The 288,358-nt window shown below is 37.4% G+C and overlaps 1 protein-coding gene, 1 non-coding gene and 1 pseudogene across 2 annotated transcripts; 2 read left to right on the top strand and 1 right to left on the bottom strand.

Moving 5' to 3' along the window:
• The first annotated feature begins 93,603 nt into the window (after window positions 1–93,603).
• TLK1 (tousled like kinase 1) lies at window positions 93,604–257,971 on the top strand. The gene is made up of 21 exons (XM_007183263.2): window positions 93,604–94,237; window positions 141,599–141,717; window positions 166,085–166,156; window positions 186,518–186,593; window positions 189,629–189,675; window positions 191,177–191,272; window positions 193,013–193,102; window positions 194,139–194,231; window positions 198,358–198,468; window positions 198,583–198,719; window positions 201,714–201,902; window positions 227,860–227,926; window positions 239,778–239,875; window positions 242,477–242,558; window positions 246,621–246,712; window positions 246,798–246,887; window positions 247,047–247,216; window positions 247,539–247,674; window positions 250,788–250,899; window positions 252,370–252,477; window positions 257,597–257,971. The coding sequence occupies exons 1-21, from the start codon at window positions 94,099–94,101 to the stop codon at window positions 257,771–257,773; spliced, it is 2,301 nt and encodes a 766-aa protein (XP_007183325.1). The 5' UTR covers window positions 93,604–94,098; the 3' UTR covers window positions 257,774–257,971.
• On the bottom strand, window positions 241,493–241,564 carry TRNAA-UGC (transfer RNA alanine (anticodon UGC)). Its single transcript has one exon. It is a non-coding gene; the product is annotated as a tRNA-Ala (tRNA).
• A 1,531-nt stretch (window positions 257,972–259,502) lies between the features above and the next one.
• On the top strand, window positions 259,503–263,894 carry LOC130708708 (elongin-C-like; annotated as a pseudogene).
• The last annotated feature ends 24,464 nt before the right edge of the window (window positions 263,895–288,358 follow it).

Here is a 288,358-nt window from a genome sequence, read left to right as displayed (position 1 = left end):
GGAAAACTGGCCATCCTTTATGAAATTAAACATACACTTACCATCAGACCCAGCAATCCCACTCCTAGATATTCACCCAAGAGAAATGAAAACATATTTCACCCAAAGACTTGTACTTGAATATTCCTAACAACTTTATTCATAATCAAAAACTAGAAACACCCAAACGTTCATCAACTCGTGAATGGGTTGACAATGTGTGCTGTATCTAAATGATGGAATACTACTCAGCAATAAAAAGCAACGTACTGCTGATACACACAACAACATGGATGAGTCCCAAAAGCATTATGCTAAGTAAAAGAAGGCAGGCATGAAAGACCACACACTGTGTGTGATTCCGTTTATGTAATATTCTAGAAAAGTCCAAACGAGAGTCACTGAAAGCAGATCAGTGGTTGCCAAAGATAGGAAAAGAATTACAAAGAGACAAGAGGTAACCTTTTGGGTTGATGGAAATGTTCTATGCCATAATTGTGAGGGCAGTTAAACAAATATACGCACTTAAGAGAATTCATTGATTGTACACTTAAATTTTGTGAATTTTATTGATGTCAATTACACCTCAGTAATATCATTTTTTTTAACTTTAAAATTAAGTCATTCTTTTTTATTGCCTCAATATGTTTCTCCCAGTGGAGAAAAATCTGGTGTTAGAACCACAGTAACTGCTATTGGAAATTAATAATAAATAGCATCAATTGATAAATGTTTAACATGGGGCACTTAGAATGACCTAAACTGCCAACTTCACTTTTTTCAGCATAAATTAAAAATAAGAGAGGGGGTGGTTGACATAATGGATTTTGCTTCGAGAGAAGGCTGCTTTGGTGTTTCATTTGATCTGAAATGGAAAGGTAACAAATATGGGGATCATTTTAGTTCAGATGTATCAAATCTCCGTATTATTCTAGAGCAAATATTAGTGGGTTGAAAGAATCTCAAGCTGTAGACATTTCTCAGGTCTATTTTTAAACTCAAACTGGCTCTTTCCCAGAAAGAAGAGGAACAAAAATTTACTGGCAGTAAAGCCTTTACCTTTTTTTCATTGAATTTTCTGAGGAGATTAAAAAAAAAAAAGCCTCTGAAAAATCAGAACAGATGGGACATTATGAAAAGCATTGCAGAACAGAATACTTTTCTGAGTACTTAGAAGAAAATAAAGTGCTCAGAGACCTTGTCTTTTTAAAACATCAGTTGACTAGAGACAAAGTATCCGATATAGTAAATATTTGCTTTTCTTTGAAGGAACTGAAAACAATAAAAGACCAGTCACATTAAATTGTTCTCAAGGTTGGTCTGTAAGGCACCAGTCCAAAGGATTTCCATCTTAAAAGAGTTTGTAGAATCCTCCTTAGCAATAAGATAGTTGAGGGGTTTGGGTAAAGCTTGAGAGAATTAATTAAAATGTTGCTCATTAACATTCACTCTTTCTTCTTCCTAACCAGAAAACTATCCTTTAGATATCAGAATAGTTAAATTTTAAACAGTGCAAACTCTCCACTGGGAAATGGGTAGCTGAGAAAATTCCAGATTTGTACTCCCTAAAGTTTCACAGTCTCTCAGTGAGGTCTCTACAATCTCATCTTGCGGACCGATGAATTGGTATTAGAGTAAATTACCTGGCTCTTTGCAACAGGGAAAGGATGTGAGGTGGCCTCTACAGGGTTGAGGGAGAGTGTGGAGGGCTCCAAGTGTTAACTCTGGTTTCCAGTTCGCCATGACTCATACATCATACAGACTTGCTACCAAACCATTGGGGATGAGACAGTGTAAGGGAACACATTACAGCAGCTAGTGAAATAGACCAAAAAACTGTCAGTCCCAGGAAAAGTACTGGAGAAAAGCGTCACAAATGCAGCAGTGAATCTTTGCCAAACCGATACAGTTGGTTTGTTGGTTTTTTTTAAAAAAAAAAAACATCACACTTGACAAATCCTTCCTGAATTTCAAAGGGAGGAGATAAATAAGCTTCCATTTTGTTATCAATAAAGGTAGCAGGTATCAGGGGCTTAAATATCATCTTAAGAATAAAATATCGAGAGAATATGGCAAGTTATCATAAGAAAAAAAATAAAGAAAAATAAGTGCAGTAAAAACAATAAAAGCAAAATCTTCCTGAAAGGGAAGCTGGGAGTACATTTTCTTGGCTGAAGCTCTACTGTGAATAAAAGCGAAAAAAATAACATCTTGAAAAGGCCAAATGAAATGGTAAACCAACCTTCAGTACTAATGACATTGTCAAGAGGCCTTTAGATGGGTGATTTGGAGTGCTGGTCTTCTGACACCTGAGGCTGTTTACCAAGCTTAAAGAAATTGGCAAAAGTTTCAAAAATGCTTTCAAAATCACTTCATTGTAATTCTTTTTAGTTCAAGAAAATCAAATAGATGCCTATAGCTCTTAGGTGAGTGGGGACTAAAAAGCATAAATGTAGTGTTGTAACAAATCCAGAGTGTTTAGAAACCATTGTGTCTGTGTCTTTGAATGTTTGTAATTGCACAATATTTACAGAGATGATCTAAAAGTGGATGGTCAGGCCTAGCTGCAGATGGTTGCCTGGATAAAAATGGGGATCCTAGGAAACCCAACACAGACCTCTCCGAGCTCCAGAAACAAGTGTGGTTTAATGAGGTCACCTCCTATAAGAGATATAAGTGATATATTGCTTTGATCATTTGACAAGCATGACTTCTCCAGGGACAGAGCGTGATCCAAGAAGCCAGGTCCATTCCAGGACCTGGATCTAATGTCTGGAATCTCAAGAAGCCTGGACCTGGGCTCTCACGTGGGAGGATTTCTTAAGGGAATTACTTTTTCTTCCTGGCTAAAGAGGCACTGAGGAAATATCTCTTCTTTTGCTGCCATTGGATGAATACAGCTAGCTAGCTAGCTAGCTATCATGTGTCAAATTCCTGACCTATTAAGATTTGAAGTGAGCCATAGAAAAGAATGAAATAATGCCATTTGCAGCAACATGATGGACCTAGAGATTATCATACTAAGTAAAGTAAGTCAGACAAAGACAAATATGATATCACTTATATGTGGGATCTAAAAAAAAATGATACAAACGAGCTTATTTACAAAACAGAAATAGACTCACATTGAAAACAAACTTATGGTTACCAAACAGGAAGTTTTATATATATATATAAAACTGAATCACTTTGCTGTACACCTGAAACTAACACAACATTGTAAATCAACTATACTTCAATTAAAAAAAGATTTGAAGTGGTTTGTCACATAGCTGTAGTAACTGGAACACTGGGAGACTGGAGAAATTAAGAGATGCCAGTGAAAATTGAGGACATTTCAGTGAAACAATCAAGTAGAGATATCAAGTAGTTAGTTGGATATATGAAAGTAAGCAGACAACTGGGCTGGAGATATGCCACTGGCAAACAACATGTGGATCCTATTTAATTTCACGGGACCAGGTGAACTCACCTGGGGCAGGAGGTTGGGTAGAGAAGAGGAGCTAGTTCAAGACCTCACTCTGAGGAAATCCAGTGTTTAGAGGTAGGAAAGAGGAGGAAGAGCCAGAAAGGGGAACTGAGACAGAGTGCCCAGTGAGGCCAGGAAGAAACTGAGAATGGTTTGTCACAAAAGCTGAGAGAGAAAATTATTCCCAGAACAATGGGAGTGATCAACTTTGTAGAGAACTATCCAGAGTCAAAAAAAGATAAGAGAAAAATGGTCGTTAGATTCAGCAGCAGAGAGATCACATGTGACCTTGAAAAAGAGAAATTTCAGTGGGAGAGGTTGGGACAGAAACATAATGGGGGTTTTGATCTCTGAGAGAAGGAAAAACAGTATATTATTTCAGAAAAAGTTGCATCAGCCATGCCGTATGCAGCTAGCTTAAGTGCTACTGAAACAGCACAGTTTACCTGCTTCGAGGAACAGGGTGATGTAGTAAACAGCATAAATTTTTGGCATCAGAACTGGGTTGAAAGAGCTATGTGCAAACTAAACTCACTGAACTTCAGTTTCTTCATCTGTAAAATAAGGATGAGACTACTTCTTCATAGGGTTGTTATAAGCACAAATGAGATAACATTTTAGTATGGTGCTAGGCATATAGAAGTCTGCTCAATGCTCATTCATCGAAAACACACTTATTGAGTGCCTACTGTGTGCCAGGCCCTGTGCTGGGTGCCTAGGATCCAAGGATGGGAAGTCTCAGTCTGTGATCTCCAGAAAGTTACAGGCTAGTGAGGAGATAAGCCTACAAACAATTGCATTAGTGTGAGATCATTGCATCAGTGGGACTGTGACAAAGGAGAAGAAAACCTGAAGTGTGTCTGAGGGAGTGAAAGAAAGTTTTGTAGGAGGACCAGCATTTCATCTGTGACTTGAAGGCATGGGGTGGGTTTGCCAGGTGGACAAGCTGGGGAGGGCATTCCAAGCAGAGAGAACATCATGTGGAAAGCCTCAGGAATGGGACTGAGCACAGGATGTTCTGGAACCGTAGGTAGCTGAGTGTTCCTGGAGTATAAACTGTACGGAACAGGTAGAGGTAATTGAAGGAAGGTGCTACTATGAGGCCAGGCCGGTGAGAAGGAATAGGAGGATGAAGAGCCTCATTTGTCATGCAGAGAAGCTGAGACTTTGTCCTGAAGGGATAAGGAGCCATGGAAGTGCTCGGCATAGGCAGTGACAAAACCATTCTTAGGCATGGAAGATGGACTGAGAGTTTCCTTAGCTTTGTAAAATGCCCTGACCTTTACTCTTACAAAATGGTACCTCTGACCAGCGCTCAGCAGGACAAGTGCTAGCATTTGTTTTTCTAACTGTGACACTGGACTATTCTCATTCTCTTGTGGGGAGGAACTCATGGGCCAATAGAACAGAATAGGGAACCCAGAAAGAGACTATGCCAGGGGAAAGTCTGAATTAGCTTTCTATTCTTTCTGTGGAGGATGATGTCAATGTCATGTGAAGATCAAAGAGCACATAGCAAAAAAAAAAAGTAGGGAAAAGTATTAAAGAGATATAATAACTTTAATAGTGATATGATGAGATATTTGTGATTTTGTGATATTTGTGGTATTTGTAGTTTTATCAATTTGTGATTTGATGTTTTCTTTCTCATTCTAAATTCATTTCTGTATGTACTTTTATATCAATGGTTTTGCATTCTTTTTCTTAAAGAAGGTTTTAAAAATTGAATATGCTTTAGAACTCCACAAAATCTAGATAAACCATTGAGTACTGCATTATCCTTATTGTTCCCGTAAACCTGCCTGCAACTTTGAAAATATTTTATTCAACTCTCCTCAGTTTCCCAATTTGAGCCTGCCATCTGTTTCTAGGACCATGACTGATACAGTAGTGTTCATGTTAGTCATAATCTTTGTCCCTCACTTATACATTATAATCTTTTGTATATATGGAGAAATTCACAATCTAAAAAAGAATACATGAGATATCGATCTCTATCTACTTATCAATCCATCTATTCTCTGTGTGTATGTGTCTGAATATATATAATGTATACATATATGTCAATGCCATATATAGATTATGTATAGATTAAGTAATTATTAACAGTGCTCCTTGGAGGAGAACAAGGGGCAGGGGCAAAGATTAGATGAGGAATTACTTTCATTGTATTCCCCTTTTTTACTGTTGAATGTTTTTTATGTTTATGTATTTATTTTTCAAATTAAATTTTGGTTTCATTTCTGTTCAAACTAATTCACTAGGCACTTTTTGAGGGAGGACAAAGCACAGAGTTGGGTTTCACTCAAGGTTAGTCAATATGGTTTATCTTAATGTTCTGTGCCCACACAAAATTTTCCTGTACTCAGAAGATTTCTGGGACTGGTGACGGGTCACTAAAGAATAGAGTAGCCTAACATTGTCCAACAAGTAATGGGGATAAAAGTAACACTTTTCGTTTTATTCAGATCTTACCTTTGTTAGAAAATATTCTCTGAGGTCTTATGAGGAGAGATTACATTACTAGAGGACAGTTTTTATTTTTATGCACTTTTGAGGCTCTCCCTAGAGTTTCATAGTAGTTTTCAGGCATAATGTGAAATGCCCACACTATTTTTCACACATCTCCCCAGCCATACAGCTGACCCCCAGTTTCACACTCTCTTGAAGCAGGAACACATATCCTGGGAACCTGGATATGCAAAATACATTCCGGCCCCATCCAGCTGATTGAGGCCAAATCCGCATTCCTTGGCAGGGAAACTTGCCAGGAGTAGGGAAGTGTTGACCTTAAAACTAAAATAGCCAGTTATTTTATCAGCAAAATGGGTTCATTCAGGAATAGCAGAAAACTGCAGTTCAGGTAAGGACGCTGTAGCAAAAACTATGGGCAAGTCTGGAGAAACAGTGGAGAGGAACATTCTTTTATAGGAGAAAGGGGAAGTTGGGCTGTTATAAAGAAAGAGTCCATTGGAGGAAACTGGGAGTTCAAAGTGTAGTGGCTTTTCATTGGCTGAGTTGTGATGATGGTCTCTCATTGGCTGAGCTGTTGCCAGGTGAGGAAAAAAATCTTCCTTCCTCCTGCTGGGGTAGTAAAGTAGTAACCTTCTTCCTGTTGGAGATGCAAGGTAGTCTAGTCCTATTTGGGGTCTGCAGATATCACGGAGTTGTAGAGTGTGAGAGCTCCCACTTCTGGCCTTCCTGACTCCAATTTTTTTTTTTTTTTTAATAAATTATGTGGGTTTTAAAAAAATATTTATTTATTTTTGGCTACGTTAGGTCTTCATTGCTGTGTGCGGGCTTTCTCTAGTTGCGGCGAGCGGGGTCTACTCTTCGTTGCAGTGTGCAGGCTTCTCATTGCGGTGGCTTCTCTTGTGGAACACGGGCTCTAGGCGTGCGGGCTTCAGTAGTTGTGGCACGCAAGCTCAGTAGTTGTGGCTCACGGACTCTAGAGCGCAGGCTCAGTAGTTGCGGTGCACAGGCTTAGTTGCTTTGCGGCATGTGGGATCTTCCCAGACCAGGGCTCGAACCCGTGTGCCCTGCATTGGCAGGCGGATTCTTAACCACTGCGCCACCAGGGAAGTCCCCTGACTCCAATTTAAATGAAGTTCCCTTTTTTTCATTTTCACATGAGTAACTCCCCTGTGAGGATTCCCCTCACACACTCCGAATATGCAGAAGACTAGAAAGATGGCTAGAATCATTGTAAAAGAAGGGAAGTTCGTTGGGTGGAAGCCCTTTGGATGCCCATGCATCACATTGCAGAGCAGCCTGCCCCTTGGCCTGCTGGGATAGAAGCCCTGGAGCCAGGGAGGCAGCTGAGGTATGGGAAGTTCTGCTAGGGAAGGGAGGAAAAGGGTCACCTCTTGCTATGCAAACATATCCCCACAAACCCAGAAAAGAAAGAAGGGGAAAATATGGACTTCAGAGTTGAGTTTGTTTGCTTTTTATTTTGGTCCTTACTGTCTTTTGCCAGCAATTTATCTGCTCCAGTCACTGAATGCCTTGGGAAAGCTACCAATTTCTGGAATATATCTGACAGTACTTTACTTTGGATGTTTCTTCCCTACGCAAATGATTTCATCAAGGCCAGAGAAGTATGCAACCACGTGACTTCACCCCCACCAACCAAATACTTTCCATCCTCCTCATGCCTCAAATTCTTTTAATAAAACAAAGCCTTATGTTCCACAATTAGAGATAAGGCATACTACCCTAGGAGATGGAGCATGTTGGCTTAAATACACGGGAAGGTTGTTAAGGGATCCCCTCAGGAAAATCCCCTCCATGGGGCCTGAAGACCCTCTGACACCTCATTGTAAAAAATCTTTCTTGCTAGGAGAAGCAGACGGAATTAACAGGCTGTGACTTTAGTCTGTTGTTCTTAAGCAAGGCACATATGAATCTCTTTGTCCTTTCTCAGAAGATAGGCTTTATTTATTTATTTATTTTTAATTTGGCTGTGCCGGGTCTTAGTTTCAGCATGTGGAATCTTCATTGCAGCATGCGGGATCTAGTTCCCTGACCAGGGACCAAACCGGGCCCCCTGCATTGGGAGCACAGAGTCACAGAGTCTTAACCACTGGACCACCAGCCTCAGAAGATAGGCTTTATATCTGCGTCAAAGGACAAGAACATCTACAAATACCCTATTTTGTTTAGGAATCATGCTCACTCTTTATGTTTCTGTAAAATTAAACAAAGAAACCTACCCATCAGTGACTCAAATGAGATAAAAGAATTGTGATTGGAAGACCCCAAAGACCTTTGATTTCTACCTTGAAGAAAGAAATACAGAAGCTCAACTCTGTGGCTCCCTCCCCTTCCTATCACCTTGGATGGCTTGCAAAGACTTGGCTGTAAGAGAACACCCCAAACCCCGCGAAAGAACTACCAGTTTCTGGGCCTGAACCATTACAATGGCTGAAGAAACACAGTATGCGTAATGCCCAATCTTGATTTTTTTTTAAATAACTGACTTTTTTTTGAGTTATAATTAACATATAACAAGTAACATATGGTTGAAATGTACAGTTTGATAAGTTTTGATGTATGTATCCACCCATGAAATCATCACCATCATCAAGATAGTGAGAATATCCATCACTCCTGAAAGTTTCCTTGTGCCCTTTATGATCCCTTCCTCTGTGCCTCTCCATCTCCTCATCCACCAGGAAACTACTAACCTGTTTTCTGTCACTATACATTAGTTTGAATTTTCTAGAATGTTATATTAATAAACTCATACAGCACATACTCTTTTTGGTCTGGCTTCTTTTGCTCGGTGTAATGATTTGGAGATTCATCCATGTTGTTGAATGTGTCAATAGTTTATTCCTTTTTATTGCTGGGTAGTATTCCATTGGGTGCATATACCACAGTTTGTTACCCATTCACAAACAGAGGGCCGTCTGGGTTGTTTCCAATTTGGGGCTATTATAAATGAAGCTGCTATGAACATTCAAGTACAAGACTGTGTAGATGTATGCTTTCTTTTCTCTTGGGTAAATACCTAAGAATGAATGTCTGGATCATATGGTAGGTGTATGTTTAACTTTCTAAGAAACTGACAAACTGTTTTCAAAAGTGGCTGTGCCATTTTATATTCCCACAGCAGTATATATGGGTTCAAGTTCCTCTGCCTTCTTGCTAACACGTGATATGGTCAGTTATTTTAATTTTAGCCCTCAGTAGGTATATAGTGGTACTACACTGTAGTTTTAATTTGCATTTCCTAATGACTAGTGATGCTGAGCATCTTTTCATATGCTTCATATGTGTATTTGCCATCGATGTCTGTTTAATTCTCTTGCCTATTTTTTTTTTTAATTGTGTGGCTTGTTTCCTTATTATTGAGTTTTGAGAGTTTTTTTATATATTCTGGATGCAAGTCCTTTATCAGATATAAGCTTTGCAAATCCCATTTGCAGGTAAGGATAATCAACTAGCTTTTGGTCTCATCAATTTCTTCTATTGATTTTGTTTTCTATTTCGTTGATTTGCGCTCTGATTTTTATTTCTTTTTTTCTGCCTACTTTGAGTTTCATTGCTCTTCTTTTCCTAGTTTCTTAAGGTGGAAAATAGAGTCATTAATTTGGGTCCTTTCTTTTCTTTTATTTAGAGCCATAAATGATCTTCTAAGTACTTCTTTAGCAGCATTGTACAAATTTTGATGTGTTGTATTTTTTTTTAATAAATTTATTTATTCATTATTTTTATTTTTGGCTGCGTTGGGTCTTCATTGCTGTGTGTGGACTTTCTCTAGTTGTGGCAAGTGGGGGCTACTCTTCATTGTGGTGCTTCTCTTGTTGCGGAGCATGGGCTCTAGGTGCGTGGACTTCAGTAGTTGTGGCACGGGGGCTCAGTAGTTGTGGCTCATGGGTTCTAGAGCACAGGCTCAGCAGTTGTGGCACACAAGCTTAGTTGCTCTGTGGCATGTGGGATCTTCCCGGACCAGGGCTTGAACCCATGTCCCCTTCATTGGTAGGCGGATTCTTAACCACTGCACCACCAGGGAAGTCCCTCAACTTATATATTCTTTTTTTTAAAAATTAATTTATTAATTTATTAATTTATTTATGGCTGTGTTGGGTCTTCGTTTCTGTGTGTGGGCTTTCTCTAGTTGCAGCAAGTGTGGGCCACTCTTCATCACAGTGCGCGGGCCTCTCACTATCGCGGCCTCTCTTGTTGAGAATCATAGGCTCCAGACGTGCAGGCTCAGTAATTGTGGCTCACGGGCCTAGTTGCTCCACAGCATGTGGGATCTTCCCAGACCAGGGCTCAAACCCGTGTCCCCTGCATTGGCAGGCAGATTCTCAACCACTGTGCCACCAGGGAAGCCCAACTTATATATTCTTGATTATCCTATTCTTCTTTTCTGGTCTTCTTTTGGACTGAGTATTTTTTATGATTCCATTTTATCTCCTTTGTTGATTTATTAGCTATAACTTTTCATTTTGTTATTTTAGTGGCTGTTTTAAGGTTGTTACTATATGTTTAATTTATTACATTATTTAATATAATGTTCACATGATATTATACCACTTTACATATACTATATGAATTTTATAATGGTATACTTCCATGTCTCCCTCCCAACACTTATGCTATTGTTTTCCTGTGTTTTACTTATGCATATGTTATAATCCCCACAATGCATTGTTATTATTCTTGTTTAAACCATCAATTATCTTTTAAAAGATATTCAAATTATAAGAAAAATAAATTTAACATATTTGGTTATGTAGTTACCATCTTTGTTGCTCTCTATTCTTGTGTGTATCCATAAAAGTATATCTCCCTTTATTGTGCTTCACTTTATTGTGCTTCGCAGACATTTCAAGTTTTTTTACGAATTGAAGGTTTGTAGCTACCCTGCATCTAGCAAGTCTAGCAGCACTATTTTTCCAAAAGCATTTGCTCACTTCTTGTGTTTGTGTCACATTTTGGTAAATCTCACAATATTTCACACCTTTTCTTTATTATTATATTTATTACAGTGATCTGTGATCAGTGATCTTTGATGTTACTACTACCACTCACTGAAGTCTCAGATGACGGTTATTATTTTTTAGCTTTATTGACTTTATTGTATTTGTTAGTTAAGGCATGTACATTGTTTTTAGACATAATGCTATCACACACTTAATAGACTATGTTATAGTGTAAACATAACTTTTATATGCACTGGGAAGTCAAAAAATTTGTGTGATTCGCTTTATTGTGATATTCACTTTATTGCAGTGTCTGGAACCGGACCCGCGATATCTCTGATATATGCCTGATGTTAGGCATTTTCATTTGGTGTTATTTTCCTTCTGCCTGAAAGATTTCCTTTAACATTTCTTATAGTGCAGGTCTGTTAGTGATGAATTCTTTCAGCTTTTGTATGTCTGAAATAGCCTTTGTTCTAACCTCTTACTTGAAAGATATTTCGCTGGGTATAAATTTCTAGGTGACGCTTTGTTTTCTTTCATTTGTTTAAAGATGTTGCTCCACTGTCTTATCCTTGCATTGTTTCCTATGAGGAATTTTCTGTCATTCCTATCTTTGATTTTCTGTACATAATGTGTCTTTTTTCTGTGGCTACTTTTAAGAATTTCTCTTCATCATTGATTTTGAGCAATTTGATTCTGATGTGCTTTAGTGTAGTTTTCTTCATGTTTCTTATGCTTGGAATTCATTGAGCTTCTTGGATCTGTGAGTTTATAGTTTTCATCAAAACTGGAATATTTTCAGCTATCATTTCTTCAAATAGTTTTTCTGTTCCTACCCCAGCTTGGATATACAATTACATGTATTTTAGGATGCTTGAAGTTGTCCTACAGCTCACTGATGGTCTTTCCCTTCTTTTTTTAAAAACTTTTTTTCTCTCTGTTTTATTTTTGGATAATTTCTATTGCTATGTATTCAAGTTTATTAATCTTTTCTTCTGCCATTGACTTCATCAGTGAAATTTTCATCTCAGCTGTTAGTTTTTATCTTTAGAAATTTGATTTCTCCGTTTCTGATAATTTTTTTGAATATCTAGAATACAATAATAACAACTGTTTTAATGTCCTTGCCACTAATTACTGTATCTGTGTCAGTTTCCTATCAGTTTCAGTTGGTTAATTTTTCTCCTCATTTCCTGCTTCTTTGCATACCTGATAAGTTTTTGCTGTATGCAAATATTGTGAATTTTACTCTATTGGGAGATGGATATTTTTGTTTGCTTATAAACATTCTTGGGTTTTGTTCTGGGATGCAATTAAGTTATTTGGAAGCAGATTGAACATTTTGCCTCTTGCTTTTGAGATTTGTTAGGTGAGACCAATTCCCCACTAAGGTCTTACTTAGTACTTTCCTAAATGCCTTGTGAATTTTGAGGTTTATCAGATTAGCTGGTGGGAACAGTCAGTATTTCTTGTCCTGTGTTACTAATGAACACTGTTCTTTCAAGCCCTAAGATTGCTTTTTCTCCAGCCTGGGACAGTTTCCTTGTTCACATGGGTTGGTGTGTACTCTACTGAATGCTCAAGTGGGAATCTCTGCAGATTTCCAGAGTTCTCTCTCTGTGGAGCAGTTTCTTCCCTCGAACTCTAGCCTTCTTTATCACCCAGGACTCTCAGCTTGTTCTCCTCAACTCAGAGAGTCTGCCATACTCCTTCTGGGTTCCTCCTCCCTGCACTATTATCTAGGATCTCTCTCAAGGTCAATCATAGGGCTCATCTTGTATCTTTCAATGCCTGATGTCCAGTGCTTAGAAACCCATTGTTTTATATATTTTGGGTTGTTTTTTTTTTAGGTTTGGGGTGGGGGTGTTGGTGGAAAGGGGAAAATCTGGTTGTTCTGGAATGGAAGCCAAATCTGGTCCCTGTTACCCCATCTTGGCTAAAAGTGGAGGTTCTCCTCACATGGTATTTTAAAAAGAATAAGGGGAATGTGAAACCCTTTGAGTTTTTTATTTCTAGTTCTCCCAAAGTTCCCATGTTGCTGTAATAAGAAAGAATTAAAGTAAATTCTGAGCCAGATAGAGGAGGCAAATCCTAATTCCAAAGTGGGAAACACTGATAGCAACTCATCTCTGGTACAGAGAATTTAATAAGGGAAGGGAGGAGCGACACAGCATATCATGCCATTGCAGAGAGGTTCCTCATCACTGAGCCCCACTTTTTCCCAAAAATGGGAATTCTGTTAGAAACAATCTCTGGATCCAGGAAGTCAAATATTGGGATGCCACATGGGGATAGTTCCCATGGAGAAGAGCGGTTTATTCAAGAGGTAACAATTCTCAGGGGAAGTGGTGGAGGACAAACAATGTAGGAAGAAGTCATTTTAACATTGTGACTTGCTATTAGGTAGTACCTTTAGAGAATTTGCCACATCATGGGTTCCCCACCCCCTTCCCTGCAGAAGCTCATTGTCTCAGCATCCCTTGCAGCTGTAGGTAACACAGACATGTGATCTGGGGTCCACCAATCAGCTTCACCCACACCAGACTTTGAATCAAAAGCTTGTGTGCAAGTAGCAGACACTGGCTGAATGCATTCTGGTAGGGTGCAAAGAGCAACACCCCAGTTTACAGAGGCTGCAATGCCAAGGCCCCTAGCAGTCCTGTCCAGTGCCTGGTGCTGGGAGTATTAGCAGCACCTTGGGGTGGTAGAGGTGGAGTCTCCCTGAACCAATTTGCAGTGTGTTTTGTGAATGTCCTGGCTGTGTTGCCTCCAACACAGTTTGTAGCATGGTTCTCTGGCACTCTTGGGAGAGTCTGTGTGTGTCCTAATATCCTTTAGGACAGAGATTAGCAAACCTTTTCTGTAAAGGAATTGTTAGTTACTATAGATTGAATTGTGTCCTCCCAAAATTCATATGTTGAAGTCCTAACCCGCAATATGATGCTATTTGAATATAGGGCTTTGGGAAGTAATTCGGCTTAGATGAGGTCATGAGACTAGGGCCCTTATGATGGGTGTAGTGTCCTGTAAAAAGAGACACCAGAGAGCTTGCTAGCTCACTCTCTCTCTCCTCCATGGGAGGACACAGCAGGAAGGCAGCCGTCTGCAGCCCAAGGAGAGAGCTCTCCCCAGAAATCAACCAATGCTGGCACCTTGATCTTGGATTTCTAGTCTCCAAGACTGTGAGAAAATAAAGTTCTGTTGTTTAAGACACTCAGTCTATGGTATTTTATTGTGGCAGCCTGAGCTAAGACATTAGTAAATATTTCAGGCTTTGTGGGTCACATAGTCTTTGTCACTGTTCAATTCCGCCACTGTAGCATGAAAGCAGCTATAAGACAATATGTAAACAAATGAGTGTTCCTGGGCTCCAATGACATTTTATTTATGGATAGTGAAGTTTGAATTTCATATAATTTTTATGGGTCAGGAAATATCATTCTTCTAAAAAAAATTTTATCCAATATTTTAAAATGTAACGATTATCCTTGACTTTCAGGCCATACAAAAGTAAGTGGCAGGTCAATTTGCTGAGCTCTGCAAAAACATTCCTTTTGTGCTTAAAGGACCTACTGTTGGTGTCTGATTTGCAACTAGGAGCCCTGACTAATACATTTAGCCTATGCCTGTTTCGGAGAAGTTTATTCTTAAGCCACTGAGATAGACAAACATCCATTCTGCTTTTCTTCAACTGCCGGAGAAGAATTTTCTACATAAACCTCCATGGATCACCTGCTGCAATTTTTAGCAACCCATAGACTCCTTGCACTGTCTAATATATTCCCAGCATCTCTTCACAAGGAAGGATTTTAAATAGTTTTTTGTTTCCCCTCTCCTACAGATCACCCTGCTCTGGAGAGCCCTTGCTCATCTGAGTGAGCTATTTGTTTTGTTGTCATCTGAACCACATGACTGTGGAGAGACACAGCTCAGCAGCCATAGCCGTAGCTCAGCCTCTCTATAGCTGACAGGAAAGATATGTGAAATAAGACACACAGAGATGGCAATAAAATCAAGGCGGCTGCAAGATGAGAGCAGGTCACTCCCCAGACTCATTTGTAAGGTAGGTTTAGGAAACTGTACCACACTCGTCTGGAAGCTCAAACTGACCAAAGTCATTGACATTTAGAGTCTGTCCCTTTTTTTCCAGGCACTTCACTACAAGTCTCAGACTCTGTTTGCATTTTCAAATAGAGTACCTCACCTAATAAAAATATGATGCTTAGCAACAGCAATGGATTACAACTATATTTAGCCAAAAGAAAGCTGTATAAAAATATACTGGACAGTATGATTGACACAGTTGGCAATTCCTCTTGTCCTTTACTGACAGTATCACCTGGTTTATATGCTGACGTGGAAGAGCCTCCTCAGTCTGAGGTGATTTGATTTGTCAGGGGAACAATAGGAAGGCAGAGGCTTAGACAAGAAGGCTTCTCTTTCTGCCTTCTCCTATGTTACAGGTTTGGAATTTATACAATTCCTGCCTACCTTAGGTACTCTCTCTATCTTTGAATAATGGATCTTCAATTTTACTTTTGAAATTATAATAATTCAGTAATTGGGAAAGAAAGCAAGTGAATGTTATTTGGGGACCTGGAAGAAGGTACCTAAGATCTTATGAGAGAAAAAGTGGACTCTCCAAACTTCAACAGTGACAGGTTGTGTTGATTATATGATGCAGTGAGAATGGGACTTTACCTCTGTGGTTTTCCTCTCCAAAACCCATAACCCCAGTATAAACATGAGAAAAACATTGGGCAAATCTCATTTGAGGAACATTCTACAAAATGCCTGACCAGTCCTCCTCAGAAGGTCTTTAAAACTAGGAAAGACTGAGAAACTGTCAGAGCCAAGAAGAGCCTAAGGAGACATAACAACTAAATATAATGTGGTGTCCTGGACGGGATCCTGGAACAGAAAAAGGACATTAGAGGAAAACTGAGGAAAGCAGAATAAACTATGGAACTTTCGTTTATAACAATATATCAATTTTGATTTATTAATTGCAACAAATGTACTATACTAATGTAGGATGCTAACAATAGGGGAAATTGGGTGTGGGGTATATGGGAACTCTGTACTATCATCACAATAATTCTGTAAATCTAATACTGTTCTAAACTAAAAGCTTTATTAAAAAGAAAAAATTCGACTTTCCCTTTTGCTAGACTTACTCCCCAGCCTTCCACAGATGACCAGAGACAGCAGTTGCTCTCTACATTGCACTCAATTTGCAGTTTATTTTCTGCGGCTGGGTGATGGAGGAAATAAAGGATCAGCTACACATTTTTAAACTAATTTAGACAAAGACCGGAATTAAAGCAGTACACAAAAAAATAACTTCCCAAAGCATTTTGTTTTTTGTCAGTGTGAATAGAACATAATCTGTGAGAAACTCCAAGATGGAATCCGACCGTTTGTTTTTAACACAACAGCTGAACTCTCAGTGGTTTCCTGCAATAACTACAATCATTGCCTATAGACAGCACCTCTTCCAAATTAAGGAACGTTCCTTGAAGTTCTCATTAAACGCATACGACTGTTTGGGAGTTGATATCCTGGGAGCTCTGATTGTTCAAGTTACTCTTTACAGAGTTGAGTTTTATATAAAGCAGAAGCATCAGGAGGAAACTGAAATGTATTCTGCAAAGTAGGTTTGTTTAAGTACGTTATTCAGTACAAATATCTCCTTTGGTCGTTTTATTAGAGAAAGCCTTTCTGATGACTACTCCAAGACTGTGTTTTTAGCAGTAATTGCTCCCCTTAAGATAACCTCACAGAGGTCATTCTTAAACACAGAAAATTGATGATTGATTATCTTGTCACTGCCCTTCCCAATCGGCCACAGTCTAAGCTGGCCATAGGAAAAGGAGGACTCTCTTGAGATGTCTTTTTAGCAGCAGAAGACAGTGAGGGACCTGAAAGCCCTTTCTGCTGCCTTCAGGTCCTATTTTGAGTTCAGGGGCTGCCTTGACAGAAGCAGCTGCCTCAAGTCATTTTGATTGCTGGTCTTTACCTTTCTGCTCTTTATATGAATTGAGTTCTGATACTGGACCTTTCTCTCTGCTTTTCTTTTGCTTTCACAATAAAGATTTAGTAAAGAAAAAAGAGAAAGATCTGGGACTGGGTTTTAGCATTCTCAGCTTTGCCATTAAGTGGATCTGTTACTTGGGCAGAGCACTCTGGTTCTCTGTGCCTCAGTTTCCTAAGCTGTAAAATTGGATTCATAATATGTGCACCAACTATTTAAGTGTTACAGTGAGGGTCAATGATCATAATAGATGTCAACATTCTTTTTAAGGTTTAAAATTCAGGATAGAATCCTATTTAAATACTTAAGAGAACTACTAAGAATTTCAAAGTGCCCTTCAAACCCCCTAAAATAGCAGTTTACCTGTGACCGAGGTGTCAGAGCTACAATTTGGTCACAAGTTTCACACAACAAAAACTAATTCTGGCTGATTTAAGAGAAAAAAAAATTTTGTTAAGGGAGTGTGTGAGAAAGAAATTTTTTGAAACAATATTGAGCAACTCCCACAAATGAAAAATGGTTAAGAATAAGGAGGGCAGGAAGCAGCCAGGACCATGGCTAAAACCATGTCACCAAAGGCTGTCCCCCCAACTGATGTTGCTGCTGGTGCCACCGTCCCCTGCAAAAAAAAAGTGGGGGGACTCTCACTTTTGGGTCACTGAGGCAGGTATTTCTCATTGGCTTTACCCATACTGTGGCACAACCTTCCAATATGGAAGCTGGGAAATAAGCATTTGGCATTTTCTGCCTCTACAGTGAGAAGTAGGCACTGTTTCCCATTGAGACTCATAACATAACATTCATTCCCCAAACAGAGGAGTTTCAGATGCTGAGTATAAACATCGATGACAATAAATATCTCTTATGTGGGATTTTTTAAGGGGAGATGTTTGACTACCTGATGTTGGAGAAACTACAAATACACATCCAGCAGAACTGGCCTATAACCTGGGTATGTTCCCAGTGCTCCTGTCTGTGGCCTCTTATCCTTTAAATAGCCTATTCTATTATTTTTTTTATTGAAGTATAGTTAATTTACAATGTTGTGTTAGTTTCTGGTGTACAGCAAGCTAACAGATTCTGTTATACATATATATATATTCTTTTTCATATTCTTTTCCATTATAGTTTATTACAAGATATTGAATATAGTTTCCTGTGCTATACAATAGGACCTTGTTGTTTGTTTATTTTATACACGATAGCTTGCATCTGCCAATCCCAATCTCCTAATTTATCCCTCCCCCTGCCCCCAAATTTCCCCTGTGGTAACCGTAAGTTTGTTTTCTATGTCTGTGAGTCTGTTTCTATCTTGTAAATAAGTTCATTTGTATCATATTTTAGATTCCACATATGAGTGATATCATATCACTTAGTATGATAGTCTCTAGATCCATCCATGTTGCTGCAAATGGCATTATTTCATCCTTTTTTATGGCCGAGTAATATTCCTGTATCTGTGTGTGTGTGCATAGAGAGAGAGAGAGAGAATGTATAAAGATGGATATATATATATATCTATATATCACATCTTTATCCATTCATCTGTTGGTGGACATTTAGGTGGCTTCCATGTCTTGGCTATTGTAAATAGTGCTGCAGTGAACACTGGGGTGCATGTATCTTTTTGAATTAGCATTTTCTCCTGATATATGCCCAGGAGTGGGATTGCTGGATCATACAGCAACTCTATTTTTAGTTATTGAGGAACCTCCATACTGCTTTCCATAGTGGCTGCACCAATTTACATTCTCCCCAACAGTGTAGGAGGGTTCCCTTTTCTCCACACCCTCTTCAGCATTTATTATTTGTAGACTTTTCAATGATGGCCATTCTGACCGGCATGAGGTGATACCTCACTGTAGTTTTGATTTGCATTTCTCTAATAATTAGTGAAGTTGAGCATATTTTCATGTGCTTATTGGCCATCTAAATCGTCTTTTTTTTTTTGGCTGTGTTGGGTCTAGTTGCGGCAAGCGGGGGCCACTCTTCATCGCGGTGCGCAGGCCTTTCACTATCGCGGCCTCTCTTGTTGCGGGGCACAGGCTCCAGACGCGCAGGCTCAGTCGTTGTGGCTCACGGGCCTAGTTGCTCCGCGGCATGTGGGATCTTCCCAGACCAGGGCTCGAACCCGTGTCCCCTGCATTGGCAGGCAGATTGTCAACCACTGTGCCACCAGGGAAGCCCTAAATAGTCTATTTTTATTAGCTTTAGTTTTCTCAAACTAAAGTTTTCTCTTTCTCAATCTTGTTCTTGCTAAAACCCAAAACCCACTTCTGACTTCCAACGAGGTCATAGCCACTTGCCCCCCTAAGTCATAACTTGGGGCACAACCCAGAACTGAGGCTGTAAGAGGAAAAAATAAACCATACAACAATATATACCTCTACCATACTCCATAACATTAGCAAAGAGCTGATTTTTCAGCTAGGATGTAAGTGGCCCAAATTATTAGGATGGGGTAGGCTTTTATATGAACTCTTTTTTTTTTAACAAATTTATTTATTTATTTATTTATGGCTGCATTGTGTCTTCATTGCTGTGCACAGGCTTTTCTCTAGTTGCGGCGAGTGGGGGCTACTCTGTTTCGGTGCACTGGCTTCTCACTGTGGTGGCTTCTCTTGTTGCAGAGCACGGGCTCTAGGCGCGCGGGCTTCAGCAGTTGTGGCACATGGCTTAGTTGCTCTGCGGCATGTGGGATCTTCTTGGGCCAGGGCTCAAACCCGTGTCCCCTGCATTAGCAGGCAGATTCTTAACCACTGGGCCACCAGGGAAGTCCTATATGAACTCTTAAAGTTATTCTTTCAAGTTTTGGAAATGTTGGTTATTTTCATGATCAGAAATGCCCCCTAAACAGTTTGTGAAGGCATTCTCCTGATGGTGCCTATGAGTGCCAATTAAAATTTTAAAAGCTTCTTTTCACATTTTAATTTGATGAATATAAAACTTAAACCCTGATCTGAAAATGAGAAAGACCTTATCATATCAAAGTTTTTAAAGAATGCCCCCAAATTATCGAGATACTCACTGGGGTGATAAGGCTAAGTGACTAGTGGGATATTCAGAATCAAGACAGCAGGGAATTGGAAGGCCTCCTCATCTTCCAGTGGACTTGCCAGCCCTCTCTTTGCTTTTACGCAACAAGAAGAGACTATGAGGTATGTGCTGCAAAAGTTATTTTCAGAGCTGTTAGGATTTAATCGCTTCACTGTTTTTAACCGGAAGAACCTTTTATTTCTTTTACTACCTTGGAACAAATGTTTAAAAGGAAAGATCAGACAATCCCTGACTTAGAATAATTAACTTAAAGCACTTACTCCTTCCCTTCCTATGTTATCATTACTGCCCTTTGACAGGCTGCACAGAGATGAACTCTCTCATTCACTCGTGCACTCTTCGGGTACTTGTTAGGTACCTATTTTGTGCCTGGCACCATGCTAGGGAGTGGAAAATTTGACATGAAGCCAGAAAAGCTTGATCCTCAGGGACTCACAACTTCATGGACCTCTTCCAGGGGTACACCTAGCAATATATTCACTGGTTATGTATTTTTGCAAAATTTGGAAAAGTAAAATATTTTAACCACAACTGGTTAAGACTGTTATCTCTTTCCAATCTGACATCCCTTCTATCATAAGTTTTCCTTGTGTCTGATGGCCTTGGAGAGTCTGTGGTCATTTCAGGGATTCAACTAAGGGAAGTTAAGTTAGGAACACATTTTGTTTGAGTTTAGTGGTAAAAATTCATGTAGTTGGCAGTCATTTCTGTGAATAGTTGAGTTATTGCTGGCCGTGCCAGCACGGGAATGGCTGGTAGGTATACTCCTACCCTTCATTGTGCCAACTCACCTTCTGCTGTGACCTGAATGTGCAGAGCCATTGATGATACACTGGTTAATATGAGTATGGTCAATTCAAAGAATATTTAAGATTATTCACTGCACAGCATAACTTGAAATGCCCTGAAATCTTACAGCCCACATATGAAAGAAACTTGGTAGAGTTTTTCCCAAATTTGACAACATTCCTATAAATGCATTTATGACTTAACCAATAATGAGTTGAGAAACTGAAAGAAGCTTTTTTTAAATGATCAATAATAGAAAACATGTTGATCAACCACACTAGGGAAAAGCATGAACTGTCTTTCTAATCACTATAGAAAATGAACTTATAAATTGTTGTCACAAGAAAGAAGTAATCAAAGAGTACAAGTCAAAAAAGTAGGAAAAATTGTATTATAGAGATGTGTCAAGCAGTTAATAAATAAAAATATTTTATTTTTATAAATTTGGTGGTATTTATCAGCTTTTAATATATGTAATTTGTTGTGATTTCTTCTCACCTAATTTTGTGTTCCTTTGAAGAATCTTCTCTTCCCCAAATTGTATAAGTTTTATGCCCATAGAACTTAGATTTGCCTAAGATATGTAGCTTTGGGAATGCAGATGCTTTAAAGCCCAATTCAGTCTTCCAGTTGCTTACAGTCTAGTGGGTCAGACGGACAGGTAAACAAGCAGTTCATCATAGTGATACAACTGCTGCAAGGTGGCATCACCTGATCAGTTGGGAGAAAATGGATCCTGTCTTAGTTCTATAACAAAGTACCGTAAACTGGGTGGTTTATAAAGAACAGACATTTATTTCTCACAGTTTTGGTATCTGGAAGTCTAAGATCAGGGTGCCAGCACGGTCAGGTCCTGGTAAGAACCCTTTCCTGGGTTGCACACTGACGACTTCTCATTGTAATCTCACATGGTGGAAAGAGAAAGCTCTGGTCCTTTCATCTTCTTATAAGGTCACTAATCCTATTCATGAGGGTAGCACTCTCATGACCTAATTACTTCCCGAAGACCTCATCTCCAAATGCCATTACATTGGGGGATTACAATGTCAACATTTGAATTTTGAGGGGACACAAACCTTACATACATCCATGCATGTTTTTTTCTGACAACAAATGTGTGGTTTCTTTCCAACAACAAATATGTCATTCCAACACCAATTCTCCAGTTCTCCCACACCAACTGAGTTTCCTGAAATTTCACACAATTCTGACACTATCCAGAGATAGTGCAGACCCAAGTTAAGGGCTTAGTACCTCAAACCATCCCCACTTCAGATGCCAGTCTCAAGTCCCTGGTCCCCAGACTACCTGCACTTATGTCTGACTTGGCTACAAACACAGGGGTTCCCATTACCCTCCCTTGGGTATGATAATTTGCTAGAGCAATTCATAGAACTTAGGAAAAAGCTTTACTTTTGTTTATTGCTTTATTGTAAAGGATGCAACTCAGGAACAGCCACATGTAAGTGATCCATAGGGGAAGGTATTGGAAGTAGGGTTGGGGTTGGCGCAGAGTTTTCATGCCTTCCTTCTCAGCACATCTGAGTCACCAACCCGGAATTTCTGAATCTCAATGTTCAAGAGTTTTTAACTGAAGTTTCATTAAGTAGGCAAGATTAATTAAATCATTGGCCATTGGTGATTGAACTCAATCTCCAGCCCCCCCATCCCCTCCCTGGAGGGGAGGGTTTGCTGAAAGTTGCAACCCACTAATACTTGTTTGGGCTTTCTGAAACTATCTAGGGGCCCCACCCTGAGTCATCTCATTAGTACAGACTCTGATATGTGTGAAAGGGGCGCCTTAGGAACAACAAAAGACTCCTATCACTCAGGAAATTTCCCAGCGTTTTAGGAGCTCTGTGCCAGAAACTGGGGACAAAGTCCGAACATATATTTTTATTATACCACAATCCAACACAATTAATTTGATTTATAAAGCTAGGAAGTTAGACAATGAAACAAACTTTCCTGAGCTAGGTACCCAAAACTCTCCTGAAATATCCCGTAAAGTTGCTTTCCCAAAAAGCTTTCTCAAAATCTGCTTTAGAAATTATTCATTTGCCTCAAGGTGTAATGATCCTTCAATTTTTGCTTTGCTACAGCAAAAATAGGGAACAAATTATGAAGAATATTAAAAAAGACTATTTGTAGTGTGTTTATATGTTACTATCATGAAAATTGAAGTTGGATGTGATGAATTCCTATTTGGATTACATATATTTTTGAAAACTATACACTCTTCAGCATTAAATATAGAAGTTATTGACTGTGAAGTGTGAGCTTGCTATCCCATATTTGTAAGATAGAAGAAATGGAGTCTCTGGTTGATTTTTAAGTTTTCTACTAGTTTCTCACTTGGTACATTTTAATGAATTCCTAATGAAACAGGAGGAAAGGGAGCAGGGCACAACCTTTAAAAGAATGACACAGACCTTGAGGATAGGACATAACTAGTTAGAATTGATTAGGCCCAAGATGGCAGAAGATTCGACTTCCAGTGGACCTTAAGCTTCATTATAAACTCATTGTAATGCCTTAACAAATGCTAAATGACACACCCACAGGCACCATGACAGTTCCGAGGCTGACTATAAAAGGCCAAAAATTGGGTGGTGGCTCAAATCCTGGAAATCCCTGCCCCTCCCCTGAAGTAGTTGGAATATTTCTCCCACTCATTAACCTATGAAATTACCCAGCCCATAAACAGTAACCAACCCATATTTTGAGGCCTCTTGCCTTCTGAGATGGCCCACACTCTGTCTGTGAAGTGTGTTTCTCCCAGGGCCATTCTCACCTTTGAGACAGACCGTATTCTGTCTATTGAATGTATATCTCTCACATAAATCCAATTCTTACCTATCACTTTATCTCTCACTGAATTCTTTCTGCAACCAGACATAAAGAACCTGAGCTTCATTAAGTCCTGAAACCAGGTGTGTGATATCAATTAAAAGATAGTGGGTTCGGGCTTCCCTGGTGGCGCAGTGGTTGAGAATCTGCCTGCTAATGCAGGGGACACGGGTTCGAGCCCTGGTCTCGGAAGATCCCACATGCCACGGAGCAGCTGGGCCCGTGAGCCACAACTACTGAGCGTGCGCGTCTGGAGCCTGTGCTCCGCAACAAGAGAGGCCGCTACGGTGAGAGGCCCGCGCACCGCGATGAAGAGCGGTCCCCGCACCGCGATGAAGAGTGGCCCCCACTTGCCGTAACCAGAGAAAGCCCTCGCACGAACCGAAGACCCAACACAGCCAAAAATAAATAAATAAATAAAGTAGCTATAAAAAGTCTTCTTAAAAAAAAACAAAAAAAACCAAAAAAAACTGAAAACCTGAGTCTGCTTGATGAGTTTAAAAAAAAAAAAAAAAAAAAGATAGTGGGTTCAAGTCCCAATCTGAGTTGTGCAGTTTCACTACCATTCATTAAATCATGGGCTTCAGGCCCTTAGTCAGATGCTTCATCGCCTTCCTACGGGGAAAGGAGAAAATCAGATTCAATTTACATCAGTTTTATTAATAGCACCATTTTTGAGAAGATAAATCAAGTGAGGTGTATGGACTAGCTATGCGTATGCCTTCATCATAGATAACTTAATTTTTAAATGGTTCTATTCTGTTAAGAAGTATTTAAAGTGTTTTGATTAAACTAAAAACTCTCTTTGAAGATGCAGACTGGCCAGAGCAGATTGTAAAACTGCAGGGTTTAGCAAAGAAGTCACTTAAACCAACTGAGAGGTAATGAAGGAGGAAGTTAATTGAGTGAATTAGTAACTTGGTTACTAGGGAAAATGTTTCCTGTTAAAAGGAAACAAAGTGGTTAGACACAGACTTTGGACAGCCCAGGAGAGTAAAGGGGTTCAAAACATGCCACCCCAAAATATGCCACTTTGGCATGGGGATTATTTTTAGCTGAAGGCCCAGCAATCTCAGGAAAGCTTTTTAAATGCCGCCCCCCTCCCTTAACTACCTAAAAGTAAGTGTAAATTTCTCCATTTGTAGGAGGAAAATCTACATTTATAAAGGAAATTTTCATTAGAAAGGGTAACCGGACCAGGAAGAGAATTACTACCAGAAATAACTTTTTCACCTGAGTGGCTTATTTGCATAACAATGCATTCATTATTTACCATGTATTTCCTCCTCTCACCTTCCCAGAAATTGCCTCACCCCCTCCACCACCTAGAAGCCCCAAACCCCTGTCTCTTTCCTCAGCTCAGGAAGGTACGTGTCTTAATTGTCTGGCTGCTTTTTTTAATTGAAGCATTGTTGATTTACAATGTTGTGTTAGTTTCAGGTGTACAGCAAAGTGACTCAGTTATATATGCATGTATATGTATATATATATATATACACACACACACACATATGTATATACTCTTCTTCAGATGCTTTTGAAAGAAGCTGCCTTTTGAGCCTCATACTTTTGTGAAGATCCTTTGCCCATAATTTAAAAAATGTCTTCCTCCTATTAATCTGTCTTATGTCAATTTAATTCTTAGACCAGCCACAGAACCTACAAGGGTAGAAAGGAAATTTTTTCCTCCCCTATAAGAACATGATTTTTTTCTGAGCAGAAAGAAGAAAGAGCAAGGAAATGAGATATTAGAGAAAGATTGATGCAATTTAAAGACATGGAAGTCATACTATTCAAAGTTCTGAATTAGCATATGCAAAAGGAGAAACACCGTGATGTCTATTATGATTTTTAAAGAGTGATTTTTTCATAGCATGCCATGGGCCTGAAAGCTTTAAAACTGAGGCGGGGGGGGGGGGGGGGGGAGGTTTTTCTGAAAAGTAAATGAGAAAAATCAAGATTTTGTTAAGGAACGGCTGTTAATGACATAGTAACAAAATTTTGTATCTGAATTTACTGGACTACTTTTAAAGTTTGCTTAATTTTGTATAGTATCTAAAATATGTTTTCATATTTGTAACCAGTGTTTCTGTTTAGTAAAGTGTTTAAGAATGCTGTCTTCAAAGACAGCTGAGACTGGATTTTAATGAAGGCTGGCAACCTAAATTCTCTGAGCCTCAGTTTCTTTTTTTGTAAACGTGGAATAATAATTGATAGTGGCTTGCTGAGAGGATTAAGTAATGAAAGGCTTGACAATGTCTGGTCAGTCAGGATACCCAAATAAGAATTGGTTTATGCCCAAGCCTTTGAACAAGTAACCATTATCCAGTAGTTCTCTATAAGACTGATTGTCAGAGCACAGCTATCCCTTTGTCCCATCAAGTGTCATGGAATCATAGAAAGTCTAGAGGTCACCTCATCCATTCTCCCCACCAAGGCAGGAATCTGCTCTGCAATATCCATCCGTTGCACCTGAACATGTCTACTTTGGAGAAGTCACTACTTAGTACAGTGGCCCATCTTGTTTTAGAGTGACTCTATCAGGAAATGTTACCTAACAGTCAGCCAAAATCTGCCCCTCGCTTCTATTCTTGGGTCTTTGTTCTGCCACCTGGAATTCGCACAGTCAGCCACTTCCTTATTTCAAGTCAGCAAATTACCCTGCCCCCGCTGCCATAGGCCTTCCCTTTCCCAGGCTCTTTTCCCCCCAGTCCCACTGCTGCATTTTGGGGTCCATGAATAGAAGGAAAAGCTTCATGGGGAGGGTACTTCTGAGCATAGCAATTTGAAGAGAGGATCTTTTGCAATTTTTTGTTTAGGGTCAGGATAGAGAGCATAATTTAAACTGACACAATGGCTATTCACTTTATCAATCATCTGTTACACAATAAAATCAGAACAGAGCTGCTCTTTTCTCTGAGAAAGTGTCAGCTGAGGAGGATAGAGACTCCTCTTGCCACTGACCTAGACTTCACTATAGAAATCAAAGAATGTTGGGTTCTTCAGTCAAGTAAATCCTAATCAGGAGCATGGGAAAATAGAGCAGAAACTGGTCACTTTGTTACTGAGGGACCAAGAAAACAGTGGATGAATGGGCCCCATAGTGTGTGTGTGTGTGTGTGTCCTCTCTCCTCTCCTCTCTCTTTGTCTTACCCACTTAGAAGAGGTCTTTTGGTAGAGAAAAGCATCAAGATTTAGAGCACATGAGAGTTTGGGTTTGCAAATGATTTAACCTTGTCTTCTTTTATAGCCCTCTCTGGTGGTTGTATTTTCCAGGGTCTGATTTTAATAATAATAGCTACCATTTACCAACCACTTACTATGAGGTAAGGAATTGTTCTAAGCAACTGAGCATATTAACTCATTCAATCCTCAAAGCAACCACTGGGGGAGAGACTATTATTATAATCAGTTTATAGATGAAAGAAATAGAAGAGGGAATGGTTGAGTATCCTGCACAAGATTGAATAGCTACTAAAGGGCCAAATGAAGCTTCAACTCTAGAACCTGCATGCTGTCCATTATGTAGTATCCTCTTCCCTGTAAAGGAGAATGTTTTTCTCTAAGCCGTAGACTAACAAAATTACCAAATGATTTTGACAAGCTGTACTGCCTTTCATGGCGGGGGATAAGCTATCCAACAAAATCTATGCTATGTCAGAATCTTCTGTTGGTGTTCAGTTTGTTTATGAAACAACCATAAAGTGAGCTGAATGGCCCTGAGTCTCATTTTTCGATTGCTGAAAGAAATTGCTTAAGGAACAGTTACCCTGAAACACTCTTAAAATTGCGTGTCTCTTCAAGGTCAAGTAAGGCGATCTTTATTCTTGGACCCCAGACTCAGCACATTATGGGGTTCTCAAGACATTCCAGTAAGATACCTTTGCCACTTCTCAATTTATTGCCTCTCAGCTCCAAATTCACTGTTCATTGCCTGCTCTACAAAAATGAAGCTGAGCCCTTTAAATATGTTTCCTTTGCCAACTGACGTAATGTTAAGCTTTGTCATTAGGGGCTGCTGGAGAGACACTTCAGGAAGAAGATGTTTTTCTTACTGGCTCCCGTGTGGCTTGCAGCAGGCTCCTGCAGTGTAGGTGGTTTCTCTGGCAACCAGCGATAGGTGAGTTTTCTCTAGAACTGGGCTACTGCAGTGGGTGGTGGTCAGCAGTACCCAGTAGCCAGCAGTTTCCCTTGGCGCTCCACTTGGAATGTTTTGTAGTGGAATGCCTCCAGCAAGATACCTCTCCCTTAGGAACTTTTCTGAGGAAGGTGTACGTCCAGCAAGTTGCCCTAACATGGCACCACAGGGACTTCTCTGCCCTTCAGTGAGTCATACACCCCGCCTACTTGAACAAGGTCTGGCTCTCAGCCTAGAGGGGCTGGCAGACTCTTCCGTGATTACTCTAACTCAGCCCTAGGGGTAGTGGCTGCTCCGTTACATCTGCTATTCCTATACTATCTAGAATTCTCCTTACCTCTTACTACCCATTCCCTCATTACTCTGATCCTCTATTATGGTTAATAAGTCTTTATATTAAGCTTCCTCTGTCAAATTACTGTATGGTTTCTGCCTCCTGATTGGACCTTGACTGATACAGTGCCTCTGTTGTATAATTTGAATGTTGATCCTCCTCAGCTATATAGTTTAGATAACTAAAAGACTCCGTTTAGTCAGGATCCTTCTTGTTGCAATTAAGAATAATCTAATACAAATTAGCTTAAATAAAAAAGAGTTTATTGGTCCAAAACACCAAACCTCAAAAAAGGCAGAAATGAGGGGTTCAGTGAATCAAACACTACCGTGTCTCTGTCTCTGTCCTTCTTTCTTTCTTCCTTTTCTGCTTCTTTCTTTCTTTCTTTTTCTTTCTTTCTTTTTCTTTCTTTCTTTCTTTTCTCTTTCTTTCTCTTTCTTTCTTTCTTTCTTTCTTCCTTCCTTCCTTCCTTCCTTCCTTCCTTCCTTCCTTTCTTTTAATTGAAGTATAGTTAATTTACAATGTTGTGTTAGTTTCAACTGTACAGCAAAGTGATTCAGTTATATATATATATATATATATTCTTTTTCAGATTCTTTTCCATTATAGGTTATTATAAGATATTGAGTATAGTTCCCTGTGCTATACAGTAGGTCCTTGTTGTTTATCTATTTTACATAGTAGTGTGTATATGTTAATCCCAAACTCCTAATTTATCTCCCCAAACCCCCAGCTCTCCCCTTTGGTAACCATAAGTTTGTCTTCTATGTCTGTAAGTCCATTTCTGTTTGTAAATAAGTTCATTTGTATCATTTTTTTTAGATTCCACACATACGACATCATATGATATTTGTCTTTCTCTGTCTGACTTACTTCACTTAATATGATAATCTCTAGGTCATCAGTGTTGCTGCAAATGGCATTATTTCATTCTTTTTTATGGCTGAGTAATATTCCATTGTATATATATACCACATCTTCTTATCTATTCATCTGTCGGTGGACATTTAGATTGCTTCCATGTCTTGGCTATTGTAAATATTGCTTCTATGAACATTGGGGTGCATGTACCATTTCAAATTAGAGTTTTATCCAGATATATGCCCAGGAGTGGGATTGCAGGATCATATGGTAACTCTATTCTTAATTTTTTAAGGCACCTCCCATACTATTCTCCATAGTGGCTGCACCAATTTTACATTCTCACCAACAGTGTAGGAGGGTTCATTTTTCTGTCCTTCTTTCTTTCTCTTTTCCTCTTTCCACCCCAAACCTTGCTTCTATTTTTTTCTGCATGTGACCTCATTACTTCAGGACAGCTATAACTATTCTGTAAGATGATACGGAAAAACCCGAATGAAAATTTTGGCCAACCTAATATCATCTAGAATCATGGCTGCATTTGTGTCTAGGCTTTATAATTCTGTATGTGACTCCCACCCTAACCCTCAAAAAAATGATTATTTTCTTCCATCTCCAGTTAGAAGATCTTGAGGAAGACACTTGACCTAGCCTGAGCCGTGTGCCCATCATAGACCAATCGCTATGGCCATCCTGAGTCACATGCTCAGCTCTGTGGCCAGAGAAGTAGGTACAGTGATTAGCAATGGCCAAAAGATTCACTTGTTTGGAGTGGTGAAAATTTTGATTTTTTTTTTTTTTTTTTTAAAGAAAAGGGGGGACTTCCCTGGTGGTCCAGTGGTAAAGAATCCGCCTTCCAATGCAGGGGATGTGGGTTCGATCCCTGGTTGGGGAACTAAGATCCCACATGCCACGGGGCAACTAAGCCCACACGTTGCCACAACTACAGCTTGCGCGCCTCAATGAGAGAGCCCTGCCACAAACTACAGAGCCCACATGCTCTGGAGCCCCGCACCACAACTAGAGAGAGAAAACCTGCACGCCACAACTGGGGAGAAGCCCGCATGCTGCAAGGAAGAGCCCACACACCACAACGAAAAAGATCCCACACGCCTCAGTGAAGATTCTGAGTGCTGCAACTAAGCCCCAATGCATTCAAAAAAAAAAAAGGAGAAGAAAAAGAAAATAAATAATAAAAAAAAAGAAAAGGGATGATGTTTTGAGCAGACAGAGCTGTAGTTTTTTAGATAAAGGCGCAAGCTTCATGAACTGAAAAAGAGAAAGTATTTCTGGTTAAAAACAAAATGTCATTCATAGCTCTTTGGTGATTAAATAATGATAGTCACTTTTTAAACCAATTGACCAAGGTAACAATTGCTAGCACATTTCCCCAGTCCAACAAGACTTAAGTGTGGCAAATATTATTGGTTACCTATCGACAGCCAGTCCCTCCCATATTGCTTACCAGTAGAGCCCTGATTTGGTTCAGCCTTACCATGACCATGTACTTGGTGAAGGAGGCCCTCTCCAGCCCCAAAGAATGAGCCTCTGTTAGCAAAATCCATTGTGGAAACTCCATTTTTCTTGCCATTGATTGTTTAGGAATGGGTGTGTGAGGCATTTCTGGCAAATGATGTGTGAAAGAAACTTTTCTGGGGTGAGTGGTAGCTTCTAGGAGAGAGGAAAAACTGCCCTTTCTTGATGTCTCTCCTTTGCTGTATGAGGGGAAGATTTCTGAAGATGAGGCAGCCATCTCAGAACTATGATGAGACAAGCAAGGGGACAAAACCCAACACACTGGGGATGGAGCAAGAACACAGGGAAAGAGTCAGTCTTTAATGACACTCTTGAGCTCTTAAATTAACCAACCTGTAAATCACTCTATCTTCAGAATTCCTATGTGGAAAAAATTAATTCCTTACTGTCTAGCCACCTTTAGTTGGGTTTTCTGTTATATACAACAAAAAAGCATTAGAATTAAAACCTGAGACATCTCTTACCATCAGCTTTATATCAGGAAATATCCCTTTATCTTATGAAGAAATAAGAATTGAAATATTAAGAGTAAAAAAATCAGCTAGAGTACCTCTAACCTCAGAATCACCCAATATCATTGGGTCAACTCCCACACACAGTCTGATGCCCACACAGATTTAGATCCAATCCATATAAGGCAAATGTGCCTCTCTTTACAAGTGAATACAGCCTTTAAAAGACAAAGAAAAAAAAATCCCCCTTTTCAAAGCAATGTCATTTACCAGGAGACAGACACAGACATTTGAAATCCCTTATAGCCTTCACAGCCCATGTGGGCATCTCTCATTTGAATGCCATCTGCTGAGCTCTTCCAAAACTGTTCTCAACAGGTAATTCTATCTGTGAGGAATACATTCAACTGACATGCAGCTATTTGGTTTCTCTCAACAGGAATGAAGGATATATATAGATATAGATATATATATAGATATAGATATAGATATAGATATACACCCCACATTGATATCTTCCTTTTATAGTTTTTTCTGTACTACACAGTTTAGCCCTTAAATGTATTCTGATTCTTTAATTCTTACCTTTTTAAAATGTCTCTTCTTGTTATAAAGATTACAATTTCCTAGGAGGCAACATAGTAGGGGAAATGTGTGCTTTGGTCTCAGAATCATAGCTTAAAATCTTGGTTCTCCCACTTACTGTCTTTGGGAAGTTATTTAGCTTCTGAGCCTCAGTTCCTCCCCTATAAAATGTGAATAGTAATATGTCCTTTCATAATGGCATCACTCACTTCTACAAAACATTTTATTCTGTAAGTCATCACATTTTTTAAGTATACTGATCTTAAGTCAGACAGGGATTTTGGATGGAAGAGAATATTATTCCTTGATTCTCAATGTTGGGCTCTTAGTGGAAAGCAGTTGACTCTATATTTTCTTCTCACGATCTCACAGAAGAATAGAGGACTTCAGAACTTCCCTGCTGGCACAGTGGTTAAGAATCCACCTGCCAGTGCAGGGGACATGGGTTCGATCCCTGGTCCGGGAAGATCCCACATGCCGCGGAGCAACTAAGCCCATGTGCCACAACTACTGAACCTGTGCTCTAGAGCCCGCATGCTGCAACTACTGAAGCCCACGTGCTGCAACTACTGAAGGCTGCGCACCTAGAGCCCATGCTGCGCAACAAGAGAAGCCACCGCAATGAGAAGCCTGCGCACTGCAACAGAGAGTAGCCCCTGCTCACTGCAACTAGAGAAAGCCCGCGCACAGCAATGAAGACCCAATGCAGCCAAAAAAAAAAAAAAAAATGCTTAAAAAAAAAGGGATTTCAGACCCTTCTGATTCATCAGTATGGAAAGCAGAGCTGACAAAGAACCTCTTCCCACTATAATCACATAAAAATGCTGGGTAAAATATTCCTTAATCATTTTTTAATGTGAAAAAATTAAAGAAAAAAGCAAGAGAAATAAAACAATGAAAAAAAAAGAAATAAAACAATGAATTCTGGAAATAAAGCAAAAACTCAAAACCAGAGTAATGAGAGCCAGAAGTTGCCAATAGCTCAGGGTAAGACCAAACCAGGATATTGGCCATAGGGAATGGGTGCTGAGTGGCAGCACCAGTAGTCTGAGGACTCTGTAAGATTTCCAAGTAGGGTAATCTACCTAGAAACATCATAATAGAATAGCAGGATATTAAAGACAAAGGAAAAAATCTTAAAAAACTAGCAGCAGGGAAAGACAAATTGCCTACACTGGATCAGCAGCTGGATAGACAACAAAATAGAAGTCAGAGGCAAATGGAATTAATGTCTTAAAAATGCTAAGAGAAAATAACTGTCATCTTTGTATATGCCTAATAGACAAACCTCAAAATATAAAAAGCAAAAATGAACAGGATCAGTTTACAAATCTAGAATCATAGTAGATTTTAATACATCCATCCAAAACTGATAGATCAAAGACTCAAAAAAACCCAGTAAGCTTCTAGAAGACTAGAACTACATAGTTATCAGCTTCATATAAAAACAGTACTTCACCATAAAAATTATAAAATACCCATTCTTATTTATACTTTTTGCTGCATTGGGTCTTCATTGCTGCGCTTGGGCTTTCTCTAGTTGTGGCGAGTGGGGGCTACTCTTCGTTGTGGTGCACAGGCTTATTGCGGTGGCTTCTCTTGTTGTGGAGCACGGGCTCTAGGCACGCAGGCTTCAGTAGTTGTGGCATGTGGGCTCAGTAGTTGTGGCTCGCAGGCTCTAGAGCACAGGCTCAGTAGTTGTGGCACATGGACTTAGTTGCTCCATGGCATGTGGGATCTTCCCGGACCAGGGCTCGAACCCGTGACCCTTGCATTGGCAGGAGGATTCTTAACCACTGCGCCACCAGGGAAGTTCCCAAATACCCATTCTTTTCAAGCACACATAAACTCTTTCAAAAATAAATCATACATTAGGCCATAAAAAAGAGAGAAATACCAAAAAATTGATATATTTTCTCTAAATAAAATTATAAATGAATTATTAAAAAGATGGTAAATAAATGAACAAAACCCTAAAGACACTAAAAAATATACTTTTAAGTAATTTACTTTTCAAAGAAAAAATTAAGAGAGAAATAAAAAAATATGTAGAACCAAATGACAATGAAAATGACTCAGTAAAATTTGGATACATCTGGGAGAGTATAGCCTTAAATGCATGTATATCAGATAATAGAAGTGTTAAAAAGCCATGAGCTCAATCTTCAAGAATCTAGAAAAAGAGCAACAGAGTAAATTCAAAGTTCACAAGATGGCAGCAAGAAGAAGAAATAAAAACAAGACTAGAAATTCATGAAATAAAAAATGAAGAAACAGCAGAGATAATCTTATATTTTGAAAGACTGGTAAAATAGAGAGATGTTTGGTGATAAACCAAAAATATGCAGGAGGTACAAATAATGATATTAGTAATGAAAGGAGTTCATAATTACAAAGGAAGAAAGAACATTTAAAGCCACAAGAAATTATTATGTCGTCACATGAAATTGCCAATATTCAACCTTTTGACCTTATATAATAAAACCACAATTCCACGTCATTATGAACAACTGTAAACGCAAACATTTGAAAACATAAAGTGGCAAATTTTCCAGACAAATATAAAAAACCAAAATTAACTAAAAAGAGAATTTTAAAGCTTTAATATACTTACAGCATTAAAGAAATTAAATTATAGTGAAAAAAAAAATCCATCCCCCAAACAGAATAAGGCCCAGACAGTTTATAGCCTGGTGTTAGCAAACCTTCAAGAAACAACAGTTAACATCTACATATTCCCTTCAAGAGAATAGAAAAATAGAGGGAAAAAAAAAAAACAAAACTATTGGACTTTCCTGGTGGCGCAGTGGTTAAGAATCCGCCTGCCATTTCAGGGGATGCAGGTTCAAGCCCTGGTCCGGGAAGATCCCACATGCCACAGAGCAACTAAGACCGTGCGCCACAACTACTGAGCCTGTGCTCTCGAGCCCGAGAGCCACAACTACTGAGGCCGCGTGCCACAACTCCTGAAGCCTGCGTGCCTAGAGCCTGTGCTCTGCAACAAAGAGAAGCCACCACAATGAGAAGCCCGCACACCACAATGAAGAGTAGCTCCCACTCGCTGCAACTAGAGAAAGCTCACCTTCAGCTACGAAGACCCAACACCGCCAAAAATAAATAAATAAATAAATAAAATTTAAAAAAAACAACAACTATTAGTTCCACTTCAAGGTATCCACCCTAGAGAAATTCTCACATGTGTGTATATATAAGGATAGGGAGATACATCCTGGGTTGATCCTGACCACAAAGTTTATAATACCCCAAGTCATAAAAGAGTAAATCTCTTTCAACAGAGGAATGGATAAATAAATTGTGAATATTCATGCCATAGTCAAAATAAGTAAATCAGAGCTATATGTATCTGCATAGGGAAATCTTAAAATATTAATATTCAGTGAAAAAAACAAGTTGCAAAAGAAAATGTACAGGGTGATATCATTTACAGAAATCTTTTAGTCTTACAAAGATAGTATCTATATATAAACAACTGCAGATTCTTTGCAGATACGAAGGTAGTAAAAGTATTAAAACCTACATAGCAGCAACACTTAGGATTGTTGTTACAACTGCGGATGAAGTGAAATGGAAGAAGGTTGAGGAAGTTATTTTAATATCTGTGCCATTTTATTTGTAAGAGTTGAAGTAAATAGTTGTAGTGGGTTGAATAGTGGCCCCCCCAAAAAATATGTTCCACAAAAAGCCTGTGAATATGACCCTATTTGGAAAAAGGGTCTTTGCAGATGAAATTAATTTAAGGATCTTGAGATGAGAACATCCTGAATTAGGGTGGGCCCTAAATCTAATGACAAGTGTAGTCATCCTTTGGTGTCCACAGATGACTGGTTCTAGGACCTGCTGCGGATACCCAAATTCAGGGATGCTCAAGTCCCTTATATAAAATGGTGTGGTATTTGCATGTAACCTACACATATCCTCCTGTATACTTTAAATCATCTCTAGATTACTTATAATATCTAACACAATGTAAATTATATGTAAATAGTTGTAAATACAATGTAAATGTTATGTATATAGTTGCAGGAGTATGACAAATTAAGTTTTCCTTTTTGAAACTTTCTAGAAATTTTTTTCTGAATATTTTCCATCTGCAGTTGGTTGAATCTGTGAATGCAGAAACCGTGGACACGAAGGGCTGACTGTACCCTTAGAAGAGGAGAGAAGGGGAGAAGACACATAGAGGAACGCCAAGGATTGCTGGCAGCCACCAGCGATGGGATGGAAAAGATTCTCCCTCTGAGCCTCCAGAAGGAACCAACCCTGCTGACATCTTGATTTTGGACTTCTGGAATCCAGAACTGTGAGAGAATAAATTTTTGTTTTTTTAAGCCATGAAGTTTGTGGTAACTTGTTATGGCAGCCCTAGGAAACTGATACAATGGTGCAAAAAGTAAAAATATGTCAAATCTGGGAGGTTTATGGGTACTATTCTCTGCATTTTCTATATATTTCAAACAACTCATAATTTTAAAGCATATATATATATTATATATATTTCATGATATATATTTCATGAAGCCTATGAAAAAATGCGTCTTCGTGTCTCCCAACTGCTTTTGGCTCCCGAGATACCTGCAGGCTCGACAGTGGAGGATAGTGACAGAACTCTGCCCCATTTCTCCTTTACATAACTCTGGCCATTTCACCAGAGTTCTTGCTTTTGGTGTTCTCCATAGAACATTCAGAAATTCTTTTTTTTTAATTAATTAATTAATTTATTTTTGGCTGCATTGGGTCTTCGTTGCTGCACGTGGGCTTTCTCTAGTTGCAGCAAGCGGGAGCTACTCTTCGTTGCAAGGCACGGGCTTCTTATTGTGGTGGCTTCTCTTGTTGTGGAGCACAGGCTCTAGGCGCGTGGGCTTCAGGAGTTGTGGCATGTGGGCTCAGTAGTTGTGGCTCTTGGGCTGTAGAACATGGCTCAGTAGTTGTGGCTTATGGGCTTTGTTGCTCCGCGGCATGTGGGATCTACCTGGATCAAGGATCGAACGTGTGTCCCCTGGTTCGGGAAAATTGGCAAGCGGATTCTTAACCACTGTGCCACCCGGGAAGTCCCCAGAAATTCTGGCATCAAGCCCAACATTAGCATTTTCAAGAATGGTTACACAAAGTTTTTTAAATTTCTTTATTATTTATGCAAGACAATGTAGTATTATTTAAAGTGTTTAAGGCAGTTAATGGATGAAGAATTGGAGGGTGGGATTCTGGAAATGTATATTAATATTTCATACTAATCATTATGGAAATAATTACCTTTTATTACCTTTTGTACTGTTAAGTTACCTTCTCCTGGAATATAACCTTGACCTGCAATATGAACTCCTAAACAGAGGTGGCCACTTACTAACATGGGTGGAACTTAGGAAGAGTGAGAACAGCAAGGTCTTATGCACTGGAACTGGAGCTTTATGCAAACTCAGAAAGTCTCTCTCTCTCTCTCTCATCAGTCAGCTTCCTCTACTAAGTAACTCGTCATGCTTCTGACTCAAGATGGCACAGGATGTATGGTGAGGTACAATTTAGAAATTGTTTTAGCAGGTGTCTGTGTTCTTAGGTGGAAACAGTAACTAAACCAGGAACCAAGTTTCATTGTTAATGAAGGAATCCTTTGAATGCCCCCTCCTTAATCATGTAAATATAAGGGCCATTAGCACCTTTCTCTTGAGGAAAGGACTTCTTGGGACAGAAGAACAGAGACCCTCTACCTATTTTTTCTTAGAAATGAAGTCCAGTAGCCTATCAGGGTCAACCAAGGTGGGCCTGTCCTCTGGTGGAAGAGGACAATACAGTTTCCAAAAAGATGGCACTTTCCAAAGGGAAGGGTGAGTTTAAACTGGTGACCTGAACTAAACACAAAATTCTGATAGCTGGATTCCCTGTGAGGCCCAGCTCTCCTGGCACTGTGTTGAATAAGTGAATGCAAGTCAACAAAGGTCTGATCTTAGAGGCCAAGTATGAGACTCTGGGCTAACGAAGACAGGCAGTCATCCACCAGCAGGCACAAGACCAGCACTGAAGCATAAGGCTGTGTGGCAGGGACAAGACTAATACTGCTAGTAAACTAATCACCTTTCTAGTTCTTTCTTTTTGAGGTTTGACAGGGTGGATCCTTTTGCACCAAGAAAGCCCCTGGGAGCCTTGGACAATTCAGGGGGAAGTCCTCACAGAGGAGACCCTGGAAAAGTACATGTGAGAACTTGAGTAAATTATTGGAAAAATGAAAGACGTAGGACCATTTTGTTCCTTAAGCTGAAAAAGTACATCTTACAGGTAACAAAAAGCCTGTGTGCTCTAAAGCCCACGCACCACAACTAGAGAGAAGCCCCCCACACACTGCAACTAAGACCCGACGCAGCCAAATACATGAATAAATAAATAATAAATAAATAAATGGAAGAGCACAGACTTTGAGCCAGAAAGACATGAATTTAAATGCTGGAGAGTTCATTTATGAGCTGAATCACCTCAGGAAAATTAATCTCTCTGGGCCTCAACTTCCTTATCTGTAAAGTAGGCATAATAATACCAACCTAATAAAATAGTTGTGAATATTAAATACGGTAAAGCTATAAAATGCCTTGTACAGTTCTTGGCACATAGCCTATTCTCAGGAAAAGAGCAATGTTATTTTCAACTCTACAAACAAGAGTTAGGTGTCCTTTCAAGGTGACTCTTATATTTCAGGGTATGGTTTTCTGAGATTGTAAATGCTTTGAGATTCTTTGGGAAAATGTACTATATTGGGAAGAAATTTTATTTGTGTTGTGTTTCTGGTTCAATGACTTGTCATAGAGATAATACCAGGAACGACTATAATATTTTTCTGGCTGTATGTCCTATAATTGTGAGTGCATTAGAATTCTTATGGTTGCAAATGAAAGAAACCCAACTGGTTTAAATGGAAAAAGAGTATTTACTGATGCATGTAAATGAAAAGAGTGCAGGGTTGGTGGCTTTGAGATTATTTGGATCCAGGTACACAAAAGATAAAGCCAGGAATCTCTTAGTTCTTCTTTCCTCTGTATGGCTGCATTGTCTGACAGGCTCTCCTGAAGTGGTAGCAAAGATTCCAGAAGCAACTCCAGGCTTACATTCTATCCATTGGAAAGAGAGTATCTCTTTCTTAGTAGTTTCAGCACAAGACCAGAGGGAGACTCTCATTGGCCCAAACTGGGTCACATGCCCATCTCTGAACCAGTCATGAGGGCAAGACATACTGATATTCTCATTGGCCAGGTCTGGATCCTGTATTCATCACTAGAGCCTGAGGATGGGGGAGGGGGTCAGCTCTACCTGGGGAGACGTGGTAGGGAGCCTCAAAGTATTACTGGGGCATTCTTGCTAAAAGAAAGAGGATGGGGATGGTACACTGGAGAGGAAAACAAACAATGCCTACAGAAGGAACTGAGGCTGTGGGAGGGAAATTAAAACAAAGCAACTACACCCTGGTTTTTGGTTGCTACAAAATAAATATATATCTACCTCATGGTGGCTACTGAAATATATTTTCTAATCCTATTTGAAAGAAATTATGTAAATCAGACCAATAATGTATTCTTGGATGACAAAAATGAGGCCAATGACATGAAGACTGACTTACCAGAAGCTGCAAATAAATTTCATAAAAGTAGTTTTCAGTCTTATCTGGATGATTTTTGTGTGCATGACCACTACCCTAACCAGCTAATCCTGTAACAAAGGAAATTGCCTTCTGTCACTTTGCTTGTATGAAATATTTCTGGAGGTGGCTTGCCAACTTCAGCCAGAATTATAGAACTAATGAGTTTTTAGCTACCATATGCACAGAGTGTAATAATAGCAGGTTCTAGGCAAATGTTGTCTACTTGCTTCTGGGAGTGCTTTCCCTTCATGATATGAGCAGATGCCTGAGGCTCTATTAAGAATTCTGTTTTCTTCATAAATCTGTACAGTGACATGGAGTCCTCATATTCTAGTGAAGTAATTTTGATATGGAAAACATGGCCCTTGTTACCCTGTTTCTCCTGGGGTTTTAACCTCTGTTATATAGAGACTGGCGTTTATTATGTCAGAATTGAGTACCAGATGCTTTTTAGGAAATTTGGCAAGTTAGAAATTTCTGATAGGTCTTCTGCTCTGCTGATGCCTTACTGATTTATGTGAAAGCAAGCAAGATTTTAACTTCCTAATACTTCTTGCTACTTATATTAAAATGACTACTTGTATCTAGCCCAGTGCTTTGTGCTAATTACTGTAACAGTCAGATTAGGCTAGATTAGGCTGATTGTAACAAATGACCCCAAATTTCAAGGGTTTACAGTAACAAAAGCTTATTTCTCATTTTCACTACATGTTCCACCATTTTCCATGGATTACCATAGTTTGTTTCCTTGGGGCTCTGGTATGTGGTACTCCATCAAGGGAAATCCATAAATACTCACAGAAGACTGTAAGGGGTGGGTGGATATCCTATAAATTTATAAATTAGGATGCTTTATTTTTAAAACTAATACCAGAAGACCCAGCTCTGTCCATTGATAGTGCCTAGAAGCAACTAGCCCAATAACAACGAGTATACTTAGTGTCCAGATCTTTGGTTCTAAATTCCATTCACTAATGATGAAAGAAACCAGGACTCCTTGGAGAAATGGCTGACTCTAGGTTTGGGTCAGGTAAAGATTATTCCAGAAATTAAGGAGGCATTAAGAACGCATATGTAGGGATTTCCCTGGTGGTGCAGTGGTTAAGAATCCGCCTGCCAATGCAAGGGTCACGGGTTTGATCCCTGGTCTGGGAAGATCCCACATGCCGAGGAGCAATTAAGCCCATGCACCACAACTACTGAGCTTATGCTCTAGAGCCCACGAGCCACAGCTACTGAAGCCCATGCGCCTAGAGCCTGTGCTCCGCAACAAAGGAAGCCACTGCAGTGAGAAGCCCATGCACCGCAACAGAGTAGCCCCTGGCTCGCCGCAAATAGAGGAAGCCAACGCACAGCAACGAAGACCCAGTGCAGCCAAAAATAAATAAATAAATAAATAAATAAATTTATTCAGAAAAAAAAAAAAGAAAAAGAACACATAGGTATCCACTCAACAATTGATGGACATTTTGATTGTTTTCACTTTGAAAACAAAGTGCTATTATAAATAATAACGTATGAACATCCATGTACAAGTTTTTTTGTTGATATATGTTTTCAATTTTCTTGGGTATAAACCAAGGAGTGTAAAGTCTGGGTCATAGTAGCTCTATGTTTAACTGTTTAAGAAAATACCAAACCATCTTCCAAAGCAGCTATACCATTTTGTATTCCCACTAGCAAGGTACAAAGATTATAATTTCTCCACATCCTCTCCAAAATTTTTTTCCTTTTTTTCTTGTAGCCAACATAGTGGGTGTGAAGTAGTAACTCATTGTGGTTTTCATTTGCATTTCCCTGATGACTAATGATGTTAAGCATCTTTAATGCGCTAACTGGCCATTTTTGTTTTTTCTTTGGTGAAATGTCTGTTCAGATCCTTTGCCCACTTTTTTTTTTTAAAGATGTTGCTCTACTATTTTCTTTCTTTTTTTTAAATTTATTTTATTTTTTTTAATATGGGGTTTTATTTTACTTTATTTTTTGGCTCCGTTGGGTCTTTGTTGCTGCACGCGGGCTTTCTCTAGTTGCAGTGAGTGCGGGCTTCTCTTGTTGCAGAGCATGGGCTCTAGGCGCGCGGGCTTTCAGTAGTTGCAGCATGTGGGCCCTAGAGCACGTGGGTTTCAGTAGTTGTGGAACGTGGGCTCAGTGGTTGTGGCTCATGGGCTCTAGGGCACAGGCTCAGTAGTTGGGGCGCACGGGTTTAGTTGCTCCACGGCATGTGGGATCGAACCCATGTCCCCTGCATGGGCAGGCAGATTCTCAACCACTGAGCCACCAGGGAAGTCCTGCCCAATTTTAAATCGAATTTTTTCTTTTCATTGTTGAGTTGTAAGAGTTCTTTATATATTCTGCATACAAGACCCTTATTACATATATGATTTGTAAATATTTTCTCCCAATCTGTGAGTTGCTTCTCACTTTCTTAATGATGTCCTTTGAAGCACAAAAATTTTTAATTTTGATGATGTCAAATATATCTATTTTTTCTTCTGTTGTTTGTGCTTCTGCCATCATATTTAGCTCTTACGTTTAGGCCTTTGATTCATTTTGAGTGACTTTTGTATGTTGTGTGTTTTAGGGGTCCAAATTCATTCTTTTGCATGTGAATATTTAGTTGTCCCAGAATCGTCTGTTGAAAAGACTATTCTTTCCTTACTTAGTTGTTTGGAAACCTTGTTGAAAAATCAGTTGATTGTAAATGTTTATTTCTGGATTCTCAATTCTATTCCATTTATATATATGTCTGTCCTTATGCCAGTACCCCACTGACTTGATTAATGTAGCTTTGTAGTAAGTTTTAAAATTGAGAAATGTGATTCCTCCAATTTTGTTCTTTTTTCAAGGTTGTTTTGGCTATTTTGGGTCCCTTGCATTTCCATATGAATCTTAGGATTAGCTTGTCAAATTCTGTTAAAAAAAAAAAAAGTGAGATTTTAATATGGATTGTGTTGAATATGTAGATCAATTTTGGGAATATTGCCATTTTAACAATAATAAGACTTCAGATCCATGAACATGGACCATCTTTCCATTTATTTAGTAGTTCGAAGGATAAGGTTTAAGAATTAGTCAGGAAATGCAAGGTTTTGCTTAATTACAAATTTACCCTGAAATCACAAAGGCTTAACACCACAAAGATTTACTTCTAATTCATGACACATGTCCACTGCAAGCTGACAGGGGGTTTTGCCCCAGCATAGTCATTTCAAGACCCAGGCTAATGGAGGCCATGTCATCTTATACCTGCACCGTCTGGAATATATGGCTTCTAGGTCATTAAGAGGAAAGTAGAACTGAAGATCATGCACCAAACTTTTAAAATCTTCAATCAGAAATGTCTTTTGCTGCAGCCAACTGGCCACCACTAGTCACATGACCCTGACTGACTGTAAGGAGCCTGGGAAATATTAGGGAGCACATGGATATTTGGTGAGCAGTCAATATCTGTTATGGACTGAATTGTGTTCTCCCCCCAATATTCATATGTTGAAGCCCTAACCCCCAATGTGACTGTATTTGGAGACAGCACTTTCAAGGAGGTAATTAAGGTTAAATGAGGTCATAAAGGTGGGGCCCTAACCCAATAGGACTGGTATCCTTATAAGAAGAGGAAGAGACACCAGATATCTCTCTCTTTCTCTCTCTACACGTGCTCAGAGAAGAGGCCATGTGAGGATATGGTGAGAAGGTAGTTGCCTACAAGCCAGAAAGAGAGGTCTCACCAGACACCAACATTGCTGGCACCCAGATCTTGGACTTTCGTCTTCTAGACTGAAAAAATAAATGTCTACTGTTTCAGCCACCCAGTCTATGGCATCTTGCTACAGCAGCTCTGAGCTGACTAATACAATGTTTTAGCCACATAGAGGGAGGGAAGACTAGAAAAATAGGTTGGATCATATTGTAGAATGCTTTAAACTAATCTATACTTAATTGTGAAGCAGTGGAAAGCTTTGAATTTTTTAACAGCTTGTACAGCAATACATCATCTTTTTTTATCCAAGGAGTTTATGTGGTTTAGAAGAGGAGTGCATTGGCATCACACACACATAACTAGGTACATCTTTCAATATATGACTTACACAGATTATTGAAGTTATAAGCAGAGCATCCAGAGGCTTCCTTTGTTTATTTATTTTTCAATTAATTCTGCCTTCAAATAGGCTCTTTTTTCATTCTCTTGCTCCCTTATGTTCTTCCAGAGTAGTTCCCTAGAGGAAAAGTGGAGCCCTATTGCTAGAAAGAAGGAGAATGGATACAGGGTAAGCAATAACAACAGATACTAATTATACTCCTCAGTATAGAAGATGCAGAGTAACTACAACAAAACTTCAGGCTCTTTCCCCTCTGCTCCTGAGAATGTAAAATGCTGTATGTCGCTCAAATCCATTTCTTATTCTCAGAGATGAATATCGTATGAGCCCAAAATATTCTCTGCGGAATTTTTTTAATATATAATTTTACTTAAATGCAGGGGTAGAAAGAGGGATTTCTTTCACTATAGTTTTGTTTATTTGGTTTTTTGGCTTGGTTTCTCCTTTTCCCATAGGCACTATCTATTGCTACAAATTACCCCACAATTAAAACAACAATAAGCATTATTATCTCTCATACATTTTTGTGGGTCAGGAAAAGCTTGGCTGGGTAGTTGGGCAGTTCTGAGAATGCTGTCATTATTCAAGACTTGTCTGGGGCTCAAGGATCTACTTCCAAGGTGGCACACTCATAGAGTTGGCAACATGGTGCTTGTTGTTGATGGGAGGCCTCAGTTCCTCTGCATATGGGCCTCTCCACAGCACTGCTTGGGTGTCCTCACATGATGGCTGGTCTCCCTCAGAGCAGTCTATCCAAGAGAGCAAAGCAGAAACTACAATGCCCTTTGTGACTTAGCCTGGAAATCGTACACTGTCACTTCTCCACCTCATGTTGGACACATAGACTGCCCTCATTCAATGTGGGAAGAGACTACAAAAAGGCACAAATATCAAAAGGAAAGGATCACTGGGGCTCATCTTGAAGGCTGGCTACCATTCTGCTCCTCCCCATGTATCTATGGTGGGCTGAAGAATGGTCCTCAAAAGATAGCAGATTCTAATTCCTGGAACCTGTGTCATCTTATATGGAAAAGGGATCTTTGCGGATGTGATTAAATTAAGAATATTGAAATAGAAGATTATCCTGGATTATCCAGGAGTGCCCTAAATACAATCACAAATATCTTATAAGAGAGAAGCAGAGGGAGATTTGACACACATAGGAGAGGAGAAGACAATATGACCACAGAGGCAGAAATTGGAGTGATGCAGTCATAAGTCAGGGAACACCAGCAACAACCAGAACCTGGAAGAGGTAAGGAATAGATTCTCCCCTAGAGATTCCAGAGGGAGTGCAGCCCACCCAGTACCTTAATTTTGGCCCAGAGAAGCTGATGGCAGACTTCTGGCCTTCAGAACCATAAGAGAATGACTTTGTTTTTGTTTTTGTTTTTTTTGGGGGGGGGGTGTCTTTTTTCTTTTTATTAAAAAAATTTTTTTTAATTAATTTGTATTGGAGTGTGGTTGTTTAACAATGCTGTGTTAGCCTCCACTGCACAACAAAATGAATCAGCCATACACATATGGATATCCCCTCCCTTTTGGACTTCCCTCCCATTTAGGTTATCTTTGATACATCATAGTGATTAGGAGGAAGGTCTTTAGAGTCAGATTGTCCTGGATTTGAATCCCAGCTCTGCCATTTACTATGATTGTGATCTTGGGCAAGTTCCAGTGCCTCATTTCCTCCAAAAAAGGGTTAAAAATAATACTTATCTGAAGAGTGTAAAGCTTTTTTAAAAACTGTGGTAAGATATACAAAATGTAAAATTTATCATCTTAACTATTTTTAAATGTACATTTAATGTTAAGTATGTTTACACTGTTGTGCAACTAATTCCCAGAACTCTTTTCATCCTGTGAAACTGAAGGTGTTTACCCATTCAGTAACAACTCCCCCTCCCCCTCTCTCACCAATAACTGAAAACCACCATTCTACTTTCCATCTGTGTGAATTTAACTACCCTCTGTTGTTTTAGGGCACCAAGTTTGTGGCAGTTTGTTATAGCAACCATAGGAAACTAATACAGTACACTTTCACCTCTTTCTCCATGTTCATACAATCTCAAATATACATAAATGTACATAAACAGTTTTGCACACACATATGTACACAGGAATTTTTATCATTGTTTTATAAAATGAGACTATATGACATATACTTTTCTTTGCTCTTTTCACTCAACATGTTCAATAAATTTACTCTCAGAATAATCGTTACCTTCGTTGTCTTTGGGCAAACCTTTTTTAAAGTACCTTGATAAGCCTTCATTAGATACTAATGTCTGAAACGTCTTCAGAATGCTTTTTCTACAGTTTGACAGTGGTATGTAGGCTCTCATGATCAGCTTTGGGAGTTGTGCTTCTCCCTCCTGCCGTTTGCTTTTCATACCTTTCTCCATTCTTTAGCACCTCCACCAGAGGGGGGAAAGGAACTGGAAAAGAGGTGAAGCATTACTGGAAAATAGACAGATTAATGGAACAGGAGGGCCCAGAAAGTAAACCTTAACACAGTCATGTTTGTGTTAGGGATTCTGGAAGACGCTTTGGTGGCTAATATTTATCAAGTTATCTGTAAATTTGAGGGGGGGAATATTATTCACTGTCTACTCTTGATTTTTAAGACTTGTTGCCCCATTTTTAGATAATCTTGGCAAAGAGTAGTCCCTTAGTAAATGCTGGAAGAATTCATTCAATCCACAACATTTATTAACATAACAAAATGCCACAAAGTGGGAGTTTAAAATAACAAACGTTTATCGTCTCCATAGTCCTGGAGTTTAGACATCTGCAATCAAGGTGTTGGTTGGCAGAGGCACATTTTCTCTGAAACCTTCCTTGGAGGGCTAGGAGGGCACTCCTTCCCTGCCTCTGCCTAGCTTCGGATGGTTTGCTGGCAATCTTTGGTGCTGCTTGGCTCGCAGCTGCCTAACTCCAACACCTACCTTTATAGTCACGTGGCGTTATCTCTGTGGGTCTCTGTCTTCAAATGGCCATCTTCTTTTTTTTTCTTTTTCTTTTTTTTAATTGAAGTAGAGTTGATTTACAATGTTGTGGCAATCTCTGCTGTACAGCAAAGTGACTCCATTGTACAAACATAGACATTCTTTTTTAATATTCTTTTCCATTATGGTTTATCACAGGATATTGAATATAGTTCTCTGTGCTATACAGTAGGACCTTGTTGTTTATCCATTCTATATATAATACTTTGCATCTACTAACCCTAAACTCCCAGTCCATCCCTCCCCCATTCCTCCTCCCCCTTGGCAACCACAAGTCTGTTCTTTATGTCTATGAGTCTGTTTCTGTTTTGTAGATAGGTTCATTTGTGCCATATTTTAGACTCCACATATAAGTGATATCATATGATGTTTGTCTTTCTCTTTCTGACTTATTTCACTTAGTATGATAATCTCTAGCTGCATCCATGTTGCTGCAAATGACATTATTTCATTCTTTTTTATGGCTGAGCAGTAGTCCATTGTATATATGTACCATATCTTCTTTATCTATTCATCCATTGATGGACATTTAGGTTGTTTCCATGTTTTGGCTATTGTGAACAGTGCTGCCATGAACATAGGGGTGCATGTATCTTTTTGAATTATAGTTTTGTCTGGGTATATTCCCAGGAGTGGGATTGCTGGATCATATGGTAATCTATTTTTAGTTTTCTGAGGAACCTCCATACTGTTTTACATAGTGGCTGCACCAACTTACATTCCCACTAACAGTGTAGGAGAGTTCCCTTTTCTCCACACCCTCTCCAGCATTTGTTATTTGTAGACTTTTTAATGATGGCCGTTCTGACTGGTGTGAGGTGGTACCTCATTGTAGTTTTGATTTGCATTTCTCTAATAATTAGTGATGCTGAGCATCTTTTCATGTGCTTACTGGTCATCTGTATGCTTTCTTTAGAGAGATGTCTATTAAGGTCTTCTACAAATGGCCATCTTTTTATAAGCACACCAGTCATATTGGATTAGGGGTCCACCCTACTGCAGTGTGACCTCATCGTAACTAATTACATCTGCAACTACCCTATTTCTAAAGGTCACATTCCAGAGGACTGTGGGTTAGGAGTTGGAGATATTCACAGTGGGGAGGAGGGAGGTTGGACACAATTTAACCCAGTACAATTTCTGATTGTTGAGTGGTTCAATAAAATGGAATATTACTCAGCCATAAAAATGAACAAAATTGAGTCATTTGTTGAGACGTGGATGGATCTAGAGACTGTCATACAGAGTGAAGTAAGTCAGAAAGAGAAAAACAAATATCGTATATTAACGCATGTGTGTGGAACCTAGAAAAATGGTACAGATGAACCGGTTTGCAGGGCAGAAGTTGAGACACAGATGTAGAGAACAAACGTATGGACACCAAGGGGGGAAAACCGCGGTGGGGTGGGGATGGTGGTGTGCTGAATTGGGCGATTGGGATTGACATGTATACACTGATGTATATAAAATTGATGACTGATTAAAAAAAAAAATTCAGTAAGAAAAAAAAAAACTGAAAAAAACCAAAACATTGAATCATGGATTTAATTAATCTGCAAGGTTGTTGTCCTCTATTTAAAAAAAAAAAGCAGCATAAAATGCGACTCTGGGGCCAGAGTTGGTTTGACTCCTACCTTTACCTCTTACTAAGTGGTGTGACCTTGGGCAACTTAATTCTTTGTGCCTCGGTTTCCTTGTCTATAACATGGTGATAATAATAGTACTTATGCAATTGTTGTAAAGACTAAATGAATTAATACCAAGAAAGTCCGTGTAATAATGCCTGCCACATAGAGAACTGTGGTACATGTTAGCTTTTTTAATGAAAAATGAGCTACCATGAGTTGACTATTCTTGTAATTAATTCTCATTAGAAAGGCATGGTGGTGGTTTGTTGTAAAAAAGCCTGAGGGGATAAAGCGTTCCACTGTGTGAATGCACCTACCAGAGCCTCCTTCGAAAAGACACTGGACCTGGAGTGAAGGGGCAGCTGCCCAGTGTACTTCTCACTCCCTGTAATGCTAAGCTGTCTTTCCTGGCTTCTGGCAGACTTCCAGTAGACTTCCAAAATCCCCGGAGAAATATTTCTTCTTTCTTTTAGACCAGCAGCCTCTGAAGAACAATTCATTAAAATATTTCACGGACAACATGTCACTATTAAGAAAACATACATATATATACACACACATATGTGTGTGTGTGTGTGTGTGTGTATTTTCTTTGGTTCCTTTTGGATTTCAACTTAAAATGACCTGTAGGCTTTATCAGAGAAAGAGCAATATATCACCGTGGTGCCTGTCTTGGACATTCTTAAAAGCAAATTGTAGCATTTGCTGGGCCTGGAATGACCTCCCTCCACCCTCAGGAGAGCCAGAATGTAGATTTGATCCCCTTAGATAGATCCCTGAGGAAAATAGAAGATTCTCCTTACAGCTGACAAGACCTGGAGAAGAGCACTCCATTTTTATGCAGGAAACCAAGACACGGTGTGCCCTCCTTGGTCCCTACGACACTGAGTGTTAGAGTCTTTAGGTAGGTGGGGTGGATGGGGTACTGGAAAGAGTTGAAAGAGGATATGATTGCAGAGGGAGTCAGGCTTCAACTGAACCAAGACCCGTTGTCTTGCCTCACTTAAACATCAAAGAATTGTTTAGATGGACGGTCCTTGGAGGTCGCTAATTCAGCAGATAAACCAAAGTATAGAAAGTAATTTATTACAAATAATAAGAGTACAGTTCGTGAATGATTGACTGATTGATTTGTTGATCGATCACTAAATTCTAGTGGTTTTCAGAGTGTGGTTCCAGGACCACCAGCAAGAGCAGCAGCATCACTTGGGAATTTAACAGAAATGCAAATTTTCAAGTCCCACCCCAGACCTACTGAATCAGAAGCTCTAGGGTGGGGCAGCCTGTGATAAACCAGTGCTAGAGGTTATTCTGATGCACACTCCGGTTTGAAAACCACTGTTAAAATGGAATTAATTTAACTCACTTGGCATCCAGGTGTGCTTTATCAAGGGAGAGTGAGAGGGGTGAAGTTGTATACAATTAGTGCCCAGGGAATGGGGCCCAGAGAGCTATGCAAATACACATGTCATTCTCAGGTGTCCTGTGTTAAAGAAAAAGTTCTTTGTGATACTTGTTAAAAGGAAGACTTTATTCAAGGGGACTACCACAATGGGGTGTGTTGGAGGGGAGAGAGATCTGGCTCAACTCCTAACACAGCAAGGAAAAGTGGAGATTTATAGCCAAAGAGCAGGATGGGGATCAGTGTATGGAAAATTACTAAGATAAAATATCAAAGCCAGTGGGATTGTTGCTAGACTGCCTCAACAGGATTCTTGCTGAAGGCAAGCCAGGGTGATAAGATATTAAGAGTGGGGGATGAGGAATTTGATCAGATATCAAGGGTGCGGGATTTTCCACTAAACTGACCCAGCAGGATTCTTGCTAAAACTGGACTAATGGCTCAAGGACAGAGCCTGAGGTCAGGGCCTGGAGAGTTTAGAGGAACCAGACTAGAGTTAGGTCAAGAAGAGAGTCTTTGTCACCCATTAGGATAAAAGGTGACCTCTCTCAACCCCATTTTACAGATGAGGAGCCTAAGGTGCAGAGGAACTAAAGGGCTTACCCACACCACACGGACACTAAAAGGCAGTAGGGGCACTAGGTCCCCGCTTGCCCAGAGACTACCAACTCAGAATGTTCTAGAACTACACACCACAGAGTCTCCAAGTGGAAGATGGCTTCTAGAGGTGGAATGAAAACCCCTTCTCAAGGGATATATGGCCCAGCCAGATCTCAGATTTGAAATTCCCCCATGAGTAAAAACTTCTGGAGATATAATTTTTTAAAAAGCAAAATTTCTTATTTTGGTGAGAACAGTTTTAGAAAGTAACATTTACCATGACCATAATTTCATAAAACAAATGACATGTTTCATAAAAGAGATGACTTTTTATACCAAAAATATATTAGATTTAATCTTTAGATAAAAGACAGATTTTTAAAAATATTAAATACATTTACCTTAAAAAAATTTTTTTTTACTGTGTGTTTTCCTCTTATTTCTCCAAAGAGCAGTAAAATTTTGTGATCAAATGCTCATATGAGGCTCAAACTCTCTGCTTTAGACCCCTGAATAACAGGGGCACTGACTGCCTGCCTCACCCTGCAAGGTGCCATCACCAAGCAGGCATTTGATAAATGTTCTTTGATGATAAAAATGATGAGGACAGAATGGATTTATAATATTTATTACAGTTGGGAAACTGCATGCTAGGAGCACGGAGGACTTAAATTGCTTTTCCAAGGTCACATTACCAGTTATAAAAAGAGCTGGTGCTGGAATTGAAATCTTCTGTCTCCTGGTTGAGAATCCTTCTCCCTTAGACCACACTGACGTTGACAAAGGAAGTATAATAGGATGTCTCTTGTGTGCTTGAGGGAACCATATTAACTTACCCAGGCAAGAAAGATACGATGGAATCAAACATCAGGACTTATTATAAGATATAAAGATAATATCAACCCAAGAGATCTCAGGAAATTTGGAGATGTTAGGTTCAAGCGACAAAAAGTCAGCATAAGGAGGAGTGGATGGGGGGGAGGGAATCCGGAATGTTTTTCTATGATAAAACACAACTGTTGGAGTGGCCAGGCTGCACTTATGCAGATGCTAATCAATTTCTGGAGTTCCAAACTGGCAAGGCTTGTTAGTCAGGCTTTAAACTGAGAGGAAAGGGAGAAGGAGTGTCCATTTAACTCAGATATCACCAAACATATTTATGGTGTAGAATATTCGACTGAGAGTTGTCAGTAGAAAATAGCATTGAAAAATTAAGCTTTGGTGTGCACATCAATGAAGCATTATAGTTATATTTCTGGTGTATTAGAATGTGGGGTAACCACACTGTGGCACCTTAGATGAGTTTATGCAAGAAAAGGAAGAGGAAGTGAATTTACCATGGCAAACGGTTTGAAATAACTCGTGGTGAAAACCAAAAGACTTCCTACCACCAAAATCTGTTATAGAAAGTGAGCCAGGTAAGTAACAAAATGATATTTTTAAATTTTATTGCATGAAGTTTCTACAGCAATATGTACCGTGTTATGGACAGTGACAGTCGTGTAAGATTCGAGTTCTCTGAGTTGTTGAGCATCCGTCTTCAGAGCACTTTTCAGTTTCTAAGAATGTAACATGGGGCAGGAAGTAGAGAAATCAACCAGAAGGAAGGTTTTCATGTGCCCAAAGGAGGTCGCCGCAGAGATCTTATGAGATAAGTAGACGTATCTTTAGAACTACCTTCTGGACTGCCTGCTCCTAACTGCTCTCCCTGGTCCGCCCAGCTGTACACACCTGCTGGGTGAAGTTACTCTCAGCCTCTGGGATGTATTCAGGTTCAAATGCAGCTTCCATTCTCCTGCTGGTAACAGTCAGAAAAGCCTATTTCCTTCACATTTCATGGCATTCTCTATGAATTAACCTTGCCCTAATTTAATTAACTAGCAAGTTTTCCCTTGTAAAGCATCCTAGTTTAGTCACTAGGTGGTTCAGGTATAAGGATGTTGCAATACAAGGCAAATAACTTCAGCTTCCAAAGTATCCCTGAGCTTTAAGACTGGGTTTTGGGGGTTTTTTGTTTTGTTTTGTTTTACTTAGGTTTTGCACAGGGAAATTGTCTTTGTTTATTGCGGGGCTCAGCTCATTAGATGTGCTCACTATGGAGATTTTTCTGATTATTTCTGGGACTGAAATACTTGCCTGCCCCACATACTTGCCTGGGTGTGGTTTCTGGGAGAACTGGTGTTAAAACTGGAAAAATAGTAGTCATGGAGAGGCCTGAAGGGGTGGTAAGAGGAGGAATGGTGGGGAGCAGCCCTAGCCAGGGCTGTCACACACACAGGGGGTGCGATATTGACAGTGAAGGTGTGGGTGGCATGATAACTGATTCCCCTTCAGAGGGGCACGATGAATACACACCTTGGTCACCAGCTCAGCTTTATTCATCTAAGAGTAATCAATTGGTTCACCGATCATGGCAGTGTAATGACATCCGAATTCAGAAGAGTCATACAACTTTTTAACATAAGGAAAATGCAAAGAAATGCAAGCTAGGATATGATACTATATTTTGGCTGACTAATTAACTAGTAGAAGGTATGAAACAGGTATTCTCATACATCACTCGTGGTACAAGCTCCTGAAAATTTTGAGAAGGTGGATCAATAGTGTATTCATTTGCTAGGGCTGCCATAACAAACCACAGACTGGGTAGCTTAAACAACAGAAATTTATTTTCTTACAATTCTGGAAGCCAGAAGTCCAAGATCAAGGTATAGGCAGGGTTGGTTTCTTCTGAGGCCTCGCTCCTTGATGATAAAAATGATGAGGACAGAATGGATTTATAATGTTTATTACAGTTGGGAAGTTACATGCTAGAAGTACAGAGGACTTAAATTGCAGATGACCATCTTTTTGTGTCTTCACATGATCTTCCTTTTGTATGTATCTGTGTCCAAATTTCCTCTTCTTATAAGGACACAGGTCATATTGGATTAGGGCCCACTTTAATGACCTCATTTTAACTTAACTTTACCTCTTTAAAGTCCCTTCAAATATAGTAATATTGTGAGATTACTGGGGATTAGGATTTAAACAAATAGACTTTGAAAAAGGACACTTTACTGAGTTATTCTACCTTTAGGAAGCTATACTAAAGAAGTGAATATAATTCTTCAAATTATAGGATCCTACATTATTACCTTTTTATAACCTGCTTTTCTTACCCATTATATATTTTTAACATTTCTCTGTGAATTTATATACCTACAACATCACTTTTAATCACTATATAGTATTCTGTCATAGACACATCGTAATTTATTTTACAATTCTCCTATTTTTTAAAAATACATTTATTTATTTAATTTATTTATTTTTGGCTGTGTTCCGTCTTCATTGCTATGCGCGGGCTTTCTCTAGCTGTGGTAAGCGGGGGCTACCCTTCGTTGTGGAGCACGGGCTCTAGGCGCACGGGCTTCAGTAGTTGTGGCACGGGGACTCGGTAGTTGTGGCTCACGGGCTCTAGAATGCAGGCTCAGTTGTTGTAGCGCACAGGTTTAGTTGCTCCGCGGCATGTGGGATCTTCCCAGACCAGGGCTCGAACCCGTGTCCTCTGCATTGGCAGGCAGATTCTTAACCACTGAGCCACCAGGGAAGCCCCACCTGCCTCTTTGGAACATGTGTCTAATCCACCATCTTTCCACCCTCTCTTGGACTCTCTTTCCTCGTTCTTCCTATCCTTGTAGAGTTCCGCCTTTTTTCCATTATTATTTGGCTATCTCAGAGTTCCATAACTTTTTCTTTCCCTTCTTAATCAAATAGAGAAAAAAATGCACACCATACTTTAATCAAGCATAAGATGCTACTGTCAGCTGCTCCATTATTTTATATACCTTTATGTACCTTATGTCCTTTATATAAGAAGGAAAAAACTAAACTATGACAAAATGCCTTAACAATAGTCTTGCATGACTTAGTAATCAGTTAAACTAGCCTCTCATTGCTTTGAAATTATTACAAGGGATTTGGCAATTTTTCCTGCCTTCAGTTGTATTTCTTGTTGAGTAATAAGAATCTTTTTGTATGTATCCTAGTGACAAAATATAACATAGCTTCATCTACTTGTGGGTATCTCTCTTTCTCAGTTTCCATAAAGCACATAGTGGTTGGATTGAAAGAAAATATGGAAAATATGTTGACATTCCTCAGAAGATGAAGCCTTCGCTAATATCAAAGGCACATTCCATTGCTCTGTTTCACTGCCTCTCTGTGTACACAATACCTCATTTCAATGCCAAAATTACAGTAGAAACTTTTTAAAAGACATTTCAAATGGTGGTTAAATTCAACCTGTAAAATACCAACAATGCACATTACTCAACTGAAGTGAAAACATTATAAACAGCTCTGACCAAGTATGAACATACAGCTCTTCACCAACAGCAACTGAAAAGGCCATCATCCACTGTAGAAGCACAATTTCAGACATATTAAAATGCAAAAAAAAAAGCTATCTTAGAATCATAAATATGTATCTATAATTTATTAATTGTGATATATTTAACAGAAAAAATAAGACATCCACAAATGTCATTTCCATATTTATTAAAAATACATTTAAATACATTTACATACACTTAATTAAATACAATTAATTAAATACATTTTAAAAATTTAGCATATTATATTTTATTTGCCATATTTAGGTCACAATTTCCTTTTATACAATATATGTAGATTTTTCTTTTTTGAGCACCATTACAGACTCATGGATTTTCACAGATGCAACTCATTTCAATTAGCCATAATTATCTTTTTCTTTTTTGAAAGTTCAAATTGACGTAAGTTAACCAGGACTAACTTTAAGTTGGCTCCATTGTCCTTTCAACATTGCAGTGACTATTAAAAAACATCCTTGCTTTCTGAAAACATTAAGATATATTAAGCCTATGCTGATTTTTCTCCCTGTTGTAGGACATGAAATTAGCTACTTGTAATGGCTGCTAGAATTAAAGACCAAAATCTGGGTACATGCTCAGGTTACAAATTATATCATTTCATGTTGTCCTGGTGTAGCCGGGATGGTAACACTGCTAGGCCACCTTAATGCAGAGCTGGAAAAGGTATTTCTCTAGAAAATCTCGAGTTTACATTAATTTATCCACTTTAACAATAATATTCCAATCTAACTCTAAATCCTTCAAAATTCTGATCCAATACACAAATTTTTAGTTTGTTATCTATACAACATACCTACTTAAATGTTTAACCCCTCACTTAACCATAATTTTATCATCCTCTCTTTTATAATCCTTATTTAGGTCATCAATCGCCAATCCACAGTAACTTTATTGACATGGCTAAATTTCCTCCAAGAAATTTTGTATAAGCTTTTATTCTCCACACTCATGCTCATAGCAGCATTATTCACAATAGCCAAAAGGAGGAAGCAACCCCAGTGTCCATTGACAGATGAATGGATAAACAAAATGTGGTATATACATAAAGTGGTATATTATTCAGCCTCTAAAAGAAGGAAATTCTGACACATGTTACAACATGGATGAATCTTGAGGACATTATGCTAAGTGACATAAGCGAGCCTCAGAAAGACAAGTATTGTATGAATCCACTTATATGAGTTACCTAAATTAGTCAAATTCATAGAGCTAGACGGTAGAATGGTGGTTGCCAGGGGCTGGGGATGGGGGGAATGAAGAGTTGTTGTTTAATGGGTATAGAGTTTTATTTTTGCAAGATAAAAAGTATTCTGGAGATTGGTTACACAACAATGTGAATGTGTTTAACACTACTGAAACTTACACTTAAAAATAGTTAAGATAGTAAGTTTTATGCTAAGTGTATCTTACCACAATTAAGATGTTTTTAAAATTTACACTTTCAACAGTACGGTATGAGAGTACCTATTTCTCCTAAAATTACTTTTACAATGGAAAAAGCACTAGCTTTATTCCTCAAAGTTTAGTGAAGTTAATTGGAAGATTAACAATATTAACACTATATCAAATAGCTGTTTTAGTAAATTTTGCAATGGAGAGTTAAAAAAACCCTCTAAGAATGGGTTCTTAACCTGCAGGTCCATGGATTTTTAGAACTAGCAATCAAGCCTACCTTTATGGATCCCAATACATCACACCAAGATTATAAAATGTGGGCTATGTAAGTCATCCCAATGGTATGCAGAGAAAAGAACCATTTCCTGATAGTCATATGATAAAGGTAAACCTAAATCATTATTGCTACACAGACAAAAATTTAAAACTCCTGTGTGCAAAGGTATCACTCAACTGAAATTTAACAGCCCAGGATATGGGATGGCAAAAGAAACACCTGAAGGATACACTGAAACACACTTAAAATAATGTAGTATAACTGTGGAATGCTGAGAAATAGCATTTTGATGGGAGGGGAAAATGAAAAACCTACAATTTCCATTTCTATCATGTTTTTCAAAGAAGCAATACACTTATTTGTATATTTCAATGCAGCTTTATTTTCTACTAGTATTGGTTCTGATTTAATTAAGGGAAAAAACTTTTGCCACGTTGGCCTCTTTACAGTCTCCCACTTTAATACTAGTGGTTCCCACGTTTTCAAGGAAAAGGGAGTCCATGAGCCATTATTGTAAGCTGTGTCAAAGGTGTACCATCTACTTGGCGATTGCTAATTACCCATTGTGAGATAGCTTTTTTTTTCCCCCGTTAGACTTGCTCTGTCTGAAATATCAACAAAATCTCAGGTTACTTGTTCTCTGGTATTCTGTATGATGAAGACATGAAAATACCAAACCTCATATTCCATGACTTCTGCCTTGTAGAACCTTTTCAATAGATCAGGCTCTGAAACCTCCAAATTTTGAATTTACAAGATGAACCTTCCCACAACAGAGAAGTTTTTCCCCAACAGAGAGGACCGCTGGATCTACCGCTTTGACTGTGCCACACCCCAACACATACCTCCCGGAAGACCCGCTGGTGAGGGATCCTTCCAACTTCAGAGTGACTCTGGGTTTCAGATCTCAAGGCTCAGAAAGACTCACTACTCCTGGGACTTCTGAGTTCAGAGTGACCCTGGCATGATTTTGTGGGCTAGCGTAGAAAACTAATCTAAAAGGGGCACATGACTAACATAACACTACTTCTAAGAGAAATAGTTCCAAGTAGCAAACAACTTAGTTACAGATAACCTTTTAAAAAAAAGCAATTCTTCCATTGTTTTGAAAAATGGGTACATGACCCTTTCATTGGAAACTTACTGGATGGACAGGACTTGATTTTTATTTTTTAATAATGCACATTACATATTACCAAAAAAGGTTGATTCTGGCACTATCAGAGCCATGCTTTGTTCATTTTAATCTTTTAAATAAATTCCTTAACTGCAGAAATGTGCTATAAATTTATTTTAAAATTGATCAGTAGGTAAATAGATAGGAAAGACTTTAAGTTGTAATCAGAAAAGAGCTAAAATAGGCAAATGTTTTCTTTTGTAGATGGGAGGATAAGTATATTAGGTTCAGGTTTTTCTGATCATGCAGGGTTTTAAGGGCATTTGCAATCATTTCTCATTTCCATCCTTCAGTCAATCAGACCTACTTCTGGTACATCTTTGGATACTGGTCTAACTTCCCATTCTCATTACCGCCAACCCAACCACCAACTCTATCCCGCCCAGCTGTCTCACAACCTGCTAATTGAATAGTTTTAATGGCCCTTTTATATATCTTATCCAAAGCCATTCCAATCCTCTACTTTGGCACACTCATTCCAGGATCTTTCCATTGCAGTTTTAAACGTGTTAATTTTTATATTGAAAATTATCCTACTCATCATAAGAGGCAGATATTTTACATATTTTTTGCAATTGAGATGTTGGGCTATGTTGATCCATTGCTATTTCTTAAATGGTGCCTCTGAGCAGAAAAGTTTCATGCTTTAATTAATTGAGCTGACACCTTTATAGCACATTAATTGAGCTTATGCATTTATATCACACATTAAATATGCATGTCAAATACATTTATAATGTATTTCCAGTTCTCCAGCCCATGTCCTTTGGGTTTCACTTTTTTCTTCTGCATTTGTTTTCCCCTGTTAATTATAGGACATAGATGAATACTTTCCTTAAGTAAACACCTGGACTTACCCTATGATTAGAGGAGAAAGACCATCTCCCCTACACAAGTTGCTTAAGTAAACATTTACTGAACCTCTGCTCTGGGCCAGGCAGGATGCTAGGTACTGAGGGTACAAAAATGGATACATTGTATTTATTCTACCTACAAGAAACCTGGGTGCTGTTGTTCTCATAGCTTAGCGTTCTTAGGAGTCATGTGAGGGTATTAGTTGAAATTCGGATTCTGGAGTTGTCATCTCCCCCAATTTTAAAAGTATGGGGTAGGGCCCAGGAATCTGTATTTTAGTAAACCCTCCCAGTGAGTCTGTTGCAGGTAGTCTCTTGATAAGCCTTTGAAAGCACCACATTAAATCCTATTGAATGTTTAATATTTGTGCCTGTAGTTTTGGACTGTTATCATGAAGTTTTTTTTCAAAATGCTATTTAAAGGAAAATGTTATTTAACCAGTTTCCTTTTCCATAAATATTTTTTCTCTGTCACTTTTAACTAAGAAATCTTCTCATATTCAGAGATTAACGCTTAAGTATAAGAAGATTTAAAGTATGAGTTCTTTGCTAAAAACCTAGACATTTATCATATATCGTCTCGTCCACTTCCCCCCCCATTAAACCATACAGTTAAACACTTTATAACACTATTACAGCAATGTTATCACTTTGTAGAAGTCCAGATTTCGAAGTATACTACTCTGAGTCTGTTTTTTCTTCACAGATATTCTTCCTGAAAGTAGGGTCTCCCGCTTCCAGGAGGAAAGGAACATTTAGTTTTTTCTAGTCTAACTAAAGACCCAAATTATGATTTACTTGAGAAGCAGATTCTAGCCATATTTCACTACTTTGAAAGAGACTATGAAAATAAGTTTTAACAAAGCAAAACATTAAATAATCTACCAGGTAAGTTTTTGGAGACCTATTCATTCATACAGGTAGAATTTGGTATTTTTTTCACTAATGCTTAAGTTTGATCAGGCAGAGTCCCACCACCCACTCCCTACCCCAATTCCAGTTTTACACTTTTTTTTTTTTTTTCAAGAACGTACGCTTGGGTGACTTTTTTAAATTAATTAATTTATTAATTTATTTATTTTTGGCTGCGTTGGGTCTTTGTTGCTGCACGCAGCCTTTCTCTAGTTGTGGCAAGCGGGGGCTACTCTTCATTGTGGTGCTCGCCGTGTCTTCTCTCTTGTTGCAGAGCATGGACTCTAGGCGTGCGGGCTTCAGTAGTTGTGGCACACAGGCTCAGTAGTTGTGGCTCACGGACTCTAGAGCACAGGCTCAGTAGTTGTGGTTCACGTGCTTAGTTGCTCTGCGGCATGTGGGAATCTTCCCAGACCAGGAACTCGAACCCGTGTCCCCTGCATTTGCAGGCGGATTCTTAACTACTGCGCCACCAGGGAAGTACTTAAACTTTCTTTTTCAACTCATTGTGAAGTCTCTCTTAAAACCAGGCTGATAATGACCTCCAGACTACTTCCTTCCTCCCATACCTTTTTTGTATTTCAACTGCCAGCTGCTTAGTCTTTTAGAGCCGATTAAAGGGATGCCCTCACTCACCCTACAGAGAGGAAATCTATTCCCCTCGCCTTAGTTCTCTACAACCTCTGTCGATGCACCTGAGGAGATACATATACATATATACATATATATAAATTGACAGTTACTTGGCTGCCCTATATTATATATATATGATTATATATGTAATACTGGCATATATATGTCAATTTTTGAGATCATTAAAAAAAAATCCTCCTGGATTTGATGTTTTCTAATAAGGAAGAGACAACTGTCTGTATTACATTTAAACAAAATGAAAAGTCCCACCACATCTCATTTAAAGCAGCTACGATGCCTTTGAGCCAGTTGGGATCTCAACAGAAAATCTTACAAGAGCAATCATTTTTAGGTTTTTATCCATACGTTCAACCAAAAAGAGATCTAAGAAGACGATAGCACACAAAATAAACAGTATTGATTATTCAGGGACTATATGTGTAATTTCAGGAGCAAAACATGAGGATATATTTAATTATTGCCCCCTGGAAAATGATAGACTATAGATCTTGTTCAGGTACTGTTCTCTTCTTAGTGCCTGACGTTACCTTGTTGGGAAAAGGGTGTTTGGGGTTGTGAAGAGTATTTCATGTCTTCAATGGTGAGGGCCGGAAGAATTTCACTAGTTTCATCTCTACTGACAGCAAATATATAAAAATGCATCTCAGAGAAGTTTTGCTGCTGACTCCACTTGCCAGACACAGACATTCTGCATTTTGAACTGATTGAGGAAAAGGGTATGTTAGAAAAGGAGCAAAGAATGAGCAGAATAATGATTCACATAGTGGTTGCCAAGAGCCTTGCACTTCAATCTCCTCTCTTTTTTTTCTAATATTAAACAATTGGATTTTTTCCTCTCAATGGAAAATAAATACAATGGCTTTCACTTCTAATTTTATTCAAATTTTATTTCACTGAACTTTTTTCTCAACCACAAAAATTTAGTTTATTCCATAATAAAGAATGTGGAACCTAAAATTACATAATGAATGATCAACTTTTGTGGACTGTTGTACAGTCCACAACCTGCACAACTATATATGGTAGCCCTAATAGAAGAGGCTCGTTTTCCTACATTTCCTGAGCATTGTGTTTGCAGATTAATATGAAGAGAAATTAAAGAAATACATTTCATCAATGGAGAGCCCCAACTATATCCATGACACACTGGCATGTAAACCATTTGCTTTTGGCACAAGAGGGAAAAAAGACCCAGACATGCCATGACCAGGGCAATTGCATTATTAAAGCAATAAACAAATAATAAAACCAAACAAAAAATTAAAAGTCACCATGGAGATGTATTTTATATCCTTGAAGACACAAGGGTTTTGGTTAGGTTTATGAAGTCCTAGTGGTAGTGAGTCCATTCCCCCTAAATTAGGCCTTTCGTTCATTCACTCCTCGTATTGATTTTTCTAGGCATGGCTACTGGCTTCACGTACTTGATTTATCTTAGCATATGGCTGAGCTCACAGATTTCCTTCTTTTACCAAATGTGTGGTTACCAATACTGTACAAGTTTGTACCTGAGCAGAATGTGTTAAAGAGCAAATTTAAACAAAATTTCTCATAGCAATTTAAATTGGCTTTATTATTAACCAAGGAAAATTAGCAGGCTTTACATCTTAATCATTCTATAGATTCTGTAACTAAAAACTAACAAGTTCATGTGTTAAAGTATTATTGATCCATTAGGCAACTAATTCCAAATCTGAGTATAATAGCATGGAAACATAATCAAGTAACAAATAACATCCTGCATCATAAATCCTCTCTTTTGTGAACAGGCTCAAGACTTATGAATGGCTAGAACAACAACTATCAAGATGTTGGGATTTGAAACATGTCCCCTAACATTGTCTTAAACTATCTCTGACCTTGTGGCCATGACCCCTTGAAGTCCAGTGTTACAGATTGCTTTCTTTTGTTACCAAGAATCTTTAAAATCCAAATGCCCTTTGGAGGCTTGCGGCTTATGTTATGAATATAATAATAATAGTAATACTGTTTGTACATGTATTTAGAGCAAAAATTCTCAAGGTGTATTCTGGGGTAGAATGGATCCTATGGACAAATTAGATTAGAAAATGTGGAATCAAAGTCAACTCACTTCTGTACTTCTGAAAGCTCTGAAGATGCTAGTGTGCCTTGGGACTCTTTAGAGAAGATTCTAGTATGCAGCATTCCCCCAATTTATTTTTTATTTATTTATTTTTTAATTGAAGTAGAGTTGATTTGCAATGTTGTGTTAGTTTCAAGTGCACAGCAAAGTGATTCAGCTAGATATATATGTGAATATATACATATATATATTCTTTTTCAGTTTCTTTTCCCTTGTGGGTTATTACAAAATATTGAGTGGAGTTCCCTGTGCTATACAGTAGGTCCTTGTTGGTCATCTATTTTATATATAATAGTGTGTATATGTTAATCCCGAACTCCTAATTTATCCCTCTCCTGCCCGCGACCCCTCCGCCAACTTCCCCCTTTGGTTACCATAAGTTCATTTTCTATGTCTATGGGTCTATTTCTGTTTTTTTCTGTGTGTTTTTCTTTTTTTGAGCTGCATTGGGTCTTCATTGCTGCGCATGGGTTTTCTCTAGTTGAGGCGAGCGGTGGCTACTTTTTTCGTTGAGGTTTGTGGGCTTCTCACTGCAGTGTCTTCTCTTGTTGCGGAGCACGGGCTCTAGGCATGCGGGCTTCAGTAGTTGTGGTGCACGGGCTTAGTTGCTCCGTGGCATGTGGGATCTTCCCGGACCAGGGCTTGAACCTGTGTCCCCTGCATTGGCAGGCGGATTCTTAACCACTGTGCCACCAGGGAAGCCCCTATTTCTGTTTTATATTCTGTAATACCAAGGAGCAGAGATTTGTTAGACTGCTGTTTCACAAGACACCCTCAGGGAAGTGTGTTGGCCATGCTGGGTGAACCCCTTCTTACATCCAGCTAGAAAGAATGCCAATATGGGTCAATGACAAAATGGAGTTCCTAGGTGGGACCAAGGGGTTTAGTTTTCACTGGGAGGAGTAAGAGAATTTTAAACTTATTTCCCTTTTGTTTTTTCTTGTGGCCGTCTCCTGGCTGCTGTGAGATGCCTGACGGTGACCTTCATCTAAGAAGGCTAAGTGAATTCAGCGTGCAGTTCAGGGGAAAGGACACTTCAAGTAGGCACCTCTGGCCAGCTCCAGTTCTGACTTAGGAGAATGGCACTCTCCTTACACTTTCTTCCCAAAATGGATGTGGAGGTAAATTTGGAAGGCCTTAGGGCGTGTTTCTTGTTAGCGGACTCACTGGGGTCCCAAGGCACAAGGGCAGAACCAGGTTCTATGGAGCTTGAAAATTACCCAACTTGGAGGTTGGGGGAACTTGATAAGAGAAATAAAATACAAAATTAGGAACAAAAGTGACTATTTAAAAGGAGGAAAGGAATCACAACAAATTAAAATTTTAAAACTGGCGAAAACCATGAATATCACAAAACCCAGAAAAACAACACACATTTTATTAACTGCCTAACACACCTCTATTTTTTAAAAAATATTTTTTGCTGCATCCTTGTTATTTGTCTCTTCATATGAAGCTTTCAAATTTTGAAATAACATTTTATATAGAATAGAAAGATAATCCAGGCTTTCCTCTAACAAGTTTGAATTTTGATTTTTGCTATTGATCATTCAGAAAAGTTTCTTTCAGCATCAAAACTTATTGGAAATGGCATGTAGAATTTTAGGATTATTTTCAAATTTTGGCCAACTTTTACCTAGTGTCTTTCATATATGAGACTTAGCATTTCAAATTTTCTTGTCAGTAATTAATGTAACTCTTTGAGTTGAAGACATTTGTTGAATAGTTTGTCACCAATGTCCTATTGTAGTGGCTTACTAATGACCTTTATGTTGAGCCCTTACCTTCCCATCATGGTGCCAGGTGAGTTAGCACAGTGGGCAGCAGGAGTATTCCTGAAAATGATTCCTACACTTTGATGGGTGGCAGTAACTCAACTATACATTGAAGCACCTGTGACCCTCCTTAATATAATCCACTAAATTCAAACTGAATGTGTCCTCAATTTAGCTTCCTCTTAGCTTGATCCTCCAAATACCCATGGCCACACCAACAACACTTATATTGTGTCCTGAGGGGTGGGAAAGTCAGAGTAGGAAAGAACAGTAGTATTAATTAATTGCAATCTTAAGTGTACAAATTTTACAAAAATTTATGACATTGTGAATATATTTCCAGAACTTCTCCCAGGGTCTTGGAGGGATCTGTATAAGTGAGGGAAGCTGAGTTTAAGCTTCATTAGCATCAGGGTAAATTTGCCTCTGAGTTTCACACCCTTTCTTACTCAGGACCCCGCAGCTGGATAGTCAATACTACATTAACTTGGAACAGCTTACTATGCATAAATCCTATAGAAATGAAGAGTGTGGCATAATGCCAGCGAAACAGTACCTTTCACAGCTTTCCTTGCAGCTTGGAGTGGCCATGTGAGACAAGTTCTGGTCAATGAGACCTTAGCAAAAATTCACTGAATAGAGGCTTCTGATAAATCTCTTTCCAAGTTTTAGCTGGCATATGCCTTTTGCCTTTGTCATTTTCTTCCTACTTGGAACTCATGTGCAATGCTGGAGGTAGAGCAGCCATCTTGTGACCACAAAATAAAAACATGAAGGCAAAACTATATGCTAAGATGGAGGCACAGAAAGATATAAGGCTCCTAACCTGAGGTCACTCTCTACCTTCAAGCTTGTTGGTACGTGAAAAAAACTTGTCATGTTTTCTGTTATTTGCTGCTGAATGCAATCACAAATTAAAATGCTTCCCTTGGTATTGATTTTGAATTAAGGATCCAGGAGACAATTTCTTTTGCAACCCTCTGTGGGACTTGAACATTTAAAAAATTGGTTGCCTATGCAATGAAAAATGCACAGTGTTTTCACAAGTCTTTCCCATGCTTCTCATTGACATTTTAAAGTCAGGAATATTTGAAGTTTTAAGATTATACTATCAATATTTGAGTTGATTTTTTTCAGTTTTATTTGAATTCCCTTAATATTATCTTGTTGCATGGAAATTTCACTTAGGATGTGGTATTGATTTAAGATGATTTTCCATGGTTGACTTACATTTCATTTATCTTTATTTTGTCCTTTTGTAAAATGGAAATAATTGCTGGTTCCTACTAAACGTAAATGAGGTAAATGAGTTTGTTGTAATTTCTTTGTATGTCCTCAGTAAAGTATTAAACATTATTTCATGAAGTATTTTGCTTAGGTCTTAACGTGCATATTAGGATCTTGGAAAATAATATTTTAAGTGTGTCCAGAATTATTGCTTAAACTAGTGGACTTTGGGCTTTTCAGGGTAATACATTAAAATTGATCTTATTTTTGCTGAGAGCCTACCAGATATTCTTCACCTAAATCAAACATAGGGATAAATGAATTTCACTTGACCTTTGCACCATGGTTAAGTGCTCCTTATAATTCAGTGATATCTGTTTTTATATTTCATGTTATGCATATGGATGGTTCCCGCTTCTCTCCCCTCCCATGACTTTGCAATTCAGTACAGGGTTCACAATATGTCATGTAATCTCCTCTAAACATGGAGTTTCCTTTTGTTTTAGACTATCACTGTATTCTTGTATTGATAAATGATTAAATCTCTACTTATAGTAAATTACTTTTTCATTCAACAAATATTTAATGAGCGCCTCCATAGAATAGATATGGTTCTGGGTGCTGGGGATGCAGTACAAATAAAGCTGACAGTGTTCTTGCTCCTATGAAGTTGACATTTTAGCAGAAGCAAGCAATAAACAATGCTGTTTTAAAAACTAGGAATTGGGACTTCCCTGGTAGTTCAGTGGTTAAGACTTCGCCTTCCAATGCAGGGGGTGTGGGTTCGATCCCTGGTCGGGGAGCTAAGATCTCACATGCCTTGCAGCCAAAAAACAAAACAAAACATAAAACAGAAGAATATTGTAACAAATGGAATAAAGGCTTTAAAAAGAGTCCACATTAAAAAAGAAATCTTAAAAAGATAAAATAAAATAAAGACTAGGAATGGATCTAGGGAATGGTGGCAAGCTGCTTTCCTAAAAATCGTGATTAGAGGAACCCAAAATCCAGCAGTTCAAAAAATATCTCCCATTTGGCTGAAACAGTCTTGTGCCCCCTTCCCCTTAAAATTCTCTCTTGTACTTCAACTCATGGCACTGGCACTATTTTTGTAAAAACTGTTAACACTGATAAATAGCTTAGTGTCATGAGTAAATTTAGAAAGGACTTGTGAAAATATTGTAGATTTTTAATGGTATTGAATCATAGAATGTTAAAACCGGAAGGGAATTTGGATATAATGTAGAAACTGTATTATCTGAGAGCTACCTGAATTATCAGCTCAAGCAATTAAGACCTTGGACCCTGAAGGAATGGTGTTATCAGGTGTACATATTCCAGGCCAAGATGTCTGTTTCCTAGATTGGTGCCAAATTGGGGAGGCTTTTGGAGGTGGATGCCAAAATATGAAGGAGACTCCTAGAGATGGGTGGATTAAGGGAAGAAAGTACCGAAGATGAACTTTTTTTTTCTTGCTATTTCGATTAGAATTAACCTTAACTGAACCAACCAAATAAAGAAAAAAGAAATAGCTGAATTTAATGACTTTATTCTCTAATCATTCATGTTTCATCAGTTATATGAGAGAAATATAGAAGTAATTATGAAAGGTGATCACAAAGTAATGGGCTGATTATTTAAGCCCGCATAACCTACAGTCTATGGCTAAGTATTCCTGCCCCCATCCCTTTGCAGTTTCAGTTCAGAGTGACTTTTATTGCTGGGCTTTCCAAGCCAATGGGAAGTCAAAGATTAAAAAAAAAAAAAAAAAAAGTCAGCTTCTTAATGGGTCACTATGGGCAATTTGGGGAGGATATTTTTTTCTTCCAGTTTTATTGGTATTTAATTGACATATAGCACTGTATAAGTTTAGGTGTAGAGAGTAATGATTTGACTTACATACATCATGAAATGATTACCACAGTAAGTTTAGTGAACACTAGCAGGATAATTCTTTGTCGCGCAGGACTGTCCTGCACATTGTAGTATATTTAGCATCTCTGGCTCCTAGCCACTAAATGACAGGGGCACACCCTCCCCCCACCCTCCCGCATCATTAGGACAATCAAAAATTTCCCTAAACACCCCTACGGGGAGCGGGGAGCTGTATTATCCTCCTGATTGAAAACCACTGGTAGAAAGATATTCAAGGTTGAATCCATGAATGTGAAACTGGGGATACCAAGGGCTGACTGTCCAATGCAATTTTATATGAGACTTGAGCATCTGCACATTTTGGTATCCACAGGAGTCATGGAACCAATATCAAGGGTACCAAGGTACCAAGGGATGACTGTACCTTACTCCCATATGATATGTGCTAAGCTAGCTATTTGTGTTCATCTGTATGGGAGCACAGAGGAGGGGCACCTAAATGAATTTGGTGGTTCTCACAGGTGTTTAAGTGTTATTCCTACCGAAACAATCCAATAATACCATTCCTACTCAAAATATTTTAGAAATTCTCTTCTGGATTACTTTTAGAGCCTGAGTCATGTTCTTTTGAATTTGTTCAACAGAGGAAACTTTCTTCCTTTGGAAACAACCCAAAGTCACTTGTAGCCAAGCCTTGTGAATAAGATGAGTGAACAAGCTGGATAATATTACTTGTAATTAAAAACAGTTCCACAAAACACAAAATTATGAGCAGACACTTCGTAGTTATTGAATTATGAAAAGCACTTAACCCAGGTTTTAATTACAGGTACCACTTATTTCATTGTTTTTCATATTCGTTATTATTACAATGTTGTTAGCACTCTGTTTTAAGTACTGTGGGTATAGAAATGAAAGGCAATTCCTGGCTTTAAGGAGTTCACAATCTAGTAAGGTAGGGAGGCAAGTGAACCAACAATTGCAGTACAAACATATAAGTGCATGCTAGAAGGGGTATATTTATGAGGCTATGGGAATGCAAAGGAAGGGCACTAGCTCAATCTCACAATGAGGAATGTGGAAAGTTTGCTGAGGGAATCTGATGTTTTATCTGAGTTTTGAATGTACAGTGCTCATTGGCTTGGAGGAGGAATGGAAGATACTCTGGGCAGATGCAGTAACATATCCAAGCTACAAAGGATTCAGTGTGGTGCATTCTGTGAGCTTCAAGTTCTTTGGTGTCTATTAGGGAGGGGCAGGAGATGACACTGGTGAGATAGGCAGCATCATTTGTCCTAACACTTCTATGTACCATACTAAGGAATTTGGACTTTGAATTGGAGATGAAGGATGGCTGTGAAGGACTTAAAGGATAGAAGTCTGAGGATACTTGCATTTCAAATCATTCTAACAATAGAGTGGAAAATGAACTGGAGGAGGGAGAAACCAGACACAGAGTGGTTAAGATGTCAGGAAAGAGGAGAGAAATGAAGAGGTCCTAAATAGAAAGGTAGGAGTGGGGATTAAAAGGAGAGGAGGATTTAAGACATTAAATATAAAAAAATTATAAAGTAAAAGTAATTACGCAATATGATTATGGATCAGGAAAAGAGATCCATTCTGATCAATGGATCGGAATAGAGAGTTCAGAAACCAGCATGTGCCTGGGAATTATATAAAGATTGCATTTTAATTTACTAGGAACAAGATGCAATATTTGATAAAAAAAAAAAGTGTTGGTTAGAGGGGTATATTAGTTTTCCAATTAACAAATTACCAAAAACCTGGTGGCTTAAATACAAATTCATAATCTTACAGTTCCGTAGGTCAGAAGTCTGACATGGGGCTCACTAGGCTAAAATCAATGTGTCGGCAAGATTGCATTCCTTCCTGGAGGCTGTAGGTGAGAATTTATTTCCTTGTCTTTTCCATTTCTAGAAGCCATCCTCATTCCTTGGCCTCCCTTCCATCTCCAAAGCCAGCAACAATGCATTTTTCTAACCATTCTAACCACTCTTTTTCTTTCTTCCCCCTGCCCCCACCTGTTTTTTTTTTTTTTTTGGCCACGCTGTGCAGCTTGCAGGATCTTAGTTCCCCGAGCAGGGATTGAACCCAGGCCCTCGGCAGTGAAAGCATGAAGTCCTAACCACTGGACTGCCAGGGAATTCCCTCTAACCATTCTTCTATGGTCACATTTCCCTCTGACCACAGCCAGGAAAGGTTCTCCAATTTTAAGGACTCATACGGTTAGATTGGGCTCACCTAGATGACACAGGATAATCCCCTCATTTCAAATTTCATAACCTTAATCACATCTGCAAAATCTCTTTTGCCATGTCAGGTGACATTTACAGGTTCTGAAGTTTAAGGTATAGACCTCTCTTATGGGCCATTATTCTGCCTATCACAGGTGAAAAATGTCAATTTAGATCTCTACCTCACACCATAAACAAAGAATAAATTACTTATGGATTAAAGATCTAAACATAAAAATAAACAAAACTACCAAAGTATTAGAAGCAACCACAGGAGAATATCTTTAAATTAGGAAGACCTTCCTGGATAGGATAAGAAATCCAGAGGTCGTAAATAAAACTATCAACAGACTTGACCCAATAAATATTCAAAACATCCGTAAAGTGAAAAGCACCACAAGAAATTTACAAAGTTAAAAGACAACCATCAGACTAGGAAAAAATATTGGCCACATACATAACAAAGATAATACCTGTAGTATATAAAGAGTATTTACAAACCAATAAGGAAAAAACTTAGAAAAATGGGCAAATGATAAAAATAGATGATTTAAAGATGAAATCAAAGCAACCAATAAATAAAGAAGGAGGGAAAAGCTAAATTTCTTTAGTTATTAGAAAATATTATTTAGGAATTTCTATATATGTGGTAAATCTTTAAAGAAAAGCAAGGGAATGATAAAACATATTCAGGATACTATTTCCTGGGGTGGGGGTGAGGTGGAGAGGAGCACACTGGAAACTTTAACATTACTGATAAATATTTAATTTCTCAAATTGAGTGGTAAATTCAGAGGAGTTCATTTTAATTTTTAAAGGTCATAACATATATACATTATACTTATTTTTTGTGTGTATGTATCCAATGATTCTTGATTTCAAAAATGGAAAAGCAGGTTTGTTTTTCACTTTTTATTTGGAAACAATTTACAGTATTTGAAAAAATTTCAAACTTACAGAAAGTTGCAAGAATTATGCAAAGAACTCCCATATATCCTTTGTCTAGAAGCCCTATTCAAGTTTGGCAATTGTCCCAATAATATTCTTTATAGCAAAAGGATTTACTCCAGGTTCATGTGTTTGTGATATTGTGATTTATAATAAGAAATATATATTTGGTCTTCACCCCATTTTTTTGGCACAAAGGTCCTAAAACCCTTGGAATTTTCTAAGCCATAAAGGTGTCTTGATATTCATAACAAACCCCTTTCAACCAGACCTTAGTTATGTTTTTTTTTAATTTATTAATTTATTAATTTATTTGTGGCTGCATTGGGTCTTCGTTGCTGCGCGCGGGCTTTCTCTAGTTGTGGTGAGCAGGGCCACTCCTTGTTGCGGTGCACGGTATTTACATTGTGGTGGCTTCTCTTGTTGTGGAGCACAGGCTCCAGGCGCGCGGGCTTCAGTAGTTGTGGCTCATGGGCTCTAGAGCGCAGGCTCAGTAGTTGTGGTGCACAGGCTTAGTTGCTCCATGGCATGTGGAATCTTCCCGGACCAGGGCTTGAGCCTGTGTCCCCTGCGTTGGCAGGTGGATTCTTAACCACTGCGCCACCAGGGAAGTCCCATACCTGAGTTATGTTAATGAAGTGAGTTGGAAAGCCTGCAAGGGTGGGGGATGGTTGCCATGGTAACCAACCATGTGATAGATAGAAGGTTGGAAATTTCAGTCCCACCCCTTGACCTCCAGGAGGGAGAGGGGCTGAAGGTTGAATCAATTACCAATGATCAGCGATTTAGTTAATCATGCCTGTGTAATGAAGCCTACTTGAAAACTCAAAAGGATAGAGTTCGGCTGGTGAATATATGGAGGTGTGGGGAGAGTGGCACACCTAGACAGCGTGGAAGTTCTGCACCCCTTACCACATCCCTTGCCCTAGGCATCTCTTCCATCTGGCTGTTACTGAATTATATCCTTTTATAATAAACTGGTATACGTAAGTAAATGTTTCTCTGAGTTCTGTGAGCTGCTCTATCGAATTAACTGAACCCGAGGAGAGGGCTGTGAAAGCTTCTAATTTGTAGCCAGAAGTACAAATAACAACTTAGATTTGTGACTGGCATCTTGAAGTGGGGGAGGCAGTCTTGTTGGACTGAGACGTTAACCTGTGGGATCTGATGCTGTCTCCAGGTAGGTGATGTCAGAATTGAGTTAATTCCTTGGTGATGTTGTAAAAACACATGTTTTTGTTCTGTACCCAGTTGTCACATTTCTCTAGTTGCCTTCACCCTGAAACAGTTCTTCAGTCTTTCCTTGACTTCCATGACCTTGACATTTTTGAAGACTACAGGCCAATAATTTTGTAGAATGCCTCTCAATATAGGTTTATTTGAAGTTTCCTTATGATTAGACCCAGATCATCCTGGAACATCACAGAAGTGAAGCTGGATTCTTCTTATTGAATCCCAATATGTAGCCTATGACGTCAATTTGTCCCATTTCTGGTGGCATTGATTTGATCAGTTGCTTAAGATGGTATCTGACAGGTTTCTCAACTGAAAAATTACTCCTCTACCTTTTTGTAATTAATAGGTATTTGAAGGAAGTACTTTGAGACTGTATAGAACTCTGTTCCTCATTCCTCTTTCAGACTTTAGTATTAGCATCCATTGACGCCTCGTGCCTGAATTGTTACTATGCTGATTGCCAAAATCTGATTTTCTAATTCCATCATTCCTTCTACATTTATTAGTACAGAGAGTGAAATTTCCCTATATCCCTATATTCCCAGAGATATCCATTACTAACATTATTTTTTAATCTTAATTTTTATTTCTGTAATTGAGGTATAAATGACCTACAACACCATGTTACTTCCAGGTATACAACATAGCAGTTTGATATTTCTATATATTACAAAATTATCTCTGGTACTAACATTAATTTTTGATAGCCTGGTGATTCTTTTTTTTTTTTTTTTAATTAATTAATTAATTTATGGCTGTGTTGGGTCTTCATTTCTGTGCGAGGGCTTTCTCTAGTTGCGGCAAGTGGGGGCCACTCTTCATCGCAACCTCTCTTGTTGCGGAGCACAGGCTCCAGACGCTCAGGCTCAGTAATTGTGGCTCACGGGCCTAGTTGCTCCGCAGCATGTGGGATCTTCCCAGACCAGGGCTCGAACCCGTGTCCCCTGCATTGACAGGCAGATTCTCAACCACTGGGCCAACAGGGAAGCCCTAGCCTGGTGATTCTTATTACTAACATCAATTTTTTTTTTTAATTTTTTTTTTTTTTTGGCTGTGTTGGGTCTTTGTTTCTGTGCGAGGGCTTCCTCTAGTTGTGGCAAGCGGGGGCCACTCTTCATCGCGGTGCGTGGGCCTCTCACTGTCGTGGCTTCTCTTGTTGCGGAGCATAGGCTCCAGACGCGCAGGCTCAGTAGTTGTGGCTCACGGGCCCAGTTGCTCCGCGGCATGTGGGATCTTCCCAGACCAGGGCTCGAACCCGTGTCCCCTGCATTAGCAGGCAGATTCTCAACCACTGCGCCACCAAGGAAGCCCTAACATCAATTTTTGATAGCTTGATGATTCTTATTTCTCCAGATGTTCAGGTATAAGAGGGAGAAGCCAGTGCTTGGATTGATTCAGAGTGGGTTCAGTGAATGACCTTTCAAAGGAATAAGGAAGTTAATTGCTTTGGCAAGAGTGGGGTTGAAGAGATGGACTGTGGGGTCTGACTGGATAATGAAGGAAGTGAAGCCAGAGGGAGCTGACAGATTAGGAAGAAATGGAGAGAGGTGAGGACCTAGAACCTTGATGATGTTAACATGGTGGAGGGGCAGGTCTGGAGACATACAAGACATTAGAACACTTGGGTTCAAGTGTTGGCATGGCTTTTCACTTTGGATTTCTCAGATGTTCACTAAAGCTTTAGAGTGTTTATATTTTCACCTCACTGCTTAAGCTCATGGAATGATCCATACTTATTGGAGTCAAGAAAAAAACCAACATTGCCTTCACTTGTGAGTCTGACAATTTGGGGGTCTTGGTGATGTTAGAGTTTTACACCACCAACTTTGATATTTTATTTCCATTTCCTAAAAGAAACACCATATTTTGTTTCAGCTACTATTTTCCTTAATGAGACATTAATTCTTCCAGCTTCTGTTGAAAGATGAGAACAAATGGCAGACCTTTATTGTCCTTGTATATAATCCAAACAGAAACTTTCTTGTGCTCAAGGTTTCTTACAGAAGGAATCTGTTCCTTCATGTAAATACAACTCCTCAATCATCATTATCAGTGTTAATCATCTGTGAACTTTTCAACATTTTTGTTAGGCCTCTAGTTTTATGAGTGGCATCTTCTCTAACTTTGAACTTTATGTTAAAGTAAAAAATACTTCCTCTTACCATTGTTTTCATGCCCGTATACTCCTTCTAACATGCCAAGTGACTCATTTGCAGAATTTATGTGACTGAAAATTTGGTTTCTAATCTTTGTCTCAATAACAGTCACTCATTTTTAAGCCAATTTAGAAAAGCCTTGTGTGCTGCTGAAGCAACAAGTTAAAACATGTTGCAGTCTTCTCTGCTGAGATAGTTCCTCCTCTGTTTCGAGGAATCATAGGAGAAAACAATTGGTCTCTTTAGTTTGCAGCACTACTATGTTGCTAACCTGTGATTTCAATTATCCATACTCCAGAAGAAAGAATGCAGTATGGATAAAACAACTAGGAGTATGCTGAGGCTGGCTTTCTCATCAGCTCAGCATCAGAATTCCTATGATAAATACCACCTACTAACACACTGGGACCTGGAGGGTGGACGTGTTCTTCTGCCTTCTCAGATGACTTTTCTTTCTTTTTTTTTTTTAATTTTTATTTTATATTGGAGCATAGCTGATTAACAATGTTGTGCTAGTTTCAGGTGTACAGCAAAGTGATTCAGTTATATGTATACGTGTATCTATTCTTTTCCAAATTATTTTCCCATTTAAGTATTACAGAATATTGAGCAGAGTCCCCAGTGCTATACAGTAAGGTCATTGTTGGTTATCAGTTTTAAACACAGCAGCATGTACATGTCAATCCCAAACTCCCAATCTATCCCTCCCCTTCAACCTTCCCCCTGCCCCGTGCCACCCCCCAACCTGATAACCATAAATTCCTTCTCTAAGTCTGGTCTGTGAGTCTGTTTCTGTTTTGTAAATAAGTTCATTTGTATCTTTTTTTTTTTTTTTTGGATTCCACATATAAGCGATTGCATATGGTATTTGTCTTTCTCTGTCTGACTTACTTCACTTAGTATGATAATCTCTGGATCCATCCATATTGCTGCAAATGGCATTATTTCATTCTTTTTAATGGTTGAGTAATATTCCATTGTATATATGTACCACATCTTCTTTATCCATTCATCTGTTGATGGACATTTAGGTTCCTTCCATGTCTTGGCTATTGTAAATTGTGCTGCAATAATGAACATTAGGGTGCATGTATATTTTTGAAGTATGGTTTTCTCTGGATATATGCCCAGGAGTGGGATTGCTGGATCATATGGTAGTTCTATGTTTAGTTTTTTAAGGAACCTCCATTCTATTCTCCATAATGGTCGTACCAATTTACATTCCCACCAACAGTGTAGGAGGGTTCCCTTTTCTCCACACCCTCAGATGACTTTTCTTTAATGGCTCCTTTAAAAATTCCATATTTGTGAATAATGAAATTGATGTATAGAGCAAATACTGTCTGCTTGATTGTCAAACCAAAAACTACTTCCTCCTCTCCTCTTTCTCTTCCTCTTTCCTTTTTCATAAAATGAATGGAAGGGGCTAGCTGCTTAAATGTCAGTCTCACAGCAATGAAGAGCCTGGCCGTGTTTCAAAGCCTCTGAAAGATGTCTAGAGGACAAGGAGGGGGCAGCGGAGGAATCCACACCTTCTCTCATCTTTTATTCCTCTTAGCCAGGATTCCAACTCATGTCTGTCTGATGTTCTTAACTGCAGATTATGAAAAATTAAGTCTTGGAAATGAGAGTAAGAAAGAAAAAAATGTCATCATGTATATTCATTTGATTTGGGAATAAAAGGGTGCCCTATAATTTAGAATAAGAAACAGGGATGACTCATTACAGCTATGAAGGTTATTAAGGAAATGAGTAAATTGGTCACACCACCACAACTGTGCTTGTCATCAGAGAAGCATTGTCAATTTCCCTATACAGTTGGTAATTGCTATTCCATACCTTCTTATATGGAATATAAGACCTATTCTGGTGTAACAATAAATATTAGAATAGTCTTCAAATCCATCATTAGATGAGGCTATAAAAAGCTGTAACTAGAGCAGATGCAAGCTACCTCAGAACCTTGGAAAGAGTCATTCAAAATTACAGCACTGAAAATACACTGAATTATCCAATGCTATAAAAAGTGTATATATTTTTAAAAAGTATATATAAGATTTAATAGTCATCAGTGTATGGGTGGCTTAAGAGTTCTTGGTTTTCTCTTCTTGTCCTTCTTCTGTCCCCTCTGTCTTTCCATGGGTGGGGAAAGAGTGTTTTAAGTAGAGCTTGATTTCCAAAGCACCTGGCCTCTTCACAGTCTCAAGTGGCAGTTTCATTTAGAATGCAAAGTGGAACATCTTTTGGATATCTTTCCTATATATTCTATAAAGCTTTACATATGTGAGGGTGTGGGAAGGTGTTTATAAAACACCCTAGAACTTTCTTCCTTAATATCAGAAAGCAAAAAAAAAAAAAAAAAAAAAAAAAAATTAAATTAAGATTTGCCTTTCAAACCCTCGGGTGTTACCTCTAACCAGGTGGCCCTGGTCACCATCAGAGTACTGGAACCAAGGAGACCTTGTTCCTTTTTTGAGTTTATTCTGGACTCTTGGAGTGGAAATGAGCTTTTTCCTACTGGAGTTTAATTCCATTGCTTTTTTTTTTTTTTTTTTCCTTATTTATTTATTTATTTATTTATTTATTTTTGGCTGTGTTTGGTCTTCGGTTCGTGCGAGGGCTTTCTCCAGTTGCGGCAAGCGGGGGCCACTCTTCATCGCGGTGCGCGGGCCTCTCACTATCGCGGCCTCTCTTGTTGCGGAGCACAGGCTCCAGACGCGCAGGCTCAGCAATTGTGGCTCACGGGCCCAGCTGCTCCGCGGCATGTGGGATCTTCCCAGACCAGGGCTCGAACCCGTGTCCCCTGCATTAGCAGGCAGATTCTCAACCACTGCGCCACCAGGGAAGCCCCCAATTCCATTGCTTTTGACTCCAGAAGGACCCCCGTGCCTTTTGACAATGGCCAGGGTTTTATTTTCACACCAGTCTTTCCCAAAGGAAACTCATTCCAAATACTTACCTTTTCCACTGAGGTCTTAGAAGGAAAATGGAATTCTGGTTCATACTGTGGTCTCTTGTAACCTCAGGTCTTTAATGTGATCACTTTCAAATTTAAAAGATCCAGGTGGAAGTATTTTTACTATGCTGGTAATAATTCTACAGAATACCTGAATTCTTACACTGTTATGTTTTAGTATAAGTGGTGACTTTTTCTCTTTATGTCTTTGATCTGGTTTCATTCCTGTGATACAGCCACCTGATTTTGTGAGGGGGGAATAATATGTGGTTTTTATACAAACATGTTTCTCAATGTGTTATTTTGGAAAAGTGAAGAGAGGGAGTTTTGGGAGATTGGAAGAAATTCATCAAGAAGGCCTAATCTCCCTCTTTTTCAGTAAATAAATGGAACATCATTTCTGGAAAAAAAAAAAGTCATCAGGGTAAAAGGCTATAGTACTTGAAAATTAAGCCTGTTTTGATAATGTTAAGTTAAATTGATACCCCAAGCCAGAAAAGTGACACAAATCATAACTCACACTTATATTTCTTTAGTTTATTAAGTCTATAAATGTTTAACAAAAAGTATAAAGGCAATGTACATTATAGCAGCTTTGTTTGAATCTATTTAAGAAGTGAGATCTGAAGCTTCTCTGTAGTTTTCCTTATAACCTGACAGATAGTCCATTTCGGCTAATACTTTGCTTAACTGTATCTTGGTTACTTTGATCATCAAGCTTGGAGATATCTTTCCACTGTTGTTCTGGTGGTTCGATAGCTTTTGTTACCCTTGTCTCAAAGTATGTCTGCAACCAAGTCTGTTTATCTTATATTTCTTCTTCAAGGAAGAAGAAAGATGGTCAGGAAGTAGGAAAGGGTGAAAAGCTAAAAAGCACACTTCCTTTTGGCTCCAGTCTGTAATTGAAAGCTCCATGACATTCCATCCAGAAATTTAGAAGCATAGTCTTTGGGGATAGAAATATATAAAAAGCAGTATCCAGAGAAGCTGAGAGCATGGACTTTGGCCCCAAGCAGACCTGGGTTTCAATTCTGGTTTCTTCCCTTAATATCTGCATGACTTTGGACAAGCTCCCTAATTCCTCTAAGCCTTAGCTTTCTCATTTGTAAAATGAGGATAACAATAGTACCTGTCTCATATAGTTTATTGTTAGAATCAAATTAGATAATGCATATAAACACTCCACGTGGTACCTGGCATATGGTAAGCATTAAAAAATGCTAGCTAGGACTTCCCTGGCTGTCCAGTGGTTAAGACTCCGGGCTCCCAATGCAGGGGGCACGTGTTCAATCCCTGGTCAGGGAACTAAGATCCCACATGCTGCACCATGTGGCCAAAAACCAAACCAAACCAAATCAAAAAATGCTAGCTAAAAAACCACTGGTGCTATTAATATAAAAATATACTTGTTTTTAAAAAATGCACTAAACCCTTGGTAGGAGATACTCCCATATCTTTTGGGGGACCTTATTCAGCAATGACTTTGAGCCTATAAAAATGCTATACTTGTATCACTTTGTTAGTTGAGAAGAGACAGGTTCTGGACAAACCTTTGTCCAGTATCTTTGATACTTCTTTTTCTTTGATGACCAGTTCTGTTCTAAATTTGATTTCTGTTTCCAGTGACTCTCTCTCTGCCCTCAAGACACCTAGGGTTCTGCATGCCAAGGGCTCCCACAGCAGTGTTTGAGGTGCAACCCAGGGTTTTCTGCCCCTCACACCAATGAAAATCTCCTATTTCTATGGTGTGTTTCCTCTCTCTCTATATTAACCAGGATATAATTTTTTTGGCCCAGATATATAACATTTATTCTAATTACTTATATGTTTATTCAGTTCCCCCAGCCCATTATGTTATTTGAGTACTTACTACCATGTTTCATTGAGTCTAAATTACATTGACTATTGGTGGGGGGGTGGGGGAATTGGAATAAGGGGGTCAAAATGTACAAACTTTAAATTATAAGATAAATAAGTACTGGAGATATAATGTACAACATGATGACTTTAGTTAACACTGCTGTATGGTATATATAAATTTGCTAATAGTAGATCCTAAAAGTCCCCATCACAGGGGAAAAAAATGGAGATTAGGAATACAGGAGTGTAAGCAGGGAGATTAATTACCAGCTATTGCTTTAGCTCTATAAGAGATAATGCTAGCCTAGGCTAGGGCAGTAGGCTTGGAGGAGAGGGGAAATGGTAAAATTCGGAAAATACATTTAGTGTACAACAGATCAGGACTGAATTATGTGGATGTGAGAAGTGAGAGGAGTGTGGATTCAAAGATGATCCCTAGGATTTTGGTGGGAGCAACTACTAAATGATGGGATCATTTGCAGAGGTGGGAAGACTGGGAAAAGAGCAGGTTTGGGGGCAAAAATCAAGCATTTAGTTTTGGACATGGTAGTTATTAGCCCAAGAGAAGCTGTTGAGAACCAATTGGATATTTGAGGTTGAGGCTCAAAGAGAGGTCAAGGCTGGGGACATATATTTTGAACTAATCTGCAGAGAGATGTTATTTAAACCCATTCAATGTGATCCTCAATACTGGTCCCTCATTAGAATCACTTAAGATGCTTTAAAACCTATGAAATCCTGCCTCTGCCCCCAGAGGTTCTGATAGAGTTTCTGATAGAAAAGGGACCTGGATTTGGCGTTTCTTTTTAAAAGCTTCTCAGGTGATTCTAATGTGTAGCAAGGCTTGAGAACCAGGGCCAAAGGGAGTGAGGTAGTGAAGAGAAGAGGAGGGGAATCATGGATTGAGCCTTGGTGGGCTCCAACATTTAGCAGATCAGAAGAGGAAGCAGAGGGCCCAGCAACAGGACTGATCAAACGAAGGTATCAAGGTAGGAAGGAAACCAGGATAGTGTTTGTTCCAGAGGTCAAAGAAAGACAGAGGTTCAAGGAGGACAGAGTAATCAGCTGAATCAAATACATACTGGAAGGATTATTATGATAAGGACTGAGCGTTAACTGTTAATTAGGTACAAGGAAAGTGTGTTACAAATAGAGCAGGAGATAACAAATGCTTTTCCAGTCTTTCTTCATTGTACACATACATATTAAGCAAAGTTGGGAGTTGTAATATATTTGATAAATCAAAAATAATTTAAAGTAGTAAAGGTAATATAATACTACTGAAAATTATATTCTAAATCTCCCCCCCCCCCCTTTTTTTTAAGATGGCAAATCTAAGCAAATAAGGAGCCACAGAAAGTTTGGGCAACTGAGAAAAAGAAAAAAAATATATTACCATATTCTCTTGAGCTAACTCAACCATTATTTAGTCATTCGTTCGCTTTTATTTAGTGAATTCCTACTCTGCAGCAGACTCTGTGCTGGTGATGTAGAAACAAATACAACAAAAATCTCTTCCCTCAAATAATTCACGGCCTAGAGGGGGAGGTGAACACATAAAAAAATGACTACAAAACAAAGTGATAAGTGATGTAATAAAGGTTATATGGAGCATACGGTGGGAGCAAAGAAGACAGAGAATTTATTGCATGTTAAATGATAACTATGAAGAGCACCTTGGCAAACTAGAAAATTGCTTATGCTGTAATGTTAGTGATAGAAACCAGGTGGAAAATTGAGTGTACCCCATGATTACAACCATATAAAAATATGATCCCTGAAGTTTTCCCAGTCAAGGAGAATCTTGAACTGAGTTTTGGATGATGGGCCAGGTAAATAAGGTTGGGAAAAGGTGGGAGAAAGAATTCTGAGCCGGAAGAAGTCAAGGGAAGTGAGACAGAGCGTACAACCTGTTTGGCCACTGTAATAACTTTGGTGTTGCTGAAGTGTGGGATTCCCGGGAGGGAGTAACCAGACATAAAACTGGAAAGATAGGCAGGAGATAACAAGATAAAAAGAATCACCATAGGCTGTGCTAGAGAGTTTGAACTTTATCCAGTCACTTATGAGTAACCACAGAAGAATTTTATTTTATTTTATTTTTAAAATTTAGTTATTTTTTATTTATTTATTTTTGGCTGTGTTGGGTGTTCGTTGCTGCACGCGGGCTTTCTCTAGTTGCGGCGAGCGGTGGCTACTCTTCGTTGTGGTGCGCAGGCTTATTGCTGTGGCTTCTCTTGTTGCGGAGCACGGGCTCTAGGCGCACAGGCTTCAGTAGTTGTGGCTCGTGGGCTCTAGAGCGCAGGCTCCGTAGTTGTGGCTCACGGGCTTATTTGCTCCGCGGCATGTGGGATCTCCCCGGACCAGGGCTCGATCCCGTGTCCCTTGCATTGGCAGGCGGATTCTTAACCACTGTGCCACCAGGGAAGTCCCCAGAAGAATTTTAAAATGGAAAAGCACACTCAAATTTGGTATTACAACTATAACCACAGCAGCTGAATTGAAAGAGACTGAAAGCAGGAAGACTAGTTAGAGAGATCTTGCAATAATCTAGGTGGGAAATGGTAAAGGCAATGGCAGAAGGATGGATAGATGGATGGATAGATGGATGGATGGATGGATGGATGGAGAGGGATGAATTCAAAGGGCTCTTTAGGAGACAGTGTGGACTTAGGGAATGGTAAGGGATGGGGGTATTAGGAATGTATAGTGAGGGATGACAAGAATGACTCTCAGATCTCTGGTTTAGATAACTATCCCTGTTCTTATTCTTGGCTGAGTTTCCACCCAAGGTAAAAAATATAGGAGGAAAAAATTGAGGGACCTGTGAAACATCCAAGGGAAGATGTGTAGTGATGAGTTTGAATATCCTGGAGCTCAAAAGATATGTGTGGGCTGGAGATACAGATTAAAGAGTCATCATTACCTATGTGATTTATGGAGTGGTTGAGACTGGGCAGGGATGTTGTGTATGTGTCATTTGTGTGTTTTCCTTTCTAGTTATTTAATTCTAAGTTGTATCTTTATTTAATTATAATAATTAGGTATATGCAATTTCCTTTCTCCTTTTTCACCTTACATTAAACCAAAAGTTTTTCTCATGTTGCACTAGAGTTTTCAAAGCAGTCAAAACTGAATAAAAATATACCAAGAGGATATGCTATAGTTATAGTTGACCTTAGCTCTGTGATAAAAACTTTTGTTCATAGTTTTCTCCCATGTTTTGGATTTTTTCCTTAGGAAAGATTCTCAGAAATGGGAATATATGTGTGTTGTTATATAGTTAATGTATGTCGCACATATACATCCAAATTACTTTCCAAAATGGTTGTACCGTTTTCTCCTTGATACCAATAATGTATGAGAATACAAGTTTAATTAAGTCCTTGCTATAATTTGGTATTATGTATTTGTGGAATGTATATATTTTTATTATATATGTTAAACATTTCATTGAAGTAAAATATACATGCACCAAAGTGTACAAATCTAAGTGTACAGCTTGATGAAGTTTCAAAGTGAATGCACTGTATAATCTGAACCTAAATCAAGAAACAGAGCATTACCAGCATCCCAGAATTCTCCCTCATATACCCTCCAAAGGTGTACTGAATGATTTAACATTATAGGATGGTTTTAGCTGTTTTTGAACTTTGTATAAATGGAATCACATAATATGTAATCTTTTGTGTCTACCTTCTTTTGTTCGACATTATGTTTATACAATTCATCATGTCACTGGTGTAGCTATGATTCGTTAATTCTCATTTCTGTATGGTATTCTATTGTGTGAAAGTTCCACAATGTATTTATTCTGGTAGGCATTTGGGTAGTTTCTGGTTTGGGGCCATTATGAAGAGTGCTGCTTTATGAACATTCTTATATATGTCCTTTGATGAATATATGTATGCATTTCTATTGGCAATGTACTTAGGAATGAACTGATGGATCATAATATGTGTATATTTTCAGCTTTGGTAATTACTGCCCCGTTTTCCAAGGGCAACACTTTTCACTTACACCAGTGTATGGGAGTTCCTGGTGCTCTACATGCTGTCTGATATTTTGTCTTTTTCATTTTAGTCTTCTGGTGAATGGTATCTTATTTGGCTTCAATTTGCATTTCCTTGTTAACCAAAGATGTTTAGCACCTTATCATATGTTTTTTAGCCATTTGGATATGCTCTTTTTGAAGTAATTGTTCAATCTTTTTGTCTACTTTTCTACTGTATTGTTTGTCTTTTCCTTATTGATTTGTAGGAGGTTATTGTTGTTATTTTACATATTCTGAATATGAGTCCTTTATCAGGTGTATATATTGCAAATATCTTCCGACTCCATGTTTGCGTCCACTATCTTAGATAAAGTCTCTCAGTGATCAGAAATTCTTAATATAGTTCAGTCTGTCAAATTTCTTCCTATGGTCAGCACTTTTTTTTTTTTTTTTTTTTTAAATAGTCTTCATTTGGGAGGCAGGAACACAGGTTTTTGTTTTTGTTTTTTTTTTGAAATTCACGTTCGTTTATTTATTTATTTATTTATTTATTTATTTATTTATTTATTTATTTATGACTGTGTTGGGTCTTCGTTTCTGTGCGAGGGCTTTCTCCAGTTGCGGCAAGTGGGGACCACTCTTCATCGCGGTGCGCGGCCCTCTCACCATCGCGGCCTCTCTTGTTGCGGAGCACAGGCTCCAGTCGCGCAGGCTCAGTAATCGTGGCTCACGGGCCCAGCCGCTCCGTGGCATGTGGGATCCTCCCACACCAGGGCTCGAACCCGTGTCCCCTGCATTGGCAGGCAGACTCTCAACCACTGCGCCACCAGGGAAGCCCGGTCAGCACTTTTGTGTTCTGTTTAAGAAATCTTTGCCCACCTGTAAGCCATGAAGATATTTCCCCATGTTTTCTTTTTTTTTTTAATTAAAAAAAAATTATTTATTTATTATTTATTTTTGGCTGCGTTGGGTCTTCGTTACTGCGCGCAGGCCTCCTCTAGTTGCAGCAAGCGGGGGCCACTCCCTGTTGCGGTGCGTGGACCTCTCACTGCGGTGGCCTCTCCCGTTGTGGAGCACGGGCTCTAGGCACACGGGCCTCAATAGTTGTGGCGCATGGGCTTAGCTGCTCCGCAGCAGGTGGAATCCTCCCGGACCAGGGCTTGAACTCCTGTCCCCTGCATTGGCAGGCGGACTCCCAACAGCTGCACCACCGGGAAGTCCCCCCAAGTTTTCCTTTAAGTGCTTTATTTTTTATTTTCATATTTAGATCTGCAATCCATCTGGAATATATTTTTGTAGTTGGTGTAAGGTAGGGATCAAGATGCATATTCTATGTGGCTATCCATTTGACACAGTCTAATTTATTGAAAAGATTATCCTTTCCCCCACTGCACTGAGTATTAATATTTTAAGGTTTTTTTCCTCTCTTCTGTTTAACACATGGGAAGTGGAACCTCATTGTTAGACTCAAATTTCTTGATTGTTTGGGCAGTTTGCCGTTTCTTTATTGTATTAATTAAGACAGGATAGACTCTGCTGCAGTGGCAAATAAAGCACCAAATTTCAGAGGCTTAAAATAACATGGGTTTGTTTTTCCTCATGCAAAGTCCAGTGCCAGTGGGCCAATTTATAAGGCAGCTGGTCTCCCTGCAGTGACTGGGAGATCCAGGTCACTTCCATCATGTGACTTCACATTATTATGTGGTCTCTATAATCCCTGTTCGAAGAAAAGAGAGAGTGCGATGGTGGCACATTGACTCTTAAATTCTTGGCCTGGATGGGACACACCCAATTTCAGCTCATGTTCTGAGGTCTATATCTAGTAACACGGCCCCATCTCACTGAAGGGAATCTGGGAAGTATAGTTTTCCCATGTGCCCAGGGTGGAGAGGAAAAGCAGATACCACAGAGATCGTGATTCCATCACATTCCCTCAATTAACTAATCATATTTCCACTGTGTGAATTGTTTGTGTCTATTGCTGCTTATCTTTTTGGGGTATCTAATATTCATATTAAACCAAAATACCCTTTAAGATTTTTTGCCTTGGATTCTATTTTGACTTAATAATGCTTCTCTAATTTATTGCAAGCTTGCTTACTACATTTCACCCATCCTTTTCTCTAGTCTTTTTATGTTATTTTATTTAGATGTATTTTTTATAAGCAGCAAAATATTGGATTTTGATCTTTAACACAATCTGAGAGGCTTTTTCTATTAGTAGGGAATCTAAATTTAATAAGTAAACTGATCATGCTTAGTCTCACTACTGCCATGATTTTGTGCCTTTGTTTTCATACATGCATGCTGTTTCTTTCAGTTTTGTCATTTGCTCTGCAGGCTTGGTTTTGTTTTCTCTTATTTTCTACTGTGATTTTTTGAAGGTGGACATTCCTCTGATTCTGCTAGTGGGTTCCTGAGAGCTTTCCACAAATACTTTTAAAATCTACACTTGTTTAATTGTACCAATAAAAAGCCAAACAATAACCTTTGGAAACTATGGAAAAGGAGGCACCAAACATTTTTTTCTTTCCCTATCACCTGCTGACCCTTCCTTTTGTTTGCCTTCATTAATCTAATCTGGGGTAGTAAACCCAGTCCTTTGGAAAAATACAGTTTTTTTTTTTCTCATAAAGTAATTGCTATTCCTATAAAATATTTGGACAATACCCAAAAGTACAAAGGCCAGCAACAAAAATCTGCCATCATTTTATCACATGAAGACAACCACTGTTAATATTTTAGTATATGTCCCTTCAGTCTTTTTACTATATACATTTTATGTGATTGAGATTATATTGTATATATAATTTTTATATGCTGCTTTATTCACTGAAATGCTCTTATAAGCAAACCAGTTGTTTTTGGTTATATAAAATCTTCACAATCATTTTAATGACCGTATCATATTAGATGAGCCATAAGTTATTACCACATCCTTATTATTGTACATTTAGGTTATTTTCAACTTTTAATTATTATAAATAATATTGAATAAAATTATCTTTGTGTGAAAGGAGAAAAAGCACTTTTTTTCTAATTTTGGATTATTTCATTAGGGCAGATTTCCAGAATGAAATTAGTGGGTCAAAAGGAATACCTTTTTTTTTTTTTGACCACAGTGTGCAGCATGCAGGATCTTAGCTCCCCAACCAGGGACCGAACCTGTGCCCCCTGCACTGGGAGCGGGAAGTCTTAACCACTGGACCAGAGAAGTCCCAAAAGGAATACATTTTTTAAAGGATTTTTGATCCATATTGCTAAATTGTTTCCCAAAAGAAATCCCATCATTTTAGACAAAATCTCAGTATAACTATGTTGTTGCTATAGTTCTTTTAGCATTTCACACTTAGCATCAATTCATCTCTCATTATTGTTTTGGGCATCTCCACCAACTCTTTCCAACCCTATCTTCCAAATTATGAGTTCTTTGTATGATTCAGTGACTCATTTTATGATTCATCAAATTGTGTCAGATTCATGGGAGAATGTTCCTGATATGCTTTTTTGTTGATTACCAATAAAGTCAATGCTTTATGTAACTTAATGTGGTTTCTTTTCTCCATGTTGCATAGCAGGTGACTTAGTTTCAGTGAGGAAAATTACTTTTTTTTTCTGCTTTCTCTTCTGTTTTACTCTATATTTTTGAAACTGTCCATAATTTTTTAAAAAATTTATTTAGTTTTATTTATTTATGGCTGTGTTGCACTTTATTTTTTTTTTTAATTTTTACACTTTATTTATTTATTTATTTTTGGTCGTGTTGGGTCTTCGTTTCTGTGCCTGGTCTTTCTCAGGTTGCGGTGAGTGGGGGCCACTCTTCATCGCGGTGTGCGGGCCTCTCACTGTCGCGGCCTCTCTTGTTGCGGAGCACAGGCTCCAAACGCACAGGCTCAGTACTTGTGGCTCACGGGCCTAGTTGCTCCGCAGCATGTGGGATCTTCCCAGACCAGGGCTTGAACCCGTGTCCCCTGCATTGGCAGGCAGATTCTCAACCACTGCGCCACCAGGGAAGCCCCATAATTTTTTTTAACATCTTTATTGGAGTATAATTGCTCCACAATGGTGTGCTAGTTTCCACTGCACAACAAAGTGAACCAGCCAGGAAAATTACTTTTTGATACTAGTGTCCATGTCCTCTCCCAACTCATAGAGCAAGGAGAAGCCTATGGTAAATTGAAAGATGCAGTTCTAGGAGGGATTGGAAAAGTGTTTTGAGGCTTCTAAACAGGGGAAAGAAGGGAAATAAGCAAAGATTTAACTAGGTGCTCAAGACTATCTGAAACTGAAAATATAATAAAAAAATAGAATAGAGTCTTAAGTTGGTGTATGGAATAGATTCAGACTCTGATGGATAAATTTTGAATCTTGAAAAGGAAATAATAATTTAGATCACTTTGATGCACTTCAAGGCCCAGCTAAAATTGCTCCTCATTTAGGAAGCCTCAAATGTAATCTTTCCTGCCTTTAAATTCTCCCATTTTTCTAGAAAATGCATCATTTTCTACTTTGGATAGTAGTCATTTGCTGGACTATTCTTTGATCATTACCTCTAAGCTACATGTGTGACTCACCTCTGCACTTCCACAGCAGCTGGCAAATTGCTTTATCCCCGATAGGTGCTCAACAAATAATTCCTGAAACCAATGCTTATCAGTCTGTAACAGTTTTCAAAACCAATGGATATACAAGTTATAAACCATTCCCAAACAACTTTATTAAGTGCTCAAAGTGAGCAATAGCTAAGTAGATAAATATTTACTTGAGGAATTTTTCATGGTGGCAGTTTTGGAAATTTCATCATGTGTTTATTGATTTCAAGACATTTTCTTTCCATAAGAAACTGCCATTCATTTCCCCTCATGTTAACAACATTTTCCTTTTTTTTTTTTTTTAACATTTTCCTTTTTAAAAATATACTCCTTTTTATTTTCTCATTAAACAAGAAATTTCTCTTTAGAGTGTATGCCCGCATGCGTGTGTGTGCACGGACGTGTGCAAATACTTAGAATCACAAAATGCCGAATTTTTTCTAAAAAAATTTTTCTAACTTTTTACTGTAAGTGTACAGTTTCACAAACTAGACACTCACTTCTAACCAGCACCTGGAACAGAATACTATTTGCATCTCAGAAACCCCCCTCTTGCTTCATGGTGACTTTTTGACTTTTGCGGGGGAAGGGGGAGAAATTCTCATCAATATTTGATGTTTTTGTATTGTTTCAAAGTTTCTAAATATGTATGAGGTTATATACATCTCACATTATTTTTGTCGTGTATCTAAGAAAGATTTAGCATTTTTTATTTGCTAGGAAAGCATTAAGTGATTTTTTAAAATTAATTAATTTTTTGGCTGCGTTGGGTCTTTTTTTTTTTTAATTTATTTTATTTATTTATTTTTGGCTGCGTTGGGTCTTTGTTGCTGTGCGCGGGCTTTCTCTAGTTTTGGTGAGCGGGGTCTACTCTTCGTTTCCGTGCGTGGGCTTCTCATTGCGTTGGCTTCTCTTGTTGCAGAGCATGGGCTCTAGGTGCGTGGGCTTCAGTAGTTGTGGTGCACAGGTTTAGTTGCTCTGTGGCATGTGGGATCTTCCCGCACCAGGGCTTGAACCCGTTTTCCCTGCATTGGCAGGCGGATTCTTAACCACTGCACCACCAGGGAAGTCACACATTAAGTGATTTTGTTTGCTTTTTTGTTTTTGTTTTTTTTTTGCATTAAGTGATTTTGAAAGTCTTGAAACTATACAGTTGGAAAGATATTGTCAAAAATCAAGGATATTTGATATTAATATTTATGAAAAGGAACATCAGTTTCCTTGCCTACAAAAAAATTCGGACTGTAGAAACAAAGTCCAGCGAAGTAAGGTTTTGGGAATCTTTGTTCTTCCCTCTGAAGTGATGAATTTATATTTAGTTTAATCAGTAAGACTTAGGATGAGTGAAGTGGAACAGTAGATTACAATCGGTTTTATATGTTCTCTTAATCACTTTTCTAAGTAGACTGCTTTGTTAAGGGGTACATTGTTGATTTAAAATCTGCTATGAGCACTGTTTGCTTGTTGCACTTTGTTTTTGTAAACATTTCATAATACTCATGCCCTTGGAGAACAGCCTCTAGTGCTCTTTGGGGGAGGTAATATTGTTCTGAAGCTGATCATAATTTTTAACCTAAGGTGAAATGAATCTGTTTTGAGACTCTAATAATTCCAGCTTTTGTCATGTATAGAGAGGCTTGAAGACCTCCTCTCCTGCACTGCTTCCCCCTCCCCCAATGAGTTGACAAACCAGAAGGAAACCACTTCCACTGCTAGAGAGAGCAGAGGAAGTGTAACCTAGCCTATTATGCACAAAACCCTGAAACTATCTCTGCAGGGATTTGGAAACCATAATCTTCAAGCAGTGGCTTTGTGAATTGTGCAGGGCAGGTAGAACATACTCAGTGAAATGAGAATTCTTCATAATCCAATGCAATGGAGTCATCTGTCTAAGCATCTACCAAAAAGAGTACTACTAGGGTGACATGTCACGATGGTAGGGCAGGTATCTTGAGAGCTCTGATCTGTGTGCATACATTCAGACAAAGAAGGAAATCAAATCTGGGGGTGAGTTCAGGCAAGAGGAGACAGGCTGGGCATTTCAGTTCACTCTAATAAAAAGGCCCAGCACACTCCATTTCCTAAACATTTGTAATGTAATATTTCATACATATGAGAGCAGATCTGATATATATATACATTATAAATATATATAGTTTAAAGAAAAAGAGTAAGACAAACATACCTCCACATTCTCACCAGACTTAACAGTAGTGCATTTATTGATGCTTTTGAAGACCCTGTGGGTCCTCCATGATCACATCCCCCCTTTTCCCTGATGGAAGTACCTACTCTGATTTTGGCTTCTCATTCATTTTTCTTTTTTCTTTCTAGATTTGCCACATATATATTCCTGAACACTATATTATTTAGTTTTGAATGTTTTTGAATGTTTTATAAATGAATCAAACTGCCTTCATCCTTCTTTAATTTGTTCTTATAAATCAGCATTATGCCTGTGAGCATTTTAATTGTTGTATAGTATCCTATTGTGTAAATATACATAACTCTATTTATTTACCTATTTTCTTGTTGTTGGACATTTGGGTGGTTTCCAGTTTTTGGCAGCTATTAACAGTAGTGCTACGGACAGGCTTGTTCTTTCTCCTGGTGCACATGAACAAGAATTACTCTAAGATATATTATTTGGAATGGAATTGCCAGGTAATAGTATCTTCAACTTTACTAGGTAATACATCATTAACTATGTTTTGCTTAGTTCAAAAGGGCTAGGGTTGCCAGATGTAGCAAATAAAAATACAGGATGCTCAGTTACATTTGAATTTTACGTAAACAACAAATAACTTTTTAGTATCAGTATGGCCCTTGCAAAATTTATATTTCATCTGGCAACCCTAACAAGGTCAGTGAACTTTACCAAATCACAAACATTGGCCAATGAAGTGAAAGTGTGAGGGGGTGGGGGAGTATTTGGCCCTTTCTTCCTCTGCTAGCATGGCCAACAGAGTTGTTTACGAGCAGATTAGCTCAGGGGGCTCAGGTGCTTGCTAACCAGCTCTGTGGGTAATTGATTGGCTCAACAAATATGTATCAGCACCAGCTGTATGCCGAGCAGGTGCTAGATGCTGGGACTATCACTGTAAACATGACAGACAAGGTCCTTGCCCTCCCCAGGCTTTTAGCCAAGGCGGGGAAATGGAGGATAATGAGGCAATGATCTATGTACTGTGGGAGCAGTGGTGTGCTGGTGAGCAAGCCTTGATTTGTAGATTTTGCTGACTTTGGTGTTGTAAATACTCTTACCATGGCCAGTTTCAAGCTACCAATGTGACATCATTGAACTCTTGAGTTGAGGGAGAGACTTGTACAATCTGCTCTCTGGGTGGTATGAAATGACTCCAGCAGCCCCTGTATGGGGAAGTACTAAGAAAGGACATTTCATCCAGTCTCTGGGCTCATTTCTGACTGGTTTGGGGGAAAGGGACTTAAGCATTAATTGTTTCCTCAAATTTAGAAGGAATCAAATGTTAAGAGATATAAAAAAAATTTATTATACCTATGATATTGGGTGCTTTGTAAATTTTTTTACTATGGTATGTAAATAGAAAAGAGTCTAATAAACATAGTTGTAAATTATGACTAGCCTATAGATCAGGGCTTAGTTCTCCCCTTTTGTATGTGACCTTCTATCAGGAGAGGCTTGAAGACCTTCTCTCCTGGACTGCTTCCTCACCTGTATCCCAGCTCATTGATCCTCATTACCCATTCCATGACAGAGTCCTTGATTCTGTGCTGGGCATTGCACTAGGGGCTTGGGTCCCTGTCCTCATGGAGCTCTCAATTCACAGAAAGAATATTCTCCCCAATTCTTTGTAGGCAGTTTTACTCCTGTGTTTTCATGCTGGCTTTCCCTCTGGGAATATTTCCCCAAGAAATCTTGCCCTAACCCCCCTTCCAATGATCTTTTCTTGCTTTTCTTGATAGTTCTCTTTCCCCAGAGTGGCTGAATCTGGACTTTCCTTACTTTCTTGTATCTTTTCCTGTTGAGCAAGCTAACACTCTAGCCATCCCATCTATCTCTCTATCAAACGTTATTTGAATGCCTGTGTACTAGCTGATGTGCAAGGAGTGGGGGAGCCTCTCCTTACCATTTAAAAGCTTTCATTTATCACAATAATTTAATAAAATTATGTATTTGCACTATTTGCATCCAGGCCCTTTTTATGCTTAAATTACTTAAGAAATACATAATTCATTGCACAAAATTTGGCAAAGCAGAAAGTAGAAAAGAATAATTATGCAATCTTACAGCCCAAGGCTGGCCATGCACTTTTTTTGGGGTGCATCCTTGCAGTCATTTGTTTTGCATACTTACAAACAAATCGGGATCATACCCATGTTTTCTCTTACAATATACATGAAAATTTATCATCCTTTTCAGTATTCTTCAAAGACATGATTTTAAGTGATGGCATAACATTCCATTTTCAGGCTAAGCCACAGTTTATTTAAGTAGCTCCCTATTGCTGGCAGTAGCCTCTTTATAAGTAAGTCAGTGTTGACTATCTTTATCATAAGCTACAAGAAAGCAGGAATCAATCATTTAATTGTCTTTCCAAGGCAGCACTTGTAACAAAAATAAATCAAAAGTAATTGGATTATGTTATTTGCTGGGATCCTCTAGTTACCATTTAAAATAAAAGGAGTCAGTCTGCATAAAATGTAACCAGGGTTGGTGTAAAGGTAACCTGAGGCTCTGGGGAGGGTTGGGAGGAAGATAACCTACTATCAAATCTCTTTGGTTGGGTTTTGTTTACTACTCTCTAGAGCTCCGTATAAAGTCTTGGAATCCGTGGGAGCTTTAGAGATCACCTAGTGACTCTAACCTCTTTTTCATAGATGAGGAAATTGAATCGAGAAGGATTGTTACCTGCTGAGACTAGTACCCAGGCCTCTTGACTTCCTTCCTGTCCTGTGCTCTTTTCACCACAATCAGCTGACTAAGCTTACTCTTAAAATACTGAAAAAGCATACAGTTGCCTATTACCTATCATATAGGAATTCTTGTTTTGCCTTAGGGTGAATGTGCTTTGGTATAAAAATCTAATGGTAAGGTTCTAGATATGTATCTAAGAGAAAGGAAGGCATATGTCCACACAAAGACTTGTACACCAATGTTCATACTAGCATTATTCATAATAGCCAAAAAGTGGAAACAATGCAAATGTCCATCAACAGGTGAATGGATAAACGAAGTGTGGTATAGTCACACAATGGAATACTCGGCAATAAAAAGAAATGAACTACTGATAAATGCAACAATGTAGATGAATCTCAAAATATGTTGAGTAAAAGAAGCCAGACAAAAGTGTACAAACCGTACGATTCCATTTATCTAAAGTTCTGGAAAATGCAAGCTAATCTAAGTGACAAAAAGCATATCTGTGGTTACTTGGGAATGGGGGTGTAGGGGAAGAGGAACCACAAAGGGGTAGAGGAAATTTTGGAGGCTGATGGATATATTCACTATCTTGATTGTATAAATGGTTTCAGGGTTGTATACACATCAAAAGTTATCAAGTTGTACAGTTTAATATGTGTAGTTTACTGTATGTTAATTATAACTCGCTAAAGTTGTTTAGGGGACTTCCCTGGTGGTCCAGTGGGTAAGACTCCTGTGCTCCCAATGCAAGGGGCCCCGCTTCCATCCCTGGTCAGGGAACTAGATCCTGCATGCATGCCGCAACTAAGAGCCGCGTGTTGCAGCGAAGATTCCGCGTGCAGCAACTAAGACCCGGAGCAGACTAAATAGATAAATAATTAATTTAAAAAATAATAAAATTGTTTAATTTGTGAGATGTCCCTCTTAAGTTTGAAAAGCAGAACATTACTAAAAACTCACTGAAGAATCTGAAGCATAAGAAAACTAAAATTACCTCTGGAGATAACTGACAACCAAGGTTCTATTCTAGTATGATAGTTTATCTGAACAAAACATTACTATGAGAAATGAAAAGTCATAAAAATAAAAAATAGAAATGACATTTTTGTCCCCCTGCATGCCATTTCCTCGTGCCAGTACCGTTGCTCTATATCATAATATTTTTAGTGTTCTATTCAACTTGGTTTTTTAAAGAGAGCACTCGCCTTGTATTTTTCCTGAACTATTAGACAGCTCCTTTATGTACAAGATGCCCAATCCCTGATGTGTCTGTCCGTGTGTGGGTGTGTAGAAAGTTACACTGTACCTATAAATTTCAGCAAATGCTGCAATTTGCTTTAGGATTTTGTAGTCAGGGCTCAGCAGCGGCCCTGGAACTTTCTAGAAACCATACCCTCTTCTACAAGATGAACCCTGGATAGTTTCCCTAAATATGTGAATTCGGTGATTAAAATTTTCTTAGATTTCCCACCTACTGTTTTAAAACAAAGAACTGCTAGACCACACATACAGCGCAGAACACCGGTAAAGATTTTATTTTTTGGAAAACATTCATAAAGTTTTATTTCCATCCCCCCCCAACTTATTTTCTTAGCTCTTTTATTCGATAATCACTCCCATTCTGTAGACGGGGAGAGGCACACCGGTTTTTTTGCACAGTAGAGAGGGGCAAGAAAGAAGCAACTCTCAACTTTTCAGTTCCATTTTGAGAAATGATCACATCGAACTCCTGAGAAACGACAGCCCAGCGAGAGCAGAAGCATTTCTCTCCAGGCTGGGTGTGGGTCGGAAGCCAGGCGCGCTTCCGCGAGAGAGGGGGAGTCAGGTGGCAGCGGATCGGGCGCGGGAGCCGGTGCAGCGCGGCGGGGGCGCGTGCGGGGTGCGCCTCCCTTCGGCCGGCTCGGGGAGGCCACCCCCGCGCACGCCAATCGGTCGGGCGGGCTCCCGCGCAGCGCTGCGATCTGCGGGTGAGCCAGCAGCGCCCGGCGCCCGCGTCTCCTCCCTCGCGCGCTCGTTCCCTCCCCAGCCCCCCCCGCCCCCAACCCCTGGCAGTCCCTCCCCCCAGCTTGCTCCCGCGGCCGCGGCCGCCGCCGCTGCTACCGGAGGCGCAGGAGCCTCGCGATAGTGTTTGCACAGGCGGCGCGTGACGCCGCCGCCGCCTGTAACTGATGCAGAGGTTATCCCGCCGCCTCAGCCGCCACCCACCCGCCGCCGCCGCCGCCGCCGCCACTCGGGCGACGCCGGGGGCCGACGCACTGCAGAGGTGCCGGCAGGTTCCGCCCGCGGAAGTCTTCTCGGCCGGCGCAGCCCGCGCTCCGCCCGCTCTCCGACCCCGGCCCCAGCGGACGCCCCCTCGACATCTCCGCCGCCGCGCTCCTTCCCTCCGCCTCTTCCCCGGCGCGCCCGCCGGCTCCCTCACTTCTCCCCCTTTTCCTCCTCCCCGTCCCCTCTCCTCCCCTCACCTCTACCCTCCCCTCTACCCTCCCCACCTCCCCCCTTCTCGGTTTCCTCCCCCATCCCCTTGAATCTCCCCTCCCTGCCCTCGCTCTCTCGCTCGCCCTCAGCGCGGCCCCCGCCATGACGGAGGCGGGTGCCGGTGCCGTTGCCGTTGCCGCCGCTGCCGTCGCAGGGGGGGAGTCGGGTTCCCAGAAAGTAGCTTGATGAGTGTCCAAAGTAGCAGTGGAAGTTTGGAGGGGCCGCCATCTTGGTCCCAGCTCTCCACGTCTCCAACCCCGGGCTCGGCGACGGCGGCCAGGTCCCTGCTGAATCACACGCCGCCATCCGGGAGGCCCAGGGAAGGTAAGCGCCGTCGCGCCCGCGCCCGCGCCCGCTCGCGGGCCTCCCCTCCTGCGCCGCGGCCCCCGCGCCCCCGCGTCTCCTTCCTTCGACCCCGGGGTGGGGGAGGGGGCGAGGTGGACTCGAGGCCTCCCGGCTCCGGGGAGGTAGAGCTCCGTGTGTGGGTGGTGGTTCGCGGGTGGCTGAGAAGACCGACGAAGGGGTGCGCGCTGGAGGGGACGGAGCGAGGCGCGGCGCACAGACTCGCCTGGGCTTCCTAAGAGCCAGTCCTGCTGGGATGGGAAGCCTGACCCCGGACGGGAGCCCCTTTCTGCTCCATTTGCTAGTACACTCAGTACTCTTAACCTCCTGGCCTCGGGTCTCTGGTGGATTTTCCCTCTTGGTGAAGCATTCATCCTCGAGCCCCCTCCCCTTCCCTCGCGCACTCCTCCCCTAGAGGCGGTCCCCGCTCTGCGAGCTTTGCTCCCCGGGACCTGGAGGATGCCTCTCGTTTGCAGGGTCTCTGCCCTTTGGGGGGAGCCTCTGAAATTATCAAAGCCGACTTTGATCCCTTGCCTGGCCCCCTAGAGCAGTTTAAACGACAGACTGATTCGTGGGCAGGCTTTTAAAACCATCCCTCCAGATGGTTGCAACTTTGCTTCGCCATCACCTCCTGCGTGTTTGTGCATTCTCTCTCTACTGCAAGTAGGCTACTGTTCTTCGACAGGGTCGTGGGTTTTGTGGGAAATATCTGCGTAAAGGTTACTGCAAACACGCACCAGATCGGTTACAATTGTTTTCTAAGTTTTCTGGCTTCTTGCATGCAAGTGTGCTGCCACCAGATGTAGCAGTTACACAGCTAGTAAGACACCGGAGTGCTTTTGACTAAAATTTCAACTTGCTGTATTTAACTTTAAGTATACGACATAAAATGAAATTTGGGAGAATTATGGGGGAAGAATAAATGTGCGTAGAATCACGTTTAACGCTCTTTTGTCTGGAAAACGTTTAGCGGTATTCATCAGCAATTGGTAAATGGGTTGTTCACGGCCGGTTGTGTCACACAGGGAGATTGTAGCCACATTTTCAAAAAAACGTCTGGAAGTCCAGTAGTCTAGTGAATCCTTTAAAGATACCAGGAGCTTTGATTTATGCAGGAGTCGGTGGGATTAATTTATCTTGAAAATATCTGTCAATATTTACGACTCAGAGCCTTGACATTTGTTAATCAAGTGGTTTGTGCCCTGAATCCAGTGGTTCAGGCACAGCATTCTTTGTCATTTTGTTCTGTGAGCATGTGTGAAAGTGACAATAGGCTCAAAGATTGGTATGAATTTGCTCTGGAAAATTCAGGGGAAGGTTTGATTTATGGCATCCATTAAGCATGCTGAATACATTGACACGACATTTCCCCTTTCTATCTCACCCCCAACCCTGAGTTCTGATTATTAGAAGATAAAAGTTTATTTATTGACGCACTCAAATTTAGTACACCTGGTAATTTTTTTTTTTGCAGTTGAAAATTTGTAAATGAATGTTTTAAAATCTATTTTGTAAACAGAGCAGTTGTTGCTTTTAGCATCCTTTTGCTTTTGTCTGTACTTTCATTAAGATGCTTAATGATAGTGTTAGGAATGATAGTGTAATGAGTGATAGTAAATGATGGTCTTGGGAAAGACTCTTTTAAGGCTATACCTTTTTTTCATTCATTTCTTAAATATTTGCTGAGCCATTTCTGTGAGCTAAGCACTGTGCTAGATACTGAGGGCATAGTGTTGAATTGCTCATCTGTAACATCTGTAATTAATAATTTGGGGGCTGAAAAATCTAGATTGTGAGTTTCTGAGGTTCAACTCTAGTTAAAAAACTTCATACTATTCTGCAATTTTCCTGATGTTTTAAATTTTTCAGGGGTTGGAATAATTTAGCTTGACCCTCCAAATAACCAGAAATTTTGTCCAGCAGTTTGGATTTTTATGTAACCTGAATAGTGAGTCTCTATTTACTAATGAAATAACAGGACATGTTTTTGTGGAAGTTATACTTCACACCCAAGTACCTGTATGTTGACAGTGGTACATTGGTTTTTTTTGACCAACCAGGAAGTAAGTTAAAACTATTAATTCTCTTCTGGATTATATATATTCATCTTGAAGCTATAGTTTCAGATTTCACTAACGCTAATAGGAATTGCATATATGAAGCCCTAGGTATCAAGATGGAAACATTTTCTTTTGAGTGTGATCCCAGTTTTTATTTTAACAAGTGCTTTGCATCTTTTCCAAGTAACATTAGTATGTTGTGTAAATTGATGTAAATTGAGAGCTTTGATTGCTGGTGACAGATAGTAGGAACCATTACTATTAATGGAACTTGAGGGTAGGTATCAAGGAGAGAATAAACTTTGTTTCTTGAAAAATTGAGCCAATTAAATGTAATATATAATAGAAATTTTTAAACTTAAAAGAGATACACACATATGTATATGTACATATATAAAGTTACATATGTGATGAACTCCTTTTAAGCAAACTTTACTTTGAAAATGGGCTATTTTCAAAGTTGTTCCATAAGTATCTTATCCATAAGCCTAACTCATAAGATTTAGGAATTTATATGATATAGTGTAGACTTCTTTCTTCCCTCGGAGTCCCAAAGCTTTTCCTTTATCAATCTTAAAATTCTCTGAGAGGTGCTCAGCAGTGTAGCTCTAGATTTCACATTAGGTCTTTTAAACCTGTGGCTAAATTCTCTATCCCACTTTATCTTCTAATCTGTGAATAAGGATGTAGGAAGTTAAGAAATTAAATTTTCAAATAAGGTCAGGTTTGTTTGCTGAGGCCGAGGAACCTGGTGTGTGTACTGGCTAGATGAGCAGGTGGTTTTTTTGCGTATCAGTACATAGGTACTTTTGAATGGGTTACTGCTAAGAGTCAAATAAATGGTTATACAAAAGACTTGGCTTTTCTGTTCCATCTTGCCAGATATGAATAACTTGCTTTACTTTTATATAAATAACGAAAGTAGTTTGGTCAAAAAGATAATATCACAGTTTAAATAAACTTGCTCTCTGTTTCCATATTTATAGACTGCATCCTTTAGACAGAAGAGTTGAAGTATTTGACTCCAGATGATTGAGTAATACCTGTAGGGAGATGTTAACAGTTAAGTGTACCAGATGGCCCTTTAATTTCTTGAAGTTACCTGCCGGAGCAAGACAGGGTTGTATGTTTAAGGATTCTAGCTCATGAATATATAGATATGTGGTAGGTGCCTCCCTTACAGAGGCATATGTACGTATTAGAGGAGAGAGGGAAATCCAAGATAGTTAGAAGTCTGGGAATCTGCCCCTGAGAAATAGGCTGTGCTTTAGCATTTTTGGCCTCAGGACCCCTTTATTCCCTTAAAAATTATTGAGGAAGAGATTTTGTTTATGTGGGTTATGTCTATTGATATTTACTATATTTGAAATGAAATAACTTCAAAAATATTTATCTAAAAATAACAATCTGATTACATGTTAACAAATTTTAAAATGAAGATAAATATTCTAAAACAAAAACTTTAGTGAGGGGACTTCCCTGGTGGCACAGTGGTTAAGAGTCCGCCTGCCAATTCAGGGGACACCGGTTTGTTCCCTGATCCGGGAGGATCCCACATACTGCAGAGCAACTAAGCCCGTGCACCACAACTACTGAGCCTGCACTCAATGATAAGCCCACGCACCGCAGCTAGAGATAGCCTGCGCACAGCAACGAAGACCCAATGCAGCCAAAAATTAAAACGAAAACACACTTCAGTGAGGCTGGTGGCATTGTTTTATATTTTTACAAATCACTTTAATTTCTGGCTTACTAGAAGATAGCTGGATTTTCTTCTTTCAGTCTGTTGAGATATATTTTGATTGAGGCATGTGAAGAGAATCCAACTTCACATAGATATGTAGTTGCAAAAGAATTATTTTAATAGTCTTTTTGGAAGTTATTCTTTGATATTACACCAAAATTCGACAAGTGACAGTTTTTTTAAAGGTACTTGTGGGGGCTTCCCTGGTGGCGCAGTGGTTGAGAATCTGCCTGCCAATGCAGGGGACACAGGTTCGAGCCCTGGTCTGGGAAGATCCCACATGCTGCGGAGCAACTAGGCCCATGAGCCACAACTACTGAGCCTGTGCGTCTGGAGCCTGTGCTCCGCAACAAGAGAGGCTGCGATAGTGAGAGGCCCGCGCACCTCGATGAAGAGTGGCCCCCGCTTGCCACAACTAGAGAAAGCCCTCGCACAGAAACGAAGACCCAACACAGTCAAAAATAAATAAATAAATAAATAAATGGAAAAAAAAAAAAAAAGAGGTACTTGTGATGTGGAAGTACATTTTATCCCGGAAGTGTCTTCAGGACCCACAAGAAATCTGTGGACCATACATTTAGACTAAAGAAGAGACTAAAGGGTGGGAAAAAGTATAGCTGTTTTCAGGCATTTCAAACACATAAATAGAAGAGAGAATGTGTTCATTCTGGTGTTATAGAAGGTGGACCAGCAGGTGAAAGTTAGGAAGGCACAGAATGAATTCAGTATCATTTTTTGACAAGAATGTAAAAACTGTGTAACTAGTAGACTTGGCCAGCAATGAAAGAACTGCTTTAAAGAATTTAAAGCAAACTACGGAGACTTTTTTGGGGGAGCTAGAGATAAATTCTGTAGATTCTTATTTTGTGTGCTATTAGATTAAGTGACTTAAGGTCCCATCCAGTTAAAAATTGCAAACATTCTGTGATTCTTTGAAAATTCGTAAATATAGTTAAACTGTACTTACATATCCATGAATGTTTTTGAATATTCTCTTAAGTCAGTAGCATGAAACTATCATTGACTTTATTACTCTTTTGCATTTTTATCGTGCTTTTCCTCTGAGGATTTTTCTGTATTTTCTGGAATCAACACTGTTAGTCTTCCTGAAATCCTAATGAATTCCCTGTGAAATATAGTAAGCTTCGAAGACATTTTAGAGAATCAGATGCTGCTTACGATACAGTTTAGTAGAGTTGTCATATACTTGGGCACAGAATTTTAGAATGCTGTGGGGGGCTGATTTTCAGTTCAGAAAGAGAAACTGTCAGCAGTCTGTATAGTCTTTCATTTGTAATTGTGTATGTGATTTCAGAAGTAATGTGCTTAATCTAATGGTTTTAAAGCTAGAGAGTCTGAAAAAAGGATGCATGAAGGCAAAGCATTTAAATTGATCTCTCTTGAATTTAAAAATGCATATTAAATAAAACCAGAACATAAAGTGAAGAATTTACATTCTCATCTTATTGAGAGAATTATGCATGTAATAGCTATCATTACCTATAGCAATTCATATTTTAATTTAATATGGAACATAATCTATTCTGTGAGATGTATTGAAAGGTTAGATTTTAGGTGCTGGGAAGTCAAGGTTAAACTCCTGTAACTTTCTTGGGGTCGTCAACTTAAGTGTAGTAAGTGACACAGCTTGAGACTTCATGTATTTCTTGCATTTAGACTTAAAGCTCATTTTCTATAGAAGAGCCATAGGATTAAGTCATTTAGTTTAATAAACTCCTTCATGCTCTTTAATAATTTCCAGAAATCTTAGAATAATTTAGAGGAATGGTGAAGTAGGAGAAGAAGTATGGTAGAGAAGAGAAAGTGCATTGATAATTAGAATCCAAGTGTAGTCCCAATTTTGCCATTAACTAGCTGGGTGACTTTGGGCAAGTTGCTTATCTCTCTGCTTCAGTTTCATAAAATGAGAATTACAGAGCTGAAAGGGACCTTGGAAGCAATTGAATCCAAACCTCTCATTTTACAGATGAGGAAACTTAGATAATTTGCCCAGGCTTTTACTGTAGGAGAGTTGGGACCAAGATTCAGTTTTCTGACTTTCAACTTACTGCTTTCTCCATTATACTTTGTGGCTCCTTTTCATCTGTAAAATGAGGGAGTTGAATTCGAAGCCTTCAGAGTTCTCTAACAGCTCAAAAATATTATTCTTTTGACATTAGTGCTAATTATAATTTACTGGAGGAAAGTTTGTAGCTTTTATTTATTGGTGAAAGAAATGTTTCTTGAAGAAGCAATGTGACCTTTTCAAGGTTATAATTTGTTAAGAGAAGATACTCATCTTCATTATTACCAAAAGATTTTTAAGTTTATTTATGAGCATGGTAAGCAGTAGTGTGCTAGGTGATCTTGTCTTTCTAATGATCTACATTCTAAAATACTGTTATGAATATATTAAAAGCTGTGTAAATTACATAAATAATAATGTGGTGCCCTGAAGTGAAGTAACTAGGTGATTGTTCCTCAGAAATTATTTCTGGGGTGTTTCCCCCCGAGTTAGATGCCTCTGCTCTTTAGTGTCGTATAGGATTGTCTATTTCATAGCACCTTTGTCATACTACCTTTTATTATAGTTTTATTTTTTTGCGTACTAGACAGAAAGGTCTTGAATTCAGAGACTGTGTTTTGTTCATTTCCATATTCTCAGTGCATAGTAGGATGTCCTCTATAGCAGGGGTCCCCGAACCCCGGGAGACCGCTACAGCTGCGGTCCGTCCGCGGCCTGTTAGGGACCGGGCTGCACAGCAGGAGGTGAGTGGCGTCGAGTGAGCAAAGCTTCATCTGCTGCTCCCCGTCGCTTGCATTACCACCTGAACCATTCCCCACCCCTGTCCGTGGAAAAATTGTCTTCCACAAAACCGGTCCCTGGTGCCAAAAGGTTGGGGACTGCTGCTCTATAGAGGTGGCACCTAACGAAAAGTTTTGTTGAAGATCTGTTAAAGCTTTTTTTTTTTTAAACGGAGTGATTATATACTTAATATGCACGTATTTCAGACCCAGGGAGATACTCATTTTAGTAATTCATAGGCAAGTTATATTTTAGAGAGTGATAATGGATAACAATAATAGCTAAAGTTTATTGTTTGTACATGTTAATTCATTTAATTCTCATAACTCTGTGAGGTATATACAATTATCATTCTCATTTTACAGATGAGGAACCAAAGTACAGAGAAGTAAAGAAACTTGCCCAGTATGACACAGAGTAGTAAATGTTAGGGCTAAGATTTGAATCAAGTCTGCATTTTAACCACTGGGATATATTGCCTAAGATATGGAAATTTAGCTTTGGGTAATTTCTTAGTTTTTCCTTAACAAATTTTAATTTACTAATCAGTCTTTTAGGCTCATTCAGTTTACTGGTAAACTTTGTTATTATTATTTTTTTGCATGAGTTTTGTATGTATGTGGAGATAAGATTAAAAAAAGAAAAATCCAAAACCAATTTGTACAGATCTTACGTTTCATGGAAAATGTTAGAGGTATACTAATGAAAAATCTTACTTTCATGTTTAATAATTAAATTGGGATGCCATTTATCTTAATATTTTGACCTCATAAGCTCATTACAGCAATAACAAATAAACATTAGAATTTGAATGGAGAATTTTTGACTGTCCACATAGGAATAGTCCACTTATTGTGGAGGGTTTTAACCTGGTGCATGAGGCTCTGAACAAAATTGAGATGCTTTAGTGGCAGATGTTTGAGTTTTATTAGTATTCAATATGGCAGGGAAAGGAAGCTTGAAGCTTAATCTGATTCATCTTGTAAGAAGTATTTTTTAAAACACTTAAAGCTTTAATTACCTTATTGCATACAAAACAGATCCCTTGGTAACATGTATTATTTAGTGTATCTAATGAGAGACAGAATTTGAATGGGTTGATAGGAATTCAAAGCATGATGTAGAAAGATGCAGATCTGAAACAGGTGGTAGGTTGTGAAAGTTAAATCTTCTCAATGTGGCTTCACTATTAGGTTTGAAATTTTGTGAATTTCACGAAGACAGGTTATACCTCTATTTAAGTTTAAATGCTTGTATGCTACAAGGATGCAGGACAAAGCCAAATATGAGTGGTTTTGGGGGCTGACATAATATTTGTTCTCCTTCATTTATATGGATTATTAAGAGTTCGTTCTGCTCATAAATTTGTACCTTTCCCTGGAAACTAGTTTAGTTGGAGAAATGACTTCTAGGTTTAAATTAAGCTTTAACCTGGTACTTGCTGGTATTGTTAAATGTCATACATTGTGATTTCATAATTCCACACTTGACACTATGTATGTGCTTCTTGTCTGATGGTGAATATGGTGCCTCTGGAGAAGGTCAGGGGGATTTGTATGAAGCCAATCAGATTCATCCTGTCTTTCGTGAGACCTGAGGCATGTTTCATTTTTTTTTTCTTTTTTGACAAATAGGGTATTTTTGCTTTTTTAAAAACATAGTTTTTCCTTTTTCTGCACACAGATTTTAAAAAACATCAGTGAAGTTACATGGTTTAGTTAACTTTGTATATATATTTTTGCTTATCTCATTTATTTAAAAGATGCATATACTTATTAATGGTAGGACTTGTTCTAGGCACTTTGTAAATAGTAACTCATTTACTTCTAACAGTCATGAAGTAGGTACTATTGTACCTCTATTTTACAGATGAGGAAATTGAGCCACAGAGAGGTTAACTAACTAACCCAAGGACACATAGAGAATATGTAGCAGAGTCAGGATTCAGACTAGGCTCCTGAGTGCATGCTCTTAACAGTTATACTATTCTGTCAGCATTATTCCACTGAATTTTAACCACAGGGATACTGAATGGATGTACTATAATTTACTTAGTTAACCATTCTTCTTTTGGTAGTGTGTTAGTCATGATTCTTTTGCTTACCTGTGATAAAAACTTAACACAAGCTTTGGTAAGTTAAAAAAGGAATTTACTGGTTCACGTAACTGGGAATTGTATGTGTGGAGGAGGATGGAATAGCTTTGGAAACAGCTTAGATCCAACATCTCAAATAATGTCACTGAGCCTCTTGGACTCCATTTCTGGGTTCTTCTAGACTCTTGATTATGGAGCCCAGTCACATACCTTTTGGCTTAGCAACCACACTTGAAAGACAGAACTTTTTCCTAATGTCCACATGTCACTTCTGGGTTGATGCTCATGCATTATGATTGTCAATTCCTTAACCAATCACTGGTACCTGGGAGATGTACAGCAAGGTAGCCACTATGGCTGTAGGTAGAGTGAGTTGGGGAATCCACAGAAAGCCATGATTGACAGACCGCTGAAGGTCACACAAATTGGGTGAGTGGTAGTTTTCCTGAGGAATGGATCATGGTGAACAAAAACATCTTAACTACCATAGTTAGTTATTTAGGTTATTTCTTTTCTTTTTACTTTTACTTTTTGGCTACAATAGCTATTGATATAATATCTCTGAGTAAAAGCTCCCCCACCCCCCGAAGAGGATTCCCAGTGATGGAATTATCAGGGCAAAAAGTATAAAACAATTAAAGGCTTTTGATAACTATTGTCAAATTATTATTTGAAGAATTATGTTCCACTCATACAGCAGCAGTGCATGAGATAGGCATGTATTTTTGAACCAGGCGGGGTTCACCTCATCCTAGGAATTACTGGGCTTAAATATTATTCACACAGTGCCTTGCAGTTAACCAAAGGGTTGTGATCTTCATACTGAACATGTATCTAATCCAATTTATCAAATGCTTTATTATATTTTCTCCGGGCATTTCTCTCGCTGTTTAAAAATTTTTTATTTTATAGTTTTAAACAACAAACCCAAAAGGCTAATGAATGGCAGTCCTCGGCAAGCCCTTGGCCCCCTACTCCTCTTTCCTATCTGTGTCTCCTACTTCTCTGATCTAGTTGACAGCATTATACTTAGTTTTTTATACTTAGATATTAGTACCTTATGTTAGAAGCATTATTATGTAGAAGTAGTTACAAGCACATATTTGTTAGACCCGGATATCAGTTTAGGTTTTGCCACTTACTGTAGTAAGTTACTTAACCTCTCCATGCATCTGTAGATTTTCTTTTTTTTTTTTTTTTTAAATGCTTTTTTTTTTTTTGGCTATGTGCCTTTCAGGATCTTGGTTCCCCGACCAGGGATCAAATCCGTGCCCCCTGCAGTGGAAGCGTGGAGTCTTAACCACTGGACTGCCAGGGAATTCCTAGGTTTTCTTGATTGTAGGATGGGATAAGAAATAGTAACTATTTCATAAGGTTGTGAGAATTAAATGAGAAATTTGTGGCATGTTAACCAGTCAGTATGTGTTAACTGTTACTATCATATTTAGATACAAGGATGCTTTACAATTACAAATTTTTTCTTCTTTGTTTCAATGTCAAGAATAGGGAACACGTACCATCTGGATTAAGATCCTTATGGCCAGAGTACACTTGACATACATAGATTGTCTACCTGGCTTGTTGAAGAGTTCTAGCAGGGTTGTGTATGACAGAGGCAGATTTCAAGTGAAAATCATAATTGTTAGTCTCATTTCTTTTCACTATATAATATTGTGGCATTTATTATGCTTACAATTTTTCTTCCTTTGATTTATTTCTTTATTTTACATTTTAAGGGTTTGCTTTACTGGGCAAAAGAGCATGAATTTTTTAATGTCATTTAATGTGTATTGTCACTATTGTTTTCCCTATGGGATAACCAGGATTTTAAAATCTGTTATTGCTTCTCAGAAGTGAATCAATTGTCAGAGCTTTAGAGTTTTATAGAAACCTTATTGGCATAGTTTGTTTATTCATTCAGCAAGTATTTTTGGACCTGGAGCATAGCACTAGGTAAACAAAGGTATGTAAGATACAGTCCTTGTCTCCTAGGAGCTTGGCCAAAGTCTAGTGAGGAAGACTACAATTCATAACATGTAATTTATACTTAAAAAAAAAAACAAACCACTGTGGGTCAGATAAAACAATCTGTGATGCCAGTTTCAACTTCTGATATAAACAATTATTATATAATGTGGTTGTAGCATAGCCTGTGTCAAGGTGTTATATTCATTGGTCATTTGGTTGCTAGAAAAAAACTTTAGCAAAACAAATCTATTATTAGAAGGATATAGGGCTGAGTGTCTCTTAGAACCCATTTAGGTCTCAAGGGGACCGAACTAGAAACTGGAAATTCAGGAACCACAGTAGCACTATTCTCCTGTGGATCATAGAACAACCCTCTCCAGTGCTGTGAAGGGAAGTTTTTTAAAAAGGAAAAGTGGGAAGGAAGGAAATTGTATTTCTCTCAATAGGTATGAACAGAGTATTCCCTAGAGAAGGGAATTAGACAGTTTTCCTCCAGTTTAACTATTAAATGTTATCATCTTGTTTCAGTTGGTATGTCTTGATTGCTAGTGAGATTGAACTTAATATTTATATCAAAAGCCCAGTCTTTAAAAAATTATTACCCTCTAAAGTTCAAGTACTCTAATTTTACTGTGATTCAATTGATTTTATTTTTTAATGTTATATGGTGCTTTACCTTTCATTATTGTATCATAATATTAATATATACAGAAAATGCACATGATAAATAATGCTCAGTGAATTACTATAAATCATGATGTACGTAACGACCACTCAGTTAAGAAATAAAACATTGGCAGCATTTCAGAGCTCTCTTCCTGCACTCATCAGTCATTCACTACCTTCTCCCTTCCCTCCAAAGCAATCACTATTCTGACTTAATTATGCCTGTTTTGAATTTTATATAAATGGACTCACACAGTATGTATATTTTTTCTAGCTGCTTTTGTTTCACGTATGTTTTAGAGTTTGTTTCACCCATGTTAATTCCTGTAACTGTTGTTCACTTTTATTGCTCTATAATATTACTTGTATGCGTATACCACAGTTTATTTATACAGTCTGTTGATAGATGTTTGGGTTGTTTTCACTTCTCTATTATTACTAATAATGCTGTATGAACATATTTATACCTGTCTCTTCATGTACTATTAATTTCTGTTGAATATATACCAAATAGTAAATTTCCTGGGTTATAGGCTATGTGTGTGTTTGCCTTTAGTAGATACTGCCAGTTTCCCAAAGTGGTCGTAACAATTTACATTCCCATGAACAGTGTATGAGAGTTCCCATTGCTCTACACCCTCACCGACAGCTGGAATTGTTAATATTATTTATTTTTGATATTCTGGTGGATATGAGGTGGTATTTGTGGTTTGAATTGTCATTTCCCTGGTGAGTTAAGAGGTTTACCATTTTTTCATAAGTTTATTGACTTTTGGATATATCTTGGGAAGTGCCTGTTCAGATCTTTTGATCAGTTTTCCTTTGTGTTGTTTCTCTCTACAAAAATAAAAAATTAATTGAAGAAATTCTTCTTCTATTTTGGATAAGTACTTTTTGTTTTTTATTAACACCCCTCCCCCATTCTGTGGCCTGTTCCCCCACTCCCTTTTGGTATTTAAGAAGTATCTCAAGTTCATGAAAAATGTTTTCCTATGTTTTCTCTTTATTAATATAGGCATTTACAACTGTAAATTTCCCTGTAAGCACTCAATTAATTCATCCTGTAAGTTCTTTTTCTTTTCTGTAAAATGTTACAATATATGCTGATATATTACACACGTTGTAAAACACACAATATAAAAATTTGCAAAGGTTAAATAAATAAATTTAACAATATTTAAAAATCTTTTTTTTTGAATTTTAAAATTTTATTTTTTTATACAGCAGGTTCTTATTAGTCATCCATTTTATACACATCAGTGTATACATGTCAATCCCAATCTCCCAATTCATCACCCCCCACCACCACCACCGCTTTCCCCCCTTGGTGTCCATACATTTGTTCTCTACATCTGTGTCTCAGTTTCTACCCTGCAGACCGGTTCACCTGTACCATTTTCCTAGGTTCCACATATATGCGTTAATATACGATATTTGTGGGCTTCCCTGGTGGCGCAGTGGTTGAGAATCTGCCTGCCAATGCAGGGGACACAGGTTCGAGCCCTGGTCTGGGAAGATCCCACATGCCGCGGAGCAACTGGGCCCGTGAGCCACAACTACTGAGCCTGCGCGTCTGGAGCCTGTGCTCCACGACAAGAGAGGCCGCGATGGTGAGAAGCCCGCGCACCGCGATGAAGAGTGGCCCCCACTTGCCGCAACTAGAGAGGGCCCTCGCACAGAAACGAAGACCCAACACAGCCATAAATAAATAAATAAATAAAAATTAAACTTAAAAAAAAAAAAAAGAAACACCATGATGGTAGAGAAACACACCCTTAGGAACAAACATCTTAAAAAATATATATATACGATATTTGTTTTTCTCTTTCTGACTTACTTCACTCTGTATGACAGTCTCTAGATTCATCCACGTCTCTACAAATGACCCAATTTCATTCCTTTTTATGACTGAGTAATATTCCATTGTATATATGTACCACATCTTCTTTATCCATTCGTCTGTCGATGGGCATTTAGGTTGCTTCCATGACCTGGCTATTGTAAGTAGTGCTGCAATGAACATTGGGGTGCATGTGTCTTTTTGAATTATGGTTTTCTCTAGGTATATGCCCAGTAGTGGGATTGCTGGATCATATGGTAATTCTCTTTTTAGTTTTTTTAAGGAACCTCCATAGTGTTCTCCATAGTGGCTGTATCAATTTACATTCCCACCAACAGTGCAAGAGGGTTCCCTTTTCTCCACACCCTCTCCAGCATTTGTTGTTTGTAAATTTTCTGATGATGCCCATTCTAAGTGGTGTGAGGTGATACCTCATTGTAGTTTTGATTTGCATTTCTCTAATAATTAGTGATGTTGAGCAGCTTTTCATGTGCTTCTTGGCCATCTGTATGTCTTCTTTGGAGAAATGTCTATTTAGGTCTTCTGCCCATTTTTGGATTGGGTTGTTTGTTTCTTTAATATTGAGCTGCATGAGCTGTTTATATATTTTGGAGATTAATCCTTTGTCCGTTGATTCGTTTGCAGATATTTTCTCCCATTCTGAGGGTTGTCTTTTCGTCTTATTTATGGTTTCCTTTGCTGTGCAAAAGCTTTGAAGCTTCATTAGGTCCCATTTGTTTATTTTTGTTTTTATTTCCATTACTCTAGGAGGTGGATCAAAAAAGATCTTGCTGTGATTTATGTCAAAGAGTGTTCTTCCTATGTTTTCCTCTCAGAGTTTTATAGTGTCTGGTCTTACATTTAGGTCTCTAATCCATTTTGAGTGTATTTTTGTGTATGGTGTTAGGGAGTCTTCTAATGTCATTCTTTTACATGTAGCTGTCCAGTTTTCCCAGCACCACTTATTGAAGAGACTGTCTTTTCTCCATTGTATATCCTTGCCTCCTTTGTCATAGATTAGTTGACCATAGGTGCATGGGTTTATCTGTGGGCTTTCTATCTTGTGCCATTGATCTATATTTCCGTTTTTGTGCCAGTACCATATTGTCTTGATGACTGTAGCTTTGTAGTATAGTCTGAAGTCAGGGAGTCTGATTCCTCTAGCTCCATTTTTTTCCCTCAAGACTGCTTTGGCTATTTGGGGTCTTTTGTGCCTCCATACAAATTTTAAGATTTTTTGTTCTAGCTCTGTAAAAAATGCCATTGGTAATTTGATAGGGATTGCATTGAATCTGTAGATTGCTTTGGGTAGTAGAGTCATTTTCACAATATTGATTCTTCCAATCCAAGAACATGGTCTATCTCTCCATCTGTTGGTATCATCTTAAATTTGTTTCATCAGTGTCTTATAGTTTTCTGCATACAGGTCTTTTGTCTCCCTAGGTAGGTTTATTCCTAGGTATTTTATTCTTTTTGTTGCAATGGTAAATGAGAGTGTTTCCTTAATTTCTCTTTCCGATTTTTCATCATTAGTGTATAGGAATGAAAGAGATTTCTGTGCATTAATTTTGTCTCCTGCAGCTTTACCAAATTCATTGATTAGCTCTAGCAGTTTTCTGGTGGCATCTTTAGGATTCTCTATGTATAGTATGTCATCTGCAAACAGTGACAGTTTTACTTCTTCTTTTCCAATTTGTATTCCTTTTATTTCTTTTTCTTCTCTGATTGCCGTGGCTAGGACTTTCAAAACTATGTTGAATAATAGTGGTGAGAGTGGACATCCTTGTCTTGTTCCTGATCCTAGAGGAAATGCTTTCAGTTTTTCACCATTGAGAATGATGTTTGCTGTGGGTTTGTCGTATATGGCCTTTATTATGTTGAGGTAGGTTCCCTCTATGTCCACTTTCTGGAGAGTTTTTATCATAAATGGGTGTTGAATTTTGTCAAAAGCTTTTTGTGCGTCTATTAAGATGATCATATGGTTTTTATTTTTCAGTTCATTAATATGGTGTATCACATTGATTGATTTGCATATATTGAAGAATTCTTGCATGTCTGGGATAAATCCCACTTGATCATGGTGTATGATCCTTTTAATGTGTTGTTGGATTCTGTTTGCTAGTATTTTGTTGAGGATTTTTGCGTCTATATTCATCAGTGATATTGGTCTGCAATTTTTTTTTGTAGTATCTTTGTCTGGTTTTGGTATCAGGGTGATGGTGGCCTCATAGAATGAGTTTGGGAGTGTTCCTTCCTCTGCAGTTTTTTGGAGGAGTATGAGAAGGATGGGTGTTAGCTCTTCTCTAAATGTTTGATAGAATTCACCTGTGAAGCCATCTGGTCCTGGGCTTTTGTTTGTTGGAAGATTTTTAATCACAGTTTCAATTTCATTTCTTGTGGTTGGTCTGTTCATATTTTCTATTTCTTCCTGGTTCATTGTTGGAAAGTTATACCTTTCTAAGAATTTGTCCATTTCTTCCAGGTTGTCCATTTTATTGGCATAGAGTTGCTTGTAGTAGTCTCTTAGGATGCTTTGTATTTCTGCAGTGTCTGTTGTAACTTCTTTTTTATTTCTAATTGTATTGATTTGAGTCCTCTCCCTCTTTTTCTTGATGAGTCTGGCTAATGGTTTATCAATTTTATCTTCTCAAAGAACCAGCTTCTAGTTTTATAGATCTTTGCTGTTTTCTTTGTTTCTATTTCTTTCTGCTCTGATCTTTATGGTTTCTTTCCTTCTACTAATTTTGGGTTCTGTTTGTTCTTCTTTCTCTAGTTCCTTTAGGTGTAAGGTTAGATTATTTATTGGAGATTTTTCTTGTTTCTTGAGGTACGTTTGTATAGCTATAAACTTCCCTCTTAAAACTACTTTTGTTGCATTCCATAGGTTTTGGATCGTCGTGTTTTCATTGTGATGTGTTTCTAGGTATTTTTTGATTTCCTCTTTAATTTCTTCAGTGATCTTTTGGTTATTTAGCAATGTATTGTTTAGCCTCCATGTGTTTGTGGTTATTACGTTTTTTTTCCCTGTAATTGATTTCTAATCTCATAGCATTGTGGTCAGAAAAGATGCTTGATATGATTTCAATTTTCTTAAATTTACTGAGGCTTGATTTGTGACCCAAGATGTGATCTATCCTGGAGAATGTTCCGTGCGCACTTGAGAAGAAAGTGTAATCTGCTCTTTTTGCATGGAATGTCCTATAAATATCAATTAAGTCTGTCTGGTCTGTTGTGTCATTTAAAGCTTGTGTTTCCTTATTAATTTTCTGTTTGGATGATCTGTGCATTGGTGTAATTGAGGTGTTAAAGTCCCCCACTGTTATTGTGTTACTGTCAGTTTCCTCTTTTATAGCTGTTAGCAGTTGCCTTATGTATTGAGGTGCTCCTATGTTGGGTGCATATATATTTATAATTGTTATATCTTCTTGGATTGATCCCTTGATCATTATGTAGTGTGCTTCCTTGTCTCTTGTGACATTCTTTATTTTAAAGTCTATTTAATATGAGTATTGCTATTCCAGCTTTCTTTTTGTTTCTTTTGATTTCTGTTTGCATGGAATATCTTTTTCCATCCCTTCACTTTCAGTCTCTGTGTGTCCTTAGGTCTGAAGTGGGTTGCTTGTAGACAACATATATATGGGTCTTGTTTTTGTATCCATTCAGCAAGCCTGTGTCTTTTGGTTGGAGCATTTAATCCATTCACGTTTAAGGTAATCATCGATATGTATGTTCCTATGACCATTTTCTTAATTGTTTTGGGTTTGTTTTTGTAGGTCCTTTTCTTCTCTTGTGTTTCACACTTAGAGAAGTTCCTTTAGCATTTGTTGTAGAGCTGGTTTGGTGGTGCTGAATTCTCTTAGCTTTTGCTTGTCTGTAAAGCTTTTGATTTCTCCATCAATCTGAATGAGATCCTTGCAGGGTAGAGTAATCTTGGTTGTAGGTTCTTCCCTTTCATCACTTTAAGTATATCATGCCATCCCTTCTGGCTTGTAGAGTTTCTGCTGAGAAATCAGCTGTTAACCTTATGGGAGTTCCCGTGTATGTTATTTGTTGTTTTTCCCTTGTTGCTTTCAGTAATTTTTCTTTGTCTTTAAATTTTGCCAATTTGATTACTATGTGTCTCGGCGTGTTTCTCCTTGGGTTTATCCTGTATGGGACTCGCTGCGCTTCCTGGACTTGGGTGGCTATTTCCTTTCCTATGTTAGGGAAGTTTTCGACTATAATCTTCAAATATTTTCTCGGGTCCTTTTCCTCTCTCTTCTCCTTCTGGGACCCCTATAATGCGAATGTTGTTGCGTTTAATATTGCCCCAGAGGTCTCTTAGGCTGTCTTCATTTCTTTTTATTCTTTTTTCTTTATTCTGTTCCACAGCAGTGAATTCCACCATTCTGTCTTCCAGGTCACTTATCCGTTCTTCTGCCTCAGTTATTCTGCTGTTGATTCCTTGTAATGTATTTTTCATTTCAGTTATTGTATTGTTTATCTCTGTTTTTTCTTTAATTCTTCTAGATCTTAGTTAAACATTTCTTGCATCTTTTCAGTCTTTGCCTCCATTCTTTTTCTGACGTCTTGGATCATTTTAACTATTAGTATTCTGAATTCTTTTTCTGGAAGGTTGCCTATCTCCACTTCATTTAGTTGTTTTTCTGAGGTTTTATCTTGTTCCTTCATCTGGTACATAGCCCTCTGCCTTTTCATCTTGTCTGTCTTTCTATGAATGTGGTTTTTGTTCCACAGGCTGCAGAATTGTAGTTCTTCTTGCTTCTCCTGTCTGCCCTCTGGTGGATGAAGCTATCTAAGAGGCTTGTGCAAGTTCCATCCCATAAGTTCTGATATGTTGTGTTTTTGTTTTTATTCATCTCAAGCATTTTCTAATTTTCCTTTTGATTTCTTCCTTTGACACATTGGTAATTTAGGAGTATGTTAATTTCCGCATATTTGTGAATTTCCCAAATTTTCTTCTGTAATTTATTTCTAATTTAATTCCATTGTGGTCAGAGAACATACTTTGTGTGTTTTCACTTCTTTTAAATTTGTTGATTCTTGGTTTGTGGCCTAGTATATGGTCTGTCTTGGAGAGTGTTCCATGTGTGCCTTAGAAGAACATGTATTCTAGGGGGCTTCCCTGGTGGCGCAGTGGTTGAGAATCTCCCTGCCAATGCAGGGGACACGGGTTCGAGCCCTGGTCTGGGAGGATCCCACGTGCCACGGAACGACTAGGCCCATGAGCCACAACTACTGAGCCTGCGTGTCTGGAGCCTGTGCCCCGCAACAAGAGAGGCCGCGACAGTGAAAGGCCCGCGCACTGCGATGAAGAGCGGCCCCCACTTCCCACAATTAGAGAAAGCCCTCGCATAGAAACGGAGGCCCAACACGCAAAAAAAAAAATAAAAAATAAAAAAATAAGTCAGGAGCTTTTTAAAAAAAAAGTCACTTTAAAAAAAAATGAGGGCTTCCCTGGTGGCGCAGTGGTTGAGAATCTGCCTGCTAATGCAGGGGACACGGGTTCGAGCCCTGGTCTGGGAAGATCCCACATGCCGCGGAGCAGCTGGGCCCGTGAGCCACAATTGCTGAGCCTGCGCGTCTGGAGCCTGTGCCCCGCGACGGGAGGGGCCGCGATAGAGAAAGGCCCGCGCACCGCGATGAAGAGCGGTCCCCGCACCGCGATGAAGAGTGGCCTCCGCTTGCCGCAACTGGAGAAAGCCCTCGCACGAACCGAAGACCCAACACAGCCAAAAATAAATAAATAAATAAATAAAATCAAGTAAAACTTAAAAAAAAAAAAAAAGCTTGTAAAAAAAAATGAGCATGTATTCTATTGTCGAATGGAGTATTCTCTAGATGTCTTTTAGGTCTAGTTGGTTTATTGTATTTGTTTCCTATTTCCTTGTTATTCTTCTGCTTAGTTTTATTTGCTATTGAAAATGGAATATTTAAATCTTCCAGCTAGTTTTGAATTGTCTTTTTCTCCCTTTGTTTCTGTCAGCTTTGTTTCAAGTGTTTTGAAGGTCTGTTATAAGGTACATATATGTTTATAATTTTTATATCTTACTGATGGATTGACCCTTTGTTATAAAATGTTTCTCTTCATCTCTAAAATCATTTTAGAAGCTGATATTAGTATATCCACTTCAGTTCTTCTGTGGTTGCTGTTTGCAGGGTCTTTTTCCATCCATTTATTTTTATCCTGTTGGTGTCTTTGGATCTAAAGTGTGTCTTTTGTAGACAGTATTTAATTTGATTGTGTTCTTTTTTAATCGATTCCTACAGTCTCTGCCTCTTGATTATATTGCTTAATCCGTTCACATTTAATGTTTTTGTTATGGTTGGATTTATGCCTGCCATTTTGCGTTTTGTCCTCTGTGTGTCTCATGTCTTTTTATCCTTCTGTACCTATGTTACTGTTTGTTTTTTGCATTGAGTATTTTCTAGTGTAACATTTTAATTGCTTTTGTGATTTTTAATTCTTTTTTGAGTTATTTTCTTAGTGATGGCTCTAAGTTTATGTTATACATCTTATCAAAATCTGCTTCAGATTTACACTAACTTAATTCGAGCAATATATAGAAACTTTATTCTTTATATAGCTCTACTCCATCCTCCCCTTTTTTGGTTATACATGTTACTATATGTTACCCCAGAATAAATTGTTATAGTTATTTTATATAATTTAAAGTCTTTTTTAAAGACACTGAGATAAGAAAGGAAGACACGTTTATAGTTTTTATACTGACCTTATGTATTATTTCTGGTTCTCTTCATTTCCTCATGTAGGTTTTTTTAAAAATCTTTATTGGAGTATAATTGCTTTACAATGTTGTGTTAGTTTCTGCTGTATAACAAAGTGAATCAGCTATATGTATACATATATCCCCATATCCCCTCCCTCTTGTGCCTCCCTCCCACCCTCCCTATCGCACCCCTCTAAGTGGTCACAAAGCACTGAGCTGATCTCCCTGTGCTATGCAACTGCTTCCCACTAGCTATCTATTTTACATTTGTAGTGTATATATGTCGATGTTACCTCATGTAGATTTGATTAATACCATATGATGTTATTTCCTTACTCCAATAAAGTTTGTTTCCACCTGTCTGCTTTGTGCTGTTACTGTCAAATATATTATGTTTTCTATGTTATAGACCCAACAGTACAATTATATACATGTTGTATGTGTAGTTGCTTTTTAAATAAGTTAAGGGAAGAAAGGAGAAGAAATATGCAATTATGCTCTCTTTACTAGCATTCATATTTTCTCATTTGATTATTTTGTGTAATTCCTATTTTTCATTGATATTCTCGCTTGATGAGACATAGTAATAATACCTTCCTTTAATTATTGAAACATGGTTTCCTTTAGTTCTTTGAACATATTTATAATAGCTGCTTTAAACTCTTTGTCTGATGAATCCAACATCTGGGCCCTCTCAAAGTCATGTGCAGTCTCCCTGACCACCAGAGCTGATAGGTTTTGGCCTTGTTTTTTTTGCCTCTTTCCCTGATCTCCCCGTTAAGCTTTTGGCTGCTCTGTCTCTATTGCTGTCACAGCCAGCTGTCAGCCTTCACTGACTGCTAGCTTATTGCTCTATTGTTTTTACGAACATCCCAGGGCATAAATTGCTCCATAGTTTGATTGCATTAAGTCAGGTCTCTGCAGAAGCTAAGTGTTGCCAGCCTTTGAGACTTGTGCTGCTTACCTTGAGGAATCTTACCGCCTTTTTCTTTGCCTAGTTCTCTCTGTTAAACTTCTAGTTGGTTTGTAGCTTTGCTTGTTGGTACTACTGTTGTGGAACTACCCGCCTCCTTTTAGTAATTCACCTCCAGGATCTCCATAGTTTTGGACATTGCCCTTAGAAATGAGGTTCCCCACAGTCTGCCCTAGTAAAGTCATTCTGTTAGGTGGGGGGGGGGAGGAGCAGAGCTTTCTGTTCTTAATGGTCTACCTTTTCCCCTGGGAAGAACCTCTGCCTTGCCTCAGTGAAATTAGGGTCAGAGGCAAGGAGATCACTTCTCTTGAAGTGACACCCCACTCTAGGAGTAGCGTGCTGGGCAAGGAGAGTAAATCCTACTTTCATCTTGCCTCTCCTGGTAAAGAACTTCTGAAGCCTTATGAGTGAGGAATAGGGACCTAGTGTTTTTGGCCTACTCCACCTGGAGAAGAGCTTTTCTGCCTTATAAGTGGGGGCTGGTTGGATGGAGGGACCCCTAGTCTTCTCATCCAGGCCTCCCTGGCATAGAGTTTCTGCAACATGGAGCTGGGGGGTGCGACAGGTAAGAGATGCCAGCAGCCTTCCCCTGCCGGGGTGAAATTTTAGTCCTAGGCTGGAGTGTGGGAGCTCCTGTAGCACCTGTCTGGTGTAGAACTTCTGTCACCCTGAGTTGTGGGGTGTAATTGGGAGTGGCTTATGGCCCATATGTCATGGATACTTGCTGTTCTCACCTCTGTTTAGTATGTTTTCTTGAATAAATATTTTTCCATTTGCTGTATGCCCTTAGGACAATTTTCAGAGGCATTAAATAGTTGGTTGTTTAAATAAATTTTTTTCACCAGTTAAATCATTGTTTTACTGGAGAAATGGTCCACCGAGCCCCTCATGCCACTATTCCTAAAGTCCCACTCTCCGGTATTATCTTTCAGAAGCTTTGTTGTTATTATGCTTTTCATATTTAGATCTGTAATCCTTCTGAAGTTGATTTTTTTCTGTGTGGTGTGAGATGGGAGTCGGTTTCATTTCCCTGTGAGTGTCCTGATGTCCCAGCACAATTTACTGAAAAGAATTGTTCTTTCCCACTGTTTTGCAGTGCTACCCTTTTTTGTAAATCAAGTGTCTGTGCCCAGAAACAGGTCAGTTTCTAGGCTCTATATTCTGTATTATGTTTGTCTGTTTTTGTGCCGGTATCATATTTTCTTAATTACTGTAGTTTCATAATTAGGTTGATATCCAGTAAATCAAACTTCCCTGTTTTTTGATAGGTGGAATTCTAAAGGTGTTCTCCCAACATTTCTGTCCCAATTATTCAGTTGAATACTAACCTAGGAAGTGCTGTGAAGTGATTTTGCAGATGTAGTTAAAGTTACTAATCAACAGACCTTAAAATAGTGAGATTATTTTGGTGGGTCCCATATAATCACACAAGCCCTTAAAAATAGAAAAGTCAGAAGAGAAGAAGGCAGAAGAAGGAAGCAAAAGAGGAAAGGGGCAGAAGGAGAGGTCAGAGGGATTTGACTCAGAAGCAATGAAAAGGACTTGACCTGCTGTTACTGCCTTTGGAAGGGGACCATGAGCCAGGGAATGTAGGCAGCCTCTAAAAGCTGAGACTAAACCCCACTTGATGGACAGCAAGGAAATGGGGACCTCTGTCCTGCAGCTGCTTGGGACTTAGTGTTGCCAACATCCTAAATGAACCTGGAAATGTATTCTCTCCTAGAGTGTCTAGACCGGAACACAGCCTGGCTGATACCTTGATTTTATCCTTGTGAGACACTAAGCAGAGAACCAGCTGAGCCATGCTGCACCAAGATTTCTGACCCATAGAAACTGGAGATAATAAATGGGTGTTTTAAGCTGCTAAGTTTGTAGTAACTTGTTATTAGGACAGCGGTAGGGAATTAATACACACTTTATTGATTTTCTTCAACATTGCCTTGGCTATTTTTGGCTAATTTCAAAAACCAAACAAACACACCAATCTGTTGGGGGTTTCATTGAGATTACACTGAATCTATTAATCATATCTTTACAATAATGAGTGTTATAATTCATGTATATAGTGTATTCCCTTTATCATTTTAATAATGTTTTATAGTTTGTAATAAACTTGCATAATTACTGTTGCACTTTTAGATGTTTTATTTTTACTTTTTGATATTGTAAATGGGATCTCTTTTTAACTTTTATTATTTTCTATTTATTGTTGATATGTAGAAATCCAGTTAATTTTTGCATATCAACTTGGTAACCAGCAACCTTGCTTATAATTCTGATAATTTATCTCAGCTAGATTCATCTTCTATAAACATGACCTATGAATGATAATTTCATTTCATCTTTTCCAATCCTTATACTTAATTTGTTTTTCCAGCCTTATTATAGTGACTGTGACCTCTAGTACAGTATTGAATACATTGGTTGTAGTGGGAATCCTTGTGTTGTTACTAATTTTAGAAGTGGGGGGAGAATTTTTCAGTATTTTACAATTTATTATATGGCTATTTTGGGTCTGTCCTTTCTCAGGTCAAGGAAATTCCTGTTACTAGTTACTAATTTTTTGTTGTTGTTGTTGAAATCACAAATGGCTATTGAATTTTATCAAATGCTTTTTCTGCATCTATTTAGACAATCATTTAACTTTTTTCCAGGTTTTTTTTTTAATGTGATAAATTATTTTATTGCTCTTTAAGTATTAAACCAACCTTGTATTCCTGGACTAAACCCAATTTAATTGTGAACTATTATTCTTTTTATACAAATTACTTCGCTGATCTTTTGTTTAGTATTTTTACACCTGTGTTCATGAATGAGATAGGTCTATAACTTAACTTTCTCGCAAACTTATTCTCTAGATTCTTTTGGGAGGACTCATGGGAGCAGTATTTCCCAATTTTTGGCATTTTGATAACAGTTTATCTGTGTCTTCCATGTGCTAAAAATCAGTTTTACTGAATATAAGACACTTTATATTTTCTTGTCTTGAATATCAAATACATTATTCTGTTTTCTTCTAGCATGAAGTGTTGCCTTTGAAAAACTAGTTGTTGGCCTACTGGGCTGAATTCTTATTTATTTATTTATTTATTTAGTTAGTTAGTTAGTTAGGGTTGTGCTGGGTCTTCGTTTCTGTGCGAGGGCTTTCTCTAGTTGTGGCAAGTGGGGGCCACTCTTCATCGCGGTGCGCAGGCCTCTCACTGTCGTGGCCTCTGTTGTTACGGAGCACAGGCTCCAGACGCACAGGCTCAGTAGTTGTGGCTCATGGGCCCAGTTGCTCTGCGGCACGTGGGATCCTCCCAGACCAGGGCTCGAACCCGTGTCCCCTGCATTGGCAGGCAGACTCTCAACCACTGCACCACCAGGGAAGCCCTGGGCTGAATTCTTTTATTTATTTATTTTTTTTTTATTTTTTTATTATTATTATTTTTTTTTATTTTTTAAACATCTTTATTGAAGTATAATTGCCTTACAATGGTGTGTTAGCTTCTGCTTTGTAACAAAGTGAATCAGTTATACATATACAATATGTTCCCATTTCTCTTCCCTCTTGCATCTCCCTCCCTCCCACCCTCCCCATCCCACCCCTCTAGGTGGTCACAAAGCACCGAGCTGATCTCCCTGTGCTATGCGGCTGCTTCCCACTAGTTATCTATTTTACATTTGGTAGTGTATATATGTCCATGACACTCTCTTACCCTGTCACATCTCACCCCACCCCCTCCCCATATCCTCAAGTCCATTCTCTAGTAGGTCTGTGTCTTTATTCCCGTCTTGCCACTAGGTTCTTCATGGCCTTTTTTTTTTTTCCCTTAGATTCCGTATATATGTGTTAGCATACTGTATTTGTTTTTCTCTTTCTGACTTACTTCACTCTGTATGACAGACTCTAACTCCATCCACCTCATTACAAATACCTCCATTTCATTTCTTTTTATGGCTGAGTAATATTCCATTGTATATATGTGCCACATCTTCTTTATCCATTCATCTGTCGATGGACATTTAGGTTGCTTCCATGTCCTGGCTATTGTAAATAGAGCTGCAATGAACATTTTGGTACATGACTCTTTTTGACCTATGGTTTTCTCAGGGTATATGCCCAGTAGTGGGATTGCTGGGTCGTATGGTAGTTCTATTTTTAGTTTTTTAAGGAACCTCCACACTGTTCTCCATAGTGGCTGTATCAATTTACATTCCCACCAACAGTGCAAGAGTGTTCCCTTTCCTCCACACCCTCTCCAGCATTTATTGTTTCTAGATTTTTTGATGATGGCCATTCTGACCGGTGTGAGATGATATCTCATTGTAGTTTTGATTTGCATTTCTCTAATGATTAATGGTGTTGAGCATTCTTTCATGTGTCTGTAGGCCATCTGTATATCTTCTTTGGAGAAATGTCTATTTAGATCTTCTGCCCATTTTTGGATTGGGTTGTTCGTTTTTTTGTTATTGAGCTGCATGAGCTGCTTGTAAATCTTGGAGATTAATCCTTTGTCAGTTGCTTCATTTGCAAATATTTTCTCCCATTCTGAGGGTTGTCTTTTGGTCTTGTTTATGGTTTCCTTTGCTGTGCAAAAGCTTTTAAGTTTCATTAGGTCCCATTTGTTTATTTGTGTTCTTATTTCCATTTCTCTGGGAGCTGGGTCAAAAAGAATCTTGCTGTGCTGTGATGTATGTCATAGAGTGTTCTGCCTATGTTTTCCTCTAAGAGTTTGATAGTGTCTGCCCTTACACTTAGGTCTTTAATCCTGGGCTGAATTCTTAAGTGTACATGGTGCTCCTTCAGTCAGTAGTTTCAATTTTTTTTTTTTTAATTTTCAAGAAAGTTTTCTTGAATTACAGTTTTTACTGTTTATTCTCTTATGGTAGTGCATTTTAAAGACTTCTGTTTTCTGAATGTTGGATCCTTGTTATGTCATTAAGTGGTTGCTTTCTCTCATCCTTTTAATCTCTTCATTTCTTTTGATTTCAAAACTGTTCCTACTCTTTACCCTCTCGTTCTCTTAAAGCATTATCTGTTGTATGTATTTTCTCTTGGGTTCATTCAGGCTTAATCTTCATTTCTGAAAAGGTTAGGTTTTTTATCAAGGTAACATTGACTTCATAAAAATGAGTTGAGAAGTACTTTTTCTTTTACCGTTTTTCTCAAAGAATTTATGTAAGAAGGGTGTTACGGCATCTATTTTTTATTTTATTTACTTATTTATTTATTTATTTGGCTGCGTTGGGTCTTCGTTGCTGCGTGCAGGCCCTCCCTAGCCGTGGCAAGCAGGGGCCACTCTTTGCCGCAGCACGCGGGCCTCTCACTGCGGTGGCCTCTCCCATTGTGGAGCACAGGCTCTAGGCATGTGGGCTTCAGTAGTTGTAGCACACGGGCTCAGTAGTTGTGGCTCGTGGGCTCTAGAGCACAGGCTCAGTAGTTGTGGCACACGGGAGCTCATAGTTGCTCTGCGGCATGTGGGATCCTCCCGGACCAGGGCTTGAACCTGTGTCCCCTGCATTGGCAGGCAGATTCTTAACCACTGCGCCACCAGGGAAGTCCCTAGTAGGTTTCTTCATTTTGAGAATTTGGGGATAGGATACCTGAGAATATCCATTTATTCATTAAACAAATACTTATTGAGAGTCTTCTATGTGTTGGGCATTCTTTTAGGCACCTGGATATTTCAGTGAACAAATAAACCGCCCCCAATCCCCAAATTCCTGTTCTTTTGGAGCTTACATTCTTGTGAGAGGAGGAGATAAGCCAGCTCATTGATACAGTTGCAGACTCAGAATGACTGTGTCTGCCAAGGAGTTTCAAAACTAAGAAGCATTCACCTATCTTGGCATGGGAAGGAGATATGTAAAGTTAACTTACATAGGAGGTTCTCCATAACCTCAGAAAGCAGGGTAATCACCAGTTCTTGCCTAGAGCTCTGAACATGGTATCTTAGAGTGGTCTCTGGGCTTCAGATATCGTGTCAGTTTTGCTAGAAAGACTAGTGGGCTCAGCATATAGTTGTATTCATGGTTGAGATGTATTATGGTGACATAGTAAAGATGAACAGCCGGATCATAAGGGAAAAAAGCGTAGGCAGAGCCTGGAGGGATCCATATTTAGGCTTCCTTATGTTCTTTCCCTCACAAGAGGGGGCACAGGGAGTGCACACACTTCCCCCAGCAGTGAAATTTCAGCAACTTGTGTGCAATGTGTGTGTCCAGGGAAATCCACTAGAGACTCTGCATTCAAGGTTTTTACTGGGGCATCTTCTTCCTAGTTATACTACATTGTTTGTATAACCTAGGCACTGTGAGCCACCTTATCAGTTAGGGAAAGGTGGGGATTTCTTTGCTGGGAGGCCTTTCTAAAGATAGCATCCTCAGGTCTACTGTGTTAGCACTTTTCTGCACAGTTACCTAATGACTCTGGATGGAGATTGCTGAGGTGAGTCTGGGGAGGGATAGTAAATATTTACAGTCGTCTTTCCTATCATGCTTTGGGAGTCATTGTTTAAGGAAATAACCCTACATTCAAATAAAGCATTTTAGGTAGGACAGTGTTTGCTGCAGCACTGTTTTTAATAGCAAGAAATTAGAAACCACTTGAATCCCCAATGGTAGGGGAACAATTAAACATTTTAATGTATATCCATTTAATGGAATGTTAGGTAGCCATAAAAATAATGTTCATGAAAACATAATAATGTGGAAAATTGCTTTTGTATAATTGGAAGAACATAGGGTAGAATGCAGTAACTAGTGTAGGATCTTGACAGTAGTAATGGATGCCAGACAACTTTCTAGTTCTGAAATTTGCAAATGCCCTTAAAACACAAATTTCCTCACAAAAATGTGGGGAAATGTAAGAAGTTAACTTTTTATTATGGGAAAAAATTTAATTTATTGAGGTAGAGTGAATATTGCAGTGAACCCTAATGTACCCATCACACAGCTTCACTACTCATCAATGTTAACACAAAAGTTGGAGTTATTTGTAAAGAAATTTAAATAAATTTTATTAAAACATGTACACTGCATTATTAGGGTAGTAACATTAACATGCAGTAAATGTATTATATAAATACATAAGTTTGTAATTTATCTGAAGCTTGTTTTTTTTAAAAATATTTATTCATTCATTCATTCATTCATTCATGCTGTTGCAGCATGCAGACTCTTAGTTGAGGCATGCATGCGGGATCTAGTTCCCTGACCAGGGATCGAACCCGGGCCCCCTGCATTGGGAGCCCAGAGTCTTACCCACTGGACCACCAGAGAAGTCCCCTGAAGCTTGTTTTTTATGGCAAATAACTGCCGCTGTCATTTTCATCATTAATATTATTAATTGCGTTTATTTGGGGGGAACGTTTTTCCCAAAAAAATGTTTTTCGTGGGGGGTTGGAGTAACCGGATATATGACTACAGACAAGGAAAAACAAACCCAAACTGAGAATTGGGTGGATGGAGGTTGTGTTATAAGTTTCTCTCACTTAGTAGCACTTCAGCAGTTTTTATGTCATCAACTTTCAGAGTCTTTTGCAGATGGTTGAAATTAGAAATGTGGAAACATCTTTGAATGCCGGGAGCTACTATAAAGTGTAATCTTAATTGTTGAGTAAAAAGTATACAGAAAAAAGACTGGAAGAAAATAAACCTAAATGTTAACTTTGGTTATCTTTGGGTAGTAGACAATGGGTGGGATTATTTTAGGTTCTAGTTTTTTGCATTTTTGCATTTTTCTGTACTGTTGGCAATTTTGGGTTCATGACCAAGGGTAAAAAGGAAAAGACTTGAAATTGCTTCTTTATCGTCACAATTTTATAAAAATACATGTACCTTTTTGCATAAGGCAAATAAATTGGCATTGGGAAAGAAATGTCAGAAAATTGCTATAATTGAAAGAAAACTTGGTATATAAGTCAGACTTTTTAAATGATTGTATAGATTTGCTAGAGACTATGGTGAAAATTTGAGGGCCAACCTTATAAGCTATAAACTTAGTAAGACTTTGCATCTGTCACTCTGTTTTGGCAGTTTTGAGATTTAAACACTAATAAAGATGTATGAGAATGATGTGACCCACAATTTGTTTGAATCGCTGAACACTGTAAAAAATGGAAGTCATAATCATTTGTAAAGGCACTAGGGGATTGATTATACCATAGGCCATTGAGTATTGGGTTGAACCATCTGAACCTATTTTATAGATTAAAAATGGTTGAATACCTGTAACTTCATACAGTTGAACCTGTTAAAAATTATAATATTTCATCCTTTGTTCAAATTGGTTTACTTAGTTTGTGTTATATATTTATCTCAAGTTACAGGTTGGTGTTTCTGTTAAGGTTGCAGCTAATAGAAGTTATTACTAAAATTAAAATTTTTTTGTTTTTTGGGTATTTGTTCATTGGGAAATGTGTCTTTATAGAGGAACATTATGATCTCAGTGGGCTTATGCGCTAATTTATGTATCTGGATCCTAAACTTTGGCACTGTGGAGTTTTACATCAATTCAGAGTTAGGAGCGATGGTTAAAGATTATTTTTATTTTCATCGAGCAGTATAATTTGTGTTGAACATGTTTATGCACTTAGAGCAGGTAGGGTTCCTAAACAGAGTAGTCTGTTTTGCTGGAAATTTTGTAGATCTGTTAATTGAGAGAAATATATATTTCTTCTTTATGTGAAGAGTTAGGCTAGAGAAATTGAAAAGTAAGTGAGTAAATTGGCCTGCTCTCCTGTCTACTGATAATCTTTTATTGCTTTCTCTCCTCACATCACTTGTTTGGTATGCAATTTTGGGTAAGTTGCTTATTTTTCTGGCATTAGTAAGAGTAAGCAAAAATTAATGAGGCTGTATATTCCAGGAACCTGCTAAGGGCTTACAAGTATTATCTCATTTAATTCACCTAACAATCCTGTGAGCTAGACTTTGTTATTACCAGAAATTTATGGATGAGGAGGTCTTTAAGTGGCAGAGCTGGGATTTGAACTCAGTCTTGCAGCAGAGCCCACCTTAGCCCTAAAGTTACATTGCTACAATAAATGTCCGAAGAAATTCATTTCAGGAATCTTGTTGAAGCCATGATAGAGCCAGTGTTGGTGAGATGATACTTATGTTGAAATCACTGTATAAACATTTAGAATATTTTATCCTTGTTTATTATAATGCATTGTTTTAGGTAGTATTTTAATAGGTAGATAGTGCTCAAGTTGGACTTCTTACATGTAGTACATGCAACTTACTTCCTGGTCAGAGATTTCCTTCCCTGTTGCAAATGAACTCTAAGACTGTTCTGTAGCCCTTCTTTTACCCTGCACTATTGGGATAGAAGAATAGACCAAGAAGGAGTACTGTGGGCAGTAAATCATCACTGTGCTTTTTTTTTTTTTAAATGAAAGTCTTTTTTTTTTTTTTTTTAAACACTATTTTATTTATTTTATTTATTTATGGCTGTGTTGGGTCTTCGTTTCTGTGCGAGGGCTTTCTCTAGTTGTGGCAAGTGGGGGCCACTCTTCATCGTAGTGCGAGGGGCCTCTCATTATCGCGGCCTCTCTTGTTGCGGAGCACAGGCTCCAGACGCGCAGGCTCAGTAATTGTGGCTCACGGGCCTAGTTGCTCCGCGGCATGTGGGATCTTCCCAGACCAGGGCTCGAACCCGTGTCCCCTGCATTGGCAGGCAGATTCTCAACCACTGCGCCACCAGGGAAGCCCCATCACTGTGCTTTTTAAGGCATGTTAAGTGGTTACCTGTGAGGAGTGGGATTTTGGGAGACGGGGAAGTACTCGGACTTTTCACTTTTCTAGTTTTGTATTGTTTATTATTGTTATAATACAAGTATGTTTTGTATTAATAACGGGAAAACTCATGAAACTACAAAAGATTCTTAAGTAATTTGCACTTTGGTTAGTGACAGGCTACCAGCTGACTTCCTAGTAGTGAGGAGGTTTTACCAAAATCCTGTTTTGGAGCTTTCCTGGAGAACGTTCCATCTTACGTGTGCAGTCACGTGCTCTCTCGGCAGGCGCTCTTTCTCTTTCACACACACACCCACACACACCCTTACACCCTTCTTTTGGACCATTCCTTTGGGACAAGGATGCTTAGTTGAGTGGATATAAGTTCTAACAAAAGGCATTGTAACATAACCTCTCAGTGTCTCAATTTCCTTATCTTTAAAATGAGAACTATATGTTAAAATAGAAAAATAGCCTAGTATTAAGATATATATATATGTATGTATATATACATATATATGTATGTGTGTATACATATGTGTATGTGTGTGATACATATATGTATATATGTATGTGTGTATATGTGTATAGTTGCTTTTTAAGGTAAATTGTTATAAGCTAGAGGAAGAGGAGTTAGTCATGTTATTAATACATTAAAGAAATGAGGCATTGAAGTATATGCTATTCTACCTACCAGGAACTTCTAGCTTCAGGGAGAAAGCTGGAAGAGAGCTTATATTATGTACATTATACATGCCAATGTTTATTGAGCACTTGTATTTTAGCATACATATATGTTCACATTTATTGACTACTAAGTGACAGATATAGTTCAGAACTCTTCATATTAACTTATTTTACTCTAACAACTATAAGGTATATACTTTTATTATCTCCATTTTATACATAAGGAAGCTGAAACATGGAGAGGTTAAGGAACTTGGCCATATTGACACAACTTGTCTGTGTGTGTGTTTTATTTTTGATGAAAGAAAAAGTAGCTGTCAGACATTTTTTATTTATAAGAATAAAATTGAAATTAAATTATTCTCATGCTCCAAGGTCATGACAGTATAGAGAAGCATAAACGAGAACTCTATGCCTCACCTCTGGGGCAAGCATATCGTTACATGAAAATTCGGTCTCAGGTTGTCTGAATCCTTTGCTGGAAGGGTTATAATTAAAGTGTTTAAAATGACTTATCTTAAAGTTAAGGTATTAATCTGACTTGGAGTGATTCTAGATCAGACCTGTTTTCTCTTTACCACAGGCTTATGTAACTGAATGTGTATCAGTAGAATAGATTCAGAAACTTGGCTTTTTATACATACTCTTTTCAGTCATTCTAGGTGAAATATTTATGTGTATATGTACAATACATAAATATTTGTATGTGTAGATAGATAGAATGGAGATATATATGGTTCAGAAATAGTTTAGTGAAACAATTAAATACAGAAACACACCCATGTTTATATCAGAATGTGACACATGACTAGAGATGTATTTCAGATCAGTCGGGAAAGGTAAAATTTGTGAGAAATTGTATGATATTTCCCTTTGGAAAAAATTCTAGATATGTACAGTTAAATTTTAAGTGAATTAAATGTCCAAATGTTAATATTTTAAATCATTATAAAAAATGTGGGTGGTATTTTTATTGGATTCCTGAGGGAGAAAGTATATTAGGAAATAAAGAATTTGGACTGCTCTTGTGATAGGTCATTTAACATGTTCATTTAACTGCCAAAAAATTAGAATATTTGGTTTTAAATAGGAGATCAGACAGTGGAATAAATGATGAAGTGCAACATAGTCAACAAAAATAATAAGTATATCCACTAAGTATACAAAATACTGTATATGAACATAGATATATGTTCTGTTTATTAACCATGTTAGAGTGGATGTTTAAAGATGAGTCAGAAGTAATTCTGGAGTGTTAAACAGTGTAAACTTGTTGAATTCTTTTAGTTTCCTATACTTTCAAATGCATTTTAAAAACTAATGAAAAGGAATGATTTAAATGGAATATTTTATCTTGTTGAAATAATTTCTAACTTTATTATGGTATTTCTGTTTTTAATCTCTGCCTTGTCAGGCATAATGTGAAAAGTATTAATTGAAGAAAGACTTTACTGTTCTGTATAAATCAGCTTATCATATGTAATATGAAAAGTAACAATTAAAACCTGGAATGAATTAAAATATTTTCAGAGTAAAGGAAGTTTTAAATTTAAAAAAATATGAAGTAATGGCTGAGTAGCAGTTGAATCTAATATTAGAAAGGTCTTATTGAACAAACTCATTTCTTTTTGGTAACTGGTATTCTGGTTTTAACCTTTTGAAAACATGCTTTCTAGATATTTTTATTTTGTTTTGACTCTCTGCTAAGGAAGATGAAGACTTAAGGCACTTTAAAAATGAAATAATGAAAAATTGATTCATTGTCATAAAAAAGGTGCTATAACTATAAAGTAATGTTGACCAACCAGAGCTGCTAATATGTCCAAATACATGTGTCCTTTTTTAGACTGACCACCTTGGGAGGCCATACTTGTATAATAATTAACATTTATTGAGTGAGTTTGTGAGTGTGTGTGTGAAAGAGAAGGAGAGAGAGAGGAAAAAAGAAGTTATTAGAAGGGGCCATGACAGACTGCTCTAATGGGTCAAATTGTGGTTTTATTTATGTTGTTTTCCTAAAATTGTTCTTCATAAAATAGGATGTGATTGATCTCTAATTTGAGTAGTGACATCTCGTTACATGTTTTATGTGAAGTTTTGGGTTTACAATAGATTTTGGGGAGCAGTTCAGTAAGAATAGTAGCATAATTAGGAGACAGGTGGTTGTATTTTGAGATGGGGTATTCTTTAAGGATGGTATGGTCTTTATAGTGTCTTTTATAATTTTTTTTTTTTTTAAACATAGAATGGCTTTTGGGCAGGTCACTGCTATTTCTTTTGTTTTTTAAAAAAAATTAATTAATTTTGTTTTTGGCTGCATTGGGTCTTCGTTGCTGCGCACGGGCTTTATCTAGTTGTGGCGCACAGGCTTTCTCTAGTTGCGGCGAGTGGGGGCTACTGTCTGTTGCGGTGCACGGGCTTCTCATTGCAGTGGCTTCTCCTGATGCGGAGCATGGGCTCCAGGTGCGTGGACTTCAATAGTTGTGGCACACAGGCTCCATAGTTGTGGCTCGCGGGCTCTAGAGCACAGGCTCAGTAGTTGTGACGCACGGGCTTAGTTGCTCCATGGCATGTGGGCTCTTCTCGGACCGGGGCTCGAACCCGTGTCCTCTGCATTGGCAGGCGGATTCTTAACCACTGTGCCACCAGGGAAGTCCCTTTTATAATTTTTTTCTTTTTCAAAAGTATAAGCGTTTATTGTATAATGAAGAATTTCATGGATCATGGTAAAATTACATATTCTTCAGAAAAATCTCACCTCTTGTAATTGAGAACCAAATTTTTGGATGTATCAGAAATGACAGTTTGATTTCTAAAAAGATTAAAACTTCTGAAATGTGTTAGCTATAACAGGAGTCAGCAAACTACCTATTTTTTCATGGTTAAAAAAAAATCAAAAGACTAATACTTTGTGGCATGTGAAATTCAAATTTTAGTACCCATAAGTAAAGTTTTATTGGAACGCAGCCACTTTTGCATTATAATTGCAGAGCTGAGTAGTTGTGACAGAGACCCTATATGGCATTCTCTTCACTTCTTACTGCTTCGGTGCACTACGAATTTCAGTGCTGCAGTTATAACTTGACAGTATTTTGAGTGCCATGTGTATTGCCAGTCTGCAATATTTATTTATTTATTTTTTATACCACTGCATATCCATCATGTCAAAACAAGAAAAGAAGAGAACAATGGACTCTGAATGGCATGCTTTTTACGGCACAGTGGAGTGTGTATTATTTTATTATTGAATTAGATAGCAAGAAATTGTTCTTATTTTGCAGTGACACTGTGTGATAGAATACAGTATATGTTGACATTTCTAGACTAAGCATACACCACAGTATTCTCAAGTCTCAAATTTTTAAAGTAACAGTCCATTTAAAATGGAATATCTCATTACAGCATAACTTCATAAAAAATAAAATTGAAAATGAGGCTGCCACCAAAATAAGTTTCTGAGTGACTCATTCGTTAGCCAAGCAAAGAAAGCTATTTACTGATGGTGAGTTAATTAAACTGTGTTTGATTGCAGCAAAGAAATGTGTCCAGAGAAAATAAACTTGTTTTAGACTATTAACTTTTTGGCAAGAACAGTTGACTTAAGAGTTGAGGACATTTGAAACAACATCAATAGTTAATTTAAAAACAAGGCGAAAGATTTAGAGTGGTTTTCCTTGTCTCTTGATGAGTTCACAGATTTTATTGATACTACTCAGTTGTTGTTTATTGGAGGAGTCAATGCCAAGTTTGAAGTGGCAGAAAAATTAGCCTCTATGAATAATCTGTGTAGAACAACCACAGGCAAGAGTATTTTCACAGTTGAGAAAACACTAAGTACAACCTGAGGTGGAATCTGCTAAGACATGCTACAGCTGATGGTGGTAAAAATATGTGTGAAACAGAAAAAGGCTTAGTTGGACACATTTACAAAGTTTGTAAAAATGTGAGGTGTTCAAAGCCTGCTGTTATTCATTGTATTATTCATCAACAGGTACTTTGCAGAAAATAGGTGAATTTATCACGTTATTGAATCAGTATTGTTAATGGTGAACTCCATTTGCTCTCATGGACCTAACTAGCATCAGCTGAACAAATTTTTGTTAGAAATAGAAGCTGAATATCCTGACTGGCTTAGCAGTGGTAACATTTTATTGCAGTTTTTTTTTTTTTTTTTTTTTAAATAGATGGACTGGGAGTAATTTTTATTTTTATTTATTTATTTATTTATGGCTGCGTTGGGTCTTCGTCTCTGCGCGAGGGCCTTTCTCCAGTTGCGGCAAGCGGGGGCCACTCCTCATCGCGGTGCGCAGACCTCTCACTATCGCAGCCCCCCCTGTTGCGGAGCACAGGCTCCAGACGTGCAGGCTCAGTAGCTGTGCCCCACGGGCCCAGCCGCTCCGCGGCATGTGGGATCCTCCCAGACCAGGGCTCGAACCCGCGTCCCCTGCACCGGCAGGCAGACTCCCAACCACTGCGCCACCAGGGAAGCCCCTATTGCAGTTTTTTGATTTTAGGACTGAGATTGAAATTTTTCTGAACAAATGGGACTGCCCTCAACCACTATTATCAAATACTGATTGGCTTTGGAAATCAGCTTTTTCTGCAGAGTTGGAAATATTTTTAAATGAATTTAACCTAGAATTACACGGCAAAATAGCGCTGATATGTGAAATTTAGCTGCAGTAAAGTCATTTGAGTGATAACTTAATGTTTGAATTACAAGTACCATCAAGCTGCTTTATACACTTCTCATCCCATCAAAGTGAGATCTTCATTCCCACATGAATTTGCTTGAATATATTTTCCAACCTCAAACTACAGTTCCAGCAGCATTTTTCAGACATTGATGCAAGTGCAAAGAATGTTTCCATAATTCAGAATCAATTTAATTGTGCATCTGAGGAACTTCTACCTAACCTTCAATTGGAAGTGATTAATCTGCACTGTAGTGACATACTGAGAGGCAAATATCAAAAGAATAATCTAATAGACTTCTCTAACTGCCTTTGAGATAATGAATATGCTCAATTAAAGTCATGTGTTTCCAGGTTTATATCAGCATTCAGCAGTACTTATTTTTCAGAAAAGACTTTTTCAAAGATAAATCCATAAAATCTGATCATCATTATCAGATGAGTACTTGGAATATATTTTGATTATAGGAAACCCAAATTAAGCAGAATGTTCCCCCCTCCCCTGCCAATTGCATTCTTTTCATTATCAGACTGATCTATTACAATATATTATATAGAGTTATCGTATACATCTTTCTAAAAAATATTTTATTCATTCATTTATTTTTGGCTGCATTGGGTCTTCATTGCTGTGCGCGAGCTTTCTCTAGTTGTGGCAAGTGGGGGCTACTCTTTGTTGCGGTGCGCGGGCTTCTCATTGCTGTGGCTTCTCTTGTGAAGTATGGGCTCTAGGCACGCGGGCTTCGGTAGTTGTGGCACACGGGCTCAGTAGTTGTGGCTCATGGGCTCTAGAGCACAGGCTCAGTATTTGTGGCACATGGGCTTAGTTGCTCCACGGTATGTGGGATCTTCCTGGACCAGGGATCGAACCCGTGTCCCCTGTATTGGCAGGCGGGTTCTTAACCACTGTGCCACCAGGGAAGTCCCATTACATCTTAAATTTTGTCAACAAAAAGTTTATGGGAAACTTTTCTCTCTTGTTACATAAACATCTACATGATTTTGCCCAGTGGCCTACAGAGACTAAAATATTTATGATTAGGCTCTTTCCAAAGTTTGTGGTATCCTCTGTTCTATAGCACTGCTTCTCAAACTTGAGTGTACATAATTTTCTGAGGCTCTTGTTAAAATATGGATTCTGATTTGGTAGGTCTGGAGTGGAACCCAAGATCTTGCTTTTCCTATAAGCATCTGAGGTGATAACAGATGCTGCTGTCAGTGGACTGCATTTTGAGAAGCAAGGCTCTAGTATTCAAGGTTAGGTAGATTTTTAGGCAGGTGTGCTAATATTTGTTAAGCATCTCTTATGTGCCAGGAGTTATACCAGGGTCTTTGGGACATACTGACTCTTTAAAATCTCACAAAAACTTGTTAGAAGGTGTTAAGGACTACAGTGGGGTTGGGAACCCTAGTAAGGGTTTTCAGTTAGAAGCTAATTGTTTTGTTTTGTTTTCCCTTGAATGTACAGCTTCCTCTAGGACCTCATGGAGGAGAGGAAGCTATACATCTAAGAAACAAAAACAATGGGAAACAAAATACCACATTGTTAGCTGGTGCAAGTCAAAGTAGGGACTAATGTCCTCATCTTTCCTGCTAAATTCTATTGGGTCAGCAACCAGTTTCCAAGCCAAAGAGTGGACATAGTATATATAGCACATACATGTTTTGTAAACATTTTCTCGCAGTCTCTTGCTTGCCTTTTCATTTTTTTTTTTTAAATAGGTGTATTTATTTATTTATTTATTTATTTATTTTTGGCTGCATTAGGTCTTTGTTGCTGCACGCAGGCTTTCTCTAGTTGCGGTGAGTGGGGCCTACTCTTCATTGCGGTGCGCAGGCTTCTCGTTGCACTGGCTTCTCTTGCTTAGCACGGGCTCTAGACACACGGGCTTCAGTAGTTGTGGCACACGGGCTCAGTAGTTGTGGCTCGCGGGCTCTAGAGCACAGGCTCAGTAGTTGTGGCACACGGGCTTAGTTGCTCCGCTGCATGTGGGATCTTCCCGGACCAGGGCTCGAACCCGTGTCCCCTGCATTGGCAGGTGGATTCTTTTTTTTTTTTTTTTCCCACACACACACACTGTATTTTATTTTTACAAGAGATAGATAGACTGACACCAAGCATTGTACATGGATGACCACAACAAAAGCAACAATGATTGCAATTACCAAACATGAAACACACTTATACTATGTCATAATATTGACATTCAGTCCAGTAATCCTCCACTGTAACAGCTGGCAGGTGGATTCTTAACCACTGTGCCACCAGGGAAGTCCCTTGCCTTTTCATTTTTATAACCGTGTTTTTTGAACTAGCAAATTCAAATTTTTGATTAAATCCGATTTATTATTTTCTTTTTTATAAATTATTTTTAAGAATTGTGGTAAAATATACATAAATAAAGTTTACCATTTTAACCATTTTTAGATGTTATGGTTCAGTGGCATTAAGTACATTCTCACTGTTGTACTGCCATCACCACCATATCTCCAGAACTTTATCTTCCCCAAGCAAATCTCTGTACCCATTAAACACTAACTCCCTATTCCACCATGTCCCTCAGCCCTTGGCATCCATGATTCTACTTTCTGTCTCTGTGAATTTGACTACTCTAGGACTTTAGTATAATAGCCATGCTATTTTCCACAGTGACCACACCAGTTTACATTCCCACCACCAACACACAAGGGTTTGTTCATACAGTATTTGTCCTTCTGTGTCTTACATATTTCACTTAGCGTAATGTCTTCAAAGTTCATCTATGTTCTAGTCAAAATTTCCTTCATTTTTAATGCTGAATAGTATTCCATTTTATGTGTATACTACATTTTATTTATTCATCCATTCATTCATTGGTGGACACTTAGGATGCTCTTTCCTTTTGGCTATTGGGAATAATGCAATCAACTTGGATGTACAAATATCTGAGTCTTTGCTTTCACTTCCTTTGGGAGTGAAGCACACCCACATACACACATACACACAATCAGAGGTGGAACTTTCTGGATAATGTAGTAATTCTATGTTTAATTTTCTGAGGAACTGCCATACTGTTTTCCATAGTGACTGCAGCAGTTTACATTCCCACCACCAACACACAAGGGTTCAAACTTCTCCACATCCCTGCTAACACTTGTTATTGTCTGTTTTTTGATAATAGCCATCCTAATGGGTGTGAAGTGGTATCTATCTCATTGTGGTTTTAATGTGCATTTCCCTAATGATTAATGATATTGATATCAGTTTTACATCTTTATGTTTAAGTATTTGATCCATTTTGAGTTAATTTTTGTATTTGGTGTTAAGGTAAGGGTTCAACTTAACATTTTTGCATGTGGATATCCAGTTTTTCAAATACCATTTGTTGAAAAGACTTTTTTCCACATAGAATGGTCTTGGTGCTCTTATTTCTGGGCTCTCTATTTTATCCCATTGGTTTATATGTCTGTCTTTATACTAGACCATATATATATTTTTTGACTTTTGACAAAGCCACCAAGGCTATTTATTGGTGGATGCAGAATTTTGCTGTTTTTGTTTTTCAATGAATGGTGGTTAATAAAACAGGAAAACCACATGGGAAAAAATTCTTGCCCTCATACCATATACAAATAGTAATTTAGGATAAATCATGGACCTAAGCAGAAAAACATAAAACTTACAAAGATTACTATGTTTTTTTTTTAGTTATTTCTGAGATATACATTTTAAAGTAATAACTAGAATTATGATTTATAACATTATACCAGAACATATAAGATTTTTAGAAATTTCATGTAATGTCTGAAACATTATATTAACATATTTCCATACAAATAACCCAAAGAAAATTTAGTATTAGTTGTTTTTTTTTGTTTGCTTGTTTGTTTGTTTTATACTGCAGGTAGTTATTAGTCATCAATTTTATACACATCAGTGTATACATGTCAATCCCAATCTCCCAATTCAGCACAACACCATCCCCACCCCACCGCAGTTTTACCCCGTTGGTGTCCATACGTTTGTTCTCTACATCTGTGTCTCAACTTCTGCCCTGCAAACCGGTTCATCTGTACCATTTTTCTAGGTTCCACATACATGTGTTAATATACGATATTTGTTTTTGTCTTTCTGACTTGCTTCACTCTGTATGACAGTCTCTAGATCCATCCACGTCTCAACAAATGACTCAATTTCGTTCCTTTTTATAGCTGAGTAATATTCCATTGTATATATGTACCACAACTTCTTTATCCATTCATCTGTCGATGGGCATTTAGGTTGCTTCCATGACCTGGCTATTGTAAGTAGTGCTGCAATGAACATTGGGGTGCATGTGTCTTTTTGAATTATGGTTTTCTCTAGGTATATGCCCAGTAGTGGGATTGCTGGATCATATGGTAATTCTCTTTTTAGTTTTTTTAAGGAACCTCCATAGTGTTCTCCATAGTGGCTGTATCAATTTACATTCCCACCAACAGTGCAAGAGGGTTCCCTTTTCTCCACACCCTCTCCAGCATTTGTTGTTTGTAGATTTTCTGATGATGCCCATTCTAAGTGGTGTGAGGTGATACCTCATTGTAGTTTTGATTTGCATTTCTCTAATAATTAGTGATGTTGAACAATTTTTCATGTGCTTTTTGGCCATCTGTATGTCTTCTTTGGAGAAATGTCTATTTAGGTCTTCTGCCCATTTTTGGATTGGGTTGTTTGTTTCTTTAATATTGAGCTGCATGAGCTGTTTATATATTTTGGAGATTAATCCTTTGTCCGTTGATTCGTTTGCAGATATTTTCTCCCATTCTGAGGATTATCTTCTTGTTTATGGTTTCCTTTGCTGTGCAAAAGCTTTGAAGTTTCATTAGGTCCCATTTGTTTATTTTTGTTTTTATTTCCATTACTCTAGGAGGTGGATCAAAAAAGATCTTGCTGTGATTTATGTCAAAGAGTGTTCTTCCTATGTTTTCCTCTAAGAGTTTTATAGTGTCCGGTCTTACGTTTAGGTCTCAAATCCATTTTGAGTTTATTTTTGTGTATGGTGTTAGGGAGTGTTCTAATTTCATTCTTTTACATGTAGCTGTCCAGTTTTCCCAGCACCACTTATTGAAGAGACTGTCTTTTCTCCATTGTATATCTTTGCCTCCTTTGTCATAGATTAGTTGACCATAGGTGCGTGGGTTTATCTCTGGGCTTTCTATCTTGTTGCATTGCTGTAGTTTCTGTTTTTGTGCCAGTACCATATTGTCTTGATGACTGTAGCTTTGTAGTATAGTCTGAAGTCAGGGAGTCTGATTCCTCCAGCTCCATTTTTTTCCCTCAAGAATGCTTTGGTTATTTGGGGTCTTTTGTGCCTCCATACAAATTTTAAGATTTTTTGTTCTAGTTCTGTAAAAAATGCCATTGGTAATTTGATAGGGATTGCAGTGAATCTGTAGATTGCTTTGGGTAGTATAGTCATTTTCACAATATTGATTCTTCCAATCCAAGAATGTGGTCTATCTCTCCATCTGTTGGTATCATCTTAAATTTCTTTCATCAGTGTCTTATAGTTTTCTGCATACAGGTCTTTTGTCTCCCTAGGTAGGTTTATTCCAAGGTATTTTATTCTTTTTGTTGCAGTGGTAAATGGGAGTGTTTCCTTAATATCTCTTTCATATTTTTCATCATTAGTGTATAGGAATGCAAGAGATTTCTGTGCATTAAATTTGTATCCTGCAACTTTATCAAATACATTGATTAGCTCTAGTAGTTTTCTGGTGGCATTTTTAGGATTCTCTATGTATAGTATCATGTCATCTGCAAACAGTGACAGTTTTACTTCTCCTTTTCCAATTTGTATTCCTTTTATTTCTTTTTCTTCTCTGATTGCCGTGGCTAGGACTTTCAAAACTATGTTGAGTAATAGAGGTGAGAGTGGACATCCTTGTCTTGTTGCTGATGTTAGAGGAAATGCTTTTAGTTTTTCACCATTGAGAATGATGTTTGCTCTGGGTTTGTCATATATGACCTTTATTATGTTGAGGTAGGTTCCCTCTATGTCCACTTTCTGGAGAGTTTTTATCATAACTGGGTGTTGAATTTTGTCAAAAGCTTTTTCTGTACCTATTGAGATGATCATATGGTTTTTCTTCTTCAATTTGTTAATATGGTGTATCACATTGATTGATTTGCGTATATTGAAGAATCCTTGCATCCCTGGGATAAATCCCACTTGATCGTGGTGTATGATCCTTTTAATGTGTTGTTGGATTCTGTTTGCTAGTATTTTGTTGAGGATTTTTGCATTTATATTCATCAGTGATATTGGTCTGTAATTTTCTTTTTTTGTAGTATCTTTGTCTGGTTTTGGTATCAGGGTGATGGTGGCCTCATAGAATGAGTTTGGGAGTGTTCCTTCCTCTGCAATTTTTTGGAAGAGTTTGAGAAGGATGGGTGTTAGCTCTTCTCTAAATGTTTGATAGAATTCACCTGTGAAGCCATCTGGTCCTGGACTTCTGTTTGTTGGAAGATTTTAAATCACAGTTTCAATTTCAATACTTGTGATTGGTCTGTTCATATTTTCTATTTCTTCCTGGTTCAGTCTTGGAAGGTTATACCTTTCTAAGAATTTGTCCATTTCTTCCAGGTTGTCCATTTTATTGGCATAGAGTTGCCTGTAGTAGTCTCTTAGGATGCTTTGTATTTCTGCGGTGTCTGTTGTAACTTCTCCTTTTTCATTTCTAATTGTATTGATTTGAGTCCTCTCCCTCTTTTTCTTGATGAGTCTGGCTAATGGTTTATCAATTTTGTTTATCTTCTCAAAGAACCAGCTTTTAGTTTTATTGATCTTTGCTATTGTTTTCTTTGTTTCTCTTTCATTTATTTCTGCTCTGATCTTTATGATTTCTTTCCTTCTGCTAACTTTGGGTTTTGTTTGTTCTTCTTTCTCTAGTTTCTTTAGGTGTAAGGTTAGATTGTTTATTTGAGATTTTTCTTGTTCCTTGAGGTAGGCTTGTATAGCTATAAACTTCCCTCTTAGAACTGCTTTTGCTGCATCCCATACGTTTTGGATCGTCGTGTTTTCATTGTCATTTGTCTCTAGGTATTTTTTGATTTCCTCTTTGATTTCTTCAGTGATCTCTTGGTTATTTAGTAACGTATTGTTTAGCCTCCATGTGTTTGTGTTTTTTACGTTTTTTTCCCTGTAATTCATTTCTAATCTCATAACGTTGTGGTCAGAAAAGATGCTTGATATGATTTCAGTTTTCTTATATTTACTGAGGCTTGATTTGTGACCCACGATGTGATCTGTCCTGGAGAATGTTCCGTGCGCACTTGAGAAGAACGTGTAATCTGCTGTTTTTGGATGGAATGTCCTATAAATATCAAATCTATCTGGTCTGTTGTGTCATTTCAAGGTTGTGTTTCCTTATTTATTTTCATTTTGGATGATCAGTCCATTGGTGTAAGTGAGGTGTTAAAGTCCCCCACTATTATAGTGTTACTGTCGATTTCCTCTTTTATAGCTGTTAGCAGTTGCCTTATGTATTGAGGTGCTCCTATGTTGGGTGCATATATATTTATAATTGTTATATCTTCTTCTTGGATTGATCCCTTGATCATTATGTAGTGTCCTTCCTTGTCTCTTGTAACATTCTTTATTTTAAAGTCTGTTTTATCTGAGTATAGCTACTCCAGCTTTCTTTTGATTTCCATTTTCATGGAATATCTTTTTCCATCCCCTCACTTTCCGTTTGTATGTGTCCCTAGGTCTGAAGTGGGTCTCTTGTAGGCAGCATATAAATGGGTCTTGTTTTTGTATCCATTCAGCAAGCCTGTGTCTTTTGGTTGGAGCATTTAATCCATTCACATTTAAGGTAATTATCAATATGCATGTTCCTATGACCATTTTCTTAATAGTTTTGGCTTTGTTTTTGTAGGTCCTTTTCTTCTCTTGTGTTTCACACTTAGAGAAGTTCCTTTAGCATTTGTTGTAGAGCTGGTTTGGTGGTGCTGAATTCTCTTAGCTTTTGCTTGTCTGTAAAGCTTTTGATTTCTCCATCGAATCTGAATGAGATCCTTGCTAGGTAGAGTAATCTTGGTTGTAGGTTCTTCCCTTTCATCACTTTAAGTATATCATGCCCCTCCCTTCTGGCTTGTAGAGTTTCTGCTGAGAAATCAGCTGTTAACCTTATGGGAGTTCCCGTGTATGTTATTTGTTGTTTTTCCCTTGCTGCTTTCAATAATTATTCTTTGTCTTTAATTTTTGCCAATTTGATTACTATGTGTCTTGGCGTGTTTCTCCTTGGGTTTCTCCTGTATGGGACTCGCTGCGTTTCCTGGACTTGTGTGGCTATTTCCTTTCCCATGTTAGGGAAGTTTTCGATTATAATCTCTTCAAATATTTTCTCTGGTCCTTTCTCTCTCTCTTCTCCTTCTGGGACCTCTATAATGTGAAGCTTGTTGCATTTAATGTTGTCCCAGAGGTCTCTTAGGCTGTCTTCATTTCTTTTCATTCTTTTTTCTTTATTCTGTTCCACAGCAGTGAATTCCACCATTCTGTCTTCCAGGTTACTTATCCGTTCTTCTGCCTCAGTTATTCTGCTATTGATTCCTTCTAGTGTAGTTTTCATTTCAGTTATTGTATTGTTCGTCTCTCTTTCTTTGTTCTTTAATTCTTCTAGGTCTTTTAAACATTTCTTGTATCTTCTCGATCTTTGCCTCCATTCTTTTTCCGAGGTCCTGGATCATCTTCACTATCATTATTCTGAATTCTTTTTCTGGAAGGTTGCGTATCTCCACTTCATTTAGTTGTTTTTCTGGGGTTTTATCTTGTTCCTTCATCTGGTACATAGCCCTCTGCCTTTTCATCTTGTCTTTCTGTGAATGTGGTTTTTGTTCCACAGGCTGCAGGATTGTAGTTCTTCTTGCTTCTGCTGTCTGCCCTCTGGTGGATGAGGTTATCTAAGAGGCTTGATGGGAGGGACTGGTGGTGGGTAGAGCTGACTGTTGCTCTGGTGGGCAGAGCTCAGTAAAACTTTAATCCACTTGACTGTTGATGGTTGGGACTGGGTTCCCTCCCTGTTGGTTGTTTGGCCTGAGGCAACCCAACACTGGAGCCTACCTGGGCTCTTTGGTGGAGCTAATGACAGACTGTGGGAGGGCTCATGCCAAGGAGTACTTCCCAGAACTTCTGCTGCCAGTGTTCTTGTCCCCACGGTGAAACAGAGCCACCCCCCGCCTCTGCAGGAGACCCTCCAACACTGGCAGGTAGGTCTGCTTCAGTCTCCCCAGGGGTCACTGCTCCTTCCCCTGGGTCCCGATGCGCACACTAGTTTGTGTGTGCCCTCCAAGATTGGAGTCTCTGTTTCCCCCAGTCCTGTCGAAGTCCTGCAATCAATTCCCACTAGCCTTCAATGTCTGATTCTCTAGGAATTCCTCCTCCCATTGCCAGACCCCTAGGTTGGGAAGCCTGACGTGGGGCTCAGAACCTTCACTCCAGTGGGTGGACTTCTGTGGTATAAGTGTTCTCCAATCTGTGAGTCACCCACCCAGCAGTTATGGGATTTGATTTTACTGTGATTGCACCCCTCCTACCATCTCATTGTGGCTTTTCCTTTGTCTTTGGATGTGGGGTATCTTTTTTGGTGAGTTCCAGTGTCTTCCTGTCAATGATTGTCCAGCAGGTAGTTGTGATTCTGGTGTTCTCGCAAGAGGGAGTGAGAGCATGTCCTTCTACTCCGCCATCTTGGTTAAATCCACTATGTTTTTTACTTTGGGACATGCAAAGTTTTCTTGGAAGGAATAGAAAAATAATAACTGTAAATAGAAAAATTAGATAATTTTCACTTCACCAAAATTAGACACTTCTGCTTGTCAAACATTATGAAGAAAATGGAAAAAAATATCAGAGCCTTGGAGCAAATGCTCTTCTTATCTGTCTATCTATCTGTCTCTCTCTCTATCTATCTATCTGTCTATCTATCATCTGACAATGACTGTTTCTGATGCAATAGCAGGATCAGAAAAAAATTGGAAGTACTGATGATACTTGAAAGTACATTGTCAGGAGTATACTTATAATAGAAACCAGATTCCAGGGACCTAAGGAGGATAGGGTTATAAATCACTAGTTCAAGGAAAGGATTAAATGGTAATATTAATAGCATGAAATTCAAGCAAAAGTTTTTTTGTTTTTGTTTTTTCTTTTTTAAAGACATATAAATGAGGCAGGAGGAGGCAGGGAGGGACAAGATGCAAGAGAGAGGGAGGGATACATGCAAATGCAAGATTCCTTGAATATCAAGAAGGAATGGGATCAAAAGCAAGAACTGAAGCCTTTAGCTTTTTGAAGGTAGCTACCTTTTTGTCTAAGATGGAAGAATGAGGAATGGCCAGGGAAGATATATGCAGGTACAGGAATGCTAATAAACATGGAAGGATGGCCATTATCCATGTAGTCCTCTATCCAGATGAAGATGGAAGGTAATGAAGGGAATTTTAAAGGGTAAGATTTATAGTAATAGCTCTTAACCTTTAGGAGAGGAATGTCAGGGTACATGGAAGTGGTCTAGTGTAATTTATAAATGCTCCACATGTGATTCTGAATTCTGATAATATCCTCCCTGCTCCCTTTGAGAACCAATCATTTATGTCAGTTCTAAGGTTTTATCAGTGCTTTAGTTTGCATAGTAGCAGTTACAGGAGGGCACTCATTTTTCCCCCTTAATTTTCAGGGTTATTGTTTAATAATAGATGTTACCTCAGTTATCTGCTTGATACATGTGTGTGTTGTCTGATAGAAACTGAAAACTATCTACTGTACAAAAAATTTTGGGGATGTGACAGTAATAAGAGTCTTCCCAGTTTAAAATTAGTCAGATAAAGTATATATAAGCAATAATACCACTTAGTGCCAAAATTCTGTATCAGCTTAGAATAGGGAGATTGCATTATGAGAAGTGGTATTTTTCAAGCTATGGACCTGGGTCCATTAATGGCTCATGAAATCAGTTTAACAGCTCACAATCAGTGTTTTTCCTTTTTAATGGACTAGAATAGACTAGAAAATATTGGAGTGTACTGTATACAGTAAGAAGTATTTGTGGAACTTTTAATATATGTATGTATGTGTGTACTGATTTGGGTGAAAATATATTTCTTAATGTAGATTGCAGTCAAAAGTATTGGAAATCCACCATCACCATAGATTATTTTGATAAATAAGTGTGGACATTATAAAAATCTTTAAGTCCTTACTTTCATCTGTTTTTAGAATTCACTAAGTTTATATTTACATCTCAACTAATTACATACACATATTTTGTGATGTGTGTATATAAATACATATATATGTATGTGCGTGTACTTTTTTGTTTTGTTTTTTTATCTTAATAGGTGCAATGGATGAGCTTCATAGTCTGGATCCAAGAAGGCAAGAATTATTGGAAGCTAGATTTACAGGAGTTGCAAGTGGGAGCACTGGGAGCACGGGCAGTTGCAGTGTTGGAGCTAAAGTGAGTAAAATTGTAATCTTTGACATTTTTTCCTTGTATTAAATGATATAAACTATATTTTGTAAAGGATCCCTACATACGTACTTAACAGCAAATTATACTTACTATAATTTTTATAATGTGTAGAAAAAAATCCATTGTTTTTATACCTGATTCCTAGTATAGCATAATATATTTTGGGGCATTATGTTATAATATAGCATAACAGGTTTCAGGGGTAAAAAGGAGTTTGGTAGATTGTACTGCCTTTCTCCCATTTACATAATTTTTACCTCTCCTGTCCTTTGTTTTTGATTCTTCCTTGCCCCATCACCCATGTTTCTATTGTGTATGTTCCTATCTGTACATTAATCCACTGCTGCGTAAAATTACTAGTGTATCTGTTGGGCCTTCCAGTGGTAGATATCAGGTTGTCTCCAACTCCCCACTACCTCACACTGCAGTGAATTTCTTGTAATTGTTCCCTTATGGAACTTTGTGAGCATTTGTTTAGAATATATTCCCAAGAGCAGAATTGATAAGGCATAGGGTATGTATAGATTTAAATTGAATAAACAGTGCAAGATTGCTATTCAGAACAGTTGTATAAAACTAATAAAACTAACCTGCACTCTCAGCAGATTAGTTTTGTACAACTGTTTCTATATCTCCATATCCCAGAAACACTTGGCATCCTCCAGATTCCTCATTTTTGATAGTCCAGTTGGTACAAAATAATGTATCTTTGTCTTACTTGTACCACCAGTTATTTTGAGCTTTTGTTCAATGCGTGTTAGCTCTTTGGGAGTCTTATAAATTGTTCCAGTTCTTTGCCTATTTTTCTGTCAGAATTACTTTCTTTTTCAAACTGATTTTCCCATGTTCCTTGTATATTCTACATATTTATTCCATGTTGATTACATACAGCGCAAATAACTTTTGCCATTTTGTCATGTCTGTTAACTTTGTTCATGGTATCCGTCATTGTACAGAACTATTTAATTTTGTTGTATTCAAACTCACCAATTTTTTTGCTTTATGGTCTGTACCTAAGAAAAACAGTCGTCACCATTAACCATCTGGGTCAAATAGACCTTTTTGCTATGTTTATATTTTGTTATTTTACTAATTTACAACAATAAGAATAAAACTATAATGAAAAACAACTTTATTAGAAATTTTATATGAATTTAAACATACTTAAAAATCTCTTTGTATCAAGTAAATCTTGGTGCACAAACATCATAAAAGATGAAGGATATTGTTATGTGTCCTTTGAGCATAATGAAATGGTCCAGGTTCTTGTTGCAGAATATTGTATGGTGAAGTCCTTCAGTTGAATGACTTAACTGATGAGAATACCATGTTTCCCTTTTTTTTCCCCCTTAGAAATGTATTGTCCAATTCATTGATTCTTGAATTTGTGAAAATTCATCTAGGATACTGTCATTTGAAGACTCAGATTTCATTTATATAGTCAGTGTCACCATCATCAATTTTAGGTGCTGTTATCTCTTTGTATTTATTTTCTGATTTGTCTAATAATTATAAATTGTCTTCTTCTGTCATTTTCTTCTCTTGATTATCTTAAGTGGAAAATGAAAATTTCTTAATTCTCAGCTGGAGTCAAATGAAAGCTAAAATCAGACTACAAAGATGGTTTCTTAGTCATTTATACATTTTTGAAAGATGATGTGGTACTTCGGGCAAGGCAAGAAGATAACTAAAAGATCAAAATTTATTTGACTATTGCATCGTCCTTTTAGGTGATTTAATCTGTGTTGTTTTTCTATTTCTACTATAATAAATTATCACCAAGTTGCCCAAAACAGTACAGATTTATTATCTTACAGTTCTGTAGCATCAGAAGTCTGACACTGCTCTCATTGGGCTAAAATCAAGGTGTCTGCAAGGCTGCATTCCTTTCTGGGGGCTCTAGGGAAGGATCTTTTTGCCTTGCCTTTTCCAGCTTTGAGAGGCTGCCTGCATCCTTGGCTGGTGGTTTCCTTCCTCCATCTTCAAAGGCAGCAATGTTGTATCTCTCTTACAGTTCTTTGGCAGTCATATGTTTTGGACCATAGCCTAGAAGGTTCTTCACCTTTAAGTACTCATGTGATTAGATTGGGCCCACCCCAATTTGGATAAGCTGGTATAATTTCCCCAATTCAGAATTCTTATCCTTAATCACATCTTCAAGTCCCTTTTGCCATGTAAAATAACATTCACAGGTTCTGGTGTTTAGGGCATGGACATTACTGGGAGGCCAATATTTTGCCTATCATACCATCATTCTTCCATTTTCTTTTTATTTTAGTGGTTTTTCTTTGTATTAGCATAGTTGGGAATAATTGATGAACAGTGATAAGTAATGATGAGTTCCTAGGATGGTATAATAACAAAATATAGGAAAAATAAGATCAGTAAGATCCCGTAATGTATTGTAGATTGATGAAAGGCCAGTGGACATCTGGTAATTAATTGCAAGCTAGAATGTGTTTTATTCTATTAAAAATAAATCTTATTTTTATTCTATGGATGATCTCTAAGAAAGAATAAAAGTCCTGAAATATTAATTATTACAAACAGAATTACTTGAAAAAGAAGCTAAAAAACTAAAATTGGGTCCAGTGGACTCTGATGGTATTCTAAAAGTTAAATACTTCTTCCCCACCCCTGAGGCACAAAGATATTCTACAGCTCCTTCTATTAATTGTACAGTTTTACTTTTATATTTACTCTTTAGTCCGAGGCCTTATCTTTTACATAATATTGATAGAGATCGAGTTTTATTTTTCTCCATGTAGTAAACCAGTTTTCTCCACAATGCTTCTTAAATTATCCATATTTTCCCACTGACTTGTACTGGCACCTGTATCATATATTAAGTTGCCATGTATATATACCAGTCTGTGTCTGAGATTTCTCTAATGTTCCGGTGGGCTCTCTGTGTTCTTGTGCCAATATCACATAAAAAAGAATACAGTTGTATTTTGGTATGTCTTCTTTATATGGTAGAGCAAGTCTCTCCTTTAATCTTCTTTTGTAAGGTTGACTTAATTATTTATGGATCTTTATTCCCTCATAAAATTTGAGCATCTCTTTATTTGCTTGTTAGCATTTGGGGATTATTCTTCTATAATAGCTTATTTGTATCTTTTTCCTTAAAAGATTCAAATGGAATTTTTATTCTGAATGCATTGAATTTATAGATTACTTTTGGGAGTACTGAAATCTATAAGATTAGGTTGTACATGAAATGTCTTTCCATTTGTTCAGTTCTCTCTGTAGAGTTCTTAAGAATTCTTGGCTAGTTCTTATGAATTTTGGGGGCTTATTCCTGGATACTTTAAAGTTTTTGTGGCTGAAGTATTATTATATTTTCTAGTTGGCTATTGCTGACCTAGGGGTTTTTTTTATTTTTATAGGCTGGTCTTGTATGTAGCAGTCTTGCTTTTGGTCTCTTACTGGTTGTACTACTCTGTTGATTCTCTAGGTTTCTCTAAGAGAAATAGTTATGTTCCCCCAATTTTTTTTTTTTTATATTGGTCATGAGCTTCAGTACTATGTCTTGTTGAGAAGGAATCATCTAAAGTATCTCCATTAAGTGTAGTGTTTGTTATAGGTTTTGTGTATATAACCATGACCAAATTACAGAAGAACTTTTCTATTACTGATTAGTTAAGACGTTTTTGTTTGTTTTAAAAATAATAAGTATAACAAATTTTAAAAAAATGTTGAAGTTTGCATTGCTGTGATAAACCCTACTTGGTTATGATACACTGTTTTATTTATTTATTTATTTTTGGCTGTGTTGGGTCTTCGTTGCTGCACATGGGCTTTTATCTAGTTGTGGCGAGCAGTGGCTACTCTTCATTGTGGCGTGCGGGCTTTTCACTGTGGTGGCTTCTCTTGTTGTGGAGCACGGGCTCCAGGCGTGCGGGCTTCAGTAGTTGTGGCATGTGGGCTCAGTAGTTGTGGCTCGTGGGCTCTAGAGCACAGGCTCAGTAGTTGTGGTGCACGGGCTTAGTTGCTCCGCGGCATGTGGGATCTTCCCGGACCAGGGCTCAAACCCATGTCCCCTGCATTGGCAGGCAGATTCTTAACCACTGGACCACCAGGGAAGTCCCTGATACACTATTTTAAAAAACACTTTATTAGGGGACTTCCCTGGTGGTCCAGTGGTAAAGAATCTGCCTTCCAGTGCAGGGGACGCAAGTTCGATCTCTGGTCGGGGAACTAAGATCCCACATGCTGTGGGGCAAATAAGCCCACGTGCCACAACTACTGAGCTTGCGCACCTCAATGAGAGAGCCTGCATGCCGCAAACTACAGAGCCCATGTGCTCTGGAGCATGCACGCCACAACTAGAGAGAGAAAACCCTCACGCCACAACTAGAGAGAAGCCCATGCAGTGCAACGATGTCCCGACGCATCCAAAAGAATAAAGATAAATAAATAAATATTAAAAAATACTTTTGGATTTAATACATGATTAACTATTTTAGTTAGGATTTTTACATATATGCTTATAAGAGAAATAGATGCACAGACCTGAAGAGTAATAATTTAGTGAGTTTTGACAAATGTGTACACTCGTAGTAATCCATGTTCCTTTTAAGATACAGAACATTTTCATCACTCTACCTTGTCTGTTTTATAAAACAGTGTCACACTAGCCCCATAAAATGAACTGCTGCTGCTTTCACTATTTTCAATTTTTTCAACATCCTGTATGTTGTAGAAAATGTTCATGGGAAGATGAGTAGACATTTACCTGTAAAACTGTCTTGGCCTGGGGTTTGTTGCAGGGAAGGTCTTTCACATTTAAATTTCTTTAATATTACTTAATTAATCTATTTCAATTAAGCTTTTCAAACTTATTAGTGTATGGTTATAACACTTTAAAAAAATCTCCTTTGTTATTTCATTTCTGTTTATTCTTTCAGTTCTCCTTTTCTGTTCATTCTTGCCAGAGCTCTGACTAATCAAAGAAACAGATATTGGTTTTAATCTATTTCACTTTTTTTTCCCATTGATTTCTGTCATCATAATTTACTTGTTATTTTGGATTTGCTCCGTGGCTCTTCTTCCAGCTATTGAGTTGAATGAATTAGATTATTTACTTATTTATATAGAGACAGAATTAACATATGATAAAATGTATAGATTTTAAGTGTTTGGTTATGAGAGCCCCCCCCCCATTGTTTTTATTAAGTTATGTATAATTTACATAGGGTAAAATTCACCCCTTTTTATCATATAGTTCTGCTATAAGTTTTGTGAATGTATACAGTTGTGTAACTCCCACCACAATTAAGATATAAAATAGTTCCTAAAATACTCCCCGGTGTCCTTTTGCACTCTACCCCTTTAGGTTGCCTCTGGCAACCACCGATCTGTTTTCTGTTTTTATAGTTTTGCCTTTGCAAGCATGTCATATAAATGGGGTAAGTATTGTAAATATGTAGCCTTTTGAGTCTGACTTTTTATAAGTTAGCATAATGCATTTCTTTGAGATTCATCCATGTTGTTGTAATGTTACCAATAGTTACTTTTTATTGTTGAATAGTATCCTATTGTATAAAATATACAACAATTTTTAAAAAAAATTTTATTGAAATATAGTTGATTTACAATATTGTGTTTCAGATGTACAGCAAAGTAATTCAGTTATACATACATATATATGTGTATATATATTCTTTTTTAGATTCTTTTCTATTATATGTTATTATTAGATATTGAGTATAGTTTCCTGTGCTATACAGTAGATCCTTGTTGATTATCTATTTTTTATATAGTAGTGTGTAAAAGTATACCACAGTTCTTTTTAATCCATTTCTTCTAGATAAGGAACATTTAGGTTACTTTCAGTATTTTAAGAATTACAGATAAAGCTACTGTAAACATTTGTATATTCCCTCCTCTTAGATTATTAGTTATTTTGAGCTATCCTTTTGTTACAGACTTATAATTTACTGCATTACATTTTGAAAATACAGTTCGTATGGCATCAATCCTGAAATGTGCCCTGTTTTATAAACATTTCATATCTAATAGCTCCTAATTGCATTTGTTCAGATCTTAGTTATCTCCTTGTATTGTTGGCTTGAGCTATCTTCTTCTGAGGGAGGTATTTTTAAATCTTTAACTGTGATTATTGATGTATACATTTCAGCTTTATTCATTTCAGCTTGTAGTTTATCAGTTTTTGCTTGATGTGTTTTGAGGCTATATTTTTACATGCATATATCTTCTTTTCATTTCATGACTATATAATTTCTTTTAAAAATTTGTTTTTTCAAATCTTAAGAATACTATCCTCAACTTTCTTTTGGTTCATATTGTCTTAGGTATATGTTTTTTTATTCTTTAATTTTTATTGTTTTTAAGTGTGTTTCTTGTAGACAACATGTCAACTTTTTTTGATGGAATATGAGCATTTTTATCTCTTAAATGGTGGGTTTTAGTCCATTGTACTTATAATTATTTTTATTTTCTGACTTGGTTCTGCCATCTATTGGCTGATATCTTCTAATCGTACTTGACTTTTGTTCCCTTCTACTCGTTGCTTTCCATTGGACAAATGGAGTTTTTCCTGATGTTTTAAAGTTACATATTCTAGTTTTAGTTTTACGATGACACTCTATACCCATTTATTTATTTCTGTTCTCTCAAACTGATATTTATGCATTCCTGCAGGGTCTCCCCTCCTCCCCCCAGTTTTTTTTTTTTTTAAACAACTTTTTACTTTGAAAAAAATACTATACCTTTAGAAAAATTGAAAATATTTTACAAAGAATACTTGTATACTCTTTATCTAGATTTAAGAAATATAAATATTTTTGCCAATTTTATGCTTATGTATACATACACAACTCTACCATCTCTCTCTAGTGTCACTGTGGTCTCTGTGCTGAATGTGAACAGACCTTTTCAAAGAGCCCTGCTTCATTTTAGTGGGGAATGATACTTAGGAACCAAGCTAGGTATGTTTATTGTTATGTGGCAGTCTCTTAGAAGAATGTTACCTAATGTAGAAGGAATATAGAATCAGAAAATCAACACAGTATTTCCTAGTATAATTATTGATTAAGGTAAGGATCATCAATGGATGCTAAAACCATTTAGTAAAATGTTTTGGAGAACAGTGTTTTACAAGGTCTCAAAGTTTCACTCTATAGATTAGTTATTAATTATAAAAGAGAAAATATGCCTTTAAAAAGGAGAGATTTGTTGGTCACCACCATAATAATTAAGGTCAAGCTTTGCATTGGCAATGTCACAGAGAGCCTGACATTATATGTATCCTGAGGGTGATGCAATAGGAAGAACACTCATCACCTGTAGTTTTCATGCTGCAAATGTTTGATTTGAATTTAATCATGAGGAAATACTCCTGGGACATCCTGCTGGCCTGGACTCTTTAAAGTATTCAGTGCCATGAAGAACAAAGGGAAACAGAGGGACTGTTCTAGGTTGGATGAGACGAAAGAGACTTAGTAGCCAAATGCAATGTGTGAATCCGTGGGTTCTAAATTTGCTCCTGGATTGGGAGAAAAACAGTTTTAAAGGACATTTTTGAGACAACAGGGGAAATTTGAGTATGGACTGTATGTTGGGTGATGATATTGAATTAATGTTGGTTTTACTGTTCTTTTGGGGGTAAGCTTGTATTTTAAAAATATTCATTTAAATTTAAAAACAAATGTAGGCCCGTGCGCAGCAATGATGACCCAACGCAGCCATAAATAAATAAATAAATAAATAAAGGTAAAGCTTACAGAATGTAACATAGTGGTGAGCAATGACTCTTACAGTGTTTTTATTTAAATTGATGGTGATAATGTGCCTGTGAAATGCAGTATTAGTAGGGGCAAATTTTAATAATAGTGACACCAGGAGTTTGCAATGTGGAAATAAAAGCATTCGAAGGATCATATTTCTGATAGTGATCATGCTCTGGGAGAAGAGGAACAGGGGAGAACAGTAAGAAAATCATCTAGGACTACAGAATAATTCATTAAGATTTGATTTGTCTATAGAGAAGAATAGGGTTATATGTTTGCTAAAAGTAGGAAAGTAATAAGCACAAGCAACAGAGATATTATACATAGAACTTTTAAATTACTGTGATAGGGTGTAGGAGGAGGAACAAAAAGAAACTTAGTCTAATAAAAGTGAGGAAGACAGAAAGAGGAAACAAAAATATTCTATTTTTATCTGCGATTATATAATATGGAAGAAATAAAGCCAAGTATATATTATGATAATAAATGAGAATCCATCTTTAGGTTGTTGATAGGAAACATCCCCCCATAATGACAAAGACTGGAAGTAACTGGAAAGGAAATAGTTCAGACAGTCATAAAGTAAAAGAAAGTAGAATTAAATACAAATTTGCAATCAGTTTCTCCCCAACTTCAGACCCTTCCAAAGACTTCCCATCACATTTAAAATGAAATTCAGTACTCTAAGTAGACCTTCTGATCTAGCTCTAGACTACCCTATTCAACTAATAACTGTCCCACTACTGCACTCACACTGGTTTATTTGCCATTTGCCTCAAACACACTTCTCTCTCACTGCATTCAAGTTTCTGCTCAAATGTCACCTCTTTAGAGCGGCATTCTGTGACTGCTCTATGTATAGGTATGATACCTATACCACTCTCCCTTTCTCTACTTAGTTTTTTTAAAGTACTTATTGGTTCCTTATATATTACTAAATATTTATATGTTTGTTTATTGTCTGTTTCCCTTCTTGTAATGTAAACTCCATGAGCACTTGGACCTAAGTCTTTTTTTTTTTTCACTGCTATATCCCTAACATCTACAACAATACTAAGGCCCTCAATAATTATTTTTGAATGCATGAATGAGTATCAAATGAAACAGTCTTCAAAACCACAAGCCTGAATGAAACAAAGGTAGATACTTTTTAAGGACTAAGCATCCACAAAAAAGATAAGACAGTTATAAACTTTTATATAGCAAACAGTTCTAAAAATACATGGTAAATTTATTAAAATACAGCTATATATATATTTTTAATTTATTTATTTATTTTTATATTTATGGCTGTGTTGGGTCTTCGTTTCTGTGCCAGGGCTTTCTCCATTTGCGGCAAGCGGGGGCCACTCTTCATCGCGGTGCGCGGGCCTCTCACTGTCGCGGCCTCTCTTGTTGCGGAGCACAGGCTCCAGACGCGCAGGCTCAGCAATTGTGGCTCACTGGCCTAGTCGCTCCGCGGCATGTGGGATCTTCCCAGACCAGGGCTCGAACCCGTGTCCCCTGCATTAGCAGGCGGATTCTCAACCACTGCACCACCTGGGAAGCCCAAAATACAGCTATATTGAGGGATTTTAATATAATTCTTCTGGATTTTGACTGTTCAAACATATAAAAGAGCAAGGCTATACAGGATTTGCACAATATGATTATATGCTTGATTTGATAGATACACACAATCAATACTCTTTATTCAACTTATTTGTGACTTCAAAACCAATACTTACATTGCTTTTGCTGGTCATTCACGGGCCTGTGCATATGCAGAGTGGTGAAAAATTTGAGTCGCCTGAGGCTGAATAAAGTGACACTCTGCCTACATTTTCAGCTCTCATACTGTAAACAAGTATTCTTTTCTCAGTTTACTTAATGCCATGTTTTTCACATTTTTGTGCTTTTTGTTGGTAGTTTTACTGTTTAAAATAGCCCCTCAGGGTGGTAGTCAAGTGTTATCTAGTGTTCTAAGCACAGGAAGACTGTGATGTGCCTTAGGGGGAAAATATGCTTGTTAGATTAGCTTCATGCAGGCATGAGTTACAGTGTTGTTGGCCATGAATTCAATGTGAATGAATCGACAGTACATATTAAACAAGGGGTCTTTAAACAGAAACACACTTTTATATAAAACAAGGTTATGGGGACTTTCCTGGTGGTCCAGTGGTTGAGAATCTGCCTTCCAATGCAGGGGACGTGGGTTCGATCCCTGGTATAGGAACTAAGATCCCACACGCTGCGCGGCAACTAAACCTGTGTGCCACAACTAGACAGCCCACACGCCACAACTAGAGAGAAACCCACAATGGAGACCCAGCACAGCCAAGATATATATATAAAAAAACAAAAAACAAAACAAGGTTATGTGTTGATCAGTTGATGAACTTGTGATGAGAAGCTTGCAGGAACCTAATCCTGTATTTCCCTTAGCATAAAGGATTCACCATTTGCTAATTCAGTGTTCATAGCTGATAACAAAAATTGGAAGAGAAAGAACTGATATTCTGTCATATGCCACTTCTCTTCTCTTATCCCAAGCCTGCTTCACCTGTTTATTTTACTTGCCACAGATCCTTGTGGCATGAGTTTGTGGCTCTGTTGCAGGAATACAGATAGAAGGTAAAGGTAAATGTTATAAATTGTACTGATGTAAAGTTATAGTGTAGCTATCATGTTGGGAGAAGGAGGAAATGTAAAGATTTATTTTATTTTACATATTAAGGAGTCGTGCACAGTTTAAAGTTAAAGAATAAAAATGTTTTTTTATTATTTGAAGTGAAAGTAACTGAAGATTTGAAAATAAAAATATATCAGGAAGAAGGGGAAGTTGTGATCCCAGTGAGCTAAGTTCTTCATCTTTTATGGCAAGGTCAATAAAGAATTATTGAAATGTAGTACATCCAGTGGAATACTCTGCACCTGTTTGAAAGAAAGGAAGTAGCAAAGGAAAAGGGGAATGAAGAAGCTATCTATGTATTGATTTGGAATTTTTCCAACATAAAGAGAAAAGAAAGCAATGTGGGACAGTCTGCATAACGTTATCTTTTGAGTAAGAAGGGAGGAATCAATGAACGTATATTTAATTTGTTAGTGCAGACATACAGCCTTAGAAAGATGATAAGAAATGAACCGAAGTAGTTTGTTTGCATTACGTATTGAAAATTTTAATTAAAAACAACTTTTTAAAAAAGTGGTTGCCGGGCTTCCCTGGTGGCGCAGTGGTTGGGAGTCTGCCTGCCGATGCAGGGGACACGGGTTCGAGCCCTGGTCTGGGAAGATCCCACATGCCGCGGAGCAACTGGGCCCGTGAGCCACAATTGCTGAGCCTGTGTGTCTGGAGCCTGTGCTCCGCAACGAGAGGCCGCGATAGTGAGGGACCCGCACACGGCGATGAAGAGTGGTCCCCGCTTGCCACAACTAGAGAAAGCCCTCGCACAGAAATGAAGACCCAACACAGCCATAAATAAATAAAATAAAATAAAATAATAATAATAATAAAAAATTTAAAAAAAAAAGATATCAAAAAAAAAAAAAAAAAGTGGTTGCCTCTCGGACTTCCCTGGTGGCGCAGTGGTTAAGAATCCACCTGCCAATACAGGGGACACGGGTTCGAGCCCTGGTTCGGGAGGATCCCACATGCCGCAGAGCAGCTAAGCCCATGCACCACAACTACTGAGCCTGCGCTCTAGAGCCTGTGAGCCACAACTACTGAGCCTGAGTGCCACAACTACTGAAGCCCATGCGCCTAGAGCCTGTGCTCCACAACGAAGAGAAGCCACCGCAATGAGAAGCCCGTGCACTGCAAGGAAGAGTAGCCCCCACTCGCCGCAACTGGAGAAAGCCCGTGCTCAGCAATGAAGACCCAACGCAGCCAAAAATAAGAAATTAATTAATTAATTAAATTTAATTAAGTTAAATTTTTAAAAAAAGTTGTTGCCTCTGAATAGTAGGACTGATGTGGGAGGGAAATATTTATATTTCTGTAATGAAATTTTTTCTATGTGCCTGTGTTGCTTTTATATTTTAAAAAATGTCTCATGAATGTTTGCAAAAGAAAAAACAACTCTATTCTCTGCTTTGAAGGCTTCAAAAGTCTATGAGTGTGTGCTTGCATGTGCACATACTGTATGTCTGAATGTATAAGTGATTATGTACTAGATTTTGTCACACCCCCCCCCCCAACTGTGCTCCCTTTTCCTCAATAACTTGAAACTTTTTATATTGAGATATAATTCACATACCATAAAATTGACCCTTTTAAGGTGTACTTTTCAGTGGTTTCTGGTATATCACAAAGCTGTGCAGCCATCACCACTAATTCCAGAATATTTTTATCACCCCAAAAAGAAATATTATAAACATTCACAGCAGCTCCTCATTCCCCTGCTTTCCTACCCTACACTTCATCCCCTGGCAACCACTAGTCTACTTTCTGTCTCTATGGATTTTTCTCTTCTGAACATTTCATATAAATGGAATCATAGTACATAGCATTTTGTGTCTGGCTTTTTTCACCTGGCATAATATTTTCAAGGTTCATGAATGTTGTAGTATGTATTAATACTTCATTTCTTTTTATGACTGAATGTTTCATTGTATTGATGTGTGTCACATTTTGTATATCCATTCATCAGTTGGTGGACATTTGGGTTGTTTCCATTTTTTGACATGAATAATGCTGCTGTGAACACTGATACAAGTTTTTGTGTAGACATATGTTTTCAGTTCTCTTAGTTATGTACCAAGGAGTAGAATTACATCACTGTGATATTGACACAGGAAAGGAAAATAGACCGATGGAACAGAATAGAGTCCAGCAGCAGAGCCTTTCATATATAGTAACTCGATATATGACAAAGGTGACACAGCAGTGCAGTGGGGAAAGGGTTGTCTTTTATAATAGATGATGCTGGATCAATTGGATAGCCACATTGGGAAAAAACAACAACAACTCGACCTTCATATCTTGCCATGATAGAAAAATCAATTCCAAGTGACTGTAGGTCTAAATGTGAAAAATAATAAAGCTTTAATAAGAATAATGACAGATGTCATAAATAGGTCACAAAAGGCTCTAGCCATAAAGGAAACCATTTGATAATGAAACTGTTCAAATTATACCAATGTATGAGTGAAAAGGCCAAGTCATAGAGGATTCATACCAAGGATATGTAAAGAATTCCTACAGATCAAGAAGGAAAAGACACACAATCCATGGTCAGAGTTTTAAAAGCCAACTTGTCCTACCAAGCCTATAATGAAAATTAGTAGAAGCATGCCCCATTCTTTTAACCCTACATTTACCCTTCATAGAGGCAGTCCTTCTCACCTGTAGCTTTTTATTATACTATATGTGTTTTGTTTTATTTATGTCTGTATTTCTAAGTAAGACTATTATAGTTCTTTGTCTTTTTTGTTTTTTCAGTTTTAGATATTTATTGACTTCCTGTTATAGAAGATGAGGCATTAACTCTTAAATGATCCAACCCTCTACTGCTGTAGAAATACTCAAACTTCCCTGACCCTATCCTGATTTAGAAATATTTTAGTTTTGGGTTAGGTCATTATTTCATTGTTTATGTTATGACTGTAAATTTTATTCACAGCTGTGAGATTCCATGATTATGTTTCTTCTTTTGTACAACTTTTTGTTTTTCCTAGAGTTGATTTATTTCTTTAATTTGTTAGTGTTCAGTGTAAGCATCCATATAATCTCCAGCAGAGGTGTGTAAACCTCTCATTTTCAAATATAAATTTATTTATTTTATTCTTATATTTCTGTAGACATACCCCTGAAATCTTCCATTCTTCCATTCTTATCTAGGCTAGTTACTCTCTGTTTCTTCTGGGTGCCTGTCATCCTGGAATCCCTCTTCTTTATCATCATGGAAATTCCTTTTGTGTCTGTCCCGTGTTTGAGCTCCTGTTTCTTGTATGCCATATTTTCCTCTTTCTTGGTTTATTCTTCTGTTTTGGTGGAGCAGATTCTCTAGTCACTTCCTGAGAAAAGGTAAATGGGTAGTCAGATTTTTGAGACCTTGCATATTCTCCTCTTCCCACTTGGTTGTTAGTTTGGGTGTAGAATTCTAGGTTGGAAATCATTTTAACAGAATTTTGAAGGCATTGTTCCATTGCTTTCTAGGTTCCAGTGTTACTCCTGAGCACTCCAGTGCCATTCTTATTCCTGATCCTTTGTAGGTATTCCTGTTTAGTCTTCTCTAGAAGCTTCAAATCCTTGGCATTTAAATTTGTTTATTATAATGTGCCTTGGTATGGATCTTCATTGAACCAGTGTGCTTGGTTCAAAAGTGTGTCCTTCCAATCCAAAAACTAATGTTTTCCAGTTCCTTTTTTTTTTTTAAACATCTTTATTGGAGTATAATTGCTTTACAATGTTGTGTTAGTTTCTGCTGTATAACAAAGTGAATCAGCTATATGTATACATATATCTCTATATCCCCTCCCTCTTGCATCTCCATCCCACCCCTCTAGGTGGTCACAGAGCACCAAGCTGATCTGCCTGTGCGATGCAGCTGCTTCCCACTAGCTATCTGTTTTACATTTGTAGTGTATATATGTCAATGCTGCTCTCTCATTTCTTGAAAAGTCTTGAATTATTTCTTTGATAATTTTAGCTCATTAATTTTCTCTTTCTTTTTTTTCTGGAACTCTCATTTGGAGCTGTACCTCTTGGATTGATTCTCTAGTTTTCTTTTTTCGAGGTTTTTTGGTCTCTTTCTGGGAAGATGTCTTCAACTTTATCTTTGAATTCATCCTTTTTTTTTCCCTGTGTGTTTCAGCTATCATATTTTTAACTTCCAGGAGGTTGTTTTTTTTTGGGGGGGGGTGGTTCTTTTTTTTTAATTAAAAAAAATGTTATTTATTTTTTTATTTTTTGGCCACACTGCACAACATGCAGGATCTTAGGTCCCCAACCAGCAGTGGAAGTGTGGAGTCTTTTTTTTTTTTTTATAAATTTATTTATTTATTTATTTTTGGTCGCATTGGGTCTTCGTTGCTGCGCGCGGGCTTTCTCTAGTTGTGGTGAGCAGGGGCTACTCTTCGTCGTGGTGCGTGGGCTTCTCATTGCAGTGGCTTCTCTTGTTGCAGAGCTCAGGCTGTAGGTGCACAAGCTTCAGTAGTTATGGCGCACAGGCTTAGTTGCTCCGTGGAATGTGGGATCTTCCTGGACCAGGGATCGAACCCGTGTCCCCTGCATTTGCAGGCAGATTCTCAACCACTGTGCCACCAGGGAAGTCCCAAGCATGGAGTCTTAACCACTGGACCACCAGGGAAAGTCCCCTTGGGTTGTTGTTGAAATGTTTCATTTTCGTAGTTGGCTGTCACTAGGATATTAGTATAGTTCTGTATGAATTTTTTTTCTGCTCCCTGGGTTGTCTTTTTCTTACGGGTTTTTAAAAAATATTTGTTTATATTTTTCAGACATCTGGTGATATTGGGCTTTGCATATCTATGCTTTAGGCACTGATACACTTATTGGAAGCATTGTTTGAGTAGGCAGGACTTATTACAGTAGGATGACTTGGCTGGGTCATTTTTCTGAGAGATTTTTGATTCTTGGTGTCTATAAGTCTTGTCTCTTGAGATGGTTTATTTTCCTAGAGAGAAATTCTGTACTCTCCAGCCTGTAGAGTTTAAGTTTGGCTGCTGACTTTCTAGAATTTACCACAGGAAGGTGCTAAGAGTCTCTTCATTTAGTGTGTAGACATGCACTTAATGTCTTCTCTTTCCTCAGCTGTGGCTTATGTGTCTCAATCCAGAGTTCTCCTGGCTCACCTTTTCCAGAGATGAAATCTGACCTCCAATATCTATTATGACAAGCTAGCCGTCAGTAATATCCTTTTTTGTTCTCATGAATGTAATATGTTATCTTTCTCTGGCTGCTTTCAAGATTTTTTTCTTTTTTAAAAAAAATCATAAATTTTTTAATGAGGTATAGGTGACATTTAAGATTACATTACATGTAAGATTAGATTACATGTAAGATTAGATTACATGTGTATAGCATAATGACTCCATATTTGTATATGTTGCAAAGTGATTACCACAGCCTAGTTAACACCCATACTTGGTTGCAGTTTTTTTCCTTGTGATGAGGACTTTAAAGATTTACTCTCTCAGCAATTTTCAAATATGCAAATACAGTATTATTAACTATCATTGCCATGCTGTGTGTTACATCCCCAAGACTTACTTATTTTATAACTGGAAGTTTGTGCCTGTTGACCCCTTTTATCCATTTCTCCCCTCTACCCACCACCCCCGACCCCCCCTCCACCGGCAGCCACCAGTCTCTTCTCAGTATCCGTGAGCTTGGGGTTTTTTCTGTTTGTTGTTTTTGAAGATTCCACAAATAAGTGAGATCAGAGGTATTTGTCTTTCTTTGACTTATTTCACTTAGCATAATGTCCTCTAGGACCATCCATGTCGTCGAAAATGGCAAGATTTCCCTTTTTTAATGGCTGAATAGTATTCATATATATATATGTATTCATATATATATATATATATATACATATATATACACACACACACACACACACCACATTTTCTTTATCCATTCATCAACTGATGGACGCTTAGGTTGCTTCCATGTCTTGGCTATTGTAAATAATGCTGCAGTGAACATTGGGGTGCGGATATCATTTTTTCCTATGGTTTTTTTTTTTAAAACATCTTTTTTGGAGTATAATTGCTTTACAATGGTGTGTTAGTTTCTGCTTTATAACAAAGTGAATCAGTTATACATATACATATGTTCCCATATCTCTTCCCTCTTGCGTCGCCCTCCCTCCCACCCTCCCTTTCCCACCCCTCTAAGTGGTCACAAAGCACTGAGCTGATCTCCCTGTGCTATGCAGCTGCTTCCCACTAGCTATCTATTTTACGTTTGGTAGTGTATATATGTCCATGACACTCTCTCACTTTGTCACAGCTTACCCTTCCCCCTCCCCATATCCTCAAGCCCATTCTGTAGTAGGTCTGTGTCTTTATTCCCGTCTTGCCCCTAGGTTCTTCATGACCTTTTTTTTTTTTTTTTCTTAGATTCCATATATATGTGTTAGCATACGGTATCTGTTTTTCTCTTTCTGACTTACTTCACTCTGTATGACAGACTCTAGGTCCATCCACCTCACTACAAATAACTCAATTTCGTTTCTTTTTATGGCTGAGTAATATTCCATTGTATATATGTGCCATGTCTTCTTTATCCATTTATCTATTGATGGACACTTAGGTTGCTTCCATGTCCTGGCTATTGTAAATAGAGCTGCAATGAACATTGTGGTACATGACTCTTTTTGAATTACGGTTTTCTCAGGGTATATGCCCAGTAGTGGGATTGCTGGGTCGTATGGTAGTTCTATTTTTAGTTTTTTAAGGAACCTCCATAGTGTTCTCCATAGTGGCTGTATCAATTTACATTCCCACCAACAGTGCAAGAGTGTTCACTTTTCTCCACACCCTCTCCAGCATTCATTGTTTCTAGATTTTTGATGATGGCCATTCTGACTGGTGTGAGATGGTATCTCATTGTAGTTTTGATTTGCATTTCTCTAATGATTGATGATGTTGAACATTCTTTCATGTGTTTGTTGGCAATCTGTATATCTTCTTTGGAGAAATGTCAATTTAGGTCTTCTGCCCATTTTTGGATTGGGTTGTTTGTTTGTTTTGATATTGAGCTGCTTGTAAATTTTGGAGATTAATCCTTTCTCAGTTGCTTCATTTGCAAATATTTTCTCCCATTCTGAGGGTTGTCTTTTGGTCTTGTTTATGGTTGCGGATATCATTTTGAGTTACTGTTTTTGTTTTCTTCAGATAAACACTTGGAAATGGAAATGCTAGATCATATGGTAGTTCTATTTTTAATTTTTTGAGGAAACTCCACACTGTTTTCTATAGTGGCTGCACCAGTTTATTGCATTGGCCAAAAGTTTCATTCATTTTTCTCCATAAGATGGCTCTAGTAGCAGTTAGTTGTCTTTAACTTCATTTGAAACAATTTTGTTAGATTATATGTGACAGCTGTCATATCAGCGTGCATTTAAGAAAAAGACTTACCAAAGTTGGTGAATTTTTGTGTAGCCATTTTAATACTGAAGATGGAAGAAAAAAAGCAACATTTTTGGCCTATTATGCTTTATTGTTTCAAGAAAGGTAAAAACGCAACTGAAACGCAAAAAAAGATTTGTGCAGTGTATGGAGAAGGTGCTGTGATTGATCGAACATGTCAAAAGTGGTTTGCGAAGTTTTGTGCTGGAGATTTCTTGCTGGATGATGCTCCACGGTCGGGTAGACCAGTTGAAGTTGATAGCGATCAAATCAAGACATTAATTGAGAACAATCAATGTTACACCATGCAGGAGATAGCCGACATACTCAAAATATCCAAATCAAGCATTGAAAATCATTTGCACCAGGTTGGTTATGTTAATCGCTTTGATGTTTGGGTTCCATATAAGTTAAGCGAAAAACACCTTCTTGACTGTATTTCCGCATGCAAGTCTCTACCTAAACATAATGAAAATGTTCCGTTTTAAAAACAAATTGTGTTAGGGACTTCCCTGGTGGCACAGTGGTTAAGACTCTGTGCTCCCAATGCCAGGGGAGGGGGCGGGGAGGGTTCAATCCCTGGTCAGGGAACTAGATCCCGCACATTGCAAAGATGATCCCGTGTGCTGCAACTAAGACCCGGTGCAGCCAAATAAATAAATAAAAACAAATTGTGACGGGCAATGAAAAGTGGATACTGTACGGTAATGTGGAACGGAAGGAAGAGATTGTGGGGCAAGCAAAATGAACCACTACCATCCACACCAAAGGCCAGTCTTCATCCAAAGAAGGTGATGTTGTGTATATGGTGGGATTGGAAGGGAGTCCTCTGAGATGAGCTCCTTCCGGAAAACCAGATGATTATTTCCAACAAGTACTGCTCCCAATTAGACCAACTGAAAGCAGCACTCAACAAAAAGCGTCCAGAATTAGTCAACAGAAAACGTATAATCTTCCATCAGGATGATGCAAGACCGCATGTTTCTTTGATGACCAGGCAAAAACTGTTACAGCTTGGCTGGGAAGTTCTGATTCATCCTCCCTATTCACCAGACATTGCACCTTTGGATTTCCATTTATTTCAGTCTTTACAAAATTCTCTTAATGGAAAAATTTTCGGTTCCCTGGAAGACCGTAAAAGACACCTGGAACAGTTCTTTGCTCAAAAAGATAAAAAGTTTCAGGAAGGTGGAATTATGAAGTTGCCTGAAAAATGGCAGAAGGTAGTGGAACAAAAGGGTGAATACATTTTTCAATAAAGTTCTTGGTGAAAATGAAAAATGTGTCTTTTATTTTTACTTAAAAACCGAAGGCACTTTTCGGCCAACCCAATACATTCCCACCAGCAGTGTAGGAGGGTTCCCTTGTCTCCACATCCTTGCCAACACTTCTTATTTCTTGTGTTTTTGATAATAGCCACTCTAACAGGTATGAGGTAAGGTGTTTTTTTTTAATCTTTGGTTTTCAGCAGGTTGACTATGATGTACCTAGGTATGATCTTCTTTGTACTTATCCTGTTTGGGGACATCAGTGAGCTACTTCAATCTGTAAATTTATGTCTTTCACCAGTGTTTAGAATTTTCTTCCTACTGCTTTTTCAATTTTTTTTTCTTTTTTTTGCTCCTTTTTCTCTCCTTCTATGACTCCAAATTCATTTATATTAGACTACTTAATAGTGTTCAACAGACAACTGCTTTTCAGTATTTTTCTCTCTGTTTTTTAGTTGGAATAATTTTTTGATCTATCTTCAGTACTTTCTCCATTCTGCTGTTAAGCCCATACAGTGAATTTTTTATTTTAGAAAGTGAATTTTTCAGTTTTTCTATTTCCATTTGGCTCTTTTTTATATTTTTATTTCTCTGCTGAAATTTACAATTTGTTCCTTTATTTATTATAAGTTTATTTTCCCTTGGTGTCTTGAACATACTTGCAGGTAGCTGCTTTAAGATCTTTGTTAATTCCAATACCTGGGTTACCTTGTGGTTGGTCTCTATTGATTGTCTTTTCTCTTGAGTATGGGTCACATTTTCTTGTTTCTTCATATGCTTAGAAATTTTCTGTTATATCCTGCATACTGTGAGTGATACATTATAGTGACTCTGGGGTTTAGTGTATTTTTCTGGAGAGTGTTAATATTCTGGTTATTATTTGTATTAGCAAGCAATTAACTTGGCTGAACTGAAATCTAAACTATGTCTCCCCACAGAGGATGACAGCTGATGTCTCTGAGTCATTTTAGTCTTACCTGGACTGCTTAGAGTCTGATCCACTCTTGCATAGAACAGTGACCAGTCAGAGACATGGGTAGAGTTCTCTGTGGTTCTCTCTTTGTGGTTCTTTATTTTCCAGTATGTGCCTTCTCACTTTTCAGCTGCTGTGGTAGCTCCAAACTCTGCTTTTCAAGCCAGTAAGACTGCACCTTTTGATTCACATTTCAACTGCTCTGTGCAGCTCAATCTAGGGGTCTTCCCTCAGGCAAAAGCTGTAAAAATAGGAAACCCATCCAGTTCTATTTCCTCCTTCCAAATATTGTCTCCTAACCAGATTCTGCCTATTTTTGGCTGCTCAAGTGCCTTCAGGTAGTTGTTATTTATATTTTTGTCTAGAATTTATTGTTATCTGAGGGAATGTTGGTCTGATAAGAGGTATTCTGTTATTACTCATGGCAGGATTTTTTTGTTTGTTTTAAAAAGTAAAAATCTCATGTATTTATATTAATATTTCCAGTTCAAATCAGAACTATAATGTTTTTATTTACATCTGTATCTTCTTTCTTCTATACCAAGAATTGTGGTTCTGAAGGACATAAAGCAGATGATAGAATTAGAATATCACATAATTATTTATTTCCTCCTTTCTATATCTCACACACACAGCAGTCTCAACAATGTGTATTATCACAGTGACCAAAGAGATTATGGAAAATAGTTAAAACATTTTTTGCTTGTGCTTTCCATGAATTTCCATAGCACAGTTTTTAAAAAAATTGTGTTAACAACTTTGCATGCATTTAGCCATTAAATTTTATACTCTCTTCCTTGTACTTCTCATTTAGTCTTTATCAACAAGTAAATAATAATATTGCTTGCCATAAATTCTTAGGTTGAAACTATTCATTTTGGTTGTCTAAAGCTTATTCTCTAGATTCTTTTGGAAGGGCTCATGGGAGCCAGTGTTTCCCAATTTTTGGCATTACGATAAGTTTATCTGTGTCTTCCATGTGATAAAAATCAATTTTACCAAATATAAGACACTTAATTCAGATTTTCTTTTCTTGAATATCTGAAATATATTACTCGGTTTTCTTCTGGCATAAATAAAGTGTTGACTTTGAAAAGTTAGATGTTGGCCTTCTGGGCTGAATTCTTAAGTGTACATAGTGCTCCTTCAGTCAGTAGTTTCAGGTTTTGTTTTTTGTTGTTTTCAAGAAAGTTTTCTTGAATTATAGTCTTTACTATTTATTCTCTTATGGTAGTGCTCTTTAAAGACTTCTGTTATCTGAATGTTGGGTCCTTGTTACTTCATTAAGTTGTTGCTTTCTCTCATCCTTTTAATCTCTTCATTTCTTTTGATTTCGAAACTGTTCCTCCATTTTACCTTCTCATTCTCTTAAAACATTATCTGTTGTATGTATTTTCTCTTGGGTTCATTCAAGCTTAATCTTCATTTCTGAAAAAATTTTTTTCAATTTCTAATGCTTTGCTGAGTTCTGTTACCTTATTTCTGAGTTTTTTGAAATCTGATTTATGTTGTTCTTGCACGTCTTGAGTCATTTTTGTAATGACTTTTATCTCATTTTGAAGTAGTTGGTTATAATTTTCACCTGTTTTGTGGGCATATATTTCTGGTATGCTTTTTTTTTAGAAATTCACGTTCTTTTATTTATTTATTTATTTATTTATTTAGGACTGTGTTGAGTCTTCATTTCTGTGCGAGGGCTTTCTCTAGCTGCGGCAAGTGGGGACCACTCTTCATCGCAGTGCGCGGGCCTCTCACCATCGCGGCCCCTCCCGTTGCGGAGCACAGGCTGCAGACGCGCAGGCTCAGTAATTGTGGCTCACGGGCCCAGCTGCTCCGTGGCATGTGGGATCTTCCCAGACCAGGGCTCGAACCCGTGTGCCCTGCATTGGCAGGCAGATTCTCAACCACTGCGCCACCAGGGAAGCCCTCTGGTATGCTTTTATTGTCAGGATGTAATTCTGTATCTTTTTCTTTTTTTCCCTATAATTTCATAGGATTGACCTACATCATTTTCTGTTGCTTACTTTTTTATGGTTTAGGATGGCATTTCTTACAGAGCTCCCTCTGCTGTTGTTTTTGGGAACTCTTCAAAAGTGTGGCATTTGCTTTCTATGATTTCTAAGGCTTTGCTCCCTTCCCCACTATTCTCATTCCTTAATCTTCATTGTACCTAATGTGCTCAATTTTGATTCCATGCTCAGTAGCTTATCCTCATTGTGACACTGTTAGTGAAGGATCAGTTTTAAGAGTTCATAGAGGCTAACTGCCCCAACTTCAGACTTAGGAAAATGCAGAAACCCAGTTATAGCTGTTTTGGGAGTCTCTGTTCTCAGATGTGTCAGACACTCTGTTTTCTTTTGCTTCTTCTCATACCATGCAGGTTCTATGGTTGTTGGTGATTTGTTCCCACTTGCTGTTTTAGGGAGATTTATGTAGATTTCCTTGTCACCCAGTTTTGTTGTAAATGTTGTATGTGGGTTTGGGGATTTAGGGATGCTCAGAAACGTTGCCACTGCCTCCATTGTCCCTGAATCTTTATAATTTATCACTTCTTAATTGCTGTTTATGATGTTCTCTTTTTCAAGTTTGATAATCTTGCCCTAATTAGATTATAATTCCTCTAAATAGTGTTTGAATCTTAGTTCAAATGCTATTTTGTGTTGAAAATAGCCTTTACCGTGTCCAGCATAGCACTGGACATATATGCAATGTATCATATCAGTCATCAGTTTGGAAATTAGTCAGTCTAAGGGTAATTATAGGCTAACTTGCAACCTTGTAATGGTAGTATTAGCAGCTACTCTTTTTTTTTTTTTTTTAAAAAGGACCTACTGTTTTTTTTGTTGTTGTTGTTGTTGTTTTTTTTTAATTTTATTTATTTATTTATTTATTTATTTATGGCTGTGTTGGGTCTTCGTTTCTGTGCGAGGGCTTTCTCCAGTTGCGGCAAGCGGGGGCCACTCCTCATCGCGGTGCGCGGGCCTCTCACTGTCGCGGCCTCTCTTGTTGCGGAGCACAGGCTCCAGACGCGCAGGCTCAGCAATTGTGGCTCACGGGCCCAGTTGCTCCGCGGCATGTGGGATCTTCCCAGACCAGGGCTCGAACCCGTGTCCCCTGCATTGGCAGGCAGATTCTCAACCACTGCGCCACCAGGGAAGCCCTTAGCAGCTACTCTTACAAATTGAAGGGAAACGGATACCAGCTGGCCTGCTTGTACATGAAGTTCATTCATATGTCATCTTGGCATATATGCTATAGTCTGTCTGGTCTAAACATTCCTGGAAGACATTGATCTAATGTACTGATGGTCCAAAAAAGTCGACAAAGTAATAACCATCATAGAAACACATTGGAAACATGGAAAATGTTATCCGCCATAGTGATAATTCATTACTGTCACAGTTCAAAAATATTGTAAAGGAAATTTAAAAACTCTTCTGAGTGACGCAGTTAAAATGGTCAAGTTAGTAAAAGATTTTTTTAAAAGGCTAAACCCAAACAGAAACCAAAGATTGACCAGTTTGTTAATATGAAGAGGCAAAGGGGTGTGGGTGAGATATGATGGAATTTCATAAGATAGTGATGAAAATTAAGGAACACAAATAATACTTTCAGTTAAAGGAGGCATTAGTTTTTATACATTGGGTAGTAATTTTAGGGATCTTTTTATCCTAACAACATCTCACTTCCTTTGCTTCTGAATTTGATATTCTAAAAAGTCAGCTAACACAAGTCAGTCCCTGAAACACAGCAGAACTTTATTGATTTGATAAAACTTTCCAAATATAGTGTTAAGAAGTTGGTGTTTCTTATTTTTACTTCATTTGTCTTCCTTATTTAAAGGAATCATATTTTATTTTATTTTATTTTTTTTTTGGGGGGGTTGTCAACTTGTCCTTCCTAATTTTAATTTATTTTTTATTTATTTATTGCTGTGTTGGGTCTTCGTTTCTGTACGAGGGCTTTCTCCAGCCATGGCAAGTGGGGGCCACTCTTCATCGCGGTGCGCGGGCCTCTCACTATCGTGGCCTCTCTTGTTGCGGAGCACAGGCTCCAGATGCGCAGGCTCAGTAATTGTGACTCACGGGCCCAGCTGCTCCGTGGCATGTGGGATATTCCGGGACCAGGGCTTGAACCCATGTCCCCTGCATTGGCAGGCGGATTCTCAACCACTGCGCCACCAGGGAAGCCCCTTTATTTTTAATTATAAAGATATATTATTTACTTTGTAAAACGTTCCATTTTAAATTACTCCTAATTTTTACCTTTTTAAAAATCTTTAACAGGCCTCAACAAATAATGAAAGCTCTAATCACAGTTTTGGAAGCTTGGGATCTTTGAGTGACAAAGAATCAGAGGTAAGTAACTTCATTTTAAATATGATGCTATTAATAAGTAAAAGTTGGAATCACTGTTTCTTTTTTAATTAATTTTTTTCCTTCTTTAATACTTGTGCTAAAGGTTAATCCTTGTTAAGTTTTTTGTAGGAGCATTTTATTCTGTTTTATGAAGCACAACATTCAAACTGAAGACTGTATTGGACATTAGAAAGAAAATATAGTTTCTTTGGTTATGTAGGTGAACTTGTACATTAATGGTATAGACAGATATTCTTAAGTTACTAGCCGTTCATAATTCTAAGAGATGAATGTGGTTTTGCATACGTTGTATTTCGCAGTTTTCTATTATTTCTTGTTATACTTCCCTCTTCGTTTGGTCCTGAGTAAAGGTTTGTTTACTTTTTGAGATACAGAAACACATTTTTTTTTCTCTTTTTGAAATTTCTTGTGGGATTTCATGCTGTTGGTTTTCACTTTACATATTTTAAAATATCTGAAAAATCCCCTCCTCCCCCACCCACTTACTCTCCCCACTAAGAAAATATATGGAATTTTATAAGTAGGTATTTGGATCCATGGTATAGTTCACGTTGAGCATGATATTCTTGATGGCATTTTAAAAAATGTTTAGACAGGAGGTTCTTTGGGTAGTAGCATTCATTTATTGATGCTGCAACTTCACTTTTTGCAGATACAGTCTGTAATATTTCCTCTTCTCAGATTATGGAGTTCTGTCACTTTTCAACATTTGTGTGTGTGTGTGTGTGTGTGTGTGTGTGTATTTTCCCTGTCAGTGTTAACTTCTACTTGATCCATTTTAGTCTTTTTTCTGCTTGGGTTAGTATAGATATATCACCATGATAATAATACCATAGGTCATTAGCACCCAGTAACTCTTAGGCATCTGGTTTTGGTGTTCAGTGGAAGGGGAATATCAAAGGTGGCATCTTTTTAAGCCCTGTGTTATTGAAAGCATCTAGGAATCTCTAGGTAGACAGTTTTATGGAGTTCTGTGCAGGCACCCTGACACTCCAAAGGAGTGTGGCATAGGGCTCTCACTCATCAGGCTTTCCCTTCCACAGAGACAACTGGCAGGCAGCTGAAAGGACTGTGCAAGTGACGGGACTTTATCTGCAGTAGGTTCCCTTGAGGTAAGCGTTAGTAGCCCCTGTAGCACCAGATTATCACAGTTTAGTTTCTATCAAATTAACACACATTAAGTCCTTAAAAATTGTAAGTTTAGATCTTGTCAAAGTACATTTTTTTTCAAAAACCATATCAAGAATGTTTTCACTTTATATTTCCTGGATTTTGGAACATTTCTTGATACTTCCACAGATTTGGGTCTATTAGTAATTTCACATGACTCCTCTTTTCTTAGGCTTTTGTGTTATGAAGGGCAATAAAATAATTTTAGATATTTCTCTTTTCTGTTCACCAAATCTAGTGTTTCTGATAGATTTTTTAATAGAAAAATATAGTAAAAGTTAGACCACATGTAATGGTTATATATTTCTATGTTCTTTATAGGTATCTATATTCCCAGTATGAGTTGTAGATGCAATATTTGAATTCTTCCAAAAGAATCAGTTTGTAAGAAAATACCACTTCCCTTAAAAGAATTTTAAGGCTCACTTTTGGCTATGTTCTTAGGTTAAAAAAAATTTTTTTTTAAAGACCATAATGGTATTTGCACTAAAATACAATTTGGTTAACCTTTGGATGTACTTAGCTTTATTTGTGTAGAAATTTTGACATTTGGGGCCACAATAGAAAAATCTTAAAATTTTTTGGCTTTTGCTGTTTTGTGTTCTGTATCTGGAATTTTTGCAAAATAATGATTAAGTCAAGTGGCATAATATTTTGGAAATGACTATGGATTATATGTTTTCCTTAAAATTTGAAGAAGGAAATTTGGGGGGGTGGTCTGTCTTTCCATTTAAGAAGTGATTTGTCTGGAAAATGATTCCCAGATTTTATTTCTGTACTAGATGCCTTAATGAACTCCCTTGGGGTGAAATTTCATATACGTCACAATACAGATATTCATACAAGTCATGAATAAAGTTGTTGGCAGTAAACAGCTGCAGGATAGAAGTACTTCTTTTTTTCCCCAGTCACCTAATAGTAACGTTTATGTAGTATTTCGTTGTCTGCTGATGTCATTTTATTCTTTTGGTAATCCATCCCCTGAACCATCACATTTTTTAAAATAACAGTTTTTATTTTTATGGACAAATAGTGCTGAAAGGTTTATTATTATTTTTTAATAGCAGTTCTCTACCACTCACCCTTACCCCACCCTGCTCTCCATTCTCTTAGCTTTTCTTCCTGGTATTTATTTCCACATTTTAATATAAATAATATGCATATCTTTTTTGGTTCATCAATTGGACATTATCTGTGACTTCCTCTTAGTATTTATGAAGATTTTAACCTACTAATAACCCCCTGCTTTCTATCCTCTTCTTAATACTGTTTTCAGACACTCAGAACCCTCTTGTTTTCATCTATCCTTGTACTATTAAAAGTGAAAAGCATCTGATATTCACTGTTGGGTTGATTAAATCTACTTCAACTGAAAATTTTCATTGCAGTTTATATATGAATTAAACTTGCCTTTTATTTCTAAATGTAGAATTGTGAAACAGAAAGGGGTTTTTTTTGATAATGAAATCGTCTAGTAGATACGAAGGTGTTGGTATTGTTTTGCTTTATTTTACATCACTCTAGGTCTATTCAACAGGCTCCAAAAATTTTCAGTAAGCATTTGTTACATATCTATTATCTTCTAGCCTCTGTGCCCAAGCACGGAGAATATGAAGATGAATAGGATACAATTCCTGCTTTCACATGAGATCAGTGTCTAGTAGGACAAACAAACTGTTTGATAAACAGTGTGGGCTATGCTGTAATAGATGTAAGCACAAGGTACTATAGGAGCAAAGAGCAAGAAACCCCTAATTCCATCTGCCTGCAGGCGAGAAGTAGGGAAGGAAGAGAAAGAGAGGTCTTCCCTCAAAGAACAGATGATAGGGACTTCCCGGGTGGCGCAGTGGTTAAGAATCCACCTGCCAATGCAGGGGACATGGGTTCGAACCCTGGTCCAGGAAGATCCCACATGCTGCAGAGTAACTAAACCCATGCGCCACAACTACTGAGCCTACGCTCTAGAGCCTGCGCACCACAACTGCTGAAGCCCCCACACCCTAGAGCCTGCGTGCTGCAACTAGTGAGTCCACACGCCACAACTACTGAAGCCCGCGCGCCTAGAGCCCATGCTCTGCAACAAGGGAAGCCGCCGCAATGAGAAGCCTGCACATTACAACGAAGAGTAGCCCCTGCTCGCCACAACTAGAGAAAGCCCGTGCACGGCAACAAAGACCCAACACAGCCAAAATAAATAAATAAGTTAATTAATTAATGAAAAAAAAATAGTCTCTTTATTTAAAAAAAAAATAGAACAGATGATAGTTAAGTTGTTAAGAAAGCCTATGGATTCATCCCAGAGGACAAGGGCAAAGTATGAGAAGAAAGCAGGCAGAGGCACTAGGATGTGCTTTTGCTTTTCCATGGAAGCATGGCACATAGTTTTGTTCAAGATGTAAGGCAGTGGTTCTCAATCCTAACTGCCTTTTAGCTCACCTGAGGAGCTTAAAAAAGAAAAAACCAAGCTACCTGGGTGATTCATCTGGTTTGTAAACTTCTGGTATAGAGAAGATGCGCAAGAATGGTGAAAGATAGGCAGGGGTCAGGGTTTGAATGCTCTTGTATTTCATAGTAAGGAATTTGGACTTCTTTCTAGGAGATGAAAGGAGAGGAAACAAACAAGTAGAGATGAAGAAGGCTCCCTCAGGGGGCAATGTATAGGATAGGATGGGAGGGAGGTGAAACCTAAGTTGGGAAGACCATTTAGTTAAGGAATGCTGCTGCCTTTACAAAACTCCAAGGTTTAACAGGAAGAAAAACTTCAGGTGGGGGTTCTAATTACAGTGTTCTCAAGTTTGCCTTTTGGGCTCTGCCTTCTTTGGATTTTGTAACTATTGATGCTATCACCACCCAGGCCCATGCTTCTCAAACTTTAATAGCAAGTGAATTACCAAGGGTTCTTACAGGTCTGGAGTGGGTGTTTGCATTTCTCACAAGCTCTCAGATTCCACTAGATTTTAAAAGTAGAAGCAGTAGGGTTTGATTACTGAATGAGGGTAAAGAAGGAAAGGGAGGAGCCTAGGATTATTTAAAGGTAGCTAGCTTTAGGTGAATGATAGTGTCTTTGAGTGAGATAGACAACACAGAAAGAAGATGAATAGGTTAGCATAGAAGGTAATGAATTAAATTCTGGACAGCACTGAGTTTGAATACTTATGAAATGACCAAGGCAGAGGAGTTGTCTGGAGCTCAGGAAGGAGGTCAGGCTAAAGATGAAGACTTAGTGGTTTTTGGCATACAAACAGTGCTAAGACATTATTTGCCCTTTTACAGTAATGCTAAGACATATTTGGCTTTTTAACTTTCATTTCTCCATGAGTTTACAGTGAAAATTTCCAAAGGCTGTAAGACATGTGATGATATCATTATTCTGATGATTTATGGATTGTGTATTCTGGTGTTTTTAAATTTTTTTAGTTTTAAATCCCAAAATGGTAAATAACAGTAGTTATATCCCACATAACAAAGACTCTTTGGGGAACTCAACAGTTTTTAAGAGTTTGTAGACGGGTTTTGAGACCCAGAAGTTTAAAAACTGCTTTTGCAGATGAACTCATCCTGATAGTGTGTGTAATGCTAGGAAATGTGAGCAGGCGAGACGGGTGTGCTGGAGAAAGAGCAGTAGGAGGTAAGGAGGTAGATAAAAGAGGAGAAAGAAGAGGAGGAGAATAATGAGTAGAATTAAATGTTATGGAAGTGAATTAAGATAATGACTAAAAAGTGACTAAGAGTTTGTCACTTAGGCTTACTTTTAGTAGACTAATGGGAGCAAGATGCCAGATATTAGTTGATTAAGGAGCACTTGGAAAGTGAGCATATATTGACTACTCTTGGAAGAATCTTGACTGTGAAGAAAAGGAGGCAGTATCCAGAGTCTAACAGACCTATTATGTGCTAGGGAAAGGGTTATAGCAGACCTGTGATGGGCCAAGGACAAGCAAAGTGCTGAAGAGAGAGGATAAACTAAACTAAACTTTTTTTTTTTTTTTGACTTCGTTGGGTCTTCGTTGCTACGTGCAGGCTTTCTCTAGTTGCGGTGAGTGGGGACTACTCTTCTTTGTAGTGTGCAGGCTTCTCATTGCGGTGTGCAGGCTTCTCATTGTGGTGGCTTCTCTTGCTGTGGAGCACAGACTCTAGGTGCACGGGCTTTAGTAGTTGTGGCACGCGAGCTCAGCAGTTGTGGCTCGCAGGCTCTAGAGCGCAGGCTCAGTAGTTGCGGCGCATGGGCTTAGGTGCTCCGCGACATGTGGGATCTTCCCCGATCAGGGATCAAACCCGTGTCCCCTGCATTGGCAGGTGGATTCTTAACCACTGTGCCACCAGGGAGGTCCTAAGCTAAACTTTTCCTGGAGGTGGTATGAATGGTGAGTTCCAGACTCTGGGAGGACAGGGTTAGTTGTGGACAGGACTGACTAGGAACATCCTTTCCTCTGATAGATGAATTTCCATACCTAATAACCTTTCTCTTTCTTCACAGTGAAAGTAGAGGTTATCAACTGAAGGAAGAATCATGGGTAGGTTGGGGGTGTGAGGAGAATGATAAAAAATTTATGGGAGAGACAAGGAAGTAGTTTACAGGGGAGAGGGGTCACTCATTTAAATGTTTTAGAATGCCTGAAGGAGTTAGAGACATGATCTGTGCGCCTTATCTACTGGCTGAAAGTTCAGATTATTTATGAGGATGAGAGAAGGAGCCCATATTTCCTTTTATCAATGTTTTCCAAGTTTCAGAACCTGCCTGGATCCACCCATTTGCCATTCTCCTTGAAGGACCCTTCCCTCTCTAAACATGAAGATCATCTTCACTTTCTCTAAATTCTGTACAGTTGCTGTCCCCACTGTACTTTACCCCAAGATGCTGAGATAAATTATCTTGTAGCTCATTTGGAATTATAATTTATAATATTAATACCATATCCATACCTCCTCCCTACCTTTTCTTTTGGATGTCCTAGAATATATTTTTCTGTTTTATTTCTTACTGTGGTTGGTTATTTGTAAATGAATATAAATCTCACTGAAATATATTTTTAAGCCTATTGTTACATGTACGTACAATATACTACATAATGATGTTTGTAAAGCAGACACACGTCAATTATTCTATTTTTGTCTCAATTTAATTTTGAATATTTATCTTTTATACTACTTCTGTATAAACCTGAATCGGAGTTGAACAATTTAAAATATATACTATCTTTTTCTAGAGCTAAAGTTTATCTCCCACTTCCTTCTGGGTAATTGTCAATTCTTTAACCCTCTATCCACTGGCATTGAATTACTGTTTATTTTTATTTTTTAAATTTATTTATTTATATTTTATTTTTGGCTGCGTTGGATCTTGCTGCGCGAGGGCTTTCTCCAGTGGCAGCGAGCGGGGGCTGCTCTTCATCGCGGTCCACGGGCTACTCAGTGCGGTGACTTCTCTTGTTGCGGAGCATGGGCTCTAGGATGCGCAGGCTTCAGTAGTTGTGGCACACGGGCTCAGTAGTTGTGCCGCACGGGCTTAGTTGCTCTGCAGCATGTGGGATCTTCCTGGACCAGGGCTTGAACCCATGTCCCCTGCATTGGCAGGCGGATTCTTAACCACTGCGCCATCAGAGAAGTCCCTACTGTTTATTTTTGATCCAAGTGCATTTGGGGATTTTTGAGTTATTTAAGATTAAGGATTTTAATTTATAGATATACAGAAGCTGGGACAGTTGTTGCGTCTAGACATTTAAACTTAGATGCACTTTCAGAATTGTAATGATTGTAATGAAAGAGGAATATAATATAGATACAGTGCCTTGATTGTCTTAATTTACCTGTAACGTTGATTAATGAAGGCCATTTTATGAAAGAAGATCTAATTAACTTTCTCATTTGATTTTAGTTTCTAGAAGTAGTCTTGGTATTTAAGTCAGATTTTTCCCCTCCTTATTTGAATTGAAGTTATGGAGCTGAAGACACTTTGAAGCATTAATGCTTTATTTTGTTCTTTTTAAAAAATAATTTTTAAAGGCCACATTATGTGTGAGTTCTTATTTTCATATTTTGGAGGAAGTAGAAATTAAGAATACTAGAGAATTAGAACTAAAACTACCTTAGACCTAGCTTTGGGGGGGGGGCATTATTTTCACTTTTAGAACAAGTCATATTATTTATATAGTTTTTCAATAGTTTTTTAATTTAAAAAAATCTCCTTTTTTGATATTTAAATTTATATATAGACATATATAATTGATTAAATGGGATGTCTCTGATATTAGTGAATTGGCTGGATTAAGAAATGAGCATTTCCTGTTTTCACCTTGTTTTTATATACATCCCCATCTCTACATTTTTATATTTCCTTTTTGCCTTCTAAATAGTGTTTAGCTGAAATGTTTCCTCAAGGAACAGTTAGTTACCTTAGATTGATTGGAAGTTATGATTTTATTTGAAAATAGAGATAATACCAGCCTAAAATTTCAGATTTTAGATTGATTTTTTTAAATTCATTTAAGTTTTATATATATATACGTAAAATACATATATATATTTATATATGTATATATGTGTTATAAGCTGGACAAATCTTTTCTTTAATGTCTTAGTCTGAGCACCCAATAAGAAAGAAAACTTGCAAAATGAATTTAGTGATGTATAGTTAAGAGTCGCTGAAAGTTAACATTTTTATGCCTATTTCCCCCTAAATGAATTACCTTGTTTTTGACTTTATTCTGTTTAAATCTGTTCAGCTTCTAAAGATTGTTAGATACCTAGTTTACTGCCCTCATCAATTTTAAGAAATATTCTTTGTGTCCTGTAACCTACATTATTTTCTGAAATGTTTTAGCCTGATAAATGCCCTTTGTGGTGTTCTGTTTGATTGGTTCCTCTGTCTTCTCCTTTACTTATCTTCATTTTGGCAGTATTTTCTCACTGACTTCTTCTTACTGTATTATTAGGTGAGGTTAGTAAGATTTTTTAACAGCAATAAAGACATTTTCTCAGTAAGGAAATAAATTTGTTTTTTTCTCTCTCTGTTAAGGCTAATAATCAAACTTAGAAATTATAGTTCCTGTGAAATACCTAGAATTAATTTGTAAATTTTCCTTTTATTTAAAAAGAGAAAACTATTTAATTCTGCCACTAAACGTTAAAGGACACACTCTTTTTTGTTGTTGTTGATCGAACCCGAGCCCCCTGCAGTGAAGGGCTGAGGCAGTCCCTAAAGGACGAGCTCTTACAGGAAGTATATTCAGCTAGAGTTATGGAGTGTCTAACTCTAAAATGTGTTATATGACAGAGTTCACAGCAAAGGAAGTAGGTCTATCCTGGTTGAATATATACATCCTTAGTCTTCCGGAAGGAAAAATACTGTAAATCAAATGGCCTGATACTGGCTGACTCTGCCCCTGTTTCCATAAAGGTGGAGGACTATGTGTGTCAGAATCACCTTTTCAAAATAAAAACACTTAGGCTCCCTTCTTGGAAACTCTGATAATACTCTGTCTAGATAATTTTTGACTTCTTATAAATCAATAAATCTTGAAATATTGATTCTGTAGGCCATTTATTTAGAAAGCAAACAAACAGCTGTTAAATGTTTCCCTTTTTAAAAGTACATTTAGTGTGGGTGGGTGGTTTTTAGAGCAAGAAAGTTCTAAGCTGACTGTTGAAAACAAGATTCGAAGAGGAACATGCCATGTCATTTTAAGAATGAAGATATACTTTAAAGTGGACCCTGGTATAGCAGTTAACCGTAGTAGATGCTCAGTAAATATTTGTTGAATAAATAAATTTAATAATGTACTTTAGTTGTAGTATAAGGCAGTTGTTGTGTCAGCTACATGTGATTCTTATGTATTCATCAAAGCAAGCTTTCTCAACCTTAACATTATTGGCATCTGGGGCCAGATAATTCTCGGGGTGGGGAGGGAGTTGTCATGTGTAATGTAGGATGCTTAGCAGCATCTCTGCATGATGCATTAGGTATCTGTAGCCCATCCCCTCACCCCTAAGTTGTGGCAACCAAAAATGTCTCCAGATATTGCTGTATATCCTCGGGGGGTAGAGGCAGATCTCCTCTGGTTGGGAACCACCCCATTAATGAAGGAGGGAAAATAAAGTTGTAGCATGTTACCTGTGGAGCTAGATTACAGCTCTATAAGTTTCATATCTCTGGGTATGAAAACAGAAGCCCAGAGAGGTTAATTTGCCCACAGATAGTAAGTTAATAGTCAAAGTTCTAATTTTAAAGTGTCGGTCTTATTTCAAAGTGATGTTCTCAACTATTGTTCTATACTCTTTCTGTATAACTAATGTAGTATCTAACTTATTAGTTAGATAAATGACCCTAGTTAGTCTGTAGAAAAAAGTGGTATTCTTTTTTGGAAATATTTAGATTTAAGATGATTTATAAAATTTGCCAATCCAAGATATGCCTGGACTGGCAGCACTTCACAGACCTTTTTTCTGGTAAATATGCTTTTAGACTTAAGTACATTCAGCACAAGTTGACATTACTGAGCAATTTGGTTTCAGTATCTTATACAGGTGTACCTTAGAGAGATTGCAGGTTTAGTTCCATACCACCATAACAAAGCAATATCGAAATAAAGTGAGTCACATGAATTTTTTGGTTTCACAGTGCATATGAACATTATGTTTACACTATACTGTAGTCTAAGTGTGCAGTAGCATTATATCTGAAAAAACAATGTACCTGATTTAATTTAAAAATATTATATTGCTTACCCCCCTTTCCCTTTAAAAACTGTCATGGCTGAGCAAGAAATCTTCAGAGTTACTCTTGGGACATGAGTCCACCTTCTTCCCAGATTGCCGGCTTTTCTGATTAAAACACCTTTCCTTTCTACTGGAAAAAATATATATATATTATATTGCTGAAAAAAATGTTAACCATCTTCTGAGCCTTCAGCAAGTTGTTATCTTTTTGCTGGTGGAGGGTCTTGCTTCATTGTTGACGGCTGCTGACTGATCAGGGTGGTGGTTGCTGAAGGTTAGGGAGGCTGTGGCCGTTTTAAAAATAAAACAACAGTGATGTCTGCACACTGACTCTTCCTTTCACCAACAACTTCTCTGTAGCAGCAACGCCGTTTGGTAGCATTTCCCCATGGTAGAACTTCCTTCAAAAGTGGAGTCAGTCCTCTCAGTCCCTGCTGCTGTTTTATAAACTAAGTGTATGTAATATTCTAAATCCTTTGTTGTCATTTCAACAATCTTCACAGCATCTTCACCAGGAGTAGATTCCATCTCAAGAAACCACTTTCTTTGCTCATCCATAAGAAGCAACTCATCCATTAAAGTTTTATCATGAGAGTGCCCCAATTCAGTCACATCTTCAGGCTCCACTTCTAATTTTAGTTTTCTTGCTATTTCCACCACACCTGCAGTTACTTCCTCCACTAAAGTCTTGAACCCCTCCAAGTCGTTGGAATTGACTTCTTCCGCATTCCTGTTAGTATTGCTCTTTTGACCTCTTCCCATGGATCACAGATATTCTTAATGGCATCTAAAATGGTGAATCCTTTCCAGGTTTTCAGTTTACTTTGCCCAAATCTATCAAAGGAATTACTATGGCTATAGCCTTAAGAAATGTATTTCTTAAATAATAAAACTTTTAAGTCAGAATTACTCCTTGACCTATGGGCTGTAGAATGGATGTTGTGTTATCAGGCATGAAAAAAACATTAATCTTGTACATCTCCATCAGAGCTCTTGGGTGACCAGGTGCATTGTCAATGACCAGTAATATTTTGAAAGGAATCTCTTTGTTTTCTGAGCAGTGGACTCAACAGTAGCCTTAAAATATTCAGTAAACTATGTTGTAAACAGATGTGCTGTCATCCAGGTTTTGTTGTCCATTTATAGAGCACAGGCAGAGTAGATTTAACATAATTCTTAAGGGCCCTAGGATTTTCAGAATGGTAAATGAACATTGGCTTCAACTTCAACTCACCAACTGCATAAGCCCCTAACAAGTGAGTCGACCTATCCTTTGAAGCATTGAAGCCAGGCATTGACTTCTCTAGCTGTGAAAGTCCTAGGTGCCATCTTCTTCCAAGAGAAGGTTGTTTTATCTACATTGAAAACCTGTTGTTTAGTGTAGCCACCTTCAATAATTATCTCAGCTAGATCTCCTGGATAACTCATTGCAGCTTCTACATCAGCACTTGCTGCTTCACCTTGTGCGTTCATGTTAAGGAGATGGCTTCTTTCCTTAAACCTCATGAACCAACCTCTGCTTCTTCATACTTTTCTTCTATGCTTCCTCACCTCTCTCAGCCTTCATAGAATTGCTCTGGATTAGTCTTTGGCTTAAGGGGATGTTGTGGCTGGTTTTATCTTCTATCCAGACCACTCAAACTTTCTCCACATCCCCAATAACGGTGTTTCGCTTTCTTATAATTTGTGTGTTCACTGTAGTAGTACTTTTAATTTCCTTCAAGAACATTTCCTTTGTATTCACAACTTGGCTAACTGTTTGGCCCAAGAGGCCTAGCTTTTGGCCTGTCTCAGCTTTCAGCATGCCTTCCTCACTAGGCTTAATCATTTCTAGCTTTTGATTGAAAGTGAGAGATGTGCAACTCTTCCTTTCACTTGAACACTTAGAGGCCATTGTAGAGTTTTAGTTGACCTAATTTCAATATTGTGATATCTCAGGGAATAGGGAGGCACGAGGAGAGGGCGAGAATGGCTGGTCAGTGGAGCAGTCAGAACACACACAACATTTATTAAGATCACTGTCATATGGTCACAGTTTGTGGCGCTGCAACACAATTACAGTAGTAACGTCAAAGATCATGGATCACAGATCACCATAATAAATATAATAACGAAGAAGTTTGAAATATTGCAAGAATCACTAAAATGTGATACAGAGAGAGGAAGTAAGCAAATGCTACTGGAAAAATGGTGCCAAAAGACTTGCTAGATCAAGGTTGCCACAGACCTTCAATTTGTAAAAGAATGCAGTATCTATGAAGCACTATAAAATGAGGTATGCTTGTACTATAGTAGAGTTTTAAAAATATTAGGTGTATTTTTATATCAGCAGAACATAGTGAGTATTTTACTAATTTTCTTTAAGATTAATTCTCATTTTCTAAAATAACTGAGTAACCATGACAGTGCACTGGACTTCTCCTATCCTAATGAATTTTCTGTTATATGTCACAATTTTGGTCTGCAGTTCTTAATGGAAGGTTATATATAGAATAACTTACTAATTTTAGGGATTCTCTAGAGTGGAATGTGCAGGAAATACATGCTATATTATTATATATTAGATTGGCTATATTGTTAATCCTGATGATATATCAGCATTAGTTTTGGAGCTTTTAAAAAATATGGATTCCTTTGGTCTCCCTCCAGAGATGTTTAAATTTGGAATGGGGATGCCAGCATGAGCTTTAAATAACAGCTTTGTGATTATGAAGTATAGTCAACATTGAGAATCAGTGCTAATAGATAAATGATAGAACAATTTCCTTTAAAAAATAAAATCAACCCCTTTTTTTCTGGTTATAATGCAGTATTGCTATAGAGAAAACTGTAACAATGAAATCCCACTTTTTTTTTAAAAAAAAAACCACGTCAGGTAAACATCTTAAAGGATTTTGGGGCATTCTCATACAGTTTTTTAAAAAAAAATAATACTTATTGATTAACAAATATTTGTTGAGTATGGTGTACTGCTATAAAGTGAATGGTGTTTTTTTTTAATTTATTTATTTTATTTATTTTATTTTTGGCTGAGTTGGGTCTTTGTTGCTGCGCGCGGGCTTTTCTCTTGTTGCGTGAGCAGGGGCTACTCTTCCTTGTGGTGTGCGGGCTTCTCACTGCGGTGGCTTCTCTTGTTGCGGAACACGGGCTCTAGGCACACGGGCTTCAGTAGTTGCAGCACGCGGGCTCTAGAGCGCAGGCTCAGTAGTTGTGGCGCACGGGCTTAGTTGCTCCGTGGCATGTGGGATCTTCCCGGACCAGGGCTCCAACCCGTGTCCCCTGTAGTGGCAGGCGGATTCTTAACCACTGCGCCACCAGGGAAGCCCCTCATACAGTTTTAGTGTGAGTAAAGATTTAATATCACCTTTGATAGTACAATTTGGAAATATCTTTAAATTTTTAAATGTGCATATCCTCTGGCACAGCATTTACACTTAAAAGTGTCTATTCCAAAGACATAATTGTATAAGGATCTAGGGATTCATGTTCAGCCAGTGTCTATAGGGATACTATACAGGATATGTTACTTCATCATGAGTGTCACAATGGGAGAAAAGCTGTGAAATCACGTTCTCAATTTTACTATTACAGGTACTCTTCAAAATGCCAACATTTCCAGACTAAGTTGTCTTGAAAATTTGCTTCTCCCCACCCTCCACAGCATTTGCTCTCTATGGCTGTTTTATTCTGATTGTATGATTTGAAAACTGCTTGTCAGATCATATGAACAGAGGAGGAAGTCCAGCTTTATTCTAATTTTATGGTTTATACTATTTAACAGATAAAGCCTTAAGTCAAAGGGAAAGCCAGAGAAGGGAAAATGCCAAGAAATAGTTATGCTATGTAAACGATAAGAAAATGGCAAACAAAACTGCGCTTTATCAATATCGAAGATTTAGTATGCTCCTTTTAAGCATATGTGAATGTAAATTAAAATGGGTCCAGGTAATAGGAACCTAAGAAGTACAACTGTGAGGATGGCAAGTAAGGTAGTTTTTAAAAATTGAAAACAAGATTAAGTATTATATTTCTTTTAGTTACTGATGTGGTTATGGATGCTGTATGTTTGTGGAGGGAGTAAAAATCCTTCAGGCTTTTAAAAATGTTGTGAGCTGGCACGCTTTTAGTTACCGGTAAGGCAGCGTGCATTTTAGTTGAGGGTTACCTAATTTCATCTCTTTGGCTCTCTACCATCTTTGATATTACGTATTATTAAATGATAAAGGCAATACAGGAGAAAATAGGCTACACTAAAAATTGCTGATATGTTGATTGGGTTTACTTTGAACAGCAAGGAAATGCTCTTATTTGGTGATAGGATCCCAAAATGTTGCGTACATGAACTTTTTATGCTTTTTATATTGAAATCAGCCAAATAATAGATCTTTTAGGTGTCAAAGATTCAAGCAAACATTTACAGATAATAGTTGGTATTAAAGTTTGACTCTTGGGCAGAGAAAGACTGAATTTCAGGTCATGCCAGCTCAAAATCATCCTGGAATTAGGATATACATATTTTATGATACGTTTTATCTAAATGTAAATTGGATACAAAGCAGCAAGGAAGTTTTCACTACAGAATTTCAGTTTTCTTACAGTGCATTATTCTAACCTAATTTTTATAGCAAAATGTTGGAAGAAATAGTATCTTGTATCTTTGATATTCTTGACTAGAACATCTACTTTACATTGATTATTTTTATAAGGCTCCAGATTTCCCTTTTTAGTTCAGTGCTGTTTTGTTATGTGCCATTAAAATAACAAAGATTTCTCCCACATTTTAAGTTTTGCCTAGAAATGTGAATAAAACATGGTTATTACCAGCTGCGGGCAAAAAGGTTTATGTGCCATTTGTTCAAAGTGTAGTGACCTTGAATTTGAGACCTGAAGAAACTATATGAATCATTGAAATAGCCAATGAATTGTGTTTTTCAAACCAGTCTTTAGCTAAATGAATCAATCAGAAAAAAATTCATTCTGACAAGTTTGAGGATTGAATATTTTGTTACAGATATTATTTAATATTAGAGTAACTTTTCTTTCTACTTTAAAGTATTTTCTCCTTTAACAGAAAGAAATTAAATATATCGGTGTCTGTTAACTGTAGTAATTTTGTTACAGGTGATGCTATCTCACTTTTCTTTTTGTTCTGTTCAGTTGGAGCTGATGGACTCTACCTAAGGTAGAGGTGAAGAATAAATTTTAATATCCACTCCTCTTTTGTTGATGTTATAATATCTTTTCACATACTGTTACAATTTTCTATAATGCATTTATGCCAGTAATTTAAAATATCTCTAGTTGGAGGCTTGTAGAGGTGGTTATCTGTTTTCCTGGAACAATCCATATTGCTTTCTCTCCCTCATTCTGTGACAGCATTAAGGTTCTTATTTCCTTATATTTGGTCTTATTTGCATTGATGAAAGGCAGATTTATTTTTATTGTAAGATAAACCAACAGGCCACATGATTAGATATGAAAACCTTGTTTAATAATCACGGACTTAAATTCCAAATGAAATTGGAACATTAGGTATATCACTATCACCTCTTGAGTCCTTTAGATTTGTCTTTGTTTTTTGAACTTCCTTCCAACTCTGGAAAATGCTATATAAATTCACAGTAATAGCTTGGAACATTTAAATATCAGAGTAATCATTCAGGTTTTGGTATGATTACAAACTAGCATTTATAAAGCTGAGTTGATTTAAAGAATACCAATTTCTTCTTCCATCATTTTCTCCTAACCACTGTTCCACTGTATGTCGGAATTCTTTAACTTTTTATAATACTGTAGGCTTTCCATCTTTACTTTAAAGCCAAGTCATATTATTTTGCCTTCCATAATAATCCTTCCCTATTGTGGTCAATTATAGTGCAATAATTGAGAAAAAATAGAGGAAAGAATGACAGCATTAGGAGCAGTAACAAGCTTGAAAATGTTGTATATAAAATGCTCAATATGTCCAAGTTTTACACTTTACAGAAATACAGTAGTGGCCTGGTTGATATCCCTTAGATTTTCTAGGAAATCGATTGGTCAGGATCAGTGGTTTTGCAAACATTTTTGAAGCCATCGAGCTCTTTCTTTGAAGAAATCTGATATAGAATCTCAATATTAAAATAAGACATGCTGTGTTCCCAGGGATAGGGTAGAGGTGGGACAGGATGTGTCTCTGGTGGCTAGAGCCTTAGCTCAGCCACCTGCTCCTTCCTTCCCTTTAGTAACTTTGGAGACACAACCTTCTGTCCTCTAAGGTGTCTCTGGAGTACAATTTGAAAGTCGCAGATAGTATTCTGAACTTCTTCTTCTCAGTGATGAGCCATTTTAGAGGTTAAATATTTGATGAGTTTCTGCCTACCCTAAATCCTCTAGCTTTTAAATCCCCAAATAAGTCCATACACAAAGGATGTCTTAGAAGAATTGGCAGCATTAGGCTTCATTGAGAGTTTTTGTTTTGTTTAATATAGGTGTTGCTCAGATTATTTAAATTCAAAACCAAAAAAACTGTTTAAAGTACATTTGTCTTAGGGTTAGTGATGTAATACTTAGGGCCTAGACTATAAGTTCTGTGGCTTATGGTTGAGATCAGAGTTGAAATATTGCTTATTTTGCAGACCCTACAAGTTATTTGTAAACTATTAGGGCAGAAGCTGCTAATTATTTAACAAGTGACACGTGATTGAAGTTTTGAAACATAAAAGTGCGCGGATTATTTGGAGTAATAGAAGGATAGCCATTTAGATAAGAATAGCTTACTGATATAGACTATACACTGTTCTAGATGCTATACTACTTATGTTTCTGGTATGTTTCTCATTTAATCCCCACAATCCTTTTATGCCATATTATCACCTTTAAAATTGATGAGAAAATTGAGTCTTGGGTTAAGTAGCATACTGAAAGTTATAGTAAATAGTGGACCCAGAGTTGGATTCTTAGTCTGTGTTTTTTCAGAGACTCATGGTACTTTCTTCTGAGGAAATTATGGTCCATTGGGGCTGACAGAACAGCCCTAAAATAATCTATGAGATGAGAATGAAGTCAAAGGTCAGCATGAGGTAGTCATACTAGAATGTGGGTGAAAAAAGATTCAAGTTCATAGGAAGGCAAAATGGTGTGTTTGTTAATGCCTACATTTACTTTATAGGCAAATTAGGTATATCTAGGTTTCCCTTTCTCATCTATTGCTTTGTTCAACTTTTCAGTTTTTTATTAGCTATTTCCAACTTCTTACTCACATTAGTGTTAGATGACAGTCTTAAAATTAATTTTAGTCCTGTCATCCTTTTTTTCCTTCATCCTCCTTTTTCTCTTCATCTTCCTTCCTCAAATTCTTCTCTGGTTTAAAAGAGGGAAGCCTGTTGCCTTTTTTTCTTCACTGTAATCATTATGCATTTGTGGGGTTTGTTAGTTTGTTCTAAACAAAATGACATTTCCCCCAAAAGACTCTCACTTCCCCATTCCAGAAAATTTTAAATTTAGGGAAATTTTGCCTTGGAGAAAAAGTTTTTACTAAGTTACCGTATATGTCTTAAAAAAATGAAAATAAAAAAGACCTTAAATATCTTGAAGTCTATATCCAGTATTTAATGAACATTATCCCAAATAAGTTTGAGAATTGCCACATATACTGTATCTTTGCATCCCATCCCCCTTTTGGAGATAGCCAGTGAATGCTAGTATTTTAATGGTTCTTAGAAGCTTTGTGGTAAATAAATCTAACTTTATTCACCCCCAGTTGAACCACCCTACGATACCTTCCATTTTAAAATGTAGCCTCTCAATCTATCCCTGATCCAGTGTTCTTGGAATATACTTTAGAAAATAGTATGGAACCATTTACAACATTATATATTCTTTAGTTTTCTAGATAGAAAATGTTGTTTCCAATATAGCTTTCAGAATTTTATTATTCTGTTTGGTTTTTTGTTTTGCTTATTCAAAGAAGCTAGTCAGGATTTAAGATGGAAATCCAAAAGGATTGTGTCATGCTTAAAAATTAGTATAACATTAAAACTGTTCTGAAAAACCATATTTCCTTGACCTTAAATTATATTTTTTACATAGATTAATTTGGGAAGGATATGAATAAATTATTATTTGGGAGTTCTCGTTTGTTTTATTTGTTTTTAATTTTTTAAAAAATTAATTTTTAAAATTTTTTTAAAAATTAATTTTTTTAATTTTTTAAAAATATGTTATTTATTTTTGGCTGCGTTGGGTCTTTGTTGCTGTGCATGGGCTTTCTCTAGTTGCAGCGAGTGGGGGCTACTCTTCATTGCGGTGCCCGGGCTTCTCATTTCGGTGGTCTTCTCTTGTTGTGGAGCACCGGCTCTAGGTGCACGGGCTTGGTAGTTGGCAGCATGTGGGCTCTAGGGCACGCGGGCTTCAGTAGTTGTGGCTTGTGAGCTCTTGAGCGCAGGCTCAGTAGTTGTGGTGTACGGGCTTAGTTGCTCCACAGCATGTGGGATCTTCCCGGACCAGGGATCGAACCCGTGTCCCCTGCATTGGCAGGCGGATTCCTAACCAGTGCGCCACCAGGGAGGTCCCCTCCTTTGTTTTAAGATAGATTATAGGGTTCTTTATAAAACTGTTAACTTAGAATTTTTAATTTGGTGATATTTTTATTCCAAGGAGAATAACAGATTGGTTACCACTTAAGTCTGAGTTTGGTAATTTTGAGTATGAAACTAAACTAATGAACTATTTACCTTAAATTGCTGGTATGTCAGTCTGTCTCCTGAGTATAGTTAGAGTGGATTTCTTTAAGATCTCTGGTTTATGATGTGAAAACATATAGGCAGTTTATTGGACATAATGAATTTTATTTATGAACTTAATGAAAATTTGAAGTATTTTTGTATGGTTGATTCAGTCAGTTACTTCTTGATGTAGGATATATAATCATGACACATAGAAGGGGGAAAAAGCATTTAGGCCTTGGAAATATACAGAATTGAATTTGATTTGAATCCTAGTTACCTTGAGTAAGTTATTTAATATTTGTTATTTATCATGCTAGGTATGGAGGTGGGAGGAGGAGGTGGGGAGAAAGTATAACTTCTGTCTTTAAAGAATTCAGAGGTTAGTAACATTCACTTAAACCTCTCTGAATCTGTTATCTTGTTGGCAGAATGTCAGTGAGAGAACTTAAAATTTCCCAGATAATACTTTGGGGAACCATAGATGCTCAGTATGAGTTAGGTTGTATATTGTCATTCATACTATTTAATCACAGAACTACTTACAAGAGACATCAAAATACGGATTAAGTCCCTTCCTTGTTGGAGGACTGTGTTGCCTTTAGAGATTTATTTTAAGCTGCCTTGATGTTTCATTCATTCAGATATGCTTTGTTCTGTCACCAGACATACTTGCCAAGCTTCTAGAATTTGAGGGCCCTGTGCCATTGCCTTGTGCACATTTGGTTTTAATTTTTCACTAAGCACAGCATTCTGTCAGACTGCACAAAAATTACTTGTTGTTTTAGCCTGATGGAAATACTTCCTATCAGTTAAAAGAGCAAACCTGTAATTTAAGAACAAGCCATCACGTAGGACAGGGCTCTGCAAACTATTTTTTTGTAAAGGGCCAGGTATTTAGGCTTTATGGGCCATGCAGTTTCTATTACAGCTACTCAACTCTGCTGCTGTAGTGTGAAAGGAACTACAGACAGTACATAAATGAATGAGTGTGACTGTGTTCCAATAGAACCAAATTTATGGACACTGAAATTTGAATTTCTTATAATTTTCATATCATGAAATATTCTTGTTTGGTTTTTATATTTTTCAAACATTTAAAAATGTAAAATTTATGCTTAGATTATGGGCCCTACGAAAACAGGTGGCCAGCCAGATTTGGCCATCTGGCTATAGTTTGCAGACACCTGATTTAGGATATAATCTATGAATTTGCTTTGATTGTTGTTGGATAATAATTTTTAGGCATTTAGGTGAATGGTTCTTTTTAGTAGGGATTGTATATATTAAGGTTTGTGTTCTGCTCTTTTTTTCTAGTCCAAGTTTATTTTACTTCTATAGAATATATATGAATAGTAGAAAACTAATGGGAAAAACATACGGTGTTTTGTTGTTATTTTGTGGGGTTTTTTTTTTTTTTTTTTTTTTTTGCCCTATCCAGTTAAGAATTTGAAGGGCATCTTTTAAAGGCTGATTACTCTCAGATTTCTCATCCACCTCAAGTCAAATTCTGTAAATGTAAATTTCAGGTAATGTGTACCAGGTCTCCTACACTTCAAATTTTAAAAATTTACACAATAGGAAATTTTATCTTTTAAATAAATTGTATGTAAGTAATTACATGTTTACATTGCATGAACGCTATTGAGCAAAATTTTTTACCTCGAAAATAAAAATGACATTTATAGTGATTGTAAAATTTTGTCCATTAAAACTATAATTTAAAGTTCTGTTAACTTGCTTTCTGTAGACACCAGAGAAGAAACAATCGGAATCATCCAGAGGAAGAAAGAGAAAAGCAGAAAATCAGAATGAAAGTAGTCAGGGTAAGCGAAGCAAAATCTTCCTTCAGAGCCGAAGAGGCATTTACAATTAATTATTCTGGTTTTTAATCAATTAATAATTTTTTTAAAAAGTAGTGTGTTTTTGTGATTTCTATAGATACCATGTAATTTCTGCATTAATAATAGTTTAAGAATGTACTTTGTGTAAGAAATAATAATTTTATGAAATTGGAATCTTTTTGTACCACAGGTAGTTTGTTTATGGTTACTGTTTTTAGGCTTTTGACATTTCCCTTACTTTTTTAATTTGAGAATTAGAAAGAAAAGTGTCATGTCCAAACCTGACAAGCATTGCCTTTATCACCTTTCTTTTTTCTCTCTTTATATGAATTATGGTATTGAAATGGCTTCTCGTTTTTGAATAAGAACTTTATATCTCACTTTGAGACAAGTACCCAAACTTACTCATCTCTTTTATTAAAAAAAAAAAAAAGACTATATAAAAATGATTGAAGTACTTCATTAAAGCGCCATCTTTTTCTTTCCATACCTGTTCTTCATCCTTTCTTTCATACTTACATTTTGTATTATGAACTGTAAGAAAATTACTTTCATTAGACTACACGACTTCTTATAATGGACAAGATAGTATTGTCATTTAATTTGGCTTCTCAAAATTAAATACAATAAATTGGGCTCTTAAATCATATGTAATAATGATTTTACACATATATTACATGTTTTGGAGCCACAAAATCTAGAGCCATGAACCCATGGCTTACTAGTATTTACATGTGGCACTGGCATCAAGAAATATATTTGCAGCAGCTATCTTTGTGGAAGGAGGGAGTTGAGTCACTCTAGCACCTTTCTCTAAGTTTGTGGTACTTTGTATTTCAATCTGCCCTGAGGTCCTTTTTGATCTTAGTGTAGTTTCCCCAAGTTGTGGTTAATGGGCTTGGATTTATTTAGTTATATTAGTTATGATAGATTTAACTTCAGATTTTAAAACTCACTTTTAAAAGCAGGTCCCAAAATAGCCTGGGACTTCTGGGTTGGTTGATCCAACCTGTGTCTTTAAGAAGCCACATCTTTTTCTTTGTGGTCTGCCATCCACAGAATTGTCTGCTTTTTTCTCTTATGGTTTTAGGACTGTGGCCAGTTTTAATTGCATTTCCTCATTTCATCTTCCACACTTGTATTTGCTTTAGAGAGAGGCTGGTTTTCTGTGTGTTTTTCTTTTTTCCCTGTTTCTTTGATGTAGGCTTCTTTAAGTCCATAGCGAAACTTTCCTGTCATCTTCTTGGCCAGAATAGGGTCATGTGTCTATTCGAAAACCAGTTATGTCCAAGAGAGGTATTATTGCCCTTAAAATCAGGCCCATCTCGGGACTTCCCTGGGGGCGCAGTTGTTAAGACTCCATGCTCGCAATGCAGGGGGCCCGGGTTCGATCCCTGGTCAAGGAACTAAGTCCCACACTCATGCTGCAACAAGAGTTTTCATGCCACAACTAAGGAGTCCGCCTGCTGCAACTAAGACCCGGCGCAACCAAATAAATAAATAAATAAATATTTTTAAAAAATCAGGCCCATCTCTGAAAATGAAAATGGGGTAAAGTTCCATTTAGAAGTACAGGTTGTGTGGAGAAGGCATGATACCTGAACAAAATTGCATTTCTAATCCGAAGGAAGGAAGGGGAACTAGGAACGGAGGCCAGATAGGAGTCAGCCTCCCCTGAAGTTACTTACATGTGCTTTGTAGGGGAGGGAATGTTAACAGAATAAAATTTGGATTCAGTTAGGGAAAAAAAATTGGGGAAATAGTTTCTGGGTAGGCAACCAAAAAAATGTCTCTGTCTTCATTTAAAAAATAGCACCTCTTCAGAATCTGCAGGAAAGTTGTTACAGGCAGAAGGGAAGTTCTTTGGTATAGAACTTTTATAGTGCTCCCTGACCTCTGAATAAATCTGTACAAAACTCGTGTTCAAAATTTCTAGGTAGTATTTATAGTCCTGATTACTTAGTAGTTTTAAAAATAATTTCCCCCTACCTTGTTCCAAGAAGGAATTTGAGGTTGTTGAACTTTTAAATGTATTGTTTGTTCATCTCAGTAATGCCTGGCACATAGTAACCACTCAAGAAATATTTGTTGAATAAAGTAAGTGAATGAATATATATAAGTCAGTATTGAATTGATAAATGTATATGTTTATATTATCCAAAGCTTTTGACTCCATGCTATCATTAGTTTTTCTTTTGTAGCTTGCAGAAATTATTCAGTATAATTCCAGTGAAGGATGGATGCCTCCCATCCAAAACGCCATATTTCTTAGCAACTTCTTACTTCAATATTTATAAAACTAATGAAAAGTCCATTTTGTTTCTTTGTTATTTGTTGTTTTTTTTTTTTTTTTGAAAAGTCCATTTTAGAGCAAAATTTTAATTAAAGAACTGTGATCTGTAATAATTTGGATCACTATCAATATGGTCATATAAGGACAGTATTTAAAATCTAGTTTATTTTTTAAAAAATCCTATTAATTTGGAAATACTTTTTAGAAAATCAAAACATTTTACAAAATAGCATTCATATTAAAGCATGTTATTGTCAGTTTGTTATGGTTTGTGTTGACCAAGCTTTTTTATTCATTATTTACAGGTATGAATTGGTTTGTCAATTATACAGCTGCCACTTGTCTTTTTCTTATCAATTGACATGTTTTTATGAAATTATTAGCCATTAAGTAATCTGAATAGCGTAGTTTTAAAAGCAGAGATCTTTTAATATGATTTATTTATTTGATTCTCCCATAATCAGGACTTTTTAAAATTGACATGTATCTATTGAAATATCGTTTGATTTTTGGAATTCTGAAGTCGGCATCTGACCCTCTGAGGGCTCTTAATATTCTTTTGATGCCCATCACTACCCAACTAAAATATATTCTTTTTATTAAATAGATTATTTTTGTGTGTATTAGAGAAATTAAGTTTGGCACATTCTCTTTCTGATATAGTATGTGGTAGATAGTCATGACTGACTTTAAATCTATAAAATTTTTTACTTCTGTATTTTAGGAAAAAGTATTGGGGGACGTGGCCACAAAATTAGCGACTATTTTGAAGTAAGTTCATTGAGAAATATCTTCAGTTCTTAATATAATTTTGCTATGGGCTGAAATAATTTGTTTGAAGCACAAAGTCAACTTTTGATTATCTACTTAATTAGAGCAGAACTTCACTACTACGTGATGTCCTGACTTCCTAGGAATATTAAACTTTACTTTTACTTTGGTGTGGCACATCGTAATTTTCAAAGTACTTTCTCCTGTATTTGCTTATATCCAGGAGATAGTCAAAGCAGGTGTTATTAGTATTCCTATTTTACAGATGAGGAAACTGAGAGCCAGAGATATAAAGTAGCCTACGTAAAGGCAAATTCTAAATGGAAGAGCAAAGAGTAGCTTTAAGTCTCCCAGCCTCTAGAATTCTTTCTGCTGTCAGTACCACAGCAACAGTTGAGCCCTGTGGATAGAGATTAAATAATGATGGCGATGTGAATCTAAGAGTCCCTGAAAATAATAAACAGTGGTAAATTTAAATTCTTACTTAGTCTGGAATGTTTCCTTTCTTCTACACAGAAACACTTCTGCCTACCAGTTTTCATTATAAAATATTAATGTGATTATTAAAACAAACATCTACTCAGTTGAAAAATATTTATATTTCCTTGAGAGAGAGCAGAATTTGCTGATTAGGAGAAGGGCTGTGTTTAAAATATATATATATTTTTTATCCTCCATTGTTTTTCTTTCTTGAGTTTACAGTGTCTAAGCTAAAACTGTTGCAGACTATAAGATACACCTGATGCTCTTTAGTTGATGTCAGTCCCTTAGTGTTAATATCATTAAAAATCTTTGCCAAAGGTAGGATCAAATAAACAAATCTCAAGCGTCTTGGATGCCTACTGTGTGCTGAGTGTTACGCTAGGCACTATAGATAAGAAATTTAGACAAAGCTCCTAGGTTGCAGGAAGCTGTTTAATGAACACACTAGGAAGTTCCCATCTCTGCTGTTCATACCTGTACCCTGAGATGAAGCCATTAGCAACAAATTGTTTTCTCCTTCCATTCTTGGTTCAGAAACATGAGACTTGAGAAAGCTATGGAACAGATTAGGTTGGCTTCTCTTCATATGCAGTTAAGTCATGCAGTATAATGCATGTTATGCATGTAAGAAAGGATTGATTTTTATTAGACTTTGTGCTGTTAAGAAGAAGGGACTTGGTTTGTATAGTTCTTTTATAGTGCTATGAACATTTGGATACTTAACAGATCTTGGGACTGACAGCTCTGTTTTAAGATAGTTGATTATGTTCACTAACATCTACATGTAAACATGTTAAAGTTTCTTGGGATTAGGGATCATACTGGTTTAACAAACAAGGGAACTGTGCTAAAATTTGAAGGAAAAATAAGACTTGTTCTTTGCTTTGGGGGAATTTGTCTTTGAGTCTGCCACAAAAATAATAATAAGATATACTTAAATTAATTCATAATGGCATATCTAAAATAATATTTGTCTAAACCTGTGTTAATAAATAGTGATGTTTCCTTTCTCCCTCAGTACCAAGGTGGAAATGGCTCAAGTCCAGTAAGAGGCATACCTCCTGCAATCCGTTCTCCTCAGAATTCACATTCACATTCCACTCCTTCCTCATCTGTAAGTTTTTACGTATGTAGTCTTTGTGTCTCAGAGTTTATGTGTACTGAATGAATAACTTTTATAATTTGTCTTTATTGAGACCTTTTACATATATTAGCGTTTATCTTTAAAAAAATCATTCTGTGAGGTGAGTTGAATTCTTTTTAATGATTTGATACTATTAGAACTTTATTTCTGAAAGTAAGATTCTTAAGTTAAAGATTTCCTGAATTAATTATAAGACGTGTTCTTCGCTTTGGGGGAATTTGTTCCCCAAAGAAGGAATGTTTCTATAAAAGAATGATGGGATCAGGAACTCCCTGGCTGTCCAGTGGTTAGGACTCGGCACTTTCACTGCCAGGGCCCAGGTTCGATCCCTGGTCAGGGATCTTAACAATTAAATTTCTTAACCACTAAAATGGTAGCATAATTAATTCCTTTCTGGGAATCCTGAAATAGAGTAGGCAGCCATCAGCCTCGGATAATGTAGTTTGGCATAGGAGAAGGATCTTGGACCTGAAAATTCTCTTATAACTTTTTGGTTTGTTTCTAACATTTTAAAGACCTAGTTCTTTTATATGCATTTTTCTACATATTGGATTTTATTCTACTTTTTTTACTTTCATTATGTGAAAGTTCATTGTCTAACCAGAAAAACAATGTTGGCTTTCAGTAATTTAAAGATGAATTAAAAATTTTTAAAAATCAGAGTATCTCTTATTTATTCAGATACCCTGTTTTTACTTTCAGTGTCCCTTTCTAGTTCTGTCTGTAGACATATATTTCTTAATGTCTTATTCATTTTGTACCTTGGGGCACATCATATTGCCATATACTAAGTAAAGCATAAGACTCAAAAACAACTTTGAGCTGTAGTGATAGCATTGGTGCATGATGTAATCTGTTGCTTTCAGTGAATGTATTTTAAAACTAGTGACTAGATAAACCATGAAACTTATCAGTAAATTGATATTATACTACATATGGCATGCATTATTGTACCCACTACTAAAGAGTTCTGTATTAAGGTCTTTACAGTTTTACTTTTTGAACCATCACAATCTGTTTAATATTTTTGTTTTAAAATAATGTATTTGGCCTTGTTTTAGTTAACAGATTGAAAGCATTAAGTTTGCTTTTATGGCACCAGATTGTTAAGTTCCTTGAGGGCAGGGCATATATGGCTGGTTGTCTCTTTTATTGGGCTTTATAAGAGGGAGGTACTTAATGAATGCTTATTGAATGAATGGTGATTAAAATGTTTTTAAGTTCAATTATGTTTTTTTTAAATTCTTTATTTTTTATTTTTTTAAAATAAATTTATTTATTTATTTTTGGCTGCGTTAGGTCTTCGTTGCTGTGTGTGGGCTTTCTCTAGTTGCGGTGAGCGGGGGCTACTCTTTGTTGTAGTACGCAGGCTTCTCATTGCGGTGGCTTCTCTTGTTGCGGAGCACGAGCTCTAGGCGCACGGGCTTCAGTAGCTGTGGCACATGGGCTCAGTAGTTGTGGCTCGCAGGCTCAGTAGTTGTGGCGCACAGACTTAGTTGCTCTGCGGCATGTGGGATCTTCCCGGACCAGGGCTCGAACCCCTGCCCCCTGCATTGGCAGGCGGATTCTTAACCACTGTGCCACCAGGGAAGTCCCCAATTATGTTTTGAATTATTATCCTGATAAAAACTTACGAAATGTTTAGTTGTTGCTAAGCAAAAGCCTATTTTTTTTCTTGCTAATGTAAAATTTTTAATATTTTTTTTTAAGGTTCGACCGAATAGCCCTTCTCCTACTGCATTAGTTTTTGGGGACCACCCTATTGTACAACCAAAGCAGTTATCCTTTAAAATCACTCAGGTAAATGGTAATTAAAATTTCTTTGTATGACTTCTGAGAAACTGGTGACCAACTTTGTACACACAATTAAGATGTCTTCTCTTTGTTTTAGACATAGTCATAAAGTAAAATTCTGCATCAGGAAAGCTAATTACTAAACAAACAAAAAAAACAGTTTGTAGGGGGTGAGAAATTGAAACACCCAATTTACTATCAGCTTGTCCTTTGTTACACACTGGTTAAATATATATTTTAAGCAAAATAAATAAACAGAACAACCATAACATATCAATTCTGTTTACTGATTCTTTTTGAACTTAACATCCAAGTACATATAATCGATATCTTCATGAAAGTGTTATATTTGTTATAAGTGGACATTAAAGCAGTTTGTTCCATGTGTCTGTATTTTTGTATATTCATATATGCTACACACTTAAAAATCATTTGAAAATTAATCAGATATCTTTTACAGTTATTTAGTTTTATGAATTTTGAGTACTAAGGTTTTCATTTTAATTTCATACATGTGACAGTTTTTGGATGACTGTCTGAGATTAAGGATTGAAAAAGTAGATCTTCTTACTTGCCACCTTAGTTGTGCAGTTTATTGCCATTATACTTCTTCTTTCAGGTCATGTCCAAACTGTTGCGTGTGCATCAAAACTTCTTTCTTTGGATGATCTTTAGGCCAGGATTTATAAGTACATTGCTTTCAGTCAGCAAACAGCTTGTGAAAGTTTTTGCCATGTTCAAAAGTCAGCTAGAGTTGACAGCACAAAGCAGTGTTTATATTGAATTTTAATGAAGAACATATCAATATTCTAAAAATTTAAATAATTAGCCTTTAAAATTTTTCTTTTTAAGTTTATAGCACTTATGCTTCTGAAGATATTAAAACTTAAAACTGCAGTAAGACTTCTTGTGATACTTTTTACATACACACACAAACTCCAATACTTTCTTTGCTCTTTAGAATCAGAGTAAAATCTAATTTTATGTTTGCATGCAGTGATATATATATAATGGGGTAATAAAATAGCTTTCTTTCGTTTAGACTGACCTTACAATGCTGAAATTAGCAGCATTAGAAAGTAATAAAAACCAGGACCTGGAAAAAAAGGAAGGTCGTATAGATGACTTGCTCAGGGTAAGTAAGAAGTCATGGAGCGGGAAGAATTTGAGTAAATTATTTGGCAGTAGTAACACTGGTGAGAAAATACTTATGTTGTAAAAAAAACTCTATTACTGGAAAAAAAAATAAGCCTTTTCTTTTAGTGTAAGTACATAATTGAAAGTATCAACTATTAAATGATAAAAACTATTTTATTAGCTCTTTAAATGTGAATTGAGAAACAGTTGGAGAAATAGAAGTTTATAAAATTTATTTTTACTTGATCAACTATCCTAAGACAGATATCCATTTCATGGTAGTTCTAAAGTTAATTGATTTTCTTATAAACCTGACTGCCATTTGACACTATACTAGAGGAAGTAACTACTGCAATTTTGTGAGATTTTTAATGGAAACTTTATAAAAAGACACATCAAAAAGTATGCCTAATAGGTGAGTAAGGGGTAAAGCAGTGGTTCTCACCTCTAGCTGCTCATTAGAATCATTGGATGGAAAGTGTGGAAGGCACTTTATAAAAGTACTGATGCTTAAACTCCACCCTGAGGATTTCTGATTAAATTGATATGACGTAGGGCTTGGGCATTGGTAGTTTTAATGGCTAATTTAGCCAACACTGAGAACCGTTGGTATAGAAACTCAATGAAACCATCATCTGTGATCATATAATTACTGATACCTTTGAAACATCCAGTGTGCCTGTCCTGGTCCCATCCCATTCACTCTCTCACATCCCTTTACCATTAACCACTATTCTAAATTTTGTATTTATTTCTTATGCCTTTATGTTTCTTTATAGTTATATTACATATATCTTACACATTCTTAACAACGTATTATTTCACTTTATTTTTGAACTTTATATAAATCGCAAAATTACACTGTTTGTACCATTTTGCCCTGCTTGTTTTCACTAAACATTATATGTGGGATTGTCATGTAATAGTTTGTTCATTTCACTGCTATATAATAAGGCATTATACGAATATATTATAATTTTTCTGCTCTTGGTGGACATTTTATTTCTACTTTTTGCTAGTATGAACAGTTCTGCTAAGAATGTTCTTGTACATATCTCTGTGGCACATGTGGAAGAATTTCTCTATGGTATATATGCTTGGGAGAGACATGGCCAGAGTATAGGGCATGCATATCTTAAACTCTACTTTATAATAGCAAATTTTTCCCAAGGTGGTTGGATCAGTTTCCATTCCACCAACAATGAGCAAGAAATAATCTTACTGCTTATTATCCTTGCCAAGGTTCATTATAATCATATTTAATTTGGGGGTTCAATTTAATGGGTGTAACAAGGTATTTGTTATTATGCATTCACTTTATTTTTTGAGCATCTTTAAAAATATTTATTAACTATTTGTATTTCTTCCGTGAAGTAAATGATCATTTTTTTTGCTCATTTTTCTTAATGGGTTCCTGTCGTTTTTTAAATTGATATCAGTTTTTTGTTGGCCATATATGTTAATTTTTCTCCCAGTGTGTGAATTATCTTTGTATTTCTTTGTACTGTCTTTTGATGATTAGATCATTTAAAATTTATATGATTAAATATCTTTTTATTTATAGTTTGTACCAAATTATTATCAAAGATATACCAAAATAATTTGTTGTTTTTATCCCTAATATCATAAAGATGTTTTTCTATATTTTCTTTTAAAAGTTTTAAGTCTGCTTTTTTAATACAAGTTGTAAATCTCAACTGGGATTTATTTTTGGGTATAGTGTGAAGTAAGGTTTCATTTTAATTTCTTTCTGTGTAGAGAACCAGTTGTCCAGACCATGGAATTAAAAGTCCACTTTTTACTGCCAGCCCCATCATGCAATCTTGTTTTCATATACAAGTGGATCTATTTCTGTGTTCTGTGTTAAGTTCCATATTCTATTTGTGTATTCCTATACTGGTACCACAGCATCTTTTTATCATTTAGCAGTTGTCTTTGGCTGTTAGTAACAGAGAACATAAACAACAGTACTTTAAATGAGATACAATCTTATTTTTTGAGAGTAGAACAGAAAGGGGGGCTCCAAGTCAGAGCATGAGGGTACAGTGTCTCCTGCCCACTGAGTCACCCGCCCAAAACCAAATCCAGTTGGGGATGGAGGTGGGCCCTTCCATAGCAGGCCCAGGAGGAAATGGCGCTGTGATAACCCATGGAACACAGTGCCCCTCACTAACACACCCGAGACAGGCTTTCCTTTTCTCTGCATGCTGCTCAGCTCTGTGAGGAGAAGGGTAGAGGTGCAGTCTTCCTCTGGCCCCTGGGCTAGTGAGGGAGGCTGGGTGGGGCACTGCAATTGCAGCTGCTACTGCCACACTGACCATTCATCCCATATGTGACTGAGGAGGGCCTGGAGCCTGTTCATCTGTCCAGACAGCGATGTCTACACGTGTGTGGTTGGGCTGTTATCCCCCTGGACAAAGCATAAGGGGCCACAGACCTTTGAATGGAAGGTAGTAGGTTTTGTGGAAATGCCATTTCACTGGCCGTGCTTTATTTCCGGCCAGGCAGAGCCTTGCTATCAAGCAGAGACAACTGAGCTGCTCAGGCCGTAGGTGTCCGGACAGGTTTCCATAAACAGCAGTACTTTAAATGAGACACAATATTGTTTTTTGAGAGAAGAGCAGAACGGGGCAGCCCAGGTGTGATGGCTTCACGGTGTCATATAGGATCTTGGCTCCTTCAGTTTTTCTCCTCTTTCACCCTTAGTACATGGCCTTCATCTTGAAGATCATATCAAGGTACAAAATATTTATTAGCGTCACAGTTATGATATCTGTGTTCTTAAGCAGAAAACAAGAAGAGGAAGGAAATAAAAAATGCAAAATTCTGTGTGCAGCCTTCTTGGGTGTTCCACTTAACAACTTCTGCTTACATTTCACTGACCATCGTTAGCTGCAAGGGAAGCTGGGAAATACAGTCTTTTAGCTAGACACATATCAATCCAGAATAAAATGTTGGTTTTCCATTATGACGGAAGAAGGAGAAAATAGATTTGGGTGATTATAATTACTCTAGGTTTATATTAAATCTTGATGTGTGGTTGAACAAGTATCATCTTCTTTTTGGCTATTTTTGGCCCTTTGCTGTCTTAGAGAAGTGTTAGTGTCAGTTTTTCAGTTTTCACACACATAAACAATTTGTTGGGGTTCTGTTTGAATTGCACCTAATGATAAGGGTCTGATGCTAAATTCCATTTATGTTCCTCTGAAAGTATCTTTATTTTACCCTTTTCCTTGGAAAACAATTTTATTAGATACATACTTTTAGGTTGGCAGCTATATTTTCTCCCAGCATTTTTGATGTATTATGCCACTGTCTTTTGGCTTCCACCATGATTGGCCTAGACCTATGGTTTTCAAAGAATGATCCCCAGACCAGAAGCATCAACATTACTAGGGAACTTATTAGAAATAAACTTTTAGAGCCTACTCTAGAGCTACTAATTCAGAAACTGGAAATGGGTTCCAGTAATCTGTGTTCCAACAAGCTCTCCAGGTTGTTCCCTGGTGACTGACTGTACTAGACTAATCAGACTCATCTTCTGAGTTTAGAGAGAAGCCCCTTGCCTGAGCGTATGGCTGCCTACAAAGTTAGCAAAATTTGTATTCATATGGCCAAGAAAGATGGTGAGAATAGTTAGCTATTGGATAGGCATCTGCAGTGTCTTCCACAAGTTTAATGGAGAAAGAAGTTTCATTATTTACAAAAGATGGACGAGAACTCACATTCATTTTTAAGTGTTTAGACGCTTCATATTACTATATTTCAATTATTTTTAATTAGATGAGGTAGAATGGTGTTGCTCTGTTTTAGAAATAAGAAAACTGAGCTAAGGTTCAGATAACTTGTTTGACTTAGCCCAGATTATATATCCTAGAGTGTGGATTTGAACCCATGGAGTATGGATACAAATTCCATGTACTTTTCCACTACACAATTAAGCAGCATATAACAGTATTATTCCCATGGTAAGTAGATGTTTTAACAAATTTTTTAGTGTCATATTCAAATACTTAATCTTATTAATCCTTCTCTTTATGAAATTTGTTCAAAATGTATAAATATTCTTAAATGTCTCATATACACAAATTGTAGACCTTTTTCATCGTCTACTTATGTTGTAGGCTAATTGTGATCTCAGACGGCAGATAGATGAACAACAAAAATTACTTGAAAAATACAAAGAACGATTAAATAAGTGCATATCAATGAGCAAGAAACTACTTATCGAAAAGGTAAGTTAAAAGTTCAGTAAATTTTCCCTCTCCTTTCACTAGCCCCTATTACCTTGTATGCTTTTAAAATTTAAATTAATAAAACTGAATGATGATTTTTCCTCCTTTTTTCAGAGTACACAAGAAAAACTGTCAAGCAGAGAGAAGAGTATGCAAGACAGATTACGCCTTGGGCATTTCACGACCGTTAGACATGGTGCTTCATTTACTGAACAATGGACAGATGGTTTTGCATTTCAGAATCTTGTAAAGTTAGTCACTCTTACATTTTAAAACATTTAGTATTCCTTTGGGTTTTCATTACTTTCAAAGATTATAGATTTGGAATTACGTTCTACATCTACTCCTTACTACTCTTTGATATCAGAATTTAATACATTTGAAAGGAACATAGAACAGGCATTACAATTTTAGCTTTAGCAGACTTCTTGATTAGTTAGCATTCATCTGTACAGTATGATGTATTATTCTAAATATGACTTTTCCAGAACATAAACTGACCTAGCTTTTTATAGGTTAGTTGCGAGGGAAATTGTTAAAAGTTTGAACTTTCATTGGAAGATTTATATCTATATATCTTGGGATTTTTCTGCTTAGTTCTCCCCCCCACAACCCCCATTCCCCAGTCCTTACTTCAGCACTTGCCTGCTCTCTATTCCTATGGAAAAGACAGGAACATTTTCTCTGCAGCCTCAGACATAGTAACTCATAAGTCAGTTGAACTGAGCATGTGGCTTTAGCACTTCTGAGGTAAACTTTAAAATGGAGAAATCGTTGTTGCCATGTTTTCTTGAGTTCAGATGGTGGTAGCTAAGGGTAGGTTGACTGTTTATGTGTTGAGCCGGGATCTATGCTCCTCCTTTTGTTTTTTGTTTTTTTGTTTTTTAGCTGGAAAACTTTTAAAAACCTGCAAAGCAGGAGTGATGCCAGCATCTAAATCAGCTTTCCCAGAGTCAGTCCAGTTAAATGGAAAATGAAGGCAAAGCTTTATCTCACATAGTATCACTTAAACACTGCTGTTTCAAACACTGGTTCCCAGGACTTAAGCACAGAATGGTCTTCTCTCTATCTCAGTTGATTTATCCAGCTTCTGTTCAACACAACTGTGCTGGGTGTGAGGTATACTATAATGAAGGACAGTGTCTTTATGATGGTAGGAAGTTTGGGTTTTAATTCTGTGGATTATAGGGAGCTCTTACAGTGTTATGTGTGGTGTGTGGGGTCAGATTTGAGTTTTAGAAAGGTAGCTGGTGGTGATGTGGGAATAGTATTGGAAAGAACATAGATTGTTGACAGTTCAGATGGAGAAGCATCCAAATGAAAGGTGATAAGGCTTGAGCTAAAATATTAACAGTAGAAATGGAGAGTAGGAAATACAGTTGAGATAGAACTTACAATTTTCGAGTGTTTTTCTGAGCTACTAAACCCAGATCTACAGTTGTCCTGGTAATGAATAAAAGAGAAGTTTATATAATATAACCTTAAATATAAACTAAAAGTATGAATTTAAAATATAAACTCTGCCGGTTGTTAAAATTTCTCCATTGAGCGGTCAAAAAAAGTAAAATTGGAGCTTCTGGGTTGGTGAACATGTAGAGATTTGGGGAGGGTATCAGGCTCAGAGCATGGAAACTCCATGTCTTTTCCCCATACCTTGCCCTATGCATCTCTTCCATCTGGCTATTTCTGAGTTGTATCCTTTTATAATAAAGCAGTAATCTAGTTTTTAAAAAATTACTTGCATTTCTTATTACTAATAAGCATTTACTGAGGGCCTACTGTATGTTGTTACATATACATATTTTATATCAAGCAGTTGATATTTATCAGTGTATATCAAGCTATATATCTGTGATATAACCCGAAGTAGTTGGAGGATGAGAAGAGAAATAAATAAAAATTAGTAATATTATATTAATAATCTCTAAAATGTAGGTCATTACTGAATAATCAGGGATTAGATATATACCCATTCCAGTAATTCTTTTCTTTCATTATTTAAGTAGGTTATTGCTGTTTATTTTCATTAATAACATCTTGATTGTACCCGAAACTAGCTTTAAAATTAATTTTTAAATAAATTGAAATTATTTATAACCACTTCAAGGAGAAAACTGGATTAAAGTCTTATTCTAACTTTGCTATTCTTGAGATTTTTCTCCACCGTTTTACTCTTTTACCTAGGTGATTCTTGATTCTTTCCCTCCTACCATGTTCTGTTACTACCTGGCTAGAACCATAGGACAAGGAAATGTATGTAAAACCAATTCTTCGTCAGCAGAGTAGAAGTTCTCTAGTTCTGGTTTGAATAGGGGTGGGGGAGCAAGGAATTGAAATATTTGACTTGTTCTAAATCTGAGTATCACCACCATGTAGAGTTTAAAATTTTTTCGTAGTGTGGTGAGGTGACCTAAGAGGGAACATAATTATATTAGAACAAGCTTAAGGCGTTGTATGATAGGATGGTTTTAAAAAGCTTCAGTTGGAAGCAGTAATATTTTTACTTATATTAATTGCCCATTTTTCAAAGCCATGTAAATTTTTCTTGCTATTTTCTCTTTATTTATTTATTTATTTTTTGCTATTTTCTCTTTAAAGTGTCAAAATTCCTTCTTTCTTCCTAAATTTCTGAGGTCAATTTTTGTTTCATTTCAAAATATCACCTACCCATTCCCAAAATTTGACAGAGATACGTTTAGAAAATAACACTCTATTAAATTCACATTTGTCTTTTGTAAGTTTTTCTTTAAACAGTAAGTAATGAGATGCATGTATAAAACCTACTCTTTAACTCTGTTAATTCTTTTCTTTTAATAGCTCATTTATTTTATTCAACAAATATTTATTGAATGCTTAGCATGTGCCAGTCACTGTGCTGGGCACTAAGGGTACAATAGGGTATAAAATAGTTGTGGTCTCTATTCTCATGGAGTGATTTAGTCTAACCAGACACATTCTGATCAAGTGTCTGTAGGAATATTTGTTAGAAAGGAGCTACAAAGTACTATGAAATTATATGTGGCAGCACATCTTTTTCTAGTTCAGGGGGTTTAGGGAGGACCTTATTCAGAAATGAATGTTTCAAATGAGACATGGACAATGAGAAGGTGTTGGTTCGCAAGGGTGGGACCATAAGGTTACAAATTTATATTATATGATTTTTCATGTTTAACTAATGTATTTTCATGTTTTAACTGTGAAAAGTAATGGAAGGTTAATTTTCTTTTACGTTTATTTTTATGCAGGCAACAAGAGTGGGTGAATCAGCAAAGGGAAGATATTGAAAGGCAAAGGAAACTTCTAGCCAAACGCAAACCTCCCACAGCTAATAATTCTCAGGCACCCTCTACCAATTCTGAACCAAAACAAAGGAAAAACAAAGCAGTCAATGGAGCAGAAAATGATCCCTTTGTTAGACCAAATTTACCACAACTGTAAGCCTGCATTTTTAATTTTCCTTTTTTTAAATTGTTGCCAGTGAGCATGAATGTTAGTAATGGATGTTATTTATAAGTAAGTAGTAAAAATCATTATGGCCAGGAAGGAAGGCAGTATTGAAAAAATTTACTTCTAAAATAATAATAAGCCCCCAAATCTGAATTCTACCTAAGTGGAGATTTACTAATCCTCTTTTAAAATGAAGACTTAGGTAGCTAAGAAGAGGCTGGAATCCACTTTTTCTTCCATGTCTGAATGATAGAGTCACTTATCAGTTTTTTTTTTTTTTAAAGTTTAATTGCATTCAGCTTAATCTATTTAAGAAAGCAGGCAAGAGCATAGCATACTTATTTATCTTTTAAATATTAAAAATTTTAAGTTTTATATTGGAGTATAGTTGATTAACAATGTTGTGTTAGTTTCAGGTGTACAGCAAAGTGATTCAGTTTATACACATACATGTATCTATTCTTTTTCAAATTCTTTCCCATTTAGGTTATTACAGAACATTGAGCAGAGTTCCCTGGGTCCACTTTAGAAGTTTTTTTTTTTTTTTTTTTTTTTCCACACACACACACTGTATTTTATTTTTACAAGAGATAAATAGACTGACACCAAGCATTGTACATGGATGACCACAACAAAAGCAACAATGATTGCAATTACCAAACATGAAACACACTTATACTATGTCATAATATTGACATTCAGTCCAGTAATCCTCCACTGTAACAGCTCCTTTACTTTGCAGTGAAAATTGATTTGTATATTCTTTTCCTCTGAGTCCTTGTGGGATTTTTTTTTTTTAATTCAGACAGAAAGTCACAAAAATTATACTCATCCTCATCAGTTCACTCAGTCCCATGTAATTAATTTCTTTTTTTTCATCTTGATCTTTTGTTAGCACTTTTATGAGTTCATCAGTTTTTCATTAGAGTTCTGAAAATGCTTATTCATTCAGTTCAGCAGTACAGTCAGTTACCAGAAACCTGTACTTGTCAGAGTCTTTTCCATGAATTTCTTGAAGATGAAACCCTTTTATAGGAACATATTTGCAAAATCATCAGAGTACACCCAGAACTGTCTGTAAATGACAAAAGACTTAAAAATGACAATGGTTAAAGATTTGATGAAAGTTCATAATAATGCAGTTGACAAGAAAATTAGTTATTTCTGAGATATACATTTTAAAGTAATAACTAGGATTATTACTTATAACATTATACCAGAACATATAAGATTTTTAGAAATTTCATGTAATGTCTGAAACATTTATATTAACATATTTCCATACAAATACAAATATAAGATTTTTAGAAATTTCATGTAATGTCTGAAACATTTATATTAACATATTTCCATACAAATAACCCAATGAAAGTTTAGTATTAGTTGTTTTGTTTGTTTTTTTATACTGCAGGTTCTTATTAGGCATCAGTTTTATACACATCAGTGTATACATGTCAATCCCAATCGCCCAATTCAGCACACCACCATCCCCACCTCATCGCAGTTTTCCCCCCTTGGTGTCCATATGTCCATTCTCTACATCTGTGTCTCAACTTCTGCCCTGCAAACTGGCTCATCTGTACCATTTTTCTAGGTTCCACATACATGCATTAATATACGATATTTGTTTTTCTCTTTCTGACTTACTTCACTCTGTATGACAGTCTCTAGATCCATCCACTTCTCAACAAATGACTCAATTTCGTTCCTTTTTATGGCTGAGTAATATTCCATTGTATATATGTACCACATCTTCTTTATCCATTCGTCTGTTGATGGGCATTTAGGTTGCTTCCATGACCTGGCTATTGTAAATAGTGCTGCAATGAACATTGGGGTGCACGTGTCTTTTTGAATTACGGTTTTCTCTGGGTATATGCCCAGTAGTGGGATTGCTGGGTCATATGGTAATTCTACTTTTAGTTTTTTAAGGAACCTCCATATTGTTCTCCATAGTGGCTGTATCAATTTACATTCCCACCAACAGTGCAAGAGGGTTCCCTTTTCTCCACACCCTCTCCAGCATTTGTTGTTTGTAGATTTTCTGATGATGCCCATACTAACAGGAGTGAGGTGATACCTCATTGTAGTTTTGATTTGCATTTCTCTAATAATTAGTGATGTTGAGCATCTTTTCATGTGCTTCGTGGCCGTCTGTATGTCTTCTTTGGAGAAATGTCTATTTAGGTCTTCTGCCCATTTTTGGATTGGGGTGTTTGTTTCTTTGATATTGAGCTGAATGAGCTGTTTATATATTTTGGAGATTAATCCTTTGTCCGTTGATTCATTTGCAAATATTTTCTCCCATTCTGAGGGTTGTCTTTTCGTCTTGTTTATGGTTTCCTTTGCTGTGCAAAAGCTTTGAAGTTTCATTAGGTCCCACTTGTTTATTTTTGTTTTTATTTCCATTTCTCTAGGAGGTGGATCGAAAAAGATCTTGCTGTGATTTATGTCAAAGAGTGTTCTTCCTATGTTTTCCTCTAAGAGTTTTATAGTGGCCAGTCTTATACTTAGGTCTCTAATCCATTTTGAGTTTATTTTTGTGTATGGTGTTAGGGAGTATTCTAATTTCATTCTTTTACATGTGGCTGTCCAGTTTTCCCAGCACCACTTATTGAAGAGACTGTCTTTTCTCCATTGTATATCTTTGCCTCCTTTGTCATAGATTAGTTGACCATAGGTGCGTGGGTTAATCTCTGGGCTTTCTATCTTGTTCCATTGATCTATGTTTCTGTTTTTGTGCCAGTACCATATTGTCTTGATTACTGTAGCTTTGTAGTATAGTCTGAAGTCAGGGAGTCTGATTCCTCCAGCTCCATTTTTTTGCCTCAAGACTGCTTTGGCTATTCGGGGTCTTTTGTGTCTCCATACAAATTTTAAGATGATTTGTTCTAGCTCCGTAAAAAATGCCATTGGTAATTTGATAGGGATTGCATTGAATCTGTAGATTGCTTTGGGTAGTATACTCATTTTCACAATGTTGATTCTTCCAATCCAAGAACATGGTATATCTCTCCATCTGTTGGTATCATCTTTAATTTCTTTCATCAGTGTCTTATAGTTTTCTGCATACAGGTCTTTTGTCTCCCTAGGTAGGTTTATTCCAAGGTATTTTATTCTTTTTGTTGCAATGGTAAATGGGAGTGTTTCCATAATTTCTCTTTCAGATTTTTCATCATTAGTGTATAGGAATGCAAGAGATTTCTGTGCATTAATTTTGTAACCTGCAACTTTACCATATTCATTAATTAGCTCTAGCAGTTTTCTGGTGGCAGTTTTAGGATTCTCTATGTATAGTATCATGTCATCCGCAAACAGTGACAGTTTTACTTCTTCTTTTCCAATTTGTATTCCTTTTATTTCTTTTTCTTCTCTGATTGCCGTGGCTAGGACTTCCAGAACTATGTTGAATAATAGTGGTGAGAGTGGACATCCTTGTCTCGTTCCTGATCTTAGAGGAAATGCTTTCAGTTTTTCACCATTGAGAATGATGTTTGCTGTGGGTTTGTCATATATGGCCTTTATTATGTTGAGGTAGGTTCCCTCTATGCCCACTTTCTGGAGAGTTTTTATCAGAAATGGGTGTTGAATTTTGTCAAAAGCTTTTTCTGCATCTATTGAGATGATCATATGGTTTTTATTCTTCAATTTGTTAATATGGTGTATCACATTGATTGATTTGCGTATATTGAAGAATCCTTGCGTCCCTGGGATAAATCCCACTTGATCGTGGTGTATGATCCTTTTAATGTGTTGTTGGATTCTGTTTGCTAGTATTTTGTTGAGGATTTTTGCATCTATATTCATCAGTGATATTGGTCTGTAATTTTCTTTTTTTGTAGTATCTTTGTCTGGTTTTGGTATCAGGGTGATGGTGGCCTCATAGAATGAGTTTGGGAGAGTTCCTTCCTCTGCAATTTTTTGGAAGAGTTTGAGAAGGATGGGTGTTAGCTCTTCTCTAAATGTTTGATAGAATTCACCTGTGAAGCCATCTGGTCCTGGACTTTTGTTTGTTGGAAAATTTTTAATCACAGTTTCAATTTCAATACTTGTGATTGGTCTGTTGATATTTTCTGTTTCTTCCTGATTCAGTCTTGGAAGGTTATACCTTTCTAAGAATTTGTCCATTTCTTCCAGGTTGTCCATTTTATTGGCATAAAGTTGCTTGTAGTAGTCTCTTAGGATGTTTTGTATTTCTGTGGTGTCTGTTGTAACTTCTCCTTTTTCATTTCTGATTTTATTGATTTGAGTCCTCTCCCTCTTTTTCTTGATGAGTCTGGCTAATGGCTTATCAATTTTGTTTATCTTCTCAAAGAACCAACTTTTAGTTTTATTGATCTTTGCTATTGTTTTCTTTGTTTCTATTTCATTTATTTCTGCTCTGATCTTTATGATTTCTTTCCTTCTGCTAACTTTGGATTTTGTTTGTTCTTCTTTCTCTAGTTTCTTTAGGTGTAATGTTAGATTGTTTACTTGAGATTTTTCTTGTTTCTTTAGGTAGGCTTGTATAGCTATAAACTTCCCTCTTAGAACCGCTTTTGCTGCATCCCATAGGTTCTGGGTCGTCGTGTTTTCATTGTCATTTGTCTCTAGGTATTTTTTTATTTCCTGTTTGATTTCTTCAGTGATCTCTTGGTTATTTAGTAACGTATTGTTTAGCCTCCATGTGTTTGTCTTTTTTACGTTTTTTTCCCTGTAATTCATTTCTAATCTCATAGCGTTGTGGTCAGAAAAGATGCTTGATATGATTTCAATTTTCTTAAATTTACTGAGGCTTGATTTGTGACCCAAGATGTGATCTATCCTGGAGAATGTTCCGTGTGCACTTGAGAAGAACGTGTAATCTGCCGTTTTTGGATGGAATGTCCTATATATATCAATTAAATCTATCTGGTCTATTGTTTCATTTAAAGCTTCTGTTTCCTTATTTATTTTCATTTTGGATGATCTGTCCATTGGTGTAAGTGAGGTGTTAAAGTCCCCCACTATTATTGTGTTACTGTCGATTTCCTCTTTTATAGCTGTTAGCAGTTGCCTTATGTATTGAGGTGCTCCTCTGTTGGGTGCATATATATTTATAATTGTTATATCTTCTTCTTGGATTGATCCCTGGATCATTATGTAGTGTCCTTCCTTGTCTCTTGTAACATTCTTTATTTTAAAGTCTATTTTATCTGATATGAGTATAGCTACTCCAGCTTTCTTTTGATTTCCATTTGCATGGAATATCTTTTTCCATCCCCTCACTTTCAGTCTGTATGTGTCCCTAGGTCTGAAGTGGGTCTCTTGTAGACAGCATATATATGGGTCTTGTTTTTGTATCCATTCAGCCAGTCTATGTCTTTTGGTTGGGGCATTTAATCCATTCACGTTTAAGGTAATTATCGATATGTATGTTCCTATGACCATTTTCTTAATTGTTTTGGGTTTGTTTTTGTAGGTCTTTTTCTTCTCTGTGTTTCCCACTTAGAGAAGTTCCTTTAGCATTTGTTGTAGAGCTGGTTTGGTGGTGCTGAATTCTCTTAGCTTTTGCTTGTCTGTAAAGCTTTTGATTTCTCCATCAAATCTAAATGAGATCCTTGCTGGGTAGAGTAATCTTGGTTGTAGGTTCTTCCCTTTCATTACTTTAAGTATTTCATGCCACTCCCTTCTGGCTTGCAGAGTTTCTGCTGAGAAATCAGCTGTTAACCTTATGGGAGTTCCCTTATATGTTATTTGTTGTTTTTCCCTTGCTGCTTTCAATAATTTTTCTTTGTCTTTAAATTTTGCCAATGTGATTACTATGTGTCTCGGCATCTTTCTCCTTGGGTTTATCCTGTATGGGACTCACTGCGCTTCCTGGACTTGTGTGGCTATTTCCTTTCCCATGTTAGGGAAGTTTTTGACTATAATCTCTTCAAATATTTTCTCTGGTCCTTTCTCTCTCTCTTCTCCTTCTGGGACCTCTATAATGCGAAGGTTGTTGCATTTAATGTTGTCCCAGAGGTCTCTTAGGCTGTCTTCATTTCTTTTCATTCTTTTTTCTTTAGTCTGTTCCTTAGCAGTGAATTCCACCATTCTGTCTTCCAGGTCACTTATCCGTTCTTCTGCCTCAGTTATTCTGCTATTGATTCCTTCTAGTGTAGTTTTCATTTCAGTTATTGTATTGGTCATCTCTGTTTGTTTGTTCTTTAATTCTTCTAGGTCTTTGTTAATCATTTCTTGCATCTTCTCAATCTTTGCCTCCATTCTTATTCCGAGGTCCTGGATCATCTTCACTATCATTATTCTGAATTCTTTTTCTGTAAGGTTGCCTATCTCCACTTCATTTAGTTGTTTTTCTGGGGTTTTTTCTTGTTCCTTCATCTGGTACATAGCCCTCTGCCTTTTCATCTTCTCTTTCTTTCTGTAACTGTGGTTTTTGGTCCACAGGCTGCAGGATTGTAGTTTTTCTTGCTTCTGTTGTCTGCCCTCTGGTGGTTGAGGCTATCTAAGAGGCTTGATGGGAGGCTCTGGTGGTGGGTAGAGCTGACTGTTGCTGTGGTGGTCAGAGCTCAGTAAAACCTTAATCCACTTGACTGTTGATGGGTGGGGCTGGGTTCCCTCCCTGTTGGTTGTTTTGCCTGAGGCAACCCAACACTGGAGCCTACCGGTGCTCTTTGGTGGGGTTAATGGCAGACTCTGGGAGGGCTCACGCCAAGGAGAACTTCCCAGGACCTCTGCTGCCAGTGTCCTTATCCCCACGGTGAAACAGAGCCACCACTCGCCTCTGCAGGAGACCCCCCAACACCAGCAAGTACGTCTGGTTCAGTCTCCCCCAGGGTCACTGCTCCTTCCCCTGGGTCCCGATGCACACATTACTTTGTGTGTGCCCTCCAAGAGTGGGGTCTCTGTTTCCCCCAGTCCTGTCACAGTCCTGCAATCAATTCCCACTAGACTTCAAAGTCTGATTCTCTAGGAATTCCTCCTCCCTTTGCCGGACCCCCAGGTTGGGAAGCCTGACGTGGGGCTCAGAACCTTCACTCCAGTGGGTGGACTTCTGTGGTATAAGTGTTCGCCAGTCTGTGAGTCACCCACCCAGCAGTTATGGGATTTGATTTTACTCTGATTGCGCCCCTCCTACCATCTCATTGTGGCTTTTCCTTTGTCTTTGGATGTGGGGTATCCTCCTTGGTGAAGTCCAGGGTCTTCCTGTCAATGATTGTCCAGCAGCCAGTTGTGATTCTGGTGCTCTTGCAAGAGGGAGTGAGAGCACGTCCTTCTACTCTGCCATCTTGGTTAATCTCTATCAGTTTTGATTATTCCAATTCAACATTCCTATTAGTGTTCCTTTTTCTGAGAGAATGTTAAGTAATCTCAACCTATGAAAGCAGCACATTCAGAGGTTATAGGTATTGTTTTTCCCCTTTCTGCTTCTCTTTGTTTTCTAGGTTTTCTGCTTTAATGATGAATTACTTCTTTAAATTTTTATCTTTTTTTATAAGTTAATTTATTTCTTTATATATTTATTTATTTATTTTTGGCTGTGTTGGGTCTTTGTTGCTGTGAGCGGGCTTTCTCTAGTTGCAGCAAGCGGGGCTAGTCTTCTTTGCAGTGCGCTGGCTTTTCATTGCGGTGGCTTCTCTTGTTGCGGAGCATGGGCTCTAGGTGCGCGGGCTCATAGTTGTGGCTTGCAGGCTCTAGGCGTGCAGGCTCTAGAGCGCAGCCTCAGTAGTTGTGGCGCATGGGCTTAGTTGCTCCGTGGCATGTGGGATCTTCCCGGACCAGGACTCGAACCCGTGTCCCCTGCATTGGCAGGCAGATTCTTAACCACTGCGCCACCAGGGAAGTCCCTGAATTACTTTTTATAATTCAAAAGTCAAAGACATTTTAAAAAATTGTTATGTGCTTATCATAGGAAATTCAGAAAATATGAAAGAACATAATGAAACAGTACAGACCTTGATCCCGTCCCACAGAGAACACCATTGTTAGAATTTCAGTGTATAGATGCAACCTAATTTATATAATTTTTCTGTTCTATAAGACCTTATATAAGTTTATGTGAGTAGAAAATACATACACACACCCTCCATTTTATATTTAATATGTTTCTCCTTTGTTGAGAAATAATGTTTCATCTATGCTTTGAAGCCCATCCCCTGCTACATCAGGGACCTCTTCTATTGATACCTCCTTTATTTTACATCTTCAGCCTTTTGCTCTCTACTGGTTCCTTCCTTTTAGACAACAAAACAAAACAAAAAAATTCTCCCTCAATTTAAATCCCTCCAGTCTCCATATTCTGTCATCTTTATAACTAGGTTTCCAGAAAGACTTGCCTGTGCTTGCAGTCTCTTCTGCCTCACTTTCCAAATCTCTCCTTTCTTAACTGAAATTGTTCTTTTAAAGATTATCTCCTTGATACCATAGACATTTGAGTCTTTAACTTGGCAGCATTGGATATTGTTGACTTTTTCCCAAAAGGCTCTTTCTTGCCTTAGTTTTTGAAATAACCTGTTCTCCTAATTTTCATTTTAACTTATCTGGCTACATCTTCTCAGTCTCTTCTTTGGACATCATTTACCTTACCAATTTGTAAAATGTAGGATTTTAAGAATCTGTCGTAGGCCATCTTACTTCTTACTCTATGTATTCTCCTTGAGTATTAGCTACTCCTAGGGTTTCAGTTAGCATGTATATCCTGCTGACATCCAGACTTCTTCTCCAGCCCACTTCTCTCTCTTGAGTATCATCAAATGTTTGTATCTCAGTCTTGAATGTCATATCCTTGCTTAGTTGATATTGGTACTTAAATGCCTCACAAGAGCCTTTAATGCAGCCTGTTCAAAACTGTATTTACTAAACACACAAAATAAAAACTGTTTATTTTTATCTTTCCCATTTCAGTCCCCCCGACACCCCCTCTTTTTCTCTCTCTCTCCACACAGACACCCACACACACACACGCACACACACGCACACCCCTTGCCACCTCCCGTGTTTTTTCACTTAGTACATGGTACCACCATCCTCGCAGTTCCACATGCCAGAATTCTGGTTGTCACTCATAGCTTTTTGATCAAGATTCCATTTATTTTTCTTAATCCATTTTCATTTTATTTTCCATTAATAAACAGGTGATGATAATCTTATATTTTGAAGTCTAAAATGTACTTCCTTCTTTAAGCCTTTCCTGATTTTTGGAGGGGTTGTTGTAAGTTGGAATTAAATCCTTTGGCTCTTGATATTAAAAAACGACAACAAACGATTTACTTTTCATAAATTAGTAAATTTGTTGCTTTAAAAAGGGTAGATGGGTAGATGAGCGATTATACAGGAGAAAGTGTGTGTTAGCTTAACTCCACTCCTGTAGACACCCAATCTTCTAGAGCTCAAATGCGTCCCCTGCCACCTCTTACTTGGGTTCTCTCTCCCCACCCCGTCACCTTTCAGCTTTGGTCTAGGCCTTGAATCCATTTTCAACTTGTAGTCAGAATCTTTTTTTCCAAAATAAAAATATGGTCCTTTCTTTTTCTTCCTTGTAAACCTAACATAGCTCTCCATTGCTTGAATGATATCATCCAGAAAGCACTTTTGACTTGGCAGCTTCTGACCTCTCTAGCCTCATCTTTTGGCATTGACCAGTGCCTCCCACTCACCACCAAGTTTATTTGTTTTGGGTTTTTTTACAACAGGTTTTTTATTAACTATCTATTTTAGACATATTAGTGTATATATGTACACCACCAAGTTTTAAACTCGAACCCATTGTCTTAATTTCTGCTCATCTTTTAAATCCCATACTAGATATTTCCTCCTCTTGAGAGCTTTTCCTTGATCCTTGAAGGATAGGAGTTAATTATCACTTTGAGGTATTGCCATAGTGCCCGCTGTGTATTCAGTCACAGCATCATCATTCACTCAGTTAATGACACTAGAAACATCTTAGATGTTTGCCTTTCCCTTGTTCTCTGTGTCTATTTCCATAACATTTTTGTATCTGCCAGTCTTCATTACCACTATCTTACTATAGGACCGCATCTCTCTTTTTTTTTTTTTTTAAACTTAAATTACTGTCTCTTACATATCTCATCATGTCATTTTCATGTTTAACCTCCTTCACTGGCCTTCAAGATAAAATTCACTCTCATGAAAACCCTTTATAGGCCTTCTTTTTTCTCTCATTCTCCAATGTCTGCCCTATGCATCCTATATTAAACTCTTTCAGGTCTCTATCTAAATGGACTATGCTTTCTTGTTTCTGTGCTTTTGTACATCTTGTTCCTTGCCTTTCTTTACCTGTCTCATTTTCTATTTATCATTAAAGTCTTGCCTCCAATGCCAATTCCAATAGGAAATCCTCTTTGACCTTTTTTCTTCCCAGTTTCTTTCCCATTTCCCCTCAAGTTAGGTGCCTTTTGTACATGCCTGTCGATATTGTAACATTTATCTCACTATTTTATCTCTATACTCCCAATATCTAGTCCAGTTCCTGGCATATGGAAAGTGGTCAGTAAATACTAAATTACAATACATAAGCATTTGATTGAATTTCATTTTCTCCTTCTCAGAAGGCCATTTTTTCTAGTTTGCCACAGGTGTTTTGCTTCCAACTTGTCTTCTAGGGTGCTAACAGCCCTAACTGTAGTTTATTAGTCGTAGACTTGTCTCATTGTCATCCCATTTTACTGCATATGTTGACTTAGAACTTATACTGCTGTGTGTTCCTGGAGTGGCAAATGAAGTAATACTACATGGCAGTTAGATTGCATCCTTATACAAATATAGATTTAAATAGGGAAAAAAGCCACAGAAGCACTTTGATTCATATATATTAATTTGATTTTAGCAGCCATACTTTGCAACTGTCTTCTAAAAACTTCTTTTGAATCCCTGTTTGTGCAGAACATCTAGCATAGTTATTAGAATAGAGATAATGAATTTTTCATTATTTTTCTATCAAGAAATTAATATAGAAAATAAAGTCACTGTTATGTAGTGGTTAGCATTTTAAGCTCTGTAGTCAGACAGATATGGAATCCAGCCCTGACTCCTCCAGGTTGTTTTTTTGGTAAGCTGTTTTACTTCTTAAGGCCTCCATTTCCTTGTGAAAGTACCTACATTATAATGTTGAAAGGATGATATGAGGTGATGCTTATAAAGTACTTGCATGGTTCCTGGCTCTTAACTAATTTTTAACTACCAGCAAGATTCAGTCAAGTTTTTTAGGTAGTAATTTCTCATTTTAGTCACAAAGACTTACTATTCAGAGTAAATAGTTTGCATAGCTAGTATTAGCTATGGATAATGTCTAAATGATCCTTGCTTTAATTGTATATTATTAATACATGTTAATCAAGATTTTGATTTCATGTTAAATATGTTTTAAATTGTTTTGATTTTATCTGTATATTTTGTGTTTCATGGAGGATGTTGCAAAGTAAACAATATTTTACCTTATATTTTATATGAGTGAAGTTTTAGAGGTCACTCTTTTCTCATTTAAAGCTTAAATTTTAACTCAAGATTATATTTTATATAGCATGAAGTTGTTATTTGATTGATTACTTGTTCCTGGTAATTAACATAACTGGCTTTTTTAAAGTAATAAGATGTATTTTTAGAGCAGTTTTAGTTTACAACGAAATTGAGCAGAAGGTACGGTTTCCATATACCTGCTGTCCCCACACGTGCACAACCTCTCCCGCTATCAACATATCCTGCACCAGAGTGGTATATGTGTTACCATTGATGACCCTACATTGACACAGCATTAACACCCAAAGTGTAGTGTACATTGGGATTCGCTTTTGGTGTTGTATATTCTCTGGGTTTTTACAAATGTGTAATTGATTTTTTAAAAATCTTGTCTGAAAAATATCTTTCATTTGTGCATTTAATCCATTTTAATTTCATGTATTTACTTATTTATTAGGGCTTAAATCTCATCTTTCTTCTCATGCTTTCTATTTATCCTGCCTAGTCTCTGTCCTTTTTTCCTTTTTTCTTACCTTTTCTTGGATTGCTTAGTTTTTGTTTGATTCTTTTTCTGTATTAGAAGTATGTTGTGTTTATATACATACATATATATACACACACACCCCTACCTAAAGACATTGTCTTGTATAGTCAGTGTTCATCTAAACTTTACCGATGTATTTATCACTGTTTTGTTCTTCATTTATCCTACATCTCTGATTTTACCTCTAGTAAGATCTTTTTGCCTAAGAATACCCTTTAGAAATTGCCTTTTAGTGTGGGTCTGTTGGTAGTGATGTCTTTCAGTTTTTGTTGGTCTGAAAATAACTATTTTGCCTTCATTCTTGAAATATTTTTACTGGTTTTATTTATTTATTTATTTTTAAAAATTCATTTATTTTGGCTGCACCGGGTCTTAGTTGGGGCATGCGGGATCTTTAGTTGTAGCATGCGGACTCTTAGTTGCGACATGTGGACTCTTAATCGTGGCATGCAGACTCTTAGCTGTGGCATGCGAACTCTGTAGTTGCGGCATGCATGCGGGATCTAGTTCCCTGACCAGGGATTGAACCCGGGCCCCCTACATTGGGAGTGTGGAGTCTTACCCACTAGACCACCAGGGAAGTCCCTTTACTGGTTTTAGAATTTTAGGTTGGTAGTTATTTGAAGATATTATTTTACTGTCTTCTGACTTAAATTATCACTGTTGACAAGTCAGCTGACTCTGTAGAAAGACAGTCTTGAATGGAGCAAAAGCAATATTTAGAGATTAGATAACTGAGAATATTTTAAAACAGATGAGCAAGATGAGTCTATAGATTCATGAAGGCCAGAGAATTCCAAGTAGGATGAATAAAAAGAAATACTCACCCAGACACATGATAATGAAATTTCAGAAAATCAAGGCAAAGAGAAATTCTCAAAAGCAGCCAAAGGGGGAAAAAATATATTAGAAATAAAAGTTAAGAAAGAAAACATTCTAGGCAAATACCATCTGAAAGAAAGCCGTATTATATCAGACACAGTAAGTAAAATTTAAAGCAAAAACAATAACAGGAAATAAGGTGATTGTTTCATAACTATAAAAGTTTAAAATCACTAGGAACATATAGTAATTCTAAATTTGTGTGCATAATAACATACGCTCAAGACAGATAAAAAATTGACAGTACTTTTAGGAGATATGGCCAGATCCACAAATTATAATGGGGGATTTCAACACACACATGTCTTAGTAATAGAACAAGTAGATAAAAATAAAACAATATAAAACAGAACATATAATGTGGGTATAGACAAATTCAGTGGGATTGACAGACTTTACCTAATGAGCATGTAACCTCCTAACATTTGCAGAATGTATGTTCTTTTTAAACATGGACTTTTATAAAAATTGACCATGTTGGGTCATAAAGCAGGCCTCAGCAAATTTCAAAGGATTGAAAGAGTTTATGTAAGACTGACATTGTTTCTTCCTTAAATGTTTGGTAGAGCTCATGGGTGAAACTTAAAGGATCGGAATCGTATGGAATATGTTCTCTGACCACGGTGGAATTAAACTAGAAATCAGAAACAAAAAAGATAGTGCAAAAGTCTCAATGGAAATGAGAAGACATTTTTAGATGAATGATAGTGAAATTGCTACATAGCAAAAATTTGTGATATAAATCTGAAACAATATCTAGATGGAAATTTATAGCCTTATATACGTATATAGGAAAAGAAGAAAAACTAAAACTTTATAAACTGAACATCTATTTCAGTAAGTCAGAAGATGAGCAGAATTAACCACAGAAGGAGGAGAAGAAAGAAAAGAGCAGAAATTTTGATACAGGAAACAAACATACAATATAGAGAATCAACCAATCCAAAAAAGGTGTGTGGGGTTTTTTTGTGGGTGAGGGGGACTAATAAAATTGGAAACAAGAAAGAGAGAAAAGACAACCATTATCAGGAATGAAAAAAGGAATGTTGCTACAGAGTCTACAGGTATTTAAAAGGAAAACAAAATATTGTAAATGACTTAAATTTAAAATTTTTGTGAAACGGTTACATTTCTAGAAAGATACAACTTAACAAAATTGACACTAGAAGAAACAAAATCAAATAGTTCTGTAACTGTTAAAGAAATCTAACCTGTAATTAAAATCTTTGATCATAGAAAACTCCAGGTACAGAGGAGTTAATCTATGAATTCTACCAACCATTTAAGGAAGAAATAGTGCTAATCTTTTAAAAACTTTTGAAGAGTAGCTAAGGCAGAAATACTTCCAACTTATTTTATGTAGGCCAGCACAGTCTTCTCAAAATTCAAGAAAGACTGTACAAGGAAGGAAAGTTATAGTCTAATATTGCCTTTAAAAGTAAATGCAGAAAAAAAAAAAAAAGTAAATGCAGGACTTCCCAGGTGGCGCAGTGGTTAAGAATCCACCTGCCAGTGCAGGGGACACGGATTCGATCCCTGGTCCAGGAAGATCCCACATGCTGTGGAGCAGCTAAGCCCGTGCACCACAACTACTGAGCCTGAGCTCTAGAACCCGCGAGCCACAACTACTGAGCCCGCGTGCCACAACTACTGAAGCCCATGTGCCTAGAGCCTGTGCTCCACAACAAGAGAAGCCACCGCAGTGAGGAGCCCGCGCACCACAAGGAAGAGTAGCCCCCGCTCACCGCAACTAGAGAAAGCCTGCACACAGCAATGAAGACCCAATGCAGCCAAAAATAAATTTAAAAATAAATAAATTTTTTTAAAAAAGTAAATGCAAAAATATTAAATAAAATATTAGCAACCCAACAGGTAATATATAAAAATGATAATTTATCAAGACCAAGTTTGATTTATTTCAGGTATGCTAGGTTGGTTTAATATAAGAAAAATCAATGTAATTTTCTACATAAAGGGAAAGATTATATGATCATCTTAATAGATGCCAAAATATATAAAATTCAGCATTGATCTGTCTTTAAACTCTTAGCAAACAGTAGAAGATAACTTCTTTAATCTACAGTATACATTGGTTTTTCTTTTTGCTTGCACATCTGCATGCTGTGCTTCTGAGTCACCATGCCCCTGTGTGCCCTCTTTCTTCCTCCTGGCTTCTTTCTGCTGCTCCTGTTTAACCAGGCTCAGATGTTACCTCTTCTGTGCCTTCTCCCAGTTTCCTTCAGATAAAAAATTTTTTTCTTTACACTGTGTACTCATAGCTGTATTATCCAAGATAGTCACTTTATTTTAAGGTCAGCTAATTAGCAATATTAATCCCATTTAATCCTTGGCCTTTAAACATATTCACAAGTCCCGAGGATTAGGATGTGGCATTTTTGGAAAGTCATTATTCTACCTACACAATCTGCCCTCTGACCCAAGATGCACATCTTTCCCACATGCAAAATCCATTTATCCTATCTGCAAAGTCTCAACTTCATTACAGCCTTAACCCCACATCTAAAAATCTTATCTAAATCTCATCAATTTAAACATTCTAAATCTCATTATCTAAATCAGTTATGAGTGAGACTCTGTGTATAATCCACGCTGAGAACAATTCCTCTTAATCTGTGAACCTCAAGAAACAAGTTATCTCTTCCCAAAATACAGTGATGGGGACAGGCATAGGATAAGAGTTAGAGACATTTTCCATTCAAACAGAAAAATATTAAAGGTGTCACTGATCCCAAGCAGTTTGAAAATCCATCCACGCAAACTCTGGTTTCAAGGTCTGGTAATAATTTTTCTGTAGCGTGTGGCTCTGCAAGTTTCTGTCCTCTGAGCGTTTTTCATGAAGATTTCTTTTTCATGAAGGTTAGCCTGTATTTGTTGCTGAGTAGCTTTTTCAACCAGTTTCTTGCTTGTAGAGTTTTGAGTGTTTGACAGCCTTCCATTTTGTACTATCTCTGTCCCTTAAACTCCAAGCTGGTAGTGTTTCTGCTGGTATAAAGTTCTCAAGAATCTTGTGGATCTTTCATGTATGACACAAGGATTCACTCCATTAGACAAGAGGATCCTCCATGATTCTTTTCTAGATAATTTCATTGCTATTTTTGGCTTCTGCGGAGAAGGCTAAGAGGATCTATGAGTCACCCACTTCATCTTTTTAAAGACTGTTTATGTGATGAATATCCTGACTTCTCTGGAGTATTAACAAAAGGTTGTCCAGCTACATCCTCCTTTTTAAGAGCAGCTTTGACCATGAATCTCAGTTTTGGCGTATTTTGTACTCTGAACAAAAGATGAGAATTTCTTAAAACATTAAATCCTGGGGGGTTTTTTGGTTGTACATGTCTCCCCTTCAGTTTACCTCTCTCTTCTTACATTGTAACATAAGCAGTGAGAAGAGACCAGTCCACGCCTTCAACACTCTATTTGGAAATCTCCTAAGTTCATTTCTTTCATGTTTGGCTTTCTGCATAACTATAGGATACAGTTTTGCTAAGCTTTCTTTCATAATAACAAGGATTCCTCCAGTTTTCAGAATGTGTTTCTCATTTCCTTCTGAGTTCTCACCAGTGGCACCTCTACTATCTACTGACGGTCCATTCATGACAGTTTAGGTGTTCTCTGAGGTTGTTTGTGTTTTCCGTACTGTGCTCCTCATGGAATTCCTTGCATCCTCACTTGGCAGAGTTGTTAACATTCGTATTTCTGCTAATAGTCCGTTCAAGGCAGTCTAAGGTTATTTTTAGTACTTTTTATTTATTTATTTATGACTGTGTTGGGTCTCTTAGTTTTCGTGTGAGGGCTTTCTCTAGTTGCGGCAAGTGGGGGCCACTCTTCATCGCGGTGCGGGGGCCGCTCTTCATCGCGGTGCGGGGGCCGCTCTTCATCGCGGTGCGCGGGCCTTTCACTATCACGGCCCCTCCCGTTGCGGGGCACAGGCTCCAGACGCGCAGGCTCAGTAGTTGTGGCTCACGGGCCCAGTTGCTCCGCGGCATGTGGGATCTTCCCAGACCAGGGCTCGAACCCGTGTCCCCTGCATTAGCAGGCAGATTCTCAACCACTGCGCCACCAGGGAAGCCCTAAGGTTATTTTTAAATCATGCTCCTCAAAATTCTCCTAGCCTCTTGCCCACTGCCCAATTCCAAAGCCACTTCCACATTGTTAGGTGTTTATTATCGGAACATCCCATTTCCAGGTACCAAGATCTGTAGTAGTTTCCTACTGCTGCTGTAACAAATTACCACCAATTCAGTGAGTTCAAACGACACAAATTTATTATCTTACAGTTTTGGAGATCACAAATCCAAAATGGGTCTCCCTGGGCTAAAGTCAGGGTGTTGTCAGGGCTGTGTTACTTTAGAAGAGAACCCATTTCCTTGCCGTTTCCAGCTTCTAGAGGCCCTGCCCATATTGCTTGGTTCGTGATCCCCTTCCATCTGCAAGCCAGCAGTAGCAAGTCAAGTCTTTCTCATGTTATGTCACTGTGATTCTGAGATGTCTGGCCTTCTCTCTGCATTTAAGGCCTCTTGTAATTACATCCCCAAAGGGTAATCCAGAATAAATCCCTATTTCATTTATTTAAGATTTTTTTGATGTGGACCATTTTTAAAGTCTTTATTGAATTTGTTACAGTGTTGCTTCTGTTTTATGTTTTGGTTTTTTGGCCGCGAGGCACGTGGGATCTTAGCTCCCTGACCAGGGATTGAACCCGCACCCCCTGCATTGGAAGGTGAAGTCTTAACCACTGGACCACCAGGGAAGTCCCTAAATCCCTATTTTAAAGTCAGCTAATTAGCAACTTTAATTCCATCTGCTACTTTAATTCTCCTTTGCTGTGTAACTTAGTGTACTCACATGTCTAAGGATTAGGATGTGGACATCTTTATGGGGCCATTACTCTACACACCACACTGGCACTTGGTGTAAGTCGTTAGTTCTCAATTCAGTTTTTATTCTATTGTGAACATTGGGCTCTTCAGAGGCAGACTAGTTTCATCCTTCCCACACACCCCCGTTTCTTTTTCCCAGTGATACTTAAAAAAAAAAAAATTTGAGGTGAAATTTGTATAACATACAAGTAGCCACTTAAAAGCATACAGTTCAGTGGCATTTAGTGTGTTCACAATGTTATGGAACTACAACGTCCCTTTAGTTTCAAAACATTTTATTCACCCAGAACACCTAATGCCCATTAATTAATCACTCCCCATTCCTCCCTCCCTACATCCTCCTGGTAACAAATAATCTGCTTTCTCTATGTTTGTTTTCTCTATGTCTGTTTGCTTCTTCTGGATACTTCATTAAAAAGAATCATACAGTATGTGTCTATCCTTATGGCAGTACCACACTCTTTTGATGAATATAACTTTGTTTTAATTTTTGAAATAGGAAGTGTAAGTCCTCTAACTTTTTCTTTTTCAATATTGTTTTGTCTGTTTGAGGACCCTTGCATTTCCATATGAATTTAAGAATCAGCTTTCCTATTTTAGTAAAATGGGTGACGTGTATTTTGATCAGGATTACATTGGGTCTGTGGATCACTTTGGGGAGGATTGCCCTCTTAACAATAGTAAGTCTTCTAATCCATGAACACAGAAGTCCTTTCATTTAATTAGTATGCTTTCATTTCTTTAGCAATATTTTGTAGTTTTTAGTGTGCAAGTCACCCTGAGTTAAATTTATTCCTGCGTATTTTATTCTTTTGGATTCTATTATAAATTGAATTGTATTCTTAATATCTTTTTTAGATTGTTCAATTGCTGGTGTATACAAACATGTCTGATTTTTTAAAAATCATTTTATTTATTTATTTATTCGGCTGCGTTGGGTCTTCATTGCTGCGCGCGGGCTTTCTCTAGTTGCAGCGAGCAGGGGCTACTCTTCGTTGTGGTGCACCGGGCTTCTCATTGTGGTGGCTTCTCTTGTTGTGGAGCATGGGCCCTAGAGTGCGGGAGCTTCAGTAGTCGTGGCACACGGGCTTAGTTGCTCCGCGGCATGTGGGATCTTCCCCGACCAGGGCTTGAACCCATGTCCCCTGCATTGGCAGGCGGATTCTTAACCACTGCACCACCAGGGAAGCCCAACACATCTGCTTTTTGTGTGTTGATCTCATACCCTGGAACGTTGCTGAATTTATTAGCTCTTGTTCATTTTTTGAGATTTTCTACATACAGAGTTAAATCATCTGTGAAGAGAAATAGTTTTGGTTCTTCCTTTCAAATTTCAGTGCATTTTATTTCTTTTTCTTACTTAACTCCTCTGGTAGGACTTCCAGTACAATATTGAACAGCAGTGGTGAAAGCATTCTTGTCTTGTTCCTGACCTTATGGGGAAAGCTTTCATTCTTTCACCATTGAGTATGATGTTAGTTGTGGTTTTTTAAATAAATGCCCTTTATCATGTTAAGGAAGTTTTCTTCTATTTCTAGTTTCTAGTTTTCTAGAAAACTAGAAAAAAACTAGAAACTTCTTTTTTTTTTTTTTTTTTTTTTTTTTTTAGGGCTCCTTAAAGGCAGAGTAGTCTCGTCGGCTTCCTCCCTCATTTAAAAAAATCTAATCTTCAACATGTGGTTCATAGTTAAATGTTCAATAAAGGTTTGCTAAATTGTACAAATAAATGGGCTTGATACTTTTTTTTTTCCTAAGTGCCTCTAACAGTTTGTTTACCAGAGCTTGTATTCCTTAACTCTGAGGCTTCAGGGTAGTTTCCTGCTTAAACAGAACTTCCTTAAAGAATTGAATATCAAATTTCTTTGAAATATGTATTCCTTGTTTTCTGTTATTTCTACGGTTACTTCTGCAGACATCCTACATTTCTATTAAACTCTTGTAAAACAATTTTTGAATTAAAAATAAAATTCTCATTCATTCATACTCACTGTGGCAGGTTATCAGGGGTTAAGTTTTATGTTTGAGTTTTACATTTCTTGGCTTTTTAAATAGTTTTACATTAATCTACTGAACAGCTTTATTTAAGAGCTTTAGCATGCTCCTAATACATGTACCTAAATGTGTAATAAAATATTAATATTCAGCCTATAATAGCAGATATGATTCATATACGGAGGGACTGGACTTTATCTTTGCACTCTCTGTGATTAAGAGATTTGCTAAGTAATTTAAGCAACTGACTTGTTTAAGGGGGTGGATGTTTTTTAAGCATCTTAAAAAGCACATCATAAAATAAATTGACGTGGCAATTAAGTCATTAAAATTAATATTTTCCTAGCTTAGCTCTTTTCATATATGTAATAAAATCCGGTTTCTTTAAAGAAGATCACCCTCAATTAATTGTATCTAAATATATTTACATTTTATCTAAAAGTATTTTTCATTAATGGAAGTAGACAACAGAAATATCTAAAACGCTAATACATGTCAGGTACTTTCTGATAGGGAAGTGCAAAGAAATGTAAGAAATGTCTCTTGCTGTTTGGGGGTTTGCATTCTGTTTGGTGAGACAGAAATAGGAATTCTTAAACTGGTATCTTTGAACTCCAAAATTATGTATATGTGAAATTTTCTGGAGAGAGTGTTTATAAATTCCTTTAGGTTATTTTTATTTATTTATTTATTTTCACACACACGCGCACACACACACACACACACTGTATTTTATTTTTACAAGAGATAAATAAACTGACACCAGGCATTGTAAATGGATGACCACAACAAAAGCAACAATGATTGCAATTACCAAACACGAAACACAATCATACTATGTCATAATATTGACATTCAGTCCAGTAATCCTCCATTGTAACAGCTCCTTTACTTTGCATTGAAAATTGATTTGTATATTTTTTGCCTATGAATCCTTGTAGGATTTTTTTTTTATTATTCAAACAGAAAGTCACAAAAATTATAATCATCCTCATCAGTTCACTCAGTCCCATGTAATTAATTCTTTTTTTTCATCTTGATCTTTTGTTAGCACTTTTATGAATTCATCAGTTTTCCATTAGAGTTCTGAAAATGCTTATTCATTCAGTTCCACAGTATAGTCAGTTACCAGAAACCTGTACTTGTCAGAGTCTTTTCCATGAATTCCTTGAAGATGAAACCCTTTTATAGAAACATTTTTGCAAAAGCATCAGAGTCCACCCAGAACTGTCTGTAAATAACAAAAGACTTAAAAATGACCACGGTTAAAGATTTCATGAAAGTTCATAATAATGCAATTGACAAGGAAATTTCGTTATTTCTGAGATATACATTTTAAAGTAATAACTAGAATTATGACTTATAACATTATACCAGAATATATAAGATTTTTAGAAATTTCATGTAATGTCTGAAACATTATATTAACATATTTCCATACAAATAACCCAAAGAAAGTTTAGTATTAGTTGTTTTTGTTTGTTTGTTTGTTTTATACTGCAGGTTCTTATTAGTCACCAATTTTATACACATCAGTGTGTACATGTCAATCCCAATCGCCAAATTCAGCACACCGCCATCCCCACCCCACTGCGGTTTTCCCCCTTTGGTGTCCATATGTTCTCTACATCTGTGTCTCAACTTCTGCCCTGCAAACCTGTTCATCTGTACCATTTTTCTGGGTTCCACATACATGCGTTAATATACGATACTTGCTTTTCTCTTTCTGACTTACTTCACTCTGTATGACAGTCTCTAGATCCATCCACGTCTCAACAAATGACTCAATTTCGTTCCTTTATATGGCTGAGTAATATTCCATTGTATATATGTACCACAACTTCTTTATCCATTTGTCTGTTGATGGGCATTTAGGTTGCTTCCATGACCTGGCTATTGTAAATAGTGCTGCAGTGAATGTTGGGGTGCATGTGTCTTTTTGAATTATGGTTTTCTCTGGGTATATGCACAGTAGTGGGATTGCTGGATCATATGGTAATTCTATTTTTAGTTTTTTAAGGAACCTCCATACTGTTCTCCATAGTGGCTGTATCAATTTACATTCCCACCAACAGTGCAAGAGGGTTCCCTTTTCTCCACACCCTCTCCAGCATTTGTTGTTTGTAGATTTTCTGATGATGCCCATTCTAAGTGGTGTGAGGTGATACCTCATTGTCGTTTTGATTTGCATTTCTCTAATAATTAGTGATGTTGAGCAGTTTTTCATGTGCTTCTTGGCCATCTGTATGTCTTCTTTGGAGAAATGTCTATTTAGGTCTTCTGCCCATTTTTGGATTGGGTTGGTTGTTTCTTTAATATTGAGCTGCATGAGCTGTTTATATATTTTGGAGATTAATCCTTTGTCCGTTGATTCGTTTGCAGATATTTTCTCCCATTCTGAGGGTTGTCTTTTCATCTTGTTTATGGTTTCCTTTGCTGTGCAAAAGCTTTGAAGTTTCACTGGTCCCATTTGTTTATTTTTGTTTTTATTTCCATTACTCTAGGAGGTGGATCAAAAAAGATCTTGCTGTGATTTATGTCAAAGAGTGTTCTTCCTATGTTTTCCTCTCAGTTTTATAGTGTCCGGTCTTACGTTTAGGTCTCAAATCCATTTTGAGTTTATTTTTGTGTACAGTGTTAGGGAGTGTTCTAATTTCATTCTTTTACATGTAGCTGTCCAGTTTTCCCAGCACCACTTATTGAAGAGACTGTCTTTTCTCCAGTGTATATCTTTGCCTCCTTTGTCATAGATTAGTTGACCTTAGGTACGTGGGTTTATCTCTGGGCTTTCTATCTTGTTCCATTGATCTATGTTCCTGTTTTTGTGCCAGTACCATATTGTCTTGATTACTGTAGCTTTGTAGTATAGTCTGAAGTCAGGGAATCTGATTCCTCCAGCTCCGTTTTTTTCCCTCAAGACTGCTTTGGCTATTCGGGGTCTTTTGTTTCTCCATACAAATTTTAAGATGATTTATTTTTTTTATTTATTATTTTTTTAAAGGAAAGAGGTCTTTATTTATTTGTTTATTTATTTTTGGCTGCATTAGGTCTTCGTTACTGTGTACGGGCTTTCTCTAGTTGCGGCGAGCGGGGGCTACTCTTCCTTGGGGTGCGTGGGCCTCTCATTGTGGTGGCTTCTCTTGTTGCGGAGTACGGGCTCTAGGCGTGCGGGCTTCAGTAGTTGTGGCACGCAGGCTCTGTAGTTGTGGCTCGCGGACTCTAGAGCGCAGGCTCAGTAGTTGTGGCGCACGGGCTTAGTTGCTCTATGGCATGCGGGATCTTCCCAGACCAGAGATCGAACCCGTGCCCCCTTCATTGGCAGGTGGAGTCTTAACCACTGCGCCACCAGGCAAGTCCCTAGGTTATTTTTAGATATCCATGATTGCAAAATGGTAAGTCACTGCCCAAGAAAGTCAGTAGCCCAGTATTTAATACTGTCTGTGAAATCTGCTTATTGATGCTTTAAAACCAAGCAGAGAGAAATTAATATATATATATACATATATTTTTTTTTACTGTTTATTTGAAGTTTTATAGTAGTAATAATCAAAATGCAGTAAGGAAATAGCAAAGTTTTGCTGCTGCTGCTGCTGAAAGTTACCATTAACCTTTAGTGAGAATTGTATGTGTTTCATATTAGGATTAGACCTATAAAATAATGCTCTGAGGTCAAAGCTTTTGCAATCAATGAAGTATCACTATACTAAGTAAATTAGGGAAGGGAGTATTTGTGTGCATTTGCTTTAGCTATAGGGATGTGGATGATTTATATTTGAACCACAGCACAAACATATTAACAACTGGAACTAAATGCTAGTAAATAGCAAATATGCATTACATTATACTACAAGATTAACCAAACAGTATTCAACAAACTAAGTCATCATGGAGTTAATTGACATTGATTTATTATTAACTCAGAAGAAAAGTAGCTATTGAAAACTACTACCAACTCAAGACAACAAAATATCTTCCCTCCAAATTGCAGAAATTCCTAGCCATCTGTGTGTGTAGTAGCTGTACAGTTTTGCATGATAGCCAAACTTCTTAGTTTAGAATACAGTATCAAAAATTTTAGGAAACTAAGTTAGTCATATGAATTTTAATTTATGAATACTAAATTTAGCTATACTTTAACTCACTAAAAACCAAACTATAGAATTGTATTTTATTCCTGTATAGAAACAAACAAAATATTTACATATTTTTAAAAAATTAGTTCTGAGCCCATCCTATGGTCTACCAGTGGGCCTAAAACCATATTTTAAGAATAGGAAGTTATGATATTGTTATACAGGTGATTTCCATTGGTGGCATGTATGCCAATCCAGAAGCTATTTGCCAAAATTCCTATGGCTTTACTTTACTGGGCTAGTTGAGATATTATCGATTTTAGTTTTCAAACTTCATTTTTTAAAAATATCACCTTACCCCCTTCTTCTTTCATTCCATCTGCGTGAATGTTTCACATTCACAATGCAACATTTAGTTCTCTGAATTTAAGCAGCCGCTGCAACTATACTGCTATATTCAGTATAATAAAATCCAGTGGTTGTATTAACCTAAGACTGGGTAGAGAGATTTAATTTTAAATGTTTATTTTTTCACTCTTAAGATGTTTCTAATGGAATGCTAACTGAATTTCTTGGAGGTTTTTTGTTGTTTTATTTGAATACCCTTTCCTTAGAATTAGTAAATTTAATAGCATCTAGCTAAAGGGAAATAGCATTTATACTGAATGTTGCTGAGGGGCCTGCACCAAGCATAAATAAGTCATACTTGGGTTAGGAGCTTAACCAAATACACCCAGAACACATAAGTAAACAAACAAGGGCTTGAATGTGATAGATAAAAGCAATTTTTTCAATATTGGTGTATGAAATGGAAGTTGTTTTGTTGGTGAGTGGTTTTTTTTTCTCTTTCTTTCACTTTAATGATACAGAATCATTTTTTCTTAGGAAATGTTATAATATGTATATGTCTTGTTATGGTTCTACATACATTAAGCTACAGTTGAACCCTGAACAACATGAGGGTTGGGGCTCCACCCCTCCCACAGTTGAAAATTGATCACATAACTTTACAGCTGGCCTCTGTATCTGCAGTTCCGCATCCACAGATTCAGCCAGCTACAGATCATGTAGTACTGTAATATGTATTTATTTTTAAAAATCTTAGTATAAGTGGACCTTCATGGCTCAAACCCTTGTTGTTCAAGGGTTAGCTGCAATTATTTTTCAAATTTATATAGGAATATTTGAAATTAATAATAAAACAACCATAAAGTACTTTCAAGTCTTATGTCTATTTATATTTATTAATAATTTGATGGTTTGACTATAGTTTTAGCATCCCTATATCTCATTTATTCACTAGCACATGGAAGCAGAGAAGGGAAAAATGTTTTAATTTCGTTCTTTCTTTTTTTAAACCAGTGCCCAAATTGGACTGATTCCCTTTGCAGTGATTTCCCAGTACCCTTAAAGTGAAATGAAATTCTTTGCTTGGTCTAAAAGTCCGTACAGAATCTGCCCCACTGCTTTACGTCTTTTGCTGACAGCCTCTTTGACTATGATCTGATACTTGCATTTTTTCCTCTTCTCATATATCAACCTGTATCCATCTTAGTGTCTTTGTACTTGTTTTAACCTATGTCTAGAACATACTCCCCTAGGTCCTTTTTGATATTTAGATCAAGATTACCTCCCTAAAACTCAGTGCAAGTTAGTGTAATACAGTCATTATCACACCACCCTTTCTAATTTTCTTCATAACACTTACTGTTATTTGGGATTATTTTATTTCTGGACTAAATTGTTTCTCTTCTGCTTTCTTACCCCCACTGTGGAGTGTAAGTTCAAACCAGAGTGTAAGGAGAAACTGTCTTTATCATTGTATCCTTAAGATCTAAATTCTAGAATATCACTTGATTCATGGTACTCATTAAATAGTTGTTGAATTTATGAATCAGTCAATTGTTCCATCTGTAAGTATTAGATGTATTCTGAAGAATACCTTCAATAAGATGTATTCTGAGGAATACTTTTGGCTTATGTATTTTGGGCTGAAAGTTGTCAGCATTTTAGTATTTCCATTTGATTAATTTTATCTTATTTTTTGTTGGTTGTTAATAAGAAATAATAAGTGTTAATCTTAATATCTAGAATTACAATTTCATTTTGACAGGTTGACTTTGGCAGAATATCATGAACAGGAAGAAATTTTCAAACTTAGACTAGGACATCTCAAAAAGGTATGTGAAGCATATGCTGGATTTTTTAGTTTACCAGAGGATGTGGGAAGTTGTGTTATAAGTTTCTTATTGAAGAAGTCAAAACTTAAGAGAGAAAGCACCCAAATTAAAAACTTTGGACCAAAAAAGAGGGGCATTAAAGATGCATTTTTATGTTGAATATATTAAAATAACATTCCTTTACCTTGTGGCAACTTAGAGACATTTGAGATGCTGATGATACCATGTCCCTGTAATGGAGGAATGATTCCTGGCCAGACCTCCAGGTTCTTAACGATTACTCTGTTAAATGCTATCTTTTTGTAAAAAAATGCTTCATTTTTAAGATGAAACGTAAGATTCCATATTGTTTGTGTCCATTTCATAATAAATTGAAATAAGTATAAATTAATAACAAAGATGTTTCTTTGGCTTAACTTTGAAGATATTGAATGCTCAATTAAGTGTTTCAATTAAAATATGTACATTGGCAAATTTAGAAGAACCTGATCATCAGTAATAATACGAAATGATATAATTTAGAAAAACATTGCTATATGTTATTAGTAAATTTTTATAATGTGTAGCTTTGTACTTGTTTGTAAACTCTGAAATTGTAATCAGTTCATTGTTTTTTAGTTCAAACCACTTCAAAGAAATAATAGAGTAGATTTTCCCCCTCAAAATGAAGTTACCGACAGATATAAAATTCTTTTCCTTTGATCCAATTTTTAAATTCTGCTTTCTGCTTGTCACGTTACTTACGTTTTTTTAATAGGCTGAATAATAGCTAAACCTGAGTTAGTGAACTAATTGAAAATAGTATCTATGAAGTCATCTCCCTGGGGTAGGGTAAGGTAGGTCAGAGAAACCCATCCTTGCAGCAGCCGCCATCTCACTGTAGATGTCTTTGTTTTTGGAATGTTATCACCGTGCTTCAGATCCCTGCCATTTAACTACAGGGAACAGAAAAAAATTATATTTTGTGTACATATGTATGTGTGTATATGTATATACACACATATATATATGTGTGTGTGTAATTTGTGTTAGTGTTCTTTACTATGTCATATCTGTCTATGCCCCTGCTCAGAAAAGTTTCAACCTAAACTACTTGAACAGTAAATTCTAAAATGATTTATTCTGCTCTGTTTTGTTTTTGTATTCTGTTGTAATTATTCACATTTCTGTTGCTCTTTGGTATGAGTAGGCAACTTCAGTCTGTTTTGTATCCGATGGAGTTGTAATGGGACTACAGAAGGGAAGAGGGGATTTTGTAGTTAAGAATTAGTACCAAAAAAAAAAAAAAAGAATTAGTACAAGTATTTGTCTGCCCACCTATGCTATTTTGATAATAAATTCATAGAGACCTGTGTTTGATGTCCCATATAAAGATTTATCAATTATTTTCTAACCAGCCTCTCATGATAACGGGATACTAAAGAATATAATTAACTGGAGGGTTATTATTTTCACATATAATAGTAAATTTCAAATTACTCTTTCTAATGATGAGATTTTACATGTGTTTTATTTTATGAAAACTTATTATAAAATCTGAAATTATAAAGCAGTTTAATTAGCAATCAGCTATTTGTATTACAAAAACACTTAAAAGGATTCAGAGGAGGGTTTGTTTTTATTTTTGGTTGGTGGATGGTTGGTTGATTTTAAAGCTTTCCTGGTACATTGAAAATATTTCATTTCTCTGAAACACTTCTATTTTGTAAGTGAGGTACATATACTTAAATGTCTAGATATTATATAAACAGTTGTAAGCTGTTGTAGATTACTACACCTTTTCTTCTAACCTCCATATTATCTTCTTTCCCAGTGGTTGACTTCTCCATTTTTTGTATTTACTCATTCTTTCTAATAATTGTCCCCTCCATAATCTTTTTCCTATTTTATTTTTTTTCAGCTTTTATCAAATTTACTGAGCAGTTTTAGATTTCTAACTTTATCTTCTTCTTAACCAATTTACAACATTACTTTTCTTTGATCTCCATCATGGAATATTTTGGGAGAGTGGATGAATTAATGCTGAAATATACTATCATGTCTTTTGAATTCTCACGTTTTCTTCTGAAAGACTATTTTGGGTGAGGAGAATGAATGCATTATGAAGAAAGTTGCTAGTAGCACACACAGAGAACAAAATTGAGTAAGTAGTGTCACCTTAGAGCACAAATAAATAGCAGTTGTCTACTTACCACTGGGTATTAATTTTTGAGTCGTACAATTTAAAAATAATAATCATTCAGTTACATGTGTTAAAAATAAGTTATTTGGCATTCTAAAGCACAGTTGGAAAGTAGGGCATTAAAAATAGGTCATTTTGTTTTCTAAAACACAGGTAGATTGGACACTTTTAACACATAGAGAGCAAGCTTGACTTGAAAGAAAAGATGTTACCACCTCTATCTTAAGCCAACATGAACTATACCCTGACATGTAACTATATAGCTTCTACCATAGGCTGGATCTGATCTGTGAGTATTTGGTGTCCGTGTAACCTGCATGGGAATTAATCATGTGACCTACATCAGCTTAGGGTTTAGATATGGAGCCCAGCATACTCCTGCATTAGCAAAGGTGACTCTCACTCTCCCTTTAATAAAAACTCTTGAAGTTAAATGGAATTATTAGATTAAATTTGTTGACACCAAAGGAAAAAATGTCCATCATTGACGAAACCCATACCATTTGGACATAGGAGACTAGAAGGCCTATTTACTTTTTCTTGAGATAAATAATTTATGATGTGCATTGTATTTCATAAAGATAATCATAATAATTGAATAGAGAAGCTGAAATATGAGAAAGTATATTTACCATTGAATAAATCATAAAATTCAGTTCATATTCTATACTATTCTGTAGGGTTAGAAACATAATAAATCCAAATCCAATGAATCTGTTAATGTGATAGAGTAACAAATGAGAGTTGAGCAGTAAGTCCATGGCTGAAATAAATACATATTTCTGGTAACCACCAAATAGTAAATGTAAACTTACTTAAGGGCTTATTTTCTTTTGAAATTAGGAAAGTTATTATGCAGCATCATCTTTTTTTAATATAGCAAGGATTATTTAATATTTATTGTTTTAGTTATTAATCAGTTTGTGAAGTTATTGCTCACTCATTCACTAAGTGATTTATTTCCACACTGCCTAAATGAGGCACGATTCAAATTCCCATTTCAGGAGGATTACATAATATTACATTTTTTTCACTTTGAAGTTTTAACCATTCTAAAGTGAACATTAATGTTAAATTTGAATGCCAAGATCTTCTCTGTTTGCTTTGTCTGAATTAATACAGCTAGTAACTGGCAAAGCGAAAACTTGAACCTTGTCTCACTGCTATTTCTTTCTTTTTTTTTTTCTCCTGTTTCAGTGGCAGTACCCTTACGCTTTATTCCTACAGTTCTCTAGTTGTAGATAAATAGCAAGTTGATCCTTTTGTATTCAGAAGAATTAAGTCACTTGTAGCTTTCTCTGCCTGTTTCTTAGAGTAGTGTGAATGTTTGCTTTTTTCTTTTCTCCCAGAAACACGCTGTTTCATTTTCATTGCAGATAAAGGAGAGCAGTTAAGTTTTTCACACACACATACTTCTTTCTTTCTCTTATATATTACTTTCCTGGGGTATCCTGTTAGTGACTGTTCTATCAACTAGAATATTTCTTTATTATTAGCTGCTTCATTGTTTTTCATTCTAAGTTTATTTTTAAAGGTCAACAGGGAAAGCACTTTTTTTTGGTTAAAATGTGTGAATATGCTCTAGTATAATTTTACCTTTTATAGAGCTAAAGATTTAATTGAATAGAACGGAAAAGAACTATATAGTAAAGTATATGGAGACTGTACAAATTATTCCTAAAACTTATTTAAAAATAACTTTTTTGCTGCTAGTAATTATGCACAAACTTCCTTAATTATCACTCATTAAAAGCTTGTAGTTGCAATGGGAATAATTTCCTGTCTTCAAAAAGTTGCTCCTTTGAGGCAGAGCAACTAAATCCCATTTAAAATCCCATTCCACCTGTGCCACATGTGGAATCTCTGGATTTAAGGAAACTAATAAACCACATACCAGTTAGCTTTTATGGTTGATCCTGTTTTGATACCAGTCTTTGATACATTCTAGTTATGGGAAAGTCATTTATCTTTGTGATTTGAGGAGTTCTGCTAGGTTGTTGTTTGTATAGTTCAGATCTTTATTCTGGAATTGAAGAAAACTACATGGATGTGCTTTCCAAGAATTGTTACTAAACTAACACAAACAACTTTTTAAAAAAATCCCTGAAAAACTGTTTTCCTTGTAATAGATTATCTCTGTAGTCATATTATTATTTAAAAGATACAAGTTACCAATCATAATATGCCAAAATAAAGAGGAAGTAAGAAATTTGAAAGTTATTGGGACCAATAACTATGTCATGCCACTGCTATTATTCAAGTTTGTGATGTGAACAGCATGTGGAGGTGTTGCTCCTTATTTTCTAGTCTTTGAATTTTTTTGTCTTCTGGATTTTATATATTTGATTAGTTGGAGAGAATGCATATAGAAGATCTGACATCTCAATATGGAATATTAGATAGTATTGTAGGGATTGGCTTTAATGTATGTGTTTTGGGGTGTGGGTGTGGGTGTGTGTGTGTGTGTGAGAGAGAGAGAGAGAAGCCCTGAATATAAGTGTCAGAAATTTTTATTGGAAAAACATAACCAACTTGTAATTGAAACAGGATTAGTCAAGAACCATCAGCACCAACACAAGTGTATCTTTGCAGACCGAAGGAATCAGCTAAACAATTACAGTCATCTCAATCTCTACTAAAACAAAAATCACATCCAACATGCCACCTGACACCATTTCTTTCTCTCTCTCTCCTTTGCTCCTTGCGATGTGGCATTCATCTCTCCTTGTGCCTCCGTTCTGAAGAGATAACAGTATAGCAACAACTCTGCCACTGAAATCCTGTTCTCTGACCGATTTTGGCACCTGCAAAGAGAAACAACCAGTAACAGGCAGCCGCAGCATCAGTATTAATCTTCCATGATGAAATCTTTACAGGTCAAGAACAAGCACACAGCTCTTTTCTCACTCCTTCACAGTGGACCATGCAACTAGTTGAAATGGAAGACAATGGATTGTCTGCAAGCCTTTTGAACAGTGGAGGATACAGGGCATTGGTTTTAGGTGAATTAACCCCCAAATATTCTTGAAGTTTGATATCTCCTTTGGTCTTTCTTTCTAGAATACCATTGTCATCTGATTTATCAAATCCTTAGTATGACCACAAAGAATAAGTTTGCATATGTGGCATCTCGTCACTTTAGTTTTGAATAAAAGTATGAAAATAATTAATGCTAGAGGGCTTAATCTCTAAAACTGTGTGTGCACCTTTATATTCAAGAAATTTTTCTCTCAGAGCCAACCACATTGTACATTATGTTTCTCTAGAACATAACACAAGGTGCTACTTGTGTAGGAAGTAGTTTTCAGTGGAAATCTAGTGAAAATGCATTATACTAGAAAAAGTCACCATTAAGCCCATGAAGAAGATTATGAGGTTCCTGACTTCTTGGCATGTGTGGGCAAGAAAAGTGCCAAGAAGAGTGTTGGAATTCTAAACTTGACATTTTGTGCTTAGTACTGCTTCCATTTAAAAATGAGTACTATCTGTGAAAGCTGCCTGTGCTGAGAGAACATGGAACTAGCTGTAGATAGGAAAGCTCCCAGTGTATACTCTACTTCCTACTCTCATTGTAAACCTACAAACATATTCCTGGCTTTTCCCCCACCATTTATAATTATACATCTCTACTTGGTAGTAGATGATTGTTCACTTACCAAAGTGAAAATTTAGTAGTAAAATGTGTTTTACTTCTGTAGTGTTTGATATTAATCCAGTTGTTATATAGGCAATGGAATTTCTTAAATTTTGGAAAGAATCTTAGAAGTCATGTTAACCATTGGTTAGAGCAGGGTTTAATTTATTCAGGTTTGTAAGTTCAGTTTAGAGATCACTGTTTCACAAAAAAGAGAGAACAATTGCTTGGCCACTGGCCAAGAACTGTAACTCCATGCCGTTTATATGCATATGTATAGAGAGGGTCTAGAAGATTAGGTTCTTCTCATTATTGTGTAGAAAGTTAAATCTTTTCATACTTAAAAAAAATATGGAATCCACCAAAGTCCTGAAAAAGGTTAAAAGGAGGCAGAAAGCTGGAGGAAAGTATAGTAGTAAGGCATTGTACCTGTATGTGCTAAGACTTGGTGTCAGCACCTTGGCTAATGTTTTTAACATCAAGGAATTTCATCCCCCTAATACAGTAGCTGTGATTTCTTTTTCAGGAAGTGTACTAAATATTTAAAGTTTGCCACAGAGTTGAACTGTTACATTTATTTGCTGCTGAGAAGATAGGGTTGGGTTTGTTTAAACAGAATGGGGGAACTGACAGAATCAAAACCTGTCCATTTTAACACTCATTCCCATTTAAGGGTTTTGATGTATATATTTATGCATTTGAAGAGAGATTAACGACCCCCTACCCCCCCAAAGAAGGAAATGAAGTGCAGAGAGAGGAAAACATTAAGGTTCTAAAGTAATTATCTAAGCCAGTTAAACACACCTGAGGGAAATGCAGTATGCTTCCCTCAGTAATATCCAGCTCGGTGATTGAGGATGGGCATGGAGGGAGCATATATATAGTTAGGAAAGAAAACCTCCTTAGGAATTTCATAATATTTGTCCCTTCTCCTCCTCCTACCCTACTCCTCAATCTATACAACCATACTCAAGCAAAAATAGGATTATGGGCAGTAGTTTCAAAACCGACCTCTGTACATTCACCGTGGTTTTTTTGTTGGTTGGTTCATATTTCCAATGGCTCATGTCTCTCATATCTATATTTAAGATATATTAAAGAATATAATGGAGAAAAATTTGAGGACATTTAATAAGGATAAATTTGAAGTAAATCGGTAAAAATTTTCTTCTTAATTCTTTTTTTCTGCACTGCCCTTTCTGTTAGTCTTTAATAGTGCCTTTTGTTAATTTTACGTTTCACTCTCCTGGTGATAAACTTTTAGAATGACATTATAAATATTTAATCAAATTAAAACTTAATTTGAGGACCTGGAGATACTAACTTTTGAGGGATTCGTATTGTTCATACTAGTAAAATGAATTTGGTGTTAAACTTGTTGAAACCTCATTCTGAACTAGTTTTCCCAGACCGACTAATGCTGTTTTGGTGCTGTTGAATATACTATTGTAAGTGATAAGCGTTTCTCTGCTTTCACCATCTTCATAATATACCACACAGAATTCTTCTACCAACCCTGATGGATTATAGGCAAGCTGAGAACGATATATCAGAAAATACTTTCTATCTTATCTTGGCTTTATAGAAAGGCCGCTCTTCGAAATTGAGGGGTTTTTTGTGGGGCTGACATGTAACATACATTAAAGATTTGCTAAAGACGTTTAAACTAGGATGTTTAATTTTTTCAGGATATCCATTAGTTTTACATGCGAAAATGCATTTTATAACTCTTTAAGCTTTATAGTTTAATGCCTACACACCCCCACTTAAAAAAAATTGCCATTAAGGGAAATGCTCAAATATACCCCAAATCTGCCTAGCAGTTTTAATCTGGCATTTTACAGAGATTCTACTGTTGCTGTAACGTAATTTTAGCTTAGCATGTTGAGCCAAGAGGATACTAAGTTGCCAGAAAGGACTTTGATTACAAATAGAAAGCATTTCTATGCTAAATATCTGGTGAGGGACAAACTGGTTTTACCTTCCATATAAATTTTTAAAAGTTAAAAATTTTAGAAGGTGGTGTGTTTTGCAGGTTACTTAAATGATGAGGCAATATTGAGATCTGTTGTTGTATACTTGTCTGACCTGGGTTTTTTAATATGTTTAAGTAATTCAGAATATTAGATCTTATTTAAAAATACTGTTAAAATAGCTGTAGTGTGTACTGTTAAGGTCCATTGCTATATCTTTTTGTTTAAATGGAAAAGAGCCATGTCCTTTTATTGTATGTGATTACCAAACCTACCTCTCTCTTTAATGGGATCTTTTCTTACTCATGTCCCTTCAACACCATAATTGTCTACAGAGACCAGTTCCTTTCCAGAGATGCTGTTTGTTTCTTCGTAGACCTTCTCTGCTTTAATTGCTTAGCTGGTGGATGACTTGAGGATTGAAACTTGGTGTTCTTACTAAGCATGATCTAGCTGTCTGGATTGCCTCTCTTTTTTATTTTAATAATTTGGACTACCTTTGCCATGCGTTTCAGGCTTCCATTCCATAATGATTCAGATCAGTTTTGAGCCCAGGTCTGCCTTGCCTCTCCTGAACCCTCTGAAAACGATTAATTCTGAGGATGGCCCAGAGGCTAATGTCAGTCTCAAGCAAGGAGAGCATGGCCTACAGTATATAGATCTTTGGAAATGATCTGCAGTAAAGATAAGTTTAGTTGCTAAGACTACCATATTCTGGATGTTGTACCTTGGGGCTAGACCAAAACTGGGCCTTGCCCCTTTCTGTAAGGAGAGGATACTAAGCAGTATTGCCTAGTGTTTGCCTAAAAGTATGTGTATTAATCTGTTCAGGCTGCCATAACAAAATACCATAGACTGGATGGCTTAAACAAGAGAAACTTATTTCTCAGTTTTAGAGGCTGGAAGTCTAAGATCAAGGTCCAGCAGGGTTTAGTTTCTGATGGGGCTCTCTTCCTCATCTGTAGATGGCCATCTTCTCAAGCCTTCACATGATTTTTTCTCTGTGCTCCCACAAAGAGGTAGTGGGGTTGGAAGGAGAGATCTCTTTCTCTCTCTTCCTCCTCAAAAAGCCACTAATACCATCATGAGGGCTCCACTCTCATGACCTAAGCTAGCTCTAATTACCTCACAAAGTCCCCTTCTCCAAATACTATCACATTGGGGTTTAGGGCTTAGACATACAAAATTTGGGAGGAACACAAACCTTCATTCCATAATAGCATGTATACTTTTTCTCAGTGGGATTTGAGATAAGTTACTTAGAGTTATTGAATTATCTTTCCTCTAGAAGTGTGTTACTTTGTTTTAAGGTCCAAGATATTGTGGAATAAATATTAAATTACAATATGGAAGATGTAAATATATTTCACTGATGACTATGGAGGATTTATGTCTATTTGCATGACTTTGTTATAGTTCCTTCCCTTGACATGCCTCTTTTTTTTTTAATTTTTTTTTTTAAAGTACACCTGAGTTATACATTATTTAATTTTTATTTATTTATTTACTTATTTTTGGCTGTGTTGGGTCTTCGTTTTTGTGCGAGGGCTTTCTCTAGTTGCAGCAAGCGGGGGCCACTCTTCATTGCGGTGCGCGGGCCTCTCACTATCGCGGCCTCTCTTGTTGCGGAGCACAGGCTCCAGACGCGCAGGCTCAGTAATTGTGGCTCACGGGCCTAGTTGCTCCGCGGCATGTGGGATCTTCCCAGACCAGGGCTCGAACCTGTGTCCCCTGCATTGGCAGGCAGATTCTCAACCACTGTGCCACCAGGGAAGCCCGACATGCCTCTTAAATACCTAGGATCCAGCTTTTTTTTTTAAACTAGTGCTCCTGACATTTTGTTTCTTCCTGTAAACACTACAGTTCCAACTGAATGAAGCTTGCCTCTGCTTTTGTATTGTAAGATCTTATGGGGCATACTTGTCATGTTTTATAGAGGGTAAAAAGCTTGCTTAGCTGGCACAGACATACATTTTATTTTCTTTAGTAAGTATATTGTGATATTGATTACTGCCATTGTATAAACATCTGAAGATTACCAAAAATTAAAAAAAATGTAATTATGTGTCAACAATCTAGTTGAATCTCATAATTATATATTTATGAGTTAATAAAATTTAATTTCTATAAATTCATTTTTAAAATAGTATCCCCATACCACATTTTCAAATGAAAGCTGAAACAAGTATTTTTGCTGGTATTCTAATAGGCCTTTCACCATTTTATCAGATTATTTAAAATTATACCAACTTACTAAGTGTTTAGTAGCTTCCTACATGTATAAGAAGTTAATGGCAGGTTTTAAGGCAGCAAACATTAGTAATCTGAAGAAAGAAGGTTACCACTTTCTGTGTTCTGTGGCATAAATGAATTTGAATTTTTTCATACTCATGGGCGGCACAGCTATATGGCCAGTTTCTTATTCTACTTTATATAACTAAATGGAGACAACTGAACTGTGGTTTGACTTTATTGTTCCAAAGCTTTTTAATCTGTTTCCTCTCCTTATAATGAATCTTCAGTTATTTAATCCCCTGGGACATTATCTTACCTTTTTTCTTTTTTCATTAAAATTAGAAATATTTGTAACTGAAGCTACATTAAATGAGGAACTTTCAGAGAATTTAGTGTATCTATTTTAGAAAACTCTCCCCAAAATTTTAGAAAAGTTCATCTTCACTTAAATTTATTTATTTTTCTTTTTTTTTTTACTTAAATTTATTTTGAAGGTTTCTATGTATCATCTAATGCCTAATTTACATTAAATATCTCTGCAACAAGTAGTGGTTGTTTCATTTTAAAATAACTGAAATAATCTTAAGGTCAGGTGGAATATGAACAACATACTTAGATTTAGTTTTTTAATCTGTGAACGTTTGTTTTTCTTTATGATACTTAGAATATTCCTTTCAGTTTAAGCCTTAGATAAAGGTGTAATAGACTTTATATCTCTATTATCTGCTTTACGATGAAATAATATTTATATTTTCAAAGTAAATTTCAGAACTATTAATTCTTTGAGATAAAGGATTTTTAAAAAAATATCAGAAGATAAATCATTAAGAGACAGTGCTAATGAAAAACAAATATTTAAATAACCTCTGTTCCACGTGGTATAGATTTATAACGGTAGTGGTACACGTTTAGGCCAAGGCAATCTGGATTTGTTTACTTACTCAATAAATAGTTATTCAAAAATATTATAAAATTGGGCATTTGTAGAACTTTTCACTGAAATTTGGTATGTTCTTGTTTTTTAAGTAGTATTTAAATTTATATTGACAAGAGGTATGTGTGTAATGGGTGATTTTATTTGTTTTGGTGTCTAATTTTTTTAAATGTTCTAAAAATTGTATATTTTGAGACATGAAAAATATTTATCAAAATGTTTAAATGAATGTTAAAGTAAGTTTCTTTAGGATTTGCCTAGGTCTGCTCTGATAACTAAGGATCTGCCACAGCTATTCATAAAATTTTTGTTTTAAGAGTCTCTTTAAAATTGTAGTGGGATTTATCCAAAGTGAGTGGTCAGACTGTGTGTGTGTGTGTGTGTGTGTGTGTGTGTGTGTGTGTATTCCAAATGTTGTCAGGTCTCAGAATAATCAGTAGTTCTGTCTTCTACCTTTCTTCCTCTTTCAACTGTTGTGAAATATCTCCATTTCATTTGTTTTGTACTAGTAAATTATTCCCTCGTAAATTAAAATTTGGATGTACCAGAAATAAAACTTTCAGCTCATTTTGTGTTATAAGTCAGTTTCAGACTACCTTGCAGTCATTTTCAGTTTAGACATTATAAAAATAGATTTCTTGTGGTACAGAATAAAAGTCAGCATCTCGTTAGGTATATAGATTTTCATGTGGAGGATGGTTTCTTGAAATAGGCTTTTGCCGTATCTCTTTCTATCTTTCAGGCATTGAAAAGAGCACTTTGGTCTTTTAACCCAGTGGTACTTTATAATACACTATTCTTCCCATCACTGTAAAAAATTGGTGCATGAGTAAAAATATCTTTTATATCACAAATAAATTGAGCTTGTTATAGTCCCCTCTCTTCATTTTCAGGAAGAGGCAGAAATCCAGGCAGAACTTGAACGTTTGGAAAGAGTCAGAAATCTTCACATTCGAGAGCTCAAAAGAATAAATAATGAAGATAATTCACAGTAAGTCATTATTTGTATTTCACAGTTTTCCATGATAAAAGTTTTTTTCTCCCCTTGGAGATCATAAACACAGTATTTCCTTGTTGGGGGGCTTCTCATCATAGACTTAAAGTCCTTCCCATGGCTCAGAAGGCCTCGTATGATCTGGTCTCTGGCCATCTCACCACCCCATCTCTCTCATCCTCCCCTCACTTATATGTCGTAGACACACTGGCCCCCTCAAACATGTCTGACTCGTTCCCTCAAGGCTTTTGTGCTCGCCATTTCCTCTTCCTGAAATGTTCCTCCTCTAAATATCTGAGTGGCTTACTCCTTATTTCACTCCCAGTGGTCATTAGAGAAGCCACCCTGTCTAAAATAGCAGTCCTTGCCTCACTCCATCCCCTATCTCAGTATCCTTGCCTTACTTTATTTTTTCTTAGCACTTAGCACTATTTGGAATTACAAATTTTTTTGTTTTCAGTTATTTTATCTGTTTCCTTTCACTAGAATGTAAGCTACATGAGAGCAGGGACTTAGTTTTGTTCTTGCTATATCCCCAGAACCTAGACCAGTGCCTGGCATATGGTAGGCACAGAATAAATATTTGTTAACTAAATACCAAAGTTAATATTATAGTAGTGAGGAAAAAATTATTTCAACCAAAGGGATTTCAGTAAGCCATGTATCCAGCATTATGTAAAAACTGGAGAAGAAATAGAAAAGTAGTTTAAGTTATAGTCTCTGTCCTTAATCCCTAATTATCAAAATGACATTAAATGCTAAAGGAATTCAAAGAATAGAAAATATATGTGGACTGGTGGGAACTTTATGAAGAAGACAGAAATTAAGCAAGGCATTAATTGGATTTAGTCAGTGTAGAGGACAGGAAGGATGTCTTTTTACACTTTGAGACTTATGTAATTTAAATCTTCATGACCTAATACGAGTGTCAGAATTGGAAGTGGCCTATTTCTGCCGTGAAATACAAATATCTTGCTTAAAAGAAGGCCTATTTATGATCATCTTTGTATGAACACAATCATTCCAGTGTATAATGTCAATGAAATAATAGTTATGTAATATCCTTAATTGTACCAGATGAAAATTCTGATACAGCAGATAAGACAAAACTAATTTAAAATTGGCTCTTCTGGGGCTTCCCTGGTGGCGCAGTGGTTGAGAATCCGCCTGCCAATGCAGGGGACACGGGTTCGAGCCCTGGTCTGGGAAGATCCCACATGCCGCAGAGCAACTAGGCCCGTGAGCCACAATTACTGAGCCTGCGCGTCTGGAGCCTGTGCTCCGCAACAAGAGAGGCCGCGATAGTGAGAGGCCTGTGCACCGCGATGAAGAGTGGTCCCCACTTGCCACAACTAGAGAAAGCCCTCGCACAGAAACGAAGACCCAACACAGCCATAAATAAATAAAAAATAAATAAATAAAAGATAAGCAAATGAATTTAATATTTCTTTAAAAAAAAAAATAAAAAATAAAATTGGCTCTTCTGAAAATTATGTCCAAACTTGTTTGTGGATATTACTTAATCCACTTGATGAAAATTAAATAAATTGTTACAGCTTTACACTTTTCTTTTCTTTTTTTCTTCTTTTGGCTGCGTGGCTTGCAGGATTTTAGTTCCCCGGCCAGGGATTGAACCTGGGTCACGGCAGTGCAAGTGCCAAGTCCTAACCACTGGACCACCAGGGAATTCCCTACATTTTGCTTTAAAACTAACAGAAATCTCTTTTATTTATAAGTTCTCAGGAAAAGCTTAAATTATCAAAGCTGTGTTGATATTGAATAAAATATCGTGTGTTTGCATCTGGAATTATAAAGCTATCATTGATTTATTTATTTATTTTCCTTAAATATCAAGAGTGCACATTTTGGAACCACATTTTTCTGCTAAGCCCTGCCATGTATTAGCTGTTGACCTTGGACAAGTTACTTAACCTTTCTGTGCAGTAGTGCCCTCATCTGTAAAATAGAGGTAGTAGCAGGGCCTACTTCAAAGGGTTGGTTAAGAACCAAATGAGATAATACAGGTGAGTGCTTAATGTATAGCAGGTACAATAAGCTTTAAATAGTAATAGCAGTATTGTCTGTGGTGGTTTTTTTTTAAAGCATTTCTTTTTTGATTAGGAATTAAAATTTTATTTATAAAAGGCAAAGGCTGTAAAATTTCACCATGGATGAAAGCCAGTTTATAAATATAATTATTTTTAATCATATGTCAATATTATAAAACTTGATTAACTGTAACTCCCAAAATGAAAGTATATTTTTCCAAGGGAAGTAATTCCTGCTGAATAGATATGGGATTTCATAAAGCTCTTAGTAATACAATAGTCAGTAGGTCTTTATCACAGTGCTATAATTGGTCATTGAACCTGAATATTCGGCTGTAAATGTTAAGCTTTGTGAACACCAGAGTGTTAAGATGGGTGATAGTCATGCAGTTAGAGAAGGAAAAGAAGTATGGAATGGAATTCAAAATTAGCAGAAGAGTAGCTGAAAAAGAAGTAGCTGGGAGTAGAATAAGAGAGCTAACTTTGTTGTGGACGAAACCTTTTTGTGGGTGTTTTCATGTGCCTGAGTGTTTTTTTCCCCACCCTTAAGGTTCAAAGATCACCCAACGTTAAATGAAAGATATTTATTACTCCATCTGCTTGGTAGAGGTGGCTTTAGTGAAGTGTATAAGGTAATGTACATTTTTTTCCTGTTCTTCATACTAATATGACAAAGATATAGGAATATGTGGTTAAGAAGTACATGTCTTTTTATTGATTTTATGATTTTTTGACTGGTTTTATGTCCTCTCATTATAAAAAATAGTCTGTGGTGGCTTATGTTGTCTTATCTCAAGAGTCTAAAAACTATCCTTGTGCCTTTGCAGTTCCTCTGATATTTGGTACCTGGTTATCACTAGCCAGTCTGATACAAGTAATAACAGCCATTAGAATCAAGATAGGCAGGTAGCCATTTAATATAGTACATTTATGGAAAGGTTGTATCCCTTAATTTAAACATGTGTCACAAGTCTTACACGTCCTGAATTTACCCTAATTTCTACCTATTTTAAGGCCAGTGTTTCTCAAATGTGTATTTATAAATGTAGAAATATTTACTCATCATGTTTAATGCTTTATACCTTACTTTTTTTCCACTCTATGTTATCTTTCTGCCCAACCTTTAAATATTGTAGTTCCTAAGGTCTCATCATTCTTGTTCTCCTTTTCAAATATATCCCCCTCCCATTCACTAAGTTATCACCTATTTGATTTCAGATACAGATGTATAGATACATAGCTATCTACCCCACACTTTCCTTCTGAGCCCCATACCTGCTGGTTTATATGACTTAGTCTGTTCACCTCATGTGGATGCTTCATAAGCACTGCAAACTCACATCTGAAATAGAAGTTATCTCTTCTCCCAACCCCCCCCTTTTAACATTGCTCCCTACTTTAATACACAGCACTGCCATTTATCTGCCCAGTCCCCCAAGTGAAAAACATAAAAGCCATCCTTCAATTCACGTTGCCCTTACTCCCTTCCCCCAACATAACCAGTCCCTGGTGTCTGTCATTATTAATGTCATTAAGCGCTCCTAAATCCAGCAATGACCCTTCTCCCTCTCTCTTAGCTCAGGGCCTCATTGTCTCTTGTTGCATTGCTGCCCAAGTCTCCTAGCTGATCACCTTTTTCTGGGCATTGAGTTTCTCCAGTTCATTTGTGTATGCTGCAGCTAGAGTGGCCTTGTTATAAAATGCAGTCTGATCATCTCACTCCCCTGCTTATAAGCCCCAGTGGCTTCCCATTTGCTCTTAGCATAAAGTCATATGAAGGTCATAGTCTCACCTTAAACTTCAATTCCTATAGAAGGCTTCCCTGTTAGTCTGCCTTTGATTAGCTCCTTGTAACACTTGGTGCTTCATTATGTATTGGTATAGTCAGTGATTAAGACCTTGGGTTCTGAAGCCAGACAGGCTGGGTTTGAATCCTGGCTAATTCTGACTGCTGTTTACTAACTGTATAAACTTGGGCTTATTGCTTACCATCCTCTGCCTGTCTTCAGCTGGGAATGCTAATAGTACCTACATCATAGGATCATTATAGTGATTAAACAAACTCACAGGAAAATCACATAGAACTCTGTTGCTGAGAAAATGTAAGCTCATTAGATTGTTATTAGAAATCCTCTCTGTTCAACGAGACAACCTGTATCCAGTTCTGACTCTGGGGGAAATTATGGGATTTAGATTCAGAGAACTTCATTTCTGATCTTGGTTCAACCATGAACTATTTTTTGTTTTGTTAACTTGGACGAGCATTAAGTGTTACCCATCAAGAGTGATCTGTAAGCTCTCTTCCAATTCCTATTTCTCTGATTCTAATGGTAGTTCATCCTCAGGCACTTAATGGTTGAGTAGTCTTACTCAGGCCACAAGGTAGAAAAGAAGGTCATAATGTTGCTCACTGTGGATCTAAAAATCACCAAAAGTATAGTTAGCTAGCGCTAGCTCTGCCTAGAAGTTGCCCGGCTTCTGAGCCTACTGATAGCTTTCATGACAGTCTTCTGCCACTGCCCAATAGTATTTCCATTGTTTTTAGCCCCATAGATAGGGTCTAAAAGGAACTTTTCTTCTGGAAGAAAAGGCTTCTGTAGAAATTAGAAAATGCAGATTGTGGGGCCCTAATGACTTGAACCCTCAGTACTGACTTAAATACTAATGACAGCCCCTCCAACCCCTTCAAGTCCTTTCATTGTTGCCAGGTGGCTTGGTAAACAAAGTAGCAGACTGTAAGTCAAAAAATTGACTCTTCTCTATACCAAGGTGGAAAACATTGAATCAGTTGCTCAGTGATTACCATCTTAACTTGATGGGAAGGTATACTTTACTCTCCTAATCTTGGGAGAAAGATGTGTCATATACAGGTATTATAATCAATGTACACGGATGATAACTTTATTAGTACTAAGAATTTTATTTTCTCTTATTTTTACTATGATTGCCTTTGAGTTTTATAAAAGCTTTTTTGCTTTCTCTCACATGAACTTTTATTTTTATTCTTTTCTATTATATTTCTTAAAACTTAACTTTTAATAGTATAATGAGCTAATGTTTATTGGATATTTATTATGAATCATATATTATTCTAAACACTTTATATGTTTCACCCCATTTAGTCGACAACCCAAACCTTATGAGACTGAGGCTATTAGAGAGGGTATTAAGCACAAAGTCATGCAGCTAATAAGTTCATCTGACTCCAAAGTGAATATTCTTTTTTTTTTTTCACACACACACACACTGTATTTTATTTTTACAAGAGATAAATAGACTGACACCAAGCATTGTACATGGATGACCACAACAAAAGCAACAATGATTGCAATTACCAAACATGAAACACACTCATACTATGTCATAATATTGACATTCAGTCCAGTAATCCTCCACTGTAACAGCTCCTTTACTTTGCAGTGAAAATTGATTTGTATATTCTTTGCCTCTGAGCAAAGTGAATATTCTTAATTACTGCATCCTATATTATTTCTGATGTCATGCTTTTATAATTTCGTGACAAGCAGTTTACCCCTACTGCTTATTTTAAGGTTAAATTGATAGAGGGAGTGGGAACTAGGAACCTTCTTCCTAATAAATATGTAAGCTTTTAGTGTTTTCTTAAGGGAGTGCTTTTGTGTAAAAGTCACAGTTGAACCTAAATTATTAAATTCCTCTTTAATGATATTCATTTTTTTAAAAAAACATTTATAAGTCACCTGAAGCCTTAAAATATTGATCATTCTTTATTTAAGAAATAGTCTGGTCATTTGAACAAACCAGTATAAAACCTTTTTTGAGCCCAGATTAAGGAAATATTGCTGATAGAGTTAGGTGTGATAATTAATGGTTATGGTTATGTTTAAACAGTTTCATAATAAAAGTTTAGAATTTTTTTAAAACAGTTGGGAAATTGTTAGGAACTTGTTAATTTTCAAATAAGGGGGGGAAAAAAAGGTGGAGTTGCTAGGAAAGGACACAGGAACCCACCAAAAAAGTATTACAGCTGCCTGTTTTCCTGGCCGCTTACTGCTACTACCAGTATAGAGAAGAACATCTGTATTAAAAACAGATAGCTTGGGACTTCCCTGGTGGCACAGTGGTTAAGAATCCACCTGCCAGTGCAAGGGACACGGGTTTGATCCCTGGAGATCGCACGTGCCGCGGAGCAGCTAGGCCCGTGCACCACAACGACTGAGCCTGCGAGCCACAACTACTGAGCCCATGCACCGCAACTTCTGAGCCCATGTGCTACAACTACTGAAGTCCTCGCATCTAGAGCCCGTGCTCTGCAACAAGAGAAGCCCGCGCACCGCAACGATGAGTAGCCCCCACTTGCTGCAACTAGAGAAAGGCCGTGCGCAGAAACAAAGACCCAATGCAGCCAAAAAAAAAAAAAACAAAACCCAGAGAGCTTTATTGTTTTATCTTGATTCAATATATTGGCACTTATAAAACTTGAACGTGAAAATTCACATTAAGGTTTTCTCTGATTTAGCACCATGGAATTGTATCTTGTTTCTGATAATAAATGTGCCACTGAACTATATATAACCTTAGCAGAGATGACTACCAAAAATCGTAATGTGTATTCTCATTCCATATTATTGCAAAAATTATCACTCAAAAGAAAAAAATCTCTTCAGCTATTCAGTTGGTCTTTGGTCCAAACTCTTCTATTCCTTGAATCCTAGGCTTTTGACCTTTATGAACAAAGATATGCTGCTGTGAAGATCCATCAGCTTAATAAAAGCTGGAGGGATGAGAAGAAGGAAAACTACCACAAGTAAATATTAATTCTTTATGATTTTTATCAATTTTGAAAATATATTTAATCGTCACGGAGAATTAATATATTCTCTTTCTCGTAGACATGCCTGCAGAGAGTATAGAATACACAAAGAACTGGATCACCCCAGAATAGTTAAACTCTATGATTATTTCTCCTTGGATACAGATACGTAAGTGAATATAAAAGGATTTATTTTTTAAGAAAAGACATGTTGGCTTTTGCTTCCCCTATTCCATAGTGATGATATAAATACTCTTCATTTGTCCATTGTGATTCTGAATTATTAGATAATATTTTATGTCTGATTTTTTTCTCTTCTCCATTGTAGGTTTTGTACAGTGTTAGAATACTGTGAAGGCAATGACTTGGATTTCTATCTGAAGCAACATAAATTAATGTCAGAGAAAGAAGCTAGGTCTATTGTAATGCAGATTGTAAATGCACTAAGATATCTCAATGAAATCAAACCCCCTATTATACATTATGATCTTAAACCAGGTAATTAATAAAATTTTTGTCTAAATAATTTAAGCTTTAAAGATTGTAATTTTTAAATGTCATACTTATTAAGTTATCTGAAAATACGCTTTCTGGTTTAGTTTTTAAAAGTCAGTGGAATACTAGTGGTAGTATCTGAAGTGTTTTTAAAATTTTTATCACTACATTTTAAAACTATATTTTAAATGTATATTTTAATTATATTAAATTTTTACATATGTATGTCAAGTGTATTATTTATTTCCCAAAAGTCCAGCTTTAGTAGTAAAGATAATGTTTTTCATTTATGTATCATTAAAAGAACTTTATACTTTGTTCTTAGGAAACATCCTTCTGGTAGATGGAACAGCATGTGGAGAAATCAAAATAACTGATTTTGGTCTGTCCAAGATTATGGATGATGACAGCTATGGTGTAGATGGAATGGATCTAACTTCCCAAGGGGCAGGCACTTACTGGTAAGTGTATTATTAAAAACACCAAAATTATCTAGATTAGTGCCCAGTCTTTTTAATGAGAGTTTATTTTCGCATACCTTTGAGATTACTGTGGTGTGATGAGAGTACTGATATGAAGTCTCTGAGTTGAGAGACTACTGTCATCAGTCCTGTTTTCTCATCTGGTCTTAACTGTAACTATCAGCAAACCGGAGGAAGAAAAACTTGGCATCAGCACATGACTACCAGCTAGTTCCCTACCAGCCAGAAACTCCTAACATGGAGAATTTGTGAATCTTGTTCTATAATGTTAGAGTGATGTTTATCATGAGTAATGATACTTAATATAATATCTTAGCTATTAAAAGCAATAACTAATAAGCATTAAGCCCTCCCTGTAGAGGTTCTGTGGTTACAGTTTTTGTTTAAGATGGATGTTTTGTTGATAATGAATGAAAGAGAAATTTGGTACAATCTTGGTCTTTGGCCTTAACGCTCAAAAATCTTTTTAATAACTTCATACATACAGATATAAATCTAGATAGAACCATAGATTCACTGATATGAGTCTAAATGAATGTCATTCCCTTCAGAGTTACCTACGTGTTGACAAAAATTACTTCAGTGTGAATTTTCAAAGTTAGTATCAAATTTGCCAAAGTGGAGAACATAGACTATAAAATTTCAAAACAAATTTAGTTTTCAGAATAAATTAGTTTAGCAAAAGGAGTGAAATCTTAAATGGAAGGGAGATAACTACTCAGCTTCACTGAGCAGGATGGTGACTACAAACATAAATGTGACATTAGAGTTTTTAGAACAATCTTCACATAGCCTGGGCAGTAATAACCAATTCTATAAAATGCCACAGGTTTATGTGGACTTTACTTCTCAGAATAAGGATTAGTCATGTTCCATGTATTCATTTAAAGCCAGTTTAGAGTTTCAAATTATGCTCGTGGCATTTTTTAGGAATATAAATGAAGATAATAATGTATCATAATTTTCTTTCAATATATATTCTTTAAAAATCTATCATTCAAACTAGTAACTCCTTAAAAGTCAGTTCCCTCAGTCAGTAGTCTTTAGACTTTTTTCTTTTAGCAACAAGGCTCCTTTTTTCACCACAAAATCTTAGAATCCTAATAAAACCAACAAAAATAAGGCTTCTTGGTAGAACCCTGTATTCTGTGGCAGACAGCTTGAAAACCATGTTCTAAGTAATAGATCATCCCTCCTCTGCAGAGACTCCCACCTTACTGTTTCCCTCTCACTCTGGCTTCCCTAGTGTAGGGCAGGGCAAGGAAATCTCCCCCTGACAGATGGGCATGAGACAGGGAAGCGTATATTTAGGGTGCTGTGCAGGAAGCAGATAGAGTCGTGGCATTTCCATGTTAGGAACCTGGAATTACATACTTCTTGTAGAAACAGCGTTCCACAAAATGGTTATAGTTTTTTATTCATATTAGTTTTTTAGCTATGTATTTGGTAAACGATGTCCTATACAAACTTTTAGAATATAGGTATGTAGTGCTTTTACACATCATCCCCAGAAGCTTAAACTATTTGTCAGTATCACTTAGAAAAAAACGAGTTTTGTTTCTCCCTTCCTCTTGGGTCTCAAATGCAAGCATCCACTAAATCCTGCTGGTCATTTTCCCTGAGTAGCTTTGGTATCTATTCCTACACATCCTCTCCTTGCTTATACCCTTTTACCTTGAGAGACAGTATAGCACAGTGTTTAAGAGTCATTCTTGTTTCAGTTACACACACATAAACCTACAGAAAATATATACTTTTATTCATAAAACAAATCTGGCTTTTTACTTGATTTGGAGGGTAGGAAGGGATTTACATCACAAATAAGTTATTGGTCATCATCTGTGAATGTTCTGCTGAAATTTAAACGATTTTAGCATAGTGAGTATAAAACTAAAAAAAAGTAGCTTCCCATTTAGCTGTATTATTCCTTTTCAGGACTTTGTAGTTTAGTTTATCTAAATTTTTGAAGCGTGAGATGCTTGCATCCTGATGGAGCTTTTTATCAATACATATAACCTAAGGTTATAAGTAAAAATTTATTTTTACTTATATGTATTTTTACCTTTTAAATAAATTTTACAATCTATTTTTACCTTTTCTTTATCTAAAATTATGAATTTATAAATAAAAATAGTATTTTTGAATGCTCCATATATTTCTGATGCTGCTACTGTTTAAAACTACAATGAATTAACGCTGTAATGGAGGTAACATCTGCCTGGAGGGAAGCAGAGAAGGCTTGTGAAAGTTGGGCGGGTCTTGAAGAAGAAAGGCATAAGAGGTTGTCGTCATATTCAGAAGCATGTGGGGGAAGCACAGTGTAGTGGAACCAAGTGAATCGTCTTTGCCTAGCCAGTTTGAGGGGCTGGGGTTCAGGAGAAGAGATTTTGGAAATTTAAGTTGCTGCTAGATTAGGACAGGTCTCGTATTACAAGCAAGAGATACGAGGTCTTGCCTGGGCAGTGAGTGAGGTTGAGGTTCTTTAAACAAAAAAACTGGCTGATCAGATGTGTATTTTAGGAAGAGAACTGCCTACAGTTTGAAGATTGGTGAAGGGGGATAGGAGAGGATTTCTTCTATTAGTAGATACTTACTCAGATTAGAACATTGTAATTTCTAATGATAACTTGTCACTTCTGTAGATCATACACTACAGAAATGTATATAAGTTGACCCTGGAACAGTGCAGGGGCACCGGCCCTCGGCACAGTCAAAAATCTGAGTATAGCTTGGAGTTGCCCTTCATATACGTAGTTCCTACACATGCCCGAAATTCAACCAATCAGGGATTGTGTAGTGCTGCAGTATTTACTATGGAAAAAAATCCTCATATAAGTGGACCCGTGCAGTTTGACCTGTGTTGGAAAAGGGTCAACTGTATATTACACACTTTTTAACCACAAAGTTGTTTGTTTTGGCTCTAAAGTCAAATGATACAGGGATATAAATGCTTTAAAAGTTAGGACTTTAATCAGTGAAAATCACCTAAGGTTTTCGTATGGATAAAATGAGTGTTCTAAGATTTTACATTTAGAAGGTTTTAAATTATAAATTGTTAATATCCTTTCCTTTTTTTCTCCCCCAAAAACTAGGTATTTACCTCCTGAGTGTTTTGTAGTTGGAAAGGAACCACCGAAGATTTCCAACAAGGTTGATGTGTGGTCAGTCGGAGTCATCTTCTTTCAGTGTCTTTATGGTAGAAAAGTAAGTTCAAGTATAACAGATTCAGCTATATGGAGATAAGTTGAATTTTCCCCTCTTAAAGTTTCATTAACTTGAAGTCAATTTAGTCAAGAATTCCAAGAATGGAGACCTGGTTGAGGCAACAACAAAAAAACCCAAAATAACTGTTTATTTGGGGTTAGGAGCAGCCTGGGAAGCAGAAATACATGAAAGCACTTGAATTGTGTTCTGCTGGACTACAAAAGCGGGGGAGGGTGCTTATAGGCAAAAAACTGCAAGCTTACACAAATTGTCAAGAATTAGGATTGGAGCTGGCAAGAGGTAAGGGTGCTTGTTAAGCAAAGATTGGGGTTTGAAATGATTACATAGTTGGTGGGGGGGACTTTGAAAGTACAAGGTTGCAGCTGGCAATTGCTAGCAGATACGGTTTTGAAAACATCTAGTGGTTTCCTTTTAGTTTGATACAGTTCAGAAAGTTCAGGTTTTCTGTGATGCAGGAATGTGTCTGAAACCACATCCACAATGGCCACCCAGCTCCATTTTGGATGCCTGAACCATGGTTACTCCATTTGATTTTTTAAATGATCTTAAATATATTATCACTTCCTAAAATTTCTGTGGATCAGAGTTATTTTAATGTCACAACAGCTTCTTTGGCCTGCTCTTTGCCTTTTTTCTTTTAAGGAGAAGAAGTAACCTGTTAACAGTGCTAACATTTTTCTGTTGCTAGGAACAAAGGAGTCAAAACTGTTCATGATCCTCCATTCTCTCCACTTCCTCACCTCCTCTACCCCATTCCCACCCAACACACACAGTTTGGCCTGAGCATGTTTCCCCCTGTGCCCAACACACACAGTTTGGCCTGAGCATGTTTCCCCCTGTGCTTCCTCAGGGAAATTCCATCAAACTTAGTACTAATTTTTCCCAAACCTCTCTTTACATTGAAGTCAGAACTATAAGCTACCATAGATATCCTTATCCCATTCAGTCCCTCCATCAGTGTGAAAAGAGAGATTCAGGGACTTGTCTGGGAATTCACTGCATGTTAGGACCAAACCCAGAGCTGTTTCATTTAAGTTAGTGTGTCATACTCAAGGTATTTTACTCTTTGGACTTTTCACAGATGTTTCCACTACTTCTCCATCATCTCTTCTCTAATTAAACTTAAATTTTAAACATTCAGAATAAAATTTTAAATTTTTTTGTTTTTATTTTTATCTTAATTACTTATATTGCAATGGTATGATTTTTCTATTGCTTAGTCACAATGTTTTGGCTATGCTAAGGATTGATCAGATGCTCTTCCTCAGCCTGCTATCAGTTATAACCTTGTTTCTATGAGAATGCATCCCAGCTTGCAAGTAACTGAGAATAAGATTTTTTTAGAACACAAATCATTTGCATCTTGGGGACTCTCTGATAATATCTCTGTTTAAATATATTTTGTGAGATAAATTTCTCAACATTTTATTCATTTTCTTTTTTTTTAAGCCATTTGGTCACAATCAATCTCAACAAGACATTCTTCAAGAAAATACAATATTAAAAGCCACAGATGTCCAGTTCCCTGTAAAACCGGTTGTAAGCAGTGAAGCAAAGGTACTCAATTTATGAAAATAAGCTTTGTGAAGTAAATTTTTGATTTCATAAATTGTGCTTAAAACAAAGTAAGTACTTGTTAAATAAGTAAGTAAGTAAGTAAAGCAAAAGGGATTGCAGCCACAGGAAAATCTGTCCAGTAGGGGCTGGTGATTTGCTCTGGAGGAGAGTTGCTTTAGGCCTTTGGTTGTGATAGTTTTTAAGGACCCAAATATGGTCTGTGATTCTTTTAAGAAGCCAGGCAGGGCTTCCCTGGTGGCGCAGTGGTTGAGAATCTGCCTGCTAATGCAGGGGACACGGGTTCGAGCCCTGGTCTGGGAAGATCCCACATGCCACGGAGCAGATGGGCCCGTGAGCCACAATTGCTGAGCCTGCGCGTCTGGAGCCTGTGCCCCGCGACGGGAGGGGCCGCGATAGAGAAAGGCCCGCGCACCGCGATGAAGAGCGGTCCCCGCACCGCGATGAAGAGTGGCCCCCGCTTGCCGCAACTGGAGAAAGCCCTCACACGAACCGAAGACCCAACACAGCCAAAAATAAATAAATAAATAAATAAAATCAAGTAAAACTTTAAAAAAAAAGAAGCCAGGCAAAGGAGAACATAATCTACGATTACATTTACATAAAGTTCAAAACAAGCAGAACTCAATTATGGTGTTTAAAAGTCAGGATAGCTGTTACCCCAATAGATTGGGGGCAGATCCAGTGCCTGAAAGTGGGCATGAAGAGTCTTTCTTAGGAGTTCTGATAAAGTTCTTTTTCTTGATCTGTTTGCCAGTTATATAGATATATTCACTTTGTGCTGTACACTCTATGCTCAACAGGAAGAAAAAATAATATTAGGGCAAAATGGCATCATACCCTTTGGCCAAACTAAATTGACAGTAAAGTGGAATGAGGGTGAAAGGAGTGTTTTACAGAAGACAAATTCCAGAAAAAGAAGACTCTAGAATTTTGTAGGGAGAAATGCAGTATTCCACATTCAACACAGTTACAGGCACACCTCAGAGATATTGTGGGTTCGTTTCTGTACCACTGCAATAAAGTAAATATTGCAATAAAGAAGTCACACATAGTTTTTGGTTTCCCGGTGCATATAAAAGTTATGTTTACATTATAATGTAGTCTGTTAAGTGTGCAATAGCATTATGTTTTAAAAATACTTGCTTGCTAAAAACTGTTAACCATCCTCTGAGCCTTCAGCCAGTAGTAATCTTTTTGCTTGTGGAGGGTCTTGCCTTGGTGTTGACGGCTGCTGACTGAGCAGGGTGGTGGCTGCTGAGGCAATTTCTTGGACTTTTCCTTTCATGAACCATTTCTCTGTAGCATGCAGTGCTGTTTGAAAGAAGTTCTACTGTGGGTAAAAAGCTTTCAAAATTGGAGTCCTCTTAAACCCTGCCACTGCTTTATGAACTAAGTTTATGTAATATTCTAAATCCTTTGTTGTCATTTCAGCAATTAAGTTTGCAGTCTTACATGGGTGCAGCTCATGACATCCCCCAAACAATTACAATAGTAACAAAAATCACGGATCACCATAACAAATATAATAATGATGGAAAGTTTGAAATATTGCTAGAATTACCAAATGTGACACAGAGACACAAAGTGAGCAAAGTGAGCTGTTGGAAAAATGGTGCTGATAGATTTGCTCAACATGGGGTTGCCACAAACCTTGAATTTGTAAAAAAAAAAAACTGCAGTATTTGCAAAGTGCAGTAGAACAAGGTGTGCCTGTGTTGGAAGTCCTAGCCAGAACAGTTAGGCAAGAAAAAGAAGTAAAAGGCATACAAATCAGAAAGGAAAAGTAAAACTGTCACTATCTGCAGATAACATCATTTTATATATAAAAACCCTTAAGACACCACCAAAAAAGTTGTGGGATATGAAATCAATGCGACAAATTTTTGTGTATTTCTATATACTAATAATAAAAGAGCAGAAGGAGAAATTAAGAAAACAATCCCAGGGACTTCCCTGGCAGTCCAGTGGTTAGGACTTGGCGCTTTCACTGCTGGGGCCCAGGTTCGATCCCTGGTTGGGGTGCAGCCAAAGAGAAAAGAAAACAATCCCATTTACAGTTGCATCAGAAAGAATAAAACTATAAGACATTGATGAAAGAAATTGAAGAAGGCACAAGTAAATGGAAAGATATTCCATGTTCATGGATTGGAAGAATTAATGTTAAGATGTCCATACTACTAAAAGCAATCTACAGATACAATGCAATCCCTATCAAAATTCCAACGGTATTTTTCACAGAAATAGAGCAAACAGTCCTAAAATTCATATGGAAACATGAAAGACCCAAATAGTCAAAGCCATCTTGAGAACAAAGCTGAAGGCCTCATGCTCCATGATTTCAAACTACATTTCAAAGCTATAATATTCAAAACAGTACAATATGCTGCGGAGCAACTAAGCCCGTGTGCCACAACTGCTGAGCCTGTGCTCTAGAGCCCACAAGACACAACTACTGAAGCCTGCGTGCCTAGAGCCTGTGCTCCACAACAAGAGAAGCCACCACAATGAGAAGGCAGCACACCACAACAAAGAGTAGCCCCTGCTCGCCACAACTAGAGAAAGCCCACATGCAGCAACAAAGACCCAACACAACCAAAAATAAATAAATTAATTAATTCTTTAAAAAAAAAAAAAAGTATGGTATTGGCATAAAAATACACAGATCAATGGAACATAATTGAGAGCCCTGAATAAACCCACACATATATGGTCAATTTATGACAAAGAAGGCGAGAATATACAATGGGGAAAGGGTGGTCTCTTCAATAAATGGTGTTGGGAAAATTAGACAGCCACATAAACAAGAATGAAACTGGACCACTATCTTATGTCATACACAAAAAGTAACTCAAAATGGATGACAGTCTTGAACTTAAGACTAGAAATCATAAAACTCCTAAAAGAAAACATAGGTGATAAGCTCCTTGACATAGGTCTTGGTGAGGAGTTTTTGTATTTGACAACAAAAGCAAAGGCAACAAAAGTAAAAGTAAACAACTGGGACTGCATCAAATGAAAAATCTGCATGGCAAAGGAAACCATGAACAAAATGAAAAGACAACTTACCAAACGGGAAAAATATTTGGAAATCATACCTGATAAGGGATTAATATCCAAAATATATAAAGAAATCAAACAATCCGATTAAAAACAGAGTATCTGAATAGGTTTTTTCCCAAGGAGGACCTATATATGGTCAACAGGTACATGAAAAGGTGCTCAACATCACTCATAATCAGGGAAATCAAAATCAAAATCACCTCATACCTGTAGAATAGCTATTATCAAAAAGACAAGAAATGAGTGTTGGCAAGGATGTGGAGACAAGGGAACCTGTGTGCACTGTTGGTGGGATTGTGAATTGCTGCAGCCAATATGGAAAACAATGTGGAGGTTCATCGGAAAATTAAAAATAGAACTACCATATGATCCAGCAATTCTACTTTTGAGTATTTGAAGAAAACCAAAACATTAACTCAAAATGAAATCTGCATCCCCATGATCGTTGCAGCATTATTTACAATACCCAAGACATGGAAGCAACCTTAGGTGTCCATCGTGGGATGAATGGATAAAGAAAATGTGGTGTGTGTGTGTATATATACATATATAAAATGGAATACTGTTCAGCCATTAAACAAAAGGAAATCTTGCCATTATATGTGGAATCTTAAAAAACAACAAACAGAAAAAAACCCAAGCTCACAGATACAGAGAAGAGATTGGTGGTTGCCAGAGGCGGGTGGGTGGGTGGGGGGGAAATGGGTGAAGGGGGACAAAAGGTACAAACTTCCAGTTATATAAGTCATGGGGATGTAATGAATAGCCTGGGGATTATAGTTAATAATACTATATTGCATATTTGAAAGTTGCTAAGAGTAGATCTTAAAAGTTCTCATCACAAGAAAAACAATTTTGTAACTACATATGGTGACAGATGTTAACTAGACAATTGTGGTGATCTTTTCACAATACAAATGTTGAATCATTATGTTGTATATCTGAAACTAATATGTCATTTTTTTTTAAATTACCATATGATCCAGCATTTCTACTTCTAGGTAGATACCAAAAAAAAGTAGAAGCAAGGACTCAGATATTTATATACCAACATTCACAGCAGCATTATTCACAATAGTTAAAAGGTAGAAACAATCCAAATGTCAACCAAGAGATAAATGGGTAAACAAAATGTAGTATGTACATGCAATGGGATATTATTCAGCCTTAAAAAGGAATGAAATTCTGATGCATGCTACAACATGGATGACTCAAACATCATGCTAAGTGAAAGACACAGAAGGACAAATAAATATTGTATGATTCCACTCATATAAGGTACCTAGAATAGCCAGATCATAAAGGAAGATACCAAGGGCTGGGGGAAGGAAGAATGGGGAGATACTGTTTAATAGGTACAGAATTTCAGTTTTAGATGATGAAAAAGTTCTGCAGATGGATAGTGGTGATGTTGTACAGCAATGTGAATGTACTTAATGTCACTGAATTGTACACTCAAGGCTTAAAATGCTAATTTTTATGTTATGTATATTTTAATCTCAATAAAAATTAAGGAAAAAAATGCAGCTTTCCAGCAATAAGTTTAAATGGTAGCAATAGTATTTAGATTGTAAAGTGAACTACTAGGGGGCTGTGAGTTGAGAGTTGAATTTGGAGTGATAATTTTATTGCTACAATTTTTTTAAATTTATTTTACTTATTTATTTTTGGCTGTGTTGGGTCTTCGTTGCTGCACGTGGGCTTTCTCTAGTTGTGGCAAGTGGGGGCTACTCTTCATTGCAGAGCACGGGCTCTAGAGCACAGGCTCAGTAGCTGTGGCGCACGGGCTTAGTTGCTCCGCGGCATGTGGGATCTTCCCAGACCAGGGCTCGAACCCGTGTCCCCTGCATTGGCAGGCGGATTCTTAATCACTGCACCACCAGGGAAGCCCTATTGCTACAATTTCTTAAAAAATTTGAATCCCCAGTGAAGTGAAATCTATTTATTGTCTTAAATGTGTCCATCATCTGTAGTATTTAGTTGACTGATATTTAGAAGAGGAAAAGATTTTAATTGCTAACTTTTTTTTTTTTTTAAGGCCTTTATAAGACGCTGTTTGGCATACCGAAAAGAAGACAGGTTTGATGTGCACCAACTGGCAAATGACCCCTACCTTCTCCCACACATGAGAAGATCCAATTCTTCAGGAAACTTACACATGGTTGGGCTGACAGCATCCCCTACACCCCCTTCCTCAAGCATAATTACTTACTGACTTTCCTCCAAAATTGGCATGATGTCTTTGAATTGCTTCCAGATGCATACTTGAGTTTGAGAGCTTTTGAGTGTTTTTGTTGTTTTCTTTTTTACACAGGATATAGTTGAGAACTGTTTGTGAACTGAAGTTCTTCATAGCATCGTTTGTATGAGAGTGGCTCATGGACAGTGAATAAATGTACACTTCTGACTGTAATCTTGAGCAGTGAAGGGTGACTGCCTGTTGCACAGAAACAGGAATACCATGTTAAGATAAAAGAAAAATGTTTTTTTGGGGGAACACTGTAAATAACGTTTATAATACTTAAATACATTTGGTTGTTACTAGAGAGTTCTAATATGAAGGGTGGTTTTTCATTATTTAAAAACACATGGAAAAAATATGAGACATATTTCTAACACAGGAACTATCTAGTGCCTGGATACATTCTTCAGCATTCAGCAGTTTATTTGCTGCAACCAAAGTAAGAACTGAATGACAGTGACAGTTGTGTTTTATAGTAATAGAATGTGAGAGTTAGAATCGTTGGACAAAGTTGTTAGACTTTTGTCATTTGCCTATTCTGGCTTTTACCAAGTTGTACCTCGAAATCACATGTCCGCTTTTTTCACTGGTCATGTTAAAGGGAGAGCTATTCCTAGATACATTACACCTTTGACAAAGTGAGCTGCTTGTTTTGAAATCAGTTGAACTCACTAAATTATAATATCTCCAGTGTTCTCAACATGTTAGAATTGTGAACAGGTATTTTTCTTTTGTTACCAGGCCTTGTTCATTCAAACAAGTGACAATACGTAACCAAATGCAGACCAGTTCTATGCAGGATAATGATAAATTCCCTTCTAGCTCTATTGTAAATTGTGTACAGATGTCGTATTTCAATTACCAAGTTTCAGCAGCTTATTCTTGTACAAATGTTTAAAAATATGGCTTTTCTAATTGGATATTGTATTTTTTTTAAGTCTTCTTGAAGGCGCTTTAATTGCTGCTAAATGATGTTGCTTCTTTGCTAAAAAAATCAAATGACCTCCTTAAAGGTGCAAGTTGACTGTACATTATAGAGAGATTATTAAAAGCAGGCATTTATTAACAATCAAGGCATGTAAAAATGATCCGTGTTGGATATAAAGAGCTCTCGAAATCAGTTTCTTGGTTTCTAGGGCTGTGGAGCACATATATACTAGATTTATAAATTGTTCATGGTAATTCTACATTTCTAGAAGGTTCTTATCAGCAAGGTGGGATGATGGTCCCTCAAACGAGTTTCTTGTGGTTTGTACAGATTTGTTAAAATGTGAACATTTTCTAACTGCCTTGTATGGTAGAAACCATTATTTTTCAGGATGCTGTATTTCACTCCTCTAAGAAATTTCTTTATCATCACATTCATAATGCTGATACTTACATGTAAATTGTCCATGTTGCTGAAAAAGGAGGCTATGCTTACCACAGATTCCCCTTAATATTGTACAGTTAAACCATGGCTCTTTGTTCTTTCATTGTACATAGACACATTGTCTCTTTAAGATGCTGCTGAAATTGTAGAGAATGTAGCCAAAACAGTAATAAACAATGACAGTTAAAATTTAAAGACTATGAAGTTACATTTGAAGGGAGCTTTCAAGATTTAGGACATTGACTGACTCGGCTCCTTAAGAATTAACTGAATAAATTCTTGAAGTATACTTCAAGATAAGTATGAAGCGTTTCAAGCTGTTAAAGTATACCTAATAACCATTATCAAAGCTAATCCTGGGTAAGTAACACTTAGCCCTATCGGGAATGGTTTAAGGGCTATACCTGTTCCTCTGTAGATTAAGATAGAAATCCTATTAAAAAAAATATTGACGTGGTAATGGAATGTTTGTTAGCATCAATTGAGTGCTTTAGGTGCTGTCGGCCAATTTTTCAATTTTGTTTGAGCTTTCATCTTTCTGAATCCTAAAATACTATGTTCATATAGTAACAGTTATTTGAAGTCCTGAATTAAAAGAAAATACCCAGTTTGTTTAAAATTTTGGTGAGATATTTAAGTGGATGTGTACATCTAACATGAGATTGAAGAAGTGGTACAGACCTAGATCACTGGTCTTGACCACACTATTTTCAAATGAATGAAAGTGACTGCTACTGTCAAAATGCAGAAAAGGAGGAAAACAAGCCATAAAATAAAAGTGCTTCCCTGGGTTTAGGTAATCATCTGTTTAGAGTCCAAGATGTATAGGCAGTAAATCAGTTTAGAGACCATCTATTCCTCCTAAAGTTTTTCCAAAGAAATGATACAGATTTGGGGTAGTATGCCCATATCCCAGCAGGTACAAGATAGCTCTAATTGAGCCAAAGTGAGTACTGTTACCTTCACCTGGGAAACTGGTATTTGTCACTAAGTAGTTTCAGTCACTCTGGCAATCTTTGGCTCTAACATCTTGAAGCTTACATTGTTTTTTGGTCTCCTGAATTCTGTCCTCAGAATTGAAGTGTTTCCTATATCCCTAAGACAGTAGCCAAGGTCTTCTCCCTTTAAGCACTGCAAGGTAAATGTACAGTTTTTGCATAGAATTTGAAATCTTTGGTATGAATTAGCTTTAGTGCATGCATGTTGAGAGGAAGTAAGTGTAGAAACCACCCTAATTTATTAAGTCTGGAGTTGGGTAGATATTTGGTTGTTTTTCACAAATAAAGTTTCAAGTCTATTTTTTACTTGCCGCCATCCCCTGCTCCCTAAAAATAATTGTCAATTTAAATAGTACATAAAATGTGAACAGATACTTCTACAAATACCTCATTACATGAAACCAAAATGGTAGAATTTCAGTGAAACAAATTTAAAGAGTATATTGTGTTTTGCTGTTGATCGTTACTTATTAAATGCAATAATGCTGATTACCATCAGATGTTATTAGCTATGTTTTGCAGTGGTAGTGCAGATGGTCCAGTCCTATTAGATTGTGAGTTTACTCTTAGAATTTACATTACCGTTTGATTTGTGTGAAAAAGACAGCCTTACTCTTAGTCCTTTAAAATCACATTGGCACGTCTTACTCTAATCCCACTTTAAATTTTGACATGTTATCTGATCATTTTCCTCCCAAGCTTAATCTGTTTCAAAAAGTGTTTTAGCAGCTAGTTTTTAAATAAAATTGTTAGAATTCTAGTTTTGGATTTCAGGAATTCTATAACAGTTTTAGAATTTCTATAACTTATCTGTTGATTTGAATTACAACATACACATCTCCATTTACCTTCCCCTGCTTTCATTTCCCTCCTTTTTTTCTTCTTTTTGAGGATTTTTCTCCCTGGGAATTCTTGGATTTTTGAATGGGAAAGATTTGAGTAAATGTATATAAACTAACTTCAAAACGATTGCATAGAGCCAGAGGAGAACTTAGAAGAGTCATCTTTCATTAGGATCAAAATGTATAGTTTTCACCTGGAAATCCTCACTCATTTAAAATACTAGAGATGTAGGTTACCTACATACCTATGACTGTTTTTAAAAAGGCAGTAACAATAATACTGGTTAAGAATTCATATTTTAGAACCAGATTCTTTGGGCTTAAATGTTGACTGCCATTTACTACCTGTATTTCAGGTTCCTCATCTGAAAATGAAGATAACAGTGCGACCCTACAGAGTGGTTGCAAGGAGTAAATTAGCTCACATATATAAAGCCCAGCACATTGTAATACCATGTATATAAAGCTGCTGTTATTCTTCTTTAAGACTCAAAAATTATTCTATTGCTTTTATCCTACATATAAGATGCAGTCTACTTTGCTTCCTGTGATAAATTATTTTCCTTTAAGAAACAGTTTTACAATACTTCATTCATTTCAAATGATGATTACCTGAAAAGGGAAGGTGGTGGGGTGCAGCAACAAGAAAAAGTAACTCTGTCTCAACTGTAATTACCCAAAGGATCATACCTTAACCATTTAGGCTATTTCATCAGAGGAAATTCTACTGTACGTCCCAGGGTTTTCCTTGATAGTAGCAACCATTTGAGGTAGGATAGGTGGTATTATCCCAGTTTTACAGAGGGGGAAACAGTTGGAGAAAAGAAATAACTTGGTAAGACCACATAACTAGTAAATGACATCAGAACTAAAGCCTGGATTTTGGAGTCCTAGAGCCAGGTTATTACCATGCTAACATTTCGCTTGCCTCTTTATTATAAAACTTGTTTACTGTGTTAAATTATCATGATTCTTCAAAATGACAAAAATGAACAGATAGAAACATAATTGTCACCATAAAAGAGCAAATATAAAGAATTCTTCAATTGTTAGATCAGGAGTGCCACCTGAGCTGTGCCTTGATGGCTGGCTGTGAGTCATGTTAGAGAGGGGCTTCTGTCCAGATTCATTCTAGGCAAGGCAGAGAGTGGGTCACAGACCTTTTCCTGTTCTCACACTTGTTTTTCATTGTGTTTTTAATTTAAGTCAACAATCAGATTAGGTTCTCCTTAACTTGCAGGGATCAGTTCACCTTTCTCCTCCTCAGCCCACTTTCATGAGCATAGAAGGTATATTCTCCTTCCTTTCCCTGCAGTGGTACTGGTTGGTCTCTAATAAGAAATCTGGAAAACTGACTCTATTAAGTCAAAAACTTGAGAAAGTCTTATAAATCTAATGAAATTACCCATGTGTGGTGCTCCAGTGCCAAGATCACAAATGAGTAATCCTGATTTCATCAAGTGACTCTCACTTTGATTTTTAAAAGTCTGTTTGTAATTAAAATTTTCTATAAATATGTGATCCATTTTCATCTGAAGAACTTAGGCTGTTCCCATAACCAAATACCTAAGCTAAACAGTAGACGTGCATGACCAGCACCCCACTGTTCTTGGTGGAGTATATGGTATATTTGGTTTAAATACCATTGACATGATCAGATGATGAGGATTTTTTTCTAGGATGGGACAAACTTAGATACTAAAATTACCTGATCTAAAGAATGAGTATGGCTGATTTATGTCATTCATATTGATCCTATTTCATCTCTTTATGCCTGCTAATGACCAAATTCATAACTTCCTTTTAAGGAGGTATTCAGAAGAATAAAAAAGGGAAAGTCTGGGTTTTGAAGTCTGACCTGACTTTGCACCTGGCTTTGCTACTTAATAATTGGATGACCTTAGAGAAGTCACTGACTAACCTCTCTCGGCTTACCTTCCACATCTCTAAAGTGTATATATTAATAGTACTTGCGGGCAGGCAGCTGGGGGTGGGGCCTGGTGTAGGGACTGTGGCAGTGCGCGGGGACCCGGTACAGTGGCTGCGGGGCTGAAGAGAAGCTACTAAAGTTGCTGTGGACGCAAAGTAGAATTTCACAAGAACACAATGGATGGAGAAGAGAAAACCTCTGGTGGCTGTGAGGGCCCTGATGCCATGTATGTCAAATTGATATCTTCGGATGGTCATGAATTTATTGTAAAAAGAGAACATGCGCTAACATCAGGACAAAAAAGGCATGTTGAGTGGCCCAGGTCAGTTTGCTGAGAACAAAACTAATGAAGTCAATTTTAGAGAGATCCCTTCACATGTGCTGTCAAAAGTATGCATGTATTTTACCTACAAGGTTCGCTACACTAACAGCTCCACAGAGATTCCTCAATTTCCAGTTGCACCTGAAATTGCACTGGAACTGCTGATGGCTGCAAACTTCCTAGATTGTTAAATAAAATAAATTATAATAAACTGTTAACTTTTTTCAGTATTTAATACCTGTAGTTAGTAGTTTTTTCGTATATAGCATGTTGCCTGTGTGCAATTGAACTTTAAAGTTCGTTGCAAAGCAGATTACCTTCTGTTCTTTTGCATAGCAATCAGAGTTGAAATTTGTTTGCTACATCAACAAATTAAGGACATTTTTACAAATTGAGAAATAAATATGCCAACTCGTAGGTGGTTTTGCCTTATCCTTTGGATGTGATTTTTAAAATTAGAACAGTGGTGATATAGTAAATGCTGAAATTTAGGCATAAATTCAACACGTTCTACAGGTAAATAATGGGGCTACATGTTTTTATGTTTTTAGTGTTTTAAAAACCTGATCTTATAGCTGTCATTAGCATTACTAGACGTATGCAACTGCATATAATTGCATTATAAACATATTTATAACTTAGCCAAAATATTGATTTTTATAACTGTCAAAGACAGAGTTGAAATTTCTTATGTGTCTTTTGATAAACTGCAGTATTGTTTAAGTGTATCTTGTCTTTTTGTTTATTGCTACAATTTAAGAACTTTATTTAAAATCAGTTTTGGAAGATTACTAGGTACAGCTTTTGGAGCAGAGACTTTTTGAACTGTAGCCACATGGTCAACAAGTAAACTACATGACTTTAGTTTCACGTGCATTTTGCATTTTGGCCAATCCATTTATAAAGTCTCCTTTGCAATATTCATTCTTACACAGTCCCTTGTTGTGATTACACTTCTCATTATTTAAATATGTTTTAAAAGACTCACTATGAACTTCGTCTAGATCCTAAAAGCAAGACTTCTGACAATTCCAGTCTTCCTCCATTCAACTGAAATGTTATAAAATATGAAAAACATGGAGAGATGCAATGCAAATCTAATAATGCACTTTGATATAGTATATTAATTATCCTCTATTAAAGTATGTCCCACTAGACATGATATCCATAATGTGGGTCTTCTGAACTCAAACTTATAAAAGAGGTCATTCAGCTTTTACGCTAAGACAAAAAAAAATTTGAAGAACTATAATAGAGTGTCTCTGCTTAGTCGTGGAAAAAGAAGCACTAGAGTTGGGTTTATTATTGTCTCTAACGTAGTAGTAAAACAAAGCTGTTATTATAGGGTCTAAAATTTTAAGTCTTCAGCTTACTTCTTTAAGACTGGTTCAGTATGGACCAGTTTTTCTGGAACCTGCAAAAACCATAAACAACCAAGATCGATAAAAGTAATTTTTCCTCCTAGAAGACCTAACATTGTTATTGAAAGCAATTAAATATAAATGTTAATTGCATATATTTTAGTAACATCTTAAGACATACTGTTACATATTTTAGTATAGAATTATCAAGTACAAGAATTATATTCTGGGGGCTTCCCTGGTGGCGCAGTGGTTGAGAATCTGCCTGCCAATGCAGGGGACACGGGTTTGAGCCCTGGTCTGGGAAGATCCCACATGCCGCGGAGCAACTAGGCCCGTGAGCCACAATTACTGAGCCTGCGTGTCTAGAGCCTGTGCTCCGCAACAAGAGAGGCCATGATAGTGAGAGGCCCGCGCACCGCGATGAAGAGTGGCCCCCGCTTGCCGCAACTAGAGAAAGCCCTCGCACAGAAACGAAGACCCAACACAGCCATAAATAAATAAATAAATAAATAAAATTTAAAAAAATATATTCTGCTACTTGGTGACAAATAATGCCAATTATAAATCTAAGTGGTGATCTTAAAGGTCAAGGTGATAGCTAGAATACAGTTTAACTTTGATCCATTTTAGTAGGTTACTTTATATGTTAGGTCCAGAAGTTACCTGAAGTTCAAAATATTGAAATAGAACTGAAAGATTAGGAAAAACTGTATATCTTGTGGCACATGATACTTGCATGTTAATAACGACTATTGACTGAAAAAAAAAATAGTACTTGTCTTTCATGCACCTAGCACTAGAAGTGGGTTTGGAAGGTCCTCCAACTAATGTGGCATGAGCTCTGACCAGTCAGAACAAATACTGGCCATAGTGCAGAAGAGAGGGTCAAGAGTAATTGTGGGACACTCTGAGGAAGGGATGGGACCAGTTGGGGTAGGAACTTGGGAGACTCCAAGCAGCAGCCATTTATCAATCAATGTGGAGATGTTTCTGTATTTTAACTCGTATCTGTGCATAATTGCTTAGTATGAGCCCTGCCTGTCGTCAATGACATAAGGTAGACTCCATAAATGACTCCCTTCACTCCAGCACATGCAGCTATTTTGGAAGTTTACACAACTAATGACTTGCACATCCAAGGCACATGACTATTTTGGGTTGGAGACCTAACTGGTCTCTATTTCCAGAACTCTTTTTTCTTCACTTTAGAAATGCTATTTGGATCTCAAGATTGTTTCTGTTCAAGCCACCATGAATATTAAATATCATCATGGTGGTTGCTGCACTGATGTAAAAAAAAAAAAATTAATGTTTCTTTTTGACAATTTAGACTTCATCAGTGGGAATGTTTTAGAATTTTATTCCTGTGAGCTTCCTTCCCAGAGGTATGGAATATATCCACACATAGTTATTAGTAAAAAACTTTTTCCCTGATAGTAACCACAAAGCAAAAATCTATAGTAGATACACAAAAGATGAAAGAATTTAAGCATACCACTACAGAAAAATCACAAATGAAGAGAACAAGAAGAAAGGAACAAAGGAACTACAAAACAGGAAACAATTAACAAAATGGCAGTAAGTACATACCTATCAATAATTACTTTAAATGTAAATGGACTAAATTCTCCAATCAAAAGATAAGAGTGGCTGAATAGGTAAAAAGGCAAGACCCATGCAGATGTAAGGACACACACAGACTAAAAGTGAAGGGATGAAAATAGATATTCATGCAAATGGAAACCAAAAGCTGGAGTAGCTATATGTGTATCAGACAAAATAGACTTTGAGACAAAGAATGTAATAAGAGAGAAAGAAGGGCATTATATAATGATAAAGGGATCAATTCAAAAACAGGATATAACATTTGCAAATATTTATACACCTAACAGAAGCATATAAGTATATAAAGCAAATATTAACAGACGTAAAGGGAGAAATAGTAATACAGTAACAGTGGGGGACTTTAATATTCACCTTCATGAATGGATACATCATCCAGACAGAAAATAAGGAAACATCAGCCTTAAATAACACAGTAGACCAGATGGACTTAACAGACTTGAACAACATGGGTTGGGGCAGCAACCCCCCATGCAGTCAAATTCATGTATAACTTTTGACTCCTCCAAAACTAATAGCCTAGTATTGGCCAGAAGCCTTGCTGATAACACAAATAATTGATCAACACATTTTGTATGTTATATGTATTATATACTGTATTCCTAAAATAAAGCTAGAGAAAAGAAATGTTAAGAAAATGATAAGGAAGAGAAAATACATGTACAGTACTGTACTTGTTGATACCGTAAGTTTACATGGTTTACAAGATGAATCATCTGTCAGTAAAATATTACCTTATACAAAACACTGCAGATATATGTATTATTAACACTAGACATCAAAAATGAAAAAATTCATATTTATTTACAGGTATAACAATTCATGCATTCATAATGAAGAAGCAGTAATATGATTGTTTTATGGTAGTCTTCTGTAATCCATAGGAATACATCACAGTATCCTAGCCTACACACTAATGAATGAATCACTGTGAAAATTTTATGGCACAAAGTATCAGTCATATTCATAATATAGTATTGGAAACACTGTTACACATTTTTTTTTAATTTTTCTGTGATGATAGGTTGATACGCAGTTTTCTCTAATTACGAGAGAGAGGCATACTGTATGGTAATATAATTCTTTGAAAGCAAAGTTATAAAACAGTAAGAAAACTAACACATTATTAGTTTCATATTAAATATCACTCACCTTATGTCTATGTAAAGATAGACTATCCACTTCAATACAAGTCTTGTGCACAATGTTCTATACATATATTTTTGTATATTTATTGAAAAAAAAAATCTATGTATAAGTGCCCCCACACAACTCAAACCCATGTTGTTCAAGAGTCAACTGTATATAGAACATTCTATCCAAAAGCAGCTAAATACACATTCTTCTCAAGTTGCACATGCAACATTCTCCAGGATAGATCATATGTTAGGCCACAAAACACGTCTTAATAAATGTAAGATTGAAATCATATCAAGCAGCTTTTCCATTCACAATGGCTTGAAACTAGAAATCAATTACAAGAAGGAAACTGGAAAATTCACAAGTATGTGGAGATTAAACAACATACTGCTGAACAACCAACTCAAAGAATAACTCAAAATAAATTTTAAAATACCTTGAGACAAACGAAAATGGAAATGCAACATAGCAAAACTTAAGAGATGCATCAAAAGCTGTTCTAAGAGAGGTTCATAGTGATAAATGCCTACCTTAAGAAACAAGAAAAATTTCAAATCACAATCTTACTTTACACTTCAAGAAAAAGAAGAACAAACAAAACCCAAAGTTAGAAGAAAGGAAATTATGAACTCAGCAGAGATAAAACAGGGGCTTAAAAAAACAATAGGAAACATGAAACTAAGCCGGTTCTTTGAAAAGATAAACAAAAATTGACAAAACTTTAGCTAGACTAACCAACAAAAAAGAGGACTCAAAATCAGAAATGAAAAAGGAGATGTTACAACTGATACCAAAGAAGTACAAAGGATCATAAGAGACTGCTATGAATAATTATACACCAACAAATTTGACAACCTAGAGAAAAGGATAAATTCCTAGTAACATACAACCTACCAAGACTGAATTATGAAGAAATATAAAATCTGAACACACCAATTACTAATAAGGAGATTCAATTGGTAATCAAAAACCTCCCAACAAACAAAAGCCCAGGAACAGATGGCTTCACTGCTGAATTCTACCAAACATTAAACAATACACACCAATTCTTCTTAAACTCATCCAAAAAAAAAGACAGGAAAGGAGAGAACACTTCCAAACTCATTTTACAAGGCTAACATTACCCTGACACCAAAACCAGACAAGGATGACACAAGAAAAGATAATTACAAGCAAATATCCCTAATGTACATAAATGTGAAAATCCTCAACAAAATATTAGCCAACCTAATTCAACAATGCATTAAAAAAAATCATGCACCATGACTGAATAAGTGGGATTTACTCCAGGAATGGAAGGAGTAAATCATCTGCAATGCAATATAATATGCTGCATTAACAAAATGAATAAAAATCTTATGATCAAAGGTATTTCTAAATGGGCTTAGGAGATTAGCATGCTTCATTTCCAGAATGTTTCTGCAGTGATTCAGGAGCTGGAGACAAGATGACAGAGTAGAAAGACTTGAGCTCACCTCCTCTCACAAAAACACTAGAATCACAACTAACTGCTAAAGAACTATCAACAAAAAAGACTTGAATCTACCAAAAAAAGACATTCTACACCCAAAGACAAAGAAGAAGCCACAACAAGGTGATAGGAGGGGTGCTGTCATGATCTAATCCAATTCCACACCTGCCAGGTGGGCAACCCACAAACTGGAAAGTAATCATATTGCAGAGGATCTCCCACAGGAATGAGAGTTCTGAGCCCCATATCAGGCTCCCCAGCCTGGGGGGTCTGGCATTGGGAGGAGCCCCCAGAGCATTGGTTTTGAAGGCCAGTGGGGCTTGAGTGCTGGAGCTCCACAAGACTGGGGAAAACAGATACTCCACTCTTGGAGAGCGCACACAAGTTTTCATGTGCACTGGGACCCAGGGCAAAGCAGTCACTCCATAGGAGCTGGGGCCACACCTCCCTGTGGGTCTTGGAGGGTCTCCCGGGGAGGCAGGGGCTGGCTGTGGCTCACTGTAGGGGCAAGGACATTGGCAGACACCCCAGGGAATACCCATCAGCATAAGCTCTCCCAGAGGTTGCCATTTTGGCACCAACACCTGACCCTACCCAACAGCCTGCAGGATCCAGTGCTGGGAGGCCTCAGGCCAAACAACCAACAGGGGGGGGAACACAGCCCCGCCCATCAGCAGACAGGCTGCCTAAAGTCACCCTGAGCCAAAATCCACCTATAAACACACTCCTTGACATGGCCCTGCCCACCAGAGGGATAAGACCCAGCTTTACCCACCAGTGGGCAGGCACCAGTCCCTTCCACCAGGAAGCCTACACAAGCCCCTAGACCAACCTCACACACCTGGGGGCAGACACCAGAACCAAGAAAAATTACAATCCTGCAGGCTGAGGAATGGAGACCACAAACACAGAAAGTTAGACAGAATGAGATATGTTCCAGATGAAGGAACAAGATAAAACCCCAGAAGAATAACTAAGTGAAGTGGAGACAGGCAATCTACCTGAAAAAGAATTCAGAGTAATGACAATAAAGATGATCCAAGATTGTCAAAAAAGAATGGAGGCACAGATCTAGAGAACCCAAGAAATGTTTAATAAAGAGCTAGAAGTTTTAAGGAACAAACAGAGATAAACAATACAATAACTGAAATGAAAAATACACTAGAATGAATCAATAGCAGAATAAAGGGGACAGAACGAATAAGTGAGCTGGAAGACAGATTGGTGGAAATCACTGCCGGGGAACAGAATAAAGAAAAAAGGATGAAAAGAAATGAGGACAGTCTAAGAGACCTCTGGGACAACATTAAATACCCCAACATTCATATTATAGGAGTCCCAGAAGGAGAAGAGAAAGGGCCTGAGAAATTATTTGAAGAGATAATAGCCCAAAACATCCCTAACATGAGAAAGGAAACACACTTGAGTCCAGGAAGTGCACAGAGTCCCATGCAGGATAAACCCAAGAAGGAACACACCAAGACACATAATAATCAAGCTGACAAAAAATAAGACAAAGAGAAAATATTAAAAGCAAGAAGGGAAAAGCAACAAATAACCTAGAAGGGAATCCACCTAAGGTTACCTGCTGATTTTTCAGCAGAAACACTGCAGGCTAGAAGGGAGTGGCATGATATATGTTAAGTGATGAAAGGGAAAAACCTACAACCAAGAACACTCTACCACCAAGGCTCTCATTCACATTCAATGGAGAAATAAAAGGCTTTACAGACAAGCAAAAGCTAAGAGAATTCAGCACCACCAAACCAGTTTCACAACAAATGCTACAGGAACTTCTCTAGATGGAAAAGAAAAAGACACAATTAGAAACAAGAAAATTGTGAATGGGAAAGCTCACCAGTAAAGGCAAACATACAGTAAAGGTAGGAATCTTCCACAAACAAATATGATATTAAAACCAGCAATTGTGAGAAGAGGAGAGTACAAATGCAGGATATTGGAAATGCATTTGAAATTAAGAGGCCAGCAACTTAAAACAAAATTGTATATATACAGACTGCTATATCAAAACCTCATAGTAACCACAAACCAAAAATCTACAATAGATAGACATGCAAAAAAGAAAAAGCAATCCAAACACAACACTAAAGATAGTCAACAAATCACAAGAGAAGAGAACAAAAGAGGAAGGGAAGAAAAAAGACCTACAAAAACAAATCCAAAACAATTAACAAGAAGGCAATAAGAACATACATAATTACCTTAAATGTAAATGGATTAAATGCTCCAACCAAAAGTCATAGACTGGCTGAATGGATACAAAAACAAGACCCATATATATGTTGTCTACAAGAGACCCACTTCAGATCTAGGGACACATACAGACTGAAAGTGAGGGGATGGAAAAAGGTATTCCATGCAAATGGAAATCAAAAGAAAGCTGGAGTAGCAACACTCATATCAGACAAGATAGACTTTAAAATAAAGACTATTATAAGAGACAAGGAAGGACATTACATAATGATCAAGGGATCAATCCAAGAAGAAGATATAACAATTGTAAATACTTATGCATCTAACACAGGAGCACCTTAATACATAAGGCAAATGCTAACATAAAAGAGGAAACAGACAGTAGCACAATAATAATGGGGGGAATTCCCTGGTGGCACAGTGGTTGGGGGTCCGCCTGCCAATGCAGGGGACACAGGTTCAAGCCCTGGTCGGGGAGGATCCCACATGCCACGGAGCAACTAAGCCCATGCACCACAGCTGCTGAGCCTGCACTCTAGAGCCCACGAACCACAACTACTGAGCCCACGTGCCACAACTGCTGAAGCCTGTGCGCCTAGAGCCCGTACTCCACTACAAGAGAAGCCACCACAATGAGAAGCCTGCGCACCGCAATGAGGAGTGGCTCCCGCTAGCCACAACTAGAGAAAGCCCACGTGCAGCAACGGAGACTCAACGCAGCCAAAAATAAATGAATAATGAAATGGAGAGATGAAGCTATGTCTTAATAAATATTAAAAAAAAATAATAGTGGGGGATTTAACACCCCACTTACACCAATGGACAGATTATCCAGACAAAAAGTAAATAAGGAAACACAAGCTTTAAATGGCACAACAGACCAAATAGATTTAATTGATATTTATAGGACACTCCTCATGAAAGCGGCAGAATACAGTTTCTTCTCAAGTGCTCACAAAACATTCTCCAGGATAGATCACACCTTGGGTCACAAATAAAGCCTTGGTAAATTTAAGAAAATTAAAATCATATCAAGCATCTTTTCTGACCACAATGCTATGAGATTAGAAATCAGTTACAGGAAAAAAAACTGTAAAAAATACAAACACATGGAAGCTAAACAATAGGCTACTAAATAACCAAGAGATCACTGAGGAAATCAAAAAATACCTAGAAACAAATGGCAATGAAAACAAGACGACCCAAAACCTATAGGATGCAGCAAAAGCAATTCTAAAAGGGAAGTTTATAGCAATACAATCCTACCTCAAGAAATAAGAAAAATCTCAAATAAACAATCTAACCTTACTAGAGAAAGAACAACAACAACAAAAAAAAACCCAAAGTTAGTAGAAGGAAATAAATCATAAAGATCAGAGCAGAAATAAATGAAATAGAAACAAAGAAAACAGTAGCAAAGATCAATAAAACTAAAAGCTGGTTCTTTGAGAAGATAAACAAAATTGATAAACCTTTAGCCAGACTCATCAAGAAAAAGAGGGAGAGGACTCAAATCAATAAAATTAGAAATGAAAAAGGAGAAGTAACAACTGACATCACAGAAATACAGAGGATCATGAGCAACTACTACAAGCAAACTATATGCCACTAAAATGGACAACCTGGAAGAAATGAACAAATTCTTAGAAAACTACAACCTTCCAAGACTGAACCAGGAAGAAATAGAAAATATGAACAGACCAATCACAAGAAATGACATTGAAACTGATTAAAAATCTTCCAACAAACAAAAGTCCAGGACCAGATAGCTTCACAGGTGAATTCTAGCAAACATTTAGAGAAGAACTAACACCTATCCTTTTCAAACTCTTCCAAAAAAAATGCAGAGGATGGAACACTCCCAAACTCATTCTACGAGGCCACCATCACCCTGATACCAAAACCAGACAAAAATATCACAAAAAAAGAAAATTACAGGCCAATATCACTGATGAACATAGACGCAAAAATCCTCAACAAAATACTAGCAAACTGAATCCAACAGCACATTAAAAGGATCATACACCATGATCAAGTGGGGTTTATCCCAGGGATGCAAGGATGTTTCAATATCCGCAAGTCAATCGGTGTGATAGGCCACATTAACAAATTGAAGAGGGGAGTTCCCTGGTGGCCTAATGGTCAGGATTCTGGGCTTTCACTGCCATGAGCTGGGTTCAATCCCTGGTTAGGGAACTAAAATCCTGCAAGCTGTGTGGTGGCGTGGCCAAAAACAAAACAAATTGAAGAATAAAAACCATATGATCATCTCAGTAGATGTAGAAAAAGCTTTTGACAAGATTTAACACCCATTTATGATAAAAACTCTCCAGAAAGTGGGAATAGAGAGAACCTACCTCAACATAATAAAGGCCATATATGACAAAGCCATAGCTAACATCATACTCAATGGTGAAAAGCTGAAAGCATTTCCTCCAAGATCAGGAACAAGACAAGGATGTCCACTCTCATCAGTTTTATTCAACATAGTCTTGGAAGTCCTAGCCACAGCAGTCAAAGAAAAAGAAATAAAAGGAATTCAAACTGGAAAAGAAGAAGTAAAACTGTCACTATTTGCAGATGACATGATACTATATATAGAAAATCCTAAAGATGCTACCAGAAAACTACAAGAGCTCATCATGAATTTGATAAGGTTGCAGGATATAAAATTAATACATAGAAATCAGTTGCATTCCTATACGCTAACAATGAAAGATCAGAAAGAGAATTTAGGCAAACAATCCATTTACCATTGAAGCAAAAAGAATAAAATACCTAGGAATAAACCTGTCTAAGGAGGCAAAAGACTTGTACTATGAAAACTATAAGATGCTGATGAAAGAATTTGAAGATGACCCAAACAGATGGAAAGATATACCATGTTCTTAGATTGAAAGAATCAATATTGTCAAATGACTATATTACCCAAGGCAATCTACATATTCAATGCAATCTCTATTAAATTACCAATGGCATTTTTCACAGAAGTAGAACAACAAATTTTAAAATTTGTATGGAAACACAAAAGACCCCGAATAGCCAAAGCAATCTTGAGAAAGAAAAACGGAGCTGGAGGAATCAGGCTCCCTGACTTCAGACTATGCTACAACTCTACAGTAGTCAAAACAGTATGGTACTGGCACAAAAACAGAAATATAGATCAATGGGACAGGATAGAAAGGACAGAAATAAACCCACACACCTATGGTCAGTTAATCTACAACAAAGGAGGCAAGAATATACAGTGAAGAAAAGACAGTCTCTTCAACAAGTGGTGCTCGGAAAACTGGACAGCTACATGTACAAGAATGAAACTAGAACATTCTCTAACACCATACCCCAAAATAAACTCAAAATGCATTAAAGACCTAAATATAAGACTGGGTACTATAAAACTCTTAGAGGAAAACACAGGCAGAACACTCTTTGACATAAATCGCAGCAATATCTTTTTGGATCCACCTCCTAGAGTAATGAAAATAAAAACAAAAACAAACAAACTGGACCTAATTAAACTTAAAAGCTTTTGCACAACAAAGGAAACCATAAACAAAAAGACAACCCACAGAATGGGAGAAAATAATTGCAAATGAAGTGACTGACAAGGGATTAATCTCCAAAATACACAAACAGTTGATGCAGCTCACTATCAAAAAAGCAAACAATCCAGGCTTCCCTGATGGCACGGTGGTTAAGAATCTGCCTGCCAATTCAGGGAGACACGGGTTCAAGCCCTGGTCCAGAAAGATCCCACATGCCACGCAAATAAGCGCGTGTGCCACAACTACTGAGCCTGCACTCTAGAGTCTGCAAGCCACAACTAGTGAGCCCCCCTGCCATGACTACTGAAGCCCATGTGCCTACAGCCTGTGCTCTGCAACAAGAGGAGCCACTGCAATGAGAAGCCCACACACTGCAACGAAGAGTAGCTCCCACTCGCCACAACTAGAGAAAGCCCACGCGCAACAATGAAGTCCTAACACAGCCAATAAATAAATAAATTTTAAAAATAAAAAATAAAATCAAAAAAACAACCCAATCAAAAAATGGGCAGAAGATCTATATAGACATTTCTCCAAAGAATACGTATGGATGGCCAACAAACAAATGAAAAGATGCTCAACATCTCTAATTATTAGAGAAATGCAAATCAACACTACAATGAAGTTATCACCTCACACTGGTCAGAATGGCCATTGTTAAAAAATCTACAAACAATAAATGCTGGAGAAAGTGTGGAGAAAAGGGGATCCTCCTACACTTTTGGTGGGAATGCAAATTGGTACAACCATTACGGAGAATAGTATGGAGGTTCCTTTAAAAAGTAAATACAGAACTACCATATGATCCAGCAATCCCATTCCTGGGCATATATTTGGAGAAAACCATAATTCAAAAAGATACATACGCCCCAATGTTCATTGCAGCACTATTTACAGTAGCCAAGACATGGAAGCAACCTAAATGTCCCTTGACAGCGGAATGGATAAAGAAGATGTGGTACATATATACAATGGAATATTACTCAGCCATTAAAAATGATGAAATAACGTCATTTGCAGCAACGTGGATGGACCTTGAGATTATCATACTAAGTGAAGTAAGTCAGACAGAGAAAGACAAATATCATATGGTATCACTTATATGTGTCATCTTAAAAAAGATACAAACGAACTTAGTTACAAAACAGAAACAGACTCACAGACTTCAAAAACAAACTTATGGTTACCAAAGGGGAAAGGAAGGGGAGGGATAAATCAAGAGTTTGGGATTAACATATACACACTACTCTATATAAAATAGATAATTAATTAGGACCTACTGTATAGCATAAGAAACTCTACTCGATATTCTGTAATAACTTATATGGGAAAAGAATCTGAAAAAGAATGGATATATGGATATATATAACTGAATTACTTTGCCATACACCTGAAACTAACACAATATTGTAAATCAACTATAATATAAAATAAAAATTAAATTAAAAAATCTTATCATCATCTCAATAGATACAGAAAAAGCATTTGACAGAATTTAATTTCCATTTATGATTAAAAAATCTCAACAAAGTGGCCTTGAAGGAACATATTTCAACATAATAAAGGCCATATATGACAAGCCTACAGCTAACATCATACTCAACAGTGAAAACCTGAAAGCTCTTCCTCCAAAATCAGGAACAAGAGAAGGATGCCCACTCTCACAACTTTTATTCAATATAATATTGGAAGGCTTAGACAGAGCATTTAGGCAAGAAAAATAAATAAAAGGCATCTAAATTGACAAGGAAGAAGTAAAAATGCCACTATTTGCAGATGACATGATATGTAGAAACCCCAAAGTCTCCAGACACACACACAAAACTGTTAGAACTAATCATTAAATAAACTTGCAGGATTCTGAAACAATACACAAAAATCTATTGTGTTTCTATTCAGTAATAACAAACTATCACAAAGAGAAATTAAGAAAACAATCCAATTTACAACTGCATCAGAAAGAATAAAATACCTAGGAATAAATTTAAGCAGAGAGATGAAAGACATGTACACTGAAAACTCTAAGACACTGATGAAAGAAACTGAAGAAGGCACAAATAAATGGAACAATATTCCATGTTCATGGATTGGAAGATTTAATAGTGTTAAAATGTCCATACTAGTCAAAACAAGCTACAGATTCAATGCAATCCCTATCAAAATTCCAATGGCATTTTTTTCACAAAAATAGAGCAAAAAATCCTAAAATTCATATGAAAACACAAAAGACCCAAATAGCCAAAGCCATCTTGAGAAAGATGAACAAACTTTAAGTCCTCATACTCTGTGACTTCAAACTATATTTCAAAGTTACAGTAATCAAAACAGTATGGTATTGGCATAAACACAAACATAGATCAATGGAACAGAATAGAGAGCCCAGAAATAAACCCATGCATATATGGTCAATTAATTTATGACAAAGGAGCCAAGAATATACAATGGAGAAAGGGAGGTCTCTTCAATAAATGGTGTTGCGAAAACTAGACAGCCACATACACAAGAATGAAACTGGACCACTATCTTATGTCATATACAAAAAGTAACTCAAAATGGATGACAGTTTTGAACTTAAGGCTTAAAATCATAAAACTCCTAGAAGAACAGGTGGTAAGCTCCTTGACAAAGGTCTTGGTGAGGACATTTTTGTATTTGACAACAAAAGCAAAGGCAACAAAAGTGAAAGTAAACAAGTGGAACTACATCAAATAAAAAAGCTTCTGCACAGCAAAGGAAACCATGAACAAAATGAAAAAACCTACCAAGTGGGAAAAATATTTGCAAATGTCATATATATAAGGGGTTAATATCCAAAATATATAAAGAACTCATAAAACTCAATGGCAAAAAACTAAACAATCCAGTTTAAAAAAATGGACAAAGGATCTGAGTAGACTTTTCTCCAAGGAAGACATTCAGATGGGCAACAGGTACATGAAAAGGTGCTCAACATCACTAATCATCAGGGAAATGCAAATCAAAACTGTAATATCACCTCATACCTGTAGAGTGGCTATTATCAAAAAGACAATAAATGTGTTGCTGAGATGCAGAGAAAAGGGAACCCTCATGCACTGTTGGTGGGATTGTAAATTGGTGCAGCCATTATGGAAAACAGTATGGAGTTTCCTCCAAAAGTTAAAAATTATTCTAGGGAAGATGGCGGAAGAGTAAGACACGGAGATCACCTTCCTTCCCACAGATACATTAGAAATACATCTACACGTGGAACTGCTCCTACAGAACACCCACGGAACACTGGCAGAAGACGTCAGACCTCCCAAAAGGCAAGAAACTCCCCATGTACTTGGGTAGGGCAAAATAAAAAAGAAATAACAGAGACAAAAGAATAGGGACGGGACCTGCACCAGTGGCAGGGAGCTGTGAAGGAGGAAAGGTTTCCACACACTAGGAAGCCCCTTCATGGGCGGAGACTGCGGGTAGCAGAGGGGGGAAGCTTCGGAGCCATGGAGGAGAGCGCAGCCACAGGGGTGCGGAGGGCAAAGCAGAGAGACTCCCGCACAGAGGATCGGTGCCAACCAGCACTCACCAGCCCGAGAGGCTTGTCTGCTCACCCGCCAGGGTGGGTGGGAGCTGGGAGCTGAGGCTCGGGCTTCGGTCGGATTGCAGGGAGAGGACTGGGGTTGGTGGCGTGAACACAGCCTGAAGGGGTTAGTGCACCACAGCTAGCTGGAAGGGAGTCCGGGAAAAAGTCTGCAGCTGCCGAAGAGGCAAGAGACTTTTTCTTCCCTCTTTGTTTCGCGGCACGCAAGGAGAGGGGATTCAGAGCGCAGCCTAAACGAGCTCCAGAGACAGGCGCGAGCCGTGACTATCAGCGCGGACCCCAGAGATGGGCATGAGATGCTAAGGCTGCTGCTGCCGCCACCAAGAAGCCTGTGTGCGAGCACAGGTCACTCTCCACACTGCCCCTCCCGGGAGCCGGTGCAGCCCGCCACGGCCAGGCTCCCGTGATCCAGGGACAACTTCCCTGGGAGAACGCACGGCACGCCTTGGGCTGGTGCAACGTCACGCTGGCCTCTGCCGCTGCAGGCTCGCCCCGCATCCGTACCCCTCCCTCCCCCCAACCCCGCCTGAGTGAGCCAGAGCCCCCGAAGCAGCTGCTCCTTTAACCCCGTTCTGTCTGGGCGGGGAACAGACGCCCTCAGGTGACCTACACGCAGAGGCGGGTCCAAATCCAAAGCTGAACCCTGGGAGCTGTGCGAACAAAGAAAAGAAAAGGAAATCTCTCCCAGCAGCCTCAGAAGCAGCGGATTAAAGCTCCACAAACAACTTGATGTACCTGCATCTGTTGAATACCTGAATAGACAACTAATCATCCCAAATTCAGGAGGTGGACTTTGGGAGCAGGATATATTAATGTTTCCCCTTTTCCTTTTTTTGTGAGTGTATATGTGTATGCTTCTGGGTGAGATTTTTCTCTGTATAGCTTTGCTTTCACCATTTGTCCTAGGGTTCGGTCTGTCCGTTTTTGATTTTTTTTTTTTTTTTTTTTTTACTTAAAAAAATTTTTTTTTATAATAAGTGTTTTCTTAATAATTTTTTCCTTATTTTCTATTTTTAAAAATTCAAAAAAATTTTTCTTAATAAGTTTTTTAATATTTTTTATTTTAAAAAATAAAAAAATTTTTTCTTAATAAATTTTTTAAATTTTTTTCTTATTTTTATTATAAAAAATTAATAAATTTATTTTAAAAATTTAAAAAAAATTTTTAAATAAATTTTTTCTTAATAATTTTTTTCTTATTTTTTATTATAATAGCTTTATTTTATTTTATTTTATTTTATTTTATCCTCTTTCTTTCTTTCTTTCTATTTTTTCTCCCTTTTATTCTGAGCCGTGTGGATGAAAGGCGCTTGGTGCTCCAGCCAGGCATCAGGGCTGTGCCTCTGAGGTGGGAGAGCCAACTTCAGGACACTGGTCCACAAGAGACCTCCCAGGTCCACGTAATACCAAACGGCGAAAATCTCTCAGAGATGTCCATCTCAACATCAAGGCCCAGCTTCACTCAAAGACCAGCAAGCTACAGTGCTGGACACCCTATGCCAAACAACTAGCAAGACAGGAACACAGCCCCATCTATTAGCAGAGAGGCTGCCTAAAATCATAATAAGGCCACAGACACCCCAAAACACACCACCAGACGTGGACGTGCCCACCAGAAAGACAAGATCCAGCCTCATCCACCAGAGCTCAGGCACTAGTTCCCCCCACCAGGAAGCCTACACAACCCACTGAACCAACCTTAGCCACTGGGGACAGATACCAAAAACAATGGGAACTACAAACCTGCAGCCTGTGAAAAGGAGACCCCAAACACAGTAAGATAAGCAAAATGAGAAGACAGAAAAACACACAGCAGATGAAGGAGCAGGGTCAAAACACACCAGACCTAACAAATGAAGAGGAAATAGGCAGTCTACCTGAAAAAGCATTCAGAACAATGATAATAAGGATGATCCAAAATCTTGGAAATAGAATAGACAAAATGCAAGAAACATTTAACAAGGAAGTAGAAGAACTAAAGAGGAACCAAGCAACGATGAAAAACACAATAAATGAAATTAAAAATACTCTAGACGGGATCAATAGCAGAATAACTGAGGCAGAAGAACGGATAAGTGAGCTGGAAGATAAAATAGTGGAAATAACTACTGCAGAGCAGAATAAAGAAAACAGAATGAAAAGAACTGAGGACAGTCTCAGAGACCTCTGGGACAACATTAAACGCACCAACATTCGAATTGTAGGCGTCCCCGAAGAGGAAGAGAAAAAGAAAGGGACTGAGAAAATATTTGAAGAGATTATAGTTGAAAACTTCCCCAATATGGGAAAGGAAATTGTTAATCAAGTCCTGGAAGCACAGAGAGTCCCATACAGGATAAATCCAAGGAGAAACATACCAAGACACATATTAATCAAACTATCAAAAATTAAATATAAAGAAAACATATTAAAAGCAGCAAGGGAAAAACAACAAATAACACAAAAGGGAATCCCCATAAGGTTAACAGCTGATCTTTCAGCAGAAACTCTGCAAGCCAGAAGGGAGCGGCAGGATATACTTAAAGTGATGAAGGAGAAAAACCTACAACCAAGATTACTCTACCCAGCAAGGATCTCATTCAGATTTGATGGAGAAATTAAAACCTTTACAGACAAGCAAAAGCTGAGAGAGTTCAGAACCACCAAACCAGCTTTACAACAAATGCTAAAGGAACTTCTCTAGGCAAGAAACACAAGAGAAGGAAAACACCTACAATAACAAACCCAAAACATTTAAGAAAATGGGAATAGGAACATACATATCGATAATTACCTTAAATGTAAATGGATTAAATGCTCCAACCAAAAGACACAGACTGCCTGAATGGATACAAAAACAAGACCCATATATATGCTGTCTGCAAGAGACCCACTTCAGACCTAGAGACACATACAGACTGAAAGTGAGGGGATGGAAAAAGATATTCCATGCAAATGGAAATCAAAAGAAAGCTGGAGTAGCAATTCTCTTATCAGACAAAATAGACTTTAAAATAAAGAATATTACAAGAGACAAAGAAGGACACTATATAATGATCAAGGGATTGATCCAAGAGGAAGGTATAACAATTGTAAATATTTATGCACCCAACATAGGAGCACCTCAATACATAAGGCAAATACTAACAGCCATAAAAGGGGAAATGGACAGTAACACAATCATAGTAGGGGACTTTAACACCCCACTTTCACCAATGGACAGATCATCCAAAATGAAAATAAATAAGGAAACACAAGCTTTAAATGATACATTAAACAAGATGGACTTAATTGATATTTATAGGACATTCCACCCAAAAACAACAGAATACACATTTTTCTCAAGTGCTCATGGAACATTCTCCAGGATAGATCATATCTTGGGTCACAAATCAAGCTTTGGTAAATTTAAGAAAATTGAAATCGTATCAAGTATCTTTTCCGACCACAACGCTATGAGACTGGATATCAATTACAGGAAAAGATCTGTAAAAAATACAAACACATGGAGGCTACACAATACACTACTTAATAACCAAGAGATCACTGAAGAAATCAAAGGGGAAATCAAAAAATACCTAGAAACAAATGACAATGGAGACACGATGACCCAAAACCTATGGGATGCAGCAAAAGCAGTTCTAAGAGGGAAGTTTATAGCAATACAAGCCTACATCAAGAAACAGGAAACATCTCGAATAAACAACCTAAACTTGCACCTAAAGCAATTAGAGAAAGAAGAACAAAAAAAACCCAAAGCCAGCAGAAGGAAAGAAATCATAAAGATCAGATCAGAAATAAATGAAAAAGAAATGAAGGAGACAATAGCAAGGATCAATAAAACTAAAAGCTGGTTCTTTGAGAAGATAAACAAAATTGATAAACCATTAGCCAGACTCATCAAGAGAAAAAGGGAGAAGACTCAAATCAATAGAATTAGAAATGAAAAAGGAGAAGTAACCACTGACACTGCAGAAATACAAACGATCATGAGAGATTACTACAAGAAACTAACTCTGTAAAATGGCCAATAAAATGGACAACCTGGAAGAAATGGACAGATTCTTAGAAATGCACAACCTGCCGAGCCCCAACCAGGAAGAAATAGAAAATATGAACAGACCAATCACAAGCACTGAAATTGAAACTGTGATTAAAAATCTTCCAACAAACAAAAGCCCAGGACCAGATGGCTTCACAGGCGAATTCTATCAAATATTTAGAGAAGAGATAAAACCTATCCTTCTCAAACTCTTCCAAAATATTGCAGAGGGAGGAACACTCCCCAACTCATTCTACGAGGCCACCATCACCCTGATACCAAAACCAGACAAAGATGTCACAAAGAAAGAAAACTACAGGCCAATATCACTGATGAACATAGATGCAAAAATCCTCAACAAAATACTAGCAAACAGAATCCAACAGCACATTAAAAGGATCATACACCATGATCAAGTGGGGTTTATTCCAGGCATGCAAGGATTCTTCAATATACGCAAATCAATCAACGTGATACATCATATTAACAAATTGAAGGAGAAAAACCATATGATCATCTCAATAGATGCAGAGAAAGCTTTCGACAAAATTCAACACCCATTTATGATAAAAGCCCTGCAGAAAGTAGGCATAGAGGGAACTTTCCTCAACATAATAAAGGCCATATATGACAAACCCACAGCCAACATTGTCCTCAATGGTTAAAAACTGAAACCATTTCCACTAAGATCAGGAACAAGACAAGGTTGCCCACTCTCACCACTATTATTCAACATAGTTTTGGAAGTGTTAGCCACAGCAATCAGAGAAGAAAAAGAAATAAAAGGAATCCAAATCGGAAACGAAGAAGTAAATCTGTCACTGTTTGCAGATGACATGATACTATACATAGAGAATCCTAAAGATGCCACCAGAAAACTACTAGAGCTAATCAATGAATTTGGTAAAGTAGCAGGATACAAAATTAATGCACAGAAATCTCTTGCATTTCTATACACTAATGACGAAAAATCTGAAAGTGAAATTAAGAAAACACTCCCGTTTACCATTGCAACAAAAAGAATAAAATATATAAGAATAAACCTACCTAAGGAGACAAAAGACCTGTATGCAGAAAATTATAAGACACTGATGAAAGAAATTAAAGATGATACAAATAGATGGAGAGATATACCATGTTCTTGGATTGGAAGAATCAACATTGTGAAAATGACTCTACTACCCAAAGCAATCTACAGATTCAAGGCAATCCCTATCAAACTACCACTGGCATTTTTCACAGAACTAGAACAAAAAATTTCACAATTTGTATGGAAACACAAAAGACCCCAAATAGCCAAAACAATCTTGAGAAAGAAAAATGGAGCTGGAGGAATCAGGCTCCCTGACTTCAGACTATATTACAAAGCTACAGTAATCAAGAAAGTTTGGTACTGGCACAAAAACAGAAATATAGATCAATGGAACAGGATAGAAAGCAGCCCAGAGATAAACCCATGCACATTTGGTCACCTTATCTTTGATAAAGGAGGCAAGCATATACAGTGGAGAAAAGACAGCCTCTTCAATAAGTGGTGCTGGGAAAATTGGACAGGTACATGTAAAAGTATGAAATTAGAACACTCCCTGACACCATACACAAAAATAAACTCAAAATGGATTAAAGACCTAAGTGTAAGGCCAGACACTATCAAACTCTTAGAGGAAAACATAGGCAGAACACTCTATGACATAAATCACAGCAAGATCCTTTTTGACCCAGCTCCTAGAGAAATGGAAATAAAAACACAAATAAACAAATGGGACCTAATGAAACTTAAAAGCTTTTGCACAGCAAAGGAAACCATAAACAAGACCAAAAGACAACTCTCAGAATGGGAGAAAATATTTGCAAATGAAGCAACTGACAAAGGATTAATCTCCAAGATTTACAAGCAGTTCATGCAGCTCAATATCAAAAAAACAAACAACCCAATCCAAAAATGGGCAGAAGACCTAAATTGATATTTCTCCAAAGAAGATATACAGATTGCCAACAGACACATGAAAGAATGCTCAACATCATTAATCATTAGAGAAATGCAAATCAAAACTACAATGAGATATCATCTCACACAGGTCAGAATGGCCATCATCAAAAAATCTAGAAACAATAAATGCTGGAGAGGGTGTGGAGAAAAGGGAACACTCTTACACTGTTGGTGGGAATGTAAATTGATACAGTCACTATGGAGAACAGTATGGAGGTTCCTTAAAAAACTAAAAATAGAACTACCATACGACCCAGCAATCCCACTACTGGGCATATACCCTGAGAAAACCATAATTCAAAAAGAGTCATGTACCAAAATGTTCATTGCAACTCTATTTACAATAGCCAGGACATGGAAGCAACCTAAGTGTCCATCATCGGATGAATGGATGAAGAAGATGTGGCACATATATACAATGGAATATTACTCAGCCATAAAGAGAAATGAAATGGAGGTATTTGTAGTGAGGTGGATGGAGTTAGAGTCTGTCATACAGAGTGAAGTAAGTCAGAAAGAGAAAAACAAATACAGTATGCTAACACATATATATGGAATCTAAAGAAAAAAAAAAAAAGGTCATGAAGAACCTAGTGGCAAGACGGGAATAAAGACACAGACCTACTAGAGAATGGACTTGAGGATATGGGGAGGGGGAGGGGTAAGATGTGACAGGGTGAGAGAGTGGCATGGACATATACACACTACCAAATGTAAAATAGATAGCTAGTGGGAAGCAGCCATAGCACAGGGAGATCAGCTCGGTGCTTTGTGACCACCTAGAGGGGTGGGGTAGGGAGGGTGGGAGGGAGGGAGATGCAAGAGGGAAGAGATATGGGAACATATGTATATGTATAACTGATTCACTTTGTTATAAAGTAGAAACTAACACACCATTGTAAAGCAATTATACTCCAATAAAGATGTTTAAAAAAAAATTATTCTAGGACTTCCCTGGTGGTCCCGTGGCTAAGACTCCATGCTCCCAATGCAGGGGCCCCAGGTTCCATCCCTGGTTTTGCAACTAGATCCCACATTCATGCCACAACTAAGAGTTCAAATGCTGCAACTAAAGATCCTGTGTGCTGCAATGAAGACCCGATGCAGCCAAATAAATAAAGAAATAGATAAATATTTTTTAAATTATTCTACCATTATGATCCAGCAATTCTGCTTCTGGATATTTACCTGAAGAAAATAAAAACACTAACTTGAAAAGATATTTGCACCTCCATGTTTATTGCAGCATTATTTACAATATCCAAGACATGGAAGCAACCTAAGTGTCCACTGATAGAAAGAAAGGATAAAGAAAATGGGATAAATATACATATAATGGAATATTATGCAGCCATTAAAAAGAATAAAATCTTGCCATTTGCAACAACATGGATGGACCTTTAGGGAATTATGGGAAGTGAAATAAGTCGGACAGAGAAAGACAAATACCGTATGACTTCATTTATGTGCGGAATCTAACAAATGAACAAAAAAACATGTTCATAGATACAGAGGATTGGTGGTTGATGGGTAAGGGGTGAATGAAATGTGTGAAGGGGGTCAAAAGGTACATATTCCAGTTATAAAATAAATAAGTCAAGGGAATGTGACATACAGCATGATGACTACAGTTAATACTATTGTATATTTGAAAGTTGCTGAGAGTACATCTTAAAAGTTCTCATCACAAGAAAAAAATTTCTAATGCTGTATGCTGTCAGATGTTAATGAGACATGGTGGTGATCACTTTGCAATATGTACAAATATGGAATCATTATATTGTACATTTGTAACTAATATATTGTTATATGTCAATTATATCTCAAGAAATATTACTTCACCACAATCTCTTCATCTTCAAATAAAGGTAAAGTGTCATATATTATTTTCTTCAAGGAAAAAAAGTTGCTTGGAAAATCAGACAAGTCAACATATCTAAGTGGTTTCAGTTATGAATAAATTCAAGTAAATAAAAGAAGGATTTTCAAAATGGGAGGGATTTAGCAGCTTATATCTTTTAAATGATATAAGCTGCTAAATGAGAATCCCATCCTTCACAAATGCTGTTTGAGCATTTAGAAAATAATGCACTGAGGGATGTTATAAAATGGGTTCTTATCTAGCCTAATCTAAAATTCCTCAAAGATCCTTCCAATTCATCCAACAAGAATTTACAGAGCATATATTCTATGTCAGACACTCTGGAGTCTGATGATACAGAAGAAAGCAGAAAAATGTCCTTCTGGAATATAGAATCCAATAGAGGAAACAGACAACAATTAGAGAATCACACACAAAAAAGTGAAATTATATTGTGGCAAGACAATAATGTGATAAGTGCTACTGAAAAAAATAATAAGAGGTACATAGAAAAGTCGAACGTCTATGGTACTCTAGCGTAAAATAATTAAGATCATTTCACTGTAACAACCCCTCACTTCAGAAATGAAATAACATGACACAGTCATACCCCCCAAACTATCAAAAGTGCCAAAGCATACCCTGGGCTGAAAACTGAGAATACTGGCAATAATAGTTGGCAGTACTCCGGGTATTTAGGGAATTCTAATCTGAAGCAGCTCATAGATATACTTTAATGCTATCCATTCTCCTTGACTCTTCAAAAGAGAAACTTTTGGACAAATGTTAGCTGTGAAAAATTGGAAATCACTTAAGCTAAAAATCTTTCCTTGGTAATTCTCCAAAAAGGTACTCTAATAATTTGAGTCATTTTTATTACATGTATGAACTTAAATCCCCCCATGATTACGTTATTGATACTTTTGCCAATATTTTATATAATGCAGGTCTCTCCAGACACCACTCCATTCTCTTAAGATAACAAAGAGCTGGTAGTATCTCACATATTCAGATATTTCAAGGTTTTAACTTTTTCTCAGTTAAGAAGTTTTATGGGGACTTCCCAGGTGGCGCAGTGGTTAAGAATCCGCCTGCCAATGCAGGAACACAGGTTTGAGCCCTGGTCCGGGCAGATCTCACATGCCGTGGAGCAACTAAGCCCGTGAGCCACAACGACTGAGCCCGGGAGCCACAACTACTGAAGCCGGCGCGCCTAGAGCCCGTGCTCCGCAACAAGAGAAGCCACTGCAATGAGAAGCCTGTGCACCGCACCGAAGAGTAGCCCCTGCTCGCCACAACTAGAGGAAGCCGGCGTGCAGCAACGAAGACCCAACGCAGCCAAAAATAAACAAATTAATTAATTAATAAGAAAAGTTTTATGGGGCTTCCCTGGTGGCGCAGTGGTTGAGAATCTGCCTGCCAATGCAGGGGACACGGGTTCGAGCCCTGGTCTGGGAAGATCCCACATGCCGCGGAGCAACTGGGCCCGTGAGCCACAACTACTGAGCCTGCGCGTCTGGAGCCTGTGCTCCGCAACAAGAGAGGCCGCGATAATGAGAGGCCCGCGCACCGCGATGAAGAGTGGCCCCCGCTTGCCACAACTAGAGAAAGCCCTCACAGAGAAACGAGGACCCAACACAGCCATAAATAAATTAATTAATTAAATAAAAATGTGGCTTTAAAAAAAAAAAGTTTTATGAATTCCCCCAACCTATTATAAGTAAAAGAATAAGTCTCTGAATATCATCTTTTGAGAGCGAGAATCCCATCAGACTCTCTTTAGATTCAATTCCTTCCCACAACTTACAGTTTCCTCTTAAGCAAAGAGCTAAGCCCCCAATCCTAAAACAAAAACAAACCCACGCCTCTCCCCCACCCCAATTAGATGCGGAATGAGAGAATACAGAGCCTGTGACTTGGGTATTAGAGCAGCTGTGCGCAGCCCTCACCCTATTGTCACCCTAGGTCACATGCACAGCACACCGCCAGACCCCACTCTCGTCCCCACTGACAAGTGTCACCCCGGGGGCAGGGACGATTGTGGTCTCCCCCTGCCGCATTCTGTACTTCCTCCAGGAAGGCGTGCCGCTCCGCCCTCACATCCCTGTTGAGGGTCCCAGGCCTGTGGAAGTTCAGGTGGGGTGGGCGCCCTCTCTGCCGGTCCTACTCTAACCTTCACCGCACGGACTCGTTCTCATCTGGGTCCCATGGCTAAACTCCAAGCTAGATGAGGACACATCCTGATGGTCGCTCATTCAGCAGAAGTCAGGTGCCTGCTGTGAGCCAGCGATGTGCTATGT

This window comes from Balaenoptera acutorostrata, chromosome 8 (assembly GCF_949987535.1).
Source record: "Balaenoptera acutorostrata chromosome 8, mBalAcu1.1, whole genome shotgun sequence".
NCBI classification, from domain to species: domain Eukaryota; kingdom Metazoa; phylum Chordata; class Mammalia; order Artiodactyla; family Balaenopteridae; genus Balaenoptera; species Balaenoptera acutorostrata.
This window is presented reverse-complemented; position numbering and strand designations above follow the sequence as displayed.

Coding starts and splice junctions, on each gene's coding strand:
- TLK1 (XM_007183263.2), top strand. CDS start 94,099: ATGAGTGTCCAAAGTAGCAGTGGAAGTTTGGAGGGGCCGCCATCTTGG. Junction 198,469..198,582: donor AGAAACTACTTATCGAAAAG/GTAAGTTAAAAG, acceptor TCCTTTTTTCAG/AGTACACAAGAAAAACTGTC. Junction 252,478..257,596: donor TTGTAAGCAGTGAAGCAAAG/GTACTCAATTTA, acceptor TTTTTTTTTAAG/GCCTTTATAAGACGCTGTTT.